The sequence below is a fragment of the Saccoglossus kowalevskii genome, chromosome 22 (genome assembly GCF_978046115.1).
Source record: "Saccoglossus kowalevskii chromosome 22, keSacKowa6.1, whole genome shotgun sequence".
NCBI lineage: Eukaryota > Metazoa > Hemichordata > Enteropneusta > Harrimaniidae > Saccoglossus > Saccoglossus kowalevskii.
In genome coordinates, this window is record NC_140662.1 from 2,150,685 (window position 1) to 2,411,030 (window position 260,346).

Here is a 260,346-nt window from a genome sequence, read left to right on the forward strand (position 1 = left end):
ATCTATAGAAATAGTTTAATTAAAGTAAGATTAGATAATTACAGGGGGAATATGCGTACATTACAAACAGAGCAATAATCCGTTCCCGTACAAGCTGATACGAACAGGGTGAAAACAATACAAAATTTGTCTTGAGTCTTGAGCGCCATAATGCAAAAAAATCACAAATTTCTATGCTGATTGACAGTAACAACAGATCTCTACATAATGCAAATGATGTTCAAGCAGAAATTAAATATTTTATTTTAATTTATACCGCAGTAGGCGGATAAATCAATTAAATATGGACAATATATTTACAACCCACTCCAAATTAAATTCCATAGAAAGAGATTCGTGTGAAGGCCCTATCACAATGAACGAGGTGTTTGAAGCGCTAAAGTGTTTACCAAGCAATAAAGCCCCAGGTAATGATGGATTAAGTCCAGAATTTTTCCGCACATTTTGGCCTCTAATTGGAGAAATTGTCGTAAATTTCCTTAAACAGTCAACAACAGGGGGTTATCACACTCATCGAAAAAAAGGGAAAGATAAAAGATTTATCAAAAACTGGAGACCAATAACCTTACTTAATACTGATTACACAATTGCATCAAAATGCATTGCACGAAGACTTGATAAAATTCTTCCTAAAATTGTTAATGAAACGCAGTCAGCCTTTATTAAGGGTAGATCAATTGGGGACTGTGTACGCCTTATTGAATCAATTATGCATTACACCAAAGATACTAATCAACCAGGAATGATTTTCAAAAGGAGTTTGATAGCTTGGAATGGGATTTTATTTTCCACTCCCTTAACAGTTTTAATTTTGGCCCTTCCCTTATTAACTGGATCAAATTATTTTACAATAACCCCTCCAGCTGTGTGATGAACCAAGGTCTCAGCACTGGCTATTATTTTGACACTTGAATTAGTTTTGAATTCACTGCGATGTGATGACTCTATTCATGGAATTCATATCCAGGGCATGGGGGTTAAGTATTCTGCATTTGCAGATGATCTAACCTGCTTTCTCTCGGACAAACTTTCCTGCATCAATTTGTTCTCCCTCCTTAACAAGTTTCAGACATATTCAGGGTTACACGTAAATTATGACAAAACAGAGGCAATGTGGCTTGGGTGCTGGAGGTCTCGTACGGATAAACCATTTGGGGTTCTCTGGCCATCAACTCCAATCAAAATTGTTGGTATATATTTTTCTTACAGGTGTCATGAATTTGTTTTTGCGTATCTGTTGACCGACTTAATTAACTGATTATTAGCGAATTGCTGTGTTATGTCTGTCATCGTTTAGGCTTATTTGAAGTTTTGGACGGAACTTGGCTCAGTGATTTGGAACTAATTACCAGATAGGTGTCGCGATTCTGACAGTTGGTATCCGTAGTTATTAATGTAGTGAACGATTAATCAAAAGATATGACGTATTAAATGCTTAGTGTGATTGGCTTTATGATTGAAGGTTACGCCCTAGAGTCTTTTTACTGTTTTGTAATTGGTTAGAGTTTTGAAAATGAATAAAGAGAGTTTGAGTTGGTCTTGGGGAGCACAGCACGATAGACGCAGTCGAGGGTGGAGTCCTGGAGAGTCGAGGGCAGTCCTGGAGAGCCTTGGGGCGAGTGTTGACGCAGTCTAAAAGAGTCTTGGGTCAGCCTTGCGATAGTCTTGGGGATTTTTCCCCAGGGCGCCGTGTCTTATAGAGTGCTCGAAAGAGCGACTAAGACGAGAGCTGTAACGTATTTCGTTGTGTGTGTCTTATTTGACTGTAAAGTATAAGTGACTTTCCCGATCCCGCACCTCAAGGGGACGAGATATAGAGACGAGACGAGTTTCCCCCCTGACACGTGTGGAGAACCCCGAGAGAAGAATTTTCCCCGTGATACAGGTACGAGAGTGCCTATCTACTAAATATGGATGCTCCTATTGACTCTCTTAATAAATGTTTGTATCTTTAGTCCTCACGTAGTCTGAGTCTTATTGGCAAAATTCAAATTATTAAATCACTGGTTATTCCAAAATTTCTCTATATATTTAATCTTATAATTGTCAAAATGGCGGATATTAAAAAATAAATAATACATAATTTTAATACAATTGGAGTTACTTGGTAATCTGTCTTCATTGTTTGTTGTTTTTGTTTTGTTTTCTTTTTTTTTAATTTTTTTGTTTTGTTTATTACTGTGTTTACTGTATTTATTAAAGTCCTGTAATTTTTTGTTTATTTGTTATAAAAAATATTTATCAAAAAAAAAAAAAAATGCTGAAGTACAACATGCGAAGACTGGGAAAATACATACATATGCTATAACCTATCAATTCTGGGGTTTAAATCCAAAAAAAACTTGTTTTAGATGTGATGTGTTAATATGACCTATACCTAACTCAGTTTCTATTTGATATAATACTGTCCCCATACATGTAAATTTTAAATTCTAAAAGACGCATGCCACTGTAAAATATAACATTCATTTTGGTGGGATGGTACACTAAGCAAGCTGTTGACTCTAAAAAGGAAATACGTTATCCGTTGTCTAATTATTTGTTATGTATTTTATTTTAAATATTGTTTATTCGACATATTTCTATTTACGTATAGAAGTGCATATAAAGTACATATAGACAGTAAAAATTGTAAGTTCGGATTTTGTTTGTCTATGCAAGTTTTGTTTGTCTATGTCTACCTCTAGGCAAATCTTCCAGCCTCGATTATTGTAAATGGTCGAGACATGTACGCCCGCAGTCAAACAGATAAAATAGGAATGTGCTTACTTACACTGTATACGTGACTAGAATTTAAATCAATATTTGTCTTCGCAATACACCGTGTGAATGAATTTAGGCATTGCAATGATTATATTGGGTACACATAGCAAATATAATGTTTAATTGTTTCGGCGATGACATCGTAGTCTTTTTATGGGAAATGAAGCCGAATGAAATCATTAAATTAACTAAATTAATGTCCACCCCCACTATAATTAAAGTGTTACCATAGCGAATTCACGTTCGTACATTCTGTTCACACGCCGTTGCACTACTTTTTAAAATCAACAACTTGCATGTTTAGGGTGGATATTATAAACATATATTACATGAATTTCATAAATAGATTGTTTACTTATAATTATTGTATTTAGTAGTGACAACTTAGCAAGGCATCAACCGTGAGCCACGTCCCTGCTAATCACGTGATCGTACCAATGACTGCAGCAATTGGCTGATCGCAAGTTTACTCTGCCACGCTTTAGAGATTTGAGTTTTAAGATAGAGTTTTTAACTTTTGGTAAAAGAGGAGCAAAGGATAGCGAGGGATCACCTCAGCTGACTGTTTGGATGAATAAAGCTCGGTTATTTGTAATGAACTTATGTGTATTCATTTGGATCGAACCTGGTATCTCTACGTGTAAGTGTTATCAGCCAAGTGAGACGAAGTCCCCCTTCCTCAACGATAGTGTTCATAACATATGGTGGAGAATCCTGGCATCAAGCCCGGTACCTCACATCATGTCATCCTTGGTGTTCGAGGGTCCCCGGATTGAAATATATCGTAGTTTTCTTTTCATTTCGAACCTTTGGACATTGATCAATAGAGTCTGCAAACACAATTGTTGTTTGCGCAACGCGTCTAAGGCTTCATATAACCAAGTCGTGACTCAGGGGACACGGGAAGGTAAGGTCAACCACGGGATTCAGTGAATTTGTTTGTATTTTATATTATATGTGTTTGTCATCTGTTTATAAATTGTAATTATCTGAATCGTACCATCGCGTGGAACTGGTTAATTTCTCACTATGAACGCTACTTGCTACGTACTAACTTATGAGTAGTCGTAGTTCAGTGGCGGATCCAGAGGGGGGCCAGGGGGCCATGCCCCCCGGAACGCATGAAAATGCATCTGGATTACGCATAGCATCGTCCGAATCGCACGGTCCCGTGTCTTCGACTTATAGGCCTGGACCCCCCCATACATTTTGCTAGATCCCCTCTGTCGTAGTTAGTGTAACCAATATTAGCTGATGTGCACAGATAAACATCGTGTCATGGAATTATTTATGGCATTGCGTAGATTATCAGACCAGCACAAGACACGACGTGACCACAACAGATACTGTTCATGAATTAGCTATTTTAATATTTAAATCAGGTTTACAATCGAAGGCATTCAGTGATTTCTCCGTAAATTTCATTATCAACCTCACTTGTATTTCAATATCTAAATTTATGGGATGCCGTTTATGCATTAATTTGTATAGCGTTTTGTATATAGATGTAAACTGATTGTATGTAAAAAATGTTTCATAATTATTAAATGATATTCCAATACAATTACATGAAAATCATCATTAACGTTTATATTTTGTAATATTTTATATGCCAGAAGTTATTAATTATTTGAATAGTTTTATAAAACTATTATATATTCTTATATTATGATTGATCTCAGTTTCTTTATTTCTGTTTTGTTCTTGACTTTTAAGAAAAAGCTATTACGAAAGCCATGGATTGGCCTTCTTGGTATTGTATGCGTTGACAAATAAAGTCTGTTGACAGCAGTCTGATGTATTATGCAGCATCAAATTAGTCCTAGGACTTGTTTTCAAAAACCGCTTACTGTGATAATTTTAGCGGGACGGTCACTATGGGTACTCATCTGTGCCATAGTGTGCAAACAATTGTGGTGTTATTGTTCCTAGTTTTGATTATGCGAATTGATTTCTGATCTCACGCTGATCAATTTATTTGTCAAATTGACAGTAAAGCAATTACATTGATACTCACAGTAAAAACATAGACGAGTAATGATGGAACAACGCAATGATGGCATTGTTTACGAGACACGTGCAACCAATCTGGTGTCGCTAAATCTAATTTATTGTATGTACTATACTTTATTCTACCGGTCTTTGTTTTTAATTAATGTGATCTAAACATCCTTTGAATATAAGACCGTTGACACATCTGTTAAGATTTCAAAAGTGTCTTTACTCATCTCTGAGTACTTCAAGTCCATACAAGCTTTCATACGTTCTCGCTTCCATGTGTGTCACACGTTAATTTTTATTTACTATGATTACTAAGTAAATATTTAGTTGTGAAAGGCGATGTCGGAATCTCCATATAATTTACAATGAATAACATTTTCCAAAACACTGAATAGTATGTGTTTATATGTCAGTTGTTACCACTGTAACTGTCGGTAAAATGTACACCGGATGAGATTGCGGCCTTGTTTCCTGTAAAATGTTGGTTTCTTGTTATTAACAAATGAGAGACTGTTGATGTTGATAGTTTTGTAACAATATGTCAAATAGCGTGTTAACCATATTCCTAAGCATATTCAAATAATTAATACTTCGGGCATAATTATCGAAGTCAAAAACTGGACGCTATTATTCACAGAACAGGTAAGCGTGGGAAATAAATAGTCTATATCCGGGTTCACTGTGTCATGTATTTATATACATAGACATTGTTCAGTATGAGCAATGCTGAACTCCTGCGACAATCCAACTAATTGTGATCACCTGTTTCACTGACTGCACCCGAACCAACATAAAATATCACTGGTGAGGAGAGGGTATTCCCTCCCGACTTTTCTCCACCGGATCGGCGAAGCCAACTTTCACCTGGACATCAAAGGAAACACAACACCTTCATGTTTTTGACAGAGGTGTGGATCCCCGAGATGAAGACGACGTGGAGACGATTGCGTCCGACATTTCTGATTTATCAATAGTCATGCGGGGTAATAGCCCTAAGAACAAAGATAGTGAATCCGCCCATCGGTTGACTCCCCAGCAAAAACGACATTGAACCACACGTATACACTTATAGGCTGACTCCCTAGCAGCAACGATAGTGAACCACACCTATCGACTAACTATTGGAAGAGCCTGTCAATTCAAAGCGTATTATAGAACATGCCAGAGAATTCTGTCCTGTCGCGGCGAAACTCTTAATTCGTTCACTGACTAAGATAAAGGCAAAGACAATAAACTATTATCATCATGATTGTTATTATTGCCCTCACGAACATGTATTATTATTCAACTATTTATAAACACAACTCAAAACCAATCAAATAAGTAACAGTACAAAATAAGTGATTACTTATTCAGAAATTTAAATGATTGCCACTTCACTTTTAGGTAATAAATACAGATTTCGTATTAATTACCTAAAAGTGAAGTTCTCTCAATATATTTCTTACAATATATTGTGAGAATTGTATATTGTGAACATGTATTTACAAAATGTTACTATCACAGTGAACAAACAAACAAACAATGAAAATGGTGCTCTGCATAGTATAGTGGTGAGATAACATTATACTAGTATACCACGCACTTCCACAGCCCTCCTTGACTCAAAGTTTTTTAACATTCTCTTTTTTGGGATTGCCCTACTTTAATTTGCATAATTTGATCCAAATCCTCGCATTTTTACTTAAAATCTATTTTAAATACCGATAAGAATCACAAATCAATATATCAATTAAATCAAACTAATTTGCTCAATGTGTAGCATATGACTGAATGAACAAACTCGAAATTGGTCCCGGATTTTTGAAAATTACTCGGATATTTGTGACAAAGGTCATGAATAAAAATAGTTCATGCTTTTAGCATAAAGTTTACAATTATGATTGGTCTAAAAATTAAAGAGGAGACAAGTGATCGCTATTCAATATATCAGAAAATAATCTCGTGTAGAACATGTGTAGCATATTTCATTTTTCTACTCCAGAGTTGGAAATATCGATAGGTTTAGAAAAAAAGACTGTTAAACTCTTTGAAATGTCTGCATATCATGATTTTAGAGAAATCTACTCAATACGTGAACTAACATAATCGTAATAACATGTGTACCAAGTGTCACGCTACCACCTCAAAATGTGTGACTATCACAGTCTGCTGGATTAAACGTATGACGGTTCTAAATACATGGACACGTTGTGATTAAAACGATACTGTAAACTTAAATTATTTCCAACTGAAACAAGACATACGCATGATATTTTTTTAAATGTGACGGCTGCAACTATATTTATTTTAAGGAAACTGACCTTTGACCTAGTGCATATTATTACTAAACATTATTAATTTTCTATCTCTGGTGGCAATAACCAGATATTTATTGAAATGAGGTGTTGCGAATGCGCTTTTAAAATGTCTATTTGGACATGCGCAATTCGAATCTCTGACGTCAAAAGCAACAGTGGGTAATAAAATCTAGTAGAGTCATAGCCAGAACGGCTTATCCTGTTTTCAATAACGACCGATCCCAAAAGGCATATTTAGTATGAAGTTGTACCGAAAACTCATCGCAATTTGTGTCATCATGTTGATGCTTTCCGCATATTTTGACATCTCCGAAGGCTGGAGACGACGTAGATGTGGTCCTTCAAACTGTCAAGTTAGTGGATGGAGTGCCTGGGGTGCATGTTCGGTTCTTTGTGGCACGTCCGGTACACAGACAAGAACACGTTACGTAACTGTTGGTCAGAGTTGTGGCGGATCGTGTCCCTACCATATGAGCGAATCCCAAGAATGTAACTACGCAAGCTGCAATGATCATGGGTTTCCACTGACGTCATCGTGTAGCTGTGAAGATGAATGGTGGGATACGTGTTGTGATAAACGTAAGTTCGTTTTAAAACCCATGAGTAATATACCCAGTAACGTTTTGACATTACACTGTACAATTTAACAGATTTTTCACACTAAAACGCTTTAAACGCTTCGCTTAGTTTATATGATTAATAAGTGAATAAATAAAAGTAAAATGTAGCTGTGAATATCGATGTCCGAATCCCCACTTAATTAACTTTGAATATCATTTTACAAAACACTGAACAGTATGTGTTTATATGAGAGTTGTTACCACTGTAACTGTCGGTAAAATGTACACTGGATGATATTGCGGACTTGTTTACAGTAAGATGTGGGTTTCTTGTTTACTTACAAAAGAGAGACTGGTATTGATAGTTTTGTAACAGTATGTCAAACAGCGTGTTAGCCATATTTCTAAGCCTATTCAAATAATAAATTAACATCAGAATAACACCACCTACATTGTGTGAAATTTTCAAATAAAGTGAACACACCCGGGAAGTTATATAACTTAACTCAAATGTCTTATTTCATACACAAAAATCATTGACTTGTGTACATACAGGTAAGTGTGAGAAATGAAAAGTCTGCATCCGGGTTCACCGTGTCATATAGATGGATTGTGCAAGCGGTTCATGAAATGACATGAACGCAACAGACATTCTTGACACTTTGTTATATGAACAATGCTGAGCTAAGTATTTGTGTTTTTCTTTCTTTGTTGTATAATAATCACAATAGCTCGCCCTATTAACTGACTGCACTCGATCCTACACCAATATAACATATCACTGGTGGGGAGAGGGTAATCCACCCCTATCCCATCAGCGAAGCCAACTTTCACCTGGGCATCGCAGAAAACATTAACGTTTTTGACAGAAGCGTGAGATAAAGACGACGTGGAGTCGATTGCATCTGACATTTCTGATTTATCAATAGTCATGCGAGATATTTGTCCTAGCGACAAAGCAAAGATAATTGTCGTCATCATTTTCAAGTCGCCGTAAAAATATTGACATACCCAACAAACAAAGAGCGTATACAGCGTTTGAGAACACTGAGAGAACACTGCGGACAAAATTACTGAAGCAGAAATGCAGAAACTACTGACCCGGATTCAGAGACTAATGAACCCGGATTTAGACTTTTCATTTCCTACGCCCACCTGTACACAAGTCAATGATTGTTGTGTACTAAAAACGACATTTGAGTTAAGTTTCAAGTCAAATTAAGGGAGAGATGCAGTTTATTTGGCTTGTTTTTTAATTGAGTAATGAGACAATGAAGATGGTATTATATATCCAGCATGTTATATATTTTCTGAAAGCTTATTATACAAACTTTGTAAAACTTGTCTTTATTTTAAATATCCAGAATGCGTTTTTGATTTTGGGTCAAAAATATGCTTTTTTGGACAAAAGTGGTTTAAAAAAAATTAGCTCAAAAAGTCCGTTTGTGGATAAAATTACATCACTGGATACCTTGGTATACTACTAATTCGAATGCGTCCACTCATCTCTCTAACGGCTTTCAAAGTCGCACAGCATGACCTCAAAGTTCACTCTTTTCTATTTTTGCATAATTTATATATCCATGTTAATTGCGGACTTGTTATTTTTGTTCCACTCGTCGTAATAAACTGTCCGGACGCATTTTGAAGGGGGAACACCTTGTCAATAATGTGTGAAAATTTCGAGGCAAATGATCAAAGCGTCTATCAGCTATTTTAATTTAAATCCCAAGAATTTTGTTCAGCGTGTCCAATCCCATTTTCCCACTGCAACATATTTGTTAAAAGAAATATTTGAATTCTGTTCGTTTTTTAAGGAGGCAATTTTTTTATTTTTTCCGATTTTGGTAACGCCTTATTCAGGGATTTTCTAAGACAGTTGCAGACAATCAGCGCACGGATGTACGTACTAGTACAAAACATGCTGTTGTACTACCGGCGACGGTCGCTGCAAGGAGAGAGCTCCAGCTCCTAACGTAAAAGTTTTAAAATTTCGACCGGTTTTAAATAATTTGTGTTGGAAATCTGACATGACATGAGTGCAAAATTAAGGTGCATTTTCGAGCGGTCGAATTTTTCTGAATAGAAATCAGCAAATGAAAAAATAGGAGTGCTAAACAGTGTGCTCGTTAGTTTAAAAAAATGGAATGTCCGTCAAATTGACGTAAACTTCCCCATTTTTCACGGAAAAAGCAAAGATCGTGGCCGAGTTGCAGGCTAAAGAACTCAAAAATCAAAACAAAATCATCAATCAGTAAGTATTATGACAAGGAAAACAAAACATCAGACGCGGAGAAGCGGTCAGCGCGTCAAAAGAGTTGTTAATGTATCAAGTTACCTCTCTCTGTGATTTATTTTTCATTTCATTTGCTTGTTTTCAATTAATTTTAGCGTACCTCTGCAATTTATTTTAGCATTGTCAGTTGTTTGCTTCATTGAATTAAGCGGAGTTCGTCCGGTTGCAAACAAAGCTGTCTCGCACCACCTAGCACCTAGCATTGGACAAAAGATACACGAAAGTTTGTATCTCCCCGACCCAGTGCAATATATCCGGTTAGAATCAAAGCTCACGTGTCCCTTATTTGAGGGACCAGATTCTGCCGTAAATTCGGGATGGGATTTAGAAAAAAAATAGGACTTTTAAGGTGTATTTTAGCGTCATTTTCGGACATTTCAATCATTCCTGATGCCTAATATAGAGTCTAAGTTTTACCGTAGTCATTGACGCCTATTCAAGAGTATGATGTTTATTGTGACTAGCGTGAATGGGTAAGCTTCGTTTCGACAATGAGCTGTTATCACTGTGAACAATGTTAAATTATTCTTCACATGCTCAGTTTATTTTTTGAGAACAATTATTTCAAAATAAAATCTCTCAGTCAATCAGAAACTCGGATTCACGCCTTCAGGGAAAGTCACGTTTGGACGCTCACATCGATTTTGTTTTTCGTTCGGCGGGCTGATGCCTTCAGTGTAGCTTTTTCCTCGTCCGACATAGAAATCATCTGAATCTTCTTTCTACCTCTCTTTCTTTTCACACCACGCATAATGTAATGATAAAAATTAGGAAAAAACGCTGAGGAAATATAATGTTTGGTTTGCTAGCGAGCGATAACTGATTCGAGAATAATTGCACATGCGCGTGAATTGAATGAACTATGACCCGTACAATCTCGATATGCATATTGTCAATCAAAGGTCCTGTTATTTGCTTACTCATGCAAATTAGGCAATTGGACATAAACATTGCCATGTGTGAGTGTTTTTTATTTTTAACCAGAAAATAAACAGCAATTTTAATGGTGTTCCAATAAGAATTCATTGGTCAAATTTTCACAGAATGTTCTTTAGATAAAAATCTATATAAACAACGAAAAAAAATATTTTTGATTGAAATTCACAAATAAACTGCATCTCTACCTTAAGTAAATTTAAATAACTTCCTGAGTGTGTTCATTTTATTTGAAATGATCACACAATGTAGGTGGCGTGTTTCTATATGAAAATGTCTGCTTATAAGTCTTTTGGATTATAAAACGACTAAATCCTTCAAGCCTATGAACGTTCCTTTGTGTTTAGTACCCGAACTCTTTTGTTAAGTACAACAGTATTTAGATTGTTGGTATTTATGAGCTCTCGCATGATTGGTCAATGTATGAACAGCTCTGCCAATTTACTCCCTGTTAATTTAGGCCCCGTGGACAAGAATTTTACTCCGGGGTTACATCCAAAAACTTCAAAGAGTTATGATGGCCACTGGAAAACCTTTTTTTTTTAATAAACGCAACAGAATAACATGTTTCGATTACAGTGAGATGTTTTCTAAACAGATCTCTGAACGCCGGGATCGAACGTACACAATTATGTGTGTTGCCGGGATATTGTAGTAAGGGAAGTTTGTTTCAGTTCAGTTCGAATCGATCGATGGATCGATCCTTGATGAAAATTAATCCTTTGTTGTTGCGGCGTAGGCAAGACTAGGACCAACTTATGAATTTTCAACAGCATTCACCCATTAACGATCCTTCCCAAGACGCGACAATTTCAACTGAATAGTAAAATCCGTCGCCGAAAAACTCAACTTCTTGGTATTCATATTCTAATCTTACCCACAAGCCGCACTGTGACTACTTATACCATTCATTGAAACTAGTAGTCTGGGGTACACTGCAACACATGATGTGGACTTCCCGTTATAATGCTATATAATAACTATCACACGAACCCAATTATAAATAATTTAAAAAAAAACGTACTAATACCCGACTGATTTGTTGACCCGATGGAAAAAAAATACCATTGCGATAAATATGCAAATTTGATGAACAATAATCGTCGAGGAGTTCCGGTATGTGACCTTTGGTTGACGAAATGAAAGACACGATTGGATATACATGATTGCACTAACTTAAACGAATTTCACGTAAACTATTGTTGTTGTTTTTTTTTCGATTTTAAATATGTCGTACATTCTATTATCATCGGTAATGACTTCGACAAAAGTTCTACGTTCTCAACCGAACGTAGCGGTTACAACTTGCAAAAAAGTTTCTTTCGATCGTTCGTCGTCTGAGCAGAAAACAAATTTAGCTTTGTTTTTTATTTTGGGTCATTTAAAAATACGAACAGTGTCACTATTAAAAACTTTTTATGTTTCATTGGAGTACTCCAAAATAATAGATTTTTGAGGAAAGTCATAAGCACTTCATTCAATTCATATATATGAATTATCGCCTCATCCAGTAGAACTTAGAAGGCGCTAGTTCTGTTAGCACTATAAAATATATTAATTAATATGTGTGCCAAATTTGATGTTTCTAGCCGAAAATTGAATTCATCATGCATCGTCTGATTTACACATGACTGCAGCTATATTTCTTTGAAGGTAACAGTTCTTTGACCTAGTAAATAAACTACAAAATATCAATTTTCTACGGTGGCCCATATATACAATTAGTCCGCTACATGAAAATCCGTCGGCTACTTGAAAATTACTCCGCTACATGAAAATCGGTCAGCTACATGAAAATCGGTCGGCTACATGAAAATCAGTCGGCTACATGAAAATCGGTCAGTTACTTGAAAATCACGGTAACACAAATTATTAAATTTTTAAAGAAAACAAGCGAGAAACTATATGCACCACAACGAGCTAAAGATTATGCATTTGTGTCTCGTATTGTTTAATTATTTTTAAATCTATATAACGGCATGGTGTAAAACTCGTATGTATATTTACCAAAAGCTTGCTACACGTGACGTACAATGAAGAGTTTAAATTTAAATCGAGAGCAATGAATTGACATAATCACGTAGCTCTTTAACCGAACTTTGCGAAGAAATACTACGCGTGATAATTTACGCATGTTTTGCAATAACTTGCATACTAGTATATATTTTTCGCTGTTATTGTAATTAACATTATTGTTGTTGTTTAGGAGTTAAAATGATATAGAAATCCATTTATGTATTATTATACACGTGTTCACGTGGTTTTGAATCGTCACCTGGTTTGTTTCTACTATTATAACACGATGTCGTACAACTTCATCTATCTAGTACTCAAATACCAATTTGATCTACGCATATATTCATTTTGGCAATTGAGATTCTGTCATCGTTTTTAATATCCAAAGTACTAGATTAGTTTTTGTCCATTCTTGAGTACTACAAATTATTATTATAGTTCATATAGAAATATTTTTTTTATACCACATAGTGTTAATTGGTAAATATTGCGTCATGTATCTACGACTCGTCTCAATTGGGCATGTTGTACCGGAGCACCGAGTTACTGACGTTATAGCACATATTTTTATAGCTCCATTGGTAAGGCTGTTTTAAACAAATTTATATCTCGTCATAGATCATTTGAAGGTGATCAAATTATGATTGAGTGCATCTCATTATAGACCAAACATCAGCCATGATATGTGCATGGGTTTTATGAGCGAGATTTTTTCTTGTCGTTTTTCGTTTTCTTCGTATATTTTAGAAATCAGGTGTGCACGATATATTCACAACATGATGGTAGACCAAATTGTTTAAAATGTCCTCATAGCACGTAGGTAAGCTTTGTGTGTCGCGCCAAAATTGCACACATTTCAATTATTTTAGATAACATATTGTTTGTTTGTGCAATTAGTTTGGTTGACCGTTCTATCACCTTAGCTTTGACAATCACACCGATTTTTTAAATAAGTCATAAACATTAGTGTGCCCGATTTACAACCCGTAGTTGCGAATCATGTGACAAGAGGTATTATCATAAGCTGTAATCAATTGTTTTTATTTTTTGTAATAATGTAATTTAAACAAATAAAAAACGTAATTTCGTAGACATGAGCAAGGTGTAAAACGTAATCAGCTATTCTATTCTTCCGTAATTCGTACACAAATCTTATTTTTTGAAAGTGTATAAGCCATTTTCCACACTAAATGTTGTAATTCGTACGAAATTACTAACTTGTAATTCCTCATTTGAAGCCCGGTGTCATGCGAAGAATTTTCTGTGCGCTAAAACTTCCGAGTGAGGTCGTTGCACAAGCGCAATGATGCAGTTCTTGAATTTGCTTCGCGGTGTAGTGGATTCTCGTAAATAATGTGCATTGTTCAATGAAAATAAACGTTCTGCTGTTGATGCATCGACGACAGAGGGCTAAGTTGTTACGTATATCTCGAATGTAGATAGTTTCGGCCACACACATGTTTTATATCTTGTTGATTGAATCCTTGCAGTTCTATATATTTAGTACTCCAAAATCTAAATAAATGCATATAACAGCAAAGACTGTGTTTGAAACTATTTCCGGGATGGCGAACTGTGGCCGACTCCCACCCACCGTATAGTTCATACATATTACAATAATTACTAGTATCTTATTGAAATTATCTGTTGGTTGAAGTCAATGGATTTTCTGAAATACTGATACCAAAGGTACAATTGCAGAAACTATCAGTAAATACAAATAGTACATTTATAAACAAAATACAACAACCTAGCGAGCACCTCTGCTTGTGTAAACACTAGATATGTTATCTACTTAAGGATTATAAATAATTAATATTATTTTTTGCCTTTGTATTACATAATACGTGTCGCATTATTTTTTTGTAATTCAACTATTCTATTGTTTTACTAAAATAAAATGTGAACAAGTTTTCTCTTCTAGTTCCCTTCTATTGATGATTCCACATACATTTCAAGCATGCCCACGTATAATTTTATTTTTCCAAACATGGACAAATAATTGCTAAGAATTTAGAATAGTTGATATCGTTACAAAAAGAACATATCTAATTGAGATTAACCCAAGATACCTACATAACATGTATCAAATGAATTGAGCTGGTAGTTTTCAAGAAGTCGTCGGAAATAGCAGTTTTGACATAAATGACCCAAAACATTAAAAAAAATACAATATTCACACAAAATCTGAGAGAGACCCATTCAAGGTAGTAGTATGTTGAACATCAAAACACTCAGGCTACTGGTTTTGAAGACGAAGATGCAAATGCAATTGTTGACGGACGAACGACAGTTAATCAATGATAATATCAGCTCCGTTGCTGTGTCATCTTCGATGGCAGCGGAGCTAAAAATTATTAGTATTCAAGTCGCAAATACAAAACTTGTTATAATGTATGGTTATTTCGTCAATAACATAATGAAATTAAACAATTGTTAAGTTTAATAGCTAATCCTTACAACAGACAATGATGATCATTGTTTCGCCTCGTATATTATATTTCTATATATTATTATTATTATTATTATTTTATTATTATTATTATTATTATTATTATTATTATTATTATTATATGCATATTTAATTTGTATGCTCATTTGCTAAAACAATGAACGATTCAGCTTGACGTTCGAAGTTAACACGATGTTCTAAATATTCTGACTTTTACATGTACGCAATGTTATCTACACTTTATTTAATGCGGTGTGCAAGTGTCCTCGTCAAGCATTGTTCTTAGTAGAACACCGGAAAATATATCACACCGGAACTAATATCGCACGTTAACGTTCGACATTAATTCCTGGTCTAATTCGCGCATATGCGTCACACAAACCCATGAGATTTGTCACAGCAGAACGCGTTCAACGGAGGTTATTCTATGTGTGATATTCTTTTGCTCTTAAATCAAATATATTAAAATAACTGTAAAATGTAATTACTAATTTGTTTTATCTGTGTAAAGTGTAAAAACCCATTTATACTATACATGAAATTTTCATTTTATTTCTTGTAAAAACGTAAAATGCCTTTTTAATTTTCTGTAACCTGTATCAGCTATCTCCCTCGCCCACCCTCTGATATATGTTGACAGCATGAAGACGCTCGTTTTATAGGTGAATAAAAGCTAAACTTAGTAGTAGTAAAGCCATGAAACTGATTTGTAGTGATGTAAACGTGATACATGGTACAGTAGATTTTGGTAACGAGTCGTAACAATTTGTGGTTGTATAGGGTTAGAATGGCGCACTGTCTTGTAACCTGTTTACATTCAAAGCTTAGAGTCAGCATGCCAATACATTCAACACATGCAAATATGATGTTTCAAGTATACAGGTTGGTTAACTTCATTTTATTTAACAAACAGATGAATACGTTGTTTACCCGACTTTGTAAAGCATACACAAGCAATGGTATACCTTGCATGTTGTACTTCCGGGTCATACCTGCAGGTCGAAGGTTACCTCGCAACTTACACGTGATTTTCTAGATAGAGGAGCAATTTTCATATAGCGGCGCGATTTTCAAGTAGCCGACCGATTTGTTCATGTAGCGGAGCGATTTTCATGTAGCGGAGCAGTTTTCAAGTAGCCGAGCAATTTTCAAGTAGCCGTCCGATTTTTTTCAAGTAACGGGGCGATTTTCATGTAGCGGAGCAGTTTTCAAGTAGCCGAGCAGTTTTCAAGTAGCCGACCGATTTTTTTTCAAGTAGCGGAGCGATTTTCATGTAAGGGCGCGATTTTCATGTAGCAGAGCAGTTTTCAAGTAGCCGACCGATTTTCATGTAGCGGAGCAGTTTTCAAGTAGCCGAGCAGTTTTCAAGTAGCCGACTGACTTTCATGTAGCGGACCAATTGTACATATGGGCCACCGTAATTTTCTACCTCCGCTGACACTCACTAGTCTGGCATGTATTTATTGGAGAAAAGGCGATATTCTTTATACTATTGTGTGTTACAATGAATATAACAGTGCGTAGTGATTATTCTCTAATATTATGTCTTACAGCTTGCACAGCTATTGCTAACTGCCAGCAGTTACATTGCACGTCAGCGACGGACCATGCCTGCCAACGATGTGACTACGACAGGGGTGGCGACATTGTTGCATACCACTTGATGGATTCTGATGGATATCCTAATCGAACATGTGAACGTAAGTTTCGATTATACTACGCATATCACACACAGCAGCATTATTTTACACGAAATCACGCCCATCAATAGCGCCGATGGCATCATGTAATTCATCTCAGTCACTCTGTGAGACACCAAGACCGGTGCAATTACGATATACGGTTAATGTTTTGACAACAATGTTCGACGAAACCAAATCATATATAAAAGAACAACACGACAATTATTGTTACAGAAAGATGTTCCTGGCGGTCGGACAGTCAGTTTTGTTACCCAGGACGATGTACAACTACGCCCTCAACGTGTCAGTGTGCACCACACTTCAGTGGTCATAATTGCTTACAAAGTAGGTGTTTTTAAAGTTACATATCGGTCTTGTCACGCACCACACACACATTTAATCGAATATATTAATATTAATGTTCTTTGTACTTATTCATCTACCAATAAACTGTGTCGTTGCAGTGATTACATCTCCCATTATGGAACATTGCTTGGCTACACTGATCCAGACGACAGGTGACTACAGAGCAGACGCCGACTGTGACGATCACGTGACAGCAACAACAACTGTTTACACTAATATCCAACCAGATCGTATACAGGTTGAGTTGCATAACAGTTACACAGGGCCTGACGCTGCTGATTGGCCACAACAGTATTATGTCAATGATTTTAAAGTGGGCGTCATTTCAGCATCATTTGATTGGTGGGTGACCAGAGGTAGGTTATAGTATGCAAATTGTCAGTTCTTTTTTATAACGCATATATGAGTATGTGGGTAAATCTGTAATAACATCTTTTACACCGGTAATGTGTTCATCTAGGTGGGAGTATTGTAAAAACTGGAACAGACACGTGTTCTAATGGATACAGTCAAGACAATCCTCACCAAGGCATGTACGAATGTGACGTCATAGATAATATTGGTTTTACTTTTCAACATGAAGATAGGTACGTCTAATAATTGAGATAAATATTTAGATAAAATAAAATAAATCGACAGTGCACACATTATCGAACTCATCAGACCAAACTAATTTGCACTTAATAGTTTATATCGTTCAAATTGAAATTTCTGAATTGAATTATTTATTGCTTTCCGACAGGTTTCACTTGATGACAAAGGCTCGCAATGGTGGATATATCACGATAAGTAATTATGACGTGATTTTCAACGATACGATTGAACCTGAGAAATATTATTATACAGGAATGGAGGTAGCACACACCGTGGACTTTAACATGGATTATAAGTCACCAGAACATTGTACAGTTACCGGAAGTTGCTTTGAAAATATGCTTGATAGGGGCCCGGCGATTATTAAAATTGTAAGTCAATTAATAAGGCACTTTTGTTCACGCAGGATAACATGGCAAAGAGGAAGATAGACGCATGATTTAAATTAACCTCCCTTGTAAATAACAGACGCGAGATCTTGGTATATTTCAATGTATTAAAAAGTTAATTGTAGTTAATTTGCTATATTTACTGGATTTACTTACATGAGAAGTGCTGAATTTAAACTTTGTCAGCTAGCAGGTGTTGGTAAATATATTTGACTTTGATATGGAAAACATAATTTAATCTCGTAGCACGCACATTATTTATTAATAGCAATAAATGGTACTGGCGTATCGGGGAATCCCGACCTTCATTCAAATATGTTTATAAAGTTTGCAACAAAATTGCAATTTATTTGTCTACATAGAGTAGTATAACTGTGAAGTATAATGGTTGGCATGACGACCAATCTGGTATACTACAGTATGGATATGAAGTCTATAGGATGCAGGCATATGGTGACGTATTGGGATACAGATCAACACCACCTGTAATAAGTGGACAAGTAAATCCACCAACTACACAATTCACTATCACATTAAGTGACCCAGGTATAGTAGATTTACCAACTACACAATTCGCAATCACTTTAATTGACCCAGGTATAGTATATCTACCAACTACACATTTCACTATCACATTAAGTGATCCAGGAATAGTAGATCTACCAACTACACATTTCACTATCACATTAAGTGATCCAGGTATAGTAGATCTACCAACTACACAGTTCGCAATCACTTTAATTGACCCAGGTATAGTAGATCAACCAACTACACAATTCACTATACCATTAAGTGATCCAGAAATAGTAGATCTACCAAATACACAGTACACTATCACATTAAGTGATCCAGCTATAGTAGATCTGCCAACTACACAATTCACTATCACATTAAGTGATCCAGGTATAGTTTATCTACCAACTACACAGATCACTATCACATTAAGTGATCCAGGTATAGTAGATCTACCAGCTACACAGTTCACTATCACATTAAATGACCCAGGTATAGTAGATCTACCAACTACACATTTCACTATCACATTACGTGACCCAGGTATAGTAGATCTACCAACTACACAGATCACTATCACATTAAGTGACCCAGGTATAGTAGATCTACTAACTACACAGTTCGCTGTCACTTTAATTGACCAAGGTATAGTAGATCTACCAACTACACAGTTCACTATCACATAAAGTGACTCAGGTATAGTAGATCTACCAACTACGCAGTTCGCTATTACTTTAATTGACCAAGGTATAGTAGATCTACCAACTACACAGTTCACTATCATATTAAGTGACCAAGGTATAGTAGATCTACCAACTACACAGTTCACTATCCATTCACGTGACCCAGGTATAGTAGATCTATCAACTACACAGTTCGCTATCACTTTAATTGACCCAGGTATAGTAGTTTTACCAACTAGATAGTTCACTATCTCATTAAATTACCCAGGTATAGTTCATCTACCAGCTACACAATTCACTATCACATTTAGTGACCCAGGTATAGTAGATCTACCAACTACACAGTTCGCTATCACTTTAATTGACCCAGGTATAGTAGATCTACCAACTACACAGTTCACTATCCCTTTGCGTGACCCTGGAATAATTTATCTATCAACTACACAGTTCACTATTTCATTAAATGACCCAGGTATAGTAGATCTACCAACTACACAGTTCACTGTCCCTTTACGTGACCCAGGTATAGTAGATCTACCAACTACAAAGTTCACTGTCACTTTGAGTGATCCAGGTATAGTAGATCTACCAACTAGACAGTTCACTACCTCATTAAATGACCCAGGTATAGTAGATCTACCAACTACACAGTAAACTATCACATTAAGTGATCCAGGTATAGTAGATCTACCAACTACACAGTAAACTATCACATTAAGTGATCCAGGGATATGAGATCTACCAACTACAACGTTCACTATCTCATTAAGTGATCCAGGTATAGTAGATCTACCAACTACAAAGTTCACTATCACATTAAGTGACCCAGGTATAGTAGATCTAGCAACTACGCAGTTCGCTATCACTTTAATTGACCAAGGTATAGTAGATCTACCAACTACACAGTTCGCTATCACTTTAATTGATCCAGGTATAGTAGATCTACCAACTACACAGTTCACTATCCCTTTGCGTGACCCTGGAATAATTTACCTATCAACTACACAGTTCACTATCTCATTAAATGACCCAGGTATAGTAGATCTACCAACTACACAGTAAACTATCACATTAAGTGATCCAGGTATAGTAGATCTACCAGCTACACAGTTCACTATCCCTTTAGGTGACCCAGGTATAGTAGATCTGCCAACTACATAGTTCACTATCCCTTCACGTGAACCCAGATATAGTAGATCTACCATTTACAAAGTTCACTATCACATTAAGTGACCCAGGTATAGTAGATCTACCAACTACGCAGTTCGCCATCACTTTAATTGACCAAGGTATAGTAGATCTACCAACTACACAGTTCGCTATCACTTTAATTGATCCAGGTATAGTAGATCTACCAATTACACAGTTCGCTATCACATTAAGTGATCCAGGTATAGTAGATCTACCAACTACACAGTTCACTATCACATAAAGTGACCCAGGTATAGTAGATCTACCAACTAGACAGTTCACTATCTCATTAAATGAACCAGGTATAGTAGATCTACCAAATAGACAGTTCACTATCTCATTAAATGAACCAGGTATAGTAGATCTACCAACTAGACAGTTCACTACCTCATTAAATGACCCAGGAACAGTAGATCTACCAACTAGAAAGTTCACTATAACATTAAGTAATCCAGGTATAGTAGATCTACCAAATACACAGTTCACTATCACATAGGCGATCCAGGTATAGCAGATCTACGAGCTACACAGTTCACTATCACATTAAGTGAACCAGGTATAGTAGATCTACCAACTACATAGTTCACTATCACATTAAGTGACCCAAGTATAGTAGATCTACCAGCTACACAGTTCACTATCACATTAAATGACCCAGGTATAGTAGATCTACCAACAACACAGTTCACTATCATTTAAGTGATCCAGGTATCGTTGATCTATCAACTACACAGTTCACTATCTCGTGAAGTGATCCAGGTATAGTAGATCTACCAACTACACTGTTCACTATCCATTCACGTGACCCAGGTATAGTAGATCTATCAACTACGCAGTTCGCTATCACTTTAATTGACCAAGGTATAGTAGATCTACCAACTACACAGTTCACTATCTCGTGACGTGATCCAGGTATAGAAGATCTACCAACTACACAGTTCTCTATCCATTCACGTGACCCAGGTATAGTAGATCTATCAACTACACAGTTCGCTATCTCATTAAATGACCCAGGTATAGTAGATCTACCAACTAGACAGTTCACTACCTCATTAAATGACCCAGGTATAGTAGATCTACCAACAACACAGTAAACTATCACATTAAGTGATCCAGGTATAGTAGATCTACCAACTACACAGTTCACTATCACATTAAGTGACCTAGATTTAGTAGATCTACCAGCTACACAGTTCACTATCACATTAAATGACCCAGGTATAGTAGATCTACCAACTACACAGTTCACTATCACATTAAATGACCCAGGTATAGTAGATCTACCAGCTACACAGTTCACTATCACATTAAATGACCCAGGTATAGTAGATCTACCAACTACACAGTAAACTGTCACATTAAGTGATCCAGGTATAGTAGATCTACCAACTACACAGTTCACTATCCCTTTACGCGACCCAGCTATAGTAGATCTACCAACTACACAGTTCACTATCACATAAAGTGACCCAAGTATAGTAGATCTACCAACTACGCAGTTCGCTATCACTTTAATTGACCAAGGTATAGTAGATCTACCAACTACACAGTTCACTATCTCGTGACGTGATCCAGGTATAGTAGATCTACCAACTACACAGTTCTCTATCCATTCACGTGACCCAGGTATAGTAGATCTATCAACTACACAGTTCGCTATCACTTTAATTGACTCAGGTATAGTAGTTCTACCAACTAGATAGTTAGTTCACTATCTCATTAAATGACCAAGGTATAATACATCTACCAGCTACACAATTCACTATCACATTTAGTGACCCAGGTATAGTAGATCTACCAACTACACAGTTCGCTATCACTTTAATTGACCCAGGTATAGTAGATCTACCAACTACACAGTTCGCTATCCCTTTGCGTGACCCTAGAATAATTTATCTATCAACTACACAGTTCACTATCTCATTAAACGACCCAGGTATAGTAGATCTACCAACTAGACAGTTCACTACCTCATTAAATGACCCAGGTATAGTAGATTTACCGACTACACAGTTCGCTATCCCTTTGCATGGCCCAGGAATAATATACCTATCAACTACACAGTTCCCTATCTCATTAAATGACCCAGGTATAGTAGATCTACCAACTACAAAGTTCACTGTCGCTTTACGTGACCCAGGTATAGTAGATATACCAACTACACAGTTCACTGTCCCTTTACGTGACCCAGGTATAGTAGATATATCAACTACAAAGTTCACTATCACTTTAAGTGATCCAGGTATATTAGATCTACTAACTAGACAGTTCACTATCTCATTAAATGACCCAGGTATAGTAGATCTATCAACTACACAGTTCACTATCCCTTTACGTGACCCAGGTATAGTAGATCTACGAACTACATAGTTCACTATCCCTTCACGTGACCCAGGTATAATAGATCTACCAACTACACAGTTCACTATCACATTACGTGACCCAGGTATAGTAGATCTACGAACTACACAGTTCACTATCTCTTTAAATGACCCAAGTATAGTAGATCTACCCACTACACAGTTCGCTATCCCTTTGCGTGACCCAGGTATAGTAGATCTACCAACTACACAGTTCACTATCATTTAAGTGATCCAGGTATCGTTGATCTACCAACTACACAGTTCACTATCTCGTGAAGTGATCCAGGTATAGTAGATCTACCAACTACACAGTTCACTATCCATTCACGTGACCCAGGTATAGTAGATCTATCAACTACACAGTTAACTATCCCTTTGCGTGACCCAGGTATAGTAGATCTACCAACTACACAGTTCACTATCATTTAAGTGATCCAGGTATCGTTGATCTACCAACTACACATTTCACTATCACATTAAGTGATCCAGGAATAGTAGATCTACCAACTACACATTTCACTATCACATTAAGTGATCCAGGTATAGTGGATATATCAACTACAAAGTTCACTATCCCTTTACGTGACCCAGGTATAGTAGATTTACCGACTACACAGTACACTGTCCCTTTACGTGACCCAGGTATAGTAGATCTACCAGCTACACTATTCACTATCACATTAGGTGACCCAGGTATAGTAGATCTGCCAACTACACAGTTCACTATCCCTTTGCATGGCCCAGGAATAATATACCTATCAACTACACAGTTCCCTATCTCATTAAATGACCCAGGTATAGTAGATCTACCAACTACAAAGTTCACTCTCGCTTTACGTGACCCAGGTATAGTAGATATACCAACTACACAGTTCACTGTCCCTTTACGTGACCCAGGTATAGTAGATATATCAACTACAAAGTTCACTATGACTTTAAGTGATTCAGGTATATTAGATCTGCCAACTAGACAGTTCACTATCTCATTAAATGACCCAGGTATAGTAGATCTACCAACTACACAGTTCACTATCCCTTTACGTGACCCATGTATAGTAGATCTACCAACTACACAGTTCACTATCACATTAAGTGACCCAGGTATAGTAGATCTACCAACTACACAGTTCACTATCTCTTTCAATGACCCAAGTATAGTAGATCTACCAACTACATAGTTCACTACCTCATTAAATGACCCAGGTATAGTAGATATACCAACTACACAGTTCACTGTCCCTTTACATGACCCAGGTATTGTCGATCTACCAGCTACACTATTCACTATCACATTAAGTGACCCAGGTATAGTGGATCTACCAACCACACAATTCGCTATAACTTTAACTGACCCAGGTATAGTAGATCTACCAACTAGACAGTTCACTATCTCATTAAATGACCCAGGTATAGTAGATCTACCAACTACACAGTTCACTATCTAATTAAATGATCCAGGTATAGTAGATCTATCAACTACACAGTTCACTATCACATTAAGTGACCCACGTATAGTATATCTACCAACTACACAGTTCACTATCCCTTTACGTGACCCAGGTATAGTAGATCTGCCAACTACACAGTTCACGGTCCCTTTACGTGACCCAGGTATAGTAGATCTACCAACTACAAAGTTCACTATTATTTAAGTGATCCAGGTTTCGTTGATCTACCAACTAGACAGTTCACTACTTCATTAAATGAACCAGGTATAGTAGATCTACCAACTACACAGTTCACTATCATATTAAGTGACCTAGGTATAATAGATCTACAAACTACACAGTTCACTATCCCTTTACGTGTACCAGCTTTGGTATATATACCAACTACACAGTTCACTATCCCCTTACGTGATCCAGGTATAGTATATCTACCGACTACAGAGTTCACTGTAACTTTGAGTGATCCAGGTATAGTACATCTACCAACTAGACAGTTCACTATCTCATTAAATGACCCAGGTATAGTAGATCTACCAATTAGACAGTTCACTATCCCTTTGCGTGACCCTGGAATAATTTATCTATCAAATACACGTTCACTATCTCTTTAAATGACCCAGGTATAGTAGATCTACCAACTTAACAGTTCGCTATCCCTTTGCGTGACCCTGGAATAATATATCTATCAACTACACAGTTCACTATCTCATTAAATGACCCAGGTATAGTAGATCTACCAACTAGACAGTTCACTACTTCATTAAATGACCCAGGTATAGTAGATCTACCAACTACACAGTTCACTATCATATTAAGTGACCTAGGTATAATAGATCTACAAACTACACAGTTCACTATCCCTTTACGTGTACCAGCTTTGGTAGATCTACCAACTAAACAATTCACTACCTCATTAAATGACCCAGGTATAATAGATTTACCGACTACACAGTTCACTGTCCCTTTACGTGACCCAGGTATAGTAGATCTACCAGCTACACTATTCACTATCACATTAGGTGACCCAGGTATAGTAGATCTGCCAACTACACAGTTCGCTATCCCTTTGCATGGCCCAGGAATAATATACCTATCAACTACACAGTTCCCTATCTCATTAAATGACCCAGGTATAGTAGATCTACCAACTACAAAGTTCACTGTCGCTTTACGTGACCCAGGTATAGTAGATATACCAACTACATAGTTCACTATCCCTTCACGTGACCCAGGTATAATAGATCTACCAACTACACAGTTCACTATCACATTACGTGACCCAGGTATAGTAGATCTACGAACTACACAGTTCACTATCTCTTTAAATGACCCAAGTATAGTAGATCTACCCACTACACAGTTCGCTATCCCTTTGCGTGACCCAGGTATAGTAGATCTACCAACTACACAGTTCACTATCATTTAAGTGATCCAGGTATCGTTGATCTACCAACTACACAGTTCACTATCTCGTGAAGTGATCCAGGTATAGTAGATCTACCAACTACACAGTTCACTATCCATTCACGTGACCCAGGTATAGTAGATCTATCAACTACACAGTTCACTATCCCTTTGCGTGACCCAGGTATAGTAGATCTACCAACTACACAGTTCACTATCATTTAAGTGATCCAGGTATCGTTGATCTACCAACTACACATTTCACTATCACATTAAGTGATCCAGGAATAGTAGATCTACCAACTACACATTTCACTATCACATTAAGTGATCCAGGTATAGTGGATATATCAACTACAAAGTTCACTATCCCTTTACGTGACCCAGGTATAGTAGATTTACCGACTACACAGTACACTGTCCCTTTACGTGACCCAGGTATAGTAGATCTACCAGCTACACTATTCACTATCACATTAGGTGACCCAGGTATAGTAGATCTGCCAACTACACAGTTCGCTATCCCTTTGCATGGCCCAGGAATAATATACCTATCAACTACACAGTTCCCTATCTCATTAAATGACCCAGGTATAGTAGATCTACCAACTACAAAGTTCACTCTCGCTTTACGTGACCCAGGTATAGTAGATATACCAACTACACAGTTCACTGTCCCTTTACGTGACCCAGGTATAGTAGATATATCAACTACAAAGTTCACTATGACTTTAAGTGATTCAGGTATATTAGATCTGCCAACTAGACAGTTCACTATCTCATTAAATGACCCAGGTATAGTAGATCTACCAACTACACAGTTCACTATCCCTTTACGTGACCCATGTATAGTAGATCTACCAACTACACAGTTCACTATCACATTAAGTGACCCAGGTATAGTAGATCTACCAACTACACAGTTCACTATCTCTTTCAATGACCCAAGTATAGTAGATCTACCAACTACATAGTTCACTACCTCATTAAATGACCCAGGTATAGTAGATATACCAACTACACAGTTCACTGTCCCTTTACATGACCCAGGTATTGTCGATCTACCAGCTACACTATTCACTATCACATTAAGTGACCCAGGTATAGTGGATCTACCAACCACACAATTCGCTATAACTTTAACTGACCCAGGTATAGTAGATCTACCAACTAGACAGTTCACTATCTCATTAAATGACCCAGGTATAGTAGATCTACCAACTACACAGTTCACTATCTAATTAAATGATCCAGGTATAGTAGATCTATCAACTACACAGTTCACTATCACATTAAGTGACCCAGGTATAGTATATCTACCAACTACACAGTTCACTATCCCTTTACGTGACCCAGGTATAGTAGATCTGCCAACTACACAGTTCACGGTCCCTTTACGTGACCCAGGTATAGTAGATCTACCAACTACAAAGTTCACTATTATTTAAGTGATCCAGGTTTCGTTGATCTACCAACTAGACAGTTCACTACTTCATTAAATGAACCAGGTATAGTAGATCTACCAACTACACAGTTCACTATCATATTAAGTGACCTAGGTATAATAGATCTACAAACTACACAGTTCACTATCCCTTTACGTGTACCAGCTTTGGTATATATACCAACTACACAGTTCACTATCCCCTTACGTGATCCAGGTATAGTATATCTACCGACTACAGAGTTCACTGTAACTTTGAGTGATCCAGGTATAGTACATCTACCAACTAGACAGTTCACTATCTCATTAAATGACCCAGGTATAGTAGATCTACCAATTAGACAGTTCACTATCCCTTTGCGTGACCCTGGAATAATTTATCTATCAAATACACATTCACTATCTCTTTAAATGACCCAGGTATAGTAGATCTACCAACTTAACAGTTCGCTATCCCTTTGCGTGACCCTGGAATAATATATCTATCAACTACACAGTTCACTATCTCATTAAATGACCCAGGTATAGTAGATCTACCAACTAGACAGTTCACTACTTCATTAAATGACCCAGGTATAGTAGATCTACCAACTACACAGTTCACTATCATATTAAGTGACCTAGGTATAATAGATCTACAAACTACACAGTTCACTATCCCTTTACGTGTACCAGCTTTGGTAGATCTACCAACTAAACAATTCACTACCTCATTAAATGACCCAGGTATAATAGATTTACCGACTACACAGTTCACTGTCCCTTTACGTGACCCAGGTATAGTAGATCTACCAGCTACACTATTCACTATCACATTAGGTGACCCAGGTATAGTAGATCTGCCAACTACACAGTTCGCTATCCCTTTGCATGGCCCAGGAATAATATACCTATCAACTACACAGTTCCCTATCTCATTAAATGACCCAGGTATAGTAGATCTACCAACTACAAAGTTCACTGTCGCTTTACGTGACCCAGGTATAGTAGATATACCAACTACACAGTTCACTGTCCCTTTACGTGACGCAGGTATAGTAGATATATCAACTACAAAGTTCACTATCACTTTAATTGATCCAGGTATATTAGATCTGCCAACTAGACAGTTCACTATCTCATTAAATGACCCAGGTATAGTAGATCTACCAACTACACAGTTCACGGTCCCTTTACGTGACCCAGATATAGTAGATCTACCAACTACAAAGTTCACTATCATTTAAGTGATCCAGGTTTCGTTGATCTACCAACTAGACAGTTCACTACTTCATTAAATGACCCAGGTATAGTAGATCTACCAACTACACAGTTCACTATCATATTAAGTGACCTAGGTATAATAGATCTACAAACTACACAGTTCACTATCCCTTCACGTGTACCAGCTTTGGTATATATACCAACTACACAGTTCACTATCCCTTTACGTGATCCAGGTATAGTATATCTACCGACTACAGAGTTCACTGTAACTTTGAGTGATCCAGGTATAGTACATCTACCAACTAGACAGTTCACTATCTCATTAAATGACCCAGGTATAGTAGATCTACCAATTAGACAGTTCACTATCCCTTTGCGTGACCCTGGAATAATTTATCTATCAAATACACGTTCACTATCTCTTTAAATGACCCAGGTATAGTAGATCTACCAACTAAACAGTTCGCTATCCCTTTGCGTGACCCTGGAATAATATATCTATCAACTACACAGTTCACTATCTCATTAAAAGATCCAGGTATAGTAGATCTACCAACTAGACAGTTTACTACTTCATTAAATGACCCAGGTATAGTAGATCTACCAACTACACAGTTCACTATCATATTAAGTGACCTAGGTATAATAGATCTACAAACTACACAGTTCACTATCCCTTTGCGTGACCCTGGAATAATTTATCTATCAAATACACTTTCACTATCTCTTTAAATGACCCAGGTATAGTAGATTTACCGACTACACAGTTTACTGTCCCTTTACGTGACCCAGGTATAGTAGATCTACCAGCTACACTATTCACTATCACATTAGGTGACCCAGGTATAGTAGATCTACCAACTACAAAGTTCACTCTCGCTTTACGTGACCCAGGTATAGTAGATATACCAACTACACAGTTCACTGTCCCTTTACGTGACCCAGGTATAGTAGATATATCAACTACAAAGTTCACTATCACTTTAAGTGATCCAGGTATATTAGATCTGCCAACTACACAGTTCACTATCCCTTTACGTGACCCATGTATAGTAGATCTACCAACTACACAGTTCACTATCACATTAAGTGACCCAGGTATAGTAGATCTACCAACTACACAGTTCACTATCTCTTTCAATGACCCAAGTATAGTAGATCTACCCACTACACAGTTCGCTATCCCTTTGCGTGACCCTGGAATAATTTATCTATCAACTACACAGTTCACTATCTCATTAAATGACCCAGGTATAGTAGATCTACCAACTACACAGTTCACTACCTCATTAAATGACCCAGGTATAGTAGATATACCAACTACACAGTTCACTGTCCCTTTACATGACCCAGGTATAGTCGATCTACCAACTACACTATTCACTATCACATTAAGTGACCCAGGTATAGTGGATCTACCAACCACACAATTCGCTATTACCTTAACTGACCCAGGTATAGTAGATCTACCAACTAGACAGTTCAATATCTCATTAAATGACCCAGTTATAGTAGATCTACCACCTACACAGTTCACTATCTAATTAAATGACCCAGGTATAGTAGATCTATGAACTACACAGTTCACTATCACATTAAGTGACCCAGGTATAGTATATCTACCAACTACACAGTTCACTATCCCTTTACGTAACCCAGGTATAGTAGATCTGCCAACTACACAGTTCACGGTTCCTTTACGTGACCCAGGTATAGTAGATCTACCAACTACACAGTTCACTATCATATTAAGTGACATAGGTATAATAGATCTACAAACTACACAGTTCACTATCCCTTTACGTGTACCAGCTTTGGTATATATACCAACTACACAGTTCACTATCCCTTTACGTGATCCAGGAATAGTATATCTACCGACTACAGAGTTCACTGTAACTTTGAGTGATCCAGGTATAGTACATCTACCAACTAGACAGTTCACTATCTCATTAAATGACCCAGGTATAGTAGATCTACCAATTAGACAGTTCACTATCCCTTTGCGTGACCCTGGAATAATTTATCTATCAAATACACGTTCACTATCTCTTTAAATGACCCAGGTATAGTAAATCTACAAACTAAACAGTTCGCTATCCCTTTGCGTGACCCTGGAATAATATATCTATCATCTACACAGTTCACTATCTCATTAAATGACCCAGGTATAGTAGATCTACCAACTAGACAGTTCACTACTTCATTAAATGACCCAGGTACAGTAGATCTACCAACTACACAGTTCACTATCATATTAAGTGACCTAGGTATAATAGATCTACAAACTACACAGTTCACTATCCCTTTACGTGTACCAGCTTTGGTAGATATACCAACTACACAGTTCGCTATCACTTTAATTGACCAAGGTATAGAAGATCTACCAACTACACAGTTCACTATCACTTTAATTGATCCAGGTATAGTAGTTCTACCAACTACACAGTTCACTATCCCTTTGCGTGACCCTGGAATAATTTACCTATCAACTACACAGTTCACTATCCCTTTACGTGACCCAGGTCTAGTAGATCTGCCAACTACACAGTTTACTATCCCTTCACCTGAACCCAGGTATAGTAGATCTACCATTTACAAAGTTCACTATCACATTAAGTGACCCAGATATAGTAGATCTACCAACTACGCATTTCGCCATCACTTTAATTGACCAAGGTATAGTAGATCTACCAACTACACAGTTCGCTATCACTTTAATTGATCTAGGTATAGTAGATCTACCAACTACACAGTTCGCTATCACATTAAGTGATCCAGGTATAGTAGATCTACCAACTACACAGTTCATTATCCCTTTGCGTGACCCTGGAATAATTTACCTATCAACTACACAGTTCACTATCTCATTAAATGACCCAGGTATAGTAGATCTACCAACTACACAGTAAACTATCACATTAAGTGATCCAGGTATAGTAGATCTACCAGCTACACAGTTCACTATCCCTTTACGTGACCCAGGTATAGTAGATCTAACAACTACACAGTTCACTATCCCTTTACGTGAACCCAGGTATAGTAGATCTACCATTTACAAAGTTCACTATCACATTAAGTGACCCAGGTATTGTAGATCTACCAACTACGCAGTTCGCCATCACTTTAATTGACCAAGGTATAGTAGATCTACCAACTACACAGTTCGCTATCACATTAAGTGATCCAGGTATAGTAGATCTACCAACTACACAGTTCACTGTCATATTAAGTGACCTAGGTATAATAGATCTACAAACTACACAGTTCACTATCCCTTTACGTGTACCAGCTTTGGTATATATATACCAACTACACAGTTCACTATCCCTTTACGTGATCCAGGTATAGTATATCTACCGAGTACAGAGTTCACTGTAACTTTGAGTGATCCAGGTATAGTACATCTACCAACTAGACAGTTCGCTATCTCATTCAATGACCCAGGTATAGTAGATCTACCAATTAGACAGTTCACTATCCCTTTGCGTGACCCTGGAATAATTTATCTATATAATACACGTTCACTATCTCTTTAAATGACCCCGGTATAGTAGATCTACCAACTAAACCGTTCGCTATCCCTTTGCGTGACCCTAGAATAATATATATATATCAACTACACAGTTCACTATCTCATTAAATGACCCAGGAATAGTAGATCTACCAACTAGACAGTTCACTACTTCATTAAATGACCCAGGTATAGTAGATCTACCAACTACACAGTTCACTATCATATTAAGTGACCTAGGTATAATAGATCTACAAACTACACAGTTCACTATCCCTTTACGTGTACCAGCTTTGGTAGATATACCAACTACACAGTTCGCTATCATTTTAATTGACCAAGGTATAGTAGATCTACCAACTACACAGTTCGCTATCACTTTAATTGATCCAGGTATAGTAGATCTACCAACTACACAGTTCACTATCCCTTTGCGTGACCCTGGAATAATTTACCTATCAACTACACAGTTCACTATCTCATTAAATGACCCAGGTATAGTAGATCTACCAACTACACAGTAAACTATCACATTAAGTGATCCAGGTATAGTAGATCTACCAGATACACAGTTCACTATCCCTTTACGTGACCCAGGTATAGTAGATCTGCCAACTACACAGTTCACTCTCCCTTCACGTGAACCCAGGTATAGTAGATCTACCATTTACAAAGTTCACTATCACATTATGTGACCCAGGTATAGTAGATCTACCAACTACGCAGTTCGCCATCACTTTAATTGACCAAGGTATAGTAGATCTACCAACTACACAGTTCGCTATCACTTTAATTGATCCAGGTATAGTAGATCTACCAACTACACAGTTCGCTATCACATTAAGTGATCCAGGTATAGTAGATCTACCAACTACACAGTTCACTATCACATAAAGTGACCCAGGTATTGTAGATCTACCAACTAGACAGTTCACTATCTCATTAAATGAACCAGGTATAGTAGATCTACCAACTAGATAGTTCACTATCTCATTAAATGAACCAGGTATAGTAGATCTACCAACTAGACAGTTCACTACCTCATTAAATGACCCAGGTATAGTAGATCTACCAACTACACAGTTCGCTATCCTTTATCGTGACCCTGGATTAATTTATCTATCAACTACACAGTGCACTATCTCATTAAATGACCCAGGTATAGTAGATCTACCAACTACATAGTTCACTGTCCCTTTACGTGACCCAGGTATAGTAGATCTACCGTCTACAAAGTTCACTATAATATTAAGTAATCCAGGTGTAGTAGATCTACCAACTACACAGTAAACTATCACATTAAGTAATCCAGGTATAGTAGATCTACCAACTACACAGTTCACTATCACATAGGCGATCCAGGTATAGCAGATCTACGAGCTACACAGTTCACTATCACATTAAATGAACCAGGTATAGTAGATCTACCAACTACAAAGTTCACTATCACTTTAAGTGATCCAGGTATATTAGATCTACCAACTAGACAGTTCGCTATCTCATTCAATGACCCAGGTATAGTAGATCTACCAATTAGACAGTTCACTATCCCTTTGCGTGTCCCTGGAATAATTTATCTATCAAATACACGTTCACTATCTCTTTAAATGACCCCGGTATAGTAGATCTACCAACTAAACCGTTCGCTATCCCTTTGCGTGACCCTGGAATAATATATATATATATCAACTACACAGTTCACTATCTCATTAAATGACCCAGGAATAGTAGATCTACCAGCTAGACAGTTCACTACTTCATTAAATGACCCAGGTATAGTAGATCTACCAACTACACAGTTCACTATCATATTAAGTGACCTAGGTATAATAGATCTACAAACTACACAGTTCACTATCCCTTTACGTGTACCAGCTTTGGTAGATATACCAACTACACAGTTCGCTATCATTTTAATTGACCAAGGTATAGTAGATCTACCAACTACACAGTTCGCTATCACTTTAATTGATCCAGGTATAGTAGATCTACCAACTACACAGTTCACTATCCCTTTGCGTGACCCTGGAATAATTTACCTATCAACTACACAGTTCACTATCTCATTAAATGACCCAGGTATAGTAGATCTACCAACTACACAGTAAACTATCACATTAAGTGATCCAGGTATAGTAGATCTACCAGATACACAGTTCACTATCCCTTTACGTGACCCAGGTATAGTAGATCTGCCAACTACACAGTTCACTCTCCCTTCACGTGAACCCAGGTATAGTAGATCTACCATTTACAAAGTTCACTATCACATTATGTGACCCAGGTATAGTAGATCTACCAACTACGCAGTTCGCCATCACTTTAATTGACCAAGGTATAGTAGATCTACCAACTACACAGTTCGCTATCACTTTAATTGATCCAGGTATAGTAGATCTACCAACTACACAGTTCGCTATCACATTAAGTGATCCAGGTATAGTAGATCTACCAACTACACAGTTCACTATCACATAAAGTGACCCAGGTATAGTAGATCTACCAACTAGACAGTTCACTATCTCATTAAATGAACCAGGTATAGTAGATCTACCAACTAGATAGTTCACTATCTCATTAAATGAACCAGGTATAGTAGATCTACCAACGAGACAGTTCACTACCTCATTAAATGACCCAGGTATAGTAGATCTACCAACTACACAGTTCGCTATCCTTTAGCGTGACCCTGGATTAATTTATCTATCAACTACACAGTGCACTATCTCATTAAATGACCCAGGTATAGTAGATCTACCAACTACATAGTTCACTGTCCCTTTACGTGACCCAGGTATAGTAGATCTACCGTCTACAAAGTTCACTATAATATTAAGTAATCCAGGTGTAGTAGATCTACCAACTACACAGTAAACTATCACATTAAGTAATCCAGGTATAGTAGATCTACCAACTACACAGTTCACTATCACATAGGCGATCCAGGTATAGCAGATCTACGAGCTACACAGTTCGCTATCACATTAAATGAACCAGGTATAGTAGATCTACCAACTACAAAGTTCACTATCACTTTAAGTGATCCAGGTATATTAGATCTACCAACTAGACAGTTCGCTATCTCATTCAATGACCCAGGTATAGTAGATCTACCAATTAGACAGTTCACTATCCCTTTGCGTGACCCTGGAATAATTTATCTATCAAATACACGTTCACTATCTCTTTAAATGACCCCGGTATAGTAGATCTACCAACTAAACCGTTCGCTATCCCTTTGCGTGACCCTGGAATAATATATATATATCAACTACACAGTTCACTATCTCATTAAATGACCCAGGAATAGTAGATCTACCAACTAGACAGTTCACTACTTCATTAAATGACCCAGGTATAGTAGATCTACCAACTACACAGTTCACTATCATATTAAGTGACCTAGGTATAATAGATCTACAAACTACACAGTTCACTATCCCTTTACGTGTACCAGCTTTGGTAGATATACCAACTACACAGTTCGCTATCATTTTAATTGACCAAGGTATAGTAGATCTACCAACTACACAGTTCGCTATCACTTTAATTGATCCAGGTATAGTAGATCTACCAACTACACAGTTCACTATCCCTTTGCGTGACCCTGGAATAATTTACCTATCAACTACACAGTTCACTATCTCATTAAATGACCCAGGTATAGTAGATCTACAACTACACAGTAAACTATCACATTAAGTGATCCAGGTATAGTAGATCTACCCGATACACAGTTCACTATCCCTTTACGTGACCCAGGTATAGTAGATCTGCCAACTACACAGTTCACTCTCCCTTCACGTGAACCCAGGTATAGTTGATCTACCATTTACAAAGTTCACTATCACATTATGTGACCCAGGTATAGTAGATCTACCAACTACGCAGTTCGCCATCACTTTAATTGACCAAGGTATAGTAGATCTACCAACTACACAGTTCGCTATCACTTTAATTGATCCAGGTATAGTAGATCTACCAACTACACAGTTCGCTATCACATTAAGTGATCCAGGTATAGTAGATCTACCAACTACACAGTTCACTATCACATAAAGTGACCCAGGTATAGTAGATCTACCAACTAGACAGTTCACTATCTCATTAAATGAACCAGGTATAGTAGATCTACCAACTAGACAGTTCACTATCTCATTAAATGAACCAGGTATAGTAGATCTACCAACTAGACAGTTCACTACCTCATTAAATGACCCAGGTAAAGTAGATCTACCAACTACACAGTTCGCTATCCTTTAGCGTGACCCTGGATTAATTTATCTATCAACTACACAGTGCACTATCTCATTAAATGACCCAGGTATAGTAGATCTACCAACTACATAGTTCACTGTCCCTTTACGTGACCCAGGTATAGTAGATCTACCGTCTACAAAGTTCACTATAATATTAAGTAATCCAGGTGTAGTAGATCTACCAACTACACAGTAAACTATCACATTAAGTAATCCTGGTACAGTAGATCTACCAACTACACAGTTCACTATCACATAGGCGATCCAGGTATAGCAGATCTACGAGCTACACAGTTCACTATCACATTAAATGAACCAGGTATAGTAGATCTACCAACTACACAGTTCACTATCACATTAAGTGACCAGGTATAGTAGATCTACCAGCTACACTGTTCACTATCACATTAAATGACCCAGGTATAGTAGATCTACCAACTACACAGTTCACTATCCCTTTACGTGACCCAGGTATAGCAGATCTACCGTCTACAAAGTTCACTATAATATTAAGTAATCCAGGTGTAGTAGATCTACCAACTACACAGTAAACTATCACATTAAGTAATCCTGGTACAGTAGATCTACCAACTACACAGTTCACTATCACATAGGCGATCCAGGTATAGCAGATCTACGAGCTACACAGTTCACTATCACATTAAATGAACCAGGTATAGTAGATCTACCAACTAGACAGTTCACTACTTCATTAAATGACCCAGGTATAGTAGATCTACCAACTACACAGTTCACTATCATATTAAGTGACCTAGGTATAATAGATCTACAAACTACACAGTTCACTATCCCTTTACGTGTACCAGCTTTGGTAGATATACCAACTACACAGTTCGCTATCATTTTAATTGACCAAGGTATAGTAGATCTACCAACTACACAGTTCGCTATCACTTTAATTGATCCAGGTATAGTAGATCTACCAACTACACAGTTCACTATCCCTTTGCGTGACCCTGGAATAATTTACCTATCAACTACACAGTTCACTATCTCATTAAATGACCCAGGTATAGTAGATCTACAACTACACAGTAAACTATCACATTAAGTGATCCAGGTATAGTAGATCTACCCGATACACAGTTCACTATCCCTTTACGTGACCCAGGTATAGTAGATCTGCCAACTACACAGTTCACTCTCCCTTCACGTGAACCCAGGTATAGTTGATCTACCATTTACAAAGTTCACTATCACATTATGTGACCCAGGTATAGTAGATCTACCAACTACGCAGTTCGCCATCACTTTAATTGACCAAGGTATAGTAGATCTACCAACTACACAGTTCGCTATCACTTTAATTGATCCAGGTATAGTAGATCTACCAACTACACAGTTCGCTATCACATTAAGTGATCCAGGTATAGTAGATCTACCAACTACACAGTTCACTATCACATAAAGTGACCCAGGTATAGTAGATCTACCAACTAGACAGTTCACTATCTCATTAAATGAACCAGGTATAGTAGATCTACCAACTAGACAGTTCACTATCTCATTAAATGAACCAGGTATAGTAGATCTACCAACTAGACAGTTCACTACCTCATTAAATGACCCAGGTAAAGTAGATCTACCAACTACACAGTTCGCTATCCTTTAGCGTGACCCTGGATTAATTTATCTATCAACTACACAGTGCACTATCTCATTAAATGACCCAGGTATAGTAGATCTACCAACTACATAGTTCACTGTCCCTTTACGTGACCCAGGTATAGTAGATCTACCGTCTACAAAGTTCACTATAATATTAAGTAATCCAGGTGTAGTAGATCTACCAACTACACAGTAAACTATCACATTAAGTAATCCTGGTACAGTAGATCTACCAACTACACAGTTCACTATCACATAGGCGATCCAGGTATAGCAGATCTACGAGCTACACAGTTCACTATCACATTAAATGAACCAGGTATAGTAGATCTACCAACTACACAGTTCACTATCACATTAAGTGACCAGGTATAGTAGATCTACCAGCTACACTGTTCACTATCACATTAAATGACCCAGGTATAGTAGATCTACCAACTACACAGTTCACTATCCCTTTACGTGACCCAGGTATAGCAGATCTACCGTCTACAAAGTTCACTATAATATTAAGTAATCCAGGTGTAGTAGATCTACCAACTACACAGTAAACTATCACATTAAGTAATCCTGGTACAGTAGATCTACCAACTACACAGTTCACTATCACATAGGCGATCCAGGTATAGCAGATCTACGAGCTACACAGTTCACTATCACATTAAATGAACCAGGTATAGTAGATCTACCAACTACACAGTTCACTATCACATTAAGTGACCAGGTATAGTAGATCTACCAGCTACACTGTTCACTATCACATTAAATAACCCAGGTATAGTAGATCGACCAACTACACAGTTCACTATCACATTAAGTGACCCAGGTATAGTAGATCTACGAACTACACAGTTCACTATCTAATTAAATGACCCAGTTATAGTAGATCTATCAACTACACAGTTCACTATCACATTAAGTGATCCAGGTATATTAGATCTACCAACTAGACAGTTCACTATCTCATTAAATGACCCAGGTATAGTAGATCTACCAACTACACAGTTCACTATCTAATTAAATGACCCAGTTATAGTAGATCTATCAACTACACAGTTCACTATCACATTAAGTGACCGAGGTATAGTAGATCTACCAACTACACAGTTCACTATCTCTTTAGGTGACCCAGGTATAGTAGATCTACGAACTACACAGTTCACTATCTAATTAAATGACCCAGTTATAGTAGATCTATCAACTACACAGTTCACTATCTAATTAAATGACTCAGTTATAGTAGATCTATCAACTACACAGTTCACTATCACATTAAGTGACCGAGGTATAGTAGATCTACCAACTACACAGTTCACTGTCCCTTTACGAAACCCAGGTATAGTAGATCTACGAACTACACAGTTCACTATCTAATTAAATGACCCAGGTATAGTAGATCTACCAACTACACAGTTCACTATCTAATTAAATGACCCAGTTATAGTAGATCTATCAACTACACAGTTCACTATCCCTTTACGTGACCCAGGTATAGTAGATCTACGAACTACATAGTTCACTATTCCTTCACGTGACCCAGGTATAGTAGATCTACCAACTACACAGTTCACTATCACATTAAGTGACCCAGGTATAGTAGATCTACCAACTACACAGTTCACTATCTCTTTACATGACACAAGTATAGTAGATCTACCCACTACACAGTTCGCTATCCCTTTGCGTGACCCAGGTATAGTAGATCTACCAACTACACAGTTCACTATCATTTAAGTGATCCAGGTATCGTTGACCTACCAACTACACAGTTCACTATCTCGTGAAGTGATCCAGGTATAGTAGATCTACCAACTACACAGTTCACTATCCATTCACGTGACCCAGGTATAGTAGATCTATCAACTACACAGTTCGTTATAACTTTAATTGACCAAGGTATAGTAGATCTACCAACTACACAGTTCACTATCCCTTTACGTGACCCAGTTATAGTAGATCTACCAACTACACAGTTCACTATCCATTTACGTGAACCAGGTATAGTAGATCTACCAACTACACAGTTCACTATCACATAAAGTGACCCAGGTATAGTAGATCTACCAACTATGCAGTTCGCTATCACTTTATTTGACCAAGGTATAGTAGATCTACCAACTACACAGTTCACTATCTCGTGACGTGATCCAGGTATAGTATATCTACCAACTAAACAGTTCGCTATCCCTTTGCGTGACCCTAGAATAATATATATATATCAACTACACAGTTCACTATCTCATTAAATGACCCAGGTATAGTAGATCTACCAACTAGACAGTTCACTACCACAGTAAATGACCCAGGTATAGTAGATTTACCGACTACACAGTTCACTGGCCCTTCACGTGACCCAGGTATAGTAGATCTACCAGCTACACTATTCACTATCACAATAGGTGACCCAGGTATAGTAGATCTGCCAACTACACAGTTCGCTATCCCTTTGCATGGCCCAGGAATAATATACCTATCAACTACACAGTTCCCTATCTCATTAAATGACCCAGGTATAGTAGATCTACCAACTACAAAGTTCACTCTCGTTTTACGTGACCCAGGTATAGTAGATCTACCAACTACACAGTTCACTGTCCCTTTACGTGACCCAGGTATAGTAGATATATCAACTACAAAGTTCACTATCACTTTAAGTGATCCAGGTATATTAGATCTACCAACGAGACAGTTCACTATCTCATTAAATGACCCATGTATAGTAGATCTACCAACTACACAGTTCACTATCACATAGGCGATCAAGGTATAGCAGATCTACGAGCTACACAGTTCACTATCACATTAAGTGAACCAGGTATAGTAGATCTACCAACTACACAGTTCACTATCACATTAAGTGACCAGGTATAGTAGATCTACCAGCTACACTGTTCACTATCACATTAAATGACCCAGGTATAGTAGATCTACCAACTACACAGTTCACTATCGCTTTACGTGACCCAGGTATAGTAGATCTACGAACTACACAGTTCACTATCTAATTAAATGACCCAGTTATAGTAGATCTATCAACTACACAGTTCACTATCACATTAAGTGATCCAGGTATATTAGATCTACCAACTAGACAGTTCACTATCTCATTAAATGACCCAGGTATAGTAGATCTACCAACTACACAGTTCACTATCTAATTAAATGACCCAGTTATAGTAGATCTATCAACTACACAGTTCACTCTCACATTATGTGACCGAGGTATAGTAGATCTACCAACTACACAGTTCACTATCCCTTTACGTGACCCAGGTATAGTAGATCTACGAACTACACAGTTCACTATCTAATTAAATGACCCAGTTATAGTAGATCTATCAACTACACAGTTCACTATCTAATTAAATGACCCAGTTATAGTAGATCTATCAACTACACAGTTCACTATCACATTAAGTGACCGAGGTATAGTAGATCTACCAACTACACAGTTCACTGTCCCTTTACGAAACCCAGGTATAGTAGATCTACGAACTACACAGTTCACTATCTAATTAAATGACCCAGGTATAGTAGATCTACCAACTACACAGTTCACTATGTAATTAAATGAACCAGTTATAGTAGATCTATCAACTACACAGTTCACTATCCCTTTACGTGACCCAGGTATAGTAGATCTACGAACTACATAGTTCACTATTCCTTCACGTGACCCAGGTATAGTAGATCTACCAACTACACAGTTCACTATCACATTAAGTGACCCAGGTATAGTAGATCTACCAACTACACAGTTCACTATCTCTTTACATGACCCAAGTATAGTAGATCTACCCATTACACAGTTCGCTATCCCTTTGCGTGACCCAGGTATAGTAGATCTACCAACTACACAGTTCACTATCATTTAAGTGATCCAGGTATCGTTGATCTACCAACTGCACAGTTCACTATCTCGTGAAGTGATCCAGATATAGTAGATCTACCAACTACACAGTTCACTATCCATTCACGTGACCCAGGTATAGTAGATCTATCAACTACACAGTTCGTTATAACTTTAATTGACCAAGGTATAGTAGATCTACCAACTACACAGTTCACTATCCCTTTACGTGACCCAGGTATAGTAGATCTACCAACTACACAGTTCACTATCCATTTACGTGAACCAGGTATAGTAGATCTACCAACTACACAGTTCACTATCACATAAAGTGACCCAGGTATAGTAGATCTACCAACTATGCAGTTCGCTATCACTTTATTTGACCAAGGTATAGTAGATCTACCAACTACACAGTTCACTATCTCGTGACGTGATCCAGGTATAGTATATCTACCAACTAAACAGTTCGCTATCCCTTTGCGTGACCCTGGAATAATATATATATATCAACTACACAGTTCACTATCTCATTAAATGACCCAGGTATAGTAGATCTACCAACTAGACAGTTCACTACCACATTAAATGACCCAGGTATAGTAGATTTACCGACTACACAGTTCACTGTCCCTTCCCGTGACCCAGGTATAGTAGATCTACCAGCTACACTATTCACTATCACATTAGGTGACCCAGGTATAGTAGATCTGCCAACTACACAGTTCGCTATCCCTTTGCATGGCCCAGGACTAATATACCTATCAACTACACAGTTCCCTATCTCATTAAATGACCCAGGTATAGTAGATCTACCAACTACAAAGTTCACTCTCGCTTTACGTGACCCAGGTATAGTAGATCTACCAACTACACAGTTCACTGTCCCTTTACGTGACCCAGGTATAGTAGATATATCAACTACAAAGTTCACTATCACTTTAAGTGATCCAGGTATATTAGATCTACAAACTAGACAGTTCACTATCTCATTAAATGACCCATGTATAGTTGATCTACCAACTACACAGTTCACTATCTAATTAAATGACCCAGTTATAGTAGATCTATCAACTACACAGTTCACTATCACATTAAGTGACCGAGGTATAGTAGATCTACCAACTACACAGTTCACTATCCCTTTACGTGACCCAGGTATAGTAGATCTACCAACTACACAGTTCACTATCACATTAAGTGATCCAGGTATAGTAGATCTACCAACTACACAGTTCACTATCTAATTAAATGACCCAGTTATAGTAGATCTATCAACTACACAGTTCACTATCTAATTAAATGACCCAGTTATAGTAGATCTATCAACTACACAGTTCACTATCACATTAAGTGACCGAGGTATAGTAGATCTACCAACTACACAGTTCACTATCCATTTACGTGACCCAGGTATAGTAGATCTACGAACTACACAGTTCACTATAACATTAAGTGACGCAGGTATAGTAGATCTACGAACTACACAGTTCACTATCTAATTAAATGACCCAGTTATAGTAGATCTGTCAACTACACAGTTCACTATGTAATTAAATGACCCAGTTATAGTAGATCTATCAACTACACAGTTCATTATCTAATTAAATGACCCAGTTATAGTAGATCTATCAACTACACAGTTCACTATCACATTAAGTGACCGAGGTATAGTAGATCTACCAACTACACAGTTCACTATCCATTTACGTGACCCAGGTATAGTAGATCTACGAACTACACAGTTCACTATAACATTAAGTGACGCAGGTATAGTAGATCTACCAACTACACAGTTCACTATCACATTAAATGACCCAGTTATAGTAGATCTACCCACTACACAGTTCGCTATCCCTTTGCGTGACCCTGGAATAATTTATCTATCAACTACACAGTTCACTATCTCATTAAATGACCCAGGTATAGTAGATCTACCAACTACACAGTTCACTACCTCATTAAATGACCCAGGTATAGTAGATATACCAACTACACAGTTCACTGTCCCTTTACATGACCCAGGTATAGTAGATCTACGCGCTACACTATTCACTATCACATTAAGTGACCCAGGTATAGTGGATCTACCAACCACACAATTCGCTATTACTTTAACTGACCCAGGTATAGTAGATCTACCAACTAGACAGTTCACTATATCATTAAATGACCCAGGTATAGTAGATCTACCAACTACACAGTTCACTATCTAATTAAATGACCCAGGTATAGTAGATCTATCAACTACACAGTTCACTATCACATTAAGTGACCCAGGTATAGTAGATCTACCAACTACACAGTTCACGGTCCCTTTACGTGACCCAAGTATAGTAGATCTACCAACTACAAAGTTCACTATCATTTAAGTGATCCAGGTATCGTTGATCTACCAACTAGACAGTTCACTACTTCATTAAATGACCCAGGTATAGTAGATCTACCAACTACACAGTTCACTATCATATTAAGTGACCTAGGTATAATATATCAACAAACTACACAGTTCACTATCCATTTACGTGTACCAGCTTTGGTATATATACCAACTACACAGTTCACTATCCCTTTACGTGATCCAGGTATAGTATATCTACCAACTACACAGTTCACTATCCCTTCACGTGAACCCAGGTATAGTAGATCTACCATTTACAAAGTTCACTATCACATTAAGTGACCCAGGTATTGTAGATCTACCAACTACGCAGTTCGTCATCACTTTAATTGACCAAGGTATAGTAGATCTACCAACTACACAGTTCACTATCCCTTCACGTGACCCAGGTATAGTAGATCTGCCAACTACACAGTTCACTATCCCTTCACGTGAACCCAGGTATAGTAGATCTACCATTTACAAAGTTCACTATCACATTAAGTGACCCAGGTATTGTAGATCTACCAACTACGCAGTTCGCCATCACTTTAATTGACCAAGGTATAGTAGATCTACCAACTACACAGTTCGCTATCACTTTAATTGATCCAGGTATAGTAGATCTACCAACTACACAGTTCACTATCCATTTACGTGAACCAGGTATAGTAGATCTACCAACTACACAGTTCACTATCACATAAAGTGACCCAGGTATAGTAGATCTACCAACTATGCAGTTCGCTATCACTTTATATGACCAAGGTATAGTAGATCTACCAACTACACAGTTCACTATCTCGTGACGTGATCCAGGTATAGTATATCTACCATCTGCACAGTTCACTATCTCTTTACGTGACCCAGGTATAGTAAATCTACCAACTACACAGTTCGCTATCCATTCACGTGACCCAGGTATAGTAGATCTATCAACTACACAGTTCACGGTCCCTTTACTTGACCCAGGTATAGTAGATCTACCAACTACAAAGTTCACTATCATTTAAGTGATCCAGGTATCGTTGATCTACCAACTAGACAGTTCACTACTTCATTAAATGACCCAGGTATAGTAGATCTACCAACTACACAGTTCACTATCATATTAAGTGACCTAGGTATAATAGATCAACAAACTACACAGTTCACTATCCATTTACGTGTACCAGCTTTGGTATATATACCAACTACACAGTTCACTATCCCTTTACGTGATCCAGGTATAGTATATCTACCAACTACACAGTTCACTATCCCTTCACGTGAACCCAGGTATAGTAGATCTATCATTTACAAAGTTCACTATCACATTAAGTGACCCAGGTATTGTAGATCTACCAACTACGCAGTTCGTCATCACTTTAATTGACCAAGGTATAGTAGATCTACCAACTACACAGTTCACTATCCCTTCACGTGACCCAGGTATAGTAGATCTGCCAACTACACAGTTCACTATCCCTTCACGTGAACCCAGGTATAGTAGATCTACCATTTACAAAGTTCACTATCACATTAAGTGACCCAGGTATTGTAGATCTACCAACTACGCAGTTCGCCATCACTTTAATTGACAAAGGTATAGTAGATCTACCAACTACACAGTTCGCTATCACTTTAATTGATCCAGGTATAGTAGATCTACCAACTGCACAGTTCACTATCCATTTACGTGAACGAGGTATAGTAGATCTACCAACTACACAGTTCACTATCACATAAAGTGACCCAGGTATAATAGATCTACCAACTATGCAGTTCGCTATCACTTTATTTGACCAAGGTATAGTAGATCTACCAACTGCACAGTTCACTATCTCGTGACGTGATCCAGGTATAGTATATCTTCCAACTGCACAGTTCACTATCTCTTTACGTGACCCAGGTATAGTAGATCTACCAACTACACAGTTCGCTATCCATTCACGTGACCCAGGTATAGTAGATCTACCAACTACACAGTTCGCTATCACTTTAATTGACCCAGGTATAGTAGATCAACCAACTACACAGTTCACTGTCCCTTTACGTGACCCAGGTATAGTAGATCTACCAACTAAACTGTTCGCTATCCCTTTGCGTGACCCTGGAATAATATATATATATCAACTACACAGTTCACTATCTCATTAAATGACCCAGGTATAGTAGATCTACCAACTAGACAGTTCACTACCACATTAAATGACCCAGGTATAGTAGATTTACCGACTACACAGTTCACTGTCCCTTCACGTGACCCAGGTATAGTAGATCTACCAGCTACACTATTCACTATCACATTAGGTGACCTAGGTATAGTAGATCTGCCAACTACACAGTTCGCTATCCCTTTGCATGGCCCAGGAATAATATACCTATCAACTACACAGTTCCCTATCTCATTAAATGACCCAGGTATAGTAGATCTACCAACTACAAAGTTCACTCACGCTTTACGTGACCCAGGTATAGTAGATCTATCAACTACACAGTTCACTGTCCCTTTACGTGACCCAGGTATAGTAGATATATCAACTACAAAGTTCACTATCACTTTAAGTGATCCAGGTATATTAGATCTACCAACTAGACAGTTCACTATCTCATTAAATGACCCATGTATAGTTGATCTACCAACTACACAGTTCACTATCTAATTAAATGACCCAGTTATAGTAGATCTATCAACTACACAATTCACTATCACATTAAGTGACCGAGGTATAGTAGATCTACCAACTACACAGTTCACTATCCCTTTACGTGACCCAGGTATAGTAGATCTACCAACTACACAGTTCACTATCACATTAAGTGATCCAGGTATAGTAGATCTACCAACTACACAGTTCACTATCTAATTAAATGACCCAGTTAGAGTAGATCTATCAACAACACAGTTCACTATCTAATTAAATGACCCAGTTATAGTAGATCCATCAACTACACAGTTCACTATCACATTAAGTGACCGAGGTATAGTAGATCTACCAACTACACAGTTCACTATCCCTTTACGTGACCCAGGTATAGTAGATCTACGAACTACATAGTTCACTATAACATTAAGTGACACAGGTATAATAGATCTACGAACTACACAGTTCACTATCTAATTAAATGACCCATTTATAGTAGATCTATCAACTACACAGTTCACTATCTAATTAAATGACCCAGTTATAGTAGGTCTATCAACTACACAGTTCACTATCACTTTAATTGACCAAGGTATAGTAGATCTACTAACTACACAGTTCACTATCCCTTTACGTGACCCAGGTATAGTAGATCTACGAACTACATAGTTCACTATCACATTAAGTGACCCAGGTATAGTGGATCTACCAACCACACAATTCGCTATTACTTTAACTGACCCAGGTATAGTAGATCTACCAACTAGACAGTTCACTATCTCATTAAATGACCCAGGTATAGTAGATCTATCAACTACACAGTTCACTATCACATTAAATGACCCAAGTATAGTAGATCTACCCACTACACAGTTCGCTATCCCTTTGCGTGACCCTGGAATAATTTATCTATCAACTACACAGTTCACTATCTCATTAAATGACCCAGGTTTAGTAGATCTACCAACTACACAGTTCACTACCTCATTAAATGACCCAGGTATAGTAGATATACCAATTACACAGTTCAGTGTCCCTTTACATGACCCAGGTATAGTAGATCTACGAGCTACACTATTCACTATCACATTAAGTGACCCAGGTATAGTGGATCTACCAACCACACAATTCGCTATTACTTTAACTGACCCAGGTATAGTAGATCTACCAACTAGACAGTTCACTATCTCATTAAATGACCCAGGTATAGTAGATCTATCAACTACACAGTTCACTATCACATTAAGTGACCCAGGTATAGTAGATCTACCAACTACACAGTTCACGGTCCCTTTACGTGACCCATGTATAGTAGATCTACCAACTACAAAGTTCACTATCATTTAAGTGATCCAGGTATCGTTGATCTACCAACTAGACAGTTCACTACTTCATTAAATGACCCAGGTATAGTAGATCTACCAACTACACAGTTCACTATCATATTAAATGACCTAGGTATAATAGATCTACAAACTACACAGTTCACTATCCATTTACGTGTACCAGCTTTGGTATATATACCAACTACACAGTTCACTATCCCTTTACGTGATCCAGGTATAGTATATCTACCAACTACACAGTTCACTATCCCTTCACGTGACCCAGGTATAGTAGATCTGCCAACTACACAGTTCACTATCCCTTCACGTGAACCCAGGTATAGTAGATCTACCATTTACAAAGTTCACTATCACATTAAGTGACCCAGGTATTGTAGATCTACCAACTACGCAGTTCGCTATCACTTTAATTGACTCAGGTATAGTAGTTCTACCAACTAGATAGTTCACTATCTCATTAAATGACCCAGGTAATTTACATCTACCTGCTACACAATTCACTATCACATTTAGTTACCCAGGTATAGTAGATCTACCAACTACACAGTTCACTATCTCATTAAATGACCCAGGTATTGTACATCTACCTGCTACACAATTCACTATCACATTTAGTGACCCAGGTATAGTAGATCTACCAACTACACAGTTCGCTATCACTTTAATTGACCCAGGTATAGTAGATCAACCAACTACACAGTTCACTGTCCCTTTACGTGACCCAGGTATAGTAGATCTACGAACTAAACAGTTCGCTATCCCTTTGCGTGACCCTGGAATAATATATATATATCAACTACACAGTTCACTACCACATTAAATGACCCAGGTATAGTAGATTTACCGACTACACAGTTCACTGTCCCTTCACGTGACCCAGGTATAGTAGATCTACCAGCTACACTATTCACTATCACATTAGGTGACCCAGGTATAGTAGATCTGCCAACTACACAGTTCGCTATCCCTTTGCATGGCCCAGGAATAATATACCTATCAACTACACAGTTCCCTATCTCATTAAATGACCCAGGTATAGTAGATCTACCAACTACAAAGTTCACTCTCGCTTTACGTGACCCAGGTATAGTAGATCTACCAACTACACAGTTCACTGTCCCTTTACGTGACCCAGGTATAGTAGATATATCAACTACAAAGTTCACTATCACTTTAAGTGATCCAGGTATATTAGATCTACCAACTAGACAGTTCACTACCTCATTAAATGACCCATGTATAGTAGATCTACCAACAACACAGTTCACTATCTAATTAAATGACCCAGTTATAGTAGATCTATCAACTACACAGTTCACTATCAAATTATATGACCGAGGTATAGTAGATCTACCAACTACACAGTTCACTATCACTTTAAGTGACCGAGGTATAGTAGATCTACCAACTACACAGTTCACTATCCCTTTACGTGACCCAGGTATAGTAGATCTACGAACTACATAGTTCACTATAACATTTAGTGACACAGGTATAATAGATCTACGAACTACACAGTTCACTATCTAATTAAATGACCCAGTTATAGTAGATCTATCAACTACACAGTTCACTATCTAATTAAATGACCCAGTTATAGTAGGTCTATCAACTACACAGTTCACTATCACTTTAATTGACCAAGGTATAGTAGATCTACCAACTACACAGTTCACTATCCCTTTACGTGACCCAGGTATAATAGTAGATCTACGAACTACATAGATCACTATCCCTTCACGTGACCCAGGTATAGTAGATCTACCAACTACACAGTTCACTATCACATTAAGTGACCCAGGTAAAGTAGATCTACCAACTACACAGTACACTATCACATTAAATGACCTAAGTATAGTAGATCTACCCACTACACAGTTCGCTATCCCTTTGCGTGACCCTGGAATAATGTATCTATCAACTACACAGTTCACTACCTCATTAAATGACCCAGGTATAGTAGATATACCAACTACACAGTTCACTGTCCCTTTACATGACCCAGGTATAGTAGATCTACGAGCTACACTATTCACTATCACATTAAGTGACCCAGGTATAGTGGATCTACCAACCACACAATTCGCTATTACTTTAACTGACCCAGGTATAGTAGATCTACCAACTAGACAGTTCACTATCTAATTAAATGACCCAGGTATAGTAGATCTATCAACTACACAGTTCACTATCACATTAAGTGACCCAGGTATAGTAGATCTACCAACTACACAGTTCACGGTCCCTTTACGTGACCCAGGTATAGTAGATCTACCAACTACAAAGTTCACTATCATTTAAGTGATCCAGGTATCGTTGATCTACCAACTACACAGTTCACTATCTCATGAAGTGATCCAGGTATAGTAGATCTACAAACTACACAGTTCACTATCCATTCACGTGACCCAGGTATAGTAGATCTATCAACTACACAGTTCGCTATAACTTTAATTGACCAAGGTATAGTAGATCTACCAACTACACAGTTCACTGTCCCTTTTCGTGACCCAGGTATAGTAGATCTACCAACTACACAGTTCACTATCCATTTACGTGAACCAGGTATAGTAGATCTACCAACTACACAGTTCACTATCACATAAAGTGACTCAGGTATAGTACATCTACCAGCTACACAATTCACTATCACATTTAGTGACCCAGGTATAGTAGATCTACCAACTACACAGTTCGCTATCACTTTAATTGACCCAGGTATAGTAGATCTACCAACTACACAGTTCGCTATCCCTTTGCGTGACCCTAGAATAATATATCTATCAACTACACAGTTCACTATCTCATTAAATGACCCACATATAGTAGATCTACCAACTAGACAGTTCACTACCTCATTAAATGACCCAGGTATAGTAGATTTACCGACTACACAGTTCACTGTCCCTTTACGTGACCCAGGTATAGTAGATCTACCAGCTACACTATTCACTATCATATTAGGTGACCCAGGTATAGTAGATCTGCCAACTACACAGTTCGCTATCCGTTTGCATGGCCCAGGAATAATATACCTATCAACTACACAGTTCCCTATCTCATTAAATGACCCAGGTATAGTAGATCTACCAACTACAAAGTTCACTGTCGCTTTACGTGACCCAGGTATAGTAGATATACCAACTACACAGTTCACTGTCCCTTTACGTGACCCAGGTATAGTAGATATATCAACTACAAAGTTCACTATCACTTTAAGTGATCCAGGTATATTAGATCTACCAACTAGACAGTTCACTATCTAATTAAATGACCCAGGTATAGTAGATCTACCAACTACACAGTTCACTATCTCATTAAATGACCCAGTTATAGTAGATCTATCAACTACGCAGTTCACTATCACATTAAGTGACCGAGGTATACTAGATCTACCAACTACACAGTTCACTATCCCTTTACGTGACCCAGGTATAGTAGATCTACCAACTACACAGTTCACTATCTAATTAAATGACCCAGGTGTAGTAGATCTACCAACTACACAGTTCACTATCTAATTAAATGACCCAGTTATAGTAGATCTATCAACTACACAGTTCACTATCCATTTACGTGACCCATGTATAGTAGATCTACCAACTACACAGTTCACTATCATATTAAGTGACCCAGGTATAGTATATCTACCAACTACACAGTTCACTATCCCTTTACGTGACCCAGGTATAGTAGATCTACGAACTACATAGTTCACTATTCCTTCACGTGACCCAGGTATAGTAGATCTACCAACTACACAGTTCACTATCACATTAAGTGACCCAGGTATAGTAGATCTACCAACTACACAGTTCACTATCTCTTTAAATGACCCAAGTATAGTAGATCTACCCACTACACAGTTCGCTATCCCTTAGCGTGACCCAGGTATAGTAGATCTACCAACTACACAGTTCACTATCATTTAAGTGATCCGGGTATCGTTGATCTACCAACTACACAGTTCACTATCTCGTGAAGTGATCCAGGTATAGCAGATCTACCAACTACACAGTTCACTATCCATTCACGTGACCCAGGTATAGTAGATCTATCAACTACACAGTTCGCTATAACTTTAATTGACCAAGGTATAGTAGATCTACCAACTACACAGTTCACTATCCCTTTACGTGACCCTGATATAGTAGATCTACCAACTACACAGTTCACTATCCATTTACGTGAACCAGGTATAGTAGATCTACCAACTACACAGTTCACTGTCACATAAAGTGACCCAGGTATAGTAGATCTACCAACTATGCAGTTCGCTATCACTTTATTTGACCAAGGTATAGTAGATCTACCAACTACACAGTTCACTATCTCGTGACGTGATCCAGGTATAGTATATCTACCAACTGCACAGTTCACTATCTCTTTACGTGACCCAGGTATAGTAGATCTACCAACTACACAGTTCGCTATCCATTCACGTGACCCAGGTATAGTAGATCTATCAACTACACAGTTCGCTATCACTTTAATTGACTCAGGTATAGTAGTTCTACCAACTAGATAGTTCACTATCTCATTAAATGACCCAGGTATTGTACATCTACCTGCTACACAATTCACTATCACATTTAGTGACCCAGGAATAGTAGATCTACCAACTACACAGTTCGCTATCACTTTAATTGACACAGGTATAGTAGATCAACCAACTACACAGTTCACTGTCCCTTTACGTGACCCAGGTATAGTAGATCTACCAACTAAACAGTTCGCTATCCCTTTGCGTGACCCTGGAATAATATATATATATATATCAACTACACAGTTCACTATCTCATTAAATGACCCAGGTATAGTAGATCTACCAACTAGACAGTTCACTACCACATTAAATGACCCAGGTGTAGTAGATTTACCGACTACACAGTTCACTGTCCCTTCACGTGACCCAGGTATAGTAGATCTACCAGCTACACTATTCACTATCACATTAGGTGACCCAGGTATAGTAGATCTACCAACTACACAGTTCACTATCATATTAAGTGACCCAGGTATAGTATATCTACCAACTACACAGTTCACTATCCCTTTACGTGACCCAGGTATAGTAGATCTACGAACTACATAGTTCACTATTCCTTCACGTGACCCAGGTATAGTAGATCTACCAACTACACAGTTCACTATCACATTAAGTGACCCAGGTATAGTAGATCTACCAACTACACAGTTCACTATCTCTTTAAATGACCCAAGTATAGTAGATCTACCCACTACACAGTTCGCTATCCCTTTGCGTGACCCAGGTATAGTAGATCTACCAACTACACAGTTCACTATCATTTAAGTGATCCGGGCATCGTTGATCTACCAACTACACAGTTCACTATCTCGTGAAGTGATCCAGGTATAGCAGATCTACCAACTACACAGTTCACTATCCATTCACGTGACCCAGGTATAGTAGATCTATCAACTACACAGTTCGCTATAACTTTAATTGACCAAGGTATAGTAGATCTACCAACTACACAGTTCACTATCCCTTTACGTGACCCAGGTATAGTAGATCTACCAACTACACAGTTCACTATCTCATTAAATGACCCAGTTATAGTAGATCTATCAACTACGCAGTTCACTATCACATTAAGTGACCGAGCTATAGTAGATCTACCAACTACACAGTTCACTATCCCTTTACGTGACCCAGGTATAGTAGATCTACCAACTACACAGTTCACTATCTAATTAAATGACCCAGGTGTAGTAGATCTACCAACTACACAGTTCACTATCTAATTAAATGACCTAGTTATAGTAGATCTATCAACTACACAGTTCACTATCCATTTACGTGACCCATGTATAGTAGATCTACCAACTACACAGTTCACTATCATATTAAGTGACCCAGGTATAGTATATCTACCAACTACACAGTTCACTATCCCTTTACGTGACCCAGGTATAGTAGATCTACGAACTACATAGTTCAATATTCCTTCACGTGACCCAGGTGTAGTAGATCTACCAACTACACAGTTCACTATCACATTAAGTGACCCAGGTATAGTAGATCTACCAACTACACAGTTCACTATCTCTTTAAATGACCCAAGTATAGTAGATCTACCCACTACACAGTTCGCTATCCCTTTGCGTGACCCAGGTATAGTAGATCTACCAACTACACAGTTCACTATCCATTCACGTGACCCAGGTATAGTAGATCTATCAACTACACAGTTCGCTATAACTTTAATTGACCAAGGTATAGTAGATCTACCAACTACACAGTTCACTATCCCTTTACGTGACCCAGGTATAGTAGATCTACCAACTACACAGTTCACTGTCACATAAAGTGACCCAGGTATAGTAGATCTACCAACTATGCAGTTCGCTATCACTTTATTTGACCAAGGTATAGTAGATCTACCAACTACACAGTTCACTATCTCGTGACGTGATCCAGGTATAGTATATCTACCAACTGCACAGTTCACTATCTCTTTACGTGACCCAGGTATAGTAGATCTACCAACTACACAGTTCGCTATCCATTCACGTGACCCAGGTATAGTAGATCTATCAACTACACAGTTCGCTATCACTTTAATTGACTCAGGTATAGTAGTTCTACCAACTAGATAGTTCACTATCTCATTAAATGACCCAGGTATTGTACATCTACCTGCTACACAATTCACTATCACATTTAGTGACCCAGGTATAGTAGATCTACCAACTACACAGTTCGCTATCACTTTAATTGACCCAGGTATAGTAGATCAACCAACTACACAGTTCACTGTCCCTTTACGTGACCCAGGTATAGTAGATCTACCAACTAAACAGTTCGCTATCCCTTTGCGTGACCCTGGAATAATATATATATATATATCAACTACACAGTTCACTATCTCATTAAATGACCCAGGTATAGTAGATCTACCAACTAGACAGTTCACTACCACATTAAATGACCCAGGTGTAGTAGATTTACCGACTACACAGTTCACTGTCCCTTCACGTGACCCAGGTATAGTAGATCTACCAGCTACACTATTCACTATCACATTAGGTGACCCAGGTATAGTAGATCTACCAACTACACAGTTCACTATCATATTAAGTGACCCAGGTATAGTATATCTACCAACTACACAGTTCACTATCCCTTTACGTGACCCAGGTATAGTAGATCTACGAACTACATAGTTCACTATTCCTTCACGTGACCCAGGTATAGTAGATCTACCAACTACACAGTTCACTATCACATTAAGTGACCCAGGTATAGTAGATCTACCAACTACACAGTTCACTATCTCTTTAAATGACCCAAGTATAGTAGATCTACCCACTACACAGTTCACTATCTAATTAAATGACCTAGTTATAGTAGATCTATCAACTACACAGTTCACTATCCATTTACGTGACCCATGTATAGTAGATCTACCAACTACACAGTTCACTATCATATTAAGTGACCCAGGTATAGTATATCTACCAACTACACAGTTCACTATCCCTTTACGTGACCCAGGTATAGTAGATCTACGAACTACATAGTTCAATATTCCTTCACGTGACCCAGGTGTAGTAGATCTACCAACTACACAGTTCACTATCACATTAAGTGACCCAGGTATAGTAGATCTACCAACTACACAGTTCACTATCTCTTTAAATGACCCAAGTATAGTAGATCTACCCACTACACAGTTCGCTATCCCTTTGCGTGACCCAGGTATAGTAGATCTACCAACTACACAGTTCACTATCCATTCACGTGACCCAGGTATAGTAGATCTATCAACTACACAGTTCGCTATAACTTTAATTGACCAAGGTATAGTAGATCTACCAACTACACAGTTCACTATCCCTTTACGTGACCCAGGTATAGTAGATCTACCAACTACACAGTTCACTGTCACATAAAGTGACCCAGGTATAGTAGATCTACCAACTATGCAGTTCGCTATCACTTTATTTGACCAAGGTATAGTAGATCTACCAACTACACAGTTCACTATCTCGTGACGTGATCCAGGTATAGTATATCTACCAACTGCACAGTTCACTATCTCTTTACGTGACCCAGGTATAGTAGATCTACCAACTACACAGTTCGCTATCCATTCACGTGACCCAGGTATAGTAGATCTATCAACTACACAGTTCGCTATCACTTTAATTGACTCAGGTATAGTAGTTCTACCAACTAGATAGTTCACTATCTCATTAAATGACCCAGGTATTGTACATCTACCTGCTACACAATTCACTATCACATTTAGTGACCCAGGTATAGTAGATCTACCAACTACACAGTTCGCTATCACTTTAATTGACCCAGGTATAGTAGATCAACCAACTACACAGTTCACTGTCCCTTTACGTGACCCAGGTATAGTAGATCTACCAACTAAACAGTTCGCTATCCCTTTGCGTGACCCTGGAATAATATATATATATATATCAACTACACAGTTCACTATCTCATTAAATGACCCAGGTATAGTAGATCTACCAACTAGACAGTTCACTACCACATTAAATGACCCAGGTGTAGTAGATTTACCGACTACACAGTTCACTGTCCCTTCACGTGACCCAGGTATAGTAGATCTACCAGCTACACTATTCACTATCACATTAGGTGACCCAGGTATAGTAGATCTACCAACTACACAGTTCACTATCATATTAAGTGACCCAGGTATAGTATATCTACCAACTACACAGTTCACTATCCCTTTACGTGACCCAGGTATAGTAGATCTACGAACTACATAGTTCACTATTCCTTCACGTGACCCAGGTATAGTAGATCTACCAACTACACAGTTCACTATCACATTAAGTGACCCAGGTATAGTAGATCTACCAACTACACAGTTCACTGTCTCTTTAAATGACCCAAGTATAGTAGATCTACCCACTACACAGTTCGCTATCCCTTTGCGTGACCCAGGTATAGTAGATCTACCAACTACACAGTTCACTATCATTTAAGTGATCCGGGTATCGTTGATCTACCAACTACACAGTTCACTATCTCGTGAAGTGATCCAGGTATAGCAGATCTACCAACTACACAGTTCACTATCCATTCGCGTGACCCAGGTATAGTAGATCTATCAACTACACAGTTCGCTATAACTTTAATTGACCAAGGTATAGTAGATCTACCAACTACACAGTTCACTATCCATTTACGTGAACCAGGTATAGTAGATCTACCAACTACACAGTTCACTGTCACATAAAGTGACCCAGGTATAGTAGATCTACCAACTATGCAGTTCACTGTCCCTTTACGTGACCCAGGTATAGTAGATCTACCAACTAAACAGTTCGCTATCCCTTTGCGTGACCCTGGAATAATATATATATATATCAACTACACAGTTCACTATCTCATTAAATGACCCAGGTATAGTAGATCTACCAACTAGACAGTTCACTACCACATTAAATGACCCAGGTATAGTAGATTTACCGACTACACAGTTCACTGTCCCTTCACGTGACCCAGGTATAGTAGATCTACCAGCTACACTATTCACTATCACATTTGGTGACCCAGGTATAGTAGATCTGCCAACTACACAGTTCGCTATCCCTTTGCATGGCCCAGGAATAATATACCTATCAACTACACAGTTCCCTATCTCATTAAATGACCCAGATATAGTAGGTCTACCAACTACACAGTTCACAATCCCTTTACGTGACCCAGGTATAGTAGATCTACGAACTACACAGTTCACTATCCCTTTACGTGACCCTGATATAGTAGATCTACCAACTACACAGTTCACTATCCATTTACGTGAACCAGGTATAGTAGATCTACCAACTACACAGTTCACTGTCACATAAAGTGACCCAGGTATAGTAGATCTACCAACTATGCAGTTCGCTATCACTTTATTTGACCAAGGTATAGTAGATCAACCAACTACACAGTTCACTGTCCCTTTACGTGACCCAGGTATAGTAGATCTACCAACTAAACAGTTCGCTATCCCTTTGCGTGACCCTGGAATAATATATATATATATCAACTACACAGTTCACTATCTCATTAAATGACCCAGGTATAGTAGATCTACCAACTAGACAGTTCACTACCACATTAAATGACCCAGGTATAGTAGATTTACCGACTACACAGTTCACTGTCCCTTCACGTGACCCAGGTATAGTAGATCTACCAGCTACACTATTCACTATCACATTTGGTGACCCAGGTATAGTAGATCTGCCAACTACACAGTTCGCTATCCCTTTGCATGGCCCAGGAATAATATACCTATCAACTACACAGTTCCCTATCTCATTAAATGACCCAGATATAGTAGGTCTACCAACTACACAGTTCACAATCCCTTTACGTGACCCAGGTATAGTAGATCTACGAACTACACAGTTCACTATCCCTTTACGTGACCCTGATATAGTAGATCTACCAACTACACAGTTCACTATCCATTTACGTGAACCAGGTATAGTAGATCTACCAACTACACAGTTCACTGTCACATAAAGTGACCCAGGTATAGTAGATCTACCAACTATGCAGTTCGCTATCACTTTATTTGACCAAGGTATAGTAGATCTACCAACTTCACAGTTCACTATCTCGTGACGTGATCCAGGTATAGTATATCTACCAACTGCACAGTTCATTATCTCTTTACGTGACCCAGGTATAGTAGATCTACCAACTACACAGTTCGCTATCCATTCACGTGACCCAGGTATAGTAGATCTATCAATTACACAGTTCGCTATCACTTTAATTGACTCAGGTATAGTAGTTCTACCAACTAGATAGTTCACTATCTCATTAAATGACCCAGGTATTGTACATCTACCTGCTACACAATTCACTATCACATTTAGTGACCCAGGTATAGTAGATCTACCAACTACACAGTTCGCTATCACTTTAATTGACCCAGGTATAGTAGATCAACCAACTACACAGTTCACTGTCCCTTTACGTGACCCAGGTATAGTAGATCTACCAACTAAACAGTTCGCTATCCCTTTGCGTGACCCTGGAATAATATATATATATATCAACTACACAGTTCACTATCTCATTAAATGACCCAGGTATAGTAGATCTACCAACTAGACAGTTCACTACCACATTAAATGACCCAGGTGTAGTAGATTTAACGACTACACAGTTCACTGTCCCTTCACGTGACCCAGGTATAGTAGATCTACCAGCTACACTATTCACTATCACATTAGGTGACCCAGGTATAGTAGATCTGCCAACAACACAGTTCGCTATCCCTTTGCATGGCCCAGGAATAATATACCTATCAACTACACAGTTCCCTATCTCATTAAATGACCAGGTATAGTAGATCTACCAACTACAAAGTCCACTCTCGCTTTACGTGACCCAGGTATAGTAGATCTACCAACTACACAGTTCACTGTCCATTTACGTGACCCAGGTATAGTAGATATATCAACTACAAAGTTCACTATCACTTTAAGTGATCCAGGTATATTAGATCTACCAACTAGACAGTTCACTATCTCATTAAATGACCCATGTATAGTAGATCTACCAACTACACAGTTCACTATCTAATTAAATGACCCAGTTATAGTAGATCTATCAACTACACAGTTCACTATCACATTAAGTGACCGAGGTATAGTAGATCTACCAACTACACAGTTCACTATCCCTTTACGTGACCCAGGTATAGTAGATCTACCAACTACACAGTTCACTATCACATTAAGTGATCCAGGTATAGTAGATCTACCAACTACACAGTTCACTATCTAATTAAATGACCCAGTTATAGTAGATCTATCAACTACACAGTTCACTATCTAATTAAATGACCCAGTTATAGTAGATCCATCAACTACACAGTACACTATCACATTAAATGACCGAGGTATAGTAGATCTACCAAATACACAGTTCACTATCCATTTACGTGACCCAGGTATAGTAGATCTACGAACTACACAGTTCACTATAACATTAAGTGACGCAGGTATAGTAGATCTACGAACTACACAGTTCACTATCTAATTAAATGACCCAGTTATAGTAGATCTATCAACTACACAGTTCACTATCTAATTAAATGACCAGTTATAGTAGATCTATCAACTACACAGTTCACTATCACATTAAGTGACCGAGGTATAGTAGATCTACGAACTACACAGTTCACTATCTAATTAAATGACCCAGTTATAGTAGATCTATCAACTACACAGTTCACTATCTAATTAAATGACCCAGTTATAGTAGGTCTATCAACTACACAGTTCACTATCACTTTAATTGAACAAGGTATAGTAGATCTACCAACTACACAGTTCGCTATCCATTCACGTGACCCAGGTATAGTAGATCTATCAACTACACAGTTCGCTATCACTTTAATTGACTCAGGTATAGTAGTTCTACCAACTAGATAGTTCACTATCTCATTAAATGACCCAGGTATTGTACATCTACCTGCTACACAATTCACTATCACATTTAGTGACCCAGGTATGGTAGATCTACCAACTACACAGTTCGCTATCACTTTAATTGACCCAGGTATAGTAGATCAACCAACTACACAGTTCACTGTCCCTTTACGTGACCCAGGTATAGTAGATCTACCAACTAAACAGTTCGCTATCCCTTTGCGTGACCCTGGAATAATATATATATATATCAACTACACAGTTCACTATCTCATTAAATGACCCAGGTATAGTAGATCTACCAACTAGACAGTTCACTACCACATTAAATGACCCAGGTATAGTAGATTTACCGACTAAACAGTTCACTGTCCCTTCACGTGACCCAGGTATAGTAGATCTACCAGCTACACTATTCACTATCACATTTGGTGACCCAGGTATAGTAGATCTGCCAACTACACAGTTCGCTATCCCTTTGCATGGCCCAGGAATAATATACCTATCAACTACACAGTTCCCTATCTCATTAAATGACCCAGATATAGTAGGTCTACCAACTACACAGTTCACAATCCCTTTACGTGACCCAGGTATAGTAGATCTACGAACTACATAGTTCACTATCCCTTCACGTGACCCAGGTATAGTAGATCTACAAACTACACAGTTCACTATCACATTAAGTGACCCAGGTATAGTAGATCTACCAACTACACATTTCACTATCACATTAAATGACCCAAGTATAGTAGATCTACCCACTACACAGTTCGCTATCCCTTTGCGTGACCCTGGAATAATTTATCTATCAACTACACAGTTCACTATCTCATTAAATGACTCAGGTATAGTAGATCTACCAACTACACAGTTCACTACCTCATTAAATGACCCAGGTATAGTAGATATACCAACTACACAGTTCACTGTCCCTTTACATGACCCAGGTATAGTAGATCTACCAGCTACACTATTCACTATCACATTAAGTGACCCAGTTATAGTGGATCTACCAACCACACAATTCGCTATTAATTTAACTGACCCAGGTATAGTAGATCTACCAACTAGACAGTTCACTATCTCATTAAATGACCCAGGTATAGTAGATCTACCAACTAAACAGTTCGCTATCCCTTTGCGTGACCCTGGAATAATATATATATATATATCAACTACACAGTTCACTATCTCATTAAATGACCCAGGTATAGTAGATCTACCAACTAGACAGTTCACTACCACATTAAATGACCCAGGTATAGTAGATTTACCGACTACACAGTTCACTGTCCCTTCACGTGACCCAGGTATAGTAGATCTACCAGCTACACTATTCACTATCACATTTGGTGACCCAGGTATAGTAGATCTGCCAACTACACAGTTCGCTATCCCTTTGCATGGCCCAGGAATAATATACCTATCAACTACACAGTTCCCTATCTCATAAAATGACCCAGATATAGTAGATCTACCAACTACACAGTTCACAATCCCTTTACGTGACCCAGGTATAGTAGATCTACCAACTACATAGTTCACTATCCCTTCACGTGACCCAGGTATAGTAGATCTACAAACTACACAGTTCACTATCACATTAAGTGACCCAGGTATAGTAGATCTACCAACTACACAGTTCACTATCACATTAAATGACCCAAGTATAGTAGATCTACCCACTACACAGTTCGCTATCCCTTTGCGTGACCCTGGAATAATTTATCTATCAACTACACAGTTCACTATCTCATTAAATGACCCAGGTATAGTAGATCTACCAACTACACAGTTCACTACCTCATTAAATGACCCAGGTATAGTAGATATACCAACTACACAGTTCACTGTCCCTTTACATGACCCAGGTATAGTAGATCTACCAGCTACACTATTCACTATCACATTAAGTGACCCAGTTATAGTGGATCTACCAACCACACAATTCGCTATTACTTTAACTGACCCAGGTATAGTAGATCTACCAACTAGACAGTTCACTATCTCATTAAATGACCCATGTATAGTAGATCTACCAACTACACAGTTCACTACCTAATTAAATGACCCAGGTATAGTAGATCTATCAACTACACAGTTCACTATCACATTAAGTGACCCAGGTATAGTAGATCTACCAACTACACAGTTCACGGTCCCTTTACGTGACCCAGGTATAGTAGATCTACCAACTACAAAGTTCACTATCATTTAAGTGATCCAGGTATCGTTGATCTACCAACTAGACAGTTCACTACTTCATTAAATGACCCAGGTATAGTAGATATATCAACTACACAGTTCACTATCATATTAAGTGACCTAGGTATAATAGATCTACAAACTACACAGTTAACTATTCCTTTACGTGTACCAGTTTTGGTAGATATACCAACTACACAGTTCACTATCCCTTTACGTGATACAGGTATAGTAGATCTACAAACTACACAGTTCACTATCACATTAAGTGACCCAGGTATAGTAGATCTACCAACTACACATTTCACTATCACATTAAATGACCCAAGTATAGTAGATCTACCCACTACACAGTTCGCTATCCCTTTGCGTGACCCTGGAATAATTTATCTATCAACTACACAGTTCACTATCTCATTAAATGACTCAGGTATAGTAGATCTACCAACTACACAGTTCACTACCTCATTAAATGACCCAGGTATAGTAGATATACCAACTACACAGTTCACTGTCCCTTTACATGACCCAGGTATAGTAGATCTACCAGCTACACTATTCACTATCACATTAAGTGACCCAGTTATAGTGGATCTACCAACCACACAATTCGCTATTAATTTAACTGACCCAGGTATAGTAGATCTACCAACTAGACAGTTCACTATCTCATTAAATGACCCAGGTATAGTAGATCTACCAACTAAACAGTTCGCTATCCCTTTGCGTGACCCTGGAATAATATATATATATATATCAACTACACAGTTCACTATCTCATTAAATGACCCAGGTATAGTAGATCTACCAACTAGACAGTTCACTACCACATTAAATGACCCAGGTATAGTAGATTTACCGACTACACAGTTCACTGTCCCTTCACGTGACCCAGGTATAGTAGATCTACCAGCTACACTATTCACTATCACATTTGGTGACCCAGGTATAGTAGATCTGCCAACTACACAGTTCGCTATCCCTTTGCATGGCCCAGGAATAATATACCTATCAACTACACAGTTCCCTATCTCATAAAATGACCCAGATATAGTAGATCTACCAACTACACAGTTCACAATCCCTTTACGTGACCCAGGTATAGTAGATCTACCAACTACATAGTTCACTATCCCTTCACGTGACCCAGGTATAGTAGATCTACAAACTACACAGTTCACTATCACATTAAGTGACCCAGGTATAGTAGATCTACCAACTACACAGTTCACTATCACATTAAATGACCCAAGTATAGTAGATCTACCCACTACACAGTTCGCTATCCCTTTGCGTGACCCTGGAATAATTTATCTATCAACTACACAGTTCACTATCTCATTAAATGACCCAGGTATAGTAGATCTACCAACTACACAGTTCACTACCTCATTAAATGACCCAGGTATAGTAGATATACCAACTACACAGTTCACTGTCCCTTTACATGACCCAGGTATAGTAGATCTACCAGCTACACTATTCACTATCACATTAAGTGACCCAGTTATAGTGGATCTACCAACCACACAATTCGCTATTACTTTAACTGACCCAGGTATAGTAGATCTACCAACTAGACAGTTCACTATCTCATTAAATGACCCATGTATAGTAGATCTACCAACTACACAGTTCACTACCTAATTAAATGACCCAGGTATAGTAGATCTATCAACTACACAGTTCACTATCACATTAAGTGACCCAGGTATAGTAGATCTACCAACTACACAGTTCACGGTCCCTTTACGTGACCCAGGTATAGTAGATCTACCAACTACAAAGTTCACTATCATTTAAGTGATCCAGGTATCGTTGATCTACCAACTAGACAGTTCACTACTTCATTAAATGACCCAGGTATAGTAGATATATCAACTACACAGTTCACTATCATATTAAGTGACCTAGGTATAATAGATCTACAAACTACACAGTTAACTATTCCTTTACGTGTACCAGTTTTGGTAGATATACCAACTACACAGTTCACTATCCCTTTACGTGATACAGGTATAGTATATCTACCGACTACACAGTTCACTGTAACTTTGAGTGATCCAGGTATAGTACATCTACCAACTAGACAGTTCACTATCTCATTAAATGACCCAGGTATAGTAGATCTACCAATTAGACAGTTCGCTATCCCTTTGCGTGACCCTGGAATAATATATCTATCAACTACACAGTTCACAATCTCATTAAATGACCCAGGTATAGTAGATCTACCAACTACACAGTTCACTATCATATTAAGTGACCTAGGTATAATAGATCTACAAACTACACAGTTCACTATCCCTTTACGTGTACCAGCTTTGGTAGATATACCAACTACACAGTTCACTATCCCTTTACGTGATCCAGGTATAGTATATCTACCGACTACACAGTTCACTGTAACTTTGAGTGATCCAGGTATAGTACATCTACCAACTAGTCAGTTCACTATCTCATTAAATGACCCAGGTATAGAAGATCCACCAACTACAAAGTTCACTGTCGCTTTACGTTACCCAGGTATAGTAGATATATCAACTACAAAGTTCAATATCATTTAAGTGATCCAGGTATCGTTGATCTACCAACTAGACAGTTCACTATCTCATTAAATGACTCAGGTATAGTAGATCTACCAACTAGAGAGTTCACTACTTCATTAAATGACCCAGGTATAATAGATCTACAAACTACACAGTTCACTATCCATTTACGTGTACCAGCTTTGGTATATATACCAACTACACAGTTCACTATCCCTTTACGTGATCCAGGTATAGTATATCTACCAACTACACAGTTCACTATCCCTTCACGTGACCCAGGTATAGTAGATCTGCCAACTACACAGTTCACTATCCCTTCACGTGAACCCAGGTATAGTAGATCTACCATTTACAAAGTTCACTATCACATTAAGTGACCCAGGTATTGTAGATCTACCAACTACGCAGTTCGCCATCACTTTAATTGACAAAGGTATAGTAGATCTACCAACTACACAGTTCGCTATCACTTTAATTGATCCAGGTATAGTAGATCTACCAACTTCACAGTTCACTATCTCGTGACGTGATCCAGGTATAGTATATCTACCAACTACACAGTTCACTATCTCTTTACGTGACCCAGGTATAGTAGATCTACCAACTACACAGTTCGCTATCCATTCACGTGACCCAGGTATAGTAGATCTATCAACTACACAGTTTGCTATCACTTTAATTGACTCAGGTATAGTAGTTCTACCAACTAGATAGTTCACTATCTCATTAAATGACCCAGGTATTGTACATCTACCTGCTACACAATTCACTATCACATTTAGTGACCCAGGTATAGTAGATATACCAACTACACAGTTCACTATCTCATTAAATGACCCAGGTATTGTACATCTACCTGCTACACAATTCACTATCACATTTAGTGACCCAGGTATAGTAGATCTACCAACTACACAGTTCGCTATCACTTTAATTGACCCAGGTATAGTAGATCAACCAACTACACAGTTCACTGTCCCTTTACGTGACCCAGGTATAGTAGATCTACGAACTAAACAGTTCGCTATCCCTTTGCGTGACCCTGGAATAATATATATATATATATCAACTACACAGTTCACTACCACATTAAATGACCCAGGTATAGTAGATTTACCGACTACACAGTTCACTGTCCCTTCACGTGACCCAGGTATAGTGGATCTACCAGCTACACTATTCACTATCACATTAGGTGACCCAGGTATAGTAGATCTGCCAACTACACAGTTCGCTATCCCTTTGCATGGCCCAGGAATAATATACCTATCAACTACACAGTTCCCTATCTCATTAAATGACCCAGGTATAGTAGATCTACCAACTACAAAGTTCACTCTCGCTTTACGTGACCCAGGTATAGTAGATCTACCAACTACACAGTTCACTGTCCCTTTACGTGACCCAGGTATAGTAGATATATCAACTACAAAGTTCACTATCACTTTAAGTGATCCAGGTATATTAGATCTACCAACTAGACAGTTCACTACCTCATTAAATGACCCATGTATAGTAGATCTACCAACAACACAGTTCACTATCTAATTAAATGACCCAGTTATAGTAGATCTATCAACTACACAGTTCACTATCACATTATATGACCGAGGTATAGTAGATCTACCAACTACACAGTTCACTATCACTTTAAGTGACCGAGGTATAGTAGATCTACCAACTACACAGTTGACTATCTTTTTACGTGACCCAGGTATAGTAGATCTACGAACTACATAGTTCACTATAACATTTAGTGACACAGGTATAATAGATCTACGAACTACACAGTTCACTATCTAATTAAATGACCCAGTTATAGTAGATCTATCAACTACACAGTTCACTATCTAATTAAATGACCCAGTTATAGTAGGTCTATCAACTACACAGTTCACTATCACTTTAATTGACCAAGGTATAGTAGATCTACCAACTACACAGTTCACTATACTTTTACGTGACCCAGGTATAGTAGATCTACGAACTACATAGTTCACTATCCCTTCACGTGACCCAGGTATAGTAGATCTACCAACTACACAGTTCACTATCACATTAAGTGACCCAGGTATAGTAGATCTACCAACTACACAGTTCACTATCACATTAAATGACCCAAGTATAGTAGATCTACCCACTACACAGTTCGCTATCCCTTTGCGTGACCCTGGAATAATGTATCTATCAACTACACAGTTCACTAACTCATTAAATGACCCAGGTATAGTAGATATACCAACTACACAGTTCACTGTCCCTTTACATGACCCAGGTATAGTAGATCTACGAGCTACACTATTCACTATCACATTAAGTGACCCAGGTATAGTGGATCTACCAACCACACAATTCGCTATTACTTTAACTGACCCAGGTATAGTAGATCTACCAACTAGACAGTTCACTATCTAATTAAATGACCCAGGTATAGTAGATCTATCAACTGCACAGTTCACTATCACATTAAGTGACCCAGGTATAGTAGATCTACCAACTACACAGTTCACGGTCCCTTTACGTGACCCAGGTATAGTAGATCTACCAACTACAAAGTTCACCATCATTTAAGTGATCCAGGTATCGTTGATCTACCAACTACACAGTTCACTATCTCGTGAAGTGATCCAGGTATAGTAGATCTACAAACTCCACAGTTCACTATCCATTCACGTGACCCAGGTATAGTAGATCTATCAACTACACAGTTCGCTATAACTTTAATTGACCAAGGTATAGTAGATCTACCAACTACACAGTTCACTATCCCTTTTCGTGACCCAGGTATAGTAGATCTACCAACTACACAGTTCACTATCCATTTACGTGAACCAGGTATAGTAGATCTACCAACTACACAGTTCACTATCACATAAAGTGACTCAGGTATAGTATATCTACCAGCTACACAATTCACTATCACATTTAGTGACCCAGGTATAGTAGATCTACCAACTACACAGTTCGCTATCCCTTTGCGTGACCCTAGAATAATTTATCTATCAACTACACAGTTCACTATCTCATTAAATGACCCAGGTATAGTAGATCTACCAGCAAGACAGTTCACTACCTCATTAAATGACCCAGGTATAGTAGATTTACCGACTACACAGTTGACTGTCCCTTTACGTGACCCAGGTATAGTAGATCTACCAGCTACACTATTCACTATCATATTAGGTGACCCAGGTATAGTAGATCTGCCAACTACACAGTTCGCTATCCCTTTGCATGGCCCAGGAATAATATACCTATCAACTACACAGTTCCCTATCTCATTATATGACCCAGGTATAGTAGATCTACCAACTACAAAGTTCACTGTCGCTTTACGTGACCCAGGTATAGTAGATATACCAACTACACAGTTCACTGTCCCTTTACGTGACCCAGGTATAGTAGATATATCAACTACAAAGTTCACTATCACTTTAAGTGATCCAGGTATATTAGATCTACCAACTAGACAGTTCACTATCTCATTAAATGACCCAGGTATAGTAGATCTACCAACTACACAGTTCACTATCTAATTAAATGACCCAGTTATAGTAGATCTATCAACTACACAGTTCACTATCACATTAAGTGACCGAGGTATAGTAGATCTACCAACTACACAGTTCACTATCCCTTTACGTGACCCAGGTATAGTAGATCTACCAACTACACAGTTCACTATCTAATTAAATGACCCAGGTGTAGTAGATCTACCAACTACACAGTTCACTATCTAATTAAATGACCCAGTTATAGTAGATCTATCAACTACACAGTTCACTATCCATTTACGTGACCCATGTATAGTAGATCTACCAACTACACAGTTCACTATCATATTAGGTGACCCAGGTATAGTAGATCTACCAACTACACAGTTCACTATCCCTTTACGTGACCCAGGTATAGTAGATCTACGAACTACATAGTTCACTATTCCTTCACGTGACCCAGGTATAGTAGATCTACCAACTACACAGTTCACTATCACATTAAGTGACCCAGGTATAGTAGATCTACCAACTACACAGTTCACTATCTCTTTAAATGACCCAAGTATAGTAGATCTACCCACTACACAGTTCGCTATCCCTTTGCGTGACCCAGGTATAGTAGATCTACCAACTACACAGTTCACTATCCATTCACGTGACCCAGGTATAGTAGATCTATCAACTACACAGTTCGCTATAACTTTAATTGACCAAGGCATAGTAGATCTACCAACTACACAGTTCACTATCCCTTTACGTGACCCAGGTATAGTAGATCTACCAACTACACAGTTCACTATCCATTTACGTGACCCAGGTATAGTAGATCTACCAACTATGCAGTTCGCAATCACTTTATTTGACCAAGGTATAGTAGATCTACCAACTACACAGTTCACTATCTCGTGACGTGATCCAGGTATAGTATATCTACCAACTGCACAGTTCACTATCTCTTTACGTGACCCAGGTATAGTAGATCTACCAACTACACAGTTCGCTATCCATTCACGTGACCCAGGTATAGTAGATCTATCAACTACACAGTTCGCTATCACTTTAATTGACTCAGGTATAGTAGTTCTACCAACTAGATAGTTCACTATCTCATTAAATGACCCAGGTATTGTACATCTACCTGCTACACAATTCACTATCACATTTAGTGACCCAGGTATAGTAGATCTACCAACTACACAGTTCGCTATCACTTTAATTGACCCAGGTATAGTAGATCAACCAACTACACAGTTCACTGTCCCTTTACGTGACCCAGGTATAGTAGATCTACCAACTAAACAGTTTGCTATCCCTTTGCGTGACCCTGGAATAATATATATATATCAACTACACAGTTCACTATCTCATTAAATGACCCAGGTATAGTAGATCTACCAACTAGACAGTTCACTACCACATTAAATGACCCAGGTGTAGTAGATTTACCGACTACACAGTTCACTGTCCCTTCACGTGACCCAGGTATAGTAGATCTACCAGCTACACTATTCACTATCACATTAGGTGACCCAGGTATAGTAGATCTGCCAACAACACAGTTCGCTATCACTTTGCATGGCCCAGGAATAATATACCTATCAACTACACAGTTCCCTATCTCATTAAATGACCCAGGTATAGTAGATCTACCAACTACAAAGTTCACTCTCGCTTTACGTGACCCAAGTATAGTAGATCTACCAACTACACAGTTCACTGTCCATTTACGTGACCCAGGTATAGTAGATATATCAACTACAAAGTTCACTATCACTTTAAGTGATCCAGGTATATTAGATCTACCAACTAGACAGTTCACTATCTCATTAAATGACCCATGTATAGTAGATCTACCAATTACACAGTTCACTATCTAATTAAATGACCCAGTTATAGTAGATCTATCAACTACACAGTTCACTATCACATTAAGTGACCGAGGTATAGTAGATCTACCAACTACATAGTTCACTATCCCTTTACGTGACCCAGGTATAGTAGATCTACCAACTACACAGTTCACTATCACATTAAGTGATCCAGGTATAGTAGATCTACCAACTACACAGTTCACTATCTAATTAAATGACCCAGTTATAGTAGATCTATCAACTACACAGTTCACTATCTAATTAAATGACCCAGTTATAGTAGATCTATCAACTACACAGTACACTATCACATTAAATGACCGTGGTATAGTAGATCTACCAAATACACAGTTCACTATCCATTTACGTAACCCAGGTATAGTAGATCTACGAACTACACAGTTCACTATAACATTAAGTGACGCAGGTATAGTAGATCTACGAACTACACAGTTCACTATCTAATTAAATGACCCAGTTATAGTAGATCTATCAACTACACAGTTCACTATCTAATTAAATGACCCAGTTATAGTAGATCTATCAACTACACAGTTCACTATCACATTAAGTGACCGAGGTATAGTAGATCTACGAACTACACAGTTCACTATCTAATTAAATGACCCAGGTATAGTAGATCTATCAACTACACAGTTCACTATCTAATTAAATGACCCAGTTATAGTAGGTCTATCAACTACACAGTTCACTATCACTTTAATTGACCAAGGTATAGTAGATCTACCAACTACACAGTTCGCTATCCATTCACGTGACCCAGGTATAGTAGATCTATCAACTACACAGTTCGCTATCACTTTAATTGACTCAGGTATAGTAGTTCTACCAACTAGATAGTTCACTATCTCATTAAATGACCCAGGTATTGTACATCTACCTGCTAAACAATTCACTATCACATTTAGTGACCCAGGTATGGTAGATCTACCAACTACACAGTTCGCTATCACTTTAATTGACCCAGGTATAGTAGATCAACCAACTACACATTTCACTGTCCCTTTACGTGACCCAGGTATAGTAGATCTACCAACTAAACAGTTCGCTATCCATTTGCGTGACCCTGGAATAATATATATATATCAACTACACAGTTCACTATCTCATTAAATGACCCAGGTATAGTAGATCTACCAACTAGACAGTTCACTACCGCATTAAATGACCCAGGTATAGTAGATTTACCGACTACACACTTCACTGTCCCTTCACGTGACCCAGGTATAGTAGATCTACCAGCTACACTATTCACTATCACATTTGGTGACCCAGGTATAGTAGATCTGCCAACTACACAGTTCGCTATCCCTTTGCATGGCCCAGGAATAATATACCTATCAACTACACAGTTCCCTATCTCATTAAATGACCCAAATATAGTAGATCTACCAACTACACAGTTCACAATCCCTTTACGTGACCCAAGTATAGTAGATCTACAAACTACATAGTTCACTATCCCTTCACGTGACCCAGGTATAGTAGATCTACAAACTACACAGTTCACTATCACATTAAGTGACCCAGGTATAGTAGATCTACCAACTACACAGTTCACTATCACATTAAATGACCCACGTATAGTAGATCTACCCACTACACAGTTCGCTATCCCTTTGCGTGACCCTGGAATAATTTATCTATCAACTACACAGTTCACTATCTCATTAAATGACCCAGATATAGTAGATGTACCAACTACACAGTTCACTACCTCATTAAATGACCCAGGTATAGTAGATATACCAACTACACAGTTCACTGTCCCTTTACATGACCCAGGTATAGTAGATCTACCAGCTACACTATTCACTATCACATTAAGTGACCCAGTTATAGTGGATCTACCAACCACACAATTCGCTATTACTTTAACTGACCCAGGTATAGTAGATCTACCAACTAGACAGTTCACTATCTCATTAAATGACCCAGGTATAGTAGATCTACCAACTACACAGTTCACTACCTAATTAAATGACCCAGGTATAGTAGATCTATCAACTACACAGTTCACTATCACATTAAGTGACCCAGGTATAGTAGATCTACCAACTACACAGTTCACGGTCCCTTTACGTGACCCAGGTATAGTAGATCTACCAACTACAAAGTTCGCTATCATTTAAGTGATCCAGGTATCGTTGATCTACCAACTAGACAGTTCACTACTTCATTAAATGACCCAGGTATAGTAGATATATCAACTACACAGTTCACTATCATATTAAGTGACCTAGGTATAATAGATCTACAAACTACACAGTTCACTATTCCTTTACGTGTACCAGTTTTGGTAGATATACCAACTACACAGTTCACTATCCCTTTACGTGATACAGGTATAGTATATCTACCGACTACACAGTTCACTGTAACTTTGAGTGATCCAGGTATAGTACATCTACCAACTAGTCAGTTCACTATCTCATTAAATGACCCAGGTATAGTAGATCTACCAATTAGACAGTTCACTGCCTCATTAAATGACCCAGGTATATTAGATATACCAACTACACAGTTCGCTATCACTTTGCGTGACCCTGGAATAAATTATCTATCAAATACACGTTCACTATCTCTTTAAATGACCCAGGTTTATTAGATCTATCAACTACACAGTTCGCTATCCCTTTGCGTGACCCTGGAATAATTTATCTATCAACTACACAGATCACTATCTCATTAAATGACCCAGGTATAGTAGATTTACCAACTGCACAGTTTACTGTCCCTTTACGTGACCCAGGTATAGTAGATCTACCAGCTACACTATTCACTATCATATTAGGTGAACCAGGTATAGTGGATCTACCAACTACACAGTTCGCTATTACTTTATTTGACCCAGGTATAGTAGATCTACCATTTACACAGTTCACTATCTATTTTAATGACCCAGGTATAGTAGATCTGCCAACTACACAGTGAGCTATCCCTTTGCGTGGACCAGGAATAATATACCTATCAACTACACAGTTCCCTATCTCATTAAATGACCCAGGTATAGAAGATCCACCAACTACAAAGTTCACTGTCGCTTTACGTGACCCAGGTATAGTAGATATATCAACTACAAAGTTCACTATCTTTTAAGTGATCCAGGTATCGTTGATCTACCAACTAGACAGTTCACTATCTCATTAAATGACCCAGGTATAGTAGATCTACCAACTAGAGAGTTCACTACTTCATTAAATGACCCAGGTATAGTAGATCTACCAACTACACAGTTCACTATCACATTAAGTGACCTAGGTATAATAGATCTACAAACTACACTGTTCACTATCCCTTTCGTGATCCATGTATAGTAGATCTACCAACTACACAGTTCACTATCACATTAAGTGACCTAGGTATAATAGATCTACAAACTACACAGTTCACTATCCCTTTACGTGTCCCAGGTATAGTAGATCTACGAACTACATAGTTCACTATCCCTTCACGTGACCCAGGTATAGTAGATCTACCAACTACACAGTTCACTATCACATTAAGTGACCCAGGTATAGTAGATCTACCAACTACACAGTTCACTATCTCTTTAAATGACCCAAGTATAGTAGATCTACCAACTACACAGTTCACTATCTCTTTAAATGACCCAAGTATAGTAGATCTACCCACTACACAGTTCGCTATCCCTTTGCGTGACCCTGGAATAATTTATCTATCAACTACACAGTTCACTATCTCATTAAATGACCCAGGTATAGTAGATCTACCAACTACACAGTTCACTGTCCCTTTACGTGTCCCAGGTATAGTAGATCTACCAACTACACAGTTCACTATCACATTAAGTGACCTAGGTATAATAGATCTACAAACTACACAGTTCACTATCCCTTTACGTGTCCCAGGTATAGTAGATCTACGAACTACATAGTTCACTATCCCTTCACGTGACCCAGGTATAGTAGATCTACCAACTACACAGTTCACTATCACATTAAGTGACCCAGGTATAGTAGATCTACCAACTACACAGTTCACTATCTCTTTAAATGACCCAAGTATAGTAGATCTACCAACTACACTGTTCACTATCTCTTTAAATGACCCAAGTATGGTAGATCTACCCACTACACAGTTCGCTATCCCTTTGCGTGACCCTGGAATAATTTATCTATCAACTACACAGTTCACTATCTCATTAAATGACCCAGGTATAGTAGATCTACCAATTACACAGTTCACTGTCCCTTTACGTGACCCAGGTATAGTAAATCTACCAGCTACACTATTCACTATCACATTAAGTGACCCAGGTATAGTGGATCTACCAACCACACAATTCGCTATTACTTTAACTGACCCAGGTATAGTATATCTACCGACTACACAGTTCACTGTAACTTTGAGTGAGCCAGGTATAGTACATCTACCAACTAGACAGTTCACTATCTCATTAAATGACCCAGGTATAGTAGATCTACCAATTAGACAGTTCACTACCTCATTAAATGACCCAGGTATATTAGATCTACCTACTACACAGTTCGCTATCCCTTTGCGTGACCCTGGAATAATTTATCTATCAAATACACGTTCACTATCTCTTTAAATGACCCAGGTATAGTAGATCTACCAACTACACAGTTCACTGTCCCTTTACGTGACCCAGGTATAGTAGAACTACCAGCTACACTATTCACTATCACATTAAGTGACCTAGGTATAGTAGATCTACCAACTACACAGTTCACTATCCCTTTACGTGAAACAGCTTTGGTAGATATACCAACTACACAGTTCACTATCCCTTTACGTGATCCAGGTATAGTATATCTACCGACTACACAGTTCACTGTAACTTTGAGTGATCCAGGTATAGTACATCTACCAACTAGACGGTTCACTATCTCATTAAATGACCCAGGTATAGTAGATCTACCAATTAGACAGTTCACTACCTCATTAAATGACCCAGGTATATTAGATCTACCAACTACACAGTTCGCTATCCCTTTGCGTGACCCTGGAATAATTTATCTATCAACTACACAGTTCACTATCTCTTTAAATGACCCAGGTATAGTAGATCTACCAACTAAACAGTTCGCTATCCCTTTGCGTGACCCTGGAATAATATATCTATCAACTACACAGTTCACTATCTCATTAAATGACCCAGGTATAGTAGATTTACGAACTACACAGTTCGCTGTCCCTTTACGTGACCCAGGTACAGTAGATCTACCAGCTACACTATTCACTATCACATTAGGTGACACAGGTATAGTGGATCTACCAACTACACAGTTCGCTATTACTTTAATTGACCCAGGTATAGTAGATCTACCAATTACACAGTTCACTATCGCTTTGCTTGGCCCAGGAATAATATACCTATCAACTACACACTTCCCTATCTCATTAAATGACCAGGTATAGTAGATCTACCAATTACAACGTTCGCTGTCGCTTTACGTGACCCAGGTATAGTAGATATATCAACAACAAAGTTCACTATCACTTTAAGTGATCAGGTATAGTTGATCTACCAACTAGACAGTTCACTCTCTCATTAAATGACCCAGGTATAGGAGATCTAACAACTACACAGTTCACTATCTAATTAAATGACCCAGTTATAGTAGATCTATCAACTACACAGTTCACAATCACATTAAGTGACCCTGGTATAGTAGATCTAGCAACTACACATTTCACTATCCCTTTACGTGACCCAGGTATAGTAGATCTACGAACTACATAGTTCGCTATCATTTAAGTGATCCAGGTATCGTCGATCTACCAACCAGACAGTTCACTATCTCTTTAAATGACCCAAGTATTTTAGATCTACCCACTATACAGTTCACTGTCCCTTTACGTGACCCAAGTATAGTAGATCTACCAGCTACACAGTTCGCTATTACTTTAATTGACCCAGGTATAGTAGATCTACCAATTACACAGTTCACTATCTCTTTAAATGACCCAAGTATAGTAGATCTACCCACTACACAGTTCGCATTCCCTTTGCGTGACCCTGGAATAATTTATCTATCAACTACACAGTTCACTATCTCATTTAATGACCCAGGTAGGTTGATCTACCAACTAGACAGTTCACAATCTCTTTAAATGACCCAAGTATAGTAGATCTACCCACTACACAGTTCGCTATCCCTTTGCGTGACCCTGGAATAATTTATCTATCAACTACACAGTTCACTATCTCATTTAATGACCCAGGTATAGTAGATCTACCAACTAGACAGTTCACTAGCTCATTAAATGACCCTGGTATAGTAGATTTACCAACTACACAGTTCACTATCCCTTTACGTGACCCAGGTATAGTAGACCTACCAGCTACACAGTTCACTATCCCTTTACGTGTCCCAGGTATAGTAGATCTACCAACTAGACAGTTCACTACTTCATTAAATAAACCAGGTATAGTAGATCTACCAACTACACAGTTCACTATCACATTAAGTGACCTAGGTATAATAGATCTACAAACTACACAGTTCACTATCCCTTTACGTGAACCAGCTTTGGTAGATATACCAACTACACTGTTCATTATCCCTTTAGGTGATCCAGGTATAGTATACCTACCGACTACACATTTCACTGTAACTTTTAGTGATCCAGGTATAGTACATCTACCAACTAGACAGTTCATTATCTCATTAAATGACCCAGGTATAGTAGATCTACCAATAAGACAGTTCACTACCTCATTACATGACTCAGGTATATTAGATCTACCAACTACACAGTTCGCTATCCCTTTGCGTGACCCTGGAATAATTTATCTATCAAATACACGTTCACTATCTCTTTAAATGATCCAGGTATAGTAGATCTACCAACTAAACAGTTCGCTATCCCTTTGCGTGACCCTGGAATAATATATCTATCAACTACACAGTTCGCAATCACTTTAATTGACCCAGGTATAGTAGATCTACCAACTACACAGTTCACTATCTATTTTAATGACCAAGGTATAGTAGATCTACCAACTACACAGTTCACTATCACATTAAGTGACCTAGGTATAGTAGATCTACAAACTACACAGTTCACTATCCCTTTACGTGACCCAGGTATAGTAGATCTACCGACTATACAGTTCTCTGTCCCTTTACATGGCCCAGGTATAGTAGTTCTACCAACTACAATGTTCACTGTCACTTTGAGTGATCCAGGTACAGTAGATCTACAAACTAGACAGTTCACTATCTTATTAAATGGCCCAGGTATAGTAGATCTACCAACTAGACCGTTCACTACCTCATTAAATGATCCGGGTATAGTAGATCTACCAACTACACAGTTCCCTATCTCATTAAATGACCCAGGTATAGATGATCCACCAACTACAAAGTTCTCTGTCGCTTTACGTGACCCAGGTATAGTAGATATATCAACTACAAAGTTCACTATCACTTTAAGTGATCCAGGTATGGTAGATCTACCAACTAGACAGTTCACTATCTCATTAAATGACCCAGGTATAGTAGATCTACCAACTACACAGTTCACTATCATTTAAGTGATCCAGGTATCGTTGATCTACCAACTAGACAGTTCACTATCTCATTAAATGACCCAGGTATAGTAGATCTACCAACTACACAGTTCACTATCACATTAAGTGACCTAGGTATAATAGATCTACAAACTACACAGTTCACTATCCCTTTACGTGTCCCAGGTATAGTAGATCTACGAACTACATAGTTCACTATCCCTTCACGTGACCCAGGTATAGTAGATCTACCAACTACACAGTTCACTATCACATTAAGTGACCCAGGTATAGTAGATCTACCAACTACACAGTTCACTATCTCTTTAAATGACCCAAGTATAGTAGATCTACCCACTACACAGTTCGCTATCCCTTTGCGTGACCCAGGAATAATTTATCTATCAACTACACAGTTCACTATCTCATTAAATGACCCAGGTATAGTAGATTTACCAACTACACAGTTCACTGTCCCTTTACGTGACCCAGGTATAGTAGATCTACTTACTACACACTTCACTGTCACATTATGGTAGAAATGCTGTTTACTTGACAGTTAGTTAATTAGTTAATTAGAAAACCAAGATGATCTCCCTTGTCCACAAAACTATATATTTTCGGAAAGCTTATTGTATGAATTTTACAATTTTGTTAGTATTTTTCTTGTATGGACACTGTAGTTTGAAATATGCACAATAATGTGCTTTTTGGTCAAAAGTGATTTAAAAAAATAGCTTCTAAACCATGCTTCTGTTTCCTGTCAAAATTGGTTTATGGATACATCTGTTTACTATGTAGAAAGTGCCGTCTTGAAAACTGTCTACCAGTTGTCGTTTTTGCAGGGCAAATTTCACTACTTCAAGTTTATGCATAATTTAAGACCCAAGGCTAGTTGTCTGTACGATTGTTGTAATTTAACACTGTTCAAATAAAAACAATGCCCCGACGGCGTTTTGAAGATAAACACATTGTCAATCATTTGTGAAAATTTCAAAACAAAAGGTCCAAGCGTCTAGGAGCTATTTTTTTATGTTCCGGGATGTGCACTAAAAAGAAGCTGAGATAATTACTAATTTGCATAACAATTCACTCAGTAAGAAGTTTGCTAATGCTCATAATTAAAATGGATGTAACAGTTCCAAATTTAAATGTATTATCGTTTTGTTAAAAGTTAAATATAGTGCATAATATGGAGATCCCGTCATTTCTTTTTTTCACCATGTTCCTGTTTTAATATTTATGTACAGCCTTGCTAAATCTTGCTAAGCATTCAAAAGAGATACTGTTTGCAACCTGTTATCTTCATTTTGAAATCTTTTTTGAGTATGTCCAACTATTCACAATTCTACAAAATTTTAACAGTATATAGCCAAGACTGTTTGGATGATAAAAAGCAAAAAAAAAAAATCACTCCCAAGTGCACACAAACCTACATCTCTACCTTAAATGACTCAGGTATAGTAGATCTACCAACTACACAGCTCACTAACCCTTTACGTGACCCAGATATAGTGGATCTACCAACTAAACAGTTCACTATCTCATTAAGTGACCCAGGTATTGTAGATCTACCAACTACACAGTTCACTATCTCATTAAATGACCCAGGTATAGTAGATCTACCAACTAGACAGTTCACTACCTCATTAAATGACCCAGGTATAGTAGATTTACCAACTGCACAGTTTACTGTCCCTTTACGTGACCCAGGTATAGTAGATCTACCAGCTACACTATTCACTATCATATTAGGTGAACCAGGTATAGTGGATCTACCAACTACACAGTTCGCTATTACTTTATTTGACCCAGGTATAGTAGATCTACCATTTACACAGTTCACTATCTATTTTAATGACCCAGGTATAGTAGATCTGCCAACTACACAGTGAGCTATCCCTTTGCGTGGACCAGGAATAATATACCTATCAACTACACAGTTCCCTATCTCATTAAATGACCCAGGTATAGAAGATCCACCAACTACAAAGTTCACTGTCGCTTTACGTGACCCAGGTATAGTAGATATATCAACTACAAAGTTCACTATCTTTTAAGTGATCCAGGTATCGTTGATCTACCAACTAGACAGTTCACTATCTCATTAAATGACCCAGGTATAGTAGATCTACCAACTAGAGAGTTCACTACTTCATTAAATGACCCAGGTATAGTAGATCTACCAACTACACAGTTCACTATCACATTAAGTGACCTAGGTATAATAGATCTACAAACTCACTGTTCACTATCCCTTTCGTGATCCATGTATAGTAGATCTACCAACTACACAGTTCACTATCACATTAAGTGACCTAGGTATAATAGATCTACAAACTACACAGTTCACTATCCCTTTACGTGTCCCAGGTATAGTAGATCTACGAACTACATAGTTCACTATCCCTTCACGTGACCCAGGTATAGTAGATCTACCAACTACACAGTTCACTATCACATTAAGTGACCCAGGTATAGTAGATCTACGAACTACACAGTTCACTATCTCTTCAAATGACCCAAGTATAGTAGATCTACCAACTACACAGTTCACTATCTCTTTAAATGACCCAAGTATAGTAGATCTACCCACTACACAGTTCGCTATCCCTTTGCGTGACCCTGGAATAATTTATCTATCAACTACACAGTTCACTATCTCATTAAATGACCCAGGTATAGTAGATCTACCAACTACACAGTTCACTGTCCCTTTACGTGTCCCAGGTATAGTAGATCTACCAACTACACAGTTCACTATCACATTAAGTGACCTAGGTATAATAGATCTACAAACTACACAGTTCACTATCCCTTTACGTGTCCCAGGTATAGTAGATCTACGAACTACATAGTTCACTATCCCTTCACGTGACCCAGGTATAGTAGATCTACCAACTACACAGTTCACTATCACATTAAGTGACCCAGGTATAGTAGATCTACCAACTACACAGTTCACTATCTCTTTAAATGACCCAGGTATAGTAGATCTACCAACCAGACAGTTCACTATCTCTTTAAATGACCCAAGTATTTTAGATCTACCCACTATACAGTTCACTGTCCCTTTACGTGACCCAAGTATAGTAGATCTACCAGCTACACAGTTCGCTATTACTTTAATTGACCCAGGTATAGTAGATCTACCAATTACACAGTTCACTATCTCTTTAAATGACCCAAGTATAGTAGATCTACCCACTACACAGTTCGCATTCCCTTTGCGTGACCCTGGAATAATTTATCTATCAACTACACAGTTCACTATCTCATTTAATGACCCAGGTAGGTTGATCTACCAACTAGACAGTTCACTATCTCTTTAAATGACCCAAGTATAGTAGATCTACCCACTACACAGTTTGCTATCACTTTGCGTGACCCTGGAATAATTTATCTATCAACTACACAGTTCACTATCTCATTTAATGACCCAGGTATAGTAGATCTACCAACTAGACAGTTCACTAGCTCATTAAATGACCCTGGTATAGTAGATCTACCAACTACACAGTTCACTATCCCTTTACGTGACCCAGGTATAGTAGACCTACCAGCTACACAGTTCACTATCCCTTTACGTGTCCCAGGTATAGTAGATCTACCAACTAGACAGTTCACTACTTCATTAAATGAACCAGGTATAGTAGATCTACCAACTACACAGTTCACTATCACATTAAGTGACCTAGGTATAATAGATCTACAAACTACACAGTTCACTATCCCTTTACGTGAACCAGCTTTGGTAGATATACCAACTACACTGTTCATTATCCCTTTAGGTGATCCAGGTATAGTATACCTACCGACTACACATTTCACTGTAACTTTTAGTGATCCAGGTATAGTACATCTACCAACTAGACAGTTCATTATCTCATTAAATGACCCAGGTATAGTAGATCTACCAATAAGACAGTTCACTACCTCATTACATGACTCAGGTATATTAGATCTACCAACTACACAGTTCGCTATCCCTTTGCGTGACCCTGGAATAATTTGTCTATCAAATACACGTTCACTATCTCTTTAAATGATCCAGGTATAGTAGATCTACCAACTAAACAGTTCGCTATCCCTTTGCGTGACCCTGGAATAATATATCTATCAACTACACAGTTCGCAATCACTTTAATTGACCCAGGTATAGTAGATCTACCAACTACACAGTTCACTATCTATTTTAATGACCAAGGTATAGTAGATCTACCAACTACACAGTTCACTATCACATTAAGTGACCTAGGTATAGTAGATCTACAAACTACACAGTTCACTATCCCTTTACGTGACCCAGGTATAGTAGATTTACCGACTATACAGTTCTCTGTCCCTTTACATGTCCCAGGTATAGTAGTTCTACCAACTACAATGTTCACTGTCACTTTGAGTGATCCAGGTACAGTAGATCTACAAACTAGACAGTTCACTATCTTATTAAATGGCCCAGGTATAGTAGATCTACCAACTAGACCGTTCACTACCTCATTAAATGATCCGGGTATAGTAGATCTACCAACTACACAGTTCCCTATCTCATTAAATGACCCAGGTATAGATGATCCACCAACTACAAAGTTCTCTGTCGCTTTACGTGACCCAGGTATAGTAGATATATCAACTACAAAGTTCACTATCACTTTAAGTGATCCAGGTATGGTAGATCTACCAACTAGACAGTTCACTATCTCATTAAATGACCCAGGTATAGTAGATCTACCAACTACACAGTTCACTATCATTTAAGTGATCCAGGTATCGTTGATCTACCAACTAGACAGTTCACTATCTCATTAAATGACCCAGGTATAGTAGATCTGCCAACTACACAGTTCACTATCACATTAAGTGACCTAGGTATAATAGATCTACAAACTACACAGTTCACTATCCCTTTACGTGTCCCAGGTATAGTAGATCTACGAACTACATAGTTCACTATCCCTTCACGTGACCCAGGTATAGTAGATCTACCAACTACACAGTTCACTATCACATTAAGTGACCCAGGTATAGTAGATCTACCAACTACACAGTTCACTATCTCTTTAAATGACCCAAGTATAGTAGATCTACCCACTACACAGTTCGCTATCCCTTTGCGTGACCCTGGAATAATTTATCTATCAACTACACAGTTCACTATCTCATTAAATGACCCAGGTATAGTAGATTTACCAACTACACAGTTCACTGTCCCTTTACGTGACCCAGGTATAGTAGATCTACTTACTACACACTTCACTGTCACATTATGGTAGAAATGCAGTTTACTTGACAGTTAGTTAATTAGTTAATTAGAAAACCAAGATGATCTCCCTTGTCCACAAAACTATATATTTTCGGAAAGCTTATTGTATGAATTTTACAATTTTGTTAGTATTTTTTTTTTGTATGGACACTGTAGTTTGAAATATGCACAATAATGTGCTTTTTGGTCAAAAGTGATTTAAAAAATAGCTTCTAAACCATGCTTCTGTTTCCTGTCAAAATTGGTTTATGGATACATCTGTTCACTATGTAGAAAGTGCCGTCTTGAAAACTGTCTACCAGTTGTCGTTTTTGCAGGGCAAATTTCACTACTTCAAGTGTATGCATAATTTAAGACCCAAGGCTAGTTGTCTGTACGATTGTTGTAATTTAACACTGTTCAAATAAAAACAATGCCCCGACGGCGTTTTGAAGATAAACACATTGTCAATCATTTGTGAAAATTTCAAAACAAAAGGTCCAAGCGTCTAGGAGCTATTTTTTTATGTTCCGGGATGTGCACTAAAAAGAAGCTGAGATAATTACTAATTTGCATAACAATTCACTCAGTAAGAAGTTTGCTAATGCTCATAATTAAAATGGATGTAACAGTTCCAAATTTAAATGTATTATCGTTTTGTTAAAAGTTAAATATAGTGCATAATATGGAGATCCCGTCATTTCTTATTTTCACCATGTTCCTGTTTTAATATTTATGTACAGCCTTGCTAAATCTTGCTAAGCATTCAAAAGAGATACTGTTTGCAACCTGTTATCTTCATTTTGAAATCTTTTTTGAGTATGTTCCACTATTCACAATTCTACAAAATTTTAACAGTATATAGCCAAGACTGTTTGGATGATAAAAAGCAAAAAAAAAAATCACTCCCAAGTGCACACAAACCTACATCTCTACCTTAAATGACTCAGGTATAGTAGATCTACCAACTACACAGCTCACTAACCCTTTACGTGACCCAGATATAGTGGATCTACCAACTACACAGTTCACTATCATATTAAGTGATCCAGGTATTGTAGATCTACCAACTACACAGTTCACTATCTCATTAAATGACCCAGGTATTGTAGATCTACCAACTAAACAGTTCACTATCATATTAAGTGATCCAGGTATTGTAGATCTACCAACTACACAGTTCACTATCTCATTAAATGACCCAGGTATTGTAGATCTACCAACTAAACAGTTCACTATCTCATTAAGTGATCCAGGTATAGTATATCTACCAACTACACTGATCGCTATCACTTTACGGGACCCGGGTCTAGTAGATCTACACAGTTCTCGGAACGGGATAGTACAAATGATACGCACACACTTCATAATAATTTAAAATTAGTATTATATGTTTACTGTTCCAGCTAACCTTCACCATGACGTTACACGGACACGTTTTTGTTCAAGTGATCATGTAGTCTTCAGTGGTTGAGTCGTTTTTCTGTCTTTTTCAATATTGTAACAACAACATTGTTTTTGTCATTTTCAGGAGTGTATTGTGTCATGTTGATTGTTGATGACGTGGCCGGTAACCATAATAGGGCCCGGCGGTTTTTGATATTCGATGACGTCAACGCAGTAGATATTGATACGACTGACCAGTACCCTATGTGGGTTGATTCGGCAGCAGAGAATACATCCTTTCTTTGGCAAACTGATCTTCAAGATACAAACAACACAGGGCCCAGAGTAAGTTAGAAAATTTAGTTCAGAATATTTCATGGATACACTATTCAATCAATTTTGATAAATATTAAACATCGTTATTCTTCACTGTGTAGGTAATAATCACGGATTCTCTCCACATCATAAAGCACATTATAACAACTAATAGTTTGACGCGATATCAATAATATACATAATTTAGAACAAAGAGTGCATATCTCAAATCTTTTGATAATTAGTGTATTAATCATACTAATTATGACCTTTCATTAACATCTAATAGTATTTGTCGTACAGAACTTCGTTTCTTAGTGGTGTGAGCACTACAGCAATTTGAATGTTTTCACGCAAGCCTCTCACGCATTGCTTCACAGGTGGTGCTACGGTGGACAGGACATTTCTATAACTGGTTTCACAGACAACACAAATTCCTCAACGCAATTGAAGATGATTCACCTCCGTTGACGTCACAATACGAAGAGGTCACGGGTCAACCTCCAGCAACCAGGTCACGTGAAGCAATACCAAACATCAACGCCATCGTCCGATTTGAAGTGAACTACGATATAGACAACAAGGGAGGTCGCACTATCAGTTATCCATCAGGAGTCTGGAGCAGCATTGAAAACGTCATGGTACTTGATAATGGACATCTTCATAACAAATGATTAAATTTCAGAATTTGTGCTATGAAATTATTAATGGAAGTGACTGTAATCACTAAACTTAAGTGAAATACTATATTGAAATGTTCGACCATATTCGACAGAAAAATGAGTTTATATTTAAATTCTAAATTGTTTATACTCTTTTTTGATAGCATGAGTTCCAACATTTCGATGTTCCCCGTAACGACGGTGATTCCATTCATTTATGGGTGAGAGCTACAGACGTGATGGGCAACAGCAACCAAGATGATGTTCTGATTCACGTGGATTCGTCGCGACCAGAAATCCATAATATATCGTCAGTAAAAAATGTAAAACCATCTACTTTACGGTACGTACAATATAATATGATGTATGACTCCCACGTGAACGCAGTTGTTTATTTAATGTTTCTTAGTGTGTTAACGCAATCCATATTTAACCTCAGACGAGACATATACAAAGACACGTGCCAACACCAGGCACTATCAATTGGTGATTCCGGTGTCACAAAAAGAGCGCCATCTAACATACACTGGTTTGTGAATGTTGTGAGTCAACAGGAAAAAACATACGAGTGAGCAAATTGTGAATGTTTGAGGCACAAGAATGTTGACAATGCATAGCGTTGGGTAGCATCAGTACGCGTTTGATTATCCAGGCGTGGGGATGGTACGATCAGTGGTGGCGGCACGGGGAGGGGGGAGGGGTTTTATTTAACAATTGCAACATATGTTGCTTTTACGACAGCAAACCTTTTTCTGATTGTGTCATTTTGAATTCCCTTCAGTCAGTGACGCATTACAACTTCACACTAGATATTGCTTTTTATCCCAGGATTATTTTCCAAACCTACGATGACCACAGTGGAGTACATACTATTCAGTGGCATTTGATGGACTTGGTGAATGTCAACGTGACGCGTGGTAGTGGTCAGGTTGTTGTGAAAAAAACAACGGTAAATTCCTACAGTAACTTATCGAATTCTGACTGTGCATGTCGTTAGAAGCGATACTTTGCATACAAGTTGTCATCACCAGACATAAATCAGTAGCAAATTCTCCTGTTTTCAGATCGGTGTTTCATTATGTGAGCTTCCAAACTGTGCTTGCATACCAAAAGACGATGAGTGTTATTATAGAGATTACGCCGTAGAACTCGATGAAAACTTGCTTGGAATTCCAACTGAAAATCAAGAAGAAAACAGCATATATTATTATTCATTTACAATCACAACAACAAACAACGCCATGCTTACGACTACAAGATCACACCAGGTAAAGTAGTACACCTTACTTCCAATGAAAGTGCTAAGACACGACACAAAAAGAACAGCCTTATGGGCAAAAACTATTTATAGCTTGAACGTTTATGAAGCTGTTTATTTCAGTGTTTATGTAATTCAATTCGAGGATGGTTCACAAATTTATCTCTCTTATACTGCAAGAAATTAATTCCGTTGTTCCAAGTAATTCAACTTTCCTTGATATTTGTAGTAATTTCCATTTCTTCATTTGTAAATACAGATTCAGGCTTCAGTTTTTACTGACACAATATTTAATGTTTTTTTTATATAGATTGCTGTTAATGCAAGTTCAGAAGGTGAGTTCATTTAATGAAACGTACATACCTTCCTATTAGAGTAATTACTTGGCGTGCTGGTTGTTATATTATTGCACTGAAGCATATATCATCAACTTAAATGTATCTTTTATTAAACGTATACATAGCACAATGTGACAGTATTCTCTTCTGATGGGACGCCCTTATTGGCTGATCAGAACCACCTGTTATCTGGATATAGGACAATGCACAGACATGTTTATGCGTGGATATACAATATTCACCCACATTTTATGAATCTTTGAAATAACATACCCGTTATGATTTGTTCATTTTGAAGCGGTAGTCGCGCACGTCAGTGATTTGTGTTGATAAACAGTGACTTCTCCACAACTAACTGAGCCCCCAGCAGTAAGCTTGAATACGAGTTCTCGATGTGTACTATATATCGACTAGATCTCATAGAGTCACTCTATGTGTTCTAATTATTGCATGAAATACGTAGTTAACTCTTAGTCTGCACAACAAGCAAAGTCGCTATCTTTGTTAGCATGGCCACCTTTAGGAATCCCTGGTTATTTTTACCAGCATCCTCTCGTATGAGCGTGTTAGCTCTGATTATCGTCGTCGACATGCTAGCTAAACAGTTGATTTATTTCTTCTCATTATAATTGATATAAACGATTCGGCACTGCTCATTATAACGTGATAAGTCCTCAGACGCAATGTTAGCCCAAATAAGTACCTCGACTCAGTCTCACCAATTAATGCACTAGTCTCCGTCTTTTTAGTGTTATGACGCAATGATGTACAGCTAATCCCCCTTTCTTTCCTAAATGTACTAAATCTTGATATCAGTTCAACTTTACTTTAAACACCTTTTCGCCTGTCCACCCTTTATATATTTATTTTCATAAAATAATAAATAAAATTCTTTCTGTCGTTTTATATATTATAAAATAGTCCGTGCATTTTGCTGCTTTCAAATTTATAACATAATAGTAACATAAAACCAATATGACTACCAATCACACTTGAATATTTCTATTTTAGGTGCGCGAGACGAAAAGACAAATAGTAGTACAGTGATCGATATTGTGTTACCACTTGGTGCAACGGCTGCTGTAGTTGTTACAGCGATAACTATTATAGGTGTAGTTGTGTTATGTCGTAGGAAGAAAAGCAAACAAACAGAGAGTGATGCAGATGAAAACACGGCAGTTGCAGACCATTCAACACTTGGTGGCGTTGGTCATGTGTATGATAATATCGCAGAGTATGAACAGGGTTACATGTCACCCATCAGGAAAGATATTAAAATGAACCAATACGAATCGGTCGTTAATTGCAAACAGCAATACGCTGATGTCATCAAAGACGATATTACAGAAAATGTCTACGAAACTCCAACTAGATTTCACTAAATGTGTGTGATGTGTACTAGTGTGACACACATCAAATGCTAACTACGCACCTGGCAGAGACCCGGTATAAAATAAAATAAACATGTATGTTTTTATAACTTTTGCCGATGTTTCCCATTCATTGAAAAAGACGTGACCTGAGGCACTTCGTACCCTTAGTCGTGGGCTCATTTACTAGTATTTACTGTGACTCTGAATGTTTGAAAAATGATGTGGAATACGATACACATACAATAACGTAATATGTACAACTGGCGCTGAAATCGCCGTTGCAATATTAAATCAATATATAGTGTGTATAACGCAGATGCAGTACGTCTGAAACAATGTTATATTTATATAGAATACACGTGTGTGTAAGAATGTCAAATTTACGTTTAGTAACTGAATGTGCAACAATGTTACGGTTATGTTAATGTATGTGTATGGTGAGGGACGGCAGCAGGTTTCATGCGATCATACACGCATATATTAGGTATCCTGTGTCATGCACATCCGTGTTATTTTTTCAGCTCATCATCTACGCACATAAAGTTACATACCAGATATTCCATATATATGTGTGTGTGTGTACTTAACAATGTTGGTAAAAGGTGGGTCACTAATACAAGGTCTGTTTAAACAGCCGCAAATCAAATGAGTAAATGTTTTTTTTAAACAAATAGATGTATGACTCTTTTTATCTAATCGAGTGTTTTATGAACTTTAACAGTTCTGATTACATGGTTCTGTAAACATTTTTTTATTCTAGAAAATATTTTTTGTTTCAAATAATAAATACTCTAGAAAATGTTGCCTATCATTTCTATTCTATTCTGTTTTGTTCTGTGGTTTGCTCTTGTCAATAAAGTGATTGTGTAGATAATATTTCATCAATAGTCATAACAAACTTGAATTCATTAAAAGTAAGAGAATGTTCGTCATGTAACGAAAGTCTCTATCATATGAATATGCAAATACTGTCTCATTACGTGACGTTTAACACGGAATATCAGTGACAATAAGGCACGGCGAAAGTCATGATATTCCGCGTCAACGTTATAGCCGGGAATATGTTCAATGGCATTAGATAATCAAAACAAATAATACGACGACGCTGAGCTCGGTGTTGCGATGTTATGTTCGAAATGGAAAAGTGGGTACAAGGAATTCGGCGTTATAAAGTAATAAAATACAAAATATATACATTATGAAAATATGAAAATATGAAAATAAATACGTCATAGTAAAATGTCTACTTACAAGCCTTTCAATGGGATTTGGATTATAGCACGATCTCAATCTACTTTAATCCAATATTCTGCATATGCCTCATCGAAATAGGGGGAAATCCAGAGAGGGAACAGAAATTGATTTGAAGAAACAGGGAATGCGAAATTGAACGACAAATGCAGAAGATTTGATCACACTGGAAGACGAGGATATACTGGTACCGAGGGGAAAATCGTGTAAGCGATACGAAAATTCTAATTTTACTTTCTTTGGTTCAACAATACAAACGTTTTGGGTTTTAGAGTTAGTTTATTCGTCCATTGTATTTTCAATACGATTCATGGATGAATTGGTTAATTTAAGCCACGAAATTTACTATATACTATCCGTGTAATCCCGGCTACAGCCATAACCAATCAATAATCCTGCAAATAGGGATAACAATCTTTGATTCGTGTGATGCGTGGATACAATCCCACCAAGCACCAATATTGAGCAATAATCCTAAATTATCCGTTTGATTTTATGTTTTATTTTGTACAACCCCTGCTGATAAGGCCATCTATATGAGTTTGCAGACAATAATGCATAAAACATACTGATTTCCTATGCCATAAATTAATAAACTCGATAATACATTGAAAACAACTGCATTAATGTCGTTCCTAGGTCAACTAGGTCGTCTCCGTTTTACACCACATTACATTATACTGAATATTGTCGTAATGCGGGAGAGTGGGTTTAATTAATTTATTTTATTTTATTTTATTTTTATTTTATTTTATTTTTATTTTATTTTTTTATTATTTTATTCTATACTCAACTCATTCAGAACATTACATTAGGATAAAAAAATATGGTTTGTGATACTGGCAATTTAATTTGGAAATAACCTATATTGTCATTCCCTTCTGGGCACTATTGTAATTACTGTCAGTGATTGAACAGGTGTTCGAATCTGTCACAACATATCTTCAGCAGGAAATATTACCCACGCTATCACCGTAAAACCAGAAAAATGTCACTTGCAGTAAGAATACAATTACAGGAAATGCTTGCAAGTTTCTACAACAAATACAATTATCTCAAATATATCTAGACAATCTCTAGTATTGCTTGGTCATTTCGTATACAATTCTCAGGTTGCTGTCAGATGAAATAAACTGCTATAGCTTACTATTTGTTGTTATCAACCAGTGTTCTTGTCGCCGGGCTTCCCTTCTATCATTTTTAAGTCAACTTTTCCACAGGAAACAAATTCATCATAAGTAAGTTTGTTCTAACTGTATACATACTTATATTAATACGATAAAACAAACAAGATATTTAAAAACATAAACAATCGGAACTTTTTACTCGCATATCCAGCGCTAAATACCCTGACGTTTTAGTCGCTTCTATTTTAATATATAAATAACGTCCATTGTATTACTCATAAGGAATTGTTTAAATTGATATTAACCCTCTTGAGTAGAGAATGTGGCGAGTTGTTATACATCTGGCTTCACAATAATCTGCCAATAATCAGAATGCTAATCGGCTGTTCGAAACAGATTATTTTGATGGTGTAGCAATTTCTGATTTAGCAATTTGAATAACACGAATGGTGCGGTCAAAATTGATTATGCTATATGAGCGCATGCAATTGCAATTATGTGAACGCAGTTTAAACATGTTTAATTTTTTGAATTAGGTTTTAATTTTTAGACTCTAACACAGATAACCACTGTTCTCATTTACAGACATTACTAACACACACGTTAGTCACGCCAATCATCTTCCGTCCACAGATTTTACTTCACTTTCATTCACCCCAAGGAATAATTCTCCAATTTCCTGAAATGAACTAACATATGGCTGAATATTACCCTGTGCTGCCGTAAAATGAAATGTCTGAATTTGGAACGTGTGTAAAATACGTTTGAGCAATCGATATAGGAGCGCTTCAATTTGCTCACTTTAATGTCAAAATGTTAGGATATTACAATTGTGAATAAGAACGCATTGGTGATTATTGTGTACGAATCAGAGTAATGGTCACGTGACATGTGTAGCGTGCATACAAATCATCATGTTCTGGTTAATACAAATAGGATGGCGCACTACTCAAAGATTTGTGTAACATACATTACATTGTTTTGACCAATCACCGATCTGACATTTTTTTGTTTTTATATTTATAACGGGTTTAACCTAATCAGATTACTTATTAAACTAGCGCTACGGTCTGCGGATGTATGTAAGTAAATGTTTTTCAGTAAACTAATGTGACCATGCCAACGTTCGAACTCGTATAATCTATGAAAATACTTCTAGATGTGTCGCAATTCTGTGATAGTGTTCTTTTCTTGTCATTAATTGCCAATATGTTTAAATTTCTGCACTCGTTCTTTATTTTATGTGAATTATATTTATGGGTTATACTACACTATTTATGACTATAACTCTTGTGCATAAATATACATTGAGTAAATTGCATGAGTAATCTATCTGACAACATCTAAGACCAGTATTACCACCAACACAGCATTTCAAGAAATGCAGTGGTATTCATTAATTAAACATGTCGAATAATAGAAAAACGTAACGTGGAGTTGACAGAATTCAATGTTAATTCCCATGTATGTGATCTAATCAGTTTTTTAAAGACATATTTATATTATCTCACGAGCTACCCACTCGTATGTACACACTGCTAAAACAAATATTTGTTTCGTTTTTATGTTCAGACATTCTTTGAGTCACATTGAAATTTCGGACTTCTGCTATGTAATGAAACATTTTGCATAAATAGGGTATTCGATATATTGCTTTGAAACCAAACATAAACTGTATGGGACTGCAAGTGACAAATTATTTACACCAAGTAATGAGCATGCAAATTAATATTGCTAGAGGTTTTCAAACAATTATTTTCTGGAGATTTGGTAATTTTCTGTTTCCGTATTTATAATTATACGGTAATATGGTTCATTTTGAGAAGACATACCACGACTTGAAAATTTCACGCCTTGTGACAAATATAAAACATAGAAAACAAAATCCACATCGGAAACAAGTTTTTTAAATTTTGCTTATATCCCGTTTGAAATAATCAGAATACAATGAGATACTGAACATCAATTTACATTCTTTAATAAAAAAATGAATAATTTAATTTAAAATTCCCTAGGTCTATTTATTGGTCATAACTCATCAAGATGGAAAATACTCAGGCAGTATTATTAATGATATTAGTGATTGGGATATATGAAATGAACGCGGTAAGTGAATCTCAGTTTTGTTCATTTGAAATCAGCGTGAATATACAATCAATGTAATTGTTACGTAGCATATTGCACCGAACTGGTGTAAACTATGAAGATAGTTTGATGTCCACCTCTCATGGATGTAAACATAATTTATTATTTAACAATAACAGGTAATCATGACAATATTTCATGTTTGTCATCGCAGAAACATCTCAAATCCCCGACACATTTATTATCTAAGACTCATCTTCTGTTGCCATCTCAGAAACATTATCAGCCCCCAGAACAAGAAGCAACTGACGGCTGCTTCCAATCTGATATCAAATTAACCAAAGACCAATCTGAAACACTTCGAGCCATCGAGCTACAAACCACACAAAGAAGATTGGGTAGAAGAAAGGCCATTGCTGTTCTGGCGCGGCGCTGGCCAGATGGCATCGTGCCCTATGAAATATCATCTTCAAGTAAGAATTACAACATCTCCCTTCTTCGAATCGTTAAATAACATATATAGTTTTATTTACTTTCTCAATGTACACTACATTACTATGTGTTCTAGGCCAAGTTGATACTGATGCAATATTAGAAGCAATAGACCACTGGGAGACCAATACTTGTCTTGAGTTTCCGCCTTACAATTCAACCGTACATACGTCGTGGATACGATTCATTAAAGACGTTGGGTAAGTTTATTATTCTTTTTTATGCAACAAATGCTTTCGACATACTGGTCACTAATTTATATATAGTGTTACAAAAGTATGTTGTTTTGTAAACCGGTTTTCCTATCAAATGTGAAATTGCAGTGTACATTGTACTTCACAATTGTACTGTATTGTTTGCTGTACTCGATCACAATAATGTGTTTCCATTCTTACGCATATTATTATATGTCTTTGTAATTGTTTAAATTTGTATTATAGATGTTGGTCTTACGTTGGCCGTGTTGGTGGAGGTTACCAAAACATTTCGATAGGATTCACATGTGAAATGGTAAGTTTTATTCATACGCGTAATCACGTGATCACTTTTATGTGACGTCACACATTGATGTCATGCATTACATTATTTACATATTATAACATGTGTGTAATGAGTAATCACTACTATATCATGTTTTTTAAACATGCACAAAATACTTGGTTTACAAAAAGAAAAATGTGCCGGGAAATCTACTAGTATTGTTTTGTTTTTTTGTAGTTTTTAATTGTGTATTTTTTATTTACCTTCAATTCCTTCGTCAGTTTGCCGGCCAGTTTGTTGGTATGATTCGAACCCGATCGTTTGTAAAACTCTTCACGGATTTCTGCAACAGAAATAATGGCAATGTTCAAATTCACGCTTAAATATATATATATATATAACTATTTTATTATATATTAGTAGCAAAATCGTTTGAATATGCACAAATGTGCACTATACAGCCAGTGACGGCGCTAGTCCACATAACTGTGAAACATTTGATATGTTGATGATGTGTTACAATTAACTGTAAATAATTGCATCAATGTACAATATAATCCTGTGACGGGTCATTTCCACTGACTTTCGTTAAATGTTTTGTTGAATACAGTATATCCTGAGATACTCAACGTGAATTATCACGGCGGTGGCGTTCAATCGCATATTTAAATGCACTGTGTGTGACGACTGTCCACGCTTAAACCTCATTTCAGATTCATATATAATTTATTCGATAACAATTTACAAATCTTACTAAGAATGTATCTTAGCCTGGGGGTAATGTGTAATAATCGCCTGCCGCTGAGCGGAATACAATTGATATATCATTGGGATCGTTCGTCAGCGACAATGTCACATTTGTTCGGAATACCGGATCATCATAAATAGAGCATTGTAGAGCGAAGGGGGAGGGGGGGGGGGGGTCGATGCACTTTAGTGAACAGGCATGATTGAACAAATCAACACATTAAGTTACCATCGTTGACTACCAGCAACAACGCAACCAGACGCTTTAAATAATTGAATCACGCAATGTTATTCGTCAAAACTATCGGGTTCCTACGTCAATGCAAACGTCGCACGTGATTCCGCCATGAGAAGGAGTTCGATTTTTTTTAGCTATTTAAATCGTAAAACTACGTGTTGTAATTTCATAAGTTTACATCTCCAAAGCTGTTGTAATTCACTTAACTACTAGATTATACTCATCAATACTATAATGACGCAGTATTATACTCATCAATACTATAATGACGCAGTATTATACTCATCAATACTATAATGACGCAGTATTATACTCATCAATACTATAATGACGCAGTATTATACTCATCAACACTATAATGACGCAGTATTATACTCATCAACACTATAATGACGCAGTATTATACTCATCAATACTATAATGACGCAGTATTATACTCATCAATACTATAATGACGCAGTATTATACTCATCAATACTATAATGACGCAGTATTATACTCATCAATACTATAATGACGCAGTATTATACTCATCAACACTATAATGACGCAGTATTATACTCATCAATACTATAATGACGCAGTATTATACTCATCAATACTATAATGACGCAGTATTATACTCATCAATACTATAATGACGCAGTATTATACTCATCAATACTATAATGACGCAGTATTATACTCATCAATACTATAATGACGCAGTATTATACTCATCAATACTATAATGACGCAGTATTATACTCATCAATACTATAATGACGCAGTATTATACTCATCAATACTATAATGACGCAGTATTATACTCATCAATACTATAATGACGCAGTATTATACTCATCAATACTATAATGACGCAGTATTATACTCATCAATACTATAATGACGCAGTATTATACTCATCAATACTATAATGACGCAGTATTATACTCATCAATACTATAATGACGCAGTATTATACTCATCAATACTATAATGACGCAGTATTATACTCATCAATACTATAATGACGCAGTATTATACTCATCAATACTATAATGACGCAGTATTATACTCATCAATACTATAATGACGCAGTATTATACTCATCAATACTATAATGACGCAGTATTATACTCATCAATACTATAATGACGCAGTATTATACTCATCAATACTATAATGACGCAGTATTATACTCATCAATACTATAATGACGCAGTATTATACTCATCAACACTATAATGACGCAGTATTATACTCATCAATACTATAATGACGCAGTATTATACTCATCAATACTATAATGACGCAGTATTATACTCATCAATACTATAATGACGCAGTATTATACTCATCAATACTATAATGACGCAGTATTATACTCATCAATACTATAATGACGCAGTATTATACTCATCAATACTATAATGACGCAGTATTATACTCATCAATACTATAATGACGCAGTATTATACTCATCAACACTATAATGACGCAGTATTATACTCATCAATACTATAATGACGCAGTATTATACTCATCAATACTATAATGACGCAGTATTATACTCATCAATACTATAATGACGCAGTATTATACTCATCAATACTATAATGACGCAGTATTCTGACATTATTCAATGTGTACAAATACCAAATATAATAGTTGTGGTCAATTTCTAATTTTAAAAGGCAATATGTAAAGCTTGTATAACGTTTATTTTCTAATAATTGAATTGATTACAAACATGTATAGAGTACATATATATACGATCCGTAAATTTCAATAAATACGTATGATAAATCACGATCAGCACTGCCAATAGTACAGTGCAAACTTTGAATTTTCAACCGTTTTAAAATACGTCAAAATCACAACAGTAATCTCCTAATGTAATTGCTCTGGGAGATCAATAATTTGTAAAAATACGTCCATATAATCCTAAGATTAATGGGAAATAGACGAACACAGTGATTTCAATTCCCGTTTCCATGTGTACAACACTTTCAAATACGGACGCATGCGTCAATTGACTACATGGCGCAAATGTCCCGGATGGAGGTAGACATACAAATATGTCAGTTGACTGACATACAAAAATGGCTAGCTGTATTGCATGAATCTGATTGGATGTCATAAGATATAATAATTATGTGGGTAATATGTCTGCAAACAAAATACAGTATACCTGTCTGTTCACCACTATTAAAATATGTATTATAAAATGTGATTGGCATCGAGTCGTAATGATTTATTGTGATGTAGTAATGACGTCACAGTATTCTCATCTTGGGAATTTGATATTATTGGATATTGTCACGAAATATGCATTTTTATAATGAAACTAAATTAATTGATCACGACAGTTATTTTGAAAACAGATGCTTTACATGGTTAGAACATGCAATTTATTACGTCAAACTATCTGGTTGATACGTTATTATGAGCGTCCGACTTGATTCTGTAATAAATTGTTGTTAAATGATATACAACTAAGGTAGTCGTGTGCTTATTGACCTTGTCTTACGTGTACTGTTGTTTACCACGCTACTGTAATCTTCGGCGATTAAATGTTACTTTAATCGAACAAACTGTATTTGACCGACCAATGTGCGATATCTGTCTTCCCGTCACTATTACAATTCATATTATTAAAATAAAAATGCATTCTCGCAAAAATAGGTATTCGCGCTTTGTCTATACAAATGGTAACAAATCAAATTGAACGATAATTGCCCGAAAATGTTTTTCAAACAAGTTGGTTTTAAATTTCTCAAATCTTTTGTCAGATAAGTGGGCAGCATTGTCATTTCCTCTTAATTAAAAACACTGAAAACTAGAATAAATTTGACATGCAACTGCGGCAAACAATAGGAACCACAAAATTATGCTTCACATGTTAGATTTATTTGAGTTGTGTTGCTGTGACTTATATACTTGTATGGTATGAACAATTGAAATATACAAATGCTGTTGAATATCAAATGTAAGAAACTGTAGCTGGAACCCATAGTCTGTTGTAATTATTAAGTAGGTCTTTTCATTGTTTAACAAATAATATACAAAATTGCCTTGTCCAGTAAATGTTTTTGCTTTATTTGTTTGCAACGTATATTTACACCATAGTAGTACATACTCATTTATTGTAGCTTTACATTTTTAAATTTGTTCTGTTAGTTTGGCACTATTGTGCATGAAATTGGCCATGCGATTGGTTTCTGGCATGAACATAGTCGTCTGGACAGAGACAATTATGTGACCATTCACTTCGAAAACATTGAAACTGGCGCAGAACACAACTTCCAGAAATACAGTTCATTAGCTGGTGACAGTTATAACGTAACATACGATGTAGGATCAATAATGCATTATGGAGACAAGGTAAATATATTACTTGTAATTCAAACTATAAGATTCGTATAACAGTTTCTACATTACACCTTACTCATTTAACTACCGATACACAATATCTGTGGGTTTACTAAACACAACGTCATTTAGTTTTATCAGTACTACCCAATAATTCAAAGTCTTTAGTATTTCAGCAAAAACAATCTCACTACAATAACTGCAATTAATCCAGCTGAACAATCAATAATGGGTCAAAGAGATAGTCTAAGCGAGGCAGACATTCAGTTAGCTAAACTGATTTACAATTGTCCACGTAAGTATCGCGGTAACATTTCGTTGTTGTCATATATAATCAACTATATCCTGCAAACATATCATATTGCATTCATGTTCGCAGTGTTATTATATAAACTTGATACATAGATACTTATTATTATTATAACAACTCGATATATTTCTAAAGTTAACTTAAAGTGCGTCGCGCAGCGGGTGCTCAAATTTCATGTAAATAAACAATGTATTTTTCACGCGTTGTATACGTTGCTATGAGTCCCGCGGCGTGACGACTACCGCCCCTTTAATATTCAACGTCACCATAAATATACTTAACCATTAAAACACAAGCCATCGTAATGGTGGATTTATTGCTATGATTTTTTTGGTGGATGGAGCGTGTTTATTAAAATGTTTATTAAAATATACCAAAGTCAAATGTATGCTAATATGGTCTCTAAATCTCTAAAAGTTTACTGAAAAATACATTAATTTGATTTCATTCAAGCTGGATTATGCACTGATAATTGTATTTATGATGACGATGGTGATTGTGACGATGGTGGTCCTGGATCTATTTTCAAGATATGTGCTTACGGCTCTGATTGTACAGACTGCGGAATTAGACCTGACCCACGTAAGTTATTTCGTGATTTATTATGCGTTCATGATCTTTTCGCCAATCAAATACTAATTAAAATGTATGTGGTATAAACTAACAAAATAGTATCTAACCCGCTGACTATATATTTACTATACAGTATATTTAAAATTATAATACAGTTGAATATTAATGGTATTAATTATTATATAGAATGTAATGACTTATGCAGTTCAAACAACGATGGAGAATGTAATGATGGCGGGGTTGGGTCTGAGGATAGTACATGTGACTACGGTTCAGACTGTGAAGACTGTGGAGTTAGAACTGATGCACGTAAGTTTATGTTCAGAAATATTTCTAATTGATTAGCATATGTTTAATTTATACTTACAATTTAATTTGAATTTACATGTGACTGTTTATGGGTGTTAACTTCTTTACTGCGCCATTATAAACAACACAACAATGTATCCTCATCTTTTCATCTTCCTCATCTTTGATTGTCACCGAAAACCACAGTTTTTAAAATAAGATGCTCCCATATATGAACTGAACATACGTTGAATTGACAAAATCAATTCGGTAACTACTATCAATTCAGATGTGTCAAGCATTTTCTCAAACATAAAAATTAGTCATTTAGTAGTCTTCAATGATGACACATATACAAGATCCAATCGCAGTTTCAATCAGCGCATTTTCCGGGATACATATTAATCACAATAATGTGATGACAAGTCACACTGGGGAGTATTTTACAGTATTAAAAATAGAGCAAAATCGAAAAGAAAGTAACACAGGGGAATGTCTGGGCTGTTAATATACATATCATGCGGGTTTTTTCAAGGCGTCTGATGTAAAATAATAATATGTAATATCGTTCGTTTTCTTAATTTGGTATGCATAATAATTCCATTTAACATCCTATTATTATAATTATTAAATCATAGTTTGTGGGACTACTTGCCGCTACAATGCCGATGGTGACTGTGATGACGGTGGTTCCGGCGCTGACTATAATTTATGTACTTTTGGGTCTGACTGCATGGACTGCGGAGTTAGATGTATGTATTAAAATATATTATGTAATAGGACTAACATAAACATGAAATGTGTACACTATTTGAAATATTGGATATGTACCTCTCGTTACTAATGTTAAACCGCATTTCATTGTTTTACTTAATTCGTAAATTATAATGTAATTCAATCTCTTGTCACACAGCTTCAACGATGCCTGAATTGAAGTAATCAACGTGAATCTAAAGGCGAATATCTATATTGGTAATAATAAATATAACTATGTTTAAGTGACAATTATCACCTGTATTTAAGTGCTATTAAATGGAACGAGTGTTCGAAATGGTAGTGTTAATGTTTAATGATGTGTTCATGACGTTTATCATGGATGATCCGAATATGTGCATAATCATGGTTGTTTGTGTTCCATATTAATGCCACTATCCGAATGTCAAGTGTAATATTACTGCTTACAATTGAAATACTTGAACTTATCTACTATGTTCATTTTATCGATTGTATACATCACACAGCCTAGAAGGGAAGTTAAGAAACTTTTGCAAAGATGATACTAATATATTAGTATACACCATAGCCTTAACAACCAATCGGATTCGTGCATTTGGTGATGCATATACTTGCATATTGACTCCACAGCGGTCGAATAAGTAATATTAGGCTTCTGCGCTTGCGCAGACGTTATGACAGATCTAAAAACAATGTTGGTTCACAGTTTATGTTTGCCGGGTTTTGTGTCCAAGAATCACCTTTAACTTATTGAAAAGATCGAGCAACATCATTTGACCAATAAAGCGTCTTGTGTTACTCGGCCGAGTTATGCCCGATGTGAATACGGAAGATAATCATCGACCAACACTGATATTTCGGTCATTCCGATCTTAGGTCGCTGCACCGTGTACGTAGCTAGCGCGGATTACTGAATTTGCGAGGCGGCTCAGTTACTGTAGCTAAGTTTTGTATACAATGGCCAGAGAAAATATCAATCCTAGGAAATGTCTTACTTCTATTGAATTTTCGGATTCAAGAACATTAAGACTAGTGTTTCTGTAGTAGGACGAATACTATACAAGGTTAGAATGTTCCCCGTAAATTGTAACTGAGACATACACAATATGCATTTCTCATCATTCGGCGTCAACCCTTTTTCCCCAAAACATTTCAAATCATGGGTTTCATTGCCAGAAGTATGTATTACCACATCATCAGACATATCACTACTGATGAAAACTTGATGTATGAATTGTTGGTATGAATATTAGTTGTCTGTATTGAATGAACTGCTATGTGTAGCGAATGATGTGATATTTCTAACCGATTCCTCGAACTTTGTGACGACCGTACAATCTAATATTTCATCTATGGTAGGCATGTCTCTCTTTGACTACTGCCAGATTTGCCTATCGCATATCTACACATAATCGGACATCCCCGCATGTTTATGGTACTACCACATCTGGGCTGACACATGTTATGTTGCATTTAATTTCTCTATCACATCCAATTCAATCAATTCAGACAGCTTCTGTGTCTGAATGGCGTTCTCCGTGGTTGCTGCGCCATCAGTGGTATGTGTGTGATTCAATGCGGATCTTAGCCTGGTAATCTTTCTATTTTCCTAATTCCTAACGTACATTGACATTTTTCAAAAACATCCTGCGGCTTATCTGACCCATAAGAATACAACGACTGTTTTGACCTCTCAGCTTGACAGGGAATTCCTTTTTATTTCAGTGTAGACCATGTTGTCTCACGAATCCCATTACAGGTTGCTGTCATGAATTAGTTTTCGCGTATCTGTTGACCGACTTATTTAGCTGATTACTAACGAATGGCTGTGTTATGTCTGGCATCGTTTAGGCCATGCGAGGTTCTGAACGGAACTTGGCTCAGTGATTTGGGTCTAATTACGAGATAACCGTCGCTATTCAGACTATTATTTCTGACAGTTGGTATTCGTAGTTATTAATGTAGTGAACGATTAATCAAAAGATATGACGTGTTCAGTGCTTAGCGTGATTGGCCTTATGATTGAAGGTTACGCCTTAGAGTCTTTTTACTGCTTTGTAATTGGTTAATGTTTTGAAAATGAATAAAGAGAGTTTGAGTTGGCCTTGACACAGTCTTAGTCCAGTCCTGGAGAGTCTTGCGAGTGTTGACGCAGTCTTGGGCTAGTCTTGGTTCAGCCTTTCGATAGTCTTGGGGATTTTTCCCCAGGGCGCTGTGTCTTATAGAGTGCTCGAATGACCGACTAAGACGAGAGATGAAACGTATTTCGTTGTGCGTGTCTTATTTGACTGTAAAGTTTAAGTGACTTACCTGATCCCGTACCTCAAGGGGACGAGATATAGAGACGAGACGATATTCCCCCCTGACACGTGTGGAGAATCCGAGAGTAGAAGAGATTACCCCCTGATATTGCTATGGAATCGATGAGCAATGTCTGAAATAACTACTCCACCTACTGTGACACTAATCACACCATTGTCACCAATTTCTCTTTGTCTGATTTTCCCGGTGTACCAAATTCTATTCGTTACTTTTGACATTTTTCTTTGGCTTACATAATGTCCTGTTAGATGTCAGGAAGCATATCTTGCTGGGCATTCCCATCTATGCAATAATTTCATTCTTCACCACAACGATAACATTCTTTTCTCTCTGCTTTGCACTGGACAGGTTACTTTTGTGACCTTCGATCTCTATAGACTCAGTTACCTTCCTGTTTAAATTCCATTGTTTTGCATTGAACTACAACTACTTCGAATGCCCACGCTGGTACAACTTTCAGGGCTCTTCCCTTCCCATAAATTTATGGCGCAACAATGTATCTAAGTATCTAACACTTGATTTCTGATTTGTTCAACATTATCTGTGAATACATGTTGTATTCTTGGAAGGAACTGACGTATAGTCTTACCCTCTACTTGTTGACTGTCATATACAGTTGATGTATGAAATACGCATTCAATGTTCGTTATACTTTCTCGTAATTACCTGCATAGCCTTGTTGTTCAGGCAGTCTTGAATAAGTCGTATACACCAAATATTAATGACGCTACCCTTATTCCGTTACTCAGAATAATAGTGACAATTTCGTCGTCTACACGAACTTAGTTATGTTAATCCATAAAATACATAGAATCAAACACAGTGTTAATGTCTGCACCCATAGAAAATACATTTAAATCTACTATTGACCTAGATTTCGGGGCACACTGACGGACCCCGGGCAGACTTTAATAAATTGTGAAAGAGGGCGCTATAGATACATTTTTAGATTCACCGTACAACTAACTGTACACGAGAGTAGCAACATCCATGCCAGCCCACTGTAACAACGACACCTTCTGCTTGTCACCTTTGGCACATGTTCTAACGATATAGAACGCGAATGCTTTCATTTACATTTTTCGTCTCGTCGATACGTCAGTTGAGTAACTTTTGCAGTCAAACGGTAGAATGCTACGAATATCAATATTCGAAGCCTTCTTATATTAAAAACTGTTACTTTGAACCAATCCTAACCTCCTGTAAGATGCGTATGATTGAACACAAACAACAGATTAAACGTAACAATGATCGAACTTGGATTGAACACAGTGAAAACATGAGTAGAAGAAACATATAAATTTAGGATGACAAAACATGGAGCGCTATTTCCTGGTACATTTGCCGAAACAACTCGAATTCAAAACACTATATTAACTGCAATTGAGAAATTTATAAAGATTTGTTCCATGACAAATATTCACTGAGGCGCAGCAATAACTGTCACCTCAAATTCACATTTATTTCAGATGAAAACAACTACACCACCGTCACGGTGTACAACATCGCAGTCTGTTCATGGCATGGTAATGAATATTTAGATCAGATCTTTCTGATTTATATCACGTAAATAAAGCCTACGATACCTGTATATATTAGGATTAGACTATTGTTAAATAAAACAATAAAATTACAATTACTAATACAGTAATTCAGAATTTATGCTGTTCATCACAAAGTATAAATGCTGTTTGGCAAAACATAGCAGCTGATAACCTTTCCTGTGTTTTTAAGACAGTACCCGTAAATTTAACGTATAGAATTAACGCACAGAATACAATCACAACCGCTGATGTCAGTTGATTGATTTGTTAATTGATTTTTTATTGTTAGGTTTGTTTTTTTATTGTTTGTTCGATTGGTTGAACATTCGGTCATCACAATAACTAGAAATCTCAAGTGGTTCATGTAATTTTGTGCAATCTTTAGAGTTCTGTGTCAAAGCTGGTTAATGAGTACTTATAATGGTCTAGATATGTTCGATCTATTCGTGACATTTATTGTAGAGACCATGTACTCTTCGAAAAAATAGTTACAAATATTATAAATTTACCTGTACTGTTTTTTTCTGATATTTCATCGTCATCAGGGTTATCAGGGATCGCTATACTTTCACCCCTAGACAGTCGACAGTCGGTCGTACCTAATCTTAATCTGTTATATTGTCACAGTGTATAAAAGTAATTTGAGTGAATAAATTGCGAGCACCGGAACAGGAAGTATGGAGTGCTGTTAGGCACGACCGACTGTCCTGTTCTGTAATTCACTGGTAAGATTTCTTACCAGATCCGGGTACTTTCATATGCAAATGATAGTCGCGCAGATGTCGTCATTTTATCGTGGCCGATCGTGAAAAGGATCAGGGATGGCTGGCTACTAGGATCGCCCACGACTTACGCGAAGTTTGTTTTGACTGTACTATGCGCGATCGCGACACTTTCCGCGGGAGTTTTTAACGAAAGCATTGTAAAAATGCTGAACGTTAAGACTACCATGATATTTCTTTCAAAGAATACCAGAGGGGAGAGATGTGTTCGTCAGCGTGTCGTGTTGACATTCGACTTGTCAAAAAGAACTCGTTTCGATGAAACCAGGTATCCCCCACTTTCAGTTGCCATTCTCTTAGAGGACGCTCTCAGTCCACATTTTCTGCACGCATACGAACTGACAAGATGTTAGATCGATCGTCTCTGCTCGCGAAACAGTCTCCTCCGGTTTTCTATATTTTCTGGTTGTCTGCCACAAACAATGCACGTTGTTTTCCTTGGTTCTAGGCGATTTAATAGTTTTGTTTTGTTTTTTGCTATTTTGGTTGGAGTGTCTGTTTTCATTGTGTTCATACCAACGCATTTAAGGGAACATTCAGAATAAATTTGCATACATTATGTAAAAACATCTGGTTAAAAGACATATTTTCCTGTAATTAGTGATGACACCATAACAATGTGAAAATATGAAGAATAAGAACTGCATAATATTTGCACAATTACGTCATTTCCGTCTCTGTTGTATGGTGATCAATATTCAACCTTGGAGATGCTGCGTTCTACGACGAGTCAACTCAAGAAAACAGCACAAACTCAACTTTGCAGTAATACTGAGCAAACAAATTTATATATGGTGTACATGTAAGAATAATTGTGTTTATGCACTGTTAATTTATCCTATCTCAGGGTACAGTTTACTCGAAGTTTTCAGTCTTTGTTTTAAACGTGATGGTTTTCAGGCGCTTTAAATACCCGGATATTGGCCAGAGAGTAGTCATGTATGCGTATTGTTGCGGCAATTTTTAATAAATGTAGCATGATAGTTGTTTCTGAAACGCCATTCGCGATTCGACAGCAGTAACGCTGTATGTAGTGTTTGTCAGAACATTTGTGTTTATAATCTATTAATATAATTGTATATTCTTTAAATTATTTGATTTGCAGTTTTGGGTGATTTTGTCAGTCTGATGTTAATATTTAGGTGAATTCTCAAAAATAGAGTTTGTGTTATCCTTATAGCAAAATAAATGTTTTTGAAAAGCGTGACAGCGCCTGACATCCCCATTGACCCAATACGTTGTAGTCGCTGATTCTGTGCAATTTGTTTTCGTCTAATAAACACCTGTTTACATAATGTGGGTGTCGGGTAAAATTTTGCTCATAGTAACTTATAAATGTGCACAGCACATGGTAGCATATGGTCTATACGACACCATCACGCATTATAGAACTATCTATGGATAATATATATATAGATATAGTTATAATATTATACAATATATCAAATAATGTTTGAATTAGCATGCATAATAGTTAGCATTATCTCAAATCACATGGGAAATTCTATGGCGTTCGTACGTGTACACGTCAGCACAGTGTCAAATGTTGTTGCACTGTTACCTCAAGGGCTATTGGCTAAACCTACTGCAAGAACATACACCAAAGGACAAAATAACGTCGTGTCCCCAACAATATTCACAGCAGCGAAGTCTTTAAAAACGCCTCTCTAATAATCCTGGGATCATAGATGGTGAGACATAGATGACGAGAGACTTGATTTGCAGATGACGCAGCCATTACAATGGAAAGTTAAGAATATACGTGTCATCAGTTAAATAAATAATGTTAGTATGAAAAAAATAATCAGGATACACAGTTAAAATACGTTAAGTAAATGTGTTACAGCCTATTCGCTTACGTTATTGTCATCCAAAATTACCATCTTGTAATTGTTCAACTGATATGTGTAACAGTTGCCAACCTACACCTAGTAGGTGCACATGGCCGTGCCGTAACTGTTTATACAATTTTTATCTTCGGCGTCTCTGAAAATTTTCTTTAATTTCTATTGGATCTGTTCAGTCGTCCTTTCATGTTTTTGTTGCATAATTTCATTACGCTGACTATATATTAGGACGCGTACAACTTCGTCAAGTCAGAAATTGCGTGCAATTACAAACAATGTTGCCCCCGCCATAATTGAAATGAAAGACGATTGGGGTGTGATCCCGGCTCCAAAAGTGGGGCCCGATGAGTACACACGCTCAGAGCCATGTTGGGACTCAACCCGGTCGTGCTGTAGGACGTTATAATGCTGTCGCGTGAACTTGTATATATATATATATATATATATATATATATATATATATATATATATATATATATATATATATATATATATATATATATATATATATATATATATATATATATATAGTGTTGTATCATATGAACTTTAACCTACCAATGGTAATACTTATCGTACACACATTTAAACTATTGGTATACATAATAAGGAAATGGGTCAGTGAGTCAATAGGTTACACCGCCCTCTATATAGACTGGTTATGCTGAGTTCGTACTGTCTGGACAGATCGACACTCACAACCTCGCAAGATTCCATGTACAAATACTATTTTGTTGTTATGTTACACTACGATATATAACGTATTTGTGAAGATACTATATGTCGTCGGTAAAGTCGACACTCCTGATGTGCCGACCTGTGTGAAATCGTCAACAAGAAGAACAAGCATTTAACCAATACACTTCCAGGTCTACCATAGTTATGGGTAACTGTGTATGTTGTAAAGTGTGCGAAGATGACGCCAAGGCCGAGGCTAGTCCGTCAGAAAGGGAGCCGTTACTTAGCGATCGTGATCAGCGAGGTATTACACTTGACGACACGTTGACTGCTATATTGAGAATTCGATTTTCTTGACATTGGCTTATTCAGTACTGCCTTTATTTAAAGACCAGGTCATCGACCGTAGAATGTTAAGCTTGCGTGATTTACAATGTTCGTGTTTTTTTTGGCAAATTGCCCTTTCTTTGTCTTGTACTTGATTTGAGCGTGTGCCTGCGTTGGCGAGTATGACAGACTATACTGGTCTTTGACTACGATGACTGTAGAATACACCCTCCAAGTATGAATGGTATTCTACATTCAATTACGTGAACTATCTACATATGTTAGTATTGTATTAAACTGATATGAGCAAAACTTTTGTTGATACTGTAGTAAGAGTATACTATCAACTCCGTGTACAGTCAAATACCATATTTAGTCTTCATTTAACAACTCTTCAGTATTATGAATTTGATTTTGAATTAGAAAATTCAAGAGGAAAGCAGCCTGATGTCAAAACTGCTGCAGGAACGTCAACAAGCCCTTACCAGGTAGGAATCATTGCACACTATTTTATTACAAGGTAGTAGTAACTTTAGCTTTTCAGTATTCATGAAAACGATTAAATACACAATCACATGACCTCATATTGACCTTTGTATAATGTGAGAGGTTAATAAATATATATTCCCCTGGTATTCTAAGTGTGCCATCATAACGGACGAGTGACCCCCACTTTTTAGTGTCTGTATCTGCAGCTACACAGGAAGTCACAAGTTCAAGAAGACGTCACACGAGACCGGGAAACTATATATTTGTCATAATTATAACACTGTCCTGACGTACAGTTTCTAGTACGAATTGCTGAATTTTATTTTTTCTGTTTCGAATTTCACTGTTTAAATGCTCTGGCTTAATCTGCAATCGTACTTTAACAAATACAAACCAAGAACGCTCACGTCTGGAAAGTAATATTTGACTTCAAATATTAGTATTTGATGAATTAGTATTAGATATATTACCAATTATTACCAGTTATTCTAGGTCTGTATAGGCATATGCGGTTATTTGACGTGTAAACAAATTATAACATTATGCAGCAAATTACACATTGTTTTCACTTTATTGACTATCACTCAGGTTACCGCACCGCGACGTTTTAAATTATAGAATCTAGTATAGTTCAACCATGTAAGCTAGACTTATGTCAATAGCCAATAGCGTCTAGAAGTCCAGATACGTTTTATAGAATATACATTTTTTATGTTCGATTTTTAATTTTCTAATGTTTTTTTTTTATTTGATTTGCCCGTCAGTCTGCAGCTGAAAGGCATGGAAAACTTAAAAGCGCTGTGACGGGAACAGAAGGGCTTCTGGCTCACGCAAAACAATTAGCGTCGACGACAAAACAGGTTCAGTGAATATCACATTCTTTTCCGTAATTCTGATCACTACATTCGACATAGTGAATAGAGCAGTGCTATGGTGTAGGAAAACTATGGTATAAGGATATGTCTAATTTACAATTAGGAAGTGCACCATCCTTCACTAAAAAATAATATCCCAAGGCTATGATGATGTCAGATTAAAAAAAAGCACATTTTATATGCTGTAATTTTTCCGCGGTCAAGTGGTTTGTGCAGCTGTTCCCTCTCATGCGAGAACAGGCAATCCCTGCTATGCTATTGTAAACACTTTGGACTATACACATTTTATTTGTGTTGTATTTGTTGACAATATATGTGAATCTATGGTGAATGACTAAATGTTTTTGAAGAAATAAATTATGCATTATTATCAGAGAGCATGTGTTGTCTATTTCATGTTACGATATTTCAATATTTTTGTTTTCCAGTTTACTAGTGAAAGTGACAAGGAAGGTACTAAACAAAAACAATCGTATCTCAGGAAACTAAAAACCAAGAAGAGAAAAATACCGAGTTACGCGCATGGTAAGAACTCAATTGTCTTTTGTGTTTAAAAATATGCTGTAAAAGTCAGTGAGTAGTTGTTGAACTTACATTAGATGTAAATTACATATTTTTACTATCATAATCATATTATTTTTCACTTAAAAAGAAAGAAAAAACTTATCTGGCAATAATGAGAAATCGTTTAAAATTTGGATTCAGGTTTCTCATAAAATATTATCGTATGGTTTATATTTAAAGGACAACCCGAACGGTTTTTGTATAACTGTTGTTAGTGATTCGTCAAGGATTGAGTTAAAAACTTTGTTGTTTACATAACAACGAGATCCAGATTTCAAAGAACTTTTTAATAATTGATACACCACCGACAAATGTCCCAAATGAAAAATAATTACACAATTAGTTTCCATGGTAACCGGTTTCACATCACATCATTGCTTTGATGGCAAATTCACCTGAAAACTTCGTGAAAATCCGTCTTAAACTTGTTTTGTATTTATAATTACTTCCAAAATTGCTGTTTCTGTGGTGACCGTGTCCATAACTGCAGAAAGTTCGACAGGAGAAACCTCCTTCATATGTTGGTGTAATCTGTAGTAACTTTATTTTCCTTTTAGACAATGATGACTCCACCGATGACGATGAAGGCAGTAGCAATGAAATGCAACCTAGCACAGAACAGGTAATATACGCATGTGAATGGGGACAATTGTTGTAGTCAGTATAAACACGTGTTATAAAAAATAAAGCGTAATTTTATAAATAAAACGCGACTTTCAGAAGTGCCTTTATGGGTGTATCTCTTTTTGATGTGTGCCCATCTTATTTATGCTCTTAAACAGTCACGCATAACCACAAATTAAAATAAATCACGCCTTTGCCACATTATACACTAATCCATCAGACATAGTCTTTCATATGGAATATGTTTACATTACTATGGATTATTATTACTTTGTAAATTTGATTTTAGTATTTATATTTGACGGCAATAATACTTTTAACATTTGTTCAATAATGAGTGGTTTTAACAAATTACATTCACAGCAATGTAATATAGTCATCGACATTTGTCATTTTGTACATTTCAGATTATTGGTACGAATGTGCAGGAGTTCAGTAAACAAAAACTAGGCATATGGAAGAAAATGAAGAGAAAACTTTATAGTAAGTTGTTTTATTACGAATGTATTTCACTGGCTTTGATTTCCGCCGATATGTCACAAAGTGAAACACGTAAAAGTCGTTCCATGTAACAAGAACATGCATGATATTTATTGCGATGAGAATACAAATAGAATACTTACGGTATTATATAACATGTTTTCTAGGCGTTGGTAAGGCAAGGATGTAATCTAGACGGCACACTATTTATATACATTGCTGTAACATTGTTTTAATTGTATTAAGTTAATTGTAGAACTCAACATAATTAGGCTTTGTTGTATTAAATTATTTTTTACAAAGCATGTCTCGAATAATTACTTTCTTTTATATGGGGTTTGGTTTGGGTTTTATTAATTGGAATGAACTTATGACTAACACTGTACCTTGGATTTTATAATCATTTCGTTTCAGAAAAAGACGAAGAAGATAGTGATATTGAGAACGCATCAGCGCCGGAAACTTCACAACAGGTAGAATGTGTGTAGCATGTAATAGAGTAACTTATACATCCACATAATAGTGGCGAAAACATAGAACGAGCAATGTCGAAAGCGATAGTTCTTTCATTCAAAACAACGATAACGTAATATTGTTTACAAACACTTTAGTATATTTGATTTCTGGTTAATTATTTTATTCTACATTACATTGTCCTGAAACAAACAATGACAAAAAATACACACAAGGTAAAAACGGTGGTCACGTGGTCACGTTTCAAATAAACATCCATAAATTTAGAATCCTGGGCAGTCAACAGTTTCACCGTTTCAAATGACTACTACAATTCGAGGTGAATGCTCATTATATAAAGATATTGTTTATCTTGTAAGTGGTTGCAACATTATTATTCCAGAACAAACCGCAATATCTAGCTATTATTCGTTATCCACAAGTTTAAACTAATTTCAATAGACCTTCCACATAAAAAGCCACACGGCCTTCATTTAACGCTTAAATAGTGTACGGTTGTCTTCAGTCATCACGTCTACTATCTCACTAATCGATGTAACATTTGGAATTGATACATTGATAACATAATATACTTGTTAATTAAATGTCTGACATACTGTTACGTTCCAGTCTGTCGGTGAAAGCAGTAAACGGACAAAAGGCAGATTACGATTGTGGAATAAAAAGAAGAAAAAACGAAAGAAGCAAAATAGTATGGAATAATTTTCGGTGTTTTTTCTGAACTAATCACTAATGTTGATGCAACAATATATGCATTAGCCATAATTAATATTTATTTTTATTTCAGAAGATGGTGAAAGTTCAACAGCTCATGCTACCGGAGTAAGTAACACTGATACGTCACATGCTGCCCAGGATTTGAATGAACCCAGTCAGGTACATTATGATAATACTTTCGCTCAGTATTATTTTAGTCTAGTCAATATTAGTTAGTATAGTTTGTGACCAATTTATAAATAATGAGAGTCATTGACTTATAATTAACCACATACATTTAGCTGATTAACCATATTCTCAAAGCAAAACATTTGTCAATGTAAAGTGTGCTATCTCCCTTTGAAAATGAGATTCATAATATTTTAATAATAACATAAGGGAAAAATTGAGTGAACGTATTCAAACAATTCTTATCTCGACACTATGGGAAAGCATGTCCATTGTAAGCACCACTTCATAATTGAGGGGTAATTGAGCAGTCTATTAGCAGGACTTCCAGTAGAGCGTTTGATGCTATATTTCTATGTGTGGTTACTGGAATAAGGTTTGTACCAAACACTTTTGATGAATAGTAGATGAACGTGTGCACTTGGTAGTAAGCTATGAAGCTATGAATCTTGATTGCTGCGGAGTTTAAATACTAGAAGAGCTAGTTTGAAGTGATGTGCGGTTTCTCATAGTTCGTCTGTTGCTATTTTCTCACACCTGATTTATGATCAAAAATAGTTTATTGCAAGAGTTTTCAGTTTTAACATCGATTTTGAACCTTTTTTGAACATGAACTTTACTTTTACAGCACTTTAATGTTCTGTTGTTCACAAAGAAATCCTTGGATTCCATATGTTAATTACACCCAATCACTAAATATGCAACACAGCAGCAATCACTATCCGGCCTATTTCAAAATTGTTTAGTAAGATAAACTAGCTAACAAATCATACATCAATCTCAGAACTTTCGAGCAGTATTTTAATAAGACAACTGTTAACAAACGTATCGCCTTGGACAAACAACAAATACGTGACGTCAACCCACACTCCAGTCCTTCTTGGCCCGATTCAAACATCACTTTTTTTTTAAATGTGTTGTTGACGCATTTGGGAACTTTATTAGCAAAACGTTCAATTCCTGATAATCAAATTGAATTCTCCTTCTTTCATACCAATGTATCTTCAGCAATTCAATACTATACAGACTTTTATAATAGTCCCAAATCTTCTAAACTGACTAGAGGAAAGGTATACTGCTGCACTTTGAAGAAATACGCGTGTATCTCATAAGTGATGGGTACCTTATATATTTTAAATCAATTTATAGTAGCTATTTTAAAACAATATGTGTTTTTGTTTATAGTTATTTGCTGAAATGAAGACCACTGAAGATGACTATGAAGACAGGTTAGAACAGGCACAGACAGACGTAGCTGAATTGTTATTAAATACAAAACAGATTGCCAAGAAATTAGAGAAATGGTCTTAACTAACAGAACAAAATATTACATCATGCTTTGTTTTCTTGTTATCACCAAATACACACAATTTTTGATACTTTTCATAGATTTGGCGATGTTTTAATTCACTGTGATTGGATTAAATTACAATAACCACATCATTTACATTTATTATTAGTACATTTTTATACATATTCAAGTGTAATACCAGTTTGTATATGTCATCCGTTTTTTCTACTTTTACTATTACGATGTGTTTGTGTTCACGTGACGGTAAGCCAGCGTCATTCATAATTCAGGTGTTCTGTAGTGCAAAGTTAAGAACGTGACAATATTTTCATAAACTTCATTGTACATTTTGAAATTATAATTATTCATATTCATACATAATCTTTCATCGTCATTGAAGAATTTAATTGCCTTTCACGAATAACAAACATGACAAACTATTATGTGCTGATACTTATCTCTATCGAAAATATTAAACATATTTAGACAAATGTACAATTCAAATCAGTTCAATTTATGTATGTATGTATGTATTTGTGTATGTTTCCTCAGGACGTGCCTACATCGAGCTCCGCAAAAACTGCTATTTTTTACCTTGGTTCAAGATAAGTGCTCACTAGTTTTGATTTAATATCCTTTGTAAATAGTTTATAGTACTACTTGGTGTCTTCTTGGCAGTTTTTGGCATAAATCTGCCGTGTTTCTGTTGGTTTTTAGTTTTTGTGTTTTGTGTCACTCGCCAGGGGCTTTCCAAGATGGCCGCCGCCTTGGCGAGTGCACGTGTCAATCCCTTTTTTGGGTTGACACGTAAGCATGGTGTCAAGTGTGTGTCACTTGAAGGAGTTAAAATTGAGACCTATGTTGAAAGTTTTTCTGGATTGGTTGGCCCTGAAAATGTAGTGGCTGCCTCTCGTGCGAATGGTAGCGTTGTTGTGTTTTTTAACTCGCTTGACTGTGCGGAGTCTGTTTGTGTAACTGGGTGCAGCATCGAGAACCAGTTCCTCACTGTTCAACCACTGGTTAAACCTGCCACAAAAGTCGTGTTATCTGGTGTTCCTCCTTTCATACCAGACTACTTGTTGCAAGAGCAATTGTCAAGGTATGGAAAAGTAGTCAGTAAGGTCAATATAATTCCACTTGGCTGTAAAAACCCGAGCTTGAGGCATGTGAAAGGTTTTCGCAGGCAGGTATATATGTTATGTGATCACGATAAACTTGAAGGTGTGATAAATGTAATGTTTGAAGAACGAATGTACCCTGTTTATTTGTCCACGGGCGAAATCGTTTGTTACAAATGTCATAGAAAAGGTCATACTCAGCGCAACTGCAGTGAAAATATAATAACCGTGTCTGCACACACTGCTACCATCAACAATGCACCAAGCTGTGTATCACCCGATCAAAATAATCAAACTGAAAACTCGCAATCTGTTGATCAAAACAATGCACCAAGCAGTGTATCACCCGATGAAAATAATCAAACTGAAAATTCACAATCTGACGATCAAAATAATCAAACTGAAAATTCGCAATCTGCCGATCAAAATAATCAAACTGAAAATTCGCAAACTGAAACTCAAAATGATAATAATAGTACGGATTTCAACTTAAACCAAACCGATGATACTACCACAAATGAAATGCAAACTGATAATGCTATTGATAACGAAAACAATTTAAACGATACTGTTGAAAAAGAATTAAATGATACTGATGGTGGCACGCTTACTGGTAATTGTTATTTAAATGAATGTACTGTAACTGAGGTTCAAACTGATGGCACGCGTGCTGGTAATTGTAATGTTAATGAGTCAAATAAGGTTAATGAAAGCGATGATGATTTTTCACACACGTCAGATATTGTAATAGATGAGGAGAGGGTACGAACCCCTCACTCTCAGCCACCTCCTTCGGGAGACTTTACATTCTCTCTTTCCCCTCCTCAGGATTTCGTCAGGTTTTCTGTATCTGACAATTTGCCGGGTTCGGGAGATGGTGACGTATTTGATAAAGGGCGAATCGAGTCACCTGGTGATAGAGACGATAATGAGTCAATCATGTCAGATATGTCTGACTTGTCTGCAGTCAGCTGTATGGAAGAAACGACTTCTGAAACAAAAGAGAAAGAATATCAAGTGTAGCACTGGCACGTTTTGTAAAGGACACTTTTAACTCCAGAAAACTTATAGAGCAAGAAACTGCCTTTTGTCCGGACCTTGGATTACTTGCGCGATTTTTAAACAAATATCGTACAAAACCCAGCTTCTCCGCTTCCGAAAAGATACGGCTACAGCGCATGACTAGTCGTATCTGGAATCCTGTAAAACAGACCGAGGGTACTAGTGCACGCGATGTAATAAACGAACCCTCTTGTTTAAAGCAGGAGATAATGTATAAGCGGCGAGGTATTTTCTCGCAATCTGATATTGATTCAATTGACTGAATTATTTGTTTTAATTATGTCTCACAATAAGGTTTATAATTCACACTCCGTGAATAAGCGTCACTTGCTTGGTTACTGCGCTAGTACAGAATGTGTTTCTCACTCTGGTCAGGTTGTATCATTATCATCTGAACTCACACCCAATATGTGATGTGATGTCACGAAGAGGCAAACAATAAAAGAAATAAATATATTCTTTGTTCTCTACATTGTGGAACGTCATTTGTTTAACTTATTTTTAATGTCCAGCGGTTTACGGTTTTGTCCGTCACCGCGTTTTTACATCCAATTTTTCTGCTATCTTAATGAACTCAGACTTTCATTTTCCACACGCACCTGCAACTCGCGTGATCGCGATAGGCTTTGTCTGGTGCTGCTTACCTTTGTTTTGTCTACACGTTTGTATTGTCTTAAAGTATGGACTCGCGCTATCATTTGATTTTGAGTTGCCTGCTACTATTGATTGCTTCTTTTAGCCAAGTCGTGTCAGATTTTTCTACTCTTACCTGGAATGTTCGAGGATGTCGTGACACCTTGAAAAGATACCAAATTTTCGAATTTTTAAAAATCAATCATCAGATTGACTTTTATTTTTTACAAGAAACGCATAGTGTTTCATCAGACGAAGCAGTATGGCAACTTGTCTGGAGAGCCCCCATTCTATTTTCGCACTGAGATTCACACTCCGCCGGTATCGCAATTTTGTTGAATCCTAATAAAAAGTATGATGTTTTACATGTCAATAATGCCATCCCTGGACGGCTATTGCATGCCCACATTAATGTAAATGGTTCTCCTGTACATCTTATCAACATTTATGCTCCAACAGACGGTACTGAAAGAGCAGAGTTCTTTCAAAGGCTTAAAAATGTATTAAATGGCTTAAATGATGATCCCGTAATCTTAGGCGGGGATTTCAATTGTACGATCAATCCCGATATGGATAGATGCGATAGTCGGGAGCTTCACTTGCCTTCATCTAGGCTATTACAGTCAATTGTACGTCGCTTTAAACTTGTTGACGCGTGGCGCTTTCATAACAGTACGACTAGACAATACACATGGTCCAGAAATGCTAGTAAATCGCGAATTGATACATTTTACATATCAAAGTCAAGTACATCGCGCATTATTTCTACAACAATTGAACCACACGGCAATATATCTGATCATTCTTTGGTAAAATTACGTTTATCCTTCACACACTTAAGTAACCGTAATCTTCAATATACACTCACTCACACACAGAGTATTGTCTGTGTTAATAACTCTCTTTCTTGCCCGGTACAGTTCAAGTGTGGCATCCGTCAAGGATGCTCACTGTCCGGACAATTATATTCAATAGCAATTGAGCCGTTGTTGCACAAAATTTGAACCCGTAGTGGTATTCATTGTATGGTGAAAGTTATCGAAGCGAAAAGTTAAAAAAGAGACTTTCAAACTATTTTGGTACAAACATTTTGTTTCAACAACAGCCTGACCCATGTAAACCTGAATTGGTCTATAGCAATAAAGTATCGCTCGAAGATGTCATAAACATTGCTGCCAAATTCCATTCAGAGTTACAACATGAAGATGAGACTTCTGTGAGCACTTCCAGGATGAGTGATATTGATACGACTTCAAACACATCTACACTTTTCCATGCATCACAAATAATTCGCAAAGAACTCAGAAAGTGTGAGGGGTTGGAGATTAATCCAGTAGATAGTTCCACAATCACGTTAGAACAAGCAGTTAAAATGATTCCAGATAATGTGTATAGATTTTTGCATTGGATCTTCAAAAGGAATGATGGTGATGAACCTATAGATGAGCACTATTCTTTGAGAACATCCAACAACAGGAATCTACACGGACAGATATTATCAGTTGGTCAGGACATGATCCATATAGTGTCCAGAGGTGCAAAACGTACACCTAAACATGTTGGGCTAGCAATGTCCATACGACATACGACAGGACCAAAGCAGGTAGTATCAATGGTACACAAGCTAGCACACTGTGTCAGTTATGAAGACCTGGAGAGAATTGACACTGCTATTGCAATGGATCAACAGAGGAAAGCAGCTGCAGATGGTGTCATAATTCCATCAAATATACAGCATGGAGATTTTGTTCAGTTTGCTGCAGACAATGATGATATCAATGAAGAAACATTAGATGGGAAACACACAACCCATGCTACAACTATGGTAATGTATCAGCGCCAGAATTCAGTAATTACGGAAGGCTGTTTTGGAATAGTACCAACTGAGATGCAGGGGAAAATAATACCACCTAGACAACGAGCACTTAGTAACCCAACAATTTGTCACACAATCCTACAGTACAATCGTCATGGAAGACGTCCTAATCCAAATCTTCTTGGAAAAGTAGACAGTAAATGGTTTTCTGATATTGAATCATGTGAGCAAGCTGCTAACATTGATTTACAATGGCTTATTGTTAGGTGCTGTCCTATAAAGCTATTTGAAGTTGAATTTGAAAGGCTTACTACCCAGCAAATCCCTGGATGGACAGCTTACAGTGCAATGATTTCCTCTACAGTACCAAAAATACCATCAATTGGGTACTGCCCAATGCTTCCAGCATCACCTACTGAATGGAGCACTATGTAACATCAATTTGGTACTGCCCAATGCTTCCAGCATCACCTACTGAATGGAGCACTGTGTATACAGTGATGACAAATGTGTGCAAGATGACTAGGATACTTGGGCAAGATTACAGTGTTCTGACATTCAATGAGGCTATATACTGTAAAGCCAAAGAAATTCAGTGGAGGTGTACTGAAGAGTTTAACAAAACAGTATTGAGAATGGGTGGTTTCCACATAGCACTAACATTCCTGGTAGTGATTGGAAAGAAATATGCTGACAGTGGTATTGAAGACATCCTTATAGAATCACAGGTGTATGGCAGCAGTACAATAGGTAATCTACTGAAAGGCAAAACTTACAATCGTGGAGTAAGAGCTCACAAACTGGTAATAAAGGCCCTGTTCAGACTAAGGTGGCAGGCATTTTGTAAGTGGATACAAGGCAATGAGATATATTGTGATGTTGACTTCATCAACGACAAACTTCAAGAGTGTCAGTCTGCTGTTTTGAATGATAACATACCTAGTCTGGAAGTAGCGCTCTCTCAGTTATGTGACGCCATCAATATTGTGCATGATGCACTTAACAGATTCTGCATTACAAGATGTGCATCATCACAAACATTCACTTTCTGGAATGATTACATCGAAATGGTTAATATACTATTGCGATTCATAAGAGCTGAACGAGCAAGCAACTGGGAACTACGTCTGGCAGCAGTTATAGAGATGTTACCACTATTCTTTGCCTTTGACCGTACCAACTATGCCCGATGGGTGTCAGTGTATATAAGCGACATGAAGCTCCTACCAGATTGTTCCCCCGAAGTACATGCACAATTTGTACAAGGGAATCATGCTGTTGCTCGTTCTACAAATAAGTTTAGTGTAGTCTGGAGAGATATGGCACTCGAACAAACAGTAAAACAAGATAGTAAGGTAAAAGGTGGGATTGTTGGGTTTACTTTACGACCAGGAGCCCTTGATAGATGGTTTATCACTGCTCATGAACGCACATCTATTACAACCTCTATGAAAGTGATGTGTGATATGGTGGGAGAAACACATGCAAAGCACAAAGAAGCTACTCCAGTCCGCATACAGCGCGATGGAGGAGATGTCAATAAGATAATTAGCACTGTCACTAACTACATGGCAGACCCGTTTGACATAGAAGTGGACCTGGCATCACTTACCAACATTGCCACTGGCATAGTGATACCACCAGCAATTTCTACTCGGCTTATAAATGCCAGAGACATAGGGATGAAAGCAATGAATCAATTTGTGGAAGACAGACTAAATACAAACAGAATAGGATTTTTTCAACCATTGAATAGACATAACATAAACACATTCGCATCTATGGGCAAGAAAATAAAGAAGAAGGTTGGTGGAGAGCAGACAGTGGCCATCAATGCAGATAGAGAGTTGTTTAGTCGGCTTGTAGTGGCTGCTCAAACAAGAGAAATTAATCTCAAAGATGTTTTCAAACATGAGCTGTCCACAGTTCCATATGCATTGGCCCATGCTGATGGTTCTCTGCTAAAACAGCAAAAAGTAAGCTACTGCCTGAATTAGAGAAAGAAGCGGAATCACAACACCAATTGCCAGCATCCAACATCCCAACAGCATGGATGATAGACGGCATGGCAATTCTGCAGATGGTTAAACAAGGAGGTGCATCCTGCTTCGGGGAACTTGCTGAGGTGCTTTTCAAAATAGTTCACCAACCTCTACAGAGATATAAATGCTGTACAAGAGTAGATATCGTTTTCAATAGATACGATGCAAAAGATTCCATCAAGGCTTTTGAGAGAGCCCGAAGGCAATCCTCACAGAGCTATGAAGTTAAAATCCATGGCCCTAACACACCGATACCAACACAGTGGAGTAAGTATATTGGTAATCCTAGAAATAAAGAACAACTGGTAGACTTCTTATCAGAATCATGGTGCAAAAAGGCACAATTGTTACTTAAACCAGATGAGAAAATTATAGTTGCAGGAGGGTTCAAGGATGGTCTCATTGCTCGCATGGCATCTACTGGTGGAGTTGTCGATGTCGAAGATCTGTTCTCATCACATGAAGAAGCAGATACCAGGCTTTTACTTCATGTTGCACATGCTTCAGAAGAATACCCTCGAGTCGTGGTGTGGTCTCCAGATACTGATGTTGCAGTACTCTGTGTATACTTCAATCACTCCTTGGAATCTGTCCAAGAACTATGGTTCCATACTGGTGTGAAGGATAAATCTCGATTCATACCCACCCATCCCATATCTGATGCATTAGGTCAACAATTGTGCAAACTGTTGTCAGCAGTACACACATTAACTGGATGTGATTCCGCCAGCAGTCTTGCAAGGGTTGGCAAACTTAAGCCATGGAAGCTTGTCAGGAAGAACCCAGACAAGTTTGGAAGCCTTATGGACTTATATACCTCTGATAGAACTAACATCAATAGAACTTCTGATAATTATTATCTATGATGCAACAGCTGACTCAGCGGATGTGAATGGTGTGCGGCATAAACTTTTCTGTCGCAGACAAGCAAAGAATGAAGCCCTTCCACCAACATCTGATAGTTTAGAGCAGCATTCCAAACGTGTAAACTACTAAACTTATATATGGAAGCAAGCATTGGAGGCTCAGCCAGTCATTCACTCCCCTATTGGTAATGGATGGCATTACAGTGGCGATGGTCACATGTTTCCGACACCAATGACACAGTCACCTGCCCCTGAAGCTCTTCTAGAACTCATTACATGTGAGTGCAAGAAAGCAAAGTGTGAACGAAACTGCAGTTGTGCGAGACAAAGCATGGCATGCACAGATGCCTGTTTATGTATGAATGGTGATGATTGTAATCCACATAAAGTCGCTATTAGTGTTGACCCAGAAGAATCAGATACAGCGGACGACTCTGATATGGATATGGACATATAAAATACTTGTGATATTAGCTGTGATAATAATGGCATTATTATTGTATAGCTGTATAGTTTGTGTGTTATCATTTAGAATTAGAATATATCTTGTACATGAGTCATATGTATTTCCATATTGAACTGTATACAACTAATGTATTGCAGATATACACTGTAGAATTATTTTTCTATTATTTCGTGGAAATCTTTATTTTGTCATATTCTTATGTTTTGCATTTCATAACTTTACTATACTATGCAAACTATCATTTCTATGGGTTTTTGTCCTTTGAAATCATTTTGCGAAATTATTTAAGTTCATCAGTTAGTACATAACTTGGAAAATTGTTTCTTTATTGGTATGTTAATTTAGTAGTAACATAATTATGATCTGTGTAAGTTACCATCTAGTAAATCAACAAACTATGCCAAAAATATATATTCAGTGCATTCTCAACCTTTTAACTAAGGGTAGACCATTAAAAACTCGGGCCGGTGACAGCAGAATTGGAAAAACAATTGCACAGGAAAAAAATATGGGAAAAGGGGGGAAAAGTAGCATATTGACAAAACAAAAATTTGCACAAAACTAGATGAAGAAAACAAATATGTTGCACAGTTGTTCTGCCACCACCCCCCAGCTTTTCCAATGGATCACTCCTAAGCAATACTATGTACAATAAGAAATACAATACATAAACTTGATTAACAATGTTGGATGACTGGAATTTGTTTTTACTGATTAAAAACAACAATATTTAAACCAGACAATTTTCGTTATTTTATGGTGAAATTTAGAGTTTGTCAAAAATCGTTTTTTAACAGTGTACAACAATCCTCGAAATCTACACCTTGCTACCACTTTTTAGGGACACCCCCCCCCCCCCAAATAAGTTCCCAAAGGACACTTCTATGAAAAAAAAACATGGTTGTTGCTTTTCACAAGGGGGGTGCTACGTCTGTGAAAGTTTTCACCCTGGGCCCCTAGACTATTAAGCTATTATCCTGTCGCAGATGTGAATTCATATAGCAGGCTATGAACTGTATTTTGCTCTTCGATGTCTCGCTTTTTAACCATGTTTTACAATAGAAAGGAAATCCCACGAATCGATGAATTGTCTCAATTTATTATCTTTACAATTGCTACTCAGTAGTAGCATTTATGTCGCAGTAATTTAGTGATGTCATCATTTCGTAGGGATCGGAAAGTGAAAGTGAATATATTGTTGAATATTGTTTACCATATATTACTGGTCATCGCCGTGGAATCGTAATTGGCAAATGGATATGATACGTAACACGATTCACATTGGCTTCGTCATTAGTGTTGTCGTCACGGGATGCCTACTAGTATATAGCTCAGGTCAATGCTCTCTGGAAGTGTTATTAGCTTGTAAATAAACGACGAGGGGTTCTGTAAACATACGTTAAATAAGTGATTAACATATTCATTAGCATAGCCATACCTCAAATAAACAATCGCTCAGGGTGACTAAATTGGGCCTTCAATAATTTGTCATTTTACAAAACTTAACCATTTTTTTATGCCCTCTCAAAATGGTCTTCCATATTTTCTTTGGAGGTCACATGATTCGCCGTAACTTCATGGCAGCCCCGAAATCAATCTTTGAACACAAAAATATGCAGTCAATATTAGCAAGCTGGATGTGTACTCTAAAGTATAAGGGAACTTCTGTACTCTTTTTAATTAAATTGAAGCTAAAAACAAACAAAAAATAATATTTGTTTGATGGAAGAATATAAAATACATTATATTGCGTATCTTTCTGGAAAATGCGAACAATTGCACTGGATTCAAGTTTGCAGCTATACATATTATTACATTATCGGTAGTTATCTTGTTACGTTATCAGTTGGAGAAAAATATATTACATTATCAGTTATTTTGCGTTACATTATCGGTTGCCCTTTTTGTTGCATTATCGGTTTTTTAGTACAATATTGGTTAATTCGTGTTACATTATCGGTGAATGATACACTATCGGGAATTCATTACATTATCGGGTCCATCTCCTGTCACATATTGAGTAATGGATTCTTATGAATGCTCGTGCTAGTAAGCTGGATGACACAGCGCTAGACATGTGTTAATTCCATGTGATCTAATCATTATATTTATTTTCTTCATAGAAAATATTCTGTTGAATCACTGTTGAATCTAACTAATGTGGTGAATACCACATACCTGTGCAAATTTGCCTATAATCTGAACGAACTCCTCTAAGCCTAATAATTGGCTATGTTTACACCATCTTTGCCAGCCAAGGATCATTTTTCCGGCCGAAGCCTCAACATTAACCTTTGGCAGATTTCACCACTTTTTACTGTATGTCGCACGCCCTCAAACGATTATAAGCGCTTAGTGCTGTATCTGAGGAAAATGACGTGTTTGTTGCAAACACAGTCCCTCGACTGTGTTGCAACGAAGACCGAATAGGGAAAGTCGATAAGTTATCAGTTTCGACAGTTTTGTCAGCTTACTAAAACACAGTTTGCACAAATATTTAGACATTCCATCATCCTCATTCACTTGTCCACAAACAATTTTCAACGTTGGAATAAGAAATTTTGAAAACGTGTCAACGAATATAGACCTTCTGTTCTCGACTCCGGGTGAATCAGCGCAAAGCCTACACGCCGCTATTATTTTAATCTGTGATGAGCTCTCCGTTCTTAACATTTACAATACAGCAACTCTGATTTGGTGGCGCCAGCACCTTGACGCGCCCAATCAAATGACTCAATTTAGCTGCAGTGAAATACAGCTTTTCCTAACACGATCACGCACGGGTTCGTGGGCCGGTTTTGAATGGCGGGCTTCAGCGAAACTGTGCGATTCGGACGATGCGTTTACACATGGCGGTAAAAAGAGAAATTCTCCGATTTTTAAAAGTCCAACTTTGCCGTTCTCACAAACACGATTTCTGTAATTATAAAAGGTGTGCGCATGCTTTATGCCCTTTGAGTGCGTACTGTACGCAGCAACGCTTGAGAGTAAATGACGCGTCGGCGACGATCCTGGGGTGAAAGGACGATAAAACAAAGGGAGTTATGGGATTAAATTTGACTAAAACAAAAGAGGTTTAGGAGGATTATTTTGGCTGAGACTTCTTTTCTTTTTACCTTCATGTTTCATTGGAGCCCGAGCCGGCTCGAACCAGCCAAAGTGGTCGTGTATATGCGTTTCGGCTCAAGCTAAGTTCGGTTCCAATAAACTCTTGTTTTAACGTTTGGGATGAACTCCGGTAGGCCCAGACAGGGCTACGACAATGCACAGTCCCTCTATCCATGGATATCAGAGTGATAGAGGGACTGTGTACAATGTATACGCATCGGGGGCAACTATCGGGCCAAAATCACGGCCTCAATCGTCTTCGATTCTTCAAGTAACCTCTCATTTCAATTATGGCGGAGACATCGTTCGCAATTTTGCATAATTTCTGGCTCGACAAAGAGGTACTCGCTCTAAAATAATCTACTAGTATATATATTTGGCAGAGTAAAGTAATTATAGATTGATAGCTCAACGGGAAACAGAAAAATGGCGTGCAAAATTATGCGACAAAGCCTGACTGGACGACTAAACAGATCCAATGGAAATTAAAGACACTTTCTAGAGACACCGAAGATAAAACTTTGAAGATGGTAAATTTGCATGACAATAACTTAAGCGATTAGCCTGTAACACATTCATCTGGCGTATTTTAACTGCCGTGTAATATGTTTAGTCGAGATACCCAAATCATAACACCAGTGCATTGTCTCAGGCTCATTACCGTTTTTTTTTTTCTCTCAGCTCAACAGGATAATACTCTGGCAAGCATCGTGCCATGCACGGTTACTAAAAAAGACGGTTAGGAATCAAACCATGTTCTTTTCATTGGATGCGTGTCGCGGGTAAACATTTTAGTAACCGTGTGCCATGTAAAGAAACATCACCACAATCACGACACCGAAATCGTTTTCAGCCATGTTTCAGTAATTGAGGACGCTGTTACGTTCGACTCTGAACGAACTCCATTGAATCGGGCGGATTTCGGGAGTATGTGGACAGATGGCATATTCATTAAAGAAGCAAACAACAACTCGGACCGAATAATGCATTTTAGATTTTCTGAGGAAAGAATGGAACTGGAAGTTATCCTAAATAAACATAAAGTTATGATGATATTATTACTCCGTTATTATAGATATAATGCATGCGTGATGACAATCAGTGATGTAATATACCAATTCGAGGCTTGTTACTAGGGCTAGAGGTAAATTTAATTTAATGCATATAGGATATTACATCACTACAGATAAAAAAACATACATTGTCTTGATTAAATTAATTTCTAAACATAACATCTAGCAATTTGTGAAAGTAAATAAATATTCCATGTTCCTCTCAGCAGCAACGACCGACAACATGGTGTCACGGATTACATCTCCTTTCAAGCCACTGCATATACACACACTTTAGAGAGTTTGCGCATTTTTTTGTTTTAAATTATAAATTATTATTGTCAATCAATAAAAGTTTCCTCCCGTGTGCTTAAGGTCACGTGTTACAATGCAAGTTGAAGTATATTGTAAAATTTATAATTGGTATTAATAAATGTTTGTACTTTTCTACCTGCTGGAATATATACTATTGTGAACAAAATGGTAATACTTCAAAGAAAATAGAACAATGTTCATGGGAACAAACTTCCGAAAATTGGGCCCAAAAAATAACAATTTCAAAGTCACAATATATCGTCTAAAAAGAGCCGTAGATTATAATTAAGTTATTCTATATAGCTAACTAAATAAACGTAATTTATAATTTTGATAGTCTAACTAGCTATTTTATTGAATGATATTGTAGTTGGCGACTGCGTGTAGTGCGGTTCGTAAATACTTTTAGTGGGTTTCATATGAATATATTTTTGCGTCAAATATCGATAACGGTCACGGTGAAAGTCTATGCAGTCTGTGCGCACATAATTCCTGTTATGCGTGATTATTTGTTATTCTTCACATTGCAGTGTGGGACCCCTCCGCTTTTAATCATGAGTAAACAAACATCAGCCCGAATCCCCATTGTCTCGAGATGACCTCGGTTGGTATCAATTCCAGGTTGCTGTGCTTCTCACTATCGCTTGTTTGGGACAGAAAGTACAGTCTTGAATATGGATGGCAAAATCAGTGACAATAAGACTGAGATTGTGTTCATGATCAAGTACGTTATACTGTTCTGGTTTATTTGAATTACAAACAAGTGGCACATAGAGGAATGCTGCTAACAAAAATTAAAGCTATCAAAAAATAAACGAAATAGAGAAATCCATAGAATTCCTTCCTTGTAGTTTTTGTTTAGTGGAAAATGCGTAGATTATATTGCATATATGCGTCGATTATATTTATAAATGTTTCAACGTTACATCAAACTCTTTCTTTTATTTTGTCATTAAATAGTGCCATTTCCACTCAAATAATAGTCCAACAACACCATGAATCACCATGATATTCAGATACACAAGGTGAATTGAAAGTAAGGTTTTCATACAGCACAATATTTAGCAATACATCTCTGAACCGTGACTACTATACAGAATTAGCCTGTAATGACCCCAGACACAAAAGTTTTTAACAAGAGCGCCATCTGTGGGCAATGTCACTGTTAATAAAATGGTGTCACCGTAGAGGGCACATGCGAAACGCCGTATCTTCGACTTCCGGGAAAGCGATTCGAGGTCACGGAGGTCTTCGCCATTGTGCGATTCATTGCATGAGACAGAGTTTACAGGACGAGCTTACGTCAAAATTGAGGAAAATCTCTGAGCAAGGTAAGTGATATATGTCTATGATAATAGTGTACTCGTCAGACATTCATGTTGTGGAGTTATTGATCTCGTGAAATTACAAATAATACGTATGAACAGATCGCGTGTGTTGTCTCTGCGGCGTGTAATATCAACACAAGCGACAATCGTGTTTCTTGCCTTGCACCGGTGCAGAAGAAGGGGTGGTAATATTCTCAAGTAGAACTTTATGTTTAGTCCCCGTTTAGGTGCATCCTGAAAAGGGGACTATAGTTTCTTATTTGTGCTTTCCGTCCGTCTCGTTTCCTTTACATCTGCAACATTTTCTCAGAAATGCTGTAGCATATATCGATGAAACTTGGCAGGTTGATGAACAAGTCACTATTGAATATTGACGTAATTTTTTTTTCAGATCTGAAAATCCGAAGTGGGTCTTTTTCGAAATTTTCATTCAAAATTACCTCTCCCAACAACACTGAGAGAACAACTGAGCATGCTCGGAATAAATTAATTAGGTTAGATGTAACGCTAGGGTATTCAGTGATGTCAGAACCTTGATTTGAATCAGTGACAGAAGTGGACCACAGTTTTTTTTTTGGTATATGAAATACAGGGATCTTGCTAGCCCAACTGGAGTGCTGGTCGGTCATGAATATTAATGAGCTATATGAATATTAATGACGTGGTCACAGAGTTAAAACATTATGTTTCACAATTTAGAAGAGATTGAATTTTAAATTGAAATATATTCGAAATGGAAATGCTGCAGACTAAAAACAGAAACAAATAAATTATTGTTGCAATATTAATGTCTATTGTAATAGGTTAAATGAAACGCATTTAAAACGTTTCAGCCAGGAATATGTTCACGACTTTAATGATCTTATTTACTCAGACTAATTTTCTTCTTTATAATATCGACCATGTAATTATTTGGCGTATTGTTGTAATTTATTATTCGTACCATCAACTTCTAAAATGTTTACATTCACAGTAATGAACTAACAAATAAAACTTGCAAACGATCATCAAAGTTACGATGTGATGTTATTTTGCAATGTTAAACACTGATTATATCCATAATTCCTCTTACTCAGTCATGATGCCATGCCAAAAAATTTTACTTTTTTGAAGAAAAAGTAGGATAGAAGTAAAATTTTATCGGGAGCAGTTATTTTTGATCACTTAAGTAAAAAACACAAACCTGCCATGATGTTGCCGACATGTGTCCTTTGACCCAATGGGATCAAGAATGAATGCCAGAATGCCATTAACCAATCAGAATGCAGCATGGTAATGCTGGTATAACCTCGAGTTTTCCCAGTGGTAGTGATCATAAAAATTACATTGCAAAATTAAAGCGATGTCGTAGCATGACCACCTTTGAACCTCTGGCATCGACTGAAATATTTGACATGGAAAACACTCTTCCTACGAGCTCTCGCCTCTGGTAGGCATCGTTCTGTGTTACACTCATGTCCCAAATAAACATACCTCTCCGGAATAAACATAATCCCTGGACAAATCTTCAAAATCTAATAAACATACCCCCTGGAAAATGTCTAAAATGAACGGTAAATTGTTCCCTTGCTTCTAAAATGTGCTCTCCCTTGTAGGAATATAAATGGACAACAAATGATGCATTTCTAGCAATATACTTCAAGTCTCTGCTGCAAGATGTAATCAAATAATTTAATAATAATAATTGTATTAACACAAATTTCCCGAGGGATGGGCAATGGTTACAAATGTTTAAGAAAGAATAAAAGGTTAAAAAAAACAAAAACAAAACTAAGCTATAATACATCACAGAGAAAAAATATTAAGATTAAATTATTATACTATAAAAAGATAGAAAACAAAATGCAAAACTTAAACTGTGAAAGAAGATTGTCACTGGGGTTGCTGTCTTATTTCAAAACACAGTTTCTGTACTTTGCTGCAGGGAGTGCTGGACCACTGTTGTTTAGCAAGGCTATGAATTGTGTCTTTTATAGTGGCAAATTTTAAAATTTTTGGTTTTTCCCATTTCAAATAGGACATTTCTTTCAGGGTATATCAAGTATGATATTAGGTGATACTCATCTTCTACTTCGTTCTGATCACAAAGGTTGCATAATCTATTAGCTAGGGGTATTCCTTTATTCTGCCAGTCTCAATTTTAAAGTTATGGTCATTGAGGTGGAATTTAGTTAAATTTTCGCACATCTTAATATTTTGTAGGATAACAAGGTAGGTTTCAAAAGCAAAATTGTTTTTTAATTCTCTGTATGTTCTTAAATTATTTTTTTTTTTTTTCAAATAGCAAACCAATCACAACTTTCCAGCCATTCAGTCACTGTAAAATGGTGACATATTGCATAAAATTGTTGCAAGGACAATACTTTTCTCGATTTGCATATGAAATTATTTTTTTTAATTTTGTTGGTAACGAAAAGTATATTTTAAAAGTTTTGAATAAAAACAAAAATATTGCTACATGTAAGTAGCAAATGATCACGGTAGCACAATCCGGTCATGCTGCCTTTCACAAGTGAATAACTTACTTGTTTTCAAAGTGTTGCAATTGTTGATTAGTACTCTGTAGTGATTATAATAACATACAAAAAATAAATTCGTTGAATTGTTATGAAATGCAAGTAAAATTCAACTTAGTAAGCGAATGATTTCGGTCACATGTAAACGCTCGATGCGATACGATATCTGCCATGTTGTCCATGCACAGGAGACCTGAAGGTCTCATGCCACTAATTAACCAATTAAATTTAAATGCCTTGCAAGAACCAATGAAATTTAAAAAAAAAATGTTTTTCTCAGGTGCTCCCTGTTTGAGGGTGTGATCACCTTGGTCAAAGGTGAGACCAACATGTGGTCTTTTGTTTACTACTTAGCGACTGTGTATCTGTGGGTTTATTCTGTGTGTTAATGGATGTTCTAATCTTGGTGTTTTTCCAGTGATTTCTCTAGGTGCAATCCAAATACAGTAGATGTGTCTTGTTTACCTGAGATTTGCAAGAGTTTGAGCTGGCCAACATGTTAGTATTTTTCATGTGGTTGATTACTGGCATGTTGAATTCTCATTTTTGTTTTCAACTTTGTTTATCATTTTCATATAGCAATCTTGTCATATGTTAACATTGTCGTCTATGGAGTTTCAATTAGTGGTATGAGCCCTGAAGGGACAGTTTGCCTAGGACCACCTGAGGTTGTTGTTTTGACCATAATTATGGCTCTATCCACTGAAATTTAGTCATTTTGGGCAGATCTCATCTTACATAACCAAAGTTTACTTTGACCTAATTATTATAATTGTTGACCTCTTTTGACCTTGCATAGATCTGATAATTATGAGGTGGTGTGTTCAAGCACACATTTCATGAGATCAGATCCATTTATATGGCAGGTGTAGTGCAAAGTAACTGGGAATCTTTTTTATTTTTATTGTACCAGAAATGTCATATTTTGCTATGCGTTTCACCCATTGCTGTCAATCTCTTATATTTTGGTTGAATAATTTGAAAATTTGTAATTCTGTATATTTTTTGCCCCAATCTTATCAATTTGATTTAGGTTGGGCTGTGGTCTGTAAATATAAATGTTTTTATAAAACATGTCACCACTAATTTCAATGGCTCTAGGAATTCTGAGAAAAATGCTTAACCCCATTATTTTATGGGATTTTTGTCATATTTTCACATTATGGCAGACAATCTTAACAATTTGTATTGCGATCATTACTAATTTACCCTATTCAAAGTTAAATGAGGTCAAACTTCCAAATATTCAAATAAATTCTCAAAATTGGATTGTATATCTTGTCACTGTCAAGAGATTTGCATACTGTCAGGATATTGGCCTAGTAATACAACTTAATTAATTTCACAATTATTGCTCTTTTCTCAAACTTTTTGTGATTAGTTTGCTAATTAGTCCCATCTTGAGTTTATTATTGAACAGTGATTGCCCCCCCCCCCCAATTAATCAGAAATGCTGTTGATGTGGATTTATTTTGATCATGGATGTGTAATACAAGTTTTTTATATCTAGGCCTATTTCTGGTTGGTATATTTCCATTCATTTGTCAAATCGGGTAAAGGTTCATTCAGCCGAGCTTACGTTTCCATAATTCTTGTGTAAATATCTTCGCTTTAATGACAACGGGTGCTAAATAACCGAAAGGATCGTATACACTACATTGTCGGTTTTAGTGAGATCGCGTAATTGTTCGCAATTAGAAGCCCATGACCGAAGATTAAACCCGCCAGATTTTAAAAGATCTTTTGAGAATTTGTAGTATTCTATCACGTCCTTGATTTCAGATGTTCCACTTATGATATTGTCTACATACATTGTAGATATTGCATTTCAGATCCGATGAATTTGCATTTGTTGCATTTTTCTCTGTGTTTCAAGACGGCGTTCAATATGAAGGGCGAAGAAGCTGCTTCGAACGGTACTGACTTGAATCGATAAGTCTTAAAAGCACTATCAGGATTAGTTGGGTCAGTTAGCCATCGGAATTTCGTGTAGTCGCAATCACTTTCGTGGAGACGTACATTCAGAAAGGCTTTTTCGATGTCGCTGCTAAACGAGTAATGATGTACTCGAAATCTAAGTAGAATTCCTGTCAAATCATTCAATAATGGTGGCCCAACTTCCAAGCAGTCGTTGAGACTGGGTATTATGGATGATTGCTTACATGTACTGCTACAATCATAAACTACACGGATGGGTGTGGTCGGTGAATCTTTCTTAACGGCTTGATGTGGTAAGTAATGTCCCCGTTTTTTGTCGTCATTATGAACTTCTACGAAGTCCCGAGATACTTGATCGTGAATGGTTTTATTGTAGTACTCCAAAATATCAGATGGTAAGCGGTGTACCAAAATTCACTACGTTCAATTACCCACCATAGACTCCGGTCAGTCAAAATGACTATTTTGAACTGTAGGCATTAATCAGCGATTCTGCGGTGACGGAGAGATAGAATCTAGCTCAGGGGAAGCCTCATGACCCCAAGATTCTTTTACCCCTTACGTCACGAACCCACGTGACCGAGGCCACATGGCAGCGCCATAGGCGGCCATACAATCACTCTTTCTTTTTCTCCGCATCGACGGGGATGAAGTTTTAGCGGCTCTGCTGGATCGCCTGCTTTTTTCCTGTCCGGGTTTCTAGCTTGGGTTGTTGCCGCTGTACGGCATCTGACATTGTAGCTGGTAGGATAAGTTTTCCTTGTCATTTTTACCCTCGTGTTGTTTTCCCCTTTGTTGTGTAGTATTTTTCACAACAAAGTTGGTTTCGTTACGTCTCTTTTCCTACTGTAATTCGCTTCCCTCATGTCGTCTTCATTTTATGCCTGATCTATGTATTTAGAAATGAATAGATGTAATGACAGCACCAGGGCTCGCTGCCGTTTTTTTGGGACTCCTCGTGTTTCGAGTCGACTGTGCAGTGGTTATATTCAGAATTTACCAGCATAGAACCCGCATCCGAAATACTTTTGTCGTAGCTGCGTGCGGGGTTCGGGGTTTTTGCCGTGAAGGCATGTGTTTTTCACTGGAGTTCTGAGGCCTGAGATTTTTCTTTCAGAGCTATCAAAATCGCTGAGACTGACCGCGTCACTCGTTTTCTTCACAGCAAGGTCGTGCGTCCAGTAAACAAATTGGTTAAAGTGAGTGCGTGTTTGGCATGAGTGGAAAGTCCTCACGCTCGGCTACCGGTGCTTCGTGTACCGGGGCGTCGAGTAGGAGGCCCGATGGTAGAGGTACCAACATTTTTTCTCGGTCTCCCCCTGCTGATCGGAGGGCATCCTTACAGTCTGTTTTTTCAGGCGGTGGTTTACCCGATTTTACCGGCTGCAGCGAGGCTATGCCCCTGGAGGCTTTCCTACTATGGGGCCTGTTGCGGGTCCCTTTGTGGACCCTTCCTCGCCCGGCGCCGGGTTTGCCTCCGAGTTGAGGGCTTTGGTCGAAGGACTGTCGGGGCAATTGCGTCCCTGGCAGGCCGGGTAGATCAGATGCAGTCGGAGCGAGCTGTCTCCACTCCGGCCCCTCGGTGGGCAAGCAGGAAGAAAAACGAAAGCATGTTTGCATTCAAACACGTCCCTTCCGGGGTACCCCCGTTCCCAGCCGCGGCTCTCCCACTAATTTGGGGGAGGCTCAGGCTAATTGCACTGGGCCTCCTCTGGAGCCTCGGGCACTGAATGCCAACGGGGTGCTGGCAGCCAAGACTCCGATCTCGGGGCAGGGCTTTCAGGGCAGGGCACACATTGACCCCCCTACTTTCAGCCAGCCAGGGTTCGTCGCGCGGTAAAGGTACAACAGTAACGAATTTATCCTTGTGTCCAGTCTCCGCTGTGGGTTTTGGACTCCCTTCTTACCGACCCACGGGCGTCCCCAGAGGGAACCGACCCTGTCATGAGACGCACTGTCGAACACGCTCCCTCTCACATATTTAAAGTGAAAGGAGACACAGTTCGCTCACGTCGGATACAGCCGATACTCCGGGCGGTCCCTCAGAGTCTTCCATCCATAATGACTCGGTGAGCCACGTCTTTGGGGTGATGCGGGGTATCATCGATCCCAGTGATACGATGTAAATACCCCCACCCTGCTTCAACGCTTATGGGATCACGGGCGTCGGGATCCAAAGCAACCCCGTCAGCACATCTCTCCCTGTCCGTCTCAGTGCGGAGTGGGGAGCAGGACACGCAAACAGTGTTGATGGGCGGACGTTGGTCAGCCGCGGAGGACGTAACACTTAAGGCCCCCGGGTGGGGAAAACCTTAGGCAACACTTCCCACTGGACCAAACGCTACCCGGTCGGTGTGGTTTTGGGATCAGACCCCATTGCATGGGATCAGACCAAAACGCCCCCAACCGGATCCCAAGGCTCCTTCCCCAGACCCCGGTACCACGAATTTCCATTTGGCAAACCAGGCAAAGGGGGACAGCCGCATTCCATGGGCGTTCTCTCCAGCTCAATTGAAGACGACCCATCCAGCCCTGAGGGCAGAGTTGCTTGAGCGCATTATTGTGCGCGCCCAGGATTCTGGAGACCTCGGATGCAGAACGCACCAGCCTCCTAGACCAGGCGACACATTTACTAGCTGGTCACCGCACATTTACGTGTGACATCCCCTAGTGTCACCTGGCTCTCTTGGCCGGGCCACTACTGTGCTACGAGACGCGGCCTTAGACGCACATGTTTTCGCCGACAAGCTGAGTCAGGGGGTACGTCCCCACCTCAGTGACGCAGACTGGACATCTTCCACCCTCTTTGTTCAGGGAATGGTGGGTACAGTCTCGGAGCTTCGAAATGCAATGAACCAGAGGGTTCAGATCGAATCCGCTAGCCAGTTGGCCCTGCCAAGGGTAAGCGGAGGGCACCCCAAGCACAGAAAACACAACGTCCTAGGGCGTCGTCCGCTAGCCAGAGTCAGCCAGGAGGCAAGCGCTCATACCCTTCCATGGGAGGGAAGAGTAGTGGCGCGCCCCCAGGGAGGAAAGAGCCAGGTGGTGGCTCCTCAACCTCCCTGGGCGGACGTCTATCCCGGCAGCGGGGGAAGTGTGTTTGACGCTCACCTCTGCAACCGGGGGGGACAGGCATGTGTTTGGCGAGTGGCCAGGTCACAACTTAGTGACTACTTCAGGCCTTGGAACTCACCTCATGGGAGAAGAGAGCACCCACCCCCCCTCGCAACTGCCGAACCCATGGCCACATATGCCTGTCGTACACAGATTGCGCCGGTGTAGTACGGTTTGGAGACAGTGGGTGACCGATCCCTGGACTTTCCCAGGTGGTGACATCCGGTTACGGGATACCGCTGAGATCTCTATCTCCCCCGTCAGTGTCTCCCCTGTTGGGCACTGCCAGGGGACTCCCGCAAGGCAGAAGCAATCAGACAGGAAGTAGCAGTTTGCTGGGAAAAGGCGCCATACACAGGGTACATCAGCCGGAACTAAATCTAAGCTTCTACCCAAATGTGTTTGTAGTACCAAACCTACAAGTGGCGGGCGTCCAGTTCTGGACCTAGGCAGACTGAATCAGTACGTGCTCCTCGATCGGTTCCACATGGGTTCTTCTCTCCATCCACCGTTTCGACTGGCTAGCCCCACTAGACTTAAGCGGGGCCTACCTGCACATACCAATGCACCCAGCGAGTTGCCATCTCCTTCGAATTGCCCAGCTGGGCCAAGTATTCGAATTTCAGGTGCCCCCCCCCCCCCCCCGTTCGGGTTATGCACAGCGCCCTACGTGTTCACCAGAGTGATGAAACAGGTAGTGCTGCTGCTTCACCAAATCTCGGTACACCTCAATCCGTACCCAGACTACTGGTTACTACACAACTCGGACAAGGGATCAATAGCCAAACACGTCAGGCTAACACAGGATTTACTTCACCAGTTGGGCTCGTTAGTAAACCGACAAGTCCCACCTCGACCCAACGCGCAGTTGGTGTCCCTGGGCATGGAGTTTTGACACAGAGGTAAGCTTGGTTTAGCTATTGCAAGCGTGTTGCTTAGCGCTAAGCAGCCTACCCGAACGCCTAGTCAGCGTTCCCTCAATGCCCCTCCGAGAACTAATGCACATCATCGGAATGATGACCTCGGGTCGAAGGGTTGTTCCCCAGGCCGCACTACGCAGCCGCCCGGTATAACGCTTGTTATAACGCCGAGCGGGTGTCAGTCTTGGTTTGCTGACCCAGCCCGAACGACCACAGGGGTCCCTGCGCATAGGCAATAAGTCAGTCTCGGCATTTTATGCGGACAGACTTCTCTACCATCAGCACTACCCTGGAAGCTCCCAGGTCCCGCTTTGCGGCCTATGCCCTCATGCAGAACTGTTTCGGTCTTTACTTCGAAAGCTTACTACCCCCAGAATTGGGTTGGGGTCTAGCTTTCTTGGGAACACCGAACCTTGTCACCATAGCAGCATTTTGTCTTCTTGCTCCGGGGACAGCACAGGCAAGGTAAGACACCACCCTTTTTTGGGCCTTAACCAGGGTGCTGAGTGATTATTGTATTTCATCCCGGACTGGGAAAAGACTTTCATCATTTTTCTGTGTGCTCGGAAAACCCGCCACCTATCGGTGTCTGACTCTGCCTACACTTCAAAATAGTCATTTTGACTGACCGGAGTCTATGGTGGGTAATTGAACGTAGTGAATTTAGGCAGACGGTTCTCTGAACCCGCCTATTCACATAGTTCATACCCACCATAGACTCCGGGTCCCCCCCAACCACCCCACTCTTTCCGTAGCGTTGGTCTAAGTCCTCGATGCGGAGAGAAAGGAACCAGAGTGATTGTACGGCCGCCTATGGTGCTGCCATGTGGCCTCGGTCACGTGGGTTCGTGACGTAAGGGGTAAAAGAATCTTGGGGTCATGGGGCTTCCCCTGACCTAGATTCTATCTCTCCGTCACCGACAGAATCGCTGAATAATGCCTACAGTTCAAAATAGTCATTTTGACTGACCGGAGTCTATGGTGGGTATGAACTATGTGAATAGGCGGGTTCGGAGAACCTTCTGCCTAATTTTGTGTACGTTTCTTGCTTAACTGGTAGTTCGTTGGTAGGGGCGGATGTTATGGTTTCCATGGGAACTTCGCGGTGTATTTCCCTTCTTCAAACTGTAAATTAGAGTCACGATATTCTTTGAAGAAATCCACCTTCGGTTCACGTATTTCGTCCCTTATTCCGATAGATTCCAAGTTCCAGAAATCTTGGAGTTTAATTTCCTCATTCTGGTTACTAGCAGCTATATGTAACATAGTTGTATTAGTAGGGATTCTCATCCTCGTTCCAGCTTGTCCGGATAGAAGATATCCAAATTCCAACATTATAGCTATTGGTCCCGTTCCACGGATAATGTCGTCTCCCACAAAGTTCCAATAGTAGTCAGCGCTGATCAGGAGGGACACTTCAAAGGAATCCGATGTTGATGCAGGGTGTGCCAGGCGTAGGCCTCGTAAATGCGGGAGATTTAAAACAGATTTCGATATCAGATTCTTCATCGGTGTTGATATTGTTGGAACAATCAATGCCGACACACTACGGGATCCGTTCAATGTCTTGAGATCAACTGTCACTTTGTTGAAGGACCGGACGTTGCCGCTATTGTCACCAAATGTCGCCAACTGTATTAACTCTGATCCAGATGGTTTAACATTCAGTTGTTGTGCCAAATCTTCAGTGATGAATGATCTTGTTGCCCCTTCATCAAACAACAGAACAGTGTTCAATGATTGAGTGTCAGTAGAAATCTCTGTTACGGCAGTTTTTAATAAAACTGGTTGATTATCGTAGTTGTTTTGTCTTTGAGCAGCTGCAGCGAAGTTAACACATGCCGGAGTCGATTTGTTGAGTGATGTTGACGTTGTGTCACGACGAGATTGGTCTGACGAGGCGCGCATTTGTGGTTCTAATGTACAGAGTGATGTGTGATGTTTTCTCCCACAGCAGAGGCATTTATTGTTCGATCTCCACTCTGAAACTTGGTGTCTTCCCAGACAATAAAAGCACAGCCTGTCACGCTTCACGATATCATGTCGTTTATTTCTGTCCGTTACGATGACACAATCACTATGAAAATGCTGTCCTTTACAGTAGGCGCAGGTTTTTCTCGGTTTTGGTGCGTTACAGGGTCGAATATTGCATGTCACTGTCGATGTACATGTTGCCGATGTCTTTGTACCAGTATAGAAAGCCGCAGTCATTTGTTGTGTTTCTTGTTCGTAGTCACCTTCACTATAGTTGATCGATGAACTTACTTCGAGTGCCTGTATTTCCTTGCAAAGTTCACATAGTTCCGATAATTTTCACTCACAGTCGCCGTGATCACGTGTTATCTGTTTCCGTATGGCTCTTGGTAACTTCTCGAATACGATCGGAACTAACAGATCACAATACGACGTTTCATTTTTACCGAGAGCCTCAAGTCCGCGTACATTAGTTTCTATCGTGTCATAGAAATTCCGTAAACTGTCCATATCGCTAGTTGGTTTGGGCAAATCCCACAACGATTTCATATAGGCATTGACGATTTTATGTGTTTGGCCATATCGTTTTTCCAGCAGTTGAATAGCATGTTCGTATTTGTCAATGGTAGACCATTGATAGTTCTCGCTGCTTCCCCGGAAAGTAATCATCGGAGGTATTGAAGTTTCTGAACTTCGCTAAAACTTAGATCGTTATCCACAGCAGAAATAAAAACATCATAAAATGCTTTCCATTTTAGAGTGTCACCACTGAATGTCAGAAGCTGTAGCTTCGGTAAATGGATGGTATTACTAGTGGAAGTTGTAGACTGTCGAGTAGAAGAGAAGTTTGTTCTTACCGTCGATCCCATTGTCTCCTTTGTCGCAGCGTGTTGATGAATTTACAGATTTTGAACTTTCTGGCGAAAACTTCATCCATGTAATTGTCGGCTTCTAGAATAACGTCGTTTAACTGGTCTTCGTTAGTTGACTGAATGTTTTCAGCGTTGAGTTTCTCTAACAACTTAAACTTATCTTCGATGCGCTTCTTTGTGATCAAGAGATTGTCCCAAACTGTGTCGTCTTCACTGTTGAATTTCACAATCGTGTCTTCGGCTTACTTGAGTAGCTGGGTCATCTTTCCTCGGTAGGCTGAGCGAGTTCCTCTGGCAGACATGATCGTTTCTTTATATCCTGGTCTCAGCACCAAAAAATGTGGGAATCAAATAATAGGATAAAAGAGACGATCGATTAAGTCGAGGAAAGAAACTTTATTCTACGATGCAGACTATACGAATACTATACAGCTACTGCCTAATAAAGCGTGTTGAAAGTATACATACAATGTGGCTGGAAGTTTGGGCTTACGTAATTTGTTACTGAGTAGCCAATCAACTAACTCAATGATAATTAACTTATTATAAGTACATAACATATCTCTTTGTGGTTTCCGCAGTTCGATTGTGGTTCCGACACCCTATGTTGGATTTTAATGAAACTTGGTGCATAGATGCTCTGGCAGATTTGATAAGGTTAGGTTTTGGTTGAAATCCATGGATATTAATTATCTGATTTGCATAATAATTAGCTAATTTTTAGCTGTTCCTTGACTGTTCCACTGATATCTAAAGAGCCATTCATTAGATTTTGATGAAACTTGGTACATATATGCTCTGGACTAAAGCACAGATGTGATTAGTTTTCGGTAAAAATCCATGCATATAATTAACATAATTTGCATAGTAATTAGTCAATTTTTGGCTTTTCCACTGATATCTCAGGTACTAATCATCACATTTCAATGAAACTTACATTGTATGACGATGTAGAGACAGATATGTGAAATAATAATTACCTAATTTGCATAATTAATCAATTTTCAGCTTTTGATATTTCAAGTACTATTACATAGTTTCAAGTACTGATAGGTCAAGTTGCTAATTAACCAATCAAAATGCTGGAATGTGCGAATGTGTTGAATTACCATAGCTCATTTAAATATGTTAATGACAGTTCAGCGACTTAATGGTGAATGCAACATGGTAGAGATTTACCGATGTTATACTGCGATCTTTTGGCTTTGATTTCGATGGGAAAACGGCATGATTAATAATTGGCCTGTTTCAGAAAAATAAATAAACATACCGTCCTAAATAAGAATGTACCAGGTAGAATATTTTGATGAAAAAAATAAACGTACCAGTACCTTTATTTGAGACATGAGAGTAGGGGCCCTGTCTTTCCCAGACGGTTGTGCCACCTTCATGGGCAATCAAATTTTGCTAAAAACATGATTCAGGTTTTTTGTCAATTACCAAATCCCAGGGCACAATCCACAGCCGATTGTCATCCCCTGTTTGGCCAATATTGTTGGCCCAGAGGATCAGGAGGAGTTGCTTCTATCAAGCTTTGAGTTGCTATGTGAGACGTACTAGTGAGTCGAGCCAGCGCGACAAGCACATGTTTTTGTGTTATGGCCCAAGTAAACAGGACAGACCAGCCTCCTCGACTTCCATTCTAGGTGGATCAATTTGAGTACGAGCGCATGAGGTTTGTGTGATCACCAACTCATTAGCCCTTCCGTCAGGTGCCCCCCTCGAACATGTACTTAGGGCAGGCTTCTGGTGAACCCAAAATGTCTTTATCAACTATTACCTAAGTGACACGCAATCCATTTAGGAAGGTCTTTTTAGGGTGGGTCCCATTGTCAAGGGGCAGACTTTGATTGTTGACCCAGCCTGAACGATTACTAGGACCCCTGCACGTGGGTGATGGAGCAGTCTCGGCTACAGATTAGTACAGGGAGGTTCTTCTGTCAGCACTCCTTGGAATCCCAGGTTTCGCTTTTGCCCTATGCCTTCATGTAGAACTGTTCGGCCTTTTTTTTGGAATGCTAGTTACCCCCATAATTGGGTTTGCATCCTCTGGCAATGCCGACCCAGTCACCCTATCAGCAGTACGCTGATTTTGAGAGGGAGTGAACCTAAGGCAAGATGGAGCTGATCTCTTTGCCTTGGTCACATGTTACGTGACGTGATATGAAAGAAAATCTATGAGCTCATGGGGCTTCCCCTGACCGAGATTTCCCTCTCCTTCATCGCTGAATCGCAAATTAATGCCTGCAGTTCAAAATAGTAATTTTGACTGACCGAAGTCTATGTTGGGTATGAACTATATGTGAAAACCCTCTGCCTAAGTTTGTTTAGCAAGCACAATTAACCTCCATTTTGAGCAGGAAAATAAATAACAGATGACTGAGATGGGTAGTTTCTAGTGGCGACCATGTTTATTTACTGTTGATAATGCCTACCAGCATATGCAAAAAGCTATTAATTGAGCAGTAACACAATGGATTAAGGAGAGAAAGGGTCAAATTCACTTAATTCACACCTCAATTATAATGGTGATCAAAGTTATGATTTTTTTTTTCAAAACTACAGAAATGAATCGTATATAATTGTAAACAGTTAACAATATTAACTAATATATTTATGTATAATATTTTAATTTCCTAATGTGTTTCACCGTATACAGTTAATCTTATTTATTTAAATTAGTACAAGACATGTTGGAGACTGGGTTATACAATGACTTCATCAATTAAATCTCTGAACTCGTTGTAATTTTGATGTTTTTTTTCATTGTTGTTAATCACTTGTTTGTGATCAGTGTTTTCCCAAGGCTACAGACAGTGCTGTGGCACTGTCATGCTTAGTGTTCACTGCCATGCTCAGTGTTCACTGCCATGCTCAAGATAATTTCTATTGTTTATGACTTCAATGGTTATTGTTCTATACATGTAAGTCCGTGCTTCAATGTTTTAAACCTTAAACAAGGACTTACAAGTCAGAAAGCAGCTAAGTTCAATATTGTTTGAAGTAATACTGATTCTGGTGTTGAATATAAATGTGTTAATCGTACTGAAGAATAAATTAAGCAAATTGCTTTCTAAATACATGTATGAGGCAAATTATCTTCTACTTTTGACACAACCAAAAACTTGAAATCCTTCATTAACAACATGTATACTTTTTTTATCATAGATATACATTTCAGTTAGAATCGGTATGTATGGTGTACTGAGAGACGGTTTTCCATGCAGAATCTCTTTTAGGTAAGTGTAGTTCATTTCAATAATTTTAAATATGTACATGTATACATGTTGATGGTTATGTCACAATTCACGATGTTCAATTACCCACCATAGACTCTGGTCAGTCAAAATTACTATTTTGAACTGTAGGCATTAATCAGCGATTCTGCCAATGACGGAGAGATAGAATCTAGATCAGGGGAAGCCCATGACCCCAAGATTCTTTTCCCTTACGTCACGAACCACATGACCGAGGCCATATGGCGGTGCCACTACGGCTGGCTAATCGTTTTTTCTCCGCCTCGAATGGAGATGAAATCTAGCGAGCTCTGCCTGGATCGCTTGCTTTTTTCCTGTCCGGGTGTCTAGCTTGGGTTGTTGCCGCAGGGCGGCATGCGACATTATAGCTGGTAGGATAAGTTTTTCTTTTCATTTTTACCCTCGTGTCGTTTCCCCCTTTGTGTGTAGCATTTTTTTCACAACAAAGAAATAAAACCTGGGCGTCGTAGCTTAATCACTAGTTGATTGTTTTACGTCACCTTTTACTACTGTAATTCGCTTCCCTCATGCATGTCGTCTTCATTTTATGCTTGATCTACGTATTTAGAAATGAATAGATGTATTGACAGCACCATGACTCGCTGCCATTTTTTTGGTCTCCTTGTTTTCGAGTCGACTGTGCAGTGGTTATATTCAGAATTTACCAGCATAGAACCTGCATCCGATATGCTTTTTGCCGTGGCTGCGTATGAGGATCGGGGTCTTTGCCTTCAAGGCGTGTGTTTTTCACTGGAGTTCTGAGGCCTGAGATTTTTTTCAGAGCCATCAAAATCGCTGAGACTGATCGCGTCGTTAGTATATTCACATCAAGGTCTCGCGTCCAGTAAAAATCGATTAAAGTGAGTTGCGTGTTTGATATGAGTGGAAAGTCCTCACGCTCGGCTACCGGTGCTTTGTGTACTGGGACGTCGAGTAGGAGGTCTGACAGTGGAGGTACCGATATTTTTCGGTCTCCCACCGCTGATCGGAGGGCATCCTCACAGTCTGTGTTTGCAGGCGGTGGTTTACCCGATTTTACCGGCTACAGCGAGGCTGTGCCCCTGGAGGTTTTTCCTCCTATGGGGCCCGTTGCAGGCTCCTTTGTGGATCCTTCCTTACACGGCACCGGGTTTGCCTCCGAGTTGAGGGCTTTGGTCGAAGAACTGTCGGGGCAAATTGCGTCCCTGGCAGGCCGGGTAGATCAGAAGCAGTCGGAGTGAGCTGTCTCCACTGCAGCCCCCCGGTGGGCAAGCAGGAAGAAACACGAAAGCATCGTATGCATTCAAACACATCTCTTCCGGGGAACCCCCCGTTCCCAGCCGCGGCTCTGCCACTAATTTGGGGGAGGCCGAGGCTCAGGCTAATTGCAATTGCTAATTGGGGTGCTGGCAGCCAAGTCTCGGGGCAGGGCTTTCCGTGGGCGGCCCCTCAGAGTCTTCCATCCGTAACGACTCGGTGAGCCACGCCTTTGGGATGATACAGAGTTTCATCGATCCTAGTGATACGATGTCAATACCCCCACCCCTGATCCTAAGGCGACCACTTACGGTTGCTTCAATGCTTATGGGATCACGGGCGTCAGGATCCAAAGCAACCCAGTCGGTGCATCTCTCCCTGTCCGTCCGAGTGCGGAGTGGGACGTAGGGCGCGCAAACGGTGTTTATGGGCAGACGTTGGTCTGCTGCGGAGGTGGTAACGCTTAAGGCCCCCTTAAGCAATACTTTCTGCTGGACCAAATGCTACCCGGTCGATGTGGTTTCGGGATCAGACCCCAAAGTGTGGGATGAGACCAAAATACCCCCAACCGGATCCCATGGCTCCTTCCCCAGACCCCGGAATTTCCGTTTGGCAAACCGGGTAAATGGGGACAGCCTCATTCCATGGGCGTTCTCGCCAGCTCAATCTGAGACTATCCATCATGCCCTGAGAGCAGAGTTGCTTGAGTGCATTATTGTGCGCGCCAAGGACTCTGAGACCTCGAAGGCAGAACGCACCAGCCTCCTAGACCAGGCGACACATTTACTGGTGGGTCACCACACATCTACGTGTGACATCCCCTAGTGTCACCTGGCTCTCTTGGCCGGGGCCACTACTGTGCAACGAGACGCGACCTTAGACGAGTCAGGGGGTACGTCCCCACCTCAGTGACGCAGACTGGACATCTTCCACCCTCTTTGTTCGGGGAATGGTGGGTACAGTCTCGGAGCTTCGGAGTGCAATGAACCAGAGGGTTCAGATCGAATTCGCTAGCCAGTTGGCCCTGCCAAGGGTGATCAGAGGGCACCCCAAGCACAGAAAACACAATGCCCTAGGGCGTCGTCTGCTAGCCAGAGTCAGCCAGGAGGCAAGCGCTCATACCCTTCCACAAGAGGGAAGAGTAGCGGAGCGCCCCCAGGGAGGAAAGGGCCAGGTGGTGGCTCCTAACCCTCCTCGAGCGGTCGTATACCCCGGCAGCCGGGGAAGCGTGTTTGACGCTTACCTCTGCAACCGGGGGGACAGGCATGTGTTCGGCGAGTGGCCAGGTCACAACTTAGTGACTACTTCAGGCCTTGAGGAAACTCACCTCATGGGAAAAGAGAGCACCCACCGCTCGCAACTGCCGAACCAATGGCCACATATCCCTGTCGTACACAGATTGCGCCGGTGTAGTCCGGTTTGGAGACAGCGGGTGACCGATCCCTTGACCTTTCCAGGTGGTGACATCCTGTTACGGGATACCGCTGAAATCTCCATCTCCCCCTTCAGTGTCTCCCCTATTGGGCACTGCCAGGGGACTCCCGCAAGGCAGAAGCAATCAGGCAGGTAGTAGCAGTTTGCTGGAAAAGGGCGCCATACACAGGGTAGATCAGCCGGCACAGTCCAGGCTTCTACCCAAATGTGTTCGTAGTTTCAAATCTACAGGTGGCGGGCGTCCAGTTCTGGACCTAGGCAGACTGAATCAGTATGTGCTCCTCGATCGGTTCCACATGGAGACGCCATTCAGGGTTCTTCTCTCCATCCACCATTTCGACTGGCTAGCCCCACTAGACTTAAGCGGGGCCTATCTGCACATACTGATGCACCCAGCGAGTTGCCATCTCCTTTGAATCGCCCAGCTGGGCCAAGTATTCGAATTTTGGGTGCCCCCCGTTCGGGTTATGCACAGCACCCTACATGTTCACCAGAGCGATGAAACAGGTAGTACTGCTGCTTCACCAAATGTCGGTACACCTCAAGATGACTGGTTACTACACAACCCGGACAAGGGGTTATTAGCCAAACACGTCAGGCTAACACAGGATTTACTTCACCAGTTGGGCTCTTTAGTAAATCGACAAGTCCCATCTCGACCCAAAGCGCAGTTGGTGTTCCTGGGCATGGAGTTTGACACAGAGGTACAATGTAAGCTTGGTATAGCTATTTCAAGCGTGTTGCTTAGCGCTAAGCAGCCTACCCGAACGCCTAGTCAGCGTTCTCTCAGTGTCCCTCTGAGAACTAATGCGGATCATCGGAATGATGACCTCGGTTCGAAGGGTAGATCCCCAGGCCGCACCACCCAGCTGCCCGGTCCAACGCTTGTTATTGGAACACCAAGCTCACCTACGGGAACTAGACAGGCGAGTATTAATCTCGGACCAAGCGAAGGAAGCTCTGCCCTGGTGGTCATCACTGGCCAACCTTGGACAGGGGGTCCCACTCGCCACAGCTATGCCTCTGGTAACAGACGCCTCCCTCCAAAGGTAGGGAGCACATCTATTGGACAAACAAGCCCAAGGAATATGGCCCCCGCAGTGGGTTCGGGACCACCATATCAACTGGCTTTAGCTGAAAGCGGTGCACCTAGCACTACTACGCTTTCTACCCGAAGTTTGAGACCACAGAGTCCTGCTCCACACAGACAACACAGCAGTGGTCTCCTACATCAACAAAGAGGGGGGACGCGTTCCCCATCGTTGTCAGTCCAAGCAGAGCAAATTCTCCTTTGGTGCCTGGAATACAATGTGGCGCTAACCGCACACCACCTTCCAGGGGTGAAGAACAGTCTTGCAGACGCCCTTTCGAGGCGGCTCCATCTCCAGAACACGGAGTGGCAGATACCCCTGTGGGTAGCCTCCAGGCTGTTTCGGCTGTAGGACGGTCCAAAGATAGACCTGTTTGCCGCACCCCGGAACACCAAGCTCCAGGCGTACGTAACACTCCTGCCGACACCAGGACCCTGGGCCATGGACGCCTTATCGATCCCGTGGACCCACATAGATGCGTACGCCTTTCTTCCCTTCCCGCTAATTCACCGAGTACTGGAGAAACTTCGGCAAGAGCCCACCTGCATATTAACTCTGGTGGTGCCCAATTGGCCGACGAAGGCCTGGTTTCCGCTCCTGCTGGAAATGATAGTCGAAACACCAGTAGTGCTTCCGGGCATACCGGACTTGCTGTCCTAACCGGACGACGCACTACCAATAAGCCCAGCGGTGTACCACTTACACACATGGAGGCTCTCAGTAGACTTACGCAGACGAAAGGTCTATCTAAGCGGGCGAACAGGGATTCCACCAACGCTGCCTACAACTCAAAATGGCGAGTATTCACTAATTGGTGTAGTGGAAGGGGGATTGATCCATGCCATCCCTCTATTGGCCAGGTAGCAGACTACTTTGTCTACCTGTTTGACGAAGTGGGTTTGTCCTACGCAGTGATCGTTGGCTACAGGTCAGTCTTGTCCCCTGCCATAGAAAACTCTTTCGGGTCAAGTCTAGCCGATTGTCCTATTATTAGGAGACTATTTACTGCTTTCCAGACGCCGAGACCCCATACAAGGGAACCGCCCAACTGGGACTTGTTGGTTGTGTTGTCCGCTCTAAGCAGACTGCCCTTTGAGCCTCTCCGATCAGCACCACTAAAATAGTCTTCCTACTGGCCCTCGCCTCAGGTAGGCGTCTGCCAGAGCTGGGGCATTGTCCTTCTCGGATGATGTACCGCCATTATGGACAATCAAGTTGTGCTAAAGACACGAATGGGGTTTCTCGCCAAGAACTAAATCCCAGGACACAATCTTCATCCGATCGTCATCCCTCGGCTATCAAATTTTGTCGGCCCGGAGGGTCAGGAGGAATTGCTTCTCTACCCAGTTCGAGCACGGAGTTGCTACCAAACCGTACTAAGGATTCGGGATGGGGTGCCAGGCACATGTCTTTGTGTTACGGCCCAGGCAGGCAGGATAGGCCGGCCTCCCCAACATTCATAACCAGGTGGTTTACTGCGACTGTATTAGAGGTCTATAATACCTCCTCAACACAGACACAGAGCTTGCAGAGACACCAAGTACGAGTGCATGAGATCTGTGCGATTGCTAACTCACTAGTGCTAGCGTCAGGCGCCCCCCTCGAGCACACACGGAGGGCAGGCTTCTGGAGAACGCAGAGCGTCTTTATCAACTACCATCTAAGAGACACCGAATCCATTTAAGTTTGGGTCCCGTCGTAGCGGATCAGTCTTGGTTTGCTGACCCAGCCCAAACGACCACAAGGGTCTCTGCGCATAGGCAATAAGTCAGTCTCAGCATTTTTTTGCGGACAGATTTCTCTACCATCAGCACTCCCTGGAAGCTCCCAGGTCCCGCTTTTCGGCCTATGCCCTCATGCAGAACTGTTTCGGTCTTTACTTCGAAAGCTTACTACCTCCAGAATTGAGTTGGAGTCTAGCTTTCTCGGGCACACCGAACCCTGTCACCATAGCAGCATTTTGACTTCTTGCTCCGGGGACAGCACAGGCAAGGTAAGACACCACCCTTTTTGGGTCTTAACTAAGGTGTTGAGTGATTATTGTAGAGTGTTTCATCCCAGACTGGGAAAAGACTTTCATCATTTTTCTGTTTGCTCGAAAAACCCGCCACCTGTCGGTGTCCTACAGTTCAAAATAGTCATTTTGACTGACCGGAGTCTATGGTGGGTAATTGAATGTAGTGAATTTAGGCAGAGGGTTCTCCGAACCTGCCTATTCACATAGTTCATACCCACCATAGACTCCGGTCCAATGCCCCAACCACCCCACTCTTTCCGTAGCGTTGGTCTAAGTCCTTGAGGCGGAGAGAAAGGAACCAGAGTGATTAGCCAGCCATAGTGGCGCCGCCATATGTCCTTGGTCACGTGGTTCGTTACGTAAAGGAAAAGAATCTTGGGGGTCATGGGGCTTCCCCTGACCTAGATTCTATCTCTCCATCACCGACAGAATCGCTGATTAATGCCTACGGTTCAAAATAGTCATTTTGACTGACCGGAGTCTATGGTGGGTACATTGTATGAACTATGTGAATAGGCGGGTTCTTAGAACCCTCTGCCTAATTCTACTTTCATACATTGCATCTACATGTAGCTATCTTGCTAGGTTTTGTGGACACATAGAAAACTAGCATTCTAGAAAGGTAAGCTTCTTTATTATTACAACACACTTTTACTTCAGCACATTACATCTACATTGTCATGTATTTACATATACATGACTTTGTACGTATTATATTTGGTTCTGCAGTGACACACAGGAAACCAGCATTCTACCTAGGTAGGCTGCTCTGATATCACACCATACTTTTACTTTGATACATTCCAATCACATGTAGGTAGTATTCTATGGTCTGTACAGACACAAAAACATTTAGCATTCTTGGTATATTGCATGATCTGATATCACACCGTACTTTCTTTGATACATTACTACAGAAAATTGGCATTCCAGCTAGACACGCTGCTCTGATATAGCACCATACTGTTACTTTGATACATTACATCTGCTTTGCTTTGATACACTCCACTTACATTGTATCTACATGTAGGTAATATTCTATGTTCTGCCCTAATATTCTAGATTGGCTGGTCTGATGTTACACCAAACTTTTACGTTGATATGATAAACTTTGTGTATTAACATGTAGATATTCTATAAAGACGCATAGTACAGCTGCTACTAGCCTTCTAGCTAGGCACGCTTATTATGCTGGAACCATTCTTGTCAGCTAGCATTCCAGAATGCAAGCAAATAATTTTGCTTTGATACGTTGAAGCTAGGCTCTATAGAAGCACATGAAAAAGTTTGTACATGTATACTATAGCTATATATTCATCATTTTAGCTAGATTAATTGATGCCGCATATATTTTGATATATTGTATTGTGGTCTTCGACATTTAGTTCAGTAGACAAAAGTCTTATATGTGTTTCATTATTTTGTAGGTAAAAACTGAAGTTGTTGCCAGTGTATAGATGAAGATCGCTTTAAACAATGAAGCCTTGGAATTGTACATTTCATTTCACACTTTGCTCACAATTTCCAGAGAAGTGAGACAGCTGCCTAAACTCTTTAGAAATATATCTAAGTGGTTTTAAAAACACACAAAACCTTTATAATTAGTCACTGAAAATTTAGTTCATTGGCTTAAAATGTGTAATGTGATTGCTTGCTGAGTTCTGTTGTTTTATTTCAAGCTTGTACATTTCAAACTGATGTCCACATTCAATTACAATCATACCGCATTCTAACTCAGACACTCAGCTCTACTTATATAACCTAATAATGGAAGTAAATACAGATTTCAAAATGCTTCCACAGCCAAATTCCAGTACAGGTAATGACAAAACCAACAGAGAACCTGAACGTGTGCAGTACAAGAAGAATGTATTTCAGTGCACGCAATGTAAGACACGTTTTACTCAGTCTAGCTGTCTAAAACAACACATGCTTACACATACAGAGTTGAAGCCATTCCAGTGCAAACAATGTGAGAAGTATTTTACTACTTCTGGTAGTCTAAAACAGCACATGCGTATACATACAGGGTTGAAGCCATTTCAGTGCAAACAATGTGAGAAGTGTTTTACTCTGTCTAGCCAGTTAAAAAAGCACATGCTTACACATACAGGGCTGAAACCATTTCAGTGCAAACAATGTGAGAAGTGTTTTACTCAATCTAGCAATCTAAAAAAGCACATGCTTACACATACAGGGTTGAAGCCATTTCAGTGCAAACAATGTGAGAAGTGTTTTACTCAATCTGGCCATCTAAAACAGCACATGATTACACATACAGGGTTGAAACCATTTCAGTGCAAACAATGTGAGAAGTGTTTTACTCAATCTAGCCATCTAAAACAGCACATGCTTACACATACAGGGTTGAAACCATTTCAGTGCAAACAATGTGAGAAGTGTTTTACTCAATCTAGCAATCTAAAACAGCACATGCTTACACATACAGGGTTGAAACCATTTCAGTGCAAACAATGCGAGAAGTGTTTTACTGCGTCTTGTAGTCTAAAAAAGCACATGCGTATACATACAGGGTTTAAGCCATTTCAGTGCAAACAATGTGAGAAGTGTTTTACTCTGTCTAGCAATCTAAAACAGCACATGCTTACACATACAGGGTTGAAACCATTTCAGTGCAAACAATGTGAGAAGTGTTTTACTGCGTCTTGTAGTCTAAAAAAGCACATGCGTATACATACAGGGTTTAAGCCATTTCAGTGTAAGCAATGCGAGAAGTGTTTTACTACTTCTGGTAGTCTAAAACAGCACATCCTCACACATACAGGGTTGAAGCCATTTCAGTGCAAACAATGTGAGAAGTATTTTACTACTTCTGGTAATCTAAAACAGCACATGCTCACACATACAGGGTTGAAGTCATTTCAGTGCAAACAATGTGAGAAGTATTTTACTACTTCTAGTAGTCTGAAACAGCACATGCGTATACATACAGGGTTGAAGCCATTTCAGTGCAAACAATGTAAGAAGTATTTTACTCTGTCTAGCCAGTTAAAAAAGCACATGCTTACACATACAGGGCTGAAACCATTTCAGTGCAAACAATGTGAGAAGTGTTTTACTCAATCTAGCAATCTAAAAAAGCACATGCTTACACATACAGGGTTGAAGCCATTTCAGTGTAAACAATGTGAGAAGTGTTTTACTCAATCTAGCCATCTAAAACAGCATATGCGTATACATACAGGGTTGAAGCCATTTCAGTGCAAACAATGTGAGAAGTGTTTTACTTGGTCTAGCCAGTTAAAAAAGCACATGCTTACACATACAGGGTTGAAGCCATTTCAGTGCAAACATTGTGAGAAGTGTTTTACTTGGTCTGGTAATCTAAAACAGCACATGCTTACACATACAGGGTTGAAACCATTTCAGTGCAAACAATGTGAGAAGTGTTTTACTCAATCTAGCAATATAAAACAGCACATGCTCACACATACAGAGTTGAAACCATTTCAGTGCAAGCAATGTGAGAAGTGTTTTACGCAGTTTAGTGGTCTAAACACACGCATGCTTAAACATACAGGGCTGAAGCCATTCGAGTGCAAAGAAAGTGACATGTGTTTTGCATATTCAAGTGATCTAGGAGAACAAATTCATACGCCAAATGTCCAATACATAAAGAACGCTGTTCAACTGCAAAATGGATTATTCGTCGTGTTACATTGTTTGAATAGTGGACAGGAGGATAATACATGTGGGATTAATAAAGTGCGTCAGGGAAGTGAGACATTTAGAATGTGTTTTTTTTCTAGCAATGTGAAGGTATTAAAAAGAAATGAGATTAAGTTGAGCTATAAAATCAAAAAGCTGGACCAACAAATTGTAAAAAGTGAAGGTACAGAAAGCTTCAGACATGTAGTACTTTTCTAACTAGAAATAGGTAACACAACCGCCATTTTTTTATTGAATGAAGATGTTTATACGTATATATGTACATGTATTACTTTAAATGTGGTGGATAGCTATCTAGTGTGTTGCCATTCACCTCTGGTCCCAGCTAGTGATGGATTGGTACAGTATGAATATTATTAGTCATGTATCATTGAAAACAAGAGTCATTTTATTTTGTAAAGTTATATTTACTATATGGTGTTCCAGTATATCACTACATACATCCCAATCTAGATACATTAGGCAACAAATGTCAGCAATGCATAGGGATCTGAGTGTGAGTAAATTTGTATTTTGAAAATATACACATAATGTAATTATAATATCTCTCAGTTTATAATTTGTCATTGTAACCCATTACGTAAGTTTATTGCTAGAGACATTTAGTACTATGTCAATGAATTATTAATAACATTATTTAATACTTCATTATTTGGCTGCCAATTATTTGTGTGATATGTTAGCTATTTATTTAATTGCCATACTAACTGATAATAAATATTTCAATAAATATCTTTTGAATTCAAGTGTATGTATTACTTTAAATATGATTATACTTATCTGATATGGATAAGTATGGAGGCATTCTCATCAGTTCGAAAACTAGTGGTATAATATTTTTATTGAATTCATGCCACGTTGTGGTGATTGATATTTTAGTCCCAGAAGAACATAGTATACTGGACTGAATTTAAAGTCTGCTAAACTATATATAGTTCTCGGAAAACTATTCAGGAAGGTTTCTATGTTTTGCATGGGTGCAAATGCGAGACCTGCCTGCTTGTTGACAACTTGTGCGGCAACAAGTTGTCACACTTATTGCCGAGACCTTTGTTGTCAAAACATCCACACTAGTTGGCGGAATCTACTCACTGCTGGCCTAGCCAAGACTTTCATACAATATTCTAAGATCTACAGAAATATTTACTTTTTCCCGCAATTGTAAAAAATACACCTTGTTATGATGCAAGAACCACAATTTACTTTTAAACGTAAATTATTATTTTTATTTAACACTTGTAGACTATGTTTGTCATGAACACTATCAATAATAACAGTACTAAATCTTATACAAATTTGAACAAATTAGTGTTGGCAATAAAACTCTGAAAAGCATAAAATATGGAATGATTCAACATTCTTTATACACAGACAATTCTAACTAAGAGTTGCATTCTGGGATTGAAGTGGATGTGTGCGAGTGTCTGTGCGTGCCTGTGTGGTAAAAAACGCTGTCACGAATTAAATTTAACTTTACACCCACTTGTGACGACCCTCACTATTTTCATAATTTATATTAATCGAAGTCAAGTTTGGAATTCAGGTTTAGTAAAGGGAGAAGGTATGGTTCAATTTATATTAATATTAATATAATTGTACCATACCTTCCCCTTCACTAACCTAATCTTCGCAAACATTTCTATGTTCAGTCACAGGATATTCAACTTTTATTTAATTACACTTGATTAAAACGCGATTGTATTGTATTGTAATTGAGTTTAATTGAACTCCAATTAAAACGCATCTCTATATAGGGACGCGTTTTAATGGAGTTCATATCCACTGATATCTTAAGAACCATACATCGTTTTTTTTATGAAACTTGGTGCATGGATCCTCTGGGCCAATGCGCAGATTTGATTAGGTTTTAGTAAAAATCCATCCATATTATTTACCTAATTTGCATGAGGATTAGCTTTTACACTGATATATCGTGTACTAATCATCACATTTCAATTAACTTAGTACATAGATGTAATAGGACAATGCACAGACCAGTTTTTACGGTAATATGAGTACATATTTAATTACCTAATTTGCATAATTGAGCTTTTAATATTTCAAGTAATCATTTCAATGAAACTTAATACATATTCAAGGACTGTGCAGAGATCGATTGTCTTGTGGTAAATATTTGTGAATATTAACCACCCAATTTCCATAGTTAGTTAATTTTCAGCTTTTCCCCTAATATTTCAAGTACTAATCATCACATTTCAATGAAACTTTGTACATAGATGGCCTGTTACATTGCGCAGACCTTTTAGTTTTACATTCAAATCTGTTCATATTAATTTCCTGATTTGCATTATTAGTTTTCAGCTTTTCCTTCGATATCTCAAGTACAACTAGTTTTGAATTAATTTGTATTGTGTCTCCAATACTCTCAACACATTGGAGTTCTTTCGAAGCTTTCCTTGATTTCTATTGTTAATGCTAACTTTTGCTAATTTAAACCAAACTAATATTGACCCGGTCAAACATTTTCGAGGCTTTTTTCTATTGGCCATACACAATAATTCTGAATAGCAATTCAAAAACTGTATATTAAGAAATGTAGGTCATTAACAATAGAACACAGTCAGAAAAATATGTTTACATCTTTCTATAGGTAAAAGTCTATGAATGTTTTAGTATTAATATAACACAACATAAACAACTGTTTACTAATAGGTCAATATCGATATAATACATATTATTATAGTGGTTTTCCTTCAGAAAAAAATAAAGTAGGCCAAAGAAAAAAAGATGTTCTCTGCAAAGTAAATAATATTGCCTAAACATTTCCATATTTTCAGCCTTTTTTGCAATAAAGATACATGACAATAGAAATTTACCAACACGTTTTCCAAAACAAAACTAGACTTGTTATAAGATGTTCACTAAGAGTAAACGTTTTGCAATTTAATTATATGCTAGTTATTATGAAAATTTGCATATTTTTGTAGGGCTTTGATATTTTGTTGGGGATCATTTTAAAACATGACGAATAATCCAATTAATGATATATATATAATATTGTATTTTACCTTCATAAATCAAAGAGTGTAGTTTTGATTACCCCTGTACCTCGATACTTCCAATGGCTTTCCTGTGTTTGCCCCGCAGGATTTGAGAAGTTATCTTTTAATTCCTGCATGTTCTCAAAAACTATGGAATTTTCCCGTTAATTCCCATAAATCAACGCGCGAGGTCAGTACACCCGTACTTTTTTATTGTCTGATTCACGTACATTATAAAAACATTTTTGTCAAAATGTGTGTGCCACGTTAAAGTTCTTAAATGGTGTGTGTTAAGGAAGTATTTGTGGTCGAAAAAATAAGGTGAAAGTAATTTGTTTACCTGTTATCCGTACTGCATTGATCAGTTTTATTCAAATGTAACGCATAGGTATTCACATTTTGGAAATGTACAATAAACTTTTCTCTATTCTAAAATAGGTAGGGTTACCAGAATCGCAGTTTTCGCAGAATCACAGAATTCATATAATAAGCACTATATTTTTTTTTTTTACAAAACGAGAATAGGTTTTAACTTGAGACTGTTAAAGCCATTTTAATTATGAGCATTAGCAAAATTCTTTCTGAGTGAATTGTTATTCAAATTATCTATATTCTTCACTACTTTTATTACCTTGTCCGACATATGTATAATCAAAGATGGAAGGGAAGGTATATTAAGAAAAAAATGTCTGTCCAGCGTTGTCGTCGTCGTCGTCGTTAATAATTGCTATTGTGTGCACAATAACTTTACTAATTCTTTTCCAAACTGTATCAAACTTGGTCACCTAATTCATCAGTATAAAGTCTTCTCTTAGTATGAACGACAAATGTCCCCTATAAAAATATCATGCAAAAAAAGTCTGATAAAATATTTTGACTGTTTCTACTTCAGTAAATCACTGGTGATACACATTCAAAGGTCACTGATCTCAGTTAGATATGAATTTTTGTATGTGTTCAATGAAGCAAATCATTTATCTTGGAATAATATCCTTGGTAATGAATCTCCCAAATCCCATGGGAATACAGGACTGGGTTTCAAAACCAACTCATGGAGAGAGTTGTTGCACAGTCTGTTACACATTTGCAAACCTACAGATAAAATCTTTACAAAAAACAAGCTGAGAGAAAATCAATTTAAGCCCTCCTATGAATTGGGTGCTAATCGTTAGATCAATATCTCAAGCCAATAGAAACACTGTTTAGTCTAACGTTATCAAATTGAAAACAATACATAAGAAATACATAAAAAGCAAAACGTTGCATCCACATTTTAATGAAAAATTGTACTAAAAAATATGTATTCTGTATTTGACAAACAGTTCATTTTATAAATCAAAATCAAAATTTACAGGAATTGGTTTCAGCTATAAGAACAGAATAATCCAGCTCTTAGAATTCAAAAACAAAAATTGCCGTGTTTTAAGATGTAGATTGTAGATTCTAAGGAGGCAACAGTGCTGTTGACTTCTCTCTCCACTTGACATCAACTATTTGAGTTGATTTGTATACAAAACAGAGCTTGCAACATAATACTTATTCATGAAGGGCGTTTCTCAATGAATCATTATTTTTTGATAGACATCTGTACAAAATACTTTGGCAAAATCCAGCTAAGATGTTCTATTACCTTGCATGCTTTATTAATCTATTCACGTCTAAATGCAGCACTTTTTTCTGAGATGAGACATTTGTTTTATTTGTTTTATACTAAAATATCTGAATTGCTTTGAATAAAGCTGTAAATTATGTCCCTTAAAATAATTAAACAAATTAGGCACCAATGTTTTTGTAAGATATTTACATCAATCAAGGACATTCGGTAGACAGCTTTCCCGCTGTTGTTTCAATCCCAAAATGTGTTTGTATTCAAAATGAATTATGACAATGCATATTCATATTGAAACAGACTATGATAAAGAAAATAATATTACATGACAAAGGGCAAGGTCACCGGAGTTCAACTATGTTTATGTTTGCTACGGACACTCGAATCTAAATAGCTCTCTCACAGCTGTTGTTTATTTCTAATGAAACTTTTACACTATGTCTGTCAGTGGTTAATCAACAAATGGGCGTTCAGGCGTGCAGATAGCAGGAATTGTTTTCATATTTCATAAGTTGTTATGCAGAATGTTTGCCGTATATATTTCTTATATAAGTATGGAAGCAAATTAAGTTTCAATCTCCCTGACCAACCAAAAAACATGAACGAAGATAATGCCCTTTTTATGAAAGTGGCGTTTATTGTCCAAATGCCAAAGTCCACCACACACCGACGATGTTCAATCGTCACGTAAAAATATTAAATAAAACTAAACATTTTTAGGGAAATTAGATCTGTTCAGTCGTCCTTTCAACTTGAAGTTTTTGTCGCATAATTTCGTACACCATTTTTTTCTGTTTCTCGTTGAGCTATCAATCTAACGCGGTATAGAGCGCGAACCTGTTCGTCAAGCCAGAAATTACAAACGAATCTGTCTCCGCCATAATTGAAATGACAGGTTACTTGAAGAAGACGACTGAGGGCATGATTTCGGTCCGGATCGCGTTCACATGGTCGGAGCCATATCGGGGTCCATTCCTGTCATATCCCAACCCCGAGGGTTGATTGGAGCTGAACTTGGCTCGAGCCGGGCCTAGCCGAACTCGTATACACGACAAGAGCCGTAGTGTTCAAAAAATGATGTCGTGTAAACTCAAAGTAAAGTTTCTAAAAAGTAAAGAATTTCTGAAGGACCCATACGTTTCAAACTGCTGAATCATCGTCTGCATTCAACGAATCGATTTTACTCCTTAGTCCTGAGAATTGTCCTGCGGAAGGTCAGCGGAAGGGGCAGCCTACAGGACTGTACTCTAACATCGCCCATGATTTTCGTGCCAATTTTAATCAATTCAATTTGATTTTTCAAAAATTGATAAAACTTAACACATCATCACCGGTTTTCTAAAGATCAGCATTTCGGAAAGACGCTGCTCAAATTAGTGTTTTAAACATGGTCATAACTTTGCGCAACTTTCTTTTAAATCGTTTTATTTTAGTCTATATTATATTTTACTAACGCAATTTTTGTAACGCAATGAGGAGGAAAAGAAAGAAAGTGAAGACACTGACGAAAGACGAGGCGAAGAAAAATCTGCAACTCAGTGACCAACCTCGCGAGTGAATCAAAAGGGACGACGAGGTTGAACTATGCACGCGAATGATTGTCAACTACTACCCGGTAGTACTTAACCGATAACGAAACCGATACATCAGACTAGGACGCGAACGTGCGCCCATCTAATTTTCCGTTGACATTGCCGTTTTAGTTTTAAATCCACAGCAGTGGTTTTAATCCATTCACACAGTTTTACATTTTTCTCATACAAAATAATACTAATAAAGCGAAGATACTTGCCTAGATAGAGTTTGATCCGTTATATGCGTTGTTTGGGGTTGAAAGTAATGAACGTAGTCGTAATACTTGCTTATGACCGTAACACCTATATAGCATGTCACAAACCGTAAACGTTTCAATTTAAAAACGAAATTAGTAATCGTCTTGCTATCCATGAGAAAGCCCAAACTGAGTGATACGTACCAAGCATTTTGTATTTCTTTCACCAATAATTCACGAGCAATAACTAAAGAAGGGACTGTTTTCTTGTGATTTCTACGGCGTCTCGTTATGGTCTTCTTGTCGCAGCAAATTGTTTCTTCGAACATCGGACATTTTGTTTCACCGTGATAATAGTTTTATTAGATTTCTTATCAGAGACAATTGAATGATTAGATTGTTTGTAAACAGTCAGCGTGTACAGTGGGAAAGTAATGTTTGTCAGAGGTTTATCCCTCGTTGTGTGTTTGCATAACAATGGAAGTCATGTCTCTCGAACGCTACGCAGTACGAAACTGAGCCGTTTTCACACTCGCGCTTGAAATTATTCGTTATCTGACACGCTTAATTACGTTTTTCATTTTTTTTTAATTGATAGAATGTAATATAAACTTTCATATCGTCGAAATAGCATATAACGTCATGTAAGTTGGTTAAAATTCTGCTTTTCCGATGAGAACCTCACTGGTATCTGCAAAAATAAACAACAAAAGTTTAATCTGTGTGGGTATAAGATTAACACAACACAATGCTATGATTATTCAACACCATTAGTAATGTTCATATTTGCTTCTGTTTTATTCGAGTGAGTGCAAACAATTTATATTTTTCGGTACTGGCTACTAGCTATTTGGTAAATGACAATTATTCATTTTTATTGATAGTTATACTACCCCTACGAGTAGATTAACGGAAAATAGCGGCTCCTTTTGGAGGAGGGGTAGTATAACGAAGTTATACTGCGAATTTGACGAGTTTTGCACGGCTTATTTTAAATCCTGTGGTCATGGCGGATGTTTACAGCGCTATTGTGTAAATCGCAATTCTAAACCAGGTGTAGTCAACCGCAATTATCAGCCGTGCTCATTGGCCATAACAGATGTGTTGAAAAGCTCTAGCCAATCGGCATTTACTCAGCAGAGTTTGTTTTGTTTAACAATAGAATCCACCAACAGTGGACTTTATTGTATTACCATAACCAACACTGATTGGACCACGTAGAATTGCATAAAAAACATTCGAGCACGTGAATTTGGTGCTCATTTGTGAGAACAGTGTAGTACGTTGTTGGGTGAACTCCGGAGAGCCGCCTGAATCATGTCCGCTCAAGAATTTGCTGCTCCAGAAATTGACTGGGATTTGGAAAACTGGTTGTCCCAAATTGATGTGGACGACGCCGAGGACTTTAAACTGAGTGATATTCAGAAAGAATTCCGTTTTTTGCCTCCAGTTGACAGCAAACAAGTCACCGAATACCAGCAGTCACGCATACCCAAGACAACTCGCAGGGCTACAAAACGGGGCGTCAAAACATGGAATGAGTGGAAAGAGCAACGTAATTTTAAAGTTAAGTATGATAAATCTGATGAAGAAGTGTATCATTTGGTTCCGTCTCTGGATGAAAATTTAGTCCAGAAGGAATTTGATTTCTGGCTATGTAAATTTGCCATTGAAAGTCGGAGACAAGATGGCCAACAGCATCCGCCAGACTCATTAAGATAAATGTTCTGTGCCATTTACCGCTATCTGCGCGATGATTGTAACCGCCCTGACCTAAATTTTATGGACCAGGTCAACCACGACTTCTTAGGTTTCAGAAATACGCTGGATGGTGTCATGAAGACACTCTCACTCTGGTATTGGTATCCGAAAAAAACAAGCCGAGCCATTTTTGCTAAATGATGAAGAAAAGCTATGGGCGCACGCGTTTGGTACAAATACCGCATTAGGTACGAGTTATGCAACCTACTTTTACATGTGTAAAATATTTGGACTGCGTGCCGCTGATGAACATTCAACACTAACGGTAGACCAACTCACCATGCACAGCGACGATATGGGGGAGTACATGGTATTCCAGGGAAAACCATCGAAAACTGACCAGGGAGGATTCTACCGCAAACCAGGGCAAAAATTTAAAGTATTAAACACTACGCGCAACCAGAAAACTCGCGCTGTGTTGTAAACTTGTTTCGGACATATCTGTCATATATCCCAAACAGCGGGCCATTCTATAGAAGACCACTGAATTCAAAGAATGGCGAAATAAAGTTCTCTGCACAAAAGCTTGGTGTTCATATATTGCAGGGATGACTGATCTCGCTGGGATAAAAGGTTATCATACTGGGCATTCAGGAAAGGTACTATTAGAATTTGCACTTTAGTAAATTGCAATGTTCGATTTCCCCGCTGACGAGAAATAGTCATAACTTTATGTCGAAAATAATCACTACTCGTTAACTCCATTTTTTCATGCAAACTGTTTGGTGGAATACCATTTAAATATTATATGCAAACGGCTTTGGCGTGTTTTTAAAAAGCTGAACGATTGAACATACTATAACAATATATTGATATTTTAAATTGCTATGAGGTGGACTATTACAAGCTATTGTATTTTCATATTAATACATTGTATTTTATTTTAAACTGGTTACACAGGCAACCACGCTGTTCCGGCAAAATTTCGACGAGCAGCTAATAGCAGAAAGAACGGGCCACTCCAGTCTAGCAATTAGAAGCTACGAGCGACGAGCAGACGAAAGCGGTGTCAGACGCATTGCAGCCACCCAAACCGAAAACGGCGAAAGAAGAGAAAACGCATGACATATCCACCACCCCAACAGACGAGGACAAATCTAATACCACTGTCATAACCGATTCTTCCCAAGTGTCCGTGAATTTTGTAAAAGGAAATATGAAACTTGAAATATGCTTATCTCGGGTGAACATGATATACCCCGCATTGTTTAATACATCTAAATTGTGGTAGTGAAATAGCAATGTGAATTAATTTCTATTTTCATGACAGTCTTAGACTCATCTTCATTACATAAATTTCAATGTAATAGTTACTCTGTACAAGACTTCAATACACAATTTCCAAACTCCCCACCAGGTGCTTTGTCCATTTTACACATGAATATTCGATCATTAAACAAAAATATTGACCAACTAAAATTATTATGCGAAAATACATTATCCCCAAAATTCCATGTCATCGCTTTATCTGAAACCTGGCAAATCAATGATTCATCTTATTTTAATATCCAAAATTATACTCTTATCAAGAAATGTCGTACTGGTGCACTTGGGGGAGGGGTGGCAGCATATATCCACAATTCGGTTGATTACCGTGTATTGAACTCTAACATTATTCCCCACTCTGAAACCTTGTGGCTAGAATTACACTTGAACTCTGGTTATTTTAACATAGGCATTATATATAGGAAACCAGGAACAAATGTGGTTGACTTCAGTACTGGCCTAGAAAACCACCTTATGAATATAAATGTTACTAAATCAAAGTGTATCTTAATTGGTGATTTTAATATTGATTATAATAATCAATCAGCTACAGTAAATCAGAATTACATCAATTCTATGGCCAGTATCAATTACAAACAACTAATCAATAAACCCACACGTTCAACAAATAGCTCATCAACAATAATTGACCACATATATTCAAACTTCTATGATTATTTTGTGCACTGTGGCACTATTCTGACAGATATAACAGACCATTTTCCCATTTTTGCATTCATTGAAAATCTTGACAAAATGTACCAAAAGCAGAGTGTATATTATACTCGAGACTTTTCCCGGTATAATATTGAAAATTTTCATCTGAAATTAAACAGTGTCAACTGGTCTAACGTCCCAAACAGCTTGGATGTAAATAATGCGTATAATACTTTTTCGTCTATCTTTAGCACTATTTGTGACAAAGTGGCCCCCTTAGTCAAGATGAAAAAAAGATCAAAACTACCCAAGAAGCCATGGATAACGAGGGGCATTACAAAGTCAATCAGACATAAAAATAAACTATACGAGAAAGTGATTAAGAGTAATTACAATCAAAATCGCCTGTCTGCTTACAAAACCTACAGAAATATTTTAACAACTATTCTTAGAAAATCTAAAAAAAAATATTACTCCAATTTAATTAATCTAAATAAAAACAACCCGACTAAACTCTGGAAAACGATAAATGATTTAACAGGAAGGGCCACTGGGAATGGTGGTAGACTGCCTAAACTACTTACCATAAACAACCCGCTTTCTCAAACCATGAATATTCATGACCCAATAAAAATAACCAACTATTTTAATAGATTTTTTGCTAACATTGGGGAGGAACTTGCTATGAATATTAACACATCTGCCGACCCCTTGGACTACTTTACAACTACCAATTTGAATTCCTTCTTTCTCCAACCAGTTACCATCCATGAAATAGAATCTGATCTAAAATTATTAGACCCGCGTAAATCTTGTGGCCATGACTATAATTATTCCAGTCTTCTAAGAGATGCTGCCCCTTTCATTAAAATACCTCTTTGTCACATTATAAATCAATCCTTTATGTCTGGTGTGTTCCCCGACCAACTAAAAAATAGCCAAAATTACTCCTATTTTTAAAAAAGGTTCACCCTATTTGCCTGGTAATTACAGACCCATCTCAATCTTACCCGTTATCAGTAAAATTATTGAAAAAACTCTGCACAAACAATTATCTTCCTTTCTTAACAAATTTAATATTATCAATAAGCACAAATATGGATTTCGCAGAAAATACAGTACCAAGCTTGCGTTAATAGATCTTTTCTATGAATTAATTAATAAAATTGATGATGGTAATATCGTGATGGGGGTATTCCTGGATTTTACTAAGGCCTTCGACACGATAAATCACAACATTCTTCTTTCCAAATTAAGTTCCTATGGTATTCGTGGAAAACCTTTAAAGTGGCTTGAAAACTATCTATTGAATCGTAAACAGTTTGTTCAAGCTGATGGCCATACCTCCTCCACTCTCCCAATTAATTATGGTGTGCCACAAGGTTCCATCCTTGGACCGTTACTTTTTCTAATTTATATAAACGATATTCCTGCATCATCAACTTACTTCCAAATTAAATTATTTGCTGATGACTCAAATCTTTTTCATTCATTTTCCAGTAACAATATACCCAGCGCTGAAGTTGATTTACATTTAGATATGGTGAACACATGGTGCAACACTAATAAACTTACAATTAATACCAACAAAACTAATTACACGCTGTTTTCCACCTCTAAGAAACAGCTGGTAAACAAACAAAACATACATTTAAACAATGCAGTTCTCCAGGAAGTCGATACTACTACTTATCTTGGTGTGGTGATAGATAAACATCTCACATGGAAGCCGCATATTAATAGAGTTTTAGCAAAGATAACTCCTCTAATTGGCTTAATTGATAAGCTCAGACATACACTTCCCAAATACGTTCTTATCCTTCTGTATAATTCTCTAATTCTTCCTCATATCTCCTATGGTTTAGAAGTATGGGGTAGTACGTATCGCACATTTCTAGACCCTATATATAAACAACAAAAAAGCTTGTTCGTATCATGCTATTTAAAGACTACTGTGCACATAGTAAACCTCTTTTTCAGTCACTACGTATTCTCAATATTTATGACCAATTTAAGTATCGGCTATGTACATTTATACATGACCTACAATTTCACAGATTGCCACGTGACCTTAATTACTATTTCAATTTCCATACTCGCCATTATCACACTAGGTCAAGGGATAATTCAAACTTTCTTCTACCAATGAAAAAGACAAATTTGGGTCAGTTTTCAGTCGATTACCAGGGAACTAAAATTTGGAACAGCTTACCCCTGGATATCCAATTGATTCGTATTCGAGCAAATTTTAAAAAAGAAGTGAAAGACTATTTAATCCACTGTAATCATCCATAGTTATATTCCAATATGTATATATAGAGGCATACAAACATGTATCGGTGTGTAAGCAAACCATTGTAAATAAGTTTTTTCTGTCTACTTGATTGCCCTTTTTAATAAATAGCTATTTACAAATATATTTTGATGGGAAATAGACTAGACTAGCTCTGCATGAGCTAATTTCTGTTTCCCAGCCATAGATTAATATTATTATTATTTATTAGTTATTATTTATTGCTGTATTGTTATTTTTTTATGTAATCTATGGCAAATAAACATTATTATTATTATTATTAAATACGTTTTTAAAATGTATCGTATAATCGTCATTGCGTATTTAAATAATTAAATGAAAATTCCACCTTGTTCTTTGTTTTCATTCAGTGGCCACCTGTTATGTTAATCAGCTTTCCACTCCTGTTGTGCTCAAGAATATTTAAATTAACCCATTCATTATTAACAGTCCCGGCTTGTTAATCCATTGACAAAACAGTACCGTTAACAGGAATGCATAATTAATTAGGTTGAAACTGTCCGCTAATGAAACTAAGAAACATAGTTAGAACAATGGGGACGAGACAAAAAAGTAGTATAACTAGTTTAAATCTGTTGTGCAAATCATTTTATTTTTTATTAAAAGTATTTTCAAATTAAGTATGTTGGTGTGTCAAATCAGTTGTGATTTCGAAATTTCTCAAAATCACCCGAGATCGGAAATGGCTGCGTCAATTATATAATTGATAATTAAATAAACTCGTGATCTTATTCAAGATGGCTAAATGTTACCCACTTTAAATGACATCACCAAAATATGCATCAAGGTACAATAAAACTGACATGTGCCAAATCTTAGACAAGATTTTGAGACCTTGGTCCTTATTACACTGTTATAGCTTTTTTACATTAGCATCCGAGGCGTAACAGGTACAACAGTAATTTTCAATATACATTTAGAAATAAAATGGCGCATTAATTGTGCGTCTCGCCCATAGACCTGGAACAAACATTATAATAACGTTTTTACTACACTTAATTCTAGCTATATATATATATATATATATATCAATCCGTGCATGATATTGCCAAAAATACAAACAAGAACCCAAAGAGTATCTCGTTGCTGATGTGGGAAACGAGAATGCGTTTGAAGTAAAGTGGAGAAAGTCCTTCGACAAGGTGATGTGTTATTATGTCCTGTTTTTCATCAAGAATTGGGATACAGTGACGTTGAATGGAATATACAACTGTTTAAAACCAGGAGGAATCTCATTTATAAACTTGTTTTCAAGAACTGCTTGCCTATGGCACAGAGCTTTGGAACTTCGAAAATGGAAGAAATTCATTAATTATTCATTATGTAATACTCGTGTGTTGATACTGTATTGCAGTTTTATAATAAATTACTATTAAACTTGCATTGCCAACTTCTTCCTGTAATTCTATGTAATTGAGTAATTTGCTTGCAGTCTTTTCTCGGTGAGTGCACCAAAACTATGCCATCCAGTTTCAATCGGGAATAATTCATTACCAGTGACTTGCTTTTCAAGCCTATTCCGCTACTGTATTTGTGGTATGTTTTTGGAGCAATTTTATTTGGTCAGTACATGCCCTTGTTTCACCGATGTTTATATAGAACTTGCTTCAATATGACTCGACAAACATTGTTTACATGGGTTACTTGAAATTGTGTTGAGTGGCGAATGACATGTAAATTTAGGGTATTGCATCTATTTACTGGCCATGATATTCTACAGCGCCCAAATATATTTTATTGTATTGTGTATTATACATAGCTGACAAACAAGTCGCCGATATCTTCGTGTTGGAATGAGTTTTAAGTTGAAACTGTTCCCATTCGCATACTTTATAACGAGTATATAAAATTAAGTTAATTGAACCTACACTATTGGAATCCATTATAATGTAATGTAATGTTCCAGTGATGAATGTAACTTAATTGAAATTAAGTCTTGTTCACATTTACTATTCTAACAGGTATTTCTGACGGATTAGTACTAGTTTCAAAATACTTCACCTTTCTTGGATTAAAAAAAACTTTACAGATTTCAACTATATTCTGGTGGTCTGTTTTTCATGTTACAATTATACAATTGTTATGAATAATTAATTAATTACTGTAGTACGCGTTAACAAGACATCATAGACGCCGTGTAAACTGTTTTCAGTATAAATATGCAGATTATCCAGTCAGATGAAAATGAAATAGCTGAATGTGAAAAGACACCATACCGTTACAATTACAAATATTGTAATGGGAACGTACTGTTCGTATGCATTTTGTGATCCATCCCAAAGTCCCTACTACATTTGTGCTGCGATTGTTAATCCGCCTAAAAAGTGACACTTGAACGGACCCAATTCATGTTGATCCTTGTCGACCTTGGAACAAATGTCAGATGAAATAGATTACTGGGATAAAAAAAAACTCTTAACGACAGAGTTTGGGTAAACCTTGAATTGACTGTTGTATACATGTCAATAAAAAGACGCATATCGTAGTAATGAATTTTGAAAAATAAATTGGATTGACTAAGCTAATTTGCACAACACATAAACATATTATGACAGGACTATTAGACTTGAGAGATACGCTCTCTTAATCTGAAAAGCATTCTACACTATCTATTCAATTGTGGCGAAGTAGCCGAAAAGAAGCAGTATATAAAATGAGCATATAATGTGTGTATAATTGTTGCCTTAAAAATGTAGCTGGTCACCTGTTAGTGGTGCAGACTTCGATTAGTAGTCTTATAGAAACGCATGTAGCTAAATTCAGTTCCAAATTGGTTGGATTTTCTGGCAGAGAAAATGCTGTTCAATGCCCTCCACCCTGTATTGTTTTACGCCTACCAAACACCTAAACATTACATCATTCTAATTAACTTAATCAGCGTTTTATTTTCGTGTTAAACTAAACAAATATACAATTATGTGGAATTTGTAGGATTATGAATATCCAGGATGTTTTTGCAACTACAGCACCCAAGGAAGATCTTACCAGTATATTGAATGGAATTGGCTACACAATAGTATCAATCGAGTTAGAAGCAAGATGTATGGTTGCTGACGATGACGTAAGAATTAGACATAAGTGAATTCATAACTATTTTTCATCGCAAAGCAAATGCTATTTACGACTGTCTGTCAGCCTCATTGTGCTGGTGTTACAGATACTTATGTGAATTGATGGACAATTACCCACCCGTTTGCGAGAGATACGATTATGTTAATATACATAAACGTTATTCTAAGCAAATTCTGTAGATAAATTGAATACTTGAATTATTCATTATATATTATTCATTATATAATTAATACTAATAATATAACAAAATTCGGTCGAATTCGGCGTTTGGTTTAATATAACCCCAACGGATCATATTTTTTTGAAAGGTTCGTATTTTTGTCCTGATTTGTAGGAATCTGAAAAACGCGTTTCTCAACTTGTCTCTTATTTAGTTTTACGCTGCATTCAAGATGGCAGGCCCCATATAGTAAATATCGCATTTATTTTAGTATCACGTGTGAGCCAGCTGACTGTGATTGTATCCATCAAAACAGGGCCACATTGGACCGCCCAATAAATAACCGGATTGGAATTCATCTTTCTGTGGATAACCGTCATAATATAAGAAAGACTTCCTCTACATGTGCTCCAAATTCCACTGGGGTCCCTCCAGGAAGAGTGCTGGAGTGAGGAGAAAGGTTACCTCAATCCGTTGTTGCAGTAGTCAGTAATTCCAGCAATCTTGTTTCCTATACAGTTTGGCAATGATTTTCAATGTCCTTCAGCCAAGTTAGTTATACTGTTTCGTAGTAATTCTCGCCTTTTTTTGCAAATACACTGTTTTCTATAAACAAATGTTTATAAACTTAAATTTTTGCCAGGAGCATACCGAGGTGGCATCGTGAATTCCTGGCTGCAAAGTGTATGTATGCACAAAAATCTTCCTATAATCAAACTGTCCAGAGGCTGGACATAGATATATATATGTAACCAGAATAGACTAATTGTGATAGATTGTGGGACAATATTCGTATTTATTCTCAAAAAATATAGCTGATCTCAGTTATGTAGAGACGTGCTTTGAAATAACATAGCTCGACACATAAAGCATAAGGTTCTGCCAGTTTACCGAACCGTAATTCTGAGAAAAGCATTGTCCATAACCATTGCCATCCAATTGTAATTTTTTCTTGGTCACTGAAACAGGCTATAATCGAATGTCGCCATCATTAAAGTTAAAGGTGACGACCTCAGTCAGTGGTCTTATAAAAAAAATCGCATAACTCGCATTTCAGTTTTTGGTAAAAAATTCTGTTCAATACCGTCCACACTGTTTACTGTTAACAAATTTTAAAACACAAGTTTCCCCATTGAGACAATTCTAATTAACCCTAGGTTAATCATTGTGATATGAATAATGTTTCACATGAATATATATGGTCATGTGACCTCGATAATATGCATGACTGCGATTTGATGAAACAGTACATAAAGTAATGACGTACACATTGGCTAGTATTTTCCTTACCAAATTTGGCTTGGATATGTTGTAGTAGTATGATTTTTGTGGAACTTGTAAAGATTTCATTTTATATTAGTTTATGAGAGAGTAGTACAGTGCATGTCGTATTCAGAAACACGTTGACTGGTATTTTTTTCTTGAAAAGTTTTTCTGTACACTTTATATAGTAATTTTATAAAATTAACATGACTAAATTGAGTAACCTGAATTATAACTGTTTATTTGAAATAGGATTACTTGTTCTTGAATATTTTTGGACAAAATTGTTCATATCTGAATTTCAGCTGGTATTCCAAATACGTAGGATATATTATTGCATTGCAAAGTATAGATCGTACATCGTTAGTTTTATTAGACCATCTGTTTGTTATTTAATCTAGACGAAAAACGTATTTTACGGTAATTAGGGTTCTATGGTATATATGCATATTTAAAGATGGGAGGGAATATTTGTTGCTGGTTAGAACATAACATTTTACATTACAGTTGACTGTCTTTTCCAAGGCTTTACAATACCTTGGAATCGTGCGACCATTGGCGTCACATACAAAAACATGTCAACTCCCATTATGGGGGCAAGTATTTTGTATATACTTGATGAAACAGTCCTGTATTAGCCGCAATGCAGAGGGGCAGTCACAGTTAGATATCAAGGATTGTATGCTTTTCTTGTATTATACCTTTTACAAATAATGCTGCTCGTGAGAAACACTATTATATAATTTCGCAAACGTCACTGTCACTCCATGTTGCAGTACTGCTACGAAATATTTTCACTGCCATTCAAAATGTCGACGGTTTATAGCAGTGATTGTGTTTGCACTGTAATTGGATAACTAATGTTTGAAATTTACTTTGACATTTACATTATCACTCGTCGTCCACCTGCACGGTTCCGTTCGGACATTCCTCCCTCTACAACATCATGCGGTAATTCTATTCATAAACGTGTATGTCACGTGGTTGCGCGGTAGAAAGTTTACCGACCAATAGAAAGCTTTGTTATAATGACTGCCATAAAGCGCTTGGGGCTTTGCATTTCTGATGTCTTCTGCTTCATTTCGGCCGATATATGTTGCAGTGACATCATGAGCTTTGAGGTATAACACCTGCTCTTTTATAATACTCAAAGTGGTGACAACACTATTACCACGCTCGATGGTCGCAAGGCCGGTAAAGCATAATAACATAATGATTTACTATTTCCAGTACCACTAAAAATGAACACATCAGACTCGGCACTAAGTATAGCTTGAATGGCTTTGGTCTGAATATCAGTGAGTTGCATGATGTATAGATATCGTCGCTGTATTGCCTCGACATCCAAGCCAACACAGCTTTCAATGTGCGCAGCGACATTTATTCTCTGGTCAGACATTTTCACCGCCTGGCAACCATCATAGTGACAACAAAGGCCAATAAATTCTCAGAAAACGGTATTTTGGGATGGTTGTTGACACCCCCTGAACAGTGTAACAAGATTACCCTCTACATATGCAACATATTTAAATTTGGTTGTTTAGGATTACTTCAAAGTCAAGTTTGTGCTGTTTTCTCGATTTTAGCTATTTTCACCGGCTTTTCGACCAGTGTTTAACAGCAGCTCGCACAGGGCCCATAGAAATACATGGTAGAGTGGTGCGCGTCTTAAATAGCAACATGGAGTCTTGTGACTATAGCTCCGCCTCAAAGATTTTGATAGCTTGGCCAAGCGCGTTGATGAAAGAAGCAATACGATTGGCTGTTGTTAAACTGATTCTAAACTGTGAGGGCATTGTCGCACACATAGTCCTAATGAAATACTTCAAGGTGATAGTGGAGTGCTTCGCCGGAACAGTCACCTTGAAAATTCAAGATGTACGTGTTGGGAATATGGTAGTTATCTGTATTACTTGATTTTTGGAAACCAATTTCATTTCATTTCAATTTTTTTTTTTTTTTTTTCAAATTACATTTTCTCGAAAGTTTTTGAAACACGTTTTTGAGTACTATGCCTTTATGGTTGTCTTCACTTAAAAACATGTCTTAAATACGTTTAAAATACGCATGGCATCTTGGGGCAGGGTTCTTGGGGCAGGGTATCAGTAAGTGACTGATTATTAAATTATCCCAAAGCTTTCTGGATTCGAACACTTTCTTTATGTATGTGCCGCTACCAAGCCACTGCAGACTTCAGTTAAATGTCGCCAAGTCGCAACCACGGGTCTACAAAATATTGCTTGGTTGTATTTTGTTTACAAATGTAAGGTAAGTACTATATTCATGATATTTCGTATAAAATATATTCTCCATCTTTCGATAGTGCAAAATATCTGAAATTGCATATTTTAACAAGTTAATGTCATACATATTTTGGACCAGTGTAAAACATTGTTCTTAACGTTTTCATTCAGATGATTTCAATATTCCACTATTTATTCAAAATATTAGAATACAGTATAAAGTTTGTCACGTCTGATAATATATTACAGTATGCATTTTAAGCCATGTCTCCGAGTGAATGACGTAGCCTACTGTTTATGTTATGGAAGTTAGGCATTATAAAGAATTATGACAATAACTGCAAGATAAATACAAATGTAGTCACGTAAATACACATCGCCTTGTTAGAATAAAGAAAATTGAATTGTGGGGGGATAAAATTTGGCGCATGGATACAATCTCCGCTCATTGTTATGAGGTTTGACAACGTCAGATGTCAGTCATTTGAACGGCACTACTAATATAAACCCCAAAGAGTGATTCATTTTCGGCATACAGGAAACTGTTTATACCGAATTCCGTCGGAGAAGTAATGAGTACAGACAGATTACTCGATGTGGGCTGTGGATCAGGGGAGCTCACTGAAGCGTTGGCAAAGCAGTCAAATGTGGAGCATGTCACTGGTAAGTAAGTATCAACAGTTTTAAAATGGTTAATATTGTGTTTTTAGTAAATTTTAGACACTCAAAATGTTGGGGCCAAAATTTCCTAACGGGGTTTAGACAAATCCACTTTGTAGAAAACACACTTCTTTCTTCGATTCCTAGACATGACCCCATATACATGACGTACATGTTGAACAGTGTTTGTGAAAGCCTTTTGGATATACTGCATTCATTTAACCTTTTCTGGAACACAGTTGTGGGAATTTTGTTGGCAGTGACTTGGTAATAGGAAAACATGTAAAAAGCTTCGTATCATAACCACTTCCCAAGTCAGTACGTACCACACGATCACTTTTTACAACTAGATGACATTGCACCATGAGTGCCTTTCGTATCTCACGGTCACGGTGATTTTGTCCCACACACGCATTTCGTCCCATTAATTATGATTATTTTGTACGATCTCACGACAAAGAAATAACGATTATAAGAACTCTTTAGAAGAAACAGTTTTTTGCAAAAATGTAATCACGGCGAGCCAAAGAAACAATTTACGCATGCGTACAACAACGGTTATACTAACCTCGGTATTGAATATAGTAGTTGTGATGTTCGTAATTGGTACTCAAACAAATATTTATCAAGATATTCGTTGTTGACATTTTTCAGTACAAGGAAATTTATGAATTGAGGGTTTCTCCGATTACGGAGATTCTAAACAACACGTAGTTATATACTTAGAAACGAAATTTCATATAAATAACTTTGGGAACACTTCAACATCTCACCTTGGTGCGAACATTCTCTCAAACAACACAAAACAGAAATTATTTTTATTAATTTTCACTGGGTTTAAAATTCACAGTTTTATCATTGAGATTTGTTCTATGCTAAATTTTACATAATCACTGGGTTTCAATTTAGCGCATTTTCCAGTCAACGAAATAAGCAGAATTAAAACCCATTGAATAATTAACCCTTTTACAGTATTTTGTAATTACTTTAGGCCATAACCTTAATGTTATATCGTAACAATGTGATAATCGTAGTCATAGCATTTAATTCTAGCTATAGATATCAATCCGTGCATGATAGACATTGCCAAAAATGCAAACAAGAACCCGAATATAGAGTATGTTGTTGCTGATGTTGGAAACGACAATGCGTTTGATGAAAGATGGAGGAACTCTTTCGACAAAGCGATGTGTTATTTTTTCTTGTATTACATAAAGAATTGGAATGCATTGACGTTGAATGGAAATACAATAAATTATTGTTTAAAACCAGGGGAGTCGCATTTATAAACTTGGGTTTAAGAAAATCTAACCTGTGTCACAGTGTGATTGAAACGTCGAAACTTCCAAAATGGAAGAATATGTTTGAGGTAATTTAAATATTTATTATATAATTTATATATAATAGGATTCCGTTTCTTTGTCAAATTACGCCCATGTCCCATGAAAAGTGAGTCAACTCAAAAACACCTAATAAATAAGTACACATGTCAGAAAAAATGGGAACTGTTGAAAAATCATTAACTGTGCTGGTACTCAAATATCATTTATACATAAAACGTGTATTGCCTTATCCAAAAATTGTGTTTTCACACTTGTACCTTCAAAATAATTAGAAAAATCTAAGATGATATATAATATTGAAATAATAATAAAGTAAAATCGAATAAATTAGTATCACATATTCTTAAAATTAATACATAACAACTAACAGTTCAATTTCGATTTACGTGTTTTACTCTAAAAGGACATATTCATTTACACATCTGTTATTTCAAACAATATTTATACAAATATGTGCAATTTATAGGATTATGAATATCCAGTATATTTTGGCAACTGTAGCACCAAGAAAGATCTTACCAGTATATTGGCAAAAAATGGTTTCACAATATTATCAATTGAGTTTGAAGAAAATACTGGTTGTTGGATAATGAAGAAACAATAAGACGTAAGTGAAGTTACAACCACGTTCATCGCAAATAAAAATGTCATTTACGACCTCTTTGTCAGCCTGATTAGTGATAATCTTAGAAATACACATGTAGATTATCATCAACTTGGCGAGGGATAAGAACATGTGGCCTCGTTAATATACATAAAGGTTATTCTAAGCAAATTTGATATGGACAACAGACTGTTAACAGACTTACTAAACTCGTGTATTTTATGCGTTCAGAGCATTTTCGCCAATTACAAATTCATTTGTTTATTTTTTTATTTCCTAATCAAAGAAGATATTTGTAATTGTCAGGTCACCAGTTTGTTATTTTTTTTAGATACATGTCGTTTATTCACTCATCAAATTTGTTGCATTCCAACTGAGCAGCGAGAAGACTATCTTGAAGACACATTTCAATACTTCAAGAGCCAATCAAAAAAGACAGGTAATGGTGTCATGAAAATGAAGGGTGAATTGATAACTGCTGTCATTAAGTAAGTTATGGTGTTCTAATCTAATGAAATTACAATAAGCTTAAATGTATTTGTGGTGTAATAACGAGTCTGTAAACTTTGTTAGTTTGTTAGTTTGTTTGTTAGTTTGCTGTGTCATTGTATTCATACATACATATTTAACAGTTGTTTTCTTGTCATTAATATTCTCGCTCAACAATTCCAATTCCATGCCTGATTCCATGTTGATGATTCCATGTTGATGATTCCAATTCCATGTTGATGGCCTGTGGGAAATATCCTAGTAAATATTAAATATCTGTTCCAAGCCTTCGACGTGACCTGCAGTACGTATGAATGTGACAAGCAGATGGTTTGAGTGATTACTCTATAATACAATGTCTCGTAACTTAGTAAATGCAAACAATTATATACTTGAATTCTACTTGATGTTTTATATGACAATATTTAGCATTTGGATTTATAGTGCTTCACACGTAATCAATGTGAACTAATAATAGTAATGTGGTATCTAATGCCCTTGGTTAATTGCTGGTATATTAATCTTTGAAACCATTTTATAATTAACAGCGATATCTTCATGTACCAAATGCGATAACATGACATGCCCTTGTGATACATACACTACACTTGAAGAATAACGATTTAAGAATATACTGTGTGGTGAAAGCCTACATTCAGGTGATACGATTTCGTTTCTAAATGTAAAATAAAAACAATATACTGTTCACTAATGGTGTGTGGAAGGTACGTTACTTTTCATGGTGATTTAACACTCAATATGTGGTCACTCTGTTCCACTCACACTATCATTAACCATCTTGTAGGTAAATTTCTTTCTTGCTCAATTTAGGTACAGGCAGTTTCGTTCAATTTGTTGTAAATTGTTTTGTTTATTAGTGGATATTGTAGAATGAGTAATAGTATCATACTTTTTTTCTAACGTGTATTTAACCTGTATTAATTTCCAGTTTTTTGTTCTCACTATTGAGTGTGGAGTGTTGTTCTTTGTATTGTAAATATATGATTATAACTATATGTTATTATATATATCATGTTATTGAGCCTATTACGTTCATATTTGCAAGGTGAGAGGAAACCCGCCAGCAATAGCAAATATCGATTCAATAAACTGAATATTCGAATGAATGTTTTACATAGGGTTATAGTATAATAAAGAAATATATGCCTACTCAATGCTCGTTGAGGAAATATTTTTTGCTGTTTTTTGAAGCACTTCAGAAAACACACATGCAATGTTTCAAGGAAAAACACCCGATTATATTCCGAGTGAAATGCGCAAATGGAAATCTGCATAATATGAGGTTATTACGAGGATATTGCAAAGTATGTACGAAGACAGTACAGTCGGAGTATCGACCAACGCGCAGCGGAGTTCGATGATACCGCTTACTGTCTGAGAGTTCACAGGGTTTGTCAGAAAATCTATCACAATTAGTCTATTCTGTTTATCTGTCCAGCCTCTGGACAGTGTGACGTCACGATGCCACCTAGGCATGTCTCTGGCAAAACATTGTAGTTTATGGAAAACGGCATATTTGCAAATAAAAGGTGAGAATTACTACCAAACTGTATCACTGACTTGGTTGAAGGACATTGTGAATCATTGCCAAATTGTATAGGAAACAAATTGGCTGAATTACTGTCAGACTGGAAGAACGAGGTCACTGTCCTGACTACTGGTCAAAGGATTGAAACTATAAAGGATTGAAATAACCATGGTCCCCACTACTCCTGGAGAAACACCAGTAGAATTGGGAGCACACGTAGGAGGCAGTCTTTGTTTGGCGACCGATATGTGTGCAGGTCATTGTCATGGTCTCTTCCTACAAGTGTGAATCGACTGACCAAGGGAGCTCTACCAGGCCGATAATATAAGTAACTATATATGGTGCTGTTTGAAAACATTGAAATCATCGATTTCATCTTGATTATAACACCACTGGCTGACCACAAAGACCATGGCATTTCAGTGTAGGTAAAAATCGTGACAACAAAATAACCAATTCAGTAGATTCAGAAACATATCTCAGACAATCTGTTACTAACTCCTTCCTTCACCCTGTCTGGAAAAAGAACTGAAAATATTCATTTTTATGTTTTTTCACCAAATGCTCAAATAATTTTATATTGTATACAATTTACCAATGTGAGTAGGTTATATAAGTGATATATTACATGTTGACCACAACAAGGGGACAAACAAGTGTCATTCTATATTTCACGACTGAAAATCCAAGCAACAAGACCCAACTATAATCCAAACAATCAATGTCAAAAGGCAATATTTACAAATGGGAGAACACACAGGGGACACACAAACAAAACAAACAACACACTGTCAAATCGGTGAGAGAGATACATGGACCTCAAGACACAAGCCAAGAGGTGATGTCAGGTGTTTCGAAAAGAGCACATCCTGCTTCACATGTGGCACTGAAATAACGATTTTTATTTTTTTAACGTTTTTAGCAATATCTTCTCTTTATGTATATTTATACAGACAGACAGCTTTCCCCCAAATAAATACCACTATAACATAAAATGCTTTCAATGGACAAATAAATCAAATAACACATGTTAACTTGATCAATAAAATCAACGCTGTCTTATTATGTGCATACACGTATTTGCATGCATTCTCATGGAAAATTTCACTCCTTATATGTTTCACAAAAGTAAATGGATGACGACAAAATCCGTTCGAATGTAGGTGACTCAAAGTTGACATGTATGCCCGATTTCAGGAATTTATTTAGTGTTTTCATCAATGAACACAACCACTGTCGTTTGCTGGAACATTCTAAGCAAAACATAAAAATATGTGAACAATTTTCAGCACTCCAGACATGATATACGCAAAACTAAATACCCCTGCTCATACATTTATATAAAGTTTGAGCATTCTTTGTTTGGACCTTTCATACTGTTCTTTTCTTGTGCCTACACATTTCTGTCAGTTTTCTAGTTCTGCTGTCATGATTTACATTTCTGCTTCTTAGTGGTTGCCATGACATTCACTAATAACGGCTGGCTGATTAATGCCAGATGGTAGCGCTGGCTAAGATCCGTCAACACGTTCTTATGAGCTTGTTATTCACAAGTTTATGCGGCATCTTGGAGGGTATATGGCCAGAGTCCAGAACTAATGATGTAATAATAATAATAATCTTTATTGAAACCGTATCCCGGAGTGGGATCTTAGTTGAAAATACAATAAAGTAATACAAAAAAGATAGCAAACAAAAAAAACACAAGACATTCAAAGACAATAGAAAATAAAAAAATTAAATTAAATTATTTGGTGGTTGGTTGAGGCAACTGGCATTTTAAGATTTTTTCTTGTCGTAATTTGAAACAAGTGTGGATGAATTTTCCTAGTTCAATGATTGTTTTGTCATTTTTAATTTTTAGTATATTTGTAAGTTTTTCGTCATCCGTCCCCAAGTTGCTTATATTGTATTTAATATTGTTGATCATGATTTCTCGTTCCTTCTTGTATAAATCACAATTGAGAAGAAAATGTTTTTCGTTTTCAATTTCCTGTTTGTCACAAACTGGGCAAATTCGGTCCTCCGCTAAAATGTTATTATATCTGCCCCTTTCGATTTGAAGGGTATGAGCACTTATTCTGAGTTTTGTCATAGCTGCTCTATGATTTGGATTTTTGATTGTGGAGAGATATTTTTCATATGCAAATTCTGTTTTAATTTTCCTATAGGTTCGTAACTTGTTTTTGTGGTTTTTACCTTTATTGTCATCTTGTAATGTTTTTGTACTATGTATTTCAAAGGATTGTTCTAGTTTGCGCCTTTCTGTTTCAGTGATTTGTTTTTCATCAAGAGATTTATGGTTTTCCCAAATATTTCCCATATTTAAATTTTCTAAAATTTGTTTTATGTCTGTTTTATGTCTGATGTATATGAATGTCAACTGTGGAATGTTATTGCAAGACCATTATCGCCTATAAATATAAACTGACGTTGACACTATGAGAGTGGTTTTCCTAATGTAGTAACGATTAATCAATTGTGTTATGACGTGTAAAACTTTCGTGTGATTGGCTGTTTGTTTGGAGGCAACGCCTTGCAGCTTTGATACTAACTTGTAATTGGCTAATAAGTTGAGAAGTTAATAAAGTGATTTGAAGCTGTCTCGGGGAACGAGCACGAGGTAGTCGGAGAATCGAAGGTGACACGAATTGAGCTTCTGTGTTTTTGTCAGTCCAACGTGGAAAACATTCGAATCCCGGTTACCTAAGCGAAGGGTTTCAAAACATCAAATTTACCTATCACACGTGGTGGAGAACTTCTGGGCACTGTGTTTAACACAAAAAAGGCATCTCGTCAAAACCTGCATGATAACAAGACAAAGGACACACATCATGGAAGGAATTCGTGAGGTTTTGACAGAACATCTTGGACAAATGACGCGAGCTATTGCAGGTGATCAGCGAATGACACAACAGGCGGTAGGAGAGATATAGGAAATTGTCGAGGGCCTACAAAATCGTCCAACACCCGTCAACGTGGGGATAGTTCCAACTCCGTTTAAAGGAAAATAATCAGAGAGCGCAACGAATTGGTTACAGAAATGTAATGCATATGCAGACTTTAACCAACTACCGGACAATAGAAAGGCTGCAGGTTTTAGGATGCTGATGGCGGGTCCGGTCGAGATTTGGGTAAACGATTTGGCGGCACAAGTGAGAGATGATTATGAAGCTTTGACTGCAGCCTTCATCGCGCATTTCGAGAACGCAGATTTTGATTGGGTGCTTGAACAAAAACTGTCTGACCGAAAACAAGGAGTCGATGAATCCGTAGAAGATTACGCAACAAGTATCAAGTCACGTTGTGCCCGACTTCATAAGACGCCCGGAGAACAATTGCGTTATTTTCGCGCCGGACTACGAAATGACATTAAGGGTCAAGTGATAGCACATCGGCCACAAACCATCGACGAGGCACGGCAAAGGGCTCGGTTAAGCGAAATAGCATGTCAAATGCAGAAGGAAGATGCGAAAAAGACAAGCGCCGAAACATCAGCGATCGAACTCAGCGTAGAGAGATTTGCGCAGAAAACTGAACAATTATTACAACAAAAAGAGCGATCGCAATACGCATACAACGTGCCGCAATTCGAGGGATCCAGGATGGATGAAAACCAAGCCATTGGAGGGACGAAATTTGCATATCAGGGTAGGAAATTTAATTCAATCCCAATTTGTGAAATTTGTAATAAGGAGGGTCATACCACAGCCGGCTGTTACCGCCGTAGAAATTATAATAATGGTAATTGTTATAATTGTGGCAAAAGAGATCATATTGCGAAAACTTGTTGGGGAAATGTACCAAAAAGGCATTTGAGAGATATAACTTGTTACAATTGCTAGAAATTGTGACGGCCAAAAACAAGGGGACAATTTAAACCCAAAAAGTCTATTTTAAGGGGGCGAAAAATAGACCAACTATCCATGGGGAAAAATGGTAGAAAGCCCTCTTTTGTGTTCAATATCAGCCGATATATATAGTAGTAGTTTGATTAAGGTAAAAATAGATGACAGACACGTTTGGGCATTGGTAGACACATGAGCAGAAATTTCGATTATTTCAAAAAGTTTCATGCAAAATTTTCCAAGCTTGAGAAATCGTAAAATATATCCCCCCTTTCGAAGTTCAGCGCATACTGTGTGCGGCCAGATAGTTCCGCTCAGAGGTCGGATCTATGTCAAGACAGAAATAGCTGATCAAAAAGTAACAATTCCTTTTCACATTGTTGACTATACGAAAAGTAATGTAATAATAGGGACAGATTTTCTTGCGGAACATAAAGCAGTTATTGATTTCTCAGCACGAAAGTTTCACTTGAGAACAAAATCCCCAATATGGACATAGAGAAGTGTCACGATTCCCTCAAAAACGCAACAAATTATAACCTGTAAAACACGGTCGCACTACCCCAATGGCGTGATTGCGGAGAATAGATGCGTGAATAATTTATCTAAGTACGGGTTATTGACTGCAAAGGGAATTTTCGAAATACAGAAGAATGAAGTGCCAATTAGAATAATGAATCCATTGGACACAGAAATTCAAATTCCCCGAGGTATTAGGGTTGGAATGATACAATGCTTGACCCCAGATACTGGCATAATTGACGTTGGCTTAGAGAGAGGCATGATAATTACCCTAGTGAAAATGTAAACCCGTTTAATGCTGACATGACGGGAGCTGATTTAGACTCTGGACAAAAACAAACATTAAAGAATTTTCTAAATATGAATGGAGATGTGTTTGCAGAAATTGCCGGTCACACAAAATTAATACAACATAAAATTAGATTGATTGGCGACCCTGACCCAATTAGTTGTCGACCATACAGAGTTACTCCTCAAAAAAGGTCGGAGATTGGGAAACAGATTGATGATATGTTATGTGAAGATATAATTTCCCCTTCTGTGTCAGAATGGAGTTTTTCAGTCGTCTTGGTTACAAAACCTGGGGGTGCTTACAGATTCTGTGTCGATTATAGGAAACTAAACGTTATTACGAAATTAGAACCATATATGTTACCCCTAATTGTAGATTGTTTTGACTCCTTTGGGATAGCCAAACCCAAATACTTTTCGACGCTTGATTTAAAAAGTGGATATTTCCAATTAGACTTGCACCCAGACAGTTGTAAACTTACAGCGTTTACGACCCATGCTGAGAATTATCAATTTAACTGATGTCCAATGGGAGTCGCTGGAAGTGGGCATTCATTCCAGTGACTCATGAATATTGTGCTTAGGAGATTAAATTGGAAGAGCTGTTTGGTTTATCTGGATGATATAATCGTGTTTTCCAATACTTTTGAGAAACATTTAGAGGACCTAAATCAAATATTTCGAAGGTTGAGAGAGGCTATTTAAAACTGAAATTGGCAAAGTGTAAGTTCGCCTGTAAGGAAGTAAAGTATTTGGGTCATTTAATAAGTAAGGACGGCATTAGGACAGACCCCGATAAATGTGCAGCCATAAGAGATTTCCCATTTCACATGACGTGAGAAGTTTAAGAGGGTTCTTAGGAATTTGTAATTATTATAAAAAGTTAGTGTTCCAATATGCGAAAATAGCTAGGCCTTTGAACGCAATGACTAGTAAAAATGTAACGTTTGAATGGACAGAAGAATGTCACCGAGCATTCGAACAGCTGAAGGAGGCGTTAACAAATCCACCTATATTAGCTTACCCCGATTTCGAGAAACCGTTTATATTAAGTTGTGACGCTTCTGGACAAGTCATCGGGTTTATTTTATCGCAATTGCAAGACGAACGTGAGAGAGTTATTGCATATGGCGGGCGGGCGTTAACCCCAGCAGAACGCAATTAACCTATAACTCAATTAGAGGCATTGGCTGTAGTGGCAGGAATTAAATATTTTGACCCATATCTGAGGCACGCAAAGTTCAAGGTAATAACGGACCATTCAAGTTTAAAGTATATATATTCTGGTTAGTAAGGCCCAAAGGCCGACTCGGAAGGTGGGTCATTGCGTTACAACAGTATGATTTTGAAGTCGTGCATAGGCCCGGTAAGATTCACCAAAACGCCGATGCATTGTCTAGACGTACCTATGAGGGGCCCCAAATGCCTACAGAATTAGAGGAGGATGATGATTTAATCAGAATAATATCCTTAATACCCGATAGAGCCCAACCAGAAATTAATAATGAAAGACCGGTAGACGTACATTGCGAAGAGAAATATGATCGGTGGAACGCCTGAAGACGCGGACTGGTGCAATGTTAGTGAAATGCAACAGGCCGCCCAAGAATTAAGCCAAATAATAGATTATTTAACAAATGGGACCCTACCACATGAACCGCGCAAAGCGCGAATATTGGGATATATTAGGGATGAATATTTTATGGAAAATGGAAAATTGTATCATCTTTGGTTCCCCAAGGGTAGATTTAGTAAAGAACAGAATTACGTGAAACAGTTGGTCATTCCGCATAAATTAAGAAATCGCGTCTTAGAACAATTTCACAATGAAGTGACAGCAGGTCATTTTAGGTTTGCAAAGACCTATGCTTCAATCAGCTAACGTTATTATTGGCCAAAAATGTCGTCTGAAATCCACAGTTGGGTGTTTATGTGTGTAGATTGCGCTACTAGGAAATCTCCTAAACTACGCTCAAAGGCTCCCCTCGTTTCACAAAAAATAGAGGCTCCTTGGCACAGGGTCGGTGTTGATTTTATTGGACCCATACATTAAACTCGGGCGGGAAATCGATATATCATCGTGTTTACCGATTACTTCACCAAGTGGGCCGAGGCTTTTCCTACAGAAAACATGTCCGCGCGCACAAAAGCTAGAATTCTATTTGATGAAATTATATGTAGATACGGTGCTCCACGATGTCTCTTATCAGATAGGAATCAAAATTTCTTATCGGAAGTAATCAGGGCGAGCTGTCAAATGTTTGGAGTCAGAAAAGCCAACACGACGCCATATAACCCACAATGCAACGCGAATACGGAACGTTTTAATCAAACATTAATTCAAATATTAAGTATGTTTTGCGACTCTAGACAGGAAGATTGGAACGTATTTAGAATAGAAAATAGAATAAAAAATGCTTTAAATGGGGTTAAGGAAAATCATGAAGCGATTTATTCGATCGTATCTAGTTTATCGCAATGGAGAGAACGCTTGAATAACATGGAACTCAATCAAGAGGCGTTAGAAAAAGAGTTAAATTATGAACGGCGATCCACGCATTTAATGTTTCGATATGCTGTCCAGCGGTTGCAAACGTTACAGTTACTTGAAAGGGAGACACATCGTAGGGTGGGTTTGATGGACGTGTTATTACAAGAAAGGTTGCCTTTGCAGTTGGTCGAACCAAAGGTGTTAGGGAATGCTTTAAGAGCGGTAAGGAAGAAAGTACAAAGGAAATATCCTAGTTTTAATATAGCATATAACTTGAATTATTATTACCATAATGCGAGAGTGACATTTCGGCGTACGGACAAAAATGTGTACATAAAGGTTAGGATCCCCATTACAATAAGAAATGACATATTCAAGGTGTATAAGGTGATAGTCATGCATATGCCCCTCCCTTATGATTTAGGTGATAAGCCTCAACGTTTTGATAATAATACAGCAAATAACGGGCGCACGGAAGTTACGTCAGTTTCAGAGTATTTCGGGGTTAATGAAGATGAGACATCCTATATTGAAATGAGTGCGGATCAATTTTCGACTTGTAGTGGTCTGTCAGTAAAAGATTGCCCCTCCGTAATTACTATGATAAATATGCGTAAGCCGTCGTGTACGAAGGCCTGGTTCTATGACAATAAAGAATTCATAAACATTCATAATACATGTAAAATAGATTTAATAATTAATCCTGTATACAATCCGAAAGTTCTTAAAGTAGGAGGGGGAAATATCTTAGTAAATAGAAATAATACAAAATGGTCGATGGAATGCGGGGATAGAAGTCCAGAGCCTGTTGAAGGTTGCACAATGTGTATAATTAAATTGCCATGTGGATGCGCTATACATTCAGATAATTGTTATATACCATCGTTTTTGACTAGTTACACTGAAGACGAGGCCCCCACGTTTCTGCATCCGGTAAATTTGCCATTCTTAATACCCTTTTATGACCCAGAAGACTTGATAGAAATCAAGGGGAATCAATGTATAAGAATCCGTGGAGAGTGCAACTCACTAATATAACCATTAATAGGGGGAATTGGAATGAGATTGTACGTTCTGACGCACGTTTGGTGGTGGATTTAAACAGGACGGCGGATTTACTGAAGAAAAACAAACCAATTTATTATTCCATCACGGACAAATTATTTAGCGACACAAATGAATGAAACTCCTGTCTTGCCGTTTTTAGAAGTCAAATTTATTACTATAATTGAAACCGTTCTGGCTATTATATGTACAGGGTCGCTGATTCTGTCGGTATATACAATTTGTAAGGTGAGAACTTTGAGTATATTGATTGCAACCATTCCCAGGGCCCGGGCTAAAACGTTATATTTGCCGGTAGATAAGTTAATCACTGATCATCCCTTGCGAGATTTGAAGGGTTCCATGATCCAACTTCGAAATGAAACCTTAATTCTAATTTTATTGTGTTCAGGATTCTTATTGACATTGGCGATTATTCGGTTGTATAAATGTTATCGTAACCGCTCTATAATGTATCGTGCGCTTAAGTTGCCCCTTACGAAATTGATTTTAGAGATATCGAATGACAAGCTGTATGTCTTAATAAATGTCATGACCCTGTACGTGTCCCCGAATCAATTGGCCTTTGCGAAGCGACCTGTAATTGAAAATTTGACCATCGAGCGGGGCATATTCACGTCTGTGTTGAATATTGAGTGTGATGATTTGAAATACGAACTACATAATAAAGAACGTGCGATTCCTTTGCCCAAGGCTATTAAGGTACCGAAATGGAAAGATAGTGTGTGCATAGCCGTAGAAGGTGTAGGGAATTATTACAGATTGCTGGTGGGATTGTCTGAGATTTATATCGAAATTCAAAGAGAATATTACTGATATGCAGGATAGGTAGGAAAATCAAATGCTGAATATTTGTGTAACAAGTGAAGTGCTGGCACCTCTCCTTGGTAGAGTAGGATATTTAGAATTATAACCATTGTATTTAGAATTATAACCATTGTATTTAGACTTATAGTCATTGTATTTAATCATTGTTTTTACTCATTTGAAACTATACTTTTTGTTATATTAGTGTGTGTTTTATTTGCATGACGAGTGTTGATATATTTAACGTGTAGAATATAAGTGTGACGACATCTTTGATATGGGGACATTATGCCCGGAGTGCATAAGCAGAATTTGAAAAGGGGGTTGAGTCATGATTTATATTTCTGCTTCTTGGTGGTTGCCATGACATTCACTGATAACGGCTGGCTGATGAAGCCAGGCAGCAGGACTGGCTGAGATCTGTCGACACGTTCTCATGAGCTTGTTATTCACAAGTTTAAGCCGCATCTTGGAGGGTATATGGCCAGAATCCAGAACTAATGATGTATATGAATGTCAACTGTGGAATGTTATTGCAAGACCATTAGCGCCTATAAATATAAACTGACGTTGACACTATGAGAGTGGTTTTCCTAATGTAGTAACGATTAATGAATTGTGTTATGACGTGTAAAACTTTCGTGTGATTGGCTGTTTGTTTGGAGGCAACGCCTTGCAGCTTTGATACTAACTTGTAATTGGCTAATAAGTTGAGAAGTTAATAAAGTGACTTGAAGCTGTCTCGGGGAACGAGCACGAGGCAGTCGGAGAATCGAAGGTGACACGAATTGAGCTTCTGTGTATTTTGTCAGTCCAACGTGGAAAACATTCGAATCCCGGTTACCTAAGTGAAGGGTTTCAAAACATCAAATTTACCTATCACACTGCCCCCAATTAATGTTGCCTAACCCCTCAAAAGCATTTTATTTTAAGACGACTCATTCTCGTTTTCTGCATCAGACATTTTTTTCTCACAAAATCCTGCAAACCTCTATCCCCCAAAAGTAGGAAAATTCGAGAATGTTGCCCATGCATAATGCAGTTTTTAATACACTCTGTAGGTGACAAGAACTAAGCTAATAATTACTAGAGACATCAGTTTCCAGCGAGCACGAATTGTACTGTTCCAAAAGGTTGAAGACTTGAGGGGGAGGTGCATTCGACTGGCACACCACGGCAGCTATAGATGTAGCAAAATGGTGACACATGGAAAGCAAAACAACAATTAGCATAGCCGATGTATTTTAATGTTATCAAAATGTGTGAAGTTGAATATGTGTGCATATTTTATATATTTTTGATATATTTTATATATTTGTTCCGATTTATAGATATTGAACATATTGATGGATATATTGAACTACGAGTTAAACTGTACCAAGAATTTTGTAATTTTATTTTAATGTAATAAAGTTAACAATTCTATGAATTTTAGTAATTGTAATTTCCAAGAGTTGTGTACCATCTCCCAAATATTATGCGTGGTGCTGCTTTACTGCTTACTTCATTATCAGGGATGGTTTTCATTATTCTGTGCGTTCAAATGAGCGCTGCATTATGCGGGAATCATTTCCTACAATAGTGTTTTTCTCAATAACAACTAACAACCCTGGTTGTTTCAGGCACTTCCAGTCTCAGTCCAACAAGCACAAGCTTTCGCATGATTGTCCGAAATTCATTTTCCGAAATACGTTCTGTGCATTGTATGACGCCAGGCTCCATGGCGTCATTCCCATGACAACATAAACATCTGCTTACGCATTCCGATTCAAGCAGCGCACGATTTGTTTGGACAAATCATAGCAATATATTCATGGATGTAAACGTCTTTTGACCACAATTTGTATCCCATCATTCGTATTACACTTTTAACATCTAGACGATGACATCTAGGTTACCTGCTGTATGTTGTACTACACATAGCGAGCACAACAGTCAGAGTGATTATGTAATTTAGTATTTAGACTGTGGCTTAGGGTGAATCACGAATCAATGAATCACAAAATAACAAATTAGAGTATGGTTCAGCTAACCCAAAATGAAATGTGGATTACTGTTGTTAGAGCAGAACAAAGGTCACAGTTAGTTACTCGTTCATGCTTGTACTAATAACTTGTGCTGAACTAATAATAATAATAATATTATAAAGCATCCGCATTCCGCAAAATGCGTAGCCGACAAGCGTATTACGATTGTACTTTCGTGTCATTGGTCGTTTTAAGAAGAGGATTGTACACTAAATTTAAAACTGAGTCTGGGCTTACCACTATGTGCGTTTATTGAATAGTGTCAATGACTGTACCTGTGGACTAATTCCGTGCCATTTTATCACTTTCATCATTGATTGTACGGTCTATTCTATCGTCAACACATCCGCAACTATTACGTATTTCGGAAAATGAATTTCGGACAATCATGCGAATGTTTATGCTTGTTGGACATAGTGTCATGAATTTGTTTTTGCGTATCTGTTGACCGACTTAATTAACTGATTATTAGCGAATTGCTGTGTTATGTCTGTCATCGTGTAGGCCTATTTGAAGTTTTGGACGGAACTTGGCTCAGTGATTTGGAACTAATTACGAGATAATCGTCGCCATTCTGACAGTTGGTATCCATAGTTATTAATGTAGTGAACGATTAATCAAAAGATATGACGTATTCAATACTTAGTGTGATTGGCTTTATGATTGAAGGTTACGCCCTAGAGTCTTTTACTGCTTTGTAATTGGTTAGAGTTGTGAAAATGAATAAAGAGAGTTTGAGTTGGTCTTGACGAACACAGCACGATAGACGCAGAAGAGAGAGTGCAGTCCTGGAGAGTCCAGTCCAGGGGCGAGCCTTGAGGCAGTCCAGTCTTGGGCGAGTCTTGGTTCAGCCTTGTGAGAGTCTTGGGGACTTTTCCCCAGGGCGCTGTGTCTTATAGAGTGCTCCAAAAGATCGACTAAGACGAGAGCTGAAACGTATTTCGTTGTGTGTGTCTTATTTGACTGTAAAGTATAAGTGACTTTCCCGATCCCGTACCTCAAGAGGACGAGATAGAGAGACGAGACGAGATTCCCCCCTGACACGTGTGGAGAACCCAGAGAGAGAGATTTTCCCCCTGATAATAGACTAGAAGTGCCTGAAACAACCAGGGGTTTTAGAGCAGGTTACCATGCATTTGACTGTGATTAGATTTCTCAGCTTTAACTAATGACACTTGAATAAGTTGAATGAGCGGTGGTCGTCGTGCCGCTCCTGTTCGACATTGGACTCATAGCGTGTAAAATACATTGTTTATTTGCATGAAATTCGTACACGCGATGCGCGACAACTACCGCCCTTTGAATAACGATATATTCAACTTTCGACAAAATGGTCTTTCAACAAAATGATTGTCAGCAAAACATCGTAATTGTAATTAGTAATTGAACGTGTACAAGTAGTAGTAAACCCTAGTAAACGATCGTCATACCATTATGCCCAGAGACAAATGCATGGTAACGTGATCTGAAACCCCATTACGCCACCGTTGCCATGGACGGTAATTTGTTGAGACTCAATTAAATAAATTTACAATGAACAGTTGAATAGGCAGTGAATATTTGATTGCTTTTGTAACTGGTCAGATGTACTTATACTGTAAACAGTCAATAAATACGTAATGTTCATCAATGTACTGTCCTTTTCTTATATTTACTCAACAATTAATACTAACATACTACTTGTAACGTACACCCCCCCCCCCCCGTTTGCACAATTTATTGGGAATATATACTAGTAATCATCACGGGGTTTGCAATTCAAGTAACACCTAACACAAAAAGGGAGAGACAAAAGTACATTCAATATGCGGAAATACTTCTCCAACCAAAATCATCGTACCTCAACAAATCTATAATAAGTGAAATATATGGTGATTTTAAATCACAAACTGGTTTACAAGTCTTCAAGCAAACCACATGACTTTCAATATTCAGATCAGATGTGAGTAAGATGTTTTAAGCATGTGCACTAATTGGCCAACCTGTCCATGGCTGTTGTGTCTGGCTTTTGGGAGATCTGTTGCTAAATAAACTGAATCGTTTTGAAACTTTGGAATGAGAGAACCCGGGGGGTTCACTCTATATCCTGTTACTACCCCATGTGCGTTCCAAATTTAGCGGGAAAGTGGGGTGTTTTTCACCTTCCAGAGCGGGCCCGCGCGGGAGGCAAATAGGCCCCCTTTAAAATGCTAATGTCTGCAATAGGCCCCCAGAAATAAATTCACAGGGTTGCTGCGCCCGCTATAGGCCCGCTCTTGCAACAACCACTCTCATACACCGCCCCAGGCCCCGAATTGGCGGACCTATAGGCCCGACTAGGCCGCAAACGTCCGCCTGAACTTTTCCACTGGGACTTTCCCGCCACTTCCAACACGAGCAATCGGAGAAGGCTTATTGTAGTCGAAGAAACGAAACGAAACAGGATAACATACATAATAAAAATTGAACTGTATTCAGTGAATATGGGCTTTATATGCTCAATATTTACAAAATATTTGCCGAAAATAATAAAATTTAATACGTAAATGGCTCGTTTCGCTAATTACAGATAATCACAAATCTGTAATTAGCGAAACAAGGTTCTTACACGTACAAAATTTACAACTGTCGATGGAAACTTGATCAGTATATTTAGCTTTCAGTAGTGTATATAATAACATAAAACATTTGCCGAAAATAACGGGATTTTAATTAGTAAATGGTTTGTTTCGCTAATTACAGATAATTGAAATCTGTAATCAGCGAAACAAGGGTCTGACACGTACAATATTCACAACTGTCGGACGAAACTTGACCAGTATATTTAGCTTTCATTAAGAGTATATAACGAAATAAAACATTTGCCGATAATAGCAATATAATCAGTAAATGGTTCGTTTCGCTAATTACAGATAATCGAAAATCTGTAATCACGGGGTTCGCCGCGGGTCTTATTAAAATTACAGATACATTAATCACAAATATCGGACGAAACTTGACCAGTATTTTTAACTTTCAGTCATGTATAATACTTTATAAAACAATTATCTATAATTAGCGAAATGAACCATTCACTTATCATAAAATCCCCGTTATTTTCAGCAAATGTTTAATGTTGTTATATACGCGACTGAAAGGTGATTGTACTGGTCATGTTTCAACCGACGGCTGTTAATTGTTTGTGTATTCGCTGGTTACAGATTTTTGATTATCTAATTAGCGAAACGAGCCATATACGTATTAAATATTATTATTTTCGGCAAATATTTTGTAAATATTGTGCGTATAAAACCCATTTTCACTGATTACAGTTTAATTTTTATTATGTGTGTTATCCCGTTTTGTTACGTTTCGTCGATTACAATAAGCCGCATACAGAAAGTCATTCCCCGGAGTCATCCACACTTCCGAAACTTCTTTCGCGCCCGGTCTCATTTGCATCCATCTCCTGCCTTTTTTCTGGCTTTTCTGCACTGTAATCATGCCAAAGTCACCCGTAGCTGAACATAAAATTGTGCAATGGTATCTGAGGTAATACAAATCCTGGCAAAGTTGTGTGCATTGTGTATTAAACTATAAAATAAATGATCATATTCATAATCATGTCAATAGTTCTCATCTTTCTTCATCTAACAATGAATGACACCAACAGGGGTTGCATACATAGTAACTTGTTTGAGTTGATCACACTCCACTTGATTGCAAAAATAAAAAACGGCAGAGAATGCTCGCAAAATAGGGTAGGATGTTCTCAATATGTGTCTGAAATAGGGGGTGTTTTTTTCTTCAATATGTTTGCTCTAAGGGGTACTAAATTTACATTGCGTCCGCAAAAGGGAGGTATGGTTTGTCAATGTGCTGCCAGCCCTAGGGGCCTATTATTCTTTAGCAAGAACGCACATGGTGTAAGGTTTTAATATAGAGTGACCCCCCCGGAAAGAGAACCATGCACGTGCCGATATTTAGTAATATATGCACATTTACGGAAGGACGGAAGGTACATCCTTCATTGTTATTTCTTTGTCACGTGAATGTAATTAAATTCAAATTCTTGGCATGGTTTTCACATCCCTACCTAGACAACATAATTAATGGTTTAACCTATAATTAAGCTATAGTTCGTGCTGCGTTGACAGACAAGAGCTATGGTCGTCCATGAGGTTGTAACGTCATAGCCACGCAGAACACTCCCACCAATCAGCAACATTAATACCGGATAAACAAAAGAGCAAGCCCAATCACAAACGGCTTTTAAAGATTTCGTAAATCTATTTTCACATAAAAACGTTCTTGCTTTGAATATCATAGCCACAATCGAGAAAAAGTGTTACTGTGTAGAGCATTTTAAGAAGAATTTTCGCATTGATAGGTGAGTATGTAACATTGTACCAGTCAGTTTGTTGCTTAGATTTAGTTTCAGTCCGAGTCTAGAGGCAAACCTAATCATAGCATATGAATAGCATTTAATATTAGGAATATAAGTTTGGTTCTACACAATTCTATTTCCTATTTTAGAGTCCATGAGGCAACGATTATTGTATTCTACAATATTCACCAATCCAATCATAAAATGTATTAATATACTATAATGCTAAATTTAAATGAATTAAAATGTTACCAAAACTTGCAATTTCATTTTAGTCGGAGTAATTCCTCTCGGTGTTTTGTTATTGGTATATTAACGAACCCAGCAGTAGTAATGTAATTTGTACTCCACATCTAAACATTCATAACAAATTAGATGATAAATAAATTATTTAGAAAGTGATAGTTAGTAATCGTATTATATATAGAAAGTAATAGTTGGTACGTTCATAAAAAATAGATGATGAATACACTATATAGAAAGTAGTAGTTGTTATACGGAAAGTGGTAATCGTTCAATTTAAGGCGTTTGGAGTATTCATATACTACTAACTAAAAGTCATTTTCCAAAACATCTGGTTATATTGAATAATTACTAAAGCCTACGGTTGCCAACTACCATGTCCTATATACTACTTTATAATTAATTGCTCGATTTTGTTAAGTTTGAAATATTGTTAGCTTTGTGCGTCATCTTCGTGGCGTCTGCACGTGATCACAGCAGTCACAATGCCATGTATAGTGCATCATGAACACAGCACGCGTGAAATGACACATGGTTTCCGGTGAGACGTATTTATTGCCCCAGCAATGCGAGTTAATGAGGCATGCCAGTCAAGCAAATATCCCCCAGATAGTATTCACGTGATCTAAAACAAATAGCGTGAACGTCTAGTAACCAACACACTGTGTCTAAATACTGAATAATTGTGACAATACCACAATATTTAGTTGTATGGTATCTATAAATTACAAATAATAATTAATATAAAATATGCATAACATGTGATATACTAGTAACTTTTGATAAACATTCATGCACAGAATAATTACAATAAATACGAGTTATATGTTGCATAAATATGATACAATGGTGGGGTCTGTAGTGGTTACTGCAACTGATATTAGCTTTGAATTTCCACGGAAGCTCAGCTGGCCATAGTAAATCCATATCGACAAAGATAATTAGTTTGTATTCTTCTAATATCACGTTCATTTAAAAACTTGTCTGCATACAAGGAGAAGTAGTAAATTGATGGGTTTTATTTCAGAGAGTGGTGCAAATCATTCCCTGCTTAGAAACATAACTCTAAGAATTGATGATGGTTAGGACACTATATACTACTACGTATATAATTTTATAATTTTATAATTTTATAATTTTAATTTTAACTGTTTCCAAAACTGCTTCACTGGGGATGTGGATATTCTAGGCAGTTCCTTACTTTGAGTTGGTTCTGGTTTCTGTTATTGGTGTTTTACCGCGAACGTGAAGTTTCCTATGAGCTTTCCTTCAGATAGTTTTCTCTATGTTGGTTAAACGGAGGCATTTGTTTACAGTAAACGTATAATATAGTTATGTTCTTTGTGGCCCAGAGATTATATTTTAATTTAATAATATGTTTGGTGATTACAGATAATTTCAAATGTAATCAAATAAGTCTTTAAAAGAAGATATACAAATACTATATATCGTGTTGATAGAATATCAATTATCTGATATTTTTGACATCATTTTCTGATGTATCAATACTTATTAGGTGCCGATACTTGTAATACTATTTTATGGACACAATAACATGTCATAATATGCTCATGTTAGAAAAATACAAGATACCAGAATTTACGTGCGAGGTGCATCGTAGAGCGAATGCATAATATGCACGAGGGGAATTTCCGGTATTTTGCGTGTAACCTCGTTACTATCCACCTTACTATAACCTACAACGACTGTGCCTTTCATAGCTTGTGGTACTGAACAGAGTGAATTATAACTGATTTAGCTGATTTATATATTATCTAAAAGTAGTTCACTTTGATTTTGCCCAGCCCTTAACATTTTCCTTTAACGTTATTAGAAGATTGTTAGCTTAGTTCTGCATTTGCCCAAAGTACATTCATTAAACCTTTACAAACGTCACACAGCGAGTGTTGGAATTTTGCTATAGCGAACAGGACACGGCGCGACGGAAGGTTGCGTTTTTATATGGGTCTCTAAGTCTCACAAAACCTTTTTGTTTAGGATTTCACAGGCCAAGGCCTGACACAATATACAATACGTTTTGACACAATACAGAGTTAAATGAGAGGCAGTGGCACGATTTTTCATGAGGCGCGAGATCTGATCACCATCCCCCATTTTGCTGACACAAAGGGTGTCAGCTTGATTTTAGGAGCGACACCCGCCCCCACGATTTTGCCGAGGGGCGACCGCCCCTTGCCCTACGTGCCCCCGCCACTGTTAATTAAATTTGAAAGATCACGATGCTCAACACATGTCAGCCATTATAACAATCGATCAGATGACAAACATAGTATATAGAATATGAATTAATAACGGTTCTTGGTCATCTCTTGGTAATAACGAGATCACTTCAAATTCGTGGTTCAATTAATAATATCAATTCATTTATCCACAGCTGTTGAAAGTACAATGAAGAAACTAATTGTATTTCTGGGAATAGCAGTGTTGTTTTTAATTGTTAAAGGCGACGAGGTGACGGATGAATTGAATTCAGCAGAAGAGGTCGATGGTGCTTCAAGCGACGAGAGTAAAAGAGACCACTATGGCTGGATGAATTTTAAGAAATCAGATCCTGAGAAAAAAGACCACTATGGCTGGATGAATTTTAAGAAATCAGATCCTGAGAAAAAAGACCACTATGGCTGGATGAATTTTAAGAAATCAGATCCTGAGAAAAAAGACCACTATGGCTGGATGAATTTTAAGAAATCAGATCCTGAGAAAAAAGACCACTATGGCTGGATGAATTTTAAGAAATCAGATCCTGAGAAAAAAGACCACTATGGCTGGATGAATTTTAAGAAATCAGATCCTGAGAAAAAAGACCACTATGGCTGGATGAATTTTAAGAAATCAGATCCTGAGAAAAAAGACCACTATGGCTGGATGAATTTTAAGAAATCAGATCCTGAGAAAAAAGACTACTATGGCTGGATGAATTTTAAGAAATCAGATCCTGAGAAAAAAGACCACTATGGCTGGATGAATTTTAAGAAATCAGATCCTGAGAAAAAAGACTACTATGGCTGGATGAATTTCAAGAAGTCAGATCCTGAAAAGACAGTAAATTGAGCTAGAGTATGTTTAAAATTCAAACTGCGAGAACAGAGAGAAAGACTGGTAAAAGACATCTACAATGATATATCTACAACACAAAAATACATGCATAAAATAGTTGTTGTCCATAGTAACCATACATAATAATGTTTGTTATATAATTATATCATATAGGGACGATCTACATGTGATTTTATAGCAGTATTTCTACCAACAAAACCACCAATATAAAGGCAAATATATACACATCATTATCTGTTGCTTTTATTCAATTTTCTTTATTTTTTTCTTCCACTGTTTTTGTGTTTTAACACCTGATATTTGTTGTTATGGTTTATTAAATAATGAAAATAATTTGGAGAATCGTGAGTTCCGATAACGTTTCTAATGCATATATGATGTACATGATTTCATAGCAGTAGTATTTACATTGATTTCCATTATTATTGAACTTTATTCCTAAACACTAATAGTTACGGATAGAATATGTAACGGTACATAGAGTTTAGTATTTAAGACACAATAAAGACATTCAAGGTCAATATCGCTTATTGTCACTACTACGTATTCGAGTGAAAAAAGAATGCAACTGATTGCGTCTCGAGTGCTTCAAATGTAGATAAACATATCTCGTGCACTGCAGTCTCGTCCGAGACTCAGCTAAATCTTCAACTCTATGTGGTTGATATTGGTATGTGTATTGTTGCTATATGTGTTGCTATGGTTGCAAAGTACACTGTTACAAACAAATGAATGTGTTTCATGATTTATGTTATTTAATAATTTATGAAAATATAAGGTGTTGTATTTGTTGTAGGCTTCTAACACTTATTGAGATCTTGATATGCATAACGTACATAAGCTATATTGATAAAAACAGTCATTCCAAATCATGAGCAATGGTAGGACATAATGGAATGGAAGGGTTCAACTTTGACGCTCAAACATTAATCGGGGTTCTTACTAGTTATGCTTACACGTAGTCCTTCGAAGGAGGTTTAGTATGAAGACAAACCCTTTTTTGTATGCAACATTTAATAACGAACTGCCCCGTCGAATTTTGCAATTCTCTTCTGTAGTTCTAGAGCAAATGCGGCTATATCGTAGGTGTTGATTCCGTGGAATGGAGCGACAGTATCATCTAACGAGCTAGCATTCATGAAACTCGGTATTATTTTCAGAACTTTAATAGCTGATAACAAAATGTGCTTAGTAGTGTATAATAGTAAATGACCACAGGCGTACACCTTCTAATAAAATAAATGCGATCAGTTTAGAGATATTCGCCGTAATGGCCGTAATTTTCTGATTCCTACTAATCAGGGAGAAATAACAAACCTTCACGGCAAAACGATCCGTTGGGTAAACTTTAAATCAACCGCTATAACAATTCGGCCGAATTCTCTTTTATACAAACAACTTATTACACTAAGAACATAAACACTTAGAATTGAGTTTATAAAACCAATATCGTGATCAGACTCAGTAGCCAATCAACGATGGCCTTACAATTAGATGACGATTTCGCTTTCAAATTCCCTGGCTAAGTGTTCTAGGTTTTTCGTGTAATTAGATGTTTGTATGCAAGGAATTTTTCCACGAAAAAAAAAACTGAAAATGGTTGAATTTTGTTATCGGTTGGCTTAATGTCGCCCAAACGAATCGTTTAGCTGTGAAAATTGGGTATTTTCTCCTTATTAGTGGGGCTCCGAAAAACGGTTTCTTTAGTTCGAAACCGTATTCAAGATGGCTGCCCACATATAGTAAATATTGAAAAAATTGATCACATTTATTTTATCATCACGTGTACACCAGCTGACTGTGTAAACGACGGCCAAACGTGTTCGGGACGGCGTACGTACGTCATTTCTTTGAATAATATAATAATTGAACAATAAACATCTGGTACTCTTTATCTGTAAGACCCAATACTCGTCTGAAAGCTATTCACAATTAAAAATATGTTGTAATATACAATGTTGTGTCTGGACAGGCGTGTGTATAAGTTTGAATGGACGTCCTGTTGAATCTGATACAGCTCGGTATTTTATATTCAGGTAATTCGTACATAATTTTCGCTGTGTGCTGAAGTTTCCTAGTAGATATTCTTGTTTTGAACGCTGTATCATGTTCACGTCACTCCTATTCCGCATACCAGCATTATGACTCAGTTTTGCCGCAACCCTATCCTACTAAATAGAAACTACACCACAGAGAGGTATACTACACTACAGAGCAGTATACTACACTACAGGGCAGTATACTACACCACAGGGCAGTATACTACACCACAGGGCAGTATACTACGTCACAAGGAGGTATACTACACTACAGAACAGTATACTACACCACAGGGCAGTATACAACACCGCAGAGCAGTAAACTACACCACAGGACAGTATACTACACCACAGAGCAGTATACTACACCACAGAGCAGTATACTACACCACAAGGAGGTATACTACACTACAGAGCAGTATACTACACCACAGGGCAGTATACAACACCACAGAGCAGTAAACAACACCACAGGACAGTATACTACACCACAGAGCAGTATACTACACCACAGAGCAGTATACTACACCACAGAGCAGTATACTACACTATAGAGCAGTATACTACACCACAGGGCTGTATACTACACCACAGAGCAGTGTACTGCACCACTGAGCAGTATGCTACACCACAGAGCCGTATACTACACCACAAAGTAGTATACTACACCACAAAGTAGTATACTACACCACAGAGCAGTGTACTACACCACAGAGCAGTATATTACACCACAGAGCAGTGGACTACACCACAGAGCATTATATTACACCACAGGGCAGTACACTACACCACAGAACAGTGTACTACATCACTGAGCAGTATACTACACCACAGAGCCGTATACTACACCACAGAACAGTATACTACACCACAGAGCAGTATATTACACCACAGAGCAGTCTACTACACCACAGAGACGTATACTACACCACAGAGCAGTATACTACACCACAGAGCAGTATATTACACCACAGAGCAGTGTACTACACTACGGAGCATTATACTACACCACAGAGCATTTGCTACACTACAGAGGAGTATACCACACCACAGAGCAGTATACTACACCACAGAGCAGTATATTACACCACAGAGCAGTGTACTACACCACAGAGCAGTATACTACACCACAGAGCCTTTGCTAAACTACATAGCAATATACTACACCACAGAGCAGTATACTACACCACTGAGCAGTATACTACACCACAGAGCAGTATACTACACCACTGACCATTTGCTACACTACATAGCATTATACTACAACACAGAGCAGTATACTACTCTACAGAACAGTGTACTACACCACAAAGCAGTATACTACACCACAGGGCCTTTGCTACACTACAGAGTAGTATACTACACAATAGAGCAGTATACTACAACACAGAGCAGTATATTACACCACAGTGCAGTGTACTATACCACAGAGCAGTATACTACACCACAGAGCTGTATACTACACCACAGAGCAGTATACTACTCCACAGAGCAGTATATTACACCACAGAGCAGTATACTACACTACAGAGCATTATACTACACCACAGAGTAGTATACTACACCGCAGGGCAGTATATTACACCACAGAGCAGTATATTACACAACAGAGCAGGATATTAGACCACAGAGCAGTGTACTACACCACAGAGCAGTATACTACACCACAGGGCAGTATACTACACTACAGAGCAGTATACTACACCACATGGCAGTATACTACACCACAGGGCAGTATACTACACCGCAGATCAGTATACTACACCACAGGGCAGTATACTACACCACAGAGCAGTATACTACACCACAGAGCATTTGCTACACTACAGAGCAGTGTACTACAGCACAGAGCAGTATACTACAGCACAGAGCAGTATACTACACCACAGGGCAGTATGCTACACTACAGAGCAGTATACTACACCACAGAGCATTTGCTACACTAGAGAGTAGTATACTACACCACAGGGCAGTATACTACACCACAGAGCAGTGTATTACGCCACAGAGCAGTATACTACACCACAGAGCATTTGCTGCACTACAGAATAGTATATTACACCACATGGCAGTATACTACACCACAGAGCAGTGTACTACACCACAGAGCAGTATACTACACCACAGAGCAGTATACAACACCACAGAGCATTTGCTACACTACAGAGTAGTATACACAATACACAATAGAACAGTATACTACACCACAGAACAGTATATTACACGACAGAGCAGTGTACTACACCACAGAGCAGTATACTACACCACAGAGCTGTATACTACACCACAAAACAGTATATTACTCCACAGAGCAGTATATTACACCACAGAGCAGTCTACTACACCACAGAGCCGTATACTACACCACAGAGCAGTATACCACACCATAGAGCAGTGTATTACACCACAGAGCAGAGTACTACACTACAGAGCATTATACTTCACCACAGAGCATTTGCTACACTACAGAGTAGTATACTACACCACAGAGCAGTATACTACACCACAGAGCAGTATATTACACCACAGAGCAGTGTACTACACCACAGAGCAGTATACTACACCACAGAGCCTTTGCTACACTATATAGCAATATACTACACCACAGAGCAGTATACTACACCACAGAGCAGGAAACTACACCACTGAGCATTTGCTACACTACATAGCAATATACTACACCACAGAGCCTTTGCTACACTGCAGAGTAGTATACTACACAATAGAGCAGTATACTACACCACAGAGTAGAATATTACACCACAGAGCAGTGTACTACACCACAGAGCAGTATACTACACCACAGAGCTGTATACTACACCACAGAGCAGTATACTACTCCACAGAGCAGTATATTACACCACAGAGCAGTGTACTACACCACAGAGCAGTATACTACACCACAGAGCTGTATACTACACCACAGAGCAGTATACTACTCCACAGAGCAGTATATTACACCACAGAGCAGTGTACTACACTACAGAGCATTATACTACACCACAGAGTAGTATACTACACCACAGAGCCTTTGCTACACTACATAGCAATATACTAAACCACAGAGTAGTATACTACACCAGTGAGCAGTATACTACACCACAGAGCAGTATACTACACGACTGAGTATTAGCTACACTACAGAGTAGTGTACTACACAATAGAGCAGTAAACTACACCACAGGACAGTATACTACACCACAGAGCAGTATACTACACCACAGAGCTGTATACTACAGCACTGAGCATTTGCTACACTACATAGCATTATACTACAACATAGAGCAGTATACTACACTACAGAACAGTGTACTACACCACAAAGCAGTATACTACACCACAGAGCCATTGCTACACTACAGAGTAGTATACTACACAATAGAGCAGTATACTACACCACAGAGCAGTATATTACACCACAGTGCAGTGTACTATACAACAGAGCAGTATACTACACCACAGAGCTGTATACTACACCACAGAGCAGTATATTACACCAGAGAGCAGTGTACTACACTACAGAGCATTATACTACACCACAGAGTAGTATACTACACCGCAGGGCAGTATACTACACTACAGAGCAGTATACTACACCACAGAGCAGTATATTACACCACAGAGCAGTATATTACACCACAGAGCAGTATATTACACCACAGAGCAGTATATTACACAACAGAGCAGTATATTAGACCATAGAGCAGTGTACTACACCACAGAGCAGTATACTACACCACAGGGCAGTATACTACACCACATGGCAGTATACTACACCACAGGGCAGTATACTACACCACAGAGCAGTATACTACACCACAGAGCAGTATACTACACCGCAGAGCATTTGCTACACTACAGAGCAGTGTACTACACCACAGAACAGTATACTACACCACAGAGCAGTATATTACACCACAGAGTAGTCTACTACACCACAGAGACGTATACTACACCACAGAGCAGTATATTACACCACAGAGCAGTGTACTACACTACGGAGCATTATACTACACCACAGAGAATTTGCTACACTAAGAGGAGTATACCACACCACAGAGCAGTATACTACACCACAGAGCAGTATTCTACACCACAGAGCCTTTGCTAAACTACATAGCAATATACTACACCACAGAGCAGGATACTACACAACTGAGCAGTATACTACACCACAGAGCAGTATACTACTCTACAGAACAGTGTACTACACCACAAAGCAGTATACTACACCACAGAGCCTTTGCTACACTACAGAGTAGTATACTACACAATAGAGCAGTATACTACACCATAGAGCAGTATATTACACCACAGTGCAGTGTACTATACCACAGAGCAGTATACTACACCACAGAGCTGTATACTACACCACAGAGCAGTATATTACACCACAGAGCAGTGTCCTACACTACAGAGCATTATACTACACCACAGAGTAGTATACTACACCGCAGGGCAGTATACTACACTACAGAGCAGTATACTACACCACAGAGCAGTATATTACACCACAGAGCAGTATATTACACCACAGAGCAGTATATTACACAACAGAGCAGTATATTAGACCACCACAGAGCAGTGTACTACACCACAGAGCAGTATACTACATCACAGGGCAGTATACTACACTACAGAGCAGTATACTACACCACATGGCAGTATACTACACCACAGAGCAGTATACTACATCACAGAGCAGTATACTACACCACAGATCAGTATACTACACCACAGGGCAGTATACTACACCACAGAGCAGTATACTACACCACAGAGCATTTGCTACACTACAGAGCAGTGTACTACTGCACAGAGCAGTATACTACAGCACAGAGCAGTATACTACACCACAGGGCAGTATGCTACACTACAGAGCAGTATACTACACCACAGAGCATTTGCTACACTAGAGAGTAGTATACTACACCACAGGGCAGTATACTACACCACAGAGCAGTGTATTACGCCACAGAGCAGTATACTACACCACAGAGCATTTGCTGCACTACAGAATAGTATATTACACCACATGGCAGTATACTACACCACAGAGCAGTGTACTACACCACAGAGCAGTATACTACACCACAGAGCAGTATACTACACCACAGAGCATTTGCTACACTACAGAGTAGTATACTACACAATAGAACAGTATACTACACCACAGAGCAGTATATTACACCACAGAGCAGTGTACTACACCACAGAGCAGTATACTACACCACAGAGCTGTATACTACACCACAGAACAGTACACTACTCCACAGAGCAGTATATTACACCACAGAGCAGTCTACTACACCACAGAGCCGTATACTACACCACAGAGCAGTATACTACACCACAGAGCAGTGTACTACACTACAGAGCATTATACTTCACCACAGAGCATTTGCTACACTACAGAGTAGTATACTACACCACAGAGCAGTATACTACACCACAGAGCAGTATATTACACCACAGAGCAGTGTACTACACCACAGAGCAGTATACTACACCACAGAGCCTTTGCTACACTATATAGCAATATACTACACCACAGAGCAGTATACTACACCAAAGAGCAGTATACTACACCACAGAGCAGTATACTACACCACTGAGCATTTGCTACACTACATAGCAATATACTACACCACAAAGCCTTTGCTACACTGCATAGTATACTACACAATAGAGCAGTATACTACACCACAGAGCAGAATATTACACCACAGAGCAGTGTACTACACCACAGAGCAGTATACTACACCACAGAGCTGTATACTACACCACAGAGCAGTATACTACTCCACAGAGCAGTATATTACACCACAGAGCAGTGTACTAAACTACAGAGCATTATACTACACCACAGAGTAGTATTCTACACCACAGAGCAGTATACTACACCACAGATCAGTATACTACACCACAGGGCAGTATACTACACCACAGAGCAGTATACTACACCACAGAGCATTTGCTACACTACAGAGCAGTGTACTACTGCACAGAGCAGTATACTACAGCACAGAGCAGTATACTACACCACAGGGCAGTATACTACACCACAGGACAGTATACTACACCACAAGGAGGTATACTACACTACAGAGCAGTATACTACACCACAGGGCAGTATACAACACCACAGACCAGTAAACTACACCACAGGACAGTATACTACACCACAGAGCAGTATACTACACCACAGAGCAGTATACTACACCACAGAGCAGTATACTACACTATAGAGCAGTATACTACACCACAGGGCTGTATACTACACCACAGAGCAGTGTACTGCACCACTGAGCAGTATGCTACACCACAGAGCCGTATACTACACCACAAAGTAGTATACTACACCACAAAGTAGTATACTACACCACAGAGCAGTGTACTACACCACAGAGCAGTATATTACACCACAGAGCAGTGGACTACACCACAGAGCATTATATTACACCACAGGGCAGTACACTACACCACAGAACAGTGTACTACATCACTGAGCAGTATACTACACCACAGAGCCGTATACTACACCACAGAACAGTATACTACACCACAGAGCAGTATATTACACCACAGAGCAGTCTACTACACCACAGAGACGTATACTACACCACAGAGCAGTATACTACACCACAGAGCAGTATTTTACACCACAGAGCAGTGTACTAAACTACGGAGCATTATACTACACCACAGAGCATTTGCTACACTACAGAGGAGTATACCACACCACAGAGCAGTATACTACACCACAGAGCAGTATATTACACCATAGAGCAGTGTACTACACCACAGAGCAGTATACTACACCACAGAGCCTTTGCTAAACTACATAGCAATATACTACACCACAGAGCAGTATACTACACCACTGAGCAGTATACTACACCACAGAGCAGTATACTACACCACTGACCATTTGCTACACTACATAGCATTATACTACAACACAGAGCAGTATACTACTCTACAGAACAGTGTACTACACCACAAAGCAGTATACTACACCACAGGGCCTTTGCTACACTACAGAGTAGTATACTACACAATAGAGCAGTATACTACACCACAGAGCAGTATATTACACCACAGTGCAGTGTACTATACCACAGAGCAGTATACTACACCACAGAGCTGTATATTAAACCACAGAGCAGTATACTACTCCACAGAGCAGTATACTACACCACAGAGCATTTGCTACACTAGAGAGTAGTATACTACACAATAGAACAGTATACTACACCACAGAGCAGTATATTACACCACAGAGCAGTGTACTACACCACAGAGCAGTATACTACACCACAGAGCTGTATACTACACCACAGAACAGTATACTACTCCACAGAGCAGTATATTACACCACAGAGCAGTCTACTACACCACAGAGCCGTATACTACACCACAGAGCAGTATACTACACCACAGAGCAGTGTACTACACTACAGAGCATTATACTTCACCACAGAGCATTTGCTACACTACAGAGTAGTATACTACACCACAGAGCAGTATACTACACCACAGAGCAGTATATTACACCACAGAGCAGTGTACTACACCACAGAGCAGTATACTACACCACAGAGCCTTTGCTACACTATATAGCAATATACTACACCACAGAGCAGTATACTACACCAAAGAGCAGTATACTACACCACAGAGCAGTATACTACACCACTGAGCATTTGCTACACTACATAGCAATATACTACACCACAAAGCCTTTGCTACACTGCATAGTATACTACACAATAGAGCAGTATACTACACCACAGAGCAGAATATTACACCACAGAGCAGTGTACTACACCACAGAGCAGTATACTACTCCACAGAGCAGTATATTACACCACAGAGCAGTGTACTAAACTACAGAGCATTATACTACACCACAGAGTAGTATTCTACACCACAGAGCAGTATACTACACCACAGATCAGTATACTACACCACAGGGCAGTATACTACACCACAGAGCAGTATACTACACCACAGAGCATTTGCTACACTACAGAGCAGTGTACTACTGCACAGAGCAGTATACTACAGCACAGAGCAGTATACTACACCACAGGGCAGTATACTACACCACAGGACAGTATACTACACCACAAAGAGGTATACTACACTACAGAGCAGTATACTACACCACAGGGCAGTATACAACACCACAGAGCAGTAAACTACACCACAGGACAGTATACTACACCACAGAGCAGTATACTACACCACAGAGCAGTATACTACACCACAGAGCAGTATACTACACTATAGAGCAGTATACTACACCACAGGGCTGTATACTACACCACAGAGCAGTGTACTGCACCACTGAGCAGTATGCTACACCACAGAGCCGTATACTACACCACAAAGTAGTATACTACACCACAAAGTAGTATACTACACCACAGAGCAGTGTACTACACCACAGAGCAGTATATTACACCACAGAGCAGTGGACTACACCACAGAGCATTATATTACACCACAGGGCAGTACACTACACCACAGAACAGTGTACTACATCACTGAGCAGTATACTACACCACAGAGCCGTATACTACACCACAGAACAGTATACTACACCACAGAGCAGTATATTACACCACAGAGCAGTCTACTACACCACAGAGACGTATACTACACCACAGAGCAGTATACTACACCACAGAGCAGTATTTTACACCACAGAGCAGTGTACTACACTACGGAGCATTATACTACACCACAGAGCATTTGCTACACTACAGAGGAGTATACCACACCACAGAGCAGTATACTACACCACTGACCATTTGCTACACTACATAGCATTATACTACAACACAGAGCAGTATACTACTCTACAGAACAGTGTACTACACCACAAAGCAGTATACTACACCACAGGGCCTTTGCTACACTACAGAGTAGTATACTACACAATAGAGCAGTATACTACACCACAGAGCAGTATATTACACCACAGTGCAGTGTACTATACCACAGAGCAGTATACTACACCACAGAGCTGTATATTACACCACAGAGCAGTATACTACTCCACAGAGCAGTATATTACACCACAGAGCAGTATACTACACTACAGAGCATTATACTACACCACAGAGTAGTATACTACACCGCAGGGCAGTATACTACACTACAGAGCAGTATACTACACCACAGAGCAGTATATTACACCACAGAGCAGTATATTACACAACAGAGCAGTACATTAGACCACAGAGCAGTGTACTACACCACAGAGCAGTATACTACACCACAGGGCAGTATACTACACTACAGAGCAGTATACTACACCACATGGCAGTATACTACACCACAGGGCAGTATACTACACCACAGAGCAGTATACTACATCACAGAGCAGTATACTACACCGCAGATCAGTATACTACACCACAGGGCAGTATACTACACCACAGAGCAGTATACTACACCACAGAGCATTTGCTACACTACAGAGCAGTGTACTACAGCACAGAGCAGTATACTACAGCACAGAGCAGTATACTACACCACAGGGCAGTATGCTACACTACAGAGCAGTATACTACACCACAGAGCATTTGCTACACTAGAGAGTAGTATACTACACCACAGGGCAGTATACTACACCACAGAGCAGTGTATTACGCCACAGAGCAGTATACTACACCACAGAGCAGTATATTACACCACAGAGCAGTGTACTACACCACAGAGCAGTATACTACACCACAGAGCCTTTGCTAAACTACATAGCAATATACTACACCACAGAGCAGTATACTACACCACAGAGCAGTATACTACACCACAGAGCAGTATACAACACCACAGAGCATTTGCTACACTACAGAGTAGTATACACAATACACAATAGAACAGTATACTACACCACAGAACAGTATATTACACGACAGAGCAGTGTACTACACCACAGAGCAGTATACTACACCACAGAGCTGTATACTACACCACAGAACAGTATATTACTCCACAGAGCAGTATATTACACCACAGAGCAGTCTACTACACCACAGAGCCGTATACTACACCACAGAGCAGTATACCACACCATAGAGCAGTGTATTACACCACAGAGCAGAGTACTACACTACAGAGCATTATACTTCACCACAGAGCATTTGCTACACTACAGAGTAGTATACTACACCACAGAGCAGTATACTACACCACAGAGCAGTATATTACACCACAGAGCAGTGTACTACACCACAGAGCAGTATACTACACCACAGAGCCTTTGCTACACTATATAGCAATATACTACACCACAGAGCAGTATACTACACCACAGAGCAGGAAACTACACCACTGAGCATTTGCTACACTACATAGCAATATACTACACCACAGAGCCTTTGCTACACTGCAGAGTAGTATACTACACAATAGAGCAGTATACTACACCACAGAGGAGAATATTACACCACAGAGCAGTGTACTACACCACAGAGCAGTATACTACACCACAGAGCTGTATACTACACCACAGAGCAGTATACTACTCCACAGAGCAGTATATTACACCACAGAGCAGTGTACTACACCACAGAGCAGTATACTACACCACAGAGCTGTATACTACACCACAGAGCAGTATACTACTCCACAGAGCAGTATATTACACCACAGAGCAGTGTACTACACTACAGAGCATTATACTACACCACAGAGTAGTATACTACACCACAGAGCCTTTGCTACACTACATAGCAATATACTAAACCACAGAGTAGTATACTGCACCAGTGAGCAGTATACTACACCACAGAGCAGTATACTACACGACTGAGTATTAGCTACACTACAGAGTAGTGTACTACACAATAGAGCAGTAAACTACACCACAGGACAGTATACTACACCACAGAGCAGTATACTACACCACAGAGCTGTATACTACAGCACTGAGCATTTGCTACACTACATAGCATTATACTACAACATAGAGCAGTATACTACACTACAGAACAGTGTACTACACCACAAAGCAGTATACTACACCACAGAGCCTTTGCTACACTACAGAGTATTATACTACACAATAGAGCAGTATACTACACCACAGAGCAGTATATTACACCACAGTGCAGTGTACTATACAACAGAGCAGTATACTACACCACAGAGCTGTATACTACACCACAGAGCAGTATATTACACCAGAGAGCAGTGTACTACACTACAGAGCATTATACTACACTACAGAGTAGTATACTACACCGCAGGGCAGTATACTACACTACAGAGCAGTATACTACACCACAGAGCAGTATATTACACCACAGAGCAGTATATTACACCACAGAGCAGTATATTACACCACAGAGCAGTATATTACACAACAGAGCAGTATATTAGACCATAGAGCAGTGTACTACACCACAGAGCAGTATACTACACCACAGGGCAGTATACTACACCACATGGCAGTATACTACACCACAGGGCAGTATACTACACCACAGAGCAGTATAAGACACCACAGAGCAGTATACTACACCACAAAGCATTTGCTACACTACAGAGCAGTGTACTACACCACAGAACAGTATACTACACCACAGAGCAGTATATTACACCACAGAGCAGTCTACTACACCACAGAGACGTATACTACACCACAGAGCCTTTGCTAAACTACATAGCAATATACTACACCACAGAGCAGGATACTACACAACTGAGCAGTATACTACACCACAGAGCAGTATACTACTCTACAGAACAGTGTACTACACCACAAAGCAGTATACTACACCACAGAGCCTTTGCTACACTACAGAGTAGTATACTACACAATAGAGCAGTATACTAATCCACAGAGCAGTATATTACACCACAGTGAAGTGTACTATACCACAGAGCAGTATACTACACCACAGAGCTGTATACTACACCACAGAGCAGTATATTACACCACAGAGCAGTGTACTACACTACAGAGCATTATACTACACCACAGAGTAGTATACTACACCGCAGGGCAGTATACTACACTACAGAGCAGTATACTACACCACAGGGCAGTATATTACACCACAGAGCAGTATATTACACCACAGAGCAGTATATTACACCACAGAGCAGTATATTAGACCACAGAGCAGTGTACTACACCACAGAGCAGTATACTACACCACAGGGCAGTATACTACACTACAGAGCAGTATACTACACCACATGGCAGTATACTACACCACAGAGCAGTATACTACATCACAGAGCAGTATACTACACCACAGATCAGTATACTACACCACAGGGCAGTATACTACACCACAGAGCAGTATACTACACCACAGAGCATTTGCTACACTACAGAGCAGTGTACTACTGCACAGAGCAGTATACTACAGCACAGAGCAGTATACTACACCACAGGGCAGTATGCTACAATACAGAGCAGTATACTACACCACAGAGCATTTGCTACACTAGAGAGTAGTATACTACACCACAGGGCAGTATACTACACCACAGAGCAGTGTATTACGCCACAGAGCAGTATACTACACCACAGAGCATTTGCTGCACTACAGAATAGTATATTACACCACATGGCAGTATACTACACCACAGAGCAGTGTACTACACCACAGAGCAGTATACTACACCACAGAGCATTTGCTACACTACAGAGTAGTATACTACACAATAGAACAGTATACTACACCACAGAGCAGTATATTACACCACAGAGCAGTATACTACACCACAGAGCTGTATACTACACCACAGAGCAGTATACTACACCACAGAGCTGTATACTACACCACAGAACAGTATACTACTCCACAGAGCAGTATATTACACCACAGAGCAGTCTACTACACCACAGAGCCGTATACTACACCACAGAGCAGTATACTACACCACAGAGCAGTGTACTACACTACAGAGCATTATACTTCACCACAGAGCATTTGCTACACTACAGAGCAGTATACTACACCACATGGCAGTATACTACACCACAGGGCAGTATACTACACCACAGAGCAGTATACTACATCACAGAGCAGTATACTACACCGCAGATCAGTATACTACACCACAGGGCAGTATACTACACCACAGAGCAGTATACTACACCACAGAGCATTTGCTACACTACAGAGCAGTGTACTACAGCACAGAGCAGTATACTACAGCACAGAGCAGTATACTACACCACAGGGCAGTATGCTACACTACAGAGCAGTATACTACACCACAGAGCATTTGCTACACTAGAGAGTAGTATACTACACCACAGGGCAGTATACTACACCACAGAGCAGTGTATTACGCCACAGAGCAGTATACTACACCACAGAGCAGTATATTACACCACAGAGCAGTGTACTACACCACAGAGCAGTATACTACACCACAGAGCCTTTGCTAAACTACATAGCAATATACTACACCACAGAGCAGTATACTACACCACAGAGCAGTATACTACACCACAGAGCAGTATACAACACCACAGAGCATTTGCTACACTACAGAGTAGTATACACAATACACAATAGAACAGTATACTACACCACAGAACAGTATATTACACGACAGAGCAGTGTACTACACCACAGAGCAGTATACTACACCACAGAGCTGTATACTACACCACAGAACAGTATATTACTCCACAGAGCAGTATATTACACCACAGAGCAGTCTACTACACCACAGAGCCGTATACTACACCACAGAGCAGTATACCACACCATAGAGCAGTGTATTACACCACAGAGCAGAGTACTACACTACAGAGCATTATACTTCACCACAGAGCATTTGCTACACTACAGAGTAGTATACTACACCACAGAGCAGTATACTACACCACAGAGCAGTATATTACACCACAGAGCAGTGTACTACACCACAGAGCAGTATACTACACCACAGAGCCTTTGCTACACTATATAGCAATATACTACACCACAGAGCAGTATACTACACCACAGAGCAGAAAACTACACCACTGAGCATTTGCTACACTACATAGCAATATACTACACCACAGAGCCTTTGCTACACTGCAGAGTAGTATACTACACAATAGAGCAGTATACTACACCACAGAGGAGAATATTACACCACAGAGCAGTGTACTACACCACAGAGCAGTATACTACACCACAGAGCTGTATACTACACCACAGAGCAGTATACTACTCCACAGAGCAGTATATTACACCACAGAGCAGTGTACTACACCACAGAGCAGTATACTACACCACAGAGCTGTATACTACACCACAGAGCAGTATACTACTCCACAGAGCAGTATATTACACCACAGAGCAGTGTACTACACTACAGAGCATTATACTACACCACAGAGTAGTATACTACACCACAGAGCCTTTGCTACACTACATAGCAATATACTAAACCACAGAGTAGTATACTACACCAGTGAGCAGTATACTACACCACAGAGCAGTATACTGAACGACTGAGTATTAGCTACACTACAGAGTAGTGTACTACACAATAGAGCAGTAAACTACACCACAGGACAGTATACTACACCACAGAGCAGTATACTACACCACAGAGCTGTATACTACAGCACTGAGCATTTGCTACACTACATAGCATTATACTACAACATAGAGCAGTATACTACACCACAGAGCAGTATATTACACCACAGTGCAGTGTACTATACAACAGAGCAGTATACTACACCACAGAGCTGTATACTACACCACAGGGCAGTATACTACACCACATGGCAGTATACTACACCACAGGGCAGTATACTACACCACAGAGCAGAATAAGACACCACAGAGCAGTATACTACACCACAAAGCATTTGCTACACTACAGAGCAGTGTACTACACCACAGAACAGTATACTACACCACAGAGCAGTATATTACACCACAGAGCAGTCTACTACACCACAGAGACGTATACTACACCACAGAGCAGTATATTACACCACAGAGCAGTGTACTACACTACGGAGCATTATACTACACCACAGAGCATTTGCTACACTAAGAGGAGTATACCACACCACAGAGCAGTATACTACACCACAGAGCAGTATATTACACCACAGAGCAGTGTACTACACCACAGAGCAGTATTCTACACCACAGAGCCTTTGCTAAACTACATAGCAATATACTACACCACAGAGCAGGATACTACACAACTGAGCAGTATACTACACCACAGAGCAGTATACTACTCTACAGAACAGTGTACTACACCACAAAGCAGTATACTACACCACAGAGCCTTTGCTACACTACAGAGTAGTATACTACACAATAGAGCAGTATACTACACCACAGAGCAGTATATTACACCACAGTGAAGTGTACTATACCACAGAGCAGTATACTACACCACAGAGCTGTATACTACACCACAGAGCAGTATATTACACCACAGAGCAGTGTACTACACTACAGAGCATTATACTACACCACAGAGTAGTATACTACACCGCAGGGCAGTATACTACACTACAGAGCAGTATACTACACCACAGGGCAGTATATTACACCACAGAGCAGTATATTACACCACAGAGCAGTATATTACACCACAGAGCAGTATATTAGACCACAGAGCAGTGTACTACACCACAGAGCAGTATACTACACCACAGGGCAGTATACTACACTACAGAGCAGTATACTACACCACATGGCAGTATACTACACCACAGAGCAGTATACTACATCACAGAGCAGTATACTACACCACAGATCAGTATACTACACCACAGGGCAGTATACTACACCACAGAGCAGTATACTACACCACAGAGCATTTGCTACACTACAGAGCAGTGTACTACTGCACAGAGCAGTATACTACAGCACAGAGCAGTATACTACACCACAGGGCAGTATGCTACAATACAGAGCAGTATACTACACCACAGAGCATTTGCTACACTAGAGAGTAGTATACTACACCACAGGGCAGTATACTACACCACAGAGCAGTGTATTACGCCACAGAGCAGTATACTACACCACAGAGCATTTGCTGCACTACAGAATAGTATATTACACCACATGGCAGTATACTACACCACAGAGCAGTGTACTACACCACAGAGCAGTATACTACACCACAGAGCATTTGCTACACTACAGAGTAGTATACTACACAATAGAACAGTATACTACACCACAGAGCAGTATATTACACCACAGAGCAGTATACTACACCACAGAGCTGTATACTACACCACAGAGCAGTATACTACACCACAGAGCTGTATACTACACCACAGAACAGTATACTACTCCACAGAGCAGTATATTACACCACAGAGCAGTCTACTACACCACAGAGCCGTATACTACACCACAGAGCAGTATACTACACCACAGAGCAGTGTACTACACTACAGAGCATTATACTTCACCACAGAGCATTTGCTACACTACAGAGTAGTATACTACACCACAGGGCAGTATACTACACCACAGAGCAGTATACTACACCACAGAGCATTTGCTACACTACAGAGCAGTGTACTACTGCACAGAGCAGTATACTACAGCACAGAGCAGTATACTACACCACAGGGCAGTATGCTACACTACAGAGCAGTATACTACACCACAGAGCATTTGCTACACTAGAGAGTAGTATACTACACCACAGGGCAGTATACTACACCACAGAGCAGTGTATTACGCCACAGAGCAGTATACTACACCACAGAGCATTTGCTGCACTACAGAATAGTATATTACACCACATGGCAGTATACTACACCACAGAGCAGTGTACTACACCACAGAGCAGTATACTACACCACAGAGCAGTATACTACACCACAGAGCATTTGCTACACTACAGAGTAGTATACTACACAATAGAACAGTATACTACACCACAGAGCAGTATATTACACCACAGAGCAGTGTACTACACCACAGAGCAGTATACTACACCACAGAGCTGTATACTACACCACAGAACAGTATACTACTCCACAGAGCAGTATATTACACCACAGAGCAGTCTACTACACCACAGAGCCGTATACTACACCACAGAGCAGTATACTACACCACAGAGCAGTGTACTACACTACAGAGCATTATACTTCACCACAGAGCATTTGCTACACTACAGAGTAGTATACTACACCACAGAGCAGTATACTACACCACAGAGCAGTATATTACACCACAGAGCAGTGTACTACACCACAGAGCAGTATACTACACCACAGAGCCTTTGCTACACTATATAGCAATATACTACACCACAGAGCAGTATACTACACCACTGAGCAGTATACTACACCACAGAGCAGTATACTACACCACTGAGCATTTGCTACACTACATAGCAATATACTACACCACAAAGCCTTTGCTACACTGCATAGTATACTACACAATAGAGCAGTATACTACACCACAGAGCAGAATATTACACCACAGAGCAGTATACTACACCACAGAGCAGTATACTACACCACAGAGCTGTATACTACACCACAGAGCAGTATACTACACCACAGAGCTGTATACTACACCACTGAACAGTATACTACTCCACAGAGCAGTATATTACACCACAGAGCAGTCTACTACACCACAGAGCCGTATACTACACCACAGAGCAGTATACTACACCACAGAGCAGTGTACTACACTACAGAGCATTATACTTCACCACAGAGCATTTGCTACACTGCAGAGTAGTATACTACACCACAGAGCAGTATACTACACCACAGAGCAGTATATTACACCACAGAGCAGTGTACTACACCACAGAGCAGTATACTACACCACAGAGCCTTTGCTACACTATATAGCAATATACTACACCACAGAGCAGTATACTACACCACTGAGCAGTATACTACACCACAGAGCAGTATACTACACCACTGAGCATTTGCTACACTATATAGCAATATACTACACCACTGAGCAGTATACTACACCACAGAGCAGTATACTACTCCACAGAGCAGTATATTACACCACAGAGCAGTGTACTACACTACAGAGCATTATACTACACCACAGAGTAGTATTCTACACCACAGAGCAGTATACTACACCACAGATCAGTATACTACACCACAGGGCAGTATACTACACCACAGAGCAGTATACTACACCACAGAGCATTTGCTACACTACAGAGCAGTGTACTACTGCACAGAGCAGTATACTACAGCACATAGCAGTATACTACACCACAGGGCAGTATACTACACCACAGGACAGTATACTACACCACAAGGAGGTATACTACACTACAGAGCAGTATACTACACCACAGGGCAGTATACAACACTACAGAGCAGTAAACTACACCACAGGACAGTATACTACACCACAGAGCAGTATACTACACCACAGAGCAGTATACTACACCACAGAGCAGTATACTACACTATAGAGCAGTATACTACACCACAGGGCTGTATACTACACCACAGAGCAGTGTACTGCACCACTGAGCAGTATGCTACACCACAGAGCCGTATACTACACCACAAAGTAGTATACTACACCACAAAGTAGTATACTACACCACAGAGCAGTGTACTACACCACAGAGCAGTATATTACACCACAGAGCAGTGGACTACACCACAGAGCATTATATTACACCACAGGGCAGTACACTACACCACAGAACAGTGTACTACATCACTGAGCAGTATACTACACCACAGAGCCGTATACTACACCACAGAACAGTATACTACACCACAGAGCAGTATATTACACCACAGAGCAGTCTACTACACCACAGAGACGTATACTACACCACAGAGCAGTATACTACACCACAGAGCAGTATATTACACCACAGAGCAGTGTACTACACTACGGAGCATTATACTACACCACAGAGCATTTGCTACACTACAGAGGAGTATACCACACCACAGAGCAGTATACTACACCACAGAGCAGTATATTACACCACAGAGCAGTGTACTACACCACAGAGCAGTATACTACACCACAGAGCCTTTGCTAAACTACATAGCAATATACTACACCACAGAGCAGTATACTACACCACTGAGCAGTATACTACACCACAGAGCAGTATACTACACCACTGACCATTTGCTACACTACATAGCATTATACTACAACACAGAGCAGTATACTACTCTACAGAACAGTGTACTACACCACAAAGCAGTATACTACACCACAGGGCCTTTGCTACACTACAGAGTAGTATACTACACAATAGAGCAGTATACTATACCACAGAGCAGTATATTACACCACAGTGCAGTGTACTACTCCACAGAGCAGTATATTACACCACAGAGCAGTATACTACACTACAGAGCATTATACTACACCACAGAGTAGTATACTACACCACAGGGCAGTATACTACACCACAGAGCAGTATACTACATCACAGAGCAGTATATTACACCACAGAGCAGTGTACTACACCACAGAGCCGTATACTACACCACAGAGCAGTATACTACACCACAGAGCAGTGTACTACACTACAGAGCATTATACTTCACCACAGAGCATTTGCTACACTACAGAGTAGTATACTACACCACAGAGCAGTATACTACACCACAGAGCAGTATATTACACCACAGAGCAGTGTACTACACCACAGAGCAGTATACTACACCACAGAGCCTTTGCTACACTATATAGCAATATACTACACCACAGAGCAGTATACTACACCACTGAGCAGTATTCTACACCACAGAGCAGTATACTACACCACTGAGCATTTGCTACACTACATAGCAATATACTACACCACAAAGCCTTTGCTACACTGCATAGTATACTACACAATAGAGCAGTATACTACACCACAGAGCAGAATATTACACCACAGAGCAGTGTACTACACCACAGAGCAGTATACTACACCACAGAGCTGTATACTACACCACAGAGCTGTATACTACTCCACAGAGCAGTATATTACACCACAGAGCAGTGTACTACACTACAGAGCATTATACTACACCACAGAGTAGTATTCTACACCACAGAGCAGTATACTACACCACAGATCAGTATACTACACCACAGGGCAGTATACTACACCACAGAGCAGTATACTACACCACAGAGCATTTGCTACACTACAGAGCAGTGTACTACTGCACAGAGCAGTATACTACAGCACATAGCAGTATACTACACCACAGGGCAGTATACTACACCACAGGACAGTATACTACACCACAAGGAGGTATACTACACTACAGAGCAGTATACTACACCACAGGGCAGTATACAACACTACAGAGCAGTAAACTACACCACAGGACAGTATACTACACCACAGAGCAGTATACTACACCACAGAGCAGTATACTACACCACAGAGCAGTATACTACACTATAGAGCAGTATACTACACCACAGGGCTGTATACTACACCACAGAGCAGTGTACTGCACCACTGAGCAGTATGCTACACCACAGAGCCGTATACTACACCACAAAGTAGTATACTACACCACAAAGTAGTATACTACACCACAGAGCAGTGTACTACACCACAGAGCAGTATATTACACCACAGAGCAGTGGACTACACCACAGAGCATTATATTACACCACAGGGCAGTACACTACACCACAGAACAGTGTACTACATCACTGAGCAGTATACTACACCACAGAGCCGTATACTACACCACAGAACAGTATACTACACCACAGAGCATTATACTTCACCACAGAGCATTTGCTACACTACAGAGTAGTATACTACACCACAGAGCAGTATACTACACCACAGAGCAGTATATTACACCACAGAGCAGTGTACTACACCACAGAGCAGTATACTACACCACAGAGCCTTTGCTACACTATATAGCAATATACTACACCACAGAGCAGTATACTACACCACTGAGCAGTATACTACACCACAGAGCAGTATACTACACCACTGAGCATTTGCTACACTACATAGCAATATACTACACCACAAAGCCTTTGCTACACTGCATAGTATACTACACAATAGAGCAGTATACTACACCACAGAGCAGAATATTACACCACAGAGCAGTATACTACACCACAGAGCAGTATACTACACCACAGAGCTGTATACTACACCACAGAGCAGTATACTACACCACAGAGCTGTATACTACACCACTGAACAGTATACTACTCCACAGAGCAGTATATTACACCACAGAGCAGTCTACTACACCACAGAGCCGTATACTACACCACAGAGCAGTATACTACACCACAGAGCAGTGTACTACACTACAGAGCATTATACTTCACCACAGAGCATTTGCTACACTGCAGAGTAGTATACTACACCACAGAGCAGTATACTACACCACAGAGCAGTATATTACACCACAGAGCAGTATACTACACCACAGAGCCTTTGCTACACTATATAGCAATATACTACACCACAGAGCAGTATACTACACCACTGAGCAGTATACTACACCACAGAGCAGTATACTACACCACTGAGCATTTGCTACACTACATAGCAATATACTACACCACAAAGCCTTTGCTACACTGCATAGTATACTACACAATAGAGCAGTATACTACACCACAGAGCAGAATATTACACCACAGAGCAGTGTACTACACCACAGAGCAGTATACTACACCACAGAGCTGTATACTACACCACAGAGCAGTATACTACTCCACAGAGCAGTATATTACACCACAGAGCAGTGTACTACACTACAGAGCATTATACTACACCACAGAGTAGTATTCTACACCACAGAGCAGTATACTACACCACAGATCAGTATACTACACCACAGGGCAGTATACTACACCACAGAGCAGTATACTACACCACAGAGCATTTGCTACACTACAGAGCAGTGTACTACTGCACAGAGCAGTATACTACAGCACATAGCAGTATACTACACCACAGGGCAGTATACTACACCACAGGACAGTATACTACACCACAAGGAGGTATACTACACTACAGAGCAGTATACTACACCACAGGGCAGTATACAACACTACAGAGCAGTAAACTACACCACAGGACAGTATACTACACCACAGAGCAGTATACTACACCACAGAGCAGTATACTACACCACAGAGCAGTATACTACACTATAGAGCAGTATACTACACCACAGGGCTGTATACTACACCACAGAGCAGTGTACTGCACCACTGAGCAGTATGCTACACCACAGAGCCGAATACTACACCACAAAGTAGTATACTACACCACAAAGTAGTATACTACACCACAGAGCAGTGTACTACACCACAGAGCAGTATATTACACCACAGAGCAGTGGACTACACCACAGAGCATTATATTACACCACAGGGCAGTACACTACACCACAGAACAGTGTACTACATCACTGAGCAGTATACTACACCACAGAGCCGTATACTACACCACAGAACAGTATACTACACCACAGAGCAGTATATTACACCACAGAGCAGTCTACTACACCACAGAGACGTATACTACACCACAGAGCAGTATACTACACCACAGAGCAGTATATTACACCACAGAGCAGTGTACTACACTACGGAGCATTATACTACACCACAGAGCATTTGCTACACTACAGAGGAGTATACCACACCACAGAGCAGTATACTACACCACAGAGCAGTATATTACACCACAGAGCAGTGTACTACACCACAGAGCAGTATACTACACCACAGAGCCTTTGCTAAACTACATAGCAATATACTACACCACAGAGCAGTATACTACACCACTGAGCAGTATACTACACCACAGAGCAGTATACTACACCACTGACCATTTGCTACACTACATAGCATTATACTACAACACAGAGCAGTATACTACTCTACAGAACAGTGTATTACACCACAAAGCAGTATACTACACCACAGGGCCTTTGCTACACTACAGAGTAGTATACTACACAATAGAGCAGTATACTATACCACAGAGCAGTATATTACACCACAGTGCAGTGTACTACTCCACAGAGCAGTATATTACACCACAGAGCAGTATACTACACTACAGAGCATTATACTACACCACAGAGTAGTATACTACACCACAGGGCAGTATACTACACCACAGAGCAGTATACTACATCACAGAGCAGTATATTACACCACAGAGCAGTGTACTACACCACAGAGCCGTATACTACACCACAGAGCAGTATACTACACCACAGAGCAGTGTACTACACTACAGAGCATTATACTTCACCACAGAGCATTTGCTACACTACAGAGTAGTATACTACACCACAGAGCAGTATACTACACCACAGAGCAGTATATTACACCACAGAGCAGTGTACTACACCACAGAGCAGTATACTACACCACAGAGCCTTTGCTACACTATATAGCAATATACTACACCACAGAGCAGTATACTACACCACTGAGCAGTATTCTACACCACAGAGCAGTATACTACACCACTGAGCATTTGCTACACTACATAGCAATATACTACACCACAAAGCCTTTGCTACACTGCATAGTATACTACACAATAGAGCAGTATACTACACCACAGAGCAGAATATTACACCACAGAGCAGTGTACTACACCACAGAGCAGTATACTACACCACAGAGCTGTATACTACACCACAGAGCAGTATACTACTCCACAGAGCAGTATATTACACCACAGAGCAGTGTACTACACTACAGAGCATTATACTACACCACAGAGTAGTATTCTACACCACAGAGCAGTATACTACACCACAGATCAGTATACTACACCACAGGGCAGTATACTACACCACAGAGCAGTATACTACACCACAGAGCATTTGCTACACTACAGAGCAGTGTACTACTGCACAGAGCAGTATACTACAGCACATAGCAGTATACTACACCACAGGGCAGTATACTACACCACAGGACAGTATACTACACCACAAGGAGGTATACTACACTACAGAGCAGTATACTACACCACAGGGCAGTATACAACACTACAGAGCAGTAAACTACACCACAGGACAGTATACTACACCACAGAGCAGTATACTACACCACAGAGCAGTATACTACACCACAGAGCAGTATACTACACTATAGAGCAGTATACTACACCACAGGGCTGTATACTACACCACAGAGCAGTGTACTGCACCACTGAGCAGTATGCTACACCACAGAGCCGTATACTACACCACAAAGTAGTATACTACACCACAAAGTAGTATACTACACCACAGAGCAGTGTACTACACCACAGAGCAGTATATTACACCACAGAGCAGTGGACTACACCACAGAGCATTATATTACACCACAGGGCAGTACACTACACCACAGAACAGTGTACTACATCACTGAGCAGTATACTACACCACAGAGCCGTATACTACACCACAGAACAGTATACTACACCACAGAGCAGTATATTACACCACAGAGCAGTCTACTACACCACAGAGACGTATACTACACCACAGAGCAGTATACTACACCACAGAGCAGTATATTACACCACAGAGCAGTGTACTACACTACGGAGCATTATACTACACCACAGAGCATTTGCTACACTACAGAGGAGTATACCACACCACAGAGCAGTATACTACACCACAGAGCAGTATATTACACCACAGAGCAGTGTACTACACCACAGAGCAGTATACTACACCACAGAGCCTTTGCTAAACTACATAGCAATATACTACACCACAGAGCAGTATACTACACCACTGAGCAGTATACTACACCACAGAGCAGTATACTACACCACTGACCATTTGCTACACTACATAGCATTATACTACAACACAGAGCAGTATACTACTCTACAGAACAGTGTACTACACCACAAAGCAGTATACTACACCACAGGGCCTTTGCTACACTACAGAGTAGTATTCTACACAATAGAGCAGTATACTATACCACAGAGCAGTATATTACACCACAGTGCAGTGTACTACTCCACAGAGCAGTATATTACACCACAGAGCAGTATACTACACTACAGAGCATTATACTACACCACAGAGTAGTATACTACACCGCAGGGCAGTATACTACACTACAGAGCAGTATACTACACCACAGAGCAGTATATTACACCACAGAGCAGTATATTACACCACAGAGCAGTATATTACACAACAGAGCAGTATATTAGACCACAGAGCAGTGTACTACACCACAGAGCAGTATACTACACCACAGGGCAGTATACTACACTACAGAGCAGTATACTACACCACATGGCAGTATACTACACCACAGGGCAGTATACTACACCACAGAGCAGTATACTACATCACAGAGCAGTATACTACACCGCAGATCAGTATACTACACCACAGGGCAGTATACTACACCACAGAGCAGTATACTACACCACAGAGCATTTGCTACACTACAGAGCAGTGTACTACAGCACAGAGCAGTATACTACAGCACAGAGCAGTATACTACACCACAGGGCAGTATGCTACACTACAGAGCAGTATACTACACCACAGAGCATTTGCTACACTAGAGAGTAGTATACTACACCACAGGGCAGTATACTACACCACAGAGCAGTGTATTACGCCACAGAGCAGTATACTACACCACAGAGCATTTGCTGCACTACAGAATAGTATATTACACCACATGGCAGTATACTACACCACAGAGCAGTGTACTACACCACAGAGCAGTATACTACACCACAGAGCAGTATACAACACCACAGAGCATTTGCTACACTACAGAGTAGTATACACAATACACAATAGAACAGTATACTACACCACAGAACAGTATATTACACGACAGAGCAGTGTACTACACCACAGAGCAGTATACTACACCACAGAGCTGTATACTACACCACAGAACAGTATATTACTCCTCAGAGCAGTATATTACACCACAGAGCAGTCTACTACACCACAGAGCCGTATACTACACCACAGAGCAGTATACCACACCATAGAGCAGTGTATTACACCACAGAGCAGAGTACTACACTACAGAGCATTATACTTCACCACAGAGCATTTGCTACACTACAGAGTAGTATACTACACCACAGAGCAGTATACTACACCACAGAGCAGTATATTACACCACAGAGCAGTGTACTACACCACAGAGCAGTATACTACACCACAGAGCCTTTGCTACACTATATAGCAATATACTACACCACAGAGCAGTATACTACACCACAGAGCAGGAAACTACACCACTGAGCATTTGCTACACTACATAGCAATATACTACACCACAGAGCCTTTGCTACACTGCAGAGTAGTATACTACACAATAGAGCAGTATACTACACCACAGAGCAGAATATTACACCACAGAGCAGTGTACTACACCACAGAGCAGTATACTACACCACAGAGCTGTATACTACACCACAGAGCAGTATACTACTCCACAGAGCAGTATATTACACCACAGAGCAGTGTACTACACCACAGAGCAGTATACTACACCACAGAGCTGTATACTACACCACAGAGCAGTATACTACTCCACAGAGCAGTATATTACACCACAGAGCAGTGTACTACACTACAGAGCATTATACTACACCACAGAGTAGTATACTACACCACAGAGCCTTTGCTACACTACATAGCAATATACTAAACCACAGAGTAGTATACTACACCAGTGAGCAGTATACTACACCACAGAGCAGTATACTACACGACTGAGTATTAGCTACACTACAGAGTAGTGTACTACACAATAGAGCAGTAAACTACACCACAGGACAGTATACTACACCACAGAGCAGTATACTACACCACAGAGCTGTATACTACAGCACTGAGCATTTGCTACACTACATAGCATTATACTACAACATAGAGCAGTATACTACACTACAGAACAGTGTACTACACCACAAAGCAGTATACTACACCACAGAGCCTTTGCTACACTACAGAGTAGTATACTACACAATAGAGCAGTATACTACACCACAGAGCAGTATATTACACCACAGTGCAGTGTACTATACAACAGAGCAGTATACTACACCACAGAGCTGTATACTACACCACAGAGCAGTATATTACACCAGAGAGCAGTGTACTACACTACAGAGCATTATACTACACCACAGAGTAGTATACTACACCGCAGGGCAGTATACTACACTACAGAGCAGTATACTACACCACAGAGCCTTTGCTACACTATATAGCAATATACTACACCACAGAGCAGTATACTACACCACAGAGCAGGAAACTACACCACTGAGCATTTGCTACACTACATAGCAATATACTACACCACAGAGCCTTTGCTACACTGCAGAGTAGTATACTACACAATAGAGCAGTATACTACACCACAGAGCAGAATATTACACCACAGAGCAGTGTACTACACCACAGAGCAGTATACTACACCACAGAGCTGTATACTACACCACAGAGCAGTATACTACTCCACAGAGCAGTATATTACACCACAGAGCAGTGTACTACACCACAGAGCAGTATACTACACCACAGAGCTGTATACTACACCACAGAGCAGTATACTACTCCACAGAGCAGTATATTACACCACAGAGCAGTGTACTACACTACAGAGCATTATACTACACCACAGAGTAGTATACTACACCACAGAGCCTTTGCTACACTACATAGCAATATACTAAACCACAGAGTAGTATACTACACCAGTGAGCAGTATACTACACCACAGAGCAGTATACTACACGACTGAGTATTAGCTACACTACAGAGTAGTGTACTACACAATAGAGCAGTAAACTACACCACAGGACAGTATACTACACCACAGAGCAGTATACTACACCACAGAGCTGTATACTACAGCACTGAGCATTTGCTACACTACATAGCATTATACTACAACATAGAGCAGTATACTACACTACAGAACAGTGTACTACACCACAAAGCAGTATACTACACCACAGAGCCTTTGCTACACTACAGAGTAGTATACTACACAATAGAGCAGTATACTACACCACAGAGCAGTATATTACACCACAGTGCAGTGTACTATACAACAGAGCAGTATACTACACCACAGAGCTGTATACTACACCACAGAGCAGTATATTACACCAGAGAGCAGTGTACTACACTACAGAGCATTATACTACACCACAGAGTAGTATACTACACCGCAGGGCAGTATACTACACTACAGAGCAGTATACTACACCACAGAGCAGTATATTACACCACAGAGCAGTATATTACACCACAGAGCAGTATATTACACCACAGAGCAGTATATTACACAACAGAGCAGTATATTAGACCATAGAGCAGTGTACTACACCACAGAGCAGTATACTACACCACAGGGCAGTATACTACACCACATAGCAGTATACTACACCACAGGGCAGTATACTACACCACAGAGCAGTATACTACACCACAGAGCAGTATACTACACCACAAAGCATTTGCTACACTACAGAGCAGTGTACTACACCACAGAACAGTATACTACACCACAGAGTAGTATATTACACCACAGAGCAGTCTACTACACCACAGAGACGTATATTACACCACAGAGCAGTATATTACACCACAGAGCAGTGTACTACACTACGGAGCATTATACTACACCACAGAGCATTTGCTACACTAAGAGGAGTATACCACACCACAGAGCAGTATACTACACCACAGAGCAGTATATTACACTACAGAGCAGTGTACTACACCACAGAGCAGTATTCTACACCACAGAGCCTTTGCTAAACTACATAGCAATATACTACACCACAGAGCAGGATACTACACAACTGAGCAGTATACTACACCACAGAGCAGTATACTACTCTACAGAACAGTGTACTACACCACAAAGCAGTATACTACACCACAGAGCCTTTGCTACACTACAGAGTAGTATACTACACAATAGAGCAGTATACTACACCACAGAGCAGTATATTACACCACAGTGCAGTGTACTATACCACAGAGCAGTATACTACACCACAGAGCTGTATACTACACCACAGAGCAGTATATTACACCACAGAGCAGTGTACTACACTACAGAGCATTATACTACACCACAGAGTAGTATACTACACCGCAGGGCAGTATACTACACTACAGAGCAGTATACTACACCACAGAGCAGTATATTACACCACAGAGCAGTATATTACACCACAGAGCAGTATATTACACCACAGAGCAGTATATTAGACCACAGAGCAGTGTACTACACTACAGAGCAGTATACTACACCACATGGCAGTATACTACACCACAGAGCAGTATACTACATCACAGAGCAGTATACTACACCACAGATCAGTATACTACACCACAGGGCAGTATACTACACCACAGAGCAGTATACTACACCACAGAGCATTTGCTACACTACAGAGCAGTGTACTACTGCACAGAGCAGTATACTACAGCACAGAGCAGTATACTACACCACAGGGCAGTATGCTACACTACAGAGCAGTATACTACACCACAGAGCATTTGCTACACTAGAGAGTAGTATACTACACCACAGGGCAGTATACTACACCACAGAGCAGTGTATTACGCCACAGAGCAGTATACTACACCACAGAGCATTTGCTGCACTACAGAATAGTATATTACACCACATGGCAGTATACTACACCACAGAGCAGTGTACTACACCACAGAGCAGTATACTACACCACAGAGCAGTATACTACACCACAGAGCATTTGCTACACTACAGAGTAGTATACTACACAATAGAACAGTATACTACACCACAGAGCAGTATATTACACCACAGAGCAGTGTACTACACCACAGAGCAGTATACTACACCACAGAGCTGTATACTACACCACAGAACAGTATACTATTCCACAGAGCAGTATATTACACCACAGAGCAGTCTACTACACCACAGAGCCGTATACTACACCACAGAGCAGTATACTACACCACAGAGCAGTGTACTACACTACAGAGCATTATACTTCACCACAGAGCATTTGCTACACTACAGAGTAGTATACTACACCACAGAGCAGTATATTACACCACAGAGCAGTGTACTACACCACAGAGCAGTATACTACACCACAGAGCCTTTGCTACACTATATAGCAATATACTACACCACAGAGCAGTATACTACACCACTGAGCAGTATACTACACCACAGAGCAGTATACTACACCACTGAGCATTTGCTACACTACATAGCAATATACTACACCACAAAGCCTTTGCTACACTGCATAGTATACTACACAATAGAGCAGTATACTACACCACAGAGCAGAATATTACACCACAGAGCAGTGTACTACACCACAGAGCAGTATACTACACCACAGAGCTGTATACTACACCACAGAGCTGTATACTACTCAACAGAGCAGTATATTACACCACAGAGCAGTGTACTACACTACAGAGCATTATACTACACCACAGAGTAGTATTCTACACCACAGAGCAGTATACTACACCACAGATCAGTATACTACACCACAGGGCAGTATACTACACCACAGAGCAGTATACTACACCACAGAGCATTTGCTACACTACAGAGCAGCGTACTACTGCACAGAGCAGTATACTACAGCACAGAGCAGTATACTACACCACAGGGCAGTATGCTACACTACAGAGCAGTAAACTACACCACAGAGCATTTGCTACACTAGAGAGTAGTATACTACACCACAGGGCAGTATACTGCACCACAGAGCAGTGTATTACGCCACAGAGCAGTATACTACACCACAGAGCATTTGCTGCACTACAGAATAGTATATTACACCACATGGCAGTATACTACACCACAGAGCAGTGTACTACACCACAGAGCAGTATACTACACCACAGAGCAGTATACTACACCACAGAGCATTTGCTACACTAGAGAGTAGTATACTACACCACAGGGCAGTATACTACACCACAGAGCAGTGTATTACGCCACAGAGCAGTATACTACGTCACAGAGCATTTGCTGCACTACAGAATAGTATATTACACCACATGGCAGTATACTACACCACAGAGCAGTGTACTACACCACAGAGCAGTATACTACACCACAGAGCAGTATACTACACCACAGAGCATTTGCTACACTACAGAGTAGTATACTACACAATAGAACAGTATACTACACCACAGAGCAGTATATTACACCACAGAGCAGTGTACTACACCCACAGAGCAGTATACTACACCACAGAGCTGTATACTACACCACAGAACAGTATACTACTCCACAGAGCAGTATATTACACCACAGAGCAGTCTACTACACCACAGAGCCGTATACTACACCACAGAGCAGTATACTACACCACAGAGCAGTGTACTACACTACAGAGCATTATACTTCACCACAGAGCATTTGCTACACTACAGAGTAGTATACTACACCACAGAGCAGTATACTACACCACAGAGCAGTATATTACACCACAGAGCAGTGTACTACACCACAGAGCAGTATACTACACCACAGAGCCTTTGCTACACTATATAGCAATATACTACACCACAGAGCAGTATACTACACCACTGAGCAGTGTACTACACCACAGAGCAGTATACTACACCACTGAGCATTTGCTACACTACATAGCAATATACTACACCACAAAGCCTTTGCTACACTGCAGAGTAGTATACTACACAATAGAGCAGTATACTACACCACAGAGCAGAATATTACACCACAGAGCAGTGTATTACACCACAGAGCAGTATACTACACCACAGAGCTGTATACTACACCACAGAGCAGTATACTACTCCACAGAGCAGTATATTACACCACAGAGCAGTGTACTACACTACAGAGCATTATACTACACCACAGAGTAGTATACTACACCACAGGGCAGTATACTACACCACAGAGCCTTTGCTACACTACATAGCAATATACTAAACCACAGAGTAGTATACTACACCAGTGAGCAGTATACTACACCACAGAGCAGTATACTACACGACTGAGCATTAGCTACACTACATAGGAATATACTACACCACATAGCCTTTGCTACACTACAGAGTAGTGTACTACACAATAGAGCAGTAAACTACACCACAGGACAGTATACTACACCACAGAGCAGTATAATACACAACAGAGCAGTATACTACACCACTGAGCATTTGCTACACTACATAGCATTATACTACAACACAGAGCAGTATACTACACTACAGAACAGTGTACTACACCACAAAGCAGTATACTACACCACAGAGCCTTTGCTACACTACAGAGTAGTATACTACACAATAGTGCAGTATACTACACCACAGAGCAGTATATTACACCACAGTGCAGTGTACTATACCACAGAGCAGTATACTACACCACAGAGCTGTATACTACACCACAGGGCAGTATATTACACCACAGAGCAGTATACAACACCACAGAGCATTTGCTACACTACAGAGTAGTATACACAATACACAATAGAACAGTATACTACACCACAGAACAGTATATTACACGACAGAGCAGTGTACTACGCCACAGAGCAGTATACTACACCACAGAGCTGTACACTACACCACAGAACAGTATATTACTCCACAGAGCAGTATATTACACCACAGAGCAGTCTACTACACCACAGAGCCGTATACTACACCACAGAGCAGTATACCACACCATAGAGCAGTGTATTACACCACAGAGCAGAGTACTACACTACAGAGCATTATACTTCACCACAGAGCATTTGCTACACTACAGAGTAGTATACTACACCACAGAGCAGTATACTACACCACAGAGCAGTATACTACACCACAGAGCAGTATATTACACCACAGAGCATTGTACTACACCACAGAGCAGTATACTACACCACAGAGCCTTTGCTACACTATATAGCAATATACTACACCACAGAGCAGTATACTACACCACAGAGCAGGAAACTACACCACTGAGCATTTGCTACACTACATAGCAATATACTACACCACAGAGCCTTTGCTACACTGCAGAGTAGTATACTACACAATAGAGCAGTATACTACACCACAGAGCAGAATATTACACCACAGAGCAGTGTACTACACCACAGAGCAGTATACTACACCACAGAGCTGTATACTACACCACAGAGCAGTATACTACTCCACAGAGCAGTATATTACACCACAGGGCAGTGTACTACACCACAGAGCAGTATACTACACCACAGAGCTGTATACTACACCACAGAGCAGTATACTACTCCACAGAGCAGTATATTACACCACAGAGCAGTGTACTACACTACAGAGCATTATACTACACGACAGAGTAGTATACTACACCACAGAGCCTTTGCTACACTACATAGCAATATACTAAACCACAGAGTAGTATACTACACCAGTGAGCAGTATACTACACCACAGAGCAGTATACTACACGACTGAGTATTAGCTACACTACAGAGTAGTGTACTACACAATAGAGCAGTAAACTACACCACAGGACAGTATACTACACCACAGAGCAGTATACTACGCCACAGAGCTGTATACTACAGCACTGAGCATTTGCTACACTACATAGCATTATACTACAACATAGAGCAGTATACTACACTACAGAACAGTGTACTACACCACAAAGCAGTATACTACACCACAGAGCCTTTGCTACACTACAGAGTAGTATACTACACAATAGAGCAGTATACTACACCACAGAGCAGTATATTACACCACAGTGCAGTGTACTATACAACAGAGCAGTATACTACACCACAGAGCTGTATACTACACCACAGAGCAGTATATTACACCAGAGAGCAGTGTACTACACTACAGAGCATTATACTACACCACAGAGTAGTATACTACACCGCAGGTCAGTATACTACACTACAGAGCAGTATACTACACCACAGAGCAGTATATTACACCACAGAGCAGTATATTACACCACAGAGCAGTATATTACACCACAGAGCAGTATATTACACAACAGAGCAGTATATTAGACCATAGAGCAGTGTACTACACCACAGAGCAGTATACTACACCACAGGGCAGTATACTACATCACATGGCAGTATACTACACCACAGGGCAGTATACTACACCACAGAGCAGTATACTACACCACAGAGCAGTATACTACACCACAGAGCATTTGCTACACTACAGAGCAGTGTACTACACCACAGAACAGTATACTACACCACAGAGCAGTATATTACACCACAGAGCAGTCTACTACACCACAGAGACGTATACTACACCACAGAGCAGTATATTACACCACAGAGCAGTGTACTACACTACGGAGCATTATACTACACCACAGAGCATTTGCTACAATAAGAGGAGTATACCACACCACAGAGCAGTATACTACACCACAGAGCAGTATATTACACCACAGAGCAGTGTAATGCACCACAGAGCAGTATCCTACACCACAGAGCCTTTGCTAAACTACATAGCAATATACTACACCACAGAGCAGGATACTACACAACTGAGCAGGATACTACACCACAGAGCAGTATACTACTCTACAGAACAGTGTACTACACCACAAAGCAGTATACTACACCACAGAGCCTTTGCTACACTACAGAGTAGTATACTACACAATAGAGCAGTATACTACACCACAGAGCAGTATATTACACCACAGTGCAGTGTACTATACCACAGAGCAGTATACTACACCACAGAGCTGTATACTACACCACAGAGCAGTATATTACACCACAGAGCAGTGTACTACACTACAGAGCATTATACTACACCACAGAGTAGTATACTACACCGCAGGGCAGTATACTACACTACAGAGCAGTATACTACACCACAGAGCAGTATATTACACCACAGAGCAGTATATTACACCACAGAGCAGTATATTACACAACAGAGCAGTATATTAGACCACAGAGCAGTGTACTACACCACAGAGCAGTATACTACACCACAGGGCAGTATACTACACTACAGAGCAGTATACTACACCACATGGCAGTATACTACACCACAGAGCAGTATACTACATCACAGAGCAGTATACTACACCACAGATCAGTATACTACACCACAGAGCAGTATACTACACCACAGAGCAGTATACTACACCACAGAGCATTTGCTACACTACAGAGCAGTGTACTACTGCACAGAGCAGTATACTACAGCACAGAGCAGTATACTACACCACAGGGCAGTATGCTACACTACAGAGCAGTATACTACACCACAGAGCATTTGCTACACTAGAGAGTAGTATACTACACCACAGGGCAGTATACTACACCACAGAGCAGTGTATTACGCCGCAGAGCAGTATACTACACCACAGAGCATTTGCTGCACTACAGAATAGTATATTACACCACATGGCAGTATACTACACCACAGAGCAGTGTACTACACCACAGAGCAGTATACTACACCACAGAGCAGTATACTACACCACAGAGCATTTGCTACACTACAGAGTAGTATACTACACAATAGAACAGTATACTACACCACAGAGCAGTATATTACACCACAGAGCAGTGTACTACACCACAGAGCAGTATACTACACCACAGAGCCTTTGCTACACTACAGAGAAGTATACTACACAATAGAGCAGTATACTACACCACAGAGCAGTATATTACACCACAGTGCATTGTACTATACAACAGAGCAGTATACTACACCACACAGCTGTATACTACACCACAGAGCAGTATATTACACCAGAGAGCAGTGTACTACACCACAGGGCAGTATGCTACACTACAGAGCATTATACTTCACCACAGAGCATTTGCTACACTACAGAGTAGTATACTACACCACAGAGCAGTATACTACACCACAGAGCAGTATATTACACCACAGAGCAGTGTACTACACCACAGAGCAGTATACTACACCACAGAGCCTTTGCTACACTATATAGCAATATACTACACTACAGAGCAGTATACTACACCACTGAGCAGTATACTACACCACAGAGCAGTATACTACACCACTGAGCATTTGCTTCACTACATAGCAATATACTACACCACAAAGCCTTTGCTACACTGCATAGTATACTACACAATAGAGCAGTATACTACACCACAGAGCAGAATATTACACCACAGAGCAGTGTACTACACCACAGAGCAGTATACTACACCACAGAGCTGTATACTACACCACAGAGCAGTATACTACTCCACAGAGCAGTATATTACACCACAGAGCAGTGTACTACACTACAGAGCATTATACTACACCACAGAGTAGTATTCTACACCACAGAGCAGTATACTACACCACAGATCAGTATACTACACCACAGGGCAGTATACTACACCACAGAGCAGTATACTACACCACAGAGCATTTGCTACACTACAGAGCAGTGTACTACTGCACAGAGCAGTATACTACAGCACAGAGCAGTATACTACACCACAGGGCAGTATGCTACACTACAGAGCAGTATACTACACCACAGAGCATTTGCTACACTAGAGAGTAGTATACTACACCACAGGGCAGTATACTGCCCCACAGAGCAGTGTATTACGCCACAGAGCAGTATACTACACCACAGAGCATTTGCTGCACTACAGAATAGTATATTACACCACATGGCAGTATACTACACCACAGAGCAGTGTACTACACCACAGAGCAGTATACTACACCACAGAGCAGTATACTACACCACAGAGCATTTGCTACACTAGAGAGTAGTATACTACACCACAGGGCAGTATACTACACCACAGAGCAGTGTATTACGCCACAGAGCAGTATACTACGTCACAGAGCATTTGCTGCACTACAGAATAGTATATTACACCACATGGCAGTATACTACACCACAGAGCAGTGTACTACACCACAGAGCAGTATACTACACCACAGAGCAGTATACTACACCACAGAGCAGTTGCTACACTACAGAGTAGTATACTACACAATAGAACAGGATACTACACCACAGAGCAGTATATTACACCACAGAGCAGTGTACTACACCACAGAGCAGTATACTACACCACAGAGCTGTATACTACACCACAGAACAGTATACTACTCCACAGAGCAGTATATTACACCACAGAGCAGTCTACTACACCAGAGCCGTATACTACACCACAGAGCAGTATACTACACCACAGAGCAGTGTACTACACTACAGAGCATTATACTTCACCACAGAGCATTTGCTACACTACAGAGTAGTATACTACACCACAGAGCAGTATACAACACCACAGAGCAGTATATTACACCACAGAGCAGTGTACTACACCACAGAGCAGTATACTACACCACAGAGCCTTTGCTACACTATATAGCAATATACTACACCACAGAGCAGTATACTACACCACTGAGCAGTGTACTACACCACAGAGCAGTATACTACACCACTGAGCATTTGCTACACTACATAGCAACATACTACACCACAAAGCCTTTGCTACACTGCAGAGTAGTATACTACACAATAGAGCAGTATACTACACCACAGAGCAGAATATTACAACACAGAGCAGTGTACTACACCACAGAGCAGTATACTACACCACAGAGCTGTATACTACACCACAGAGCAGTATACTACTCCACAGAGCAGTATATTACACCACAGAGCAGTGTACTACACTACAGAGCATTATACTACACCACAGAGTAGTATACTACACCACAGGGCAGTATACTACACCACAGAGCCTTTGCTACACTACATAGCAATATACTAAACCACAGAGTAGTATACTACACCAGTGAGCAGTATACTACACCACAGAGCAGTATACTACACGACTGAGCATTAGCTACACTACATAGGAATATACTACACCACATAGCCTTTGCTACACTACAGAGTAGTGTACTACACAATAGAGCAGTAAACTACACCACAGGACAGTATACTACACCACAGAGCAGTATAATACACAACAGAGCAGTATACTACACCACTGAGCATTTGCTACACTACATAGCATTATACTACAACACAGAGCAGTATACTACACTACAGAACAGTGTACTACACCACAAAGCAGTATACTACACCACAGAGCCTTTGCTACACTACAGAGTAGTATACTACACAATAGTGCAGTATACTACACCACAGAGCAGTATATTACACCACAGTGCAGTGTACTATACCACAGAGGAGTATACTACACCACAGAGCTGTATACTACAACACAGAGCAGTATATTACACCAGAGAGCAGTGTACTACACTACAGAGCATTATACTACACCACAGAGTAGTATACTACACCGCAGGGCAGTATACTACACTACAGAGCAGTATACTACACCACAGGGCAGTATATTACACCACAGAGCAGTATATTACACCACAGAGCAGTATATTACACCACAGAGCAGTATATTACACAACAGAGCAGTATATTAGACCATAGAGCAGTGTACTACATCACAGAGCAGTATACTACACCACAGGGCAGTATACTACACCACATGGCAGTATACTACACCACAGGGCAGTATACTACACCACAGAGCAGTATACTACACCACTGAGCAGTGTACTACACCACAGAGCAGTATACTACACCACTGAGCATTTGCTACACTACATAGCAATATACTACACCACAAAGCCTTTGCTACACTGCAGAGTAGTATACTACACAATAGAGCAGTATACTACACCACAGAGCAGAATATTACAACACAGAGCAGTGTACTACACCACAGAGCAGTATACTACACCACAGAGCTGTATACTACACCACAGAGCAGTATACTACTCCACAGAGCAGTATATTACACCACAGAGCAGTGTACTACACTACAGAGCATTATACTACACCACAGAGTAGTATACTACACCACAGGGCAGTATACTACACCACAGAGCCTTTGCTACACTACATAGCAATATACTAAACCACAGAGTAGTATACTACACCAGTGAGCAGTATACTACACCACAGAGCAGTATACTACACGACTGAGCATTAGCTACACTACATAGGAATATACTACACCACATAGCCTTTGCTACACTACAGAGTAGTGTACTACACAATAGAGCAGTAAACTACACCACAGGACAGTATACTACACCACAGAGCAGTATAATACACAACAGAGCAGTATACTACACCACTGAGCATTTGCTACACTACATAGCATTATACTACAACACAGAGCAGTATACTACACTACAGAACAGTGTACTACACCACAAAGCAGTATACTACACCACAGAGCCTTTGCTACACTACAGAGTAGTATACTACACAATAGTGCAGTATACTACACCACAGAGCAGTATATTACACCACAGTGCAGTGTACTATACCACAGAGGAGTATACTACACCACAGAGCTGTATACTACAACACAGAGCAGTATATTACACCAGAGAGCAGTGTACTACACTACAGAGCATTATACTACACCACAGAGTAGTATACTACACCGCAGGGCAGTATACTACACTACAGAGCAGTATACTACACCACAGGGCAGTATATTACATCACAGAGCAGTATATTACACCACAGAGCAGTATATTACACCACAGAGCAGTATATTACACAACAGAGCAGTATATTAGACCATAGAGCAGTGTACTACATCACAGAGCAGTATACTACACCACAGGGCAGTATACTACACCACATGGCAGTATACTACACCACAGGGCAGTATACTACACCACAGAGCAGTATACTACACCACAGAGCAGTATACTACACCACAGAGCATTTGCTACACTACAGAGCAGTGTACTACAGCACAGAGCAGTATACTACACCACAGAGCATTTGCTACACTACAGAGTAATATACTACACCACAGGGCAGTATACTACACCACAGAGCAGTATACTACACCACAGAGCTGTATACTACACCACAGAGCAGTATACTACTCCACAGAGCAGTATATTACACCACAGAGCAGTGTACTACACTACAGAGCATTATACTACACCACAGAGTAGTATTCTACACCACAGAGCAGTATACTACACCACAGATCAGTATACTACACCACAGGGCAGTATACTACACCACAGAGCAGTATACTACACCACAGAGCATTTGCTACACTACAGAGCAGTGTACTACTGCACAGAGCAGTATACTACAGCACAGAGCAGTATACTACACCACAGGGCAGTATGCTACACTACAGAGCAGTATACTACACCACAGAGCATTTGCTACACTAGATAGTAGTATACTACACCACAGGGCAGTATACTGCACCACAGAGCAGTGTATTACGCCACAGAGCAGTATACTACACCACAGAGCATTTGCTGCACTACAGAATAGTATATTACACCACATGGCAGTATACTACACCACAGAGCAGTGTACTACACCACAGAGCAGTATACTACACCACAGAGCAGTATACTACACCACAGAGCATTTGCTACACTAGAGAGTAGTATACTACACCACAGGGCAGTATACTACACCACAGAGCAGTGTATTACGCCACAGAGCAGTATACTACGTCACAGAGCATTTGCTGCACTACAGAATAGTATATTACACCACATGGCAGTATACTACACCACAGAGCAGTGTACTACATCACAGAGCAGTATACTACACCACAGAGCAGTATACTACACCACAGAGCATTTGCTACACTACAGAGTAGTATACTACACAATAGAACAGTATACTACACCACAGAGCAGTATATTACACCACAGAGCAGTGTACTACACCACAGAGCAGTATACTACACCACAGAGCTGTATACTACACCACAGAACAGTATACTACTCCACAGAGCAGTATATTACACCACAGAGCAGTCTACTACACCAGAGCCGTATACTACACCACAGAGCAGTATACTACACCACAGAGCAGTGTACTACACTACAGAGCATTATACTTCACCACAGAGCATTTGCTACACTACAGAGTAGTATACTACACCACAGAGCAGTATACTACACCACAGAGCAGTATATTACACCACAGAGCAGTGTACTACACCACAGAGCAGTATACTACACCACAGAGCCTTTGCTACACTATATAGCAATATACTACACCACAGAGCAGTATACTACACCACTGAGCAGTGTACTACACCACAGAGCAGTATACTACACCACTGAGCATTTGCTACACTACATAGCAATATACTACACCACAAAGCCTTTGCTACACTGCAGATTAGTATACTACACAATAGAGCAGTATACTACACCACAGAGCAGAATATTACACCACAGAGCAGTGTACTACACCACAGAGCAGTATACTACACCACAGAGCTGTATACTACACCACAGAGCAGTATACTACTCCACAGAGCAGTATATTACACCACAGAGCAGTGTACTACACTACAGAGCATTATACTACACCACAGAGTAGTATACTACACCACAGGGCAGTATACTACACCACAGAGCCTTTGCTACACTACATAGCAATATACTAAACCACAGAGTAGTATACTACACCAGTGAGCAGTATACTACACCACAGAGCAGTATACTACACGACTGAGCATTAGCTACACTACATAGGAATATACTACACCACATAGCCTTTGCTACACTACAGAGTAGTGTACTACACAATAGAGCAGTAAACTACACCACAGGACAGTATACTACACCACAGAGGAGTATAATACACAACAGAGCAGTATACTACACCACTGAGCATTTGCTACACTACATAGCATTATACTACAACACAGAGCAGTATACTACACTACAGAACAGTGTACTACACCACAAAGCAGTATACTACACCACAGAGCCTTTGCTACACTACAGAGTAGTATACTACACAATAGTGCAGTATACTACACCACAGAGCAGTATATTACACCACAGTGCAGTGTACTATACCACAGAGGAGTATACTACACCACAGAGCTGTATACTACAACACAGAGCAGTATATTACACCAGAGAGCAGTGTACTACTCTACAGAGCATTATACTACACCACAGAGTAGTATACTACACCGCAGGGCAGTATACTACACTACAGAGCAGTATACTACACCACAGGGCAGTATATTACACCACAGAGCAGTATATTACACCACAGAGCAGTATATTACACAACAGAGCAGTATATTAGACCATAGAGCAATGTACTACATCACAGAGCAGTATACTACACGACAGGGCAGTATACTACACCACATGGCAGTATACTACACCACAGGGCAGTATACTACACCACAGGGCAGTATACTACACCACAGAGCAGTATACTACACCACAGAGCATTTGCTACACTACAGAGCAGTGTACTACAGCACAGAGCAGTATACTACACCACAGAGCATTTGCTACACTACAGAGTAGTATACTACACCACAGGGCAGTATACTACACCACAGAGCAGTGTACTACACCACAGTGCAGTATACTACACCACAGAGCAGTATACTACACCACAGAGCAGTATATTACACCACAGAGCAGTGTACTACACCACAGAGCAGTATATTACACCACAGAGCAGTGTACTACACCACAGAGCAGTATCCTACACCACAGAGCCTTTGCTAAACTACATAGCAATATACTACACCACAGAGCAGGATACTACACAACTGAGCAGGATACTACACCACAGAGCAGCATACTACTCTACAGAACAGTGTACTACACCACAAAGCAGTATACTACACCACAGAGCCTTTGCTACACTACAGAGTAGTATACTACACAATAGAGCAGTATACTACACCACAGAGCAGTATATTACACCACAGTGCAGTGTACAATACCACAGAGCAGTATACTACACCACAGAGCTGTATACTACACCACAGAGCAGTATATTACACCACAGAGCAGTGTACTACACTACAGAGCATTATACTACAACACAGAGTAGTATACTACACCGCAGGTCAGTATACTACACTACAGAGCAGTATACTACACCACAGAGCAGTATATTACACCACAGAGCAGTATATTACACCACAGAGCAGTATACTACACAACAGAGCAGTATATTAGACCACAGAGCAGTGTACTACACCACAGAGCAGTATACTACACCACAGAGCAGTATACTACACCACAGAGCATTTGCTACACTACAGAGTAGTATACTACACAATAGAACAGTATACTACACCACAGAGCAGTATATTACACCACAGAGCAGTGTACTACACCACAGAGCAGTATACTACACCACAGAGCCTTTGCTACACTACAGAGTAGTATACTACACAATAGAGCAGTATACTACACCACAGAGCAGTATATTACACCACAGTGCAGTGTACTATACAACAGAGCAGTATACTACACCACAGAGCTGTATACTACACCACAGAGCAGTATATTACACCAGAGAGCAGTGTACTACACCACAGGGCAGTATGCTACACTACAGAGCATTTTACTTCACCACAGAGCATTTGCTACACTACAGAGTAGTATACTACACCACAGCGCAGTATACTACACCACAGAGCAGTATATTACACCACAGAGCAGTGTACTACACCACAGAGCAGTATACTACACCACAGAGCCTTTGCTACACTATATAGCAATATACTACACCACAGAGCAGTATACTACACCACTGAGCAGTATACTACACCACAGAGCAGTATACTACACCACTGAGCATTTGCTACACTACATAGCAATATACTACACCACAAAGCCTTTGCTACACTGCATAGTATACTACACAATAGAGCAGTATACTACACCACAGAGCAGAATATTACACCACAGAGCAGTGTACTACACCACAGAGCAGTATACTACACCACAGAGCTGTATACTACACCACAGAGCAGTATACTACTCCACAGAGCAGTATATTACACCACAGAGCAGTGTACTACACTACAGAGCATTATACTACACCACAGAGTAGTATTCTACACCACAGAGCAGTATACTACACCACAGATCAGTATACTACACCACAGGGCAGTATACTACACCACAGAGCAGTATACTACACCACAGAGCATTTGCTACACTACAGAGCAGTGTACTACTGCACAGAGCAGTATACTACAGCACAGAGCAGTATACTACACCACAGGGCAGTATGCTACACTACAGAGCAGTATACTACACCACAGAGCATTTGCTACACTAGAGAGTAGTATACTACACCACAGGGCAGTATACTGCACCACAGAGCAGTGTATTACGCCACAGAGCAGTATACTACACCACAGAGCATTTGCTGCACTACAGAATAGTATATTACACCACATGGCAGTATACTACACCACAGAGCAGTGTACTACACTACAGAGCAGTATACTACACCACAGAGCAGTATACTACACCACAGAGCATTTGCTACACTAGAGAGTAGTATACTACACCACAGGGCAGTATACTACACCACAGAGCAGTGTATTACGCCACAGAGCAGTATACTACGTCACAGAGCATTTGCTGCACTACAGAATAGTATATTACACCACATGGCAGTATACTACACCACAGAGCAGTGTACTACACCACAGAGCAGTATACTACACCACAGAGCAGTATACTACACCACAGAGCATTTGCTACACTATATAGCAATATACTACACCACAGAGCAGTATACTACACCACTGAGCAGTGTACTACACCACAGAGCTGTATACTACACCACAGAACAGTATACTACTCCACAGAGCAGTATATTACACCACAGAGCAGTCTACTACACCAGAGCCGTATACTACACCACAGAGCAGTATACTACACCACAGAGCAGTGTACTACACTACAGAGCATTATACTTCACCACAGAGCATTTGCTACACTACAGAGTAGTATACTACACCACAGAGCAGTATACTACACCACAGAGCAGTATATTACACCACAGAGCAGTGTACTACACCACAGAGCAGTATACTACACCACAGAGCATTTGCTACACTATATAGCAATATACTACACCACAGAGCAGTATACTACACCACTGAGCAGTGTACTACACCACAGAGCAGTATACTACACCACTGAGCATTTGCTACACTACATAGCAATATACTACACCACAAAGCCTTTGCTACACTGCAGAGTAGTATACTACACAATAGAGCAGTATACTACACCACAGAGCAGAATATTACACCACAGAGCAGTGTACTACACCACAGAGCAGTATACTACACCACAGAGCTGTATACTACACCACAGAGCAGTATACTACTCCACAGAGCAGTATATTACACCACAGAGCAGTGTACTACACTACAGAGCATTATACTACACCACAGAGTAGTATACTACACCACAGGGCAGTATACTACACCACAGAGCCCTTGCTACACTACATAGCAATATACTAAACCACAGAGTAGTATACTACACCAGTGAGCAGTATACTACACCACAGAGCAGTATACTACACGACTGAGCATTAGCTACACTACATAGGAATATACTACACCACATAGCCTTTGCTACACTACAGAGTAGTGTACTACACAATAGAGCAGTAAACTACACCACAGGACAGTATACTACACCACAGAGCAGTATAATACACCACAGAGCATTTGCTACACTACAGAGCAGTGTACTACTGCACAGAGCAGTATACTACAGCACAGAGCAGTATACTACACCACAGGGCAGTATGCTACACTACAGAGCAGTATACTACACCACAGAGCATTTGCTACACTAGAGAGTAGTATACTACACCACAGGGCAGTATACTGCACCACAGAGCAGTGTATTACGCCACAGAGCAGTATACTACACCACAGAGCATTTGCTGCACTACAGAATAGTATATTACACCACATGGCAGTATACTACACCACAGAGCAGTGTACTACACTACAGAGCAGTATACTACACCACAGAGCAGTATACTACACCACAGAGCATTTGCTACACTAGAGAGTAGTATACTACACCACAGGGCAGTATACTACACCACAGAGCAGTGTATTACGCCACAGAGCAGTATACTACGTCACAGAGCATTTGCTGCACTACAGAATAGTATATTACACCACATGGCAGTATACTACACCACAGAGCAGTGTACTACACCACAGAGCAGTATACTACACCACAGAGCAGTATACTACACCACAGAGCATTTGCTACACTACAGAGTAGTATACTACACAATAGAACAGTATACTACACCACAGAGCAGTATATTACACCACAGAGCAGTGTACTACACCACAGAGCAGTATACTACACCACAGAGCTGTATACTACACCACAGAACAGTATACTACTCCACAGAGCAGTATATTACACCACAGAGCAGTCTACTACACCAGAGCCGTATACTACACCACAGAGCAGTATACTACACCACAGAGCAGTGTACTACACTACAGAGCATTATACTTCACCACAGAGCATTTGCTACACTACAGAGTAGTATACTACACCACAGAGCAGTATACTACACCACAGAGCAGTATATTACACCACAGAGCAGTGTACTACACCACAGAGCAGTATACTACACCACAGAGCCTTTGCTACACTATATAGCAATATACTACACCACAGAGCAGTATACTACACCACTGAGCAGTGTACTACACCACAGAGCAGTATACTACACCACTGAGCATTTGCTACACTACATAGCAATATACTACACCACAAAGCCTTTGCTACACTGCAGAGTAGTATACTACACAATAGAGCAGTATACTACACCACAGAGCAGAATATTACACCACAGAGCAGTGTACTACACCACAGAGCAGTATACTACACCACAGAGCTGTATACTACACCACAGAGCAGTATACTACTCCACAGAGCAGTATATTACACCACAGAGCAGTGTACTACACTACAGAGCATTATACTACACCACAGAGTAGTATACTACACCACAGGGCAGTATACTACACCACAGAGCCTTTGCTACACTACATAGCAATATACTAAACCACAGAGTAGTATACTACACCAGTGAGCAGTATACTACACCACAGAGCAGTATACTACACGACTGAGCATTAGCTACACTACATAGGAATATACTACACCACATAGCCTTTGCTACACTACAGAGTAGTGTACTACACAATAGAGCAGTAAACTACACCACAGGACAGTATACTACACCACAGAGCAGTATAATACACAACAGAGCAGTATACTACACCACTGAGCATTTGCTACACTACATAGCATTATACTACAACACAGAGCAGTATACTACACTACAGAACAGTGTACTACACCACAAAGCAGTATACTACACCACAGAGCCTTTGCTACACTACAGAGTAGTATACTACACAATAGTGCAGTATACTACACCACAGAGCAGTATATTACACCACAGTGCAGTGTACTATACCACAGAGGAGTATACTACACCACAGAGCTGTATACTACAACACAGAGCAGTATATTACACCAGAGAGCAGTGTACTACACTACAGAGCATTATACTACACCACAGAGTAGTATACTACACCGCAGGGAAGTATACTACACTACAGAGCAGTATACTACACCACAGGGCAGTATATTACACCACAGAGCAGTATATTACACCACAGAGCAGTATATTACACCACAGAGCAGTATATTACACAACAGAGCAGTATATTAGACCATAGAGCAGTGTACTACATCACAGAGCAGTATACTACACCACAGAGCATTTGCTACACTACAGAGCAGTGTACTACAGCACAGAGCAGTATACTACACCACAGAGCATTTGCTACACTACAGAGTAATATACTACACCACAGGGCAGTATACTACACCACAGAGCAGTATACTACACCACAGAGCTGTATACTACACCACAGAGCAGTATACTACTCCACAGAGCAGTATATTACACCACAGAGCAGTGTACTACACTACAGAGCATTATACTACACCACAGAGTAGTATTCTACACCACAGAGCAGTATACTACACCACAGATCAGTATACTACACCACAGGGCAGTATACTACACCACAGAGCAGTATACTACACCACAGAGCATTTGCTACACTACAGAGCAGTGTACTACTGCACAGAGCAGTATACTACAGCACAGAGCAGTATACTACACCACAGGGCAGTATGCTACACTACAGAGCAGTATACTACACCACAGAGCATTTGCTACACTAGATAGTAGTATACTACACCACAGGGCAGTATACTGCACCACAGAGCAGTGTATTACGCCACAGAGCAGTATACTACACCACAGAGCATTTGCTGCACTACAGAATAGTATATTACACCACATGGCAGTATACTACACCACAGAGCAGTGTACTACACCACAGAGCAGTATACTACACCACAGAGCAGTATACTACACCACAGAGCATTTGCTACACTAGAGAGTAGTATACTACACCACAGGGCAGTATACTACACCACAGAGCAGTGTATTACGCCACAGAGCAGTATACTACGTCACAGAGCATTTGCTGCACTACAGAATAGTATATTACACCACATGGCAGTATACTACACCACAGAGCAGTGTACTACATCACAGAGCAGTATACTACACCACAGAGCAGTATACTACACCACAGAGCATTTGCTACACTACAGAGTAGTATACTACACAATAGAACAGTACACTACACCACAGAGCAGTATATTACACCACAGAGCAGTGTACTACACCACAGAGCAGTATACTACACCACAGAGCTGTATACTACACCACAGAACAGTATACTACTCCACAGAGCAGTATATTACACCACAGAGCAGTCTACTACACCAGAGCCGTATACTACACCACAGAGCAGTATACTACACCACAGAGCAGTGTACTACACTACAGAGCATTATACTTCACCACAGAGCATTTGCTACACTACAGAGTAGTATACTACACCACAGAGCAGTATACTACACCACAGAGCAGTATATTACACCACAGAGCAGTGTACTACACCACAGAGCAGTATACTACACCACAGAGCCTTTGCTACACTATATAGCAATATACTACACCACAGAGCAGTATACTACACCACTGAGCAGTGTACTACACCACAGAGCAGTATACTACACCACTGAGCATTTGCTACACTACATAGCAATATACTACACCACAAAGCCTTTGCTACACTGCAGATTAGTATACTACACAATAGAGCAGTATACTACACCACAGAGCAGAATATTACACCACAGAGCAGTGTACTACACCACAGAGCAGTATACTACACCACAGAGCTGTATACTACACCACAGAGCAGTATACTACTCCACAGAGCAGTATATTACACCACAGAGCAGTGTACTACACTACAGAGCATTATACTACACCACAGAGTAGTATACTACACCACAGGGCAGTATACTACACCACAGAGCCTTTGCTACACTACATAGCAATATACTAAACCACAGAGTAGTATACTACACCAGTGAGCAGTATACTACACCACAGAGCAGTATACTACACGACTGAGCATTAGCTACACTACATAGGAATATACTACACCACATAGCCTTTGCTACACTACAGAGTAGTGTACTACACAATAGAGCAGTAAACTACACCACAGGACAGTATACTACACCACAGAGGAGTATAATACACAACAGAGCAGTATACTACACCACTGAGCATTTGCTACACTACATAGCATTATACTACAACACAGAGCAGTATACTACACTACAGAACAGTGTACTACACCACAAAGCAGTATACTACACCACAGAGCCTTTGCTACACTACAGAGTAGTATACTACACAATAGTGCAGTATACTACACCACAGAGCAGTATATTACACCACAGTGCAGTGTACTATACCACAGAGGAGTATACTACACCACAGAGCTGTATACTACAACACAGAGCAGTATATTACACCAGAGAGCAGTGTACTACTCTACAGAGCATTATACTACACCACAGAGTAGTATACTACACCGCAGGGCAGTATACTACACTACAGAGCAGTATACTACACCACAGGGCAGTATATTACACCACAGAGCAGTATATTACACCACAGAGCAGTATATTACACAACAGAGCAGTATATTAGACCATAGAGCAATGTACTACATCACAGAGCAGTATACTACACGACAGGGCAGTATACTACACCACATGGCAGTATACTACACCACAGGGCAGTATACTACACCACAGGGCAGTATACTACACCACAGAGCAGTATACTACACCACAGAGCATTTGCTACACTACAGAGCAGTGTACTACAGCACAGAGCAGTATACTACACCACAGAGCATTTGCTACACTACAGAGTAGTATACTACACCACAGGGCAGTATACTACACCACAGAGCAGTGTACTACACCACAGTGCAGTATACTACACCACAGAGCAGTATACTACACCACAGAGCAGTATATTACACCACAGAGCAGTGTACTACACCACAGAGCAGTATATTACACCACAGAGCAGTGTACTACACCACAGAGCAGTATCCTACACCACAGAGCCTTTGCTAAACTACATAGCAATATACTACACCACAGAGCAGGATACTACACAACTGAGCAGGATACTACACCACAGAGCAGCATACTACTCTACAGAACAGTGTACTACACCACAAAGCAGTATACTACACCACAGAGCCTTTGCTACACTACAGAGTAGTATACTACACAATAGAGCAGTATACTACACCACAGAGCAGTATATTACACCACAGTGCAGTGTACAATACCACAGAGCAGTATACTACACCACAGAGCTGTATACTACACCACAGAGCAGTATATTACACCACAGAGCAGTGTACTACACTACAGAGCATTATACTACAACACAGAGTAGTATACTACACCGCAGGTCAGTATACTACACTACAGAGCAGTATACTACACCACAGAGCAGTATATTACACCACAGAGCAGTATATTACACCACAGAGCAGTATACTACACAACAGAGCAGTATATTAGACCACAGAGCAGTGTACTACACCACAGAGCAGTATACTACACCACAGAGCAGTATACTACACCACAGAGCATTTGCTACACTACAGAGTAGTATACTACACAATAGAACAGTATACTACACCACAGAGCAGTATATTACACCACAGAGCAGTGTACTACACCACAGAGCAGTATACTACACCACAGAGCCTTTGCTACACTACAGAGTAGTATACTACACAATAGAGCAGTATACTACACCACAGAGCAGTATATTACACCACAGTGCAGTGTACTATACAACAGAGCAGTATACTACACCACAGAGCTGTATACTACACCACAGAGCAGTATATTACACCAGAGAGCAGTGTACTACACCACAGGGCAGTATGCTACACTACAGAGCATTTTACTTCACCACAGAGCATTTGCTACACTACAGAGTAGTATACTACACCACAGCGCAGTATACTACACCACAGAGCAGTATATTACACCACAGAGCAGTGTACTACACCACAGAGCAGTATACTACACCACAGAGCCTTTGCTACACTATATAGCAATATACTACACCACAGAGCAGTATACTACACCACTGAGCAGTATACTACACCACAGAGCAGTATACTACACCACTGAGCATTTGCTACACTACATAGCAATATACTACACCACAAAGCCTTTGCTACACTGCATAGTATACTACACAATAGAGCAGTATACTACACCACAGAGCAGAATATTACACCACAGAGCAGTGTACTACACCACAGAGCAGTATACTACACCACAGAGCTGTATACTACACCACAGAGCAGTATACTACTCCACAGAGCAGTATATTACACCACAGAGCAGTGTACTACACTACAGAGCATTATACTACACCACAGAGTAGTATTCTACACCACAGAGCAGTATACTACACCACAGATCAGTATACTACACCACAGGGCAGTATACTACACCACAGAGCAGTATACTACACCACAGAGCATTTGCTACACTACAGAGCAGTGTACTACTGCACAGAGCAGTATACTACAGCACAGAGCAGTATACTACACCACAGGGCAGTATGCTACACTACAGAGCAGTATACTACACCACAGAGCATTTGCTACACTAGAGAGTAGTATACTACACCACAGGGCAGTATACTGCACCACAGAGCAGTGTATTACGCCACAGAGCAGTATACTACACCACAGAGCATTTGCTGCACTACAGAATAGTATATTACACCACATGGCAGTATACTACACCACAGAGCAGTGTACTACACTACAGAGCAGTATACTACACCACAGAGCAGTATACTACACCACAGAGCATTTGCTACACTAGAGAGTAGTATACTACACCACAGGGCAGTATACTACACCACAGAGCAGTGTATTACGCCACAGAGCAGTATACTACGTCACAGAGCATTTGCTGCACTACAGAATAGTATATTACACCACATGGCAGTATACTACACCACAGAGCAGTGTACTACACCACAGAGCAGTATACTACACCACAGAGCAGTATACTACACCACAGAGCATTTGCTACACTATATAGCAATATACTACACCACAGAGCAGTATACTACACCACTGAGCAGTGTACTACACCACAGAGCTGTATACTACACCACAGAACAGTATACTACTCCACAGAGCAGTATATTACACCACAGAGCAGTCTACTACACCAGAGCCGTATACTACACCACAGAGCAGTATACTACACCACAGAGCAGTGTACTACACTACAGAGCATTATACTTCACCACAGAGCATTTGCTACACTACAGAGTAGTATACTACACCACAGAGCAGTATACTACACCACAGAGCAGTATATTACACCACAGAGCAGTGTACTACACCACAGAGCAGTATACTACACCACAGAGCATTTGCTACACTATATAGCAATATACTACACCACAGAGCAGTATACTACACCACTGAGCAGTGTACTACACCACAGAGCAGTATACTACACCACTGAGCATTTGCTACACTACATAGCAATATACTACACCACAAAGCCTTTGCTACACTGCAGAGTAGTATACTACACAATAGAGCAGTATACTACACCACAGAGCAGAATATTACACCACAGAGCAGTGTACTACACCACAGAGCAGTATACTACACCACAGAGCTGTATACTACACCACAGAGCAGTATACTACTCCACAGAGCAGTATATTACACCACAGAGCAGTGTACTACACTACAGAGCATTATACTACACCACAGAGTAGTATACTACACCACAGGGCAGTATACTACACCACAGAGCCCTTGCTACACTACATAGCAATATACTAAACCACAGAGTAGTATACTACACCAGTGAGCAGTATACTACACCACAGAGCAGTATACTACACGACTGAGCATTAGCTACACTACATAGGAATATACTACACCACATAGCCTTTGCTACACTACAGAGTAGTGTACTACACAATAGAGCAGTAAACTACACCACAGGACAGTATACTACACCACAGAGCAGTATAATACACCACAGAGCATTTGCTACACTACAGAGCAGTGTACTACTGCACAGAGCAGTATACTACAGCACAGAGCAGTATACTACACCACAGGGCAGTATGCTACACTACAGAGCAGTATACTACACCACAGAGCATTTGCTACACTAGAGAGTAGTATACTACACCACAGGGCAGTATACTGCACCACAGAGCAGTGTATTACGCCACAGAGCAGTATACTACACCACAGAGCATTTGCTGCACTACAGAATAGTATATTACACCACATGGCAGTATACTACACCACAGAGCAGTGTACTACACTACAGAGCAGTATACTACACCACAGAGCAGTATACTACACCACAGAGCATTTGCTACACTAGAGAGTAGTATACTACACCACAGGGCAGTATACTACACCACAGAGCAGTGTATTACGCCACAGAGCAGTATACTACGTCACAGAGCATTTGCTGCACTACAGAATAGTATATTACACCACATGGCAGTATACTACACCACAGAGCAGTGTACTACACCACAGAGCAGTATACTACACCACAGAGCAGTATACTACACCACAGAGCATTTGCTACACTACAGAGTAGTATACTACACAATAGAACAGTATACTACACCACAGAGCAGTATATTACACCACAGAGCAGTGTACTACACCACAGAGCAGTATACTACACCACAGAGCTGTATACTACACCACAGAACAGTATACTACTCCACAGAGCAGTATATTACACCACAGAGCAGTCTACTACACCAGAGCCGTATACTACACCACAGAGCAGTATACTACACCACAGAGCAGTGTACTACACTACAGAGCATTATACTTCACCACAGAGCATTTGCTACACTACAGAGTAGTATACTACACCACAGAGCAGTATACTACACCACAGAGCAGTATATTACACCACAGAGCAGTGTACTACACCACAGAGCAGTATACTACACCACAGAGCCTTTGCTACACTATATAGCAATATACTACACCACAGAGCAGTATACTACACCACTGAGCAGTGTACTACACCACAGAGCAGTATACTACACCACTGAGCATTTGCTACACTACATAGCAATATACTACACCACAAAGCCTTTGCTACACTGCAGAGTAGTATACTACACAATAGAGCAGTATACTACACCACAGAGCAGAATATTACACCACAGAGCAGTGTACTACACCACAGAGCAGTATACTACACCACAGAGCTGTATACTACACCACAGAGCAGTATACTACTCCACAGAGCAGTATATTACACCACAGAGCAGTGTACTACACTACAGAGCATTATACTACACCACAGAGTAGTATACTACACCACAGGGCAGTATACTACACCACAGAGCCTTTGCTACACTACATAGCAATATACTAAACCACAGAGTAGTATACTACACCAGTGAGCAGTATACTACACCACAGAGCAGTATACTACACGACTGAGCATTAGCTACACTACATAGGAATATACTACACCACATAGCCTTTGCTACACTACAGAGTAGTGTACTACACAATAGAGCAGTAAACTACACCACAGGACAGTATACTACACCACAGAGCAGTATAATACACAACAGAGCAGTATACTACACCACTGAGCATTTGCTACACTACATAGCATTATACTACAACACAGAGCAGTATACTACACTACAGAACAGTGTACTACACCACAAAGCAGTATACTACACCACAGAGCCTTTGCTACACTACAGAGTAGTATACTACACAATAGTGCAGTATACTACACCACAGAGCAGTATATTACACCACAGTGCAGTGTACTATACCACAGAGGAGTATACTACACCACAGAGCTGTATACTACAACACAGAGCAGTATATTACACCAGAGAGCAGTGTACTACACTACAGAGCATTATACTACACCACAGAGTAGTATACTACACCGCAGGGAAGTATACTACACTACAGAGCAGTATACTACACCACAGGGCAGTATACTACACCACAGAGCAGTATATTACACCACAGAGCAGTGTACTACACCACAGAGCAGTATACTACACCACAGAGCCTTTGCTACACTATATAGCAATATACTACACCACAGAGCAGTATACTACACCACTGAGCAGTATACTACACCACAGAGCAGTATACTACACCACTGAGCATTTGCTACACTACATAGCAATATACTACACCACAAAGCCTTTGCTACACTGCATAGTATACTACACAATAGAGCAGTATACTACACCACAGAGCAGAATATTACACCACAGAGCAGTGTACTACACCACAGAGCAGTATACTACACCACAGAGCTGTATACTACACCACAGAGCAGTATACTACTCCACAGAGCAGTATATTACACCACAGAGCAGTGTACTACACTACAGAGCATTATACTACACCACAGAGTAGTATTCTACACCACAGAGCAGTATACTACACCACAGATCAGTATACTACACCACAGGGCAGTATACTACACCACAGAGCAGTATACTACACCACAGAGCATTTGCTACACTACAGAGCAGTGTACTACTGCACAGAGCAGTATACTACAGCACAGAGCAGTATACTACACCACAGGGCAGTATGCTACACTACAGAGCAGTATACTACACCACAGAGCATTTGCTACACTAGAGAGTAGTATACTACACCACAGGGCAGTATACTGCACCACAGAGCAGTGTATTACGCCACAGAGCAGTATACTACACCACAGAGCATTTGCTGCACTACAGAATAGTATATTACACCACATGGCAGTATACTACACCACAGAGCAGTGTACTACACCACAGAGCAGTATACTACACCACAGAGCAGTATACTACACCACAGAACATTTGCTACACTAGAGAGTAGTATACTACACCACAGGGCAGTATACTACACCACAGAGCAGTGTATTACGCCACAGAGCAGTATACTACGTCACAGAGCATTTGCTGCACTACAGAATAGTATATTACACCACATGGCAGTATACTACACCACAGAGCAGTGTACTACACCACAGAGCAGTATACTACACCACAGAGCAGTATACTACACCACAGAGCATTTGCTACACTATATAGCAATATACTACACCACAGAGCAGTATACTACACCACTGAGCAGTGTACTACACCACAGAGCTGTATACTACACCACAGAACAGTATACTACTCCACAGAGCAGTATATTACACCACAGAGCAGTCTACTACACCAGAGCCGTATACTACACCACAGAGCAGTATACTACACCACAGAGCAGTGTACTACACTACAGAGCATTATACTTCACCACAGAGCATTTGCTACACTACAGAGTAGTATACTACACCACAGAGCAGTATACTACACCACAGAGCAGTATATTACACCACAGAGCAGTGTACTACACCACAGAGCAGTATACTACACCACAGAGCATTTGCTACACTATATTGCAATATACTACACCACAGAGCAGTATACTACACCACTGAGCAGTGTACTACACCACAGAGCAGTATACTACACCACTGAGCATTTGCTACACTACATAGCAATATACTACACCACAAAGCCTTTGCTACACTGCAGAGTAGTATACTACACAATAGAGCAGTATACTACACCACAGAGCAGAATATTACACCACAGAGCAGTGTACTACACCACAGAGCAGTATACTACACCACAGAGCTGTATACTACACCACAGAGCAGTATACTACTCCACAGAGCAGTATATTACACCACAGAGCAGTGTACTACACTACAGAGCATTATACTACACCACAGAGTAGTATACTACACCACAGGGCAGTATACTACACCACAGAGCCCTTGCTACACTACATAGCAATATACTAAACCACAGAGTAGTATACTACACCAGTGAGCAGTATACTACACCACAGAGCAGTATACTACACGACTGAGCATTAGCTACACTACATAGGAATATACTACACCACATAGCCTTTGCTACACTACAGAGTAGTGTACTACACAATAGAGCAGTAAACTACACCACAGGACAGTATACTACACCACAGAGCAGTATAATACACAACAGAGCAGTATACTACACCACTGAGCATTTGCTACACTACATAGCATTATACTACAACACAGTGCAGTATACTACACTACAGAACAGTGTACTACACCACAAAGCAGTATACTACACCACAGAGCCTTTGCTACACTACAGAGTAGTATACTACACAATAGTGCAGTATACTACACCACAGAGCAGTATATTACACCACAGTGCAGTGTACTATACCACAGAGGAGTATACTACACCACAGAGCTGTATACTACAACACAGAGCAGTATATTACACCAGAGAGCAGTGTACTACACTACAGAGCATTATACTACACCACAGAGTAGTATACTACACCGCAGGGCAGTATACTACACTACAGAGCAGTATACTACACCACAGGGCAGTATATTACACCACAGGGCAGTATATTACACCACAGAGCAGTATATTACACCACAGAGCAGTATATTACACCACAGAGCAGTATATTACACAACAGAGCAGTATATTAGACCATAGAGCAGTGTACTACATCACAGAGCAGTATACTACACCACAGGGCAGTATACTACACCACATGGCAGTATACTACACCACAGAGCAGTATACTACACCACAGAGCATTTGCTACACTATATAGCAATATACTACACCACAGAGCAGTATACTACACCACTGAGCAGTGTACTACACCACAGAGCTGTATACTACACCACAGAACAGTATACTACTCCACAGAGCAGTATATTACACCACAGAGCAGTCTACTACACCAGAGCCGTATACTACACCACAGAGCAGTATACTACACCACAGAGCAGTGTACTACACTACAGAGCATTATACTTCACCACAGAGCATTTGCTACACTACAGAGTAGTATACTACACCACAGAGCAGTATACTACACCACAGAGCAGTATATTACACCACAGAGCAGTGTACTACACCACAGAGCAGTATACTACACCACAGAGCCTTTGCTACACTATATAGCAATATACTACACCACAGAGCAGTATACTACACCACTGAGCAGTGTACTACACCACAGAGCAGTATACTACACCACTGAGCATTTGCTACACTACATAGCAATATACTACACCACAAAGCCTTTGCTACACTGCAGAGTAGTATACTACACAATAGAGCAGTATACTACACCACAGAGCAGAATATTACACCACAGAGCAGTGTACTACACCACAGAGCAGTATACTACACCACAGAGCTGTATACTACACCACAGAGCAGTATACTACTCCACAGAGCAGTATATTACACCACAGAGCAGTGTACTACACTACAGAGCATTATACTACACCACAGAGTAGTATACTACACCACAGGGCAGTATACTACACCACAGAGCCCTTGCTACACTACATAGCAATATACTAAACCACAGAGTAGTATACTACACCAGTGAGCAGTATACTACACCACAGAGCAGTATACTACACGACTGAGCATTAGCTACACTACATAGGAATATACTACACCACATAGCCTTTGCTACACTACAGAGTAGTGTACTACACAATAGAGCAGTAAACTACACCACAGGACAGTATACTACACCACAGAGCAGTATAATACACAACAGAGCAGTATACTACACCACTGAGCATTTGCTACACTACATAGCATTATACTACAACACAGTGCAGTATACTACACTACAGAACAGTGTACTACACCACAAAGCAGTATACTACACCACAGAGCCTTTGCTACACTACAGAGTAGTATACTACACAATAGTGCAGTATACTACACCACAGAGCAGTATATTACACCACAGTGCAGTGTACTATACCACAGAGGAGTATACTACACCACAGAGCTGTATACTACAACACAGAGCAGTATATTACACCAGAGAGCAGTGTACTACACTACAGAGCATTATACTACACCACAGAGTAGTATACTACACCGCAGGGCAGTATACTACACTACAGAGCAGTATACTACACCACAGGGCAGTATATTACACCACAGGGCAGTATATTACACCACAGAGCAGTATATTACACCACAGAGCAGTATATTACACCACAGAGCAGTATATTACACAACAGAGCAGTATATTAGACCATAGAGCAGTGTACTACATCACAGAGCAGTATACTACACCACAGGGCAGTATACTACACCACATGGCAGTATACTACACCACAGGGCAGTATACTACACCACAGAGCAGTATACTACACCACAAAGCAGTATACTACACCACAGAGCATTTGCTACACTACAGAGCAGTGTACTACAGCACAGAGCAGTATACTACACCACAGAGCATTTGCTACACTACAGAGTAGTATACTACACCACAGGGCAGTATACTACACCACAGAGCAGTGTACTACACCACAGTGCAGTATACTACACCACAGAGCAGTATACTACACCACAGAGTAGTATACTACACCACAGGGCAGTATACTACACCACAAGGAGGTATACTACACTACAGAGCAGTATACTACACCACAGGGCAGTATACAACACCACAGAGCAGTAACCTACACCACAGGACAGTATACTACACCACAGAGCAGTATACTACACCACAGAGCAGTATACTACACCACAGAGCAGTATACTACACTATAGAGCAGTATACTACACCACAGGGCTGTATACTACACCACAGAGCAGTGTACTGCACCACTGAGCAGTATACTACACCACAGAGCCGTATACTACACCACAGAGTAGTATACTACACCACAGAGCAGTATATTACACCACAGAGCAGTGGACTACACCACAGAGCATTATATTACACCACAGGGCAGTATACTACACCACAGAACAGTGTACTACATCACTGAGCAGTATACTACACCACAGAGCCGTATACTACACCACAGAACTGTATACTACACCACAGAGCCATTGCTAGACTACAGAGAAGTATACTACACAATAGAGCAGTATACTACACCACAGAGCAGTGTACTATACCACAGAGCAGTGTACTACACCACAGAGCAGTATACTACACCACAGAGCTGTATACTACACCACAGAGCAGTATACTACTCCACAGAGCAGTGTATTACACCACAGAGCAGTGTACTACACTACAGAGCATTATACTACACTACAGAGCAGTATACTACACCACAGAGCAGTATACTACACCACAGAGCATTTGCTACACTACAGAGTAATATACTACACAATAGAACAGTATACTACACCACAGAGCAGTATATTACACCACAGAGCAGTGTACTACACCCACAGAGCAGTATACTACACCACAGAGCTGTATACTACACCACAGAACAGTATACTACTCCACAGAGCAGTATATTACACAACAAAGCAGTGTACTACACCACAGAGCAGTGTACTACACCACAGAGCAGTATACTACACCACAGGGCAGTATACTACACCACATGGCAGTATACTACACCACAGGGCAGTATACTACACCACAGAGCAGTATACTACATTACAGAGCAGTATACTACACCACAGGGCAGTATAGTACACCACAGAGCAGTATACTACACCACAGAGCATTTGCTACACTTCAGAGCAGTGTACTACACCACAGAGCAGTATACTACAGCACAGAGCAGTATACTACACCACAGGGCAGTATGCTACACTACAGAGCAGTATACTACACTACAGAGCAGCATACTACACCACATAGCATTTGCTACACTAGAGAGTAGTATACTACACCACAGGGCAGTATACCACACCACAGAGCAGTGTATTACGCCACAGAGCAGTATACTACACCACAGAGCATTTGCTGCACTACAGAATAGTATATTACACCACATGGCAGGATACTACACCACAGAGCAGTGTACTACACCACAGAGCTGTATACTACACCACAGAACAGTATACTACACCACAGAGCTGTATACTACACCACAGAACAGTATACTACTCCACAGAGCAGTATATTACACCACAGAGCAGTCTACTACACCACAGAGCAGCATACTACACCACAGAGCTGTATACTACACAACAGAACAGTATACTACTCCACAGAGCAGTATATTACACCACAGAGCAGTCTACTACACCACAGAGCCGTATACTACACCACAGAGCAGTATACTACACCATAGAGCAGTATATTACACCACAGAGCAGTGTACTACACTACAGAGCATTATACTTCACCACAGAGCATTTGCTACACTACAGAGTAGTATACTACACCACAGAGCAGTATACTACACCACAGAGCAGTATATTACACCACAGAGCAGTGTACTACACCACAGAGCAGTATACTACACCACAGAGCCTTTGCTACACTATATAGCAATATACTACAACACAGAGCAGTATACTACACCACTGAGCAGTATACTACACCACTGAGCATTTGCTACACTACATAGCAATACACTACACTACAGAGCCTTTGCTACACTGCAGAGTAGTATACTACACAATAGAGCAGTATACTACACCACAGAGCAGAATATTACACCACAGAGCAGTGTACTACACCACAGAGCAGTGTACTACACCACAGAGCAGTATACTACACCACAGAGCTGTATACTACACCACAGAGCAGTATACTACCCCACAGAGCAGTATATTGCACCACAGAGCAGTGTACTACACTACAGAGCATTATACTACACCACAGAGTGGTATACTACACCACAGGGCAGTATACTACACCACAGAGCCTTTGCTACACTACATAGCAATATACTAAACCACAGTGTAGTATACTACACCACTGAACAGTATACTACACCACAGAGCAGTATACTACACCACTGAGCATAAGCTACACTACATAGCAATATACTACACCAAAAAGCCTTTGCTACACTACAGAGTAGTGTACTACACAATAGAGCAGTATACTACACCACAGAGCAGAATATTACACCACAGGGCAGTGTACTACACCACAGAGCAGTATACTACACCACAGATCTGTATACTACACCACAGAGCAGTATACTACTCCACAGAGCAGTATATTACACCACAGAGCAGTGTACTGCACTACAGAGCATTATACTACACCACAGAGTAGTATACTACAACACAGGGCAGTATACTACACCACAGAGCATTATACTACACCACAGAGCATTTGCTACACTACAGAGTGGTATACTACACCACAGAGCAGTATATTACACCACAGAGCAGTATATTACACCACAGAGCAGTGTACTACACCATCGAGCAGTATACTACACCACAGGGCAGTATACTACACTACAGGGCAGTATACTACACCACAGAGCAGTATACTACACCACAGAGCAGTATACTACATCACAGAACAGTATGCTACACCACAGATCAGTATACTACACCACAGAGCAGTATACTACACCATAGAGCACTATACTACACCATAGAGCATTCGCTACACTAGAGAGTAGTATACTACACCACAGGGCAGTATACTACACCACAGAGCAGTGTATTACACCACAGAGCATTTGCTACACTACAGAATAGTATATTACACCACATGGCAGTATACTACACCACAGAGCAGTGTACTACACCACAGAGCAGTGTACTACAGCACAGAGCAGTATACTACACCACAGAGCAGTATACTACACCACAGAGCATTTGCTACACTACAGAGTAGTATACTACACCACAGGGCAGTTTACTGCACCACAGAGCAGTGTACTACACCACAGGGCAGTATACTACACCACAGAGCAGTATACTACACCACAGAACAGTGTACTACACCACAAAGCAGTATACTACACCACAGAGCCTTTGCTACACTACAGAGTAGTATGCTACACAATAGAGCAGTATACTACACCACAGAGCAGTATATTACACCACAGCGCAGTGTACTACACCACAGAGCAGTATACTACACCACAGAGCTGTATACTACATAACAGAGCAGTATACTACTCCACAGAGCAGTATATTACACCACAGAGCAGTGAACTACACTACAGAGAATTATACTACAGCACAGAGTAGTACACTACACCACAGGGCAGTATACTACACCACAGAGCAGTATACTACACCACAGAGCATTTGCTGCACTACAGAGTGGTATACTACACCACAGAGCAGTATACTACATCACAGAGCAGTATATTACACCACAGAGCAGTATATTACACCACAGAGCAGTATATTACACCACAGAGCAGTGTACTACACCACAGAGCAGTATACTACACCACAGGGCAGTATACTACACTACAGAGCAGCATACTACACCACAGGGCAGTATACTACACCACAGAGCAGTATACTACACCACAGGGCAGTATGCTACACTACAGAGCAGTATACTAGACCACAGAGCATTTGCTACACTAGAGAGTAGTATACTACACCATAGGGCAGTATATTACACCACAGAGCAGTGTATTACATCACAGAGCAGTATACTACACCACAGAGCATTTGCTACACTACAGAATAGTATATTACACCACAGAGCAGTGTACTACACCACAGAGCAGTATACTACACCACAGAGCATTTGCTACACTACAGAGTAGTATACTACACAATAGAACAGTATACTACACCACAGAGCAGTATATTACACCACAGAGCAGTGTACTACACCACAGAGCAGCATACTACACCACAGAGCTGTATACTACACCACAGAACAGTATACTACTCCACAGAGCAGTATATTACACCACAGAGCAGTCTACTACACCACAG

General features: G+C 39.1%; 6 protein-coding genes and 1 pseudogene across 9 annotated transcripts; 6 read left to right on the forward strand and 1 right to left on the reverse strand.

The window, feature by feature from the left end:
* The first annotated feature begins 7,234 nt into the window (after window positions 1–7,234).
* LOC102806757 (uncharacterized) lies at window positions 7,235–89,771 on the forward strand. Its single transcript, XM_085495694.1, has 14 exons — window positions 7,235–7,643; window positions 16,878–17,024; window positions 17,241–17,351; window positions 17,471–17,728; window positions 17,833–17,959; window positions 18,115–18,337; window positions 18,718–18,901; window positions 85,095–85,294; window positions 85,645–85,905; window positions 86,091–86,269; window positions 86,755–86,875; window positions 86,991–87,194; window positions 87,495–87,519; window positions 88,534–89,771. The coding sequence occupies exons 1-14, from the start codon at window positions 7,304–7,306 to the stop codon at window positions 88,902–88,904; spliced, it is 2,751 nt and encodes a 916-aa protein (XP_085351820.1). The 5' UTR covers window positions 7,235–7,303; the 3' UTR covers window positions 88,905–89,771.
* Window positions 89,772–93,301: 3,530 nt separating this feature from the next.
* On the forward strand, window positions 93,302–100,891 carry LOC102806642 (protein SpAN-like). Of its 2 annotated transcripts, none has more exons than XM_006821177.3 (10): window positions 93,302–93,379; window positions 93,573–93,831; window positions 93,927–94,050; window positions 94,291–94,360; window positions 98,478–98,681; window positions 98,838–98,964; window positions 99,433–99,561; window positions 99,739–99,861; window positions 100,479–100,592; window positions 100,754–100,891. In XM_006821177.3, exons 1-10 carry the CDS (start codon window positions 93,317–93,319, stop codon window positions 100,777–100,779), a joined length of 1,239 nt encoding a protein of 412 aa, XP_006821240.1. In that variant the 5' UTR covers window positions 93,302–93,316; the 3' UTR covers window positions 100,780–100,891. The 2 variants fall into 2 exon arrangements, with proteins under 2 accessions (XP_006821240.1, XP_085351644.1); XM_085495518.1 differs by having other exon boundaries at window positions 93,633–93,831.
* A 6,819-nt stretch (window positions 100,892–107,710) lies between these two features.
* Window positions 107,711–114,255, forward strand: LOC102806533 (uncharacterized). 2 transcript variants are annotated; one of them, XM_006821176.3, is made up of 10 exons: window positions 107,711–108,052; window positions 108,499–108,563; window positions 109,329–109,424; window positions 109,868–109,964; window positions 110,561–110,625; window positions 111,035–111,110; window positions 111,522–111,580; window positions 112,191–112,272; window positions 112,369–112,457; window positions 113,652–114,255. In XM_006821176.3, the coding sequence occupies exons 1-10, from the start codon at window positions 107,953–107,955 to the stop codon at window positions 113,775–113,777; spliced, it is 855 nt and encodes a 284-aa protein (XP_006821239.2). In that variant the 5' UTR covers window positions 107,711–107,952; the 3' UTR covers window positions 113,778–114,255. The 2 variants fall into 2 exon arrangements, with proteins under 2 accessions (XP_006821239.2, XP_085352005.1); XM_085495879.1 differs by having other exon boundaries at window positions 112,372–112,457.
* Window positions 114,256–127,456: 13,201 nt separating this feature from the next.
* Window positions 127,457–152,368, forward strand: LOC144359237 (uncharacterized). Of its 2 annotated transcripts, XM_085495571.1 has the most exons (4): window positions 127,457–127,566; window positions 142,066–142,136; window positions 149,360–150,627; window positions 150,712–152,368. In XM_085495571.1, the coding sequence occupies exons 3-4, from the start codon at window positions 149,700–149,702 to the stop codon at window positions 151,818–151,820; spliced, it is 2,037 nt and encodes a 678-aa protein (XP_085351697.1). In that variant the 5' UTR covers window positions 127,457–127,566; window positions 142,066–142,136; window positions 149,360–149,699; the 3' UTR covers window positions 151,821–152,368. The 2 variants fall into 2 exon arrangements, with proteins under 2 accessions (XP_085351697.1, XP_085351696.1); XM_085495570.1 differs by having other exon boundaries at window positions 149,360–152,368.
* LOC146728615 (uncharacterized) lies at window positions 137,132–138,262 on the reverse strand. Its single transcript, XM_085496112.1, has one exon. The coding sequence runs from the start codon at window positions 138,260–138,262 to the stop codon at window positions 137,132–137,134; it is 1,131 nt and encodes a 376-aa protein (XP_085352238.1).
* Window positions 152,369–159,321: 6,953 nt separating the features above from the next.
* Window positions 159,322–160,830, forward strand: LOC146728616 (zinc finger MYM-type protein 2-like; annotated as a pseudogene).
* Window positions 160,831–190,722: 29,892 nt separating this feature from the next.
* On the forward strand, window positions 190,723–194,623 carry LOC146728617 (uncharacterized). The gene is made up of 2 exons (XM_085495507.1): window positions 190,723–190,784; window positions 193,420–194,623. Exon 2 carries the CDS (start codon window positions 193,434–193,436, stop codon window positions 194,094–194,096), a length of 663 nt encoding a protein of 220 aa, XP_085351633.1. The 5' UTR covers window positions 190,723–190,784; window positions 193,420–193,433; the 3' UTR covers window positions 194,097–194,623.
* Window positions 194,624–260,346: the final 65,723 nt, after the last annotated feature.

Excerpts from the sequence above, each read along its gene's own strand:
- LOC102806642 (XM_006821177.3), top strand. The coding sequence starts at position 93,317 with ATGGAAAATACTCAGGCAGTATTATTAATGATATTAGTGATTGGGATA. Across the intron at positions 94,361-98,477 it reads TAGGATTCACATGTGAAATG|TTTGGCACTATTGTGCATGA; the intron begins GTAAGTTTTATT and ends TTGTTCTGTTAG. Across the intron at positions 98,682-98,837 it reads TAATGCATTATGGAGACAAG|TATTTCAGCAAAAACAATCT; the intron begins GTAAATATATTA and ends CAAAGTCTTTAG.
- LOC146728617 (XM_085495507.1), top strand. The coding sequence starts at position 193,434 with ATGAAGAAACTAATTGTATTTCTGGGAATAGCAGTGTTGTTTTTAATT.
- LOC102806757 (XM_085495694.1), top strand. The coding sequence starts at position 7,304 with ATGAAGTTGTACCGAAAACTCATCGCAATTTGTGTCATCATGTTGATG. Across the intron at positions 86,876-86,990 it reads TTGTTGTGAAAAAAACAACG|ATCGGTGTTTCATTATGTGA; the intron begins GTAAATTCCTAC and ends TCCTGTTTTCAG. Across the intron at positions 87,195-87,494 it reads CGACTACAAGATCACACCAG|ATTGCTGTTAATGCAAGTTC; the intron begins GTAAAGTAGTAC and ends TTTTTTATATAG.
- LOC144359237 (XM_085495570.1), top strand. The coding sequence starts at position 149,700 with ATGGAAGTAAATACAGATTTCAAAATGCTTCCACAGCCAAATTCCAGT.
- LOC146728615 (XM_085496112.1), bottom strand. The coding sequence starts at position 138,262 with ATGACTGCGGCTTTCTATACTGGTACAAAGACATCGGCAACATGTACA.
- LOC102806533 (XM_006821176.3), top strand. The coding sequence starts at position 107,953 with ATGGGTAACTGTGTATGTTGTAAAGTGTGCGAAGATGACGCCAAGGCC. Across the intron at positions 109,425-109,867 it reads TAGCGTCGACGACAAAACAG|TTTACTAGTGAAAGTGACAA; the intron begins GTTCAGTGAATA and ends TTTGTTTTCCAG. Across the intron at positions 111,581-112,190 it reads CGCCGGAAACTTCACAACAG|TCTGTCGGTGAAAGCAGTAA; the intron begins GTAGAATGTGTG and ends GTTACGTTCCAG.